The 288,358-nt window shown below is 43.6% G+C and overlaps 5 protein-coding genes and 1 long non-coding RNA gene across 13 annotated transcripts; 3 read left to right on the top strand and 3 right to left on the bottom strand.

Moving 5' to 3' along the window:
- The first annotated feature begins 48,121 nt into the window (after nucleotides 1-48,121).
- On the top strand, nucleotides 48,122-78,414 carry LOC133116371 (actin remodeling regulator NHS-like). Its single transcript, XM_061225840.1, has 9 exons — nucleotides 48,122-48,158; nucleotides 57,960-58,112; nucleotides 59,478-59,614; nucleotides 63,115-63,177; nucleotides 66,450-66,645; nucleotides 67,954-68,085; nucleotides 68,713-71,889; nucleotides 72,192-72,315; nucleotides 72,959-78,414. Exons 1-9 carry the CDS (start codon nucleotides 48,122-48,124, stop codon nucleotides 73,638-73,640), a joined length of 4,701 nt encoding a protein of 1,566 aa, XP_061081824.1. The 3' UTR covers nucleotides 73,641-78,414.
- Nucleotides 78,415-80,120: 1,706 nt separating this feature from the next.
- Nucleotides 80,121-92,517, top strand: zgc:113423 (uncharacterized protein LOC569178 homolog). Its single transcript, XM_061225898.1, has 12 exons — nucleotides 80,121-80,240; nucleotides 82,008-82,166; nucleotides 82,688-82,815; nucleotides 83,408-83,479; nucleotides 83,765-83,839; nucleotides 84,380-84,484; nucleotides 84,845-85,184; nucleotides 85,770-85,982; nucleotides 87,036-87,157; nucleotides 87,575-87,806; nucleotides 90,955-91,158; nucleotides 91,580-92,517. The coding sequence occupies exons 1-12, from the start codon at nucleotides 80,228-80,230 to the stop codon at nucleotides 91,720-91,722; spliced, it is 1,806 nt and encodes a 601-aa protein (XP_061081882.1). The 5' UTR covers nucleotides 80,121-80,227; the 3' UTR covers nucleotides 91,723-92,517.
- A 1,028-nt stretch (nucleotides 92,518-93,545) lies between these two features.
- Nucleotides 93,546-101,018, bottom strand: si:zfos-905g2.1 (uncharacterized). 2 transcript variants are annotated; one of them, XM_061225858.1, is made up of 10 exons: nucleotides 100,202-101,018; nucleotides 98,619-98,701; nucleotides 97,704-98,067; nucleotides 97,284-97,462; nucleotides 97,061-97,123; nucleotides 96,791-96,895; nucleotides 95,277-96,036; nucleotides 94,811-95,014; nucleotides 94,266-94,381; nucleotides 93,546-93,889 (listed from the first exon to the last, which is right to left on the bottom strand). In XM_061225858.1, the coding sequence occupies exons 1-10, from the start codon at nucleotides 100,560-100,562 to the stop codon at nucleotides 93,878-93,880; spliced, it is 2,247 nt and encodes a 748-aa protein (XP_061081842.1). In that variant the 5' UTR covers nucleotides 100,563-101,018; the 3' UTR covers nucleotides 93,546-93,877. The 2 variants fall into 2 exon arrangements, with proteins under 2 accessions (XP_061081842.1, XP_061081841.1); XM_061225857.1 differs by having other exon boundaries at nucleotides 93,547-93,892; nucleotides 100,202-101,017.
- A 14,021-nt stretch (nucleotides 101,019-115,039) lies between these two features.
- On the top strand, nucleotides 115,040-175,723 carry atp11a (ATPase phospholipid transporting 11A). 5 transcript variants are annotated; one of them, XM_061225846.1, is made up of 30 exons: nucleotides 115,040-115,451; nucleotides 141,344-141,466; nucleotides 142,953-143,042; nucleotides 143,136-143,216; nucleotides 144,281-144,388; nucleotides 146,580-146,708; nucleotides 147,928-148,031; nucleotides 148,649-148,699; nucleotides 149,736-149,800; nucleotides 150,050-150,131; nucleotides 150,558-150,708; nucleotides 150,795-150,992; nucleotides 151,351-151,524; nucleotides 152,145-152,311; nucleotides 152,561-152,632; nucleotides 154,310-154,383; nucleotides 154,481-154,584; nucleotides 155,926-156,107; nucleotides 156,535-156,786; nucleotides 157,863-158,037; nucleotides 158,568-158,670; nucleotides 158,870-159,015; nucleotides 159,224-159,283; nucleotides 159,431-159,558; nucleotides 160,730-160,865; nucleotides 164,016-164,081; nucleotides 164,197-164,300; nucleotides 164,598-164,763; nucleotides 170,480-170,586; nucleotides 171,252-175,723. In XM_061225846.1, the coding sequence occupies exons 1-30, from the start codon at nucleotides 115,413-115,415 to the stop codon at nucleotides 171,301-171,303; spliced, it is 3,489 nt and encodes a 1,162-aa protein (XP_061081830.1). In that variant the 5' UTR covers nucleotides 115,040-115,412; the 3' UTR covers nucleotides 171,304-175,723. The 5 variants fall into 5 exon arrangements, with proteins under 5 accessions (XP_061081830.1, XP_061081832.1, XP_061081831.1 ...); XM_061225848.1 differs by lacking the exon at nucleotides 171,252-175,723 and adding an exon at nucleotides 166,000-166,088 and having other exon boundaries at nucleotides 170,480-170,618; XM_061225847.1 differs by lacking the exon at nucleotides 171,252-175,723 and adding an exon at nucleotides 169,084-169,183 and having other exon boundaries at nucleotides 170,480-170,610.
- A 45,541-nt stretch (nucleotides 175,724-221,264) lies between these two features.
- Nucleotides 221,265-285,473, bottom strand: LOC133116408 (uncharacterized). Of its 3 annotated transcripts, none has more exons than XR_009705863.1 (4): nucleotides 285,301-285,473; nucleotides 282,985-283,069; nucleotides 266,869-267,022; nucleotides 221,265-221,696 (listed from the first exon to the last, which is right to left on the bottom strand). It is a non-coding gene; the product is annotated as an uncharacterized LOC133116408 (long non-coding RNA). The 3 variants fall into 3 exon arrangements; XR_009705864.1 differs by lacking the exon at nucleotides 221,265-221,696 and adding an exon at nucleotides 266,110-266,263; XR_009705862.1 differs by lacking the exons at nucleotides 266,869-267,022; nucleotides 282,985-283,069; nucleotides 285,301-285,473 and adding an exon at nucleotides 242,011-242,143.
- LOC133116398 (transcription factor Sox-1a) lies at nucleotides 232,159-235,296 on the bottom strand. Its single transcript, XM_061225889.1, has one exon. The coding sequence runs from the start codon at nucleotides 235,065-235,067 to the stop codon at nucleotides 234,060-234,062; it is 1,008 nt and encodes a 335-aa protein (XP_061081873.1). The 5' UTR covers nucleotides 235,068-235,296; the 3' UTR covers nucleotides 232,159-234,059.
- Nucleotides 285,474-288,358: the final 2,885 nt, after the last annotated feature.

Below are 288,358 nucleotides of genomic sequence, written 5' to 3'. Positions count from 1 at the left end.
TTATGTACTTTTTTTGAAGTGAGGTTTGCAATTAGGGAAGCAAATCCTGGCCTCATGTTTGATGTTATGGCCAGGAGCATAATCCAAGAATGTATGTTGTTGAAAGTCAAGACAGTTTTTTGGCAAAGTACATTTGTTCCCATGTACTGTATGTCTCTTTTTGAAAAATGTGTTTTATTTAAAGAATTCATTTTATTTAAAGGGTAATATACTAACAGGTAGTAACAGTTAGTGCAGTAGTTTTCACATTAAGTAGGGGCCCATCTTTATCATCTTACAAATACAATGTTTTAGGCTTTAGTGACAAAATTGATCATACGAGTCCTACTAGGATTGGGAACAGGTTACTAAAATTGGGGGATGACCAAAAAGGTTTTTTTTGTACTTCCTTCAAGAAAAGCACTGAATAAATAATGATTATTATTATTACTAAGTGCGAGCTAAAATGTTTTTCTTGGTAAGCTCCAGTAGGTCTGGAGCCAAACCATGGTCCTGAGGCACTATCGAGTCAGTTTATTTGGGCTATAGAACCCTCCTCAGCATGTATGCTGTTCCAAGAGGGGGAACTCATTGACTGTTGAATGTTGATTAAGCCAGGGATCTTTCCCGCGTACTTCCCAAGTCTGGTTTTGATAGCCCCGAGTGCTACGATAACTGGTACCATTTCCTTCTCCTCCTTCTCATCTGCTTTTTCTTCTCCTTCTTCTACTTCTCCTTTTTGTTACAAAACATGACATGAATGCGTGAATACATGTTGCGTTGGTTGTATCGTGATGGTTTGTTTCAGTCGTGGGGATGTCCACCACCTTGTTGCTCAATCTCGCCCCCTCTGGTCAGTCAGGATACTGCGATGTGCCTGTGCAGTCTGTACAGTCCTACAGCACAGTTAATGTAGCACGTTAACTTAGAACATGGATGATGAAGTACAGTAGGGTATGTCATTCCAGGAACCCCAAACTAGTGCCAGAGGGCCGTAGTGCCTGTTGGCTTTCAGTATGTTTCAGCACTGTGCCTTAGTTCTTCTCTGAAGTCATTGATTGGCTAGAGACCAAGGCCTAAATTAGCTGCTGATTGGACAGAAACCACAAAATCCTGCAGACACGGAATTCCCCCACCCCCAGACCAAAGGTTGAGATTCCTCCCCTATGCCACAACAGACCCTGGGCTAACGTTGCCTTAAATGTTGCTGCAATGCTTATGGGGCGGCTCTGATGAAGCCTCTGATGGCGCCTTTAACAGAAAGCGGTATGGGATTACCTCAGTGTCGGAGTGCCGTGAGATTCCCCCAAAGACCTGGAACGACTACGGCAGCCCACTCCCTCCGCTGCGATTTGTAGTGAGGTTTTCCCATCCAACACACGCCAGCCCTTGGAATAAGAAACAGTGAAATTACACACGACTGCGGGATGCCCACACTGTAAATGGTCCCATCTGTTGATTATGGCAGCCAGACGATACGTGCTGCTGAGGGGATTAAACACGGAGCGCCTCGGTGCCCAGGCTCGGGCTGCCTGGAAGCCTGCTTTCTTAAGAACGTCTTGAGTCCTGGGTCAGGGTCGGAGCTGCAGAGCCGGTCCACTTTGAGCCAGTCCAGGTTTTATGCGAAGTGGGCACCGAGTCTGGGTGATGAGGGTACTTATCACTAAGTCAAAACCAATTGTTGGAGGCGCGTGGTACAGTATGCTGGTCCAAGTAAGTCCTGGCATGGCTCAAACTGTTAAAACACTGGGAGTTCTTGTTTCCATCACAGATTGGAGATCATGTTTGCATTCTGTCAATATTAATAAATATTAATACACATTAGTTAATGTGTTATTATTAAAGAGGCCAGGGCGAGCAGTATGACGTCTGACAAGATTACACAATGTTCTGTTCAGATGGGAGCCTGCATATTGTTGTATATGTAAGATGGCGTATATTTCAGGTATGTATTGGGGTGTTGCTGGTACTTTATTAAGTGATGCCAAGAACAATTCTGCTCAGTCAGAAATGGTCACACCGGGATAGATACAGTAGATGCATGCAGATGGCATGAAAAGGTAAAGGCACCGTTGCACGTGCTACTCACTGGGTTCCGTGTGTAACCTGTCCGCCCTCATTAATCTGGTTTTATTATATACAGATGTGATCCGGCTGGACATAGCAGGTCAGGCTAGACTGACACAAATGCCAGAGAACCGTATCGAGAGGCATTAGAATTGATGTTAGTGAAATCCTGGCTATTGTCAAGGCTAGTCTCCCGTTCCAGTTTCCCTGTGACCACATCCACCCACCCTTAATCCCTCCAGATATGTGGAGGCATGGGGGAATCTGAAGGACTGGCTGGCTTTTCCAGAGGCTTCTGATATTTCGACTCTTTAATGCGGCTCTGCACATATTTGCTCTTGGAAGCTTGGGAGACTGTTCTGGGAAGCCTCGTTTTTCATTCATATTAAATCATTTACAGGAAAGCGGAGAGTCTGTGCCTGCTTGTTCATCACAGGGTGAGTTTCAGGTCACTGTCTCTCTCCATGTGCTGTCCCTAAAAAAGCCCAGCCCTTAGAACATTTTTTTACGGTCGGGATGACATGCGCTCGGGACGGTAATGTCAAGTACTGCTTCAGGGAGTATACCTGTAGATTGAGATGTTTCTGGAATGTTCCATTTCAGATCTGATAATGTAGACATGGAAATGTGAGCTTGGTGAGTAGTTTTTGAATAAGGGTGTTGGCTAAACAGGTTTCTTTCCTCCTTGGTGGAAAGTACAACAATGGGTAGGTAGCGACCAAGCCTGGCTTTCCTCCTTGCTGAGCTTCTCCTGGTCGACGCTCTGATCTGGGGGGCGTACTGCAATGCACTGTACTTATGCCGTACATCTCTATCATTTGAAATGGTTTTCATCTGTTCCCACCTCTCTTCGTGCTGTTAAACCACTGCCAGGCTAGGAAAGATTATTACAGATGTGCGCTTTCAGTGTTTGTACTGCGTGCGTATCTGTGTCTGTGTCTGTTTATGTTCTCACGAGTGGGTGAGTGTACTTGATTTTATGTATGTTTCTTTGTGTCTGTCTGTATGTCTGTATATTTGTGTACATGTGTATGTATGTCTCTGTCACTGACTGTGTGTGTGTTCGTGCATGTCTTTGTAGGTTTCATCATCATGGCTTGAAATGCTTTCTGTAATCTACACAGACACAAGCTCTGTTTGGTAACTTCCTCCCAGGGGTGGGGAAATAACAGCTCATCACGGTGTCTGCGATGGACAAACATCTGCCTGGCTGGAGGAGTTAATCCAGCTGTCTACTCCTTTACTTTCCTTTATGAGGAACTTTCATTTTCATCTTTAATCATAGACCAGTCAGATTTTATATGCAAACACATGCAGGCATACACACACACGGACCAAACACACACACACACACACACACACACACACACACACACACACACAACACCCTGCCCCAGACACACAACGCACACATACACACATGCCTCATCTCAGACACACACGCACACACACACACACACACAAAACATGCATATAGATATATATAGTATACAAATAAAAGGTATTGTGGAGAATATGTATGAAATGGTCTTGTGTGTAAGTTTCCAGATTATGTATCAAAGCCTTTTCTCAAAATTGTTCCGTCAGACGGTGTTTTTGAACTGTGCTTTCATGCAGAACGCTCGGTTCGCTTGGGTTCGTGAGACACGTGCTCCGTACTCTTTGTGTACAGAACGTACCGATGTCAGACAATGAGCAAAAATAGTGCTCCAGTGAAGGGCTGACTAATACCTTTCCTCCCTCTGAATACTGTTTCCAAATTTCAGCGTTTCTCAAAAAGAATCCCGCTTCTCTGGAACTGAGCTTCCTGCTGCGCGGAGGGGCTGGAAGCCGGCCAAGCAGCCGGCCCATCACGGGACCTTCCCCAGCTAACTCTGCTGGAGAGGAAAGATGTCTTTATTTGGACACAGAAATGTGATGTGCGTTCGCCTCCAAACGCCTGCGTGTCTGTGGCCGCTACCTCGTTTCCTTACTGCAATGTACAATGACACGCTTTTCTTTTTTAATTACATTTCACATTTTAAATGTGAAGACCTGAATAATTTCACAAAGTAATTACGATTTATTTATGATTAATTAGGATTTCTTTAAACATCAGCAACATATTTTTAAGCAACTGGAACACAGCTAATGACCACATACATTTCCTGCCAATTAAAAAAACGGAACTGTTAAAGAGCTAAATACATTGTATTTGTCGGGAGGAGCCCCATCTTTGCCGATTACACGGACGTTTGAGAGCCGTGACAGATCCCCCCCGCCTGGGTCTGGTCTTCAAACGGCACCTCGCACACAACCTGTCACTTTCACACTTTCATTAGCACTTCCCGGCGTTTGGGAAAGCCCCGTGTTGTCGGGAAAACAGACGGAGAGCTGTGTGTGTTTGGCGGCCGTGGCAGAGGAACTTGGCCACTGGAGAGGGGCGAGCGGATGGCGGTTACGCAAGTTTAATTGAGAGCAGCCTGGAATTATGTCAGCAAAAGTGGGCGGTAATTCCGATCACCGAGTCTCGTGCTCTCTCTTTCTGCGGGGGCGGAGGGCGGGGAGGGGGGCAGGGGGGTGGGGGTGTGGCAGTTTCCCACTAATATGAGCCGTTACCCTCCAGAGAAGAACACAACACCACTGCTTGATATCTGGGTGAAATTAAGTGCCTCTCTCTCCCTCTCTCTCTCCCCCCTCTCTCTCCTTCTCTCTCTCCTTCTCTCTCTCTCCTCTCTCTCTCCCTCTCCCTCTCTCTCGATGCCAGCATGCTTATGAAGTTAAGGTGCCTTCTGATGAATGGCCCTTGTTTTAAAAACCCATTTGTCTCTCATGACCTGGCGGGGCTGTGGTAGAAATATATCATTTTGTCGATAGGAAATTCCCTACCGTGTTTATGCTGCCCTGGTTGCCGTGGTGACACTAAGGGCATTTCTGAGAGAGGGTTTCACTCGAGTGATCCTGAGTGGTTTTTGGTCCCTTCCTGCCTGCCCCTTAGTTTAAACAATCAGAGTTAACACCGCAGATCTAGCTGACCTCCAACCTCCTGCTCAGTTATGCTTTTTTTGTGGTGGAGGAAGTTTAAATTAGTTTTGGGTGACTTACTTTTGTATATGTAAATATTATCCTGCATTGGGATAGTGTGAGGCCTGGAAAGATATCTTAACCGCGGTTAGAAAAGAAAACCGATTCTAATTTAAGATCCTGGCTGGAGCAGGTGCACGGGCTGTCTATGTTTTTCGTTTTTTGGATGTCTTGTGCTGACATTGTTGGGTTAGACAACTTATGATACATATTTATCTGTGTCTCCTTTGTATGCATTCTGCTGTGGATAAAAACTTCATAAAGGCATGGTTTTACAAATTACATAAACATTGAGTTGTAAAAAAACAAAAAAACAAACGAAAGAACAGGTAGGATACGGAATGAAATTGATTAAAAATAGTTTAAAAAATAATAATAATAATACATGGTTAGAACAACGTATAAAATCTATGTGCATAGATTTTCATCTAAGTGCATCTTGTGTAATATTGTCCATGAAACAGACCGTCTTTTGTGATAGTTGGCCCCATGTACATAACTTTGTGAAAGAAGAGTGAAGCATTCGCTGCTTGACTCCCATGATTTAATTTCAGAAAACAGTAATGTTGAGAGCGAGAGGTGGAAAGAGATTTCCTGAACTCGACACCTACGGTGAAACTTGGATCAGCCTCAGATGGCAAACGTGGAGAGTGTCTGCTTTTAATCAGACACGAAGAAGAGCATGCAATGTTTCATTTTTTGAGCTTGTTTTTTCTCCGTCTGTATCTCTCTCCCTCTGTCTCAAGAGATTAGCCTTTGGAAGTGAGCAGGTTTTGAAGTTGAAAAGCTTTTTATCACAAAATGTTTTGAAAGCATCCCGCTCTGTTTATTTTGAAAGGGAAACGCCAAAGGGGAAGATTAGGGGTACATTTAAAGGAGACACCATACCGCCTCGTGGATAGGGTGGAATAACAGAGCATAATCAATATCATCTGCAGCCAACGACAGACGGACCTTGTTCTCGGTGGCTCCACTTCCTGTGTAGGTGGGGCTTGGTAAAAACGAGTGGCACTCAGCGAGAAAGAGGGTCGCTCAAGCCACATTAAAGCAACCAATCATATTCGAGATTGCATTTGAGCGGCCAACAACACGCCGATTGGACAAAAAGACATTGGCCAATAGTCTGTGCATCTCAGAAATAAATCACAAAAATTATGTAAATCCATCCATCGAACTTGGCTAGCTTTTTTGGCATATCTGGTTGAGCTCGGGGGTGTTTTAGCTGGGCGGAGACCAAATGAGCTGGCTGGCTCTCTCTGTGGTTACGCTACGAAACTATACTATGTGAAAGATGTAAGATAGATTCTCAACGGAGAGAATACGGTAGCCGACAGTAATGCAAGCTTCTTGAACCATGCGCAGGATTTGAACATCTTGAATATAGATTTTTCATCCTGTGTTTCATTAGCGAGTCGCCAGGCCTGTGCAGAGTCTGGGGAGGATCTGCCCTGTGGATTCTCTGCTATGGCTAACTAGATTACCTCCAGTTAACCCTGTAAGTGAAACGGCACCTGAGCGGGCTAGCCCCAGGGACTCCCGATGCTCCGGCCATCTGTCCCTCCAGCAGCCTTCTTCAGGGCATGCTGTAAACGCGGTGTCCTCTTTCGGGTAGGCCTGTCTGAGTGTGTGGGCCTGGACACCCCGAGATCCAGGCCTTGGGAGTCGAGAGGAAGATGCTCCGTCACCGAATGATGATGTCACTGACCTGAGCCGGGATGAATTGTAGTTCAGCTCAATGATGGAACTATACTTACCCCCAGGGGTTTTCAGCCCACTTGTACCCTGGTTGTGATTTGCACTTCATTGTACGTCGCTCTGGATAACAGCGTCTGCTAAACGACTATAATGTAATGTAATTTAATAATGACAGGGACCTGGATTGTATCAACATTTGCCCTTAGCTTTAATTAATAAATAATTAAAAATGAACGTCTTTTCACCAACCATTTGGCTCATTTCTCGAAATGAACTTGTCAATCTGCTTGTGAAAGAAAAAAAGAGAAATTGCATTTATTTGTGAATTGAGGGCTAAAGACAAACACCGACTGAATCCATCCATGTCAGTGTATTTGCTATATTTTTTTAAATGCATTTACTTCCACTTCATGTGACTGGGATCATATTCAAGCATTAAAAAACGGCTTCGCGACTCGAGCTCACAGATATGAAGATTGCCTCCGGGACTGGCAGGAACATCGACTGGCAGGCAGACGCGGCGCTTTGATATGCATGACTAACGTCGTGTTTGGACACAACCTCCAGACTGAAAGTATAGCGTTGGGCTGTGCCGAGGTCCTGTAGTGCAAGACGTCTTTTGGGTAAATAATAATTATCATAAGTGAGTGGCTGAGGCGACACTGTGGGGTGCGGGGGAGACCGTTGAAAGGAGCAGACGCGGTTAAAGAAAAATAAAACGAGCAGAGCGTAAAACGTGCAAGCCCCACGTTTATTGCGCATATTTTATCTTCACAGATATTGCTTTCAGTACATAGTTCTGTATTGTGTTGTATGGAATTTTTAAATGGGCAGAATAAAAATGTATAGTATATCTTAAACGTACCTTTTATTCTACATTCATGAACATGTTATACATACAAGGTTTGTGTCATTATGTTGACATGGCACTAGCGCTTAGCCAAATACTTAGCTAGCTTGTTACTAAATCTGAGAAAGAGGGGTGTATGTGGTAGGGGAGATGGCCGGAACTGGGGAGGGTAGTCTGCAGAGACACAGTGGATGAATGCTAATGCTTAGGGGAACCCCCCCTGCAGACAGATTGTCTTAATAGGCACTTTACGGTGTCGGCAGAGGGAGTCCATAAACAAATTGTAATGCGAGCAGTCCTCTGAGGGGCTGGCCCAGTTATCAGGTGCTACTGGACTGGGCTTTGCACAGTCTGTGAACCACTCCATGTTAGCCAGTGATATCTCAGCAGAACACCTGCTTTTTGGGAGAAGAAGAACGCATAGTTTATCTAGGTACACTCACACCTACAGTACTACCCCTTTTCCAAAACATGCATCTTCCAAGGCATACATGTATGCATACGTAGGTGTTGAATTAATATTGTTTAATAACTAAAGCTGTACAGTCCCTAAAACATATTGTGAGTATGTCGGGGCGAAGGGTATATTCACCGTCATAGCACTGTCTGCGTGCTTGTTTATAGCATTGCTGTCAGCGTATGTGTTTATGTCGACTCCCTGTTTTGCACAAGAATACAAGTGTCCTAGACAACAGTGCATTGCATCATTTAAGCTATTACTGTATGTGGCAATGCTTTCTGTTTTTGTGCTGGTGCAGTGCGCTTGTAAAACCGTGGGTTTTATTGTGGGAGGGTAGAGCTTCCTAATAATTACATAGTCTGGCCTGCAGACACATGCTGATGATCTGTGTTGTGTGTAACCCCATTCACAGCCTTACTGAGTGGCATTGAGAAATACTGTGGTATAAGTGGTACAATACACTTTTCCCATGTACAAAAATGCTGAATTTCCCCATTTAGCTTGTAGGTTGCAAACCTTGGACGCGGCTGTTCCTGCTTAATTCTTATTCAGTGCAGTGAATACAGATTAGTGGTATGAAGCTTGGTATGAAGGAAAGAAATATGAACTTGGTGAAGGTGAGAGCTTAATATTGAGATAGACACTAAGAATTCCTGCTATAGAAACATTCAAGTATTAGCTGAGGTAAATTCTGGTTGATAAATATACTTGTTAGAGCAGGCATACAGTGTAAAATATTTTTATTTTATTTACTATTATAAAAAATTTTTTTTGCATTTTTTCAGCGCATTTATGAGACTTGCTACAAACTTGGTATCAAGTGTCCATTCTCTGAATTGATTTCTAAAATGTCGCATTTTTGTTGTGTATGATTACAGGAAAATTTTATCACACCCAAGCTGTTGAGTCAGTGACGCGTAGGTTAGAAATATGCCCCGAGAGAGCAGCTGCTGTCTGTTGGCCCAGGATGGACAGCGGTAAGAATTCAACTTCATCCAAAACATGCAGTTGGGGTTGAGGTATCCTGTTGGTTGGTGAATATTTGAGCTTAAGGCATATGTAATAAATTGGAGACCCATGGATTTCCCATTCAAATGTTTCCGGTTTTCTGAACACAGTAGGCTTTTTCACAACCAATTCACACTTAGTTTAAAGGAAGATAAAAGCTTCACTGTTAGGTAATTACAGCAACAATACTGCAATTAATTATATTGTAATTTCTGAGGGAGTTCAGTTAGTTAGATCTTAGGCTCAGTGGATTTAGGATTGTAGAACACGTCCCACAGGATGAGGTATAATTTACAATACCTCATCAGTGTGTGTCAATGCATCACACTCTTTGTTATTGCACAGTAACCAATAGACATAACCATAAACGCCCTAGGGTGTGTAGGGATCATAAATAACCTGCTAGTGAGTAATTTGACCTCAAACACATTCCTGCATTAAAAACGATAAATAAAACCGAAATTGTTCTGTTGCTTTTTTAAACTTTCCTTTATAAAGTGTCTTTACAGAGCACTTTACCTGTGGTTCGTTTTTCTGAGCTGGGCTGAGCGGAGGCGTAGGGCACAGTTCACATTCCAGAATGGTTACTGTAAGTAACTGTGATGATTACAGTAAACTGCTGATCATTTTTCACAGAAGTGCCTCAAATGGCAATTGCTGATGGGAAAAACTTAGGGCAGTGAAAGGAGTGAGGGGGATGGTGTGTGTGTGTGTGTGTGTGTGTGTGTGTGTGTGTGTGAGAAGGGGGGAGTGGGTGGTTTGTGTCTGTATGTGTCTGAGTGTGTGTGTGTGTGTGTGTGTGTGTGAGGGAAGGTGGGTGGTGTGTGTGAGGGGAAGGGTGGATGGGTGGTGTGTGTGTGTGTGTGTGTGTGAGGGGGTGGGTTGGTGGTGTGTGTGTGTGTGTGTGTGTGTGTGTGTGTGTGTGTGTGAAGGGGTGGGTTGGTGGTGTGTGTGTGTGTGTGTGTGTGTGAAGGGGTGGGTTGGTGGTGGGGTGTGTGTGTGTGTGTGTGTGTATGTGTGTGTACGTACGGTCCTGGTTTATGTCGTTCCCCTGCGGTCGTCCTTCCTCTGCGCTCGGTTAGTTCCCAGAGGGAGCAGCTGAAGAGGAAAACCACAGGGCCAGCTCTACGGAGCAGAAACCCGAGCTGGTACCACTGCAGAGGGGTGCTCTGACTCCCTGACCTCTCCGTAATGAGACGTGACCAGCGGCTGGAAGCTCCGCCGATGCAGGGCCGCACTTCCAGACGTGCGTTGTGTTGTTTTTGTCCTGCTGTAATTACTCTGTCATCAGTGCTCGCCATACGGCAGACGCACGTTAATGAGCGCGTGCCGCATGAACTAGCTTCTTACGTGTCCGTGTACTTCTGCCTTCTGGCTCTGAACGTACTCCATTTTTCTTCTGTTTTTCCTCCGTCATCCATGGAGTAGATATGATATGTGATACGTTCAGTACTGTACTGAGACGGAATGTTAAAAAGGTATTTATCACCATGAAGGCAAAATATAATAAAAATAATTTTCAATTTCAAGGGTACTTTGAGTGGCTTCTATCGGAAACTAAAACATGAAGAAAGTATCTGACCGTGTAGAAGATATTTTTTGGTGTGCGTGTTTTGTGTTTCTAGCTGTGCGCTTCTCCGAGTCCACAGTGGCTTTTTAAACTTCCTGACTGTGTGGAAGTGGCTTTTGAATTAATGCTGTCCTTAAAGAGCATTTGTGATGTGTTAGCCCTTTCTAAAAGGCTTTCAGTATGTCTCTATTGAATCTTTTATTCCTCCTATTCCTTTTTTTCCCCCTTTTACAGCAGGAATGTACAGAAACGCTTTTTAGCAAAGTATGCTGTCGACATGCGTGCCCCATTTGCAGTGTGGAGTTTTCCCAGAACCAAGTGACTCTTCAGAAGGTCTTTATGAAGCACTCACTGATGGCTCAAGTGCTTCTGCCAAATAAAAACTAGAGTATAACCTTGATGCTGAAGGCATTTCAGGAGTATAGACGCGTAAATCTTTTGTGCTGCGTATCTGCAGCCCTCAATAGCATGACGAGGAGAGCTGAATATGGTTGTGCTGGTGTGTTATTTTCTTATTTTATAATCACAAAACCGCAAAACCAGCTGGCACTGCCACTCTCAAGGACTGGAGATAGAGATTCCTGGTATACATCACTGAGGCACCTACATCGACTGACCAAAAGCCTTTTAAACTAATACAGCCCCTATCGTGGGCCTAAGCCGGTGGGTTTTTACGATGGCGACCACCGCCTAAAAAACTTTTTCTGACAGTCCGATGGTTGCTTATCGCCTGATCAAAGAGTGTTACAATCCGTAATCTTACATCAAGGCATTGTGTGACCAGTGCGTCACGGATTGGTTATCTCCAACTTGGATTTACGCTCATTGTCGTAATCCCACCCAGAACCTGTCCAGATTTATTCAGGCGTTTAAAGAGAATCGTTACTTGGCTAAGTGGGAGACGTTAATGGCTTTATGGCCGAATTTACTGCTCCTCTGCTTGTTTACTTAGTCTTTGGAGAAGGAAGATGGTGGACGTGGCTGATGGCAGGATCTCACATATTAAGAAACGTTTTTCTGCTGCAATAATTTCACTTCTACTCCTGTCGTCCTCTGCCTTACTGTGTGGTATTCCTGAAATGTGTTTTCATTTAAAACACTCAGTCTGGAGAGAAACTACCTTTGTTTGAACCACCACTTAATATTAAATGTTTTGACACTGACTGTTGCGAGGCTAACCTGCTTCATTGCTGGAGGTCATTTGGGAGTATACAGTCAAAGTTGCCAGAATTTGGGAGGTTTCCATTCATTTTACAGGATTTGGAAAAATTGAAAATCCTGCAAATCCGAACAAATGTGTTTAAGTCAATAGTAGACGGGGGACTAATAATGTTGGGCCGAAAATTTCTGGCAACCCTGCATACAGTCTGTCAGGTCGCGGAAGACTTTCACTTACAGTAAGAGACCGCATTGGCAACTGACCTATTTTTAGGACCGAGCAGCAGTCAGTCTTTACAGCTGTATGAATGTAATTGGCCTGTGCTTACACTGCGGTTGCTGATCCATCACTAAAAATGTACACATCGTGAAAACGCTAAGCGCTTCGCAAACCTTATTTGTGCTTAGGCAGTATTTGGGTGTCCTCGAATATTACCAACGCTGTTGTCCTCACATCCCCTCCATGCTAATCTGCCGGGTTCATAGGCAGGCCGCTCCGTGGTAGGAGATGTAGCAGGCAGCTGAACGGCTGAGAGCGGTTGTTTCCCTGGTTGGAGATCAAAGGCAGCCCACTGGCATGGGGATGAAAGCCTCGTAGAACGCAGCAGAAATGTGCCATCAGGTGCAGTGCCCAGATTGACAGCAGACTTTCCGTCTGCGGCTTCTGAAGGCACCGGATTGTTTTCGTAGCCAAGTCACCGTAGGGTCAGTCATCACCACTCAGCCAGCCTGGTGTTGACACGCCGGGGAAATCTCTCCAAACCACAGAAAGTGAGCCGAGATCAAGGGTTGAAGCAGCCCGGTAGACGTTACCTCTCGTGTGCCCGGCGCGCTTGGCCCCCGCACTGGCGGCAATAGGACAGAAATCCTGCTTGGCGTTCACGGCAGCGGTTTAACCGCGTCTATTGGCCGCTTGGCTCAGGAGTGCGTGAGGTTTGGTTTGTCCTTGGAATGTGCCGGCACGTTCTTCCCCGGCAGTCAGGTGACACGGTCTGCTCGCTCGTGTGAACCTTCATTTTATTTTTACGATCCCCCTCCAGCGCTGCATGACTGACGGCCGTTTTATGGTCGAGACCGTTGCCGCGAGGCTGGTTTCTTGGTGCTGTGGGGCGGTGCGTTTCGTGCGTGTCTCTGGGCGCGTAACTTTCGCTCTCAATCCTGAGAGATGGCTTCCGCTGGCCTGCGGTTTTGATCACCGGGGGAGTTTGCGAGTGTGGGGGGCGATTCAATTTGGCTGAGGAGGGGAGAGGGGATGAATGGGGGTGGGAATAGGGGGACAGGGCCCAGTCTTGAGGAAAGCCAGGCCCTCCTCCTGTCACCCCGACACAGAGACGCAAACATGGGCCCAAGGTTTCGGGTTTTCACTGGGGTCACTGCCGCAACAAGTGTGTCTGATTCATGCGCGGAGGTCAGTTAGACGCCTCGCTGCTGTTAAGCGTCATTCATGCAGGCCTGTTTTTCCTCTTCAAAGGCTCGGGGGCTAGATTACAACCCCCCTCCCCTCTCCCCCCTCCCCTTTCCCCTCCTCCCATTTATTTTCAAAAGTGCGCTATCAAAGCTCACATTCTTTAACTTTTACTTCCCAAGAAAAAAAACAGGCCCAGAAGGTAATGCTAAAATCCTGATTACTCACAACCACACGCAGTCAGGCGTGAGTACTACACACCGCAAAACAAAACATCAGGAGTCGCTCAATCACAGCCTTGTTTCCAGCCTGTCGGTGGCAAGCAAAACAGCGCACTTCATATCCGGCATAGCACTGCCCCAAGTGGGCTGGCTGGAGTGCGAGAACGCGGGGCCATCGGAGGCCAGACTAAACCTTACAGGTTTCATGTAACGTGTGAATCTAATTGCAGCTAGACATTTGTTTCTTTATTTTAAAAAAGAAGAGCTTTGCAGAAGTATGGGTGTGTTCATGTTGTCAGGTCAGCTCATGTTGGGGGGGAAACTCACCCAGAAAAACAATCGGGAAAATTGATAATAAAAAATCTTTCACTGGCATTTTTGACTTCATATGAAGACATTTTAGTGGAATTTGTAGAGTCAGATTTTATTCTTTATTCTTTATTTTACAAAAAACAACAATCTTCAGAAATTGCTGTGTATGAAGATAATGATTTGGCAAGGTTTGTTGGTCTCATGGGTCTCAAAAGATCCACTCTTTTTAGTCGGAAAGACGGCCCTCACACAGTTAAAAATAAAGTTTGTTATTGTTTGATAATATTCAACTGATGGCGTCACCTTTACTTTTGCTATTGCACATTCCATCCCTGTTTGACTCATTTAAACTGTTCATGAGTCTCGCGATGAGTCACGCAGAGTTTATTTAGCGCAGGGTGTCTTACAGGTCTGGAGACAGAAAGTAATAATGAATGTGGAAGTTAAATCCTCATGTGGCGCGATGCCAGTCTCAGCTCCCCGGTAATCTTCTGCGGGCTGCTGGGGTTTCACTGTGAGACGAAGACTGACTCTGAAGTCCTGACGCCCGACTGGATGAGCAGCGGCCCTGATCTCTGCTGGGGGAGACATTCCGTCCCCCCGGTCGCGTCTCCGATGGAAACTAATGGGCTTTGTCTCTCAGCGTGCGGCTCGGACCAGAGTCACCGCCCCACCCCCCCCCACGCGGGGTCTGCCCCCCGATAACCTGCCGCTCTTCCCTAATCTTTATGAGGAGACCTCTCTCCCTGTAAACTCTCTCTCCCTCTCCCTCTCTTTCTCTCTCTCTGTAAACTCTCTCTCTCTCCCCCTCTTTCTCTTTTTCTCTCACTCTCTGTCCCTGTAAACTCTCTTTCCATCTCTGTCCCTCTCTCTCTGTAAACTCTCTGTTTCTCTTTCTCCTTCTCCTTCTCCTTCTCTCTTTCTCTTTCTCTCTCTCTTTCTCCCGCTGCCTCTCCCTCTCTCTGTCCCTCTCTCTCTCTCTCTTTCTCCTTCTCCCTCTGCCTCTCCCTCTCTCTGTCCATTCGCCCCTGTCTTTATTGTTGTCCTCATGCAGAGCGGCTCCGCGTGAACAAAGCCGCTGCGTTCTTTGACGGAACTTTCCCGTCGCGCCCCCCCCCCCCCCCCCCGCCAAACACGCGCCTGCTGAGAGCCGTTCAGCTGCGCTGACCCCCGCGCGATGTCACGTACGCCCAATGTCCACAAATCACGTTATGTATTCATTAAAAACTATTTTATTGTGTATAAAACAGCGTGCTTGTTTGTTTGTCGCCGGAGCGAGGCGTACGCATCGGACCAAATCAGACAAGCTGGAAAAGCACGTTTGTGCAACCCGGTACACCGACCCTCCCATAATGTCAACAAACGTAGGAAAGGAAGGTTCACAGTCAAGTGCAGTTTGTCTTGCTCTTGTCCCTAACTATTAAGGGGAGACATTCAACAGGAACTTCCCCTGTGATTTTAATCTGTTTGTGTCGGACAAATTTCTCATATTTTTGACACTTCTGTCAATGGAATACCCAAATGTTTTTGAGTTAAAATAAAAAGATAAAAAAAATATGAAAATGTAGGAACTTCAAGGGGTAGTTCAATGAACAAATAAATTACTGGAAAGGTCTTTGGATGGACAAGACCATTGACTTTGTGTGTAAAGGCCACTGACTTTGTGTGTTCATTTGAACATTGAAAAGTGCTTGTTGAAAGAGTATTCTAAAACCCTTCTGGGTGAAATTTTTACTGGAATGTTCCATCTTTTTTCTGGCAACGAGAATCCCGTGTTTATTTTAAGACCTCAGGTAAGCTATAATTACAGCCGAACAGTCTTTTAGTCATACATTGTCTGTCCTGTTATTAGCTCTACGTGATAAAAAAGACAGAGTGGAGGGAAATAGGATTGTCAAAAACAAAGATTTTTAGACCTTTCTCACATTTAAAGCAGATATAAACACAACTACATTAGTCTACTGCTTTCCTGTGAATAAATAATTGAAATTTGTATGCATTTTAAGCTATTGTTCATAGCTCTAAATTACGTGCTTCAAGTCCACAGAACCGTAGGTCTCCGATTTAGGTCTTGTGCAACAGCACTGTTTTTTCCATTTCATGTTTGTGGTGGATGACAAATGAACCATTTAGTGTGATGTCACCAACTTCACCACAGAGCTGATGTGATCGCAAGAAAATCAGTCAGAGGGACAGGGATCAAACTGCCTGGATTTCTGCCTCTCCCTGTTTCTATCTAATCTATCAATTCATATCTCTCTGTCTTTGTGTGTTTGTATCTCGCTCTCTCCACCCCCTTTCTGCCCTTTCTCCCCTTCTTCTCTCTCTCTCTCTCTCTCTCTCTCTCTCTCTCTCTCTCTCAGCCTTTCATATCTTGTTTCATGCGTAGGCTAACCCGATCGTGATGTCATGCCCAGTGCAGTCAGGCTAGCCACAGTCCGATTCCAGCGGTCGTTCCCATGACGGCTCAGTCTCTCCCTTTTGCTTCTAGCCTGACGCTGAGAAAACAACAAAGCATTGCTCTGTATGCGGGGAAAAAAGTAACCAAATGAGGCAGAGATCTAAGGGCCCCGCCCGCGGTCTGGCGTTTTGGCGTGTCTCGCTGCGCGTTGCCTCCATCGCGTCTCGCTGCGCGTTGCCCCCGCCACGCTTGCGTGTTCCTCTCCTGGAGCGTGCCCTGGACAGGATGGAGCACGCTGCGCGAGGCGGTTCAGCTTTCGGTCTGGGGAGAGGGGGCAGATATTGAAGGCAGGTGCGTTCCGCTTGTTAGACGTTTGATGCCAGTAAAGCTGAAACTTGTGGTTCTGGTGGGCCTCAGACAGAGCAGGGAGTTTGTGCAGTGTAGCACTCATGGAGGTAACCCTCACCACTGAGTTTCTTCAGTAAAATATCCAACAGTATACCATCTTATAAGTTTTGCTGTGCCCCTGCTAAGCAAATAAATATTGGCGTGTAATCGCAGAGATCACTTCCCTGCCTGGAAATTGGGACTGCAAGTGCAACAAAGCTATTTTTATTGAACAGTAATTGTTTTACATGTTTTTCTGGCTGGAGCCTGAACTCGAAACTTAAGCAAATGTGGCAGAAAATGTAGTTTAGTGGGTGGCAGCAAGCATGCTGAAAAACCAAGGGAATGTTGACAGGTTCATAAAGGCTCGATACATCCATTCTAACTAACCTGTTTGCTTTTTTTTGTAGAACCTTCCAGATGCCTTGTAAACCCTGTACTGAAATGGCTGTCGGGTGCTGTTTTGTATTTTTTTTGTATTATATCCACCCGAGAGTACATCTTCATAATCATCAGCTCTGTCATCAAGCAGGCTGTACGTTTCTCAGTGACAGCTGTAATTCTGTGGATTTTGCTATAGTACATATGGAACATGTCTGTTGACTGAAAAACACACAGACACACACTCCTCCAGCTTTGACTGATCCTGTTTAAAACTGTGGTTGGAATATTCTTTACATTTACACCCAGGCCATAAGAAAAATTTCCATAAATGATAAAATATTAATAGCCCACTGCGAGTGATTTGAAGCATTCTGTATATAAATGGTGGTTATCGTCTAAGTAGGACAATTGCGGACAATTGCCTTTGAGAACACAGCGGGGCCCTAAAACCAAGCCCTGCATAGAGGCTATAGAGGAGCCATTTCAACTAAACCGCATGGTGAAATCCATCTGCTTTTGGCATTATGTCCCTTGCGGATGTGAGGCTAGGGTCCCTCCATGCAGTAGATCACTGTAATTTGGCTTCGTTTCTGATGGCAGGGACAAGAGAGGACTCAAAATGAGTCATATTGATAGGAAGTACCTCCTTCTTCATTGAATTTAGGCCTTGTGTTGCTATAACGCAGTATTACCACAGTGAGAACCACTGTACATCAGAAAAGTACTGCGCATTCAGCTATAAACCAGTTCGTCTGGAGCACTTGAGATGGCAAAGCAGTTAGCAATGAAGATATATTTACTGCTCTGGGAAGCAACACAGGTAGTACTACTAGATGTGAGAACACATGGCGTCACCTCAGGGCTTGTGGAATTAAAGATGGTGGCGGTGGTTGCGGGTAGGCTCTGAGTCCCTGGTATCCACGGTGATCCGCCATGTTGGCGTGTGCACAGTAGCAGCTACGTTTGAAACACGCATTCGGCCCCAGGTGCTGACACACAGAATATACTCCCCACTTCACCGGTTGCCAGAGCACAAAGACGCAGATCTTTGTTCCAGCGATAGTTTGCTTAGATAACTTGGCCCTGGCCCACGCAGGATCTCATCGATCTGCGCTGAATTAGGCCGGAGCCAGATCGGAGAGCTGAGCGGACGGGACATTAGCGCTGCTCGTCTGGTGATTGGGCTGTAATTGGCATTCGCAGCGTCCGTCAGACGAACGCGCGTGCAGAGCCGACGGAGCCAGCGCGTTCCCCGCTGTAGATGCTAATAATATGAATGCGGATCAATTGTCTTCTCTGAAGCGTGAAGCACGTTTCGTTTTTGGCTTGCTGGAAAGTGAAAATACGCTCTCACACACACACGCACACACACACACGCACACACGCGCACACACACAGAAAAATAAAACGTATTAAATCTCAGAGAGAAGCCAGGTTTTTGAAAATTAATCCCAAAAGTTGGTGTCAGTTTGTACTGTAATTGGCCGAGACAGATTTAATTAGGGCTGAATACTCACTTCATCCGTTAAGGGTAAGGACGTGTGTTATTATATTTGGGGGGGAGGGGGGGGGAGTGTGTGAGACTGAAAGAGGGGTTTTGAGCTGGGGAATAAGTACGAACCACAGCTGCCCTGTTAAAAACGGGCTCTTTCTAAATTAATTTCGGCGTAATTGCCCCCAGATCTCGTCTCTCCCCACTCTTCACAACCTGCTTCAGTTTAGCCCTCGCGGTTTCTCCCTCTCGGGCTGGAGGCAAACCGCGGGGCGGATGGCGCCTGCTTCCGGACCGGACTCCCGCTGCCGCGGCTTTAGCCCTGTTGCTGGGCAAAGCTGGGCCTCTGCTGCCGGTCCGTGTCTGGATGGCTCCGGAGTGCCCGTTAGCGGCAGCGCTAGGTGAAAACGCGCGGCATCTGCGAACGATAGAGCAAACGAAAACCGCTTGCGCCGAGACCGCACTCTTTCATTTGGGAGATGGAGCAGGGCTTTCAGAGGTCACGCTGCAGGCCCTGGGGAGCTGTGTGCTTTCTTTTAAAGGGGAGGCGGGGGGTTGTGATTGAGAGATGATGGTAACATTACTCCTGGCTGCCTGGACTGGAGTGAAGAGGCAGGAGGAGGATGGGGTTGGGTTGTTGGGTCAGTGGCAGGAGGAGGATGGGGTTGGGTTGTGGGGTCAGAGTTAGCGTAGTTCCACAGCTTTATTCGGATTCTGGTGGGAGGGACACAGGTTTGTTAATAAGTGTTTGTTTGGGGTTAAGTCTAATTTGGGCTTTTGAAGGTCTGAGTGCCCACCCACCCCCCGCACCCCCATGTGGCCATGAGAATAGATATGCGCACATGCGCGTTTGCATACCCCTCTGTCCTGCCTGAGTTGGGGGGTGGGGGGGGGGGGTGCAGCATACTTCTCTCGGGACAATGGAGCAACAGCTGTCCTGTGGGGGAGAGTGGGGTCCTGGGACAGGGAGGGGGACCCGGATACCCCAGGGACAGGGTGCCCGTGGGAATCTGCCCCGTCTGGGCAGGGCTGGGTACATCCACAGCCTGCTGCCTGCAGTCTGAATGCTCACACACTCACATGGACCAGTTTCTATGAGAACAATGAGAAACTTTGCATGATTTTTTCTGTGTCTGTCTGTGTGCGTGTACGTGTGTGTGTTGTATTGATTTGGTGTGATTTTATTGGCTGTGTGTGTATTGTTATTTAATTTGTGTCTGCCAGCCTGAGTGTGTGTGTGTGTGTGTGTGTGTGTGTGTGTGTGTCTGCCAGCCTGAGTGTGTGTTTGTGTGTGTGTGTATCGGTCGGTGCGTGCGCTGTCTCCCGACAGCCCTCTAGTAAGGGCGGAGAAGGCTCTGGTAACAATGAAAAAAAACTCCAAGGATGTTCAGAAACCTTTCCCGAAAGCAGAGCCCATGAGAACAGTGGTACCTCTGCGACTGAGCCCAGCCCTTTTCCACACTGCGCTGTGGAGAGCTCCACCAGCAAACATCAGGGGCATGTCTGGTACAGATCACATTTTACAGGCCGCCATTGGCTAATTGAACCGCGCTTTGTTGCGTATTGTGTTTTCACAGTGATGTTTTTCAGCTGGGCTGTTGCACGCTGAGCCTTGCGCATAGCAGTATCTGTGAAATGTTAGGCCCTACCGCTGTACACTAACTGACACAAACAAGGCTTTGTCCAAACACGCAGAGATGAACTGGCCCTTCCGTGTCCCATACTGCCCTGTGCTATTTATGTGGCGTCCGTAAACACTGCTGTTTGCGTGTCTTCCCATACACACGGGGACTTTGATGTTGATGCCGTTTCGGTGGCGCTGCTGTGCTTCGACTTTCAGCGGAGACAGGGAGTGGCCCTGAAAGAATATTCCGGAGTTACGGACAGCGAGGGGTCACTGGCCCGTCCAATCAGGTGTGAATACTATCCGTCACCCTGCCTGATTAAAGGGCGATGTGATTGTGGTCACTGTGGTGGGCCCCCGCGTTGGCAGTGATGTCACTGGTGTCAGGATTATTAACCCTCCCATTAGACGAGATGCAGCTGGGGTCAGTGTTGTTTCCCCGCCCGTTAGGCGTGATGTCACAGGGGTCAATCTTGCACAGCGCATGCATCCATCTGCGGCATTATAACTGATTGCTGCGAATTCTCTGCATTTGGAGGAAATCTGAGCCCTGTGAGGGAGGCCTGTTTCAGGAGAAACCGCGGAGAGCCTGGGCTAATTCCACTTATACTGCAGACAGAAATGAACTTGGCCTTCAAAGGTCAATAAGTTGTTTTTTTTCTTTCTCTTTTTCTGGCATTTTTCAGTTCATAAGTTTTATAGTAAATGTAATCGATGGTGCTTCGTCCAGCAAATCAATCCGAATTCAACCGTAAATTGGGACGTTATCCATGTGTGTAAGCCTGCAAATGTATATCCTGTTCTGGGCATTCCATCTGTCTAGTTTACTTAAGCACCCAGATCTTTAAGGATGGACTGTGGTGTGGTCACTGCAGATTGAACACTCCTGCAAACGTCTTTGTTGCCTTCGGAGAAGAGATGTCGTTTTTTTTCCCCGTTTTTACCCAATTACGGCCCCAGATTACGCAGCACATCAAAACCAGATGCGGAGCGTTCGACATTAAAGACCATGGCCTTATACCTCCAAAGCAGTGTCGGGTAGAATTTCAGAAGCACTTATTGTTATCGTTACTGTAATAACAGATAGATGCCATCAGATGCAGGGAATAGATGCAGTTTACTGTTGGGAAGTTGTTAGGACTTCCCCGGTAGGCCATAACAATGTTTGAACAAGGGAGGAATATTGGTTGGGAAGGTTGGGAAATATACTGGGTGCGGAGCTCTCTGATACCCATCTCACACGTGCAGGAAAGACTACCGACAGAGTGGCAGCAGAAGCACTGAATGAGCGACTGACAGCAGGATATAAACACATCATGGAGGCACAGACACTGTTCTCTGTCTCAGTCTGTATCTTCATCCTCCTCTCACATCTGCTTCAGCTCAGCTCAGCTCAACGCTCCCACTGCGTCTGGGAATGGGGGGGATACCGAACGTGGAAAGTCTGAGGTTGTGAGCACTTGGAGGCGCTTGATTGCAAGTCGGCTTGTGCATTTATGAAATCTTCCTTTTCCTGAGCTATATGCATTCCATGCAGCGAAGGTCTCTGCTGTTGTGATTTTTCAGCATCAGCGTTCAGGTTTCCAAACTGCGCAATTTCCCCCGATAATGTGTGTGGGATCGATTTTTTTCAATTAAAAAATGATATGCAGATAACACAGGTCGGACATAAGATCATTAATTTACAGATAAGGGATTTCAAGCCTCATTGAAGGATCTTGAAATTGTCTGTGAAAAATCCTTTAATTTTGCAGGAGAAAGAGTGCAGGAAGACTCAGCGGAGTGGAGGTCTTCTGTTTACCACAACAGTGTCTTTGAAACGCAGCAGTTCCGGGAACAAGGTGGAAACAAATAGTGCATTAGAGGGACAAGCTGGAATCTCTCTCTGGGAATTTCTGGGATGTTCTTCTCCCAGGGAGCTGCCCTCTCATTGGCTCTGCTGATGGGCTTTGTTGGTCAAATTGGGGCGGTATTCATCCCACAACACCCCCACCATCCCACCGTCCTTTATGCCTTTGAGTTCCTCTCGTGTCACTACACAGCAGCGACCACGGGGCGTAGTTTTAACCAGAGAGGGTGGGGAGAGGGGGCACAGGGCCTGGGCAAGCAGGGGGCTGGGGGTGGGACCGGGGGGGTGAGTTTAAATACGAAAAAGAGTTCTTCCAGCGGGTAGAGTAATTAGGGTGGAAGAGATGAGCGTAGCAGGCATGTAAGACCAAACGATTATAAACATGCAGCTTTGAGGCCGTCGTCTCAGAGAAGCGCCCCCTACCCACAACCCCCTGGGCCTGTTGTTACAAAATAAAATATGCAAAATACCTTGCAAATAAATTAATTGGTGAACCACAATCAAATTGTTGCATTGTTTTTATAGGTATAATAAACTACAAGTGAAGTTTGCTCCTTTGTGAAAGTTGGTGCACCATCCAAACCGTAAAAGGCAAGAAAATTGACAGCAAATCTGAAGTGAAGGCTTCATGGAGAATATAGTTCCTTTCATTAGAAGATTATGTTTCCTGTCTTTACACATTTGCGCTTTTGCAGGTAAGAAACTAAAAATATATATTTTTTGTTTAAAGCCTCTGCTCTGGATTAAAATAAATCTTGTGTTATAAATCAAAAACACAAATAGTTTTTTTGCAAACACACATACTGGTTATCCCTGAATGTGTAGATAGCGGTTCAGCTCCACATCTTGGGTGCCTTCTTTGGAAACCGGGGCTCAGTGCAGGTGGGCGCTGGTATCCCGAGGCAGACGTATCTGGCGAGTTTGGGGATGTTTCCTGGGGGCGTCCTGCAGTGAGGCGTGCCGACTCGGTCCAGACCACACGTGTGCTCAGACGCACATCAGCACGGAGAGCCGCAGTATTTATGGTAAAAACCACACGGACGGGGGAACGACCAGCGCATTACAAATCTCTCGGAAGGAGCCTTCAGCTACTGCAGACTAAATACATGACCAGGGGAGTGGACTGGAGCTGAGTCACTGGATTTATCCTTTACAAATGCCTCAGAGTGAAAAAATATGTTATATATTTACTCATTTGGCAGGAGGGAAGACGAGCAGCCGGTTTCAGACATCGGCTTGAACCAGCGAAATGAGAGAGAATGACTGAGAACATAAACAGCAGACGGAGGGACGGGGAGATGGAGGGACGGGGAGATGGGGGGGATCTCCTGTTCTCGTTCTCTGCACAGCTGGTTTATGTTGGGCCCCGGATGGAGGGGCCAGGAATGCCGTGGAGGGACCCGGTCCAAGTTTTGGCCGGACGGAGCGGCGGCATGGATCGGGCGGGAGAAGTTTACCTTTATAAGGGAAGATTCCAGAGGTGCAGGCGGCGGTCTGTGAGGAAGATGAATTGGGAGCGGAAAAGAGCCAGTGGCCTTCGCAAGAGTTCCGAGGCTGTGTGAACACTGCCTCCTGTCCCCCCCCCGCCCTCTCTCTCTCTCTTCTCTCTTTTACTGGTCCCCTTTTAGCCTTACCGTCCAATAAAATGCGGTGAAATGAGTCCTGCTCGGGAAAGAACAAAAGCTTCCTGGGTGATGTTGTTTCTGAGGCTGCAGAAAAGCGACCTCTGCACGGCTTCCCTCTTTCTTTCCAGCAGCTTCGCTGGGAGACAGGGCCGGGCGATTAACGACAGTTATTGAATATTTTTTTTACGGTAATATCATAGCTGTCATGTGGCATATCGTCTTTTTCCCCGTGGTTGTTTATAATCGTACTTTACACGGTAGTGATCCTCCAAAAGTCCGAGGCCCTGTGAAGTGAAATAAAGAAAAAAAAAGTTTGTACAGTGGCTATAGTGTTGATACAGCCAATCAAGGGTAAGGGCCCGCAGCTTCCGTGCTATCATAGGGTGTGTTTATGTTAGCAATCCCTCTGATTGGCTGCCATATAAACACCTCTTCCTTGATGAATATCAGGGTTTGTACTCCGTTGCACTGCACTTAGGAATGTCGGGAGAACTCGATACGGCCCTGCGAAAGCGCTCACCACCGCTATGAGCAGTGTAACAGGAGCGTCGTGCCTGCACTGAAACATCATCACTGTGAATAACTAACCCAGTTCAGTCCATGCGCCTGCACAATGTGCCACAATGCAGACGGTAACTGCACATGGCTTGGAGCAGTCCTCGACATTTTCATTTAGCTTCCTGGATTTTTAAAATTTGAGATCCTGAGTTTGAGATCTCTGGCTGTCACCGGGCCACTCCCTGTGCCGCAGATTGACAGCGTCAGAAAGTCCTCTCAGTTTAACGTTCGGCTGCAGCAGGCTCCTTCTTGGAGTGCGAATTTTTATAAATTCTCATGTAATGCTGTGAAATACAATACAGTGGTCGCATGTAGTTGAATGCGGTTTTGTGGTTGTTTTACAGTTTGTGGTTGAGGGGGGTCACCCAAGCCCTCTGTTGGTTTGGGGAATCTGCCTCTCCGTGGGTGGGGGGCTCTTTAAAGGCAAAGCCAGTGAAATAGAGGAACAGGTGCTCCCTTTTAACGGAGGAGAGGAGTGGTATGAGGGGGTCAGAGAGGAGATCCCCCCAAGCAGCACGTGTCATGCGAAAACACTTCGCATTTTTCCATCCACATGCATGCTTTGGCGATGAGCAGTTTATGTGTGTGCATGTGTGTGTGTCTGTGTCTTAGTATGTACGTGTGTGTTTACGTATGCATGCATGTGTGTGTGTCTGTGTCTTAGTATGTGTGTGTGTATGTGTATATGTGTGTATACGTCTGTGTGCATATATGTGTGTGTGTACACGTGTGTGTTTACGTGTATGTGTGTGTTTACGTGTGTGCTGGAATGCCACTAGCAGGAGGTCACAGTGTGGAATGCCTTAGGCCTGAGAACAGCGGCTGTCCTCTTAGGCATGCAGGAGCAGAGCTGTTTGTTCAGGTGTGGAAGGATCCTCTTCCCTGTGGCAGGCCGCTAGATAATGAGCGCTATTTGGGGGTTTTCTCTGGGGGAGGCAGGGTCCCTGGGCCTCCTAGACTGACCATGAACTTCTGAGTTTGGCCCCTGCAGGCCTGTGTGGAAGTTGGCTCCGTGCTCCTGGCGCACTGCCATCAGATATAGCGTTTTTAGTTGCTGTGCTCGTCCAGGTTTGCGCATATTCAGTGTCTCGCTCGGCTTTATTACCCTACTACAGGTCCCCCAGCTGTCCTGTGGCCATTTTGGGCCCAAGTTCGCCAAAAAATAATAATAATAATTTTTTACCCCAGGGTAACATCTGTGTGCGTTACAGGTCAAGAACCTTCGTAATCGGAGACAGGTGACTTATCGGGTCAGGAAATATTTCACAACCGTTAGTTCCCTAGTGCTCCCGTCTCTGGGGATGCCCTGTCTTGAAAATCACGCACAAATTAAGCGAGGAATAGTTATGCATATCTCCTTAGAGTTGTTTTAATGAGATTTCCGTTTGGAATTGAAATGAGAAACCAAAGCAGGAGAGAGGCAGAGAGCAGAGAGATTCACTTGTGCCATGCGGAATTTGGTTTACCTTTCAGATTAGGTTCTGCTTTCTTTTCAAAGGCCTGATTCCCATTGTTGCTGGCACTCAGGACAACAAAATCTCAGACAAACCTTGAATTTTTTGAATGGTTTGTTTGAAAAAGCAGTGATATATAAAAATAAGTGAAGTTTAAGGAAGGAATCTGTCAGCCATGTTGAGCTGGATTGTAGAACATTCCAGAAAACCGCAAACACAAAAGAGGAGCAGCACAGCCAGTGGAAACAACAGGTGTTCTGAGTGTCTTATAGTTTCGAGGCATTTACTGCATTTATCTCCACTCCAGAATCTCCCCAAAACTCCTGTTATCAGCGCCTCTGATCTGTCCTAAAGTTGTCAAAGTGTGAAGTTTGGGCCAAAGTGTACGCTTGAGTGATTTCAGCAGATGCAATGCTAGATTATGGAGATTGGGTCGGTGGGGTTTTTTTTTTTTAACAAGCATGGTCATGGCTAGATGGTTTTCTCCGTGCTTTCCCATCGACGGTGGGAGCTGTCCCTTTGGAATCAGGAAACATTAGGAAGTGTTGTTTTTGGAGGTGAGAGGTGTTTTTTTTCTGGAATCTTCTCATTCTTGGGGCCTGGTGCATAGTGGGTGGGCGGTTGCCGCTAGCCCTGCCGAATTATGTTGCAATTCCACAGATGAACGCTTCAAAAGCTCAGAACGAGCCGGGAGCGAGGGGGAATGTCAGAGGAGTGGATACCTCCTCCACATGGAAGAATGCCATGGTAACAACCCCCCACTGGGGGAGTCCCGGTCGGAGTCAAGTTATACGTCTCAAGTCACAGACGTGAAATGTTTTGCCATTTCTTCTGTCACGCTTGCCAAACCACACCCGCATTATCTGCATTTTTAATGCTGTTTGGCTCTGCACACTAGTCACAGTCCATGCTCTTAATACTAATATCAAAAAACATAAATTACTGTCCTACGATGTATATAATATAGCATAGCTGCATTTATTGTGGCATGGATCATTTGATGATTTTTCAACCATATATTTTCATATAAAATATTATGTTCTTGTGTTTCTTCATATATACATTACAAGAGAAGTACTACCATGTACGAAGGATATATTGCTGAAAATGCAAATTAATAGAAATTCCTATGATAGGTGGTCAGCCCTATGTACACGCAAATTCACTGTGTGTGTTAATGCAGTCTTTAGAACATAATTATCATTGCAGTAAATTGCTGTGCCCCTAATTGATTCTGAGTTAACAAATTAAATAAATACATTAATAAATAAATGTGATGCAGTAAATTCAGCCCAATTTTCCATCAATATCCCCCTCATCTTTTCAACCACCGGGAGATTTTTCTTTTTGCCCTCCCTGGTGTTATTTTCTCTGTTTCATTGAGAGAGCGGTGACCTACATTCTCTGGGGTTCTGTGAGTGAAGCAGCCCTGCGTCTCGCGCATCCTCGCGAGCGCGTCTGACGCCGGCCTGTGATTGGCTGCCACGCCGCGCAATTGGCTGCCACGGCGGATTCTCGGCCGTGCCGTAACAACAGGGTGCGTCATCGTGGAGACGCTGCCACTGTGGATTAGCCCATGCCGGGGAGAGAGAGATAGAGAGGGAGAGAGAGAGAGAGAGAGAGGGGGGAGGAGGAAAGAGAGAGAGAGAAAGAGAGGGAAAGAGAGGGAGAGAGAGGGAGAGGGAGAAAGTCGCTCTTTCTCTCCCACCCATTTTCTTGGGGGGTTTTTTTTAACAGTGGGGCCATCGTTGCTCAGGAACAGGGGCGGCAAGTACTAAAAGCAAAGCACACAAAACATTTTAAACACGAAAATACTGCGTAAATGAATGATAAACCCTTCGGTTTTGAATCTGTTTTCGTGGCGTGAATTACACAGCAGGGCAGAGTTTCTCCTGCCCCTGTCCCTCTCCACAAGTCCTCCTCACTGAGAGCCTTTGATGCCAGCACCTGTCAAAAGATAAAAGGACCTCTTATAGGGTCATGTTCTGGACAGAGCAAGGTGATCTTCTCATAATAGGCGCACGTCGTGTGTGACAGGAATGTACTTAAGCCTCTCCATAGAAGCGGAGCCCTGTCACCAATGTCTCATTTGATCTGTTTTCTCCAGTGCCTTTTGGTTCAGCAATGGAGGTATGGCTAGCTAAGAGCCTACAGTAAGCACTGTTCACCGTATATGCCCTTCACTGGGATAGTCTGAGGATATACCACTGTACGCATCTCTCCAATGGAATGCTTGCGGTTCTCATGATTGCTGGGCGTTCCCAAAATATGGAATTTTGAGGGTTTGTAGGGTTTTCTAAGCTGTGTTGGCTGTAAAGCTAAGGCTAAGCTGTGATTACACTTCCTGTGGAATGACCATCGGTTATGGTCAATGCTGGAGACCGTTTAGCGTGGAAACGGGAGAGCAAAGCTAAGTAAAGCCAAAGTTCAACCGCGAAGGCAGTTCATTGTTCGGGCGTCGTGTGAAAAGCTGCAATACCACGGAAAAAAGCCTTGGGTTCATGTTTCTATATTTTGCTGTGCATTGTGGGAATGAGGGAGAAGCCATTGAGGATACATTTTCGCTCCAAAGTCGCCCCCTGGCCTTGCGACAGACACTCAGTCTGATTGGCTGGGAGAGCTCTGCGTTTTCCATGGGGGATCCCTGAATACACATGCATCTATGTATCAGCAGAAGTGATACTTTGTGATAGTTTGAACAGTGTGGTACAGACCTTGTGTGCTTGAACTAATATATCATAATACATAGACGTGACTCTCAATGAGGTCAAGTTTTTTTTCTTCCTCCTCATTGGTGTTTTAAAATGTATTTATTTGATAAGGGAGCACAAACGGTCTTTATTCAGCCCACTGTATTCAGACGGGGGGGAGGCAGTAACCAAACCCGGCCCCCACTGTCCACTAGTTGAGTTGGCTGAGATGGTTTCCCTGGGGACAGGTGTTCGGTTAACTGATTCTGGGTTGACAATTGAAAGTGTCCTTCGTTTATTTTAATAAAATTACGTAAAACTATTACACTATATAACATAAGCAATGATAACAATGCCATCAGCCAATAAATGTGTCTTTTCTCTCTCTCCTCTTTCCCATGCTCCCGCTGGACCCCTCTGGTCACCACTCCTGTCCTGTAGGTAAGTACATGATGTTCTATTAGAAACACTGTCCACTCACTGCCTGAGAGCTCAGTTGTCTGTTATTCTCAGCCTTAATAGTGATAAGTAACTCGATGTTTTCGAGAATTTGCTTCTTGCCCTGTGTTTACTACTTCAGACACCTAACAGCCGTAGGTCTGGCGATTTTGTGAAGACGGTTCCCCATTGTTCAAGATGAATGTTTCTGGGGCATAGGTCTGTTTGTGTAAGAGAGCTTTCCTGTCACGGAGGGACGGTTGTGGACTAAGATGAGTAGTGTGGGAATCCTCCCCTGACTTCCTGTATTGAGGCTGTGTCTTTGAGGCCGCAGTTTGTGTGTTTGGAATCTGACATTAGAAAGTACGGCTGTTCACTGATCGCCGTGAGTTCACTGTGGCTGGGATCTTACTGCATGTAGCCTCCATCAAACCTTGACGCTATTAGATCTGTAATACACGGAGCTGAACGTTAGGTTATAGTCGTCTATGCTAGCACATTGATACCTGTAGGCTATGCTCCTTGTTATGTGTTTTTGAAGGGTAGGGCTTGAAACCACTGTTTGAAAATCTGTCCTTCGATCCTGAACGTTCCGTTTTCTGGTAGCTTCTATACCAGAAGCCCTCCTCCCTGTCCAATCAGTTGCCGCCCGAAATGCAGGAGAGCAGGTTCACATTGGTTTCGGTGCAGGAGCTGTGAGCCCTCCCCCCTCCCTCCCTGGATCATGGCTGTAGCCATGGCACACACTCGCTGGGGCACAGCTCTGAGCATGCAGCCCGGTTTCCATGGAGACACCGAGTTAAAAATAACACGGGCGACGGCTTTCCTGTGCCAATCTGACACGGCTGACGCAAAATGTCAGGATGCTCCGATATGACATCACACGCGCGCATCCACTGTCTGCGCAGACGTACGTGCACACTTCGCCCAATCAAAGCACCCTTCCCCCCCCAAACCCTCCTCCTCAACCCCCCTCCCCCCGAACAGCAGCGTAATGCTCGCTGACAACCCAGAACGTGCTCATCACACGAGAAGGAAAACACTGGGAGGGTTTCCCTCTCTCTCTCTCCTTCTCCTCCTCTCTCTTCCCTGCTATCGCTCTCTTCTTCTCCCCCTCTCCCCTGCTCTTTCTTTCTCTTTCTCCATCTCCTCTCTCCCCTGCTGTCTCTCCATCTCCTCTCTCTCTCCTCTCTCTCCCTTTCTGTCTCTCTCTCTTCTCTCCCGTCTCTCCCTCCTCTCTCTCGCTCTCTCTCCCCTGCTGTCTCCCTCTCCTTTGCTGTGTCTCCATCTCCTCTCTCCCTCTCCCCTGCTCTCTCTCTCTCTCTCTCTCTCTCTCTCTCTCTCTCTCTCTCTGCGCTGGGCCCTAGGGCCCTGGGGGCGCCGAGCGCGTGGGCACCCCCCTAACTCGGCCGCTCAGCCCTAATTCCGCCGCTCCGCTAAAAACCGCAGCGGCTAAGCTAATAAAACAGCGCTACGTTTGTGTCTGCCATCTGGCCCTGGTTGAGAGGATTCCAGCTGTGTAAAGATGTAGGGAAAACGTACTCCAACCCTGGGAAAGGGGGGAAGTATAGATTTATACCACAAAATTAGAGCCCCCTGGGTGTGTAATCCCACCTGGATTTTACCATACTAAGCATTCTTTCGCTCTTAACCGTGAAATCGCTATGAATTTGCTGGCTGGGGCTGCAGAAGGCAATGGTGCCTTTATCCACATGATTGTGTGCGTGTGTGCTTTACGACATTTGCGGGTTTAAGTTTGATACATCAGACGGTCACTCTCTGGATGTCTGAAATACGTGCTGCGAGACCGGCTGGCCGGCCGTACACTGGGGGGTGTCCTTTTAGCGGGAGACTTCCTGCGTGAAACCAGCTGAGCAGGGCCTCTGTTATGAGAGTGGGTTTGGCAGCATTTTTGTATTTTCTTCCTTTCATTTTTTCCCAGATCTGTGGAAACTGGTTTGGGATCTTTTTTAGGGAGTGCGGGGGTTAGCCAGAGAGCACTTCACGCTCTATGCATTTCATTCATTGGGATGATTGTCAAAATTGATGGTTTATTTAGGTTAGTTTTACCATGGTTTCGGTACCTGAACGGAGCAGACGTGTTTGCTGAAGGACATAGCTCCGGTGATGTTTCGGGTCCTGCTCTCCACGGCACGTTTGATATGCCGCCGCTCAGGGTGCTGAGCCTGGAGCGTGTGCCTTTCCTCCCTGTGCGATCCCTCGCCCTCGTGCTGATGGACGTTCCCCGGCCCTGTCCCTCTGATCTGGAGCGGGAGTCGGTGAATAACGCACGCTGGCACTTCCACGCCAATGCCTTCTCTCCAGACGACGCGCGCACCCTGCCTCTGTGTCCAGTGGGGCTCCTCTGTGTCAACGAGCTCCACCCTGCCCTTCTGGATAGATTTCAGAGAAGAAGTCAGGTCTAGTCTGCCAATGAAAGCGCCCATTCCCTCAAGGTGAACTCAATTTGGTTCATCGTCCCCGAAAAAGGAGTAGCCAACAATGGCCGACCAGGGGTGGAGAAAAAGATGACGGCCCAAGTTCCCGCAGGTGTGAACGATTTTTGCTAGATTATTTTTCTGATAAACTGCTGGTTCCTTTCTGGAGAGGGGTTCACGTTCAAGTTGCTTGGGTTTCAGATTTTGGTCTTTCCCGAAGAACCCAAAAAATAAAATGATCCGATATCCCCTTGTGAAAAACGGGATGTGGACTCGAGTGATCCGGACGCAGAAGAGAGTGGCGGAAGTGAAGATTACATCAGGCCTAATTTGTAGGCATCAAAAGGACAGGAAGGGGCAGGGAACAAAGTGCCACGCACGCATGTTATGAGCGTGTTTGCCTGTTTATAGCGCTGTACGCAGTGCTCTCCAGTATCCCCACGCCTGTACTGATGTATGCTGTATATCAATCATCCTAGTCCCGTTCCAGTACCATATCTGAGGGTCTGAGGCATTCAGTACAAAACATGAAAGTAGGAGTTTTCTGTGTCTGAACATTATGTATAAAGTATGTAATATTTACAGCTTCTCAACCAACCATTTGTTCAATATTGCAGTAACATTGCATGCAACTGTAGTGCAGCAAATTACTGTATTCAGTAACCCTTCAAAGGGAGAGCTGCGCTTATCAAAATATTGTAGTTTAATTGAAAAGAAAAATAATAATTGCGTCAAGTAGAGGATTCTCATCTCTCACTGATCAGTGATGTGATTTTGAGTATGGGATGTGTATGGATATCGACCAATGGGAAGGTAAATAAATATAGCTTGACGTCAGCTCTTCCTGTCCTGGAATACCCCAGTGGGGACATGCTGGCCCCCAGCAGCTGTTTCCTGCTTCCTGTCCCTCTGTTTGGGCCCTGCCCTGTGCAGACGTCCCCTATGGACCCGGCAAGGAAGACCAGCGTCCATCAAACCCAAATCATTCACATCCTCACCCAGCCTTGAGATTGGCTGACCTCAGCATGTGATCGTACGTACACTGCGAATTTCCGCTATCCAGTACACCATAGAACAATTATCAGGGAACTGAGATTGTAGTCATGTGCTATATACATTAAATGTATGTTAAAATGTAAGCTGTGTCAGGAGCCTTTGCTAAATACTTAAGTGTAAACACTCTGTAAGTGTAAGCTGGACTTCAACCTCTACTGAAATGAACATAGACAGCGTTCGCTGCTCACTGACCACATCATTCTCTGTAGAATTTAGCATTAGCATTTAAGCATCGAGCAGGTGTCGCAACCCAGGGAAACTTTGGCTTTTCTTTGCGATCCCTAAACACAGTCTGTGTACACGGCGCGGTGTTTACAAGCCTGTCGTGGGAATTGAACACAGAAGCGCAGAGCCGTAACCGCTTTGCCACACCGCCGCCCACCCTGGCCGGGCCCTTTGTGTGAGCGCCGGCCCCAGAAGGGGGCCCCAGGAGGGCCAGATGTGCGCTGAGCCCTGCGCCGGGGCCGACGGCGGCCGGGCGAGCTGGATGCCCCGCGGTGGCCCATCTGTGACTGATCCCCCCATTGTGTGCGCTGAATGAGCGCTGGCCAGCCTTCCTGACTCCCCTTCCTGCCTGCAGCCCGTTTGTGTCGAGCCAGCTGGATGCCAGATAGGGCCCCATTGTGGGCCCATACATTTAGCATTGCATCACAGCCCTTGCGTCAGCTCTCCCCACCCTTTCCCAGAGCCCCCCGATCCCTCACCCGGCACCCCCTACCCCCCCACCACACACAAACCCCCCCTCCGCGCTCAGGGGTCAGATGGCCAAGCGACAGAGTGGCTATCTCGCCCTAATTACCCAGACTGGGTTTGCAGTAGATTCTGAGTCTTTGTGTGCCCCTTTATTTCCAGGCTGAAATTGGCATGAAATTGTGATGTCACCAAAGCTGCCGCCCTCCATTTTTCAGAAATGTGAGGAGTGTTATTGGAGTACGGCTCTGGCAGACGGAGACGTGTCGGCTTCCTGGTGCCACGCTGGAAGTGCCGTGCGCTCCCCAAGTAAATGAATGGAACGCCTTTGTTTAAGTTTGGCACCAAAGCACAGATAAATCACAGTCTCTCTTAACCCTGTTTCGTTATCTCCGAAATATTTCACACTGGACTTTGTTAAAGCGCAGAAACGCTGTAATCTCTGATGTGGTGATTTGCAGATAAAAGGAGCAGGATCTCCAGAGGAATAGCAGGATTTCCTTTTCACCGCGCTCCTCTGAAGATAAATCTTGTTGTTCCCCCCACATTTAGCCGTCCCCAAATTTAGATTACGTTTGCCGCACGTGAACCACAGAAAACAGGAATGAGAGCCGGAGGGGAGCTTGGATGTGACATCAAAAAGAAAACAGAAAAAGAACCGGAAGCTTCTGTCACATAAGTCAAGAGACGACTCGCCCTGGCTGGTCTCCCGATTTTCTCATTTAATAACGCCCCCCCCATCAGTTAGTCCCCAGGACACTGTGTGTGCGTGGTGACAGCAGTCAGAAGCCAGGGCCCAGTGAGTCAGACACATTCCCATATCTGCAGGCTGCACTGGAAACTGGGTAAGAAGCGGAAAACCCCAAAGCCTGCTAAGACTGTTACATAACAGTCAGATGCGTATTAATTGGCTGCAGTTTAACACACAGGGATAGTGCAGTTTTCTGAGGCCCGGGTTAGGGAGACGGTGTGTTATCTGATGGGGGCTCTGTGGTCTTTTAATTTCAGCTCTTTTTCCGTCTCTCCTGTTGTCTGGTTTGTTAAAGAACGGCCCCTGTTCAGCTGCCTTTCGGGGCGTCACCCTGGCGACCGACTGAGGTGGTCAAATCGCTTTGTTTCCACAATTCGCACAAAATCCACATTGTAGGAAAAAAAGAAGAGGCCTGGGACTCGCAGCTCAGTGTGAATTTGGTTTGGAAGGCCTCTTTAAAATCCTGCTCTGGGATTCTCCTTCAGAGACAGCGCTGGGAAGGGGGGAATGACACGCATGGTCGGGACTTAATTGCAGGTTTTCTAATATTTCCGCTTGCACATCGTGTTTTCGGACGACAGGAACGGAATACGATACCGGCACGTCGGCGCACTAATTATATACCTCAGTGTGTGTGCGGCCATTGATTTCAAAATCAGAAGGAGATGACGGACTAACCGTCAGTGTTACATAAGGGGGTGATCGTAACGTGGCAGGAAAAGATTATTTTATTATTATTATTATATTAGCTTTATTGATAGTATTTTGTTCAATCAAAAGAACATCTTGGTTTGAACTTCTGAGATTATATGAAATGCCGTCTTGGCATTCTTAAAAGGACCAAGCTGGCTGATCTTTATTCTTCCTAAACTGAGACTGTGTGAAGTTATAAAGGGAGGGGGGGGGGCGGTATCTGAGGACAGCCTTATGTGATAGTGACAGCTGTGGAGGTTGGGGCAGTCAGAGCGGGGGGGCAGGGGGCGGTTGGGGGAGGTGAGAGGGTTTTGATGTTGGGGTTCAGTCAGTTTGAAAAATAGATCGAAACTTACCAATGAGCAATGGTTAAAGGTCCATACTCCAAATTGAACAGGATACAACTTCATCTGCTGGGCATATCAGGTTTGTTTTGATTTAAATGCATAAATTATAGCCACTTACAAATATAAATAAATGTATGAGTCTGCATTGCAGAATTTATGATGGTTATATTCATCAGACTGTAAAATATGTTCCACACTGCAAATGTGTTCCACAGCACAGACACAAGATTGCATAAACGTAACTCAAAACTAGCACATTTTATAGTCTGCACATGACATATTGTAGCCTACTTGACCATCCTTTTTTCGGTGCTGTGTTTTGTGCCGCGTTGTATATTTACGTCAGATGTACTTTTGTAAACGCGCCATCCACTGTTGCTGTCTGCTGATGCTGGAAATAGCCCAGACAGACGCTTTTGCATTTTTTAGCTGCCTGGGCAGAGGAGCCGGCAGGAAGTGCTCTGCTCAGCCACACATCCACACGAGCCGTAGGCCCGCGGTTTATACCGCACCTAGAGCCAGAAACTGTTTCTGAATTGAAGTATTGAGCACTTTGATTACAGTTTTCAGATTGTATCAGACACCACACGAACGTTGACACTGGGAATTTTTTTAAGCAAACATTTTTCCATCTTTATGAGTACATTTTGTTCCTGGTGAATTCTGAATATACTGCTGGCCATCTTGGAGCATAAATCTTTCTGAGAATAGCCAGTTACCTTTCAGACCATCTTTCATATTTCTGCTTCTTAGTTCCTGGTTTATGGTGTGTGGGTTTAGTACCTTTATCTCCAGTTTCATTGTTGAAAAAGCCCTAAATCTGTGACCCCAATCTAAGTCCCGTTGGGCCCTTGAGCTTGGCCCTTAGCCCTGCATTGCTCCAGGGGAGGATTGTCTGCATCACGTGCAGCGATGCACTTTCCCCGCTGCAGATGACGGTCTTGTGTGGTCCAGAAGGACACAGTGTGTGATGGGCGGGAAATGCGCTGTGTGTTTCTGAGCCTCAGCCAGGCCCGTACTATAAATGGACCGGACAGGTTTTGTCTGAAATCTGGATCGTAATTGTTTTAATAGCAGGGAGTGCCTTTCAAGTGTGGCGTTTCAGCCTTCAGGTTCTATGAGAGAGACAGTGTCTCTTTACGGAAGAAGGGGAAAATATTCCGCCTCAGAAAAATAGGCCTGGCTGTCTCGTCTTTGCACAGAAGACCTCCAGGACCTCCTCCTCCTCCTCCTCCTCCCTGTGCTTTTTGTATTGGCAGAATGAACCCATTGACATGTCCCCTCATTTCCCTTAATTCTGTTCAGCCTGGGAAAGCTTGAGTCTGTGTGGGGTTGAATTGACAGGAAGTACTTGAAAAAAAAAAAAAAACGAAGATGTTTTCGAACACTTGGGACGGATTGTCAGTTGGAGGCTTTGTCACTGCCAGCAAGACTTTAAAAATAATCTTTTCCTCCTAAGCTAGTTTAGTTAGTGTGTATGTTACTGCATTCCATTCTACCCTTTCCCTCTGTATGTGCAAACCAGGACAACCTTACTCTTGTTTACAAAGGTTCAGTATATAGACAAAATTCACAGACACAAACCAGCTCCACCTTTATAGCCTGCCAGAGGGTGTACGTCACACAATTTAGTTATTTTTGCATCCGTAGAGGCAGAGGTCCAGTAGGGATGCAGTGCTTTCCTCTTATTGGTGCAGATACCCCGTGTGATTTGCCCAGGCAAATCTTATGTACTGCTATGGTGTCCGCTCCATGAGCACTGTGTGATGCACAGAAACAGGTTTTGTGGGGACAGAGTGGCTGGGCAAGGTAGCACGGTTGCTGTTCTAAGGTTCATGATGTTTTTTTGGAAGTTCATTTGCTAAAATTAACAGCTTATTTGCAAAGAGAATCTAACCTAAAACCTAATGATGTTTATATGTGTGTTTTTTCATGGACACTCTGTAGCTATTCCTGACGGATTCCGATTTGTGTGTGCGTGTGTGCACGTGTGTGTGTGCGTGTGTGTGTGTGTGTTGGGGGGGGAAGGGTAACGCATGTTTTCTGCGTTATTTAAACACGGCCCATTAGTCAGGCTTTGCTCTCATATTTCTAACTGTCAGCCCGGGGGGCTTACCTTATAGGAGCAGAGGTGACGGGGGAACAAAGGCGGAAGGTCAGAGGTCACGGGGTCTCCATCAGGAGATGGATAACCCAGGTGCGCCCGAGAGCCGTAAACGCGTACGCAGCCCGCCCTCTTCCTGCCCCCCCTCCCCAAATACACGTCGACCTGACGAAACCCAACAAAACCTTGACTGGTGATCCGGCCAGCGTTAGCGCAGACTCCATTAACCCCACACTGGGACTGGGGAAGACGAGGCTGCAGTCCCCCAGTGGGGCGTCTGTGAGGTGTCCTGGGTCCCGTTCCGTCATCTGATCCGTGCTGTCATTTAAGCGGCGTGGGAACCCCGTGATCCCAGAATGCACTGAGCTCTTCTTCTTCTTTGTTGTTGTGCTTCTCATGCTCAGCCCGTCACGTCACGCATTCTCCGCATCGCTCCTCCGATACGCTCCCCAGCGGTGACACGGGGCCGTGATTGATGAGGTGGAAGGGCACGCTGTGGATGCTACCGTCACCTCAAGTTTTTTTTTCTTTTTTTTTGGTGTAATTTTATCTATTGTAGGTTTCCCCTCTTCTTCCCTACAGCTCGTGGTCGCTTGGCAACAGGCCAGACACGCCGCACAGGAAGTCCGGCACTTTAAGGGCGAGTGAGCTTGTCAGGGATTGGGTCTTTGCTTCCTGTGAGATCCGTGTCTTTAATTACGGCGCGGTCCCAGCGGAAGTGTCAGGTCCTGTAATCTGTTGGGAACGGGGCGGGACCAGCGCGGAACTTTCTATGGGCAGGCAACCTTCCGTGCTCATGTGCTGAGCTCAGTTTGTATCATGAATGTACTGTGTGTATTTCAGAAGTAATACTTTTTTTTCTACATTTTATACCTCTGGAAATTCTGCAAAGCAATGCACACCTCTGCTATTTTCATTGTATTTTGTAAATGCATTCATTTTGGAGGTATGTTATCATAACAATATTGGACTGTCGTTTTTTTATTTCAGATACATTGAACACACTTTGTGCAAAGACCACAATCCTCTCGTAAAGAACTTATTTCCTGCTCTGGATTTACAGGAGAAGCGTATTAGCTTGTGAACAGGTGAATAGTAAAATAAATGCGTGGATGCTTTCATGACAACCTTACTGAACTCCTTGGGGTCATTGCCCTGCAGCAGTTAAGGATAGTGTTTCTGGGATGACATCATTGGAACGTTTTCCGCAGAAAGATTTCATTGAATGAGTTAATAAGAAGGCTTAGGCGTGCTTTATTCTGCAGGCTTGTTGTCGATACCCTCGATTGTTGTCAGAACCTGGCACAGAACGCAGCGGTGAAAGATCAGGAACCAAAATAATGCCCTTGATCTGGCAGACTGAGAAACGTCTGGCAGGCAGCCCATGCTGGAAACGGTTTTAATCTCACATTTCATCGGATGATAATGTTACGACTTAAGACCAAACAATGAGGGCTTTCCTGGGAGCTGTACAAAGGGAAGCCTCCTCCTTCCCTGAGGGCCGGTGGCAGGGAAGAGCGCAATAACCGGCCACACACCAGCAGGACCGCGCTGAGCTCTGTCTGCTGCTGGAGTGTGTGTGTGGGTGTGTCTGTGTGTGTGTGTGGGTGTGTCTGTGTGTGTGTGTGTGGGTGTGTCTGTGTGTGTGTGTGTGTGTGTGTGTGTGTGTGTCTGTGTGTGTGTCTGTGTGTGTGTCTGTGTGTGTGTGTGTGTGTGTGTGTCTGTGTCTGTGTCTGTGTCTGTGTCTGTGTCTGTGTCTGTGTGTCTGTGTGTGTGTGTGTGTGTGTGGGTGTGCCTGTGTCTGTGTGTGTGTGTGTGTGTGGGTGTGGGTGTGTCTGTCTGTGTGTGTGTGGGTGTGTCTGTCTGTGTGTGTGTGAGTGTGTGTGGGTGGGTGTGTGTGGGTGTGTCTGTGTGGGGTTGTCTGTGTCGTGTGTGTGTGGGTGTGTGTGTGTGTGTGTGTGTGTGTGTGTGTGGGTGTGTCTGTGTCTGTGTCTGTGTCTGTGTCTGTGTCTGTGTCTGTGTCTGTGTCTGTGTCCGTGTGTGTGTGTGTGTGTGCGCGCTTGTGTGTGTGGGTGTGTCTGTGTGTGTGTGTGCGCTTGTGTGTGTGGGTGTGTCTGTGTGTGTGTGCGCTTGTGTGTGTGTGGGTGTGTGTGTGTGTATTTGTGTATGTACTAGCGTGCGCGTGTTTGTGCTCGTGTTTGTGCATGGGCGCCTCAGTAAGTGTGTACTAGCGTGTGTCTCTGTGTTTTTGTCTGCTAGCATGGTGTTTGTGCGTGCATGGGAGTGTCTGTGTGTGTGTGTCTGTGTGTGTGTGTGGGAGTGGCAGCGTGTGTGTTCTAACGTGTGTGTTCGTGCTTGCGTAGGTGTGCACGTGTGTGCCTGTGTCTGTGTATATGTGTGTGCATGCTTGCGCGTGTGTGCCTGTCTGCGCTCGAGTGTGTGTCCTCTCCTGTTGTGTAATTGCTCCTTTCTGCTCACTCCCAGACTGGCTCTGATCCCACAGAGACACAGACGTCTCCCCCACGTCTCCCCCTGCGCTCCAGCGTCTCCCACTCAGCGCCGTTAGCCCGCCGCGTAGCCGCAGCTGCCAGCAGCAGGGAGACTGTTGTGACTGCCGTCTGAAGCCGGTCCCTGTTATCACCGCGGCCCACCTGCCCGTCGCCGTTCCGCCCCGATATTACCGCGCCTGTGTTTACCACGCGTCGCCTTCCCGCCTAGTCATTATGTCAGCAGCAGGGGGATTAAACGCGGAGAACCGTCTTTGTCTCTTACAGGAAAGGGGCCGTATTATTGTTAATGGGCAAACGATATATACACTTGCAGGTGAAACCTATGCATTTGAAATTGGACCATGTATTTTAAAATGGTAATATAAGAAATGCGTACGTGATCACGGAATAGTCATTTGTTTTATTTATATGATGCCTTTCTCAATCTTAAGGACACTATAGGGTACACAAGCAAGAAATAATAATGGGTACAGAGGGAAACGGATACTGAAGCAGTCATTGTGACCAGCCTGTATTTTCACAGAAGTATGCACAAGCAGAGCTGGCCTGAAACATCCCACTTATTAAAACTATCCACCACCAGGGGGCAGCGTTTCTAAGATTTCTGGGCAACGGGCCGTCTGCAGGCTCTGAAAAGGGGACAGGTGTTCTCCGCTCTTTCACTCGAAAGGAAAGTTTACTTATTCACGCGTTTCTGACTGCACTCCTCTGGTTTGGGAAGGTCGTACTGCTAGACCACAGATATGCCGGCGGTCTGCTCACTACTTCATCGTCGTGCTGATTATTATTTGTGTCAGCCCAGGAATCCCGTACCTGTCTCTCACACTCAAATCTGGTGGAAGGGGAAAATATTTTCGCCGTTCACCGCCGGGCCAGCCGCGGGGGTTTGTACGCCAGGGAGTTTGATTCAGCTGAGAAAACAAGCCTCTCTGAGCCGTGGAAAGTTCAGCCCCACCCTTCAGCGCAGCGTTTGGACCTACAGCAGGCCAGCGCTGTGGCCCGACATCCGCACCCGCGAGAAGCGGAAGGCCGCTCCGCTGTTTTCCGTAGCGCGTCGCCTGTTAAGAGCTGCAGGTTTCCGGGTGGTTCTCCGTAGCGCGCCTTGCGTTGCAGTCCCTGCCGGTGGTGGCGACAGCAGTTACTGCAGTGAAGCACTGGCAGAGCCGCCTTCCATGGCTGGGCGGGCAATTCATTCATTTTTAATTCACCATAACATTACATCTTTTAGCCGGGATCAGGGGGTGGGAAAGGGGCTTCCCAAACTAGAAAGTGTTTGGGTTTTTTGTTTTGGAGGGGGCGGGGTGTACTAGTTTTTTGGGGAAATGTATGAATTCATACATTTCATTTTGGGTTTGGTTTTTCTTATGTGTAGTGCTGACACTGTCATCACCTCTCACTCCAGTACTCCCCCCCCCCCCCCCATACCTTTAAAAAAACGCTAATGTGTTCCGTCTGTTTCCACACGCAGATCGCCAGTTTGCCGGCCACACTCCAGGTTATGACGGAGGGCAATGAACGTGTCGCTGAGCGATAATTACACTTCCTAACACAAATAAGCAGTTTGGCGGGCGGGCTGTGTGTCTGGCCTGATCTGTCAGGGGGACGGAACGAGGGCGGGGGGTACCTGGGGGGCCGGGGTGGGGCTGGGCGGGGTGTCTGGGAGCTGCGGGGGGCGGGGGGGCGCCCCCGCATGTGTGAGGTACGGGCCGGATGCCGGTAACTGGCTCCTTCACTGCCTGTTTTAAGCTCACCAGACCAGTGTGGCTAAATACACGCCTTGCCACACTAGCAACCACTACAGTATACGCTCTGCAGAGACACCAAGAGCTCATAAACAGGCTTAAAACCTTTTAGCCATTCTCTGGGCTGGTACCAATGTGTGATGTCTGTCTGTCGGCCAAATATTTACTTACTATGATACGGTTAAACTGTCCATTCGCTGATCATATTCCTGGCACTTGTGTTCTACCCTCAAAATCTGTAGTGTGCACTTTGTTTTTAAGAATTTGTCAAGAATGGTTTCAGCAAAATTACTGTATATTAGCCACAATGATATGATTCACATTTCTTATAACACGTGTAACATCTTGAATGTGTTTATGAATATGTGTTTATAGCGCTTGTGAAGGAGCTTGCACATGTTTAAAGGACGGACTGCAAAAAAAAGGATTCTACCTCCAAACACGTTGTGAAACATGGCTTTTGTGACCCTGGCTATGGAGTGCATGAGTCACTGAAGCCCTCAGTGTGTAAAACTGCCTCTGGCTCTTACACTGCCATGTAAATACAGCGTGAGGATGAATGCAAAACGGACATGCGAGATAGACCTGCTGGGCTCCAAATGCCCTTCATTAAATTCACCTCTTAAATGTCATCCGTAAAGATGTCAGAGGACGTGGAGACGGTTTTAGAAAGCAGCACAGAGAAGCCTTCACTGTAGAACGGTGAGGTTTATTGTTTTGGATTTGGTGACATATGCGGTTTTTTTGCAGTGGAAAAAGCTGGGTGACACTTTGGAGTGGATAAATGTCACTGTCTTTTGCCCTTGGAATGTCACAATCAGCATTCTCACTGACGGATGGGTTGTAGTATGCTGTTTCCATTGTTTGGGCACATAGGCTTGGTCACCAGTGAAATTTAAGAAGGGAAGGTGCTCCAAATCTCAGATGGCTGATCTATTTTACATTTCTTTCTGAATGTTCTTCTCAGGGCTTGCCTTGGAGTGTAATGGTTGTTCACTGTTCTTTCTCGCTCTGAAGAAACTCAAAGCTGGCAGTCTGACCATAGTCAATCTAAAATTGTGCTTAATAAAAAAATGCATGGTCTGTACGCTCATGTCTGGCTTTTATCAGCTAAGCCACTCGTCAGTCCCAGATTTCATGTTGTTCTGTGTTTGGTTTGGACACGCTGTGAGAAAATGCTTTTGAGCACATGCACCTGTAGGGTTTTTAAACTGCGATGGGCAGTTTGAGTTTTTGTATTTTACTGTCCAAATTGAAGAGTGATATACAGAGCCAGGAATTTTAATTTGTTCATAGGTTCTTTTATGATCTCTTGGCGTTCTGTGCCAGTTGGCTAGAGGCATGATTAAAGACATTCGCCGAGAACAGACGAGTACTGTAAGTTTCCTTCGTCATCTTTCTGCATGTATTTCAGGGTACAATTTGGAGTTACTGCAAGTTTTGGACATACAATTAGCTACAGTACCTTCCCAGGGTTCATGTAACTGCATGAGAAGAAACTCTAGGAAGCATTTAGTTCTCAAGCGAGAACAAGATTTGTTTATATATAGTCTACTTGGCACAACAAAATGCTTTTCTTGGGTTTATTTGCTCTCAGCTGAGTAAATACTTGGTGCAGCTGTATTCGTTCTGCAATTCCCCCATAGGCATAGTCACAGTTACGAAGACAGGAAACATCTATTACCACAAACCTGTGTATCATTTAGCAGTATACACAGATTAGCAGGACTATGCTGGACCACGTCACACACGCTAATACACACACACACACACACACACACACACACACACCTATGAGGCAGCTCCTGCAGTCAGAACACCGGGCTGTCATGAATACAAAATGGCGGGTGATGAAGTGCAGGGCAGGAAGCTCTCCTGCCCGTAAACCGGCCCTTTTATTTGGGGTACCTGGAGGGTACGGAGAGAGAGAGCGGCGGGTGGGAACAATGGGCCATTCACAGGTAGACACCCAACCCCCCCCACACCCGCTAGCACATTCCACACAGGTCAGGAGGTCCGGCCCGCCCCCCGTGTGGAGATGAAAGGGCCCTGCCGGGGCGATGTTTTTTTTCGGGGGCCCTGGTGGGGCTCTGAGAGACGGGGGAAGTGGTACCAGGTGAGGGGAGAGCGAGCATGATTGGGGCGGAGGAGGAGGAGGAGGAACAGGTGTGCCAGGGAGGAGGGGCCCTTGCATTTCTTTTTCTTCTTCTTTCCTTTCAGTTTTGACTCGTCTTCAGGGTGCCTGTGGGGGGAGGGGGCTACTGAGGGGGTGATATTCTGCTATAGGCTGTGGAATTTTGAAAACTACCAATAAGATTGTGTTTCTCTGACTATCTCTCTCTCTCTTTCACTCACTCAATCTTACACACAAACACATGCACACACACACTTGTGCACCCAATGCATTCGTGTGAACACACACACACACACACACACACACATGCACCCTTCAGGTGGCTGATAGAAGCTGCTTTTCGCCCCTCTGGCTGTTACGGTACATAGCCGAACTGTAAAACGAAGGCGGTCTGGAGACACATAATTTACGAGGGAAGAGGCAGGCTGCGGTTATTTTTGGAAACTCCACCTCTGTTTTTCAAAGAGATTTTTCCTCCCTCTGGGCAGGAACCAGGTGCGTCTTCACACAGCGGAAACGGCGGAGCTCGTAAAGTGCTGACTGCATCTGTATCCTCTCTCTGTCACCGGCGGGAGTTTGGGTCCGCGCTCGTCTGTGGGCTCATAGCCGCTCTTTCAGGCCTCGCACGTGAACCCTGTCCACAACATGACCGGGGTCTGATGGCTGGCGACAGCGTCGGACCTGACCTGTGACCCTCTCTTTGGTTCGGGTCATTCATTAGTCATTGTGCACAGATTCATTGGAGGCCCATGTCTGAGAAGAGCAGGAGGACATTCAGGGCTGTGTTCAGGAATGCGCAACCCAGAGCAGGGGTGGCCAGTCATGCCATGGACGGCCAGATGTGTATGCAGGTTTTTATTCTAGCCTGTCACTGCACCTGCTGATTTCGCTAATTAACACACCGTCAACCAAAGAAGAGGGAACTAATTGGTGGAATCAGCTGGTGTGCCGATTGGTTGGAATGAAAACCTGCATGCTCTCGGCCGTCCGTGGCACATGATTGAACAGCCCTGACCTTCAGCCTTCAGGGCGCAGGACTGTCGGTGAGACTGCTCCCATGGTTATGTTCAGGAGTCGCGTTCAGGTCGAACTACAATAGGCAGGCCACAAGACAGGGTCCTGACACTTTTCAAGTACTTTTATTACCTTAGTCATTCCTGACAAACTGAACAGAAACTAAACGGCAAGCGGTTCGTCCTGTTATCCTGCAGTTCAGGAAGGTGCCACAAGAGGGTGCAGTAGGACACGGTCAGCACGTCATGTCTCCCTGGCTGGCCACATCTCCTCGTCTGCCAGAGATGCAGAACACGTCAATAACATGCACGTGAAATATGTATTTGCACATGTACGTGTTTTTTGTATAATACATGCTGCTCTCCTCTGCAATGTATGCATCTGCATCTTCAGTCAGACTCTACCTCCACCGTTTTGAGTATAGTGTGTAGATGTTTATTTTGGAAATATTGTGTATGTTGTAATGTTTTAGTGTGTTTTTGCCTGTGCCCGGGGCTGCACCTGTGATAAAGGCCTTTAACAGTGAATCATTTAATGCGTGGCTCTGCTGTTCAGAGATGTCATTACCCACAGTGCTCTTTCTGAAAAATAAGGTTGCAGGTTATTTGTGTGGAGCGTGTCGGCTCATCTCTGACCAGCTCTGTACTGCGGTCTGTCTTATTCAAAAAACCACTTCTGGACCCGAGAGGGGTTGCCAACCTTTCCCAGAATGCTCCCAGTTACCCGGTGACAGGTATCAGGTGACAGGACGTGCATCCTCACCGGACAGGAAGGAAGTGAAAGGAAGGTAGGGAGATCCTCCTTCATGTCTGCCTCATTCGGGGCACTGAATGGTTCTTCTTCAGGGCTTTGGAGGAGCAGGAGTGTGTTAGTCTGAGAGAGGCGTTTATGGAGGTAGGGTCAGGGCACTTCTCGCGGAGGTCTGCTGAGTGTGACAGAAAGCAGGCAGGATGTATGGTCGTCTTATCTGTAATGTTTATGTAACGACAAGCAATGCTGTCTGCGAAGCCCTCCATGCGGGAGTTTGAACTGTGATGAACACTTCCGTAGGGCACGGGTGGTCAGCCTTCACTTTCAGTACACACTGAATGAGATATGCACACGCACTGAATGAGACGTGCACACGCATTACACGTTTAGAGTAGGATTTTCAGAGAGCAGGATGTCCACTGTTACAATGTAAAACTATACAGAATAATCCTGATTGGCCTGTACTGGAACTCACTCAGAGAATTCACAATTCACATTCACATTCACATTCACAAGCCATTCACACGGGTACACACACTCATACACATCCAGTCACACACACACGCACACACCCCGACACACATTCACATGCACACAGACATTCACATACACACACACATTCACAAGCTAACAATTCACTTGTGTATGCACACACTCATACACATCCAGTCACACACACACACACACACCCGACACACATTCACATGCACTCACACATTCACATACACACACACATTCACAAGCTAACAATTCACTTGTGTATGCACACACTCATACACATCCAATCATACACATCCCCTGCAGCCTGATCATACACACACATTCAGAAGCAAAACATCCACACGCTTGCACACATCCAATCACTTATGCACCATCAAATGTAGCTGGGTGTTCAGAAATGTTTACTGGGGTGTTTTGCTCGAAACAGAAGCCAGATTTATGAAAGGATAGTAGCTATGGTGGATTTACTTAATGCTCGCATAGGGTTAAAACTGCTATTACGATGTAATCTGCAGAGTTGCATCACTCTCTCTCCTTTTGCGACGTAGTTAAACCTGTTCAAGCATATGCATCCTTAGCGTGAACACGCTAAAACATGGTGGCAGTTTTGTAAATAAGGTTAATGAAGTATTCAGTCTAATTTACTAAAGCATGCCTCAATTGCAACGCTCCTTTTTCACGTGCTTGTTAAGAAGTGAAAGCAAGCAGTGCTGATGTAGCTTTGGCTGTATGAAAGGTGTGTGAATAAGGGGTTCTCTCTCCCTAACATGACAGTAGTCATCAGAGGATGAGCATAATAAATCAGGATCTAACTGAACATCAGATCAGCGACTCACAGCCACTCAATAACCGCACTACTGGTGGATGTAAAAGTGGACCCAACTATTAAACGATTTGCCTGCTGTGGTGAACTTACTCTCAACTTTACATTTCCATGTGTCTGGATCTTTTCAAAGTAGCCTACATTTGCAAGAATTTCACTATTTTGTGTTTTGTTTGATGCGTTTTGTAGGCTCGAGGTGCAGACGCTTCGTATTTTTCTTGTCTATGATATACAGTATATCTTGTCATATTTGCTGGTTCGCCAGACTGCAGTTCCTTTCCACGATTGAGTCCTGTTTCCAATCCTGTTTTCTGTTCTCTCACCTGTCATCACATGACCCTGATCAGAGAACTGTCAGTCACATGACCCTGATCAGAGAACTGTCAGTCACATAACCCTGATCTGAAAACTGTCAGTCACATAACCCTGATCAGAGAACTGTCAGTCACATAACCCTGATCTGAAAACTGTCAGTCACATAACCCTGATCAGAGAACTGTCAGTCACATGACCCTGATCTGAGAACTGTCAGTCACATGACCCTGATCAGAGCACTGTCAGTCACATGACCCTGATCAGAGAACCCTGAAGGGCAAAACACATTCTGTTTTTACTGAAGGACACTGGCCAGGTCTTATCAGCAACGTACATGCCTTTTTTAAACGGAGGGCAGAATTATTTACAACCACATATTTAGTGAAATGTCTTTTTTTAGGTATGACTTAACTCCTGACACCTTTGATTGAAATCCGTAAGCCGAATCAAAACAATACTCACCACGCTGAACATGTATCCCATTGTAAAATACGTATCATTATGTAATCCTCTTGAGAGCACTTCCAACATTCCTGTGATCTTAGTACCATGTGACATTTACACCTTCCGCAGAAACTCACACCCTGACCCCAGTGTTCTCGGGTTTTGTAAGTCAGTGTTGTTAATTAACCACATGAGATGACAGACATTAGCAAGGGGCCGTCATCACTAATCTAATTTTAATTTTGACTGCTTTGGAAGTGCTGCAGACAGGATCTTAGTGATGCAGCAGACAGCACTCTGCGTGAGTATCTAATAGAAGAATGTGAATTGAAGTTTCATCGGTGCAGATTGATGTGTATCTCCCATGTTAATGGATGTTTCACTGGTGCAGATTGGTCTCTTGGTAGCCTGTTGTGCAGGTCTATGCTTGAACAGGACTATTTAAATACTATGTGGACTAAATAGCTGTCATGGATGTCATTGCATCATCCTTTGGTAATGGACTGTGTGGTGCTGCATATTTTACAGTGTGCACTGGGTAATGTCAGTGTGAACTGTACTTTACACACACAAAAACACACATATACACACACACAGTCTTTCTCTCACACACACAAGGCACAAAATGTCTCTCACATACACACACCCACACGCAGACACACATGCAAGCTCATGTAGATATATAAAAACACTCACAGTCTCTTTCTCTTGTGCACACAGACACACACACAGACACACACAGACACACACAATCAATGCAGATTTAAGCTTTCAGTGGCTTCAGCTGCAGCGTGGATTAACACCGATTCTGTGGGCTCCTCAGCTGGACCATAATAAAATGATAGAAATCCGGGGGGCAGCCTGAGGGCTAAACCATCCGCCGCCCCCGGAGGGGGGGAGGCCGACAGCCTGACAGGCTGTTGGGATGAGCAGGGGGTGGGGCAGCAGACCTGCAGATGTTCCAGGGGTGTAATTTGGCCAGTCGGGCTGCGGTGCAGAGGAGAAGTGGAGGAGAGGTCTGTGTGAGCGTGTCAGAGCCCCAGGCCTGGACTCCCGTGGTCCGGAGCGAGGAACCGGCCATCCCCCCAGGCGAACAGGACTCTGTTCCCCACGTTCCCCATGGCGCTGGGCTGCTGTGTCCCCTGGAGAGCTCACGGTACAGTTCCCCTCTCACCTGTCCGGGACTTGAGCGGCAGCCATAACACATGGTTCTGTCGGCCATTTTGTTTGGTCCAAACTTTGCACAAAGCTGTAATTTGCTGTGGTCGAATCATTGTTTGCACTTGTCAGTGTGTGCTAATGCATTTCTTCCACGCAGGTCTTTGCGGTTGGTTTATGTTACATGGGTGTAAAACAGAGAGTCAATCTTGAGTGATTATTTGTGAAGTAGGATTGAAATTGAGCTCAGAAATATGATGCAAATCAAATACATAAAATGGCTTTTGTATGTGTTCATTTCAGCATTGTTTTGTATCTAGCAGGCAGGTTGGTTGGTGTGAAAATTGGATTGTTGTTTTACAGTGGTATTCTTCCTGGTTATTAACCATAAATGGTTGTCGACCAGACAACAGGTTTGCTTAATACCTGCTTAACCCGGTTTCTAACGGATTGTTTCTTCTGACCCTCTGTAAATGGATTAGTATGTGTTAAAAGGGTTATGGTTAGTGCTGAAAATGTTGTGTACCAGGCGGTAGGTTTTCTGTGCTGCAACGCTGATTCGACCCTCACACTCTGGCTAAGTGCACATTGGTTCAGTTTGCTCATCTAACACACATCTGGTGTTTGAGAATAACAGTGCACAGGTCTGGATGTCAGACCCCTGTGCTGTGACACAGAGAAAATGGCTGCTTTCTGTTTCTGAAAACAGGCCAGGACACTGGATGCCCATTGAGACTGAACGGAATTGCGACAAACAACTTTAAATGCCTGCGTCCCCCCCCTTGTTTTTGAAGAATGGTGGATGAGAAGGGGCGGGAGAAAGCCTTTGTTTCACTGCGAACAGCAGGAGGGGAGGCTCTGACGTTGTGTTCCGTTGTTTGTAATTACGACTTATTTACACATTGTCTGAAATACCAGGTGAATGACTGTGGTTAAGCTGAGCCTCTGTCTGGACAGGGCAGGAGTAATTACAAGGAAACAGACCATAGTACTCCTGACCCCCCCACCACCACCACCGCCACCACCACCCTGGACTCGGGCCTCATTGGTTGAATTTCCAGAAATATTAGCCGTTGCTATTTTTGGGCAGTTTGTGCGGAGCTGCAGAATAGTCTTCCTCCGGCCCCAACATGCTGAGGAGGCGACGACAGGGCAGCACTTCCAAGCCCCCTTTCCCATTCCCACCCCTCCCTTTCCTCTGACTTTCCCACCAGAATCGCCTGTGAAATTATTTGGACATTTTGGAATTTTGCTGGTGCTATTTAAATGGTTGTATTTACTTTTTTTTAGAAAGTGGGTGGGGGGAGGGGTCTGAGTCTCACTCACAGCCGTCCTTGATGACTGTTTATGTTTGCTGAGGGGGGTGGAACCCCCGCTGAGCCTCCGTTGTTTTAGTGGGATCTTAATCTCACGCGGGACAGCAGTCTCTACATCGCTGACGTTGAGGCGTGCCAATTGAGGGGCAGCAGAATCCCGGCTGGTTTTGGGCCCTGTGCCTCACGTACAGCCGGGGTAGGCGAGGAGCTGAACCTGTCCACAAAGGACCATGAGGGGGTCTGAACGTGTGAACCGGGCAGGTGCTCTGTGGCACTGTGGCACTGCGGCTGAGTTAAGCTGTGTTAAATAACAGAGGCAGTGAGAGGAGGAAGGCAATGAAGTAAGGGGGGCGGAGATCCTCGTTCTTTTTTTACTCTGAAAAACAGTCACTTACATTTGGCAGGATGTTTAAATTGCTTTTTTAAATAGAAGGCTGTGGAACGAGGGAGCCACCTAAAATGTTGCGGGTTCCCCTGAGTTGCGAAACACACAGTCCTAGAGACGCTCTGTAGCAGGCTGGCGGATGGAGGTCCATGGTACTACAACTGCAAGCCAGTGAAAAAAAAAAAACTTCTGAAAGTCACGGAGCACCTATTCTGTTTCTTAAACTGATGAAATCAGAGGGTAAGCTGAGAGTTTGCCAGCTCAGAATGAGACTAATGCCATCATGCTGGCGTGCCACTTGAATAGGTCTCTGGCCTGAGCTCGCGTCCCCCCATTAGCCAGGCTGAAAGGTGAAGGCCAGGTTAAGTGGTGTGCAGATGTAATCCTGGTGGCTGCTTTCCAGAACTTTCCGGTGGCAGATGTGGCAGGCCAAAGGCTTTCACCATTCAGATGGGGAACCACGCTGTAATTTAATATAATGCTAATATCACTGCAGCTAACACAGATTTTTCTGTGGCTGGTACAACTAAGACTGCAGCTGTGGCTGCTACTACTACTGCTACTGTTACTTCAATCGCTATTCTTATTATTAAGACTTCTGCTTCAGTATTAATACTGTGGCCACTACTTGTAACACTGACACTACGACTGTTACTACTGCAGCTGCTGTTTTATGCACTACAGCTACGACATGCTGTGCGCATATGAGGCGATGCGAGAAAAGCCACGCTGCCCGTCTGTGCGTCTGTGTACTTTCAGAGGATTTGGGTTGTAATTACAGTGTGCCAGCTGTGAGCGGAAACCGCTCCTCACCGTCCTCTATCAGCCTCCGCACGGCGGATGAATGAGTCTGAAAATCCAGGATTTCCAGCTCTAGCGTGGATGTCTGGCAGCCTCGGAGAGGAGGATGAGTCATCCAGTTAACGCTAACCCCCCCCCCCCTTTTGATCGCATTCGTCCCCAATGTACTGAGACAGCCGGAGAGGACCGCGAAAGCCGCAGCAAGGCTACAGCCCGGTATGCGATGCACTTTTTTTTGCAGAATTGGCATTTCCTCTCATTTCTTGAAGGAATGCAGTGAGTAATCTGCCCGGTGATGCGTCTTATGTTATCTGTTATCTGAGGTTTGGATTATATTTTCCATTGTGTCCATTATTAGCCACTTCAGTCAAATCTCAGAGTAAACATGAGCTGCACTGGCTTTACTGAGCTGCAGTACAGCCAAAATAGAGAAAGTAGATTAAACAATGCAGGATGTTTAACCAGGAGCTGTCAGGAAGAAATGGGTTTTTTTTTACTTTGGAAAAAGAGGCGTAAACTTGTATTGCATCTCCATAAAAAGGCAAAAAGATTTGAAAATCGGGCACGGGGCATCAATGTTGGGTGACTGGAAGCCCAGGGGAAATTCTTCTGCTAGCGTTGTAGCACAGATGGAATTGGAATAGAGTTGAGACATACATACATACATACATACATACATACATACATACATACATACATACATACATACATACATACTTACGGGGGCGACATGGCTCAGGCAGTAAGAACAGTCGTCTGGCAGTCGGAGGGTTGCCGGTTCGATCCCCCGCCCGGGCTGTGTCGAAGTGTCCCTGAGCAAGACACCTAACCCCCAAATGCTCCTGACGAGTTTGTCGGCGCCTTGCATGGCAGCCAATCGCCGTTGGTGTGTGTGTGAGTGTGTGTATGAATGGATGGATGAATGAGAAGCATCAATTTTACAGCGCTTTTGATAAAGGCGCTATATAAAATGCCAACCATTTACATTAGGTGGGCCTGTATTCACTAAACAGAGACAAACAGGAACTACAGTAACTCTGTCTACATAACTGAATCAGTTCTAGTTTGGTTCCAATCAATGGGGCTATACCACAGTGCCTCATTACCCTGTCTAGAATGAGGAAGCGGGGAGGCCGGATTTGGAAGCTGGCAGTCTGGTTTGTGTGTAGAACATCTGTGGTCGCAGGGAACAGGAGAGAAGAGCAGTTCCCTGACGGTGCCCGTTTCCGTGCCTGTTTTCTCCCATTCGGGTGTGGAGACAGCCACAGTCCGGTGATAAACAGAGCTGTTACCTGTTGGATCTTCCCTTTGATCCCCCAGCGCTGCTGAACACCTGTATTTACAGCTGGTTTGTGTGTTCTCTGGGGCGGATTCCTCACAGTGGGGAAGAGCGTGTCTTGCCTTGCGGCAAACCCACTGTGGTGACAGCTCCTGTCCAGTCTGTGTGTTGTCTGTACATGCAGATATATGCGTGTGTCTGTCCAGGTGTGCATAGGTCACAGACACGCACAAACACACACACACACACACGCACACAGCAAGATGAGCACAGGCATCACTAGGCGAATACCAATTGAAGTTAGAAAGATATTTGTGCTATTTCTGACTGACTCCTGCCTTCCACTCTCCAGAACACACGCCATACTGAAGCTGTTTACATCACCCCTTCAGTGTTAGATCCCTGATATTTATCATTTATGCCCCTCAAGTTCTTTAAGTAAGAGCAGATTGGGCCTTTTGGCTGCATCCATGTTAACGGATACATTTCCAGGCAGAACCCTAAGGGGTTAATAAAGACTCCAGCCCATGCGTGCAGTGACAGGCAGAACCCGTGTGTCTAAATAGATGTGTAATTGCCCACCTTCTGACTTAAGACCGCCAAAGGGAACAAAGACAGCCGAACACGGAGGATGAGCAGTCGTTCCATCTGTCGGGGCCCGTCACAAAAGCCCAGGAACCTGCTTTGTGTTCCGGGTGCGGGCAGAGGCGAGGGCCCCCAAACTCACTCAGGCGAAAACGGCCAAGGCTAATTAGGGGACTGTGACAAAGCCGAAAGAGCTTGCGTTGGGGGGGCCGGGGGGTGGGGGTCATCCAGGTCTCTATCTGTGGGAGGGAGTCTGTCCTGACCCCCCAGTGAGGTGGGGAACCTTACACTGTGATTACCGCTAACAGGGCTAAGAAGTGATTCTGATGCCTGGTGGTTGTATCCATTTTGTGCATACTGTCACTCTCGATAGTCGCGTCTGATAAACGGCTGAATTGTAAATTGTCAATCAGGTCTAGCCCTCTCCTCTCTGGCCGTGGGCGAGATCGCTCCCTGCTCTGCCTGCTCTTTGTTTTTGGTGTGGGTAAGCAGTAGTTCTTTCTCGTTGGGAGGGGGGTTGTGCTGGCACAGGATGATGCTGCCTCAGATGTGCTGACTCTGCACCTAGCAGGAGGGATGGGGGGGGGGGGGGGGGGGTTGGTGGACTAGCCCAGACGCAGAGCGCTACTCTGCTCCACTGCAGCCGGGTCGCATGCGGGCACCAGTGCAGCTCTGTCCGGGCCAGGGATAGATGGGGAACGCGCAGCCCAAACTGCCCTCCTGGAGGAAGAGGAGGAGAGGAGGGAGGGGAGATGAGGAAGGTACGGCTGCTTCGGGAGGGTCTGGGGCTTTCGCAGATGCTGCTGCGGGGTTGCGCTCGAACCCTGGACGATCGGGACGTCCTCAGAGCGCCTGCAGGTTGTGGCTGAGGTTGTAGAAGGAGAATGCTGTGGCTTTGACGGGGTTGAAGGCTTTCACTCTGAGCTGCATACCATAGAGAGCTGTAACTGATTTTAGAGGCTAGAGTGTTCATATGTCCTGTTCCATACCATAGAGAGCTGTAACTGATTTTAGAGGGTAGAGTGTTCCTGTGTCAAAGTCAGTGTGGTGGGTCAGATAAGTTCAGTGCTGCATGATACATGCTAATGAGCAGTTTCATTGCTTTGCCCACAGATCACAATATATCCTGATATTGCCTGCTTATGTTATTAGCATGGGTATCTTCAGAAAGAAATGTACATGTTTTTTATTGTGGAGAAAGAAGGCTAATATCGTATCCTCAAGAGAGGGATGAAACACCCAGTAGAATTAAAAAAATATTAATTTCCTGACGATGCAAAGCATGAATTATGTACAGAAAAAATGCTGCATGCCTATTTCTTTTATGTCTTTACAGCTCTTTCAGATCCTGGGCCCTCAGTACTGCATGTTTCAGATCTATGTGTTCATATTTAAGTATTTACAGTGATGTGTGACTCAGGTACCAGCTTTACAGTGATGTGTGGCACAGATACCAGCTTTACAGCTATATGTGACTCAGGTACCAGCTTTACAGTGATGTGTGACACAGGTACCAGCTTTACAGCTATGTGTGACACAGATACCAGCTTTACAGCTATATGTGACTCAGGTACCAGCTTTACAGTGATGTGTGACTCAGGTACCAGCTTAACAGTGATGTGTGACTCAGATACCAGCTTTACAGTGATGTGTGACACAGGTACAAAGCTTTACAGTGATGTGTGACACAGGTACCAGGTTTATAGCTATGTGTGACACAGATACCAGCTTTACAGCTATATGTGACTCAGGTACCAGCTTTACAGTGATGTGTGACTCAGGTACCAGCTTAACAGTGATGTGTGACTCAGATACCAGCTTTACAGTTATGTGTGGCACAGATACCAGTTTACAGCTATGTGTGACACAGATACCAGCTTTATAGCTATGTGTGACACAGATACCAGCTTTACAGTGATGTGTGACACAGGTACAAAGCTTTACAGTGATGTGTGACACAGGTACAAAGCTTTACAGTGATGTTTGACACAGGTACCAGCTTTACAGTGATGTGTGACACAGGTACAAAGCTTTACAGTGATGTGTGACACAGGTACAAAGCTTTACAGTGATGTGTGACACAGGTACCAGCTTTACAGTGATGTGTGACACAGGTACCAGCTTTACAGTGATGTGTGACACAGGTACAAAGCTTTTACAGTGATGTTTGGCACGGGTACAAACTTTACAGTGATGTTTGACACAGATACCAGCTTTATGGCAATGTGTGACACAGGTACACACAGGTCTTGTGCTGTTTCGATGGCAGTTGTTCAGTTTACCGTAGCCATGATTTTTGAATTGCGTAGTGGAGCTATGGGAGGCCTCACAAGACTCTTCAGTGAACTCAAGTATGCATAATTGCTGACCTTTGATGGAACAACAGCAATCTGATAATAACCGTTATCTTTCAGTGATTCCCTGTAAGCTACAGCATCCATCTCAGAATCATGCAAGTGCAAAACTCTGCATGGTTCGAGGTTTCTGTGTCAGAATTGTAGAGCTCACCGAACCGTGTGACAGAAACCGATAAAGCCTTGCAACTTACACTGAGACAACAAACCCATGACTCCAGAACACTTGCACACAAATGCCTGTTTGACTGTGTACGTCTTGTTTTTACACTCAGTGCCGTGGGTCCAGTCTACATTACTTTTCACCTCGGAGAGAACTCTCTTGTTTTTGTCTTCATTCAGTATTCTCATGAGAGGACAATAATCAGAAAAAAAGCATCTTCCGTGTCAGGCTGGTAATAACAGTTTGACAAAGATCTGGCTGTTAATGTAAATTAAGCTTCTGGGGTTGTGGGATTACGGGTGACTTTGGGGGTTTCAGAGGAAGTGGGAATGTTGAATGCTGACGGGGTTTGGCGCAGAATAAACTTTTATCTTGACTTTTGTCTTAATCCTGTCCTATGGTCAGCACTGGCCTCATTGCCTTGGCCTTGTCTCTGTCGTTACCAAACCTGTTCTGCACTGGCTACCAGCCTTCAGCATGCATGTGAGTGAGGTTCGAACAGCATTGGTTGTGGGAGGGGGGGCAGGGGGGCCAGGGGGAGGGGCATCAGGTCGGACGTTGTTGATGACCTGTCCACTACAGGAACACCCCGCAATGCGTTTTGGCGAAAGCAGCTGTCATTGATGACTTAAACCCTAGATTACATCGGTTCTACTTTTTAGACCCTTTGATGCAATTTCAGAGCATTTGGTTTTGTGATATTGATTTTTATCTTTTGTGGTAATGTCCTGAAATGTTGCTTTTGGTCTGTTTCATGATTTACACTGCTAATTTGTTTGTCATATTCCGGATTTTTGTGGTTTGTGATTAGACTGTTCTTGTCAATTTGTAACTGAAATTCAAATCAGTCTTTACATGAGTGAATTTCTTAGCCACATAATGTATTTGTATTATGCAGCATATTTTAGTTATATTTATTTGGCATCGTTTATTGCTTAAGTGCATTAGTGCATATTTTGTATTCTGTGTGCAGTTACAGACGGTGACTGACATGATGAAGACGCTCTTGTGTGCTGACTAACATGGCTGAGACAGCTGGGCTCGTGGCCATTGTTTCAGTGTTTCTTTGAAGCAGCCGTCTGCGCTGCTCTCGTTATGGACTGCAGCCTGCTGGCGCCACGTGTCATCTCTCCAGGCTCCTCTGCCCATGTCCCCCATCCAGGAAAGGCCCAAAAGCTGAGCCTGTGGCTGTATAAATGCCATACTGCACTTCAATTATACAGGGCTTTTATCCAAAGCGCTTTACAGTTAATGCCTCTCATTCACACGCACACTCACACGCCAACGGTGAAAAGGCCGCCATTCAAGGTACCAATCAGCTTTTTGGGAGCAATTGGGGGTTAGGCGTCTTGCTCAGGGACACTTCGACACACCCAGAGCGGGGGATCCAACCGGAAACCCTCCGACTGCCAGACAACTTACCCGAGATAATGTTGCCGTGATGCTTCTGTTCGTGACCAAGCCTCACCTTGGCTGTATTGTGCAGACCGTGTGAAACCACGCTGTAGATTAAGCTGTCGATGCATGGGACAGCTTGCCAAGTCAAGTAACTGTAGAGGAAGCCATTACTAGGGTGTTCAAGTCCAGGCCTGATGCTGTGCTGGATACGCTATGTTTATTGGCATGTTTATGGGCTCAACAGCCTCCTCCCTGCATTATGTGTTATTATATTCTTATGAGGACTTTGTTATATACAGTTCATCCATGTGGCTGAGTTGGAGGTGTCTTGCCCTGGTACGACTATCAGCCTGTGTCCTCTGAGACTGCTCTCTAACACCACACTGTCCATAACCATTAACCTTCTGCCCCTCTAGACCAAACTGTCTGTCTCTTCTGTAGTGCTTCTCTTCTCTTCTGTAGCTTAAACCATCACACAACCAGTTGCTTGCTTGCCTGACACAGTGAGTGTTGTAGACTCATTGTTTCCATAGACAAGGCCTGTAGGTTTATCTCTGCCGGCAACACCTTTGTTAGACCAATATGTACAGGCTACAACTTCCCATGAACCCTAGGCTTGTTTGTTTTGTGCCTTTTGAGGGCAGTAGGCTCGTTGCCTCTGTGGACTTCTCCTTCACAGAGCTGTCTGTCTGTCTGTCTGGGTTAGCAGACAGTCAACACTAGAGAAGCTTTGCTTCTTTACTATCTGCTGACCTCGCACAACAAACAGCACAATGGCTCCGAGCAGCTTGGCTCTCCGTATCAGGTCATGTATGATTAATAAGCCTTTTACTTATGTGATTGACAGCCAGTACAAACGGTGTCCTGACAGGACCTTCTGAGCCCCCCTATCCATCCGTAGTCATAACAACCTCTAATGGGGAGGACTGGGGGTTCTGGTCACTAGAGTTCAGAATCCGACGAGCATGTAGGTTTGCCTAGGAAGAGAAATACATTATGTGCAACTGCACTGCACCTGTGCTGTTAGTCATTTCCATGGCAACAGGCCACTTAATTGCGGATCCAGGGAGGCGGTTGGCCCTGCCGCTGGCTCTTAATATAAAACAAAATGCTGAATTCTGATTGGGCGGGGCTGATCATCTTAACTTGGTTAGGTGTTGTCAGAGGTCAGGTCTCAAAGGCAGTGTCTTGCTTGCTGTCATCTCTATTAATGTGAATATTTTTTCCAGGGCACTTGTGATAAAGGCTGAGAATGATGAATATTGTACATTTGCTTTTTTATGGTTAATATTTTATTTGCTTTTTCAAGAAAGTATAATTCATATTTACATTACTGGGCACTGGGCCCTGGGGTGGAAATCCTGAGATATAGTGTGGGGAATTGTGCAAAGAAATAAAAGTGTAAAAAAGCGTCGTAAATCTGCTACAATACTGGAAGCCGGAGGGGGCGGACAGGTACCAGGCTCACTTCCTGCTCACATCGTGACTGACGTGCGCCCCTGCCCTCTGTCCCCACAGCCGTGTCCAACCTGGATGTGGAGAGCAAGCTGACGGCTCACTTCCAGGCACCATGGCATCAGCAGCGCAACGTGTTCCACCCCTCCACCCGCCCCGCCTGTGTGGAGGAGCTCCACCAGCAGGCCAAGCTCCACCTCCGCGCGCTCAACCCAGGTGAGACCACGCCGCCAAAACCCGCCATCTTTTCTGAAGCTCATTTCCTGGTCGTACTCAGAGACGGCGCTGACTAGCACCACTGTGGTTGGCTCCAGTATAGGTCATTCAGATCCCATGTAAAATCAATTTTTTGTAAAATCAATGGTACAATTGCAGTCAAAATATGAAGTGAATATGTTTTTCCCACAAGAAAATGTATTCACAATGTTTTGTGTTATTAGGACAATGCAGTAATAGTTTGTGGATGAATTAGGCACAGATTATGTCACTGTGCCTTGTCGCATCAATAGCATCAGCTTTACTACCGCGTAATCTCTGGCTCCAAATTGTACGACAAGGCGTACGTAAACTTGACTTCCCGGGCTTCACACTTTTTCTACAGTCACTGGGTGAGACCCCATCCCGCCGCCAGTTTATCAAGCTTATTGATTTATTTTACAAATCAATTGACCCTTGCCACTGTGACCCCTGACAACTCTTTTCACCATGTTAATGTGTGTTAAACTACAGAAATGAACCATTCCACACTCATATCAGTGTTACCACAAATTCTTTTCTTTTTTTTCAGTTAATTGGTGTATTTGTTGTGTGTATCTGTGCATCTCATAACGATTGTTAAATTATTTTAGTTAACTAAAAGCCATAACAATTATTTGTAAATAATGCACACAGCATGGCGTCTTAATGCCTGTATATAAATGCCAGGAGTCCCACTCATAAGGTTGCTAATTAATAACCAATACACAGCACCAATATATCTTGTATGACTAATACGCTGAATCACACAATGCATAAATAAATAAATACATTTAAAAAAGTGAGTTTCAGTCACAACAGTATATGTGCCCTTGTGTGCGATGTCTGCTCAAATTATGGGGACACTGCCCCCTAGTGTATATAAAATGAGAACGCAAGTCTCTCAACTTGGAGTTTTTCTTGGGATGTGATAAAACGTAGGTCAGTTATCTGAATGCATGGCATGTGTGTGACAGTAGATCAGTTATCTGAATGCATGGCATGTGTGTGACAGTAGATCAGTTATCTGAATGCATGGCATGTGTGTGACAGTAGATCAGTTATCTGAATGCATGGCATGTGTGTGACAGTAGATCAGTTATCTGAATGCATGGCATGTGTGTGACAGTAGATCAGTTATCTGAATGCATGGCATATGTGTGACAGTAGGTCAGTTATCTGAATGCATGGCATGTGTGTGACAGTAGGTCAGTTATCTGAATGCATGGCATGTGTGTGACAGTAGGTCAGTTATCTGAATGCATGGCATGTGTGTGACAGTAGGTCAGTTATCTGATTCCGATTCAGAAATGCTCAGCTGTGACCTTTGACCTCTGGTCACATCAGATCAACAACAGCGTCAGCGAGCCAGCAGCCGGGAGCGGCGGGTGACCGTCTCCATCACAGTGGCGCCCCCTATGCCCAGCTACCCTTCACCACGCACCCTCAGACGTCACGAGCAGAGGAGCAGACACCTCCGCACGGTAACGTCAATTACTTTCTCTCTATTTCTGTCCCGCCATCTCCTGTGAGTGTAACATTGTTCTACATTATGTATGCTAAAAGTTATTAACTAAATGTTCATGGGAAAGATTTAAAGAGATTAGATTAGTCAACTCTATTGCTACTGCGTATGTTTGATTACCATGTCTGCATATTAATTCTATGTCTTTTTCTAAATTTGCGGTCTGTTTTTGGGTGATGTCTATATTTGTCAAAAGCAGCAGGAGAAACCGGGGAGAGATGTAGAGTATCAGCATGTGTCGAGAAAGGTAATTCGTTGTACGAGTTCTGCTTATTAATGTACGCGTCTGATTTTCTGTTCTATTTACGTTGTTGTTCTTACCCCCCCCCCCCCACCATTATGTCAGCAACATTGTACAGTGAAAGATGTGTGCGCCGCAACTAAAGTGCTGAACGTAACGGTCCGTGTTCAGACTCCCGCTTTTCACATGGGCTAGTTCTGTAGTCCTGGACTATACAACGCGGTCCATTGCGCAAAAAGTTCAAAGTAAAAGAACAATAATGCACGGCTCAGACATTTGCTTCCCGATCACTTTTTAACTGGAAAAGATCAAGAGCCAGTTTCCGGAATCTTCTTTCCCCTCTTCACGCATGGCGTCTCCGCAGAAAACGTTGTCCGGGGTTACGGTCAATAGACAAGCGGATTGGTGCGTGGTGGAGGGAGGCAGGAAGCCTGTGATCTCTGGGCTCTAGGGAGTAATCGCATCCTTTCGAGCGGTAATGCGACAAGCGCCTCTGATGTCAGACAGAGCTCAAGTCTGAAGCCTGGGTTCAATCAACATTTGTGCTCAGATTTGATTTGCTTATGAATGGAATGCAGTTTGGCCAAGAAAATAACGGAAACTGACTTAATTTTTTGTTGTTGTTTTTTAAAAAACGGATTGAAGCCAGGCCAGATGCCTGCCTGCACTGCCCTCCGGCCTCAGTTCCAGGCCTCCTACAGCAACGCCTGTCCTCCGCGTGCGGCTGTGGTCAGCCGTGATTCTGAGAAATAGCTGGAAAACTTGCAGCCACTTTGTGCCGATTTCCATGATGAGAAGCAACACATATAGCTGAGCATTCTGTTAGCTAATCTGTATTTCAGAGCGGGAACAAAGCTACAGTGGAGGTTAGATTTTTAGATTTGGCTTGGGTTTTTCTTTTGAGATGAGCATCAGATCATGAGTGCATTCGTGCAGGTCAGTAGGCTGGGGAATGAGTTGCTTTGTGCAAACGGAAGCATAAATAGACAATGTTTTCGTTCACACAGACTTGCATTGATTGTTGTTGCTTACTTGGCTTGTGGTGAGCATTCTGTTCCTAATAAGTGTTTGGGTCAAACAAGGTTTGTGAACTTTTGTTGACCACGTGTTTATTTCTCCACGTCCCACACCCTCTCGCTGGAATCGTCCCTCAAAGGAAAGACCAATGAAAGAGTCAGAAACCCAGCCAGTGCAGAGGAAGGTAATGGGATATCTCAGGCTATGTGTACAAGTTTGTATTGCATCATCATTACCTCATCAGTTCAGTGACGCCATCAAGCCATGATGGAGGACATGATGACATTCAGGGTCTTCCTTGCTATGGTGGTGATAGTTACAGAGGAGACATCTCATGTGCAGACTATTGAATAATGTTTTTTTCTGAAAATGTCAGACACACGTTTGTTAGTGGGTCAGCCCTGAACAATACTTACGTAATGTTTCATACTTTGGCTTTAGGCTTTGCTCTGAATTCAGTGTAATGGAACTAATATTAGCATTTTAGCTAGTCATTTTAAATAGCTTCCACTGCGTCTTCCATTTGTAAGCTATTCATATATTTTTGAATTTTCATAGAAATAGTTAAGACTTTGAGATTGTGGGAAGGTGGGCCATTGTTGAATTTTAGTTAGTGAGGAGACTTCCCTGCACATGCTGAATAAGCTGTTGCCATGGGATTAAAGTTGCACTATGTGAGATTTCCTCATTGTCTGTTCAACATGCAGGTAGACTTGCACACCACACCCTGATACATACACTACAGCAAAAGTATTTGTTTTATGAACTGATTGACGGAAACTGGCAGATTTGTGATCCATCAGACACAATAGGAAGGGAAAGTCCTGATGGTCGATGAAGAAAATTACAGATATTTCTACACATCTGCATGAAACATACATTTATTCATTTACCTCACCTATTGACTTTTGATCAGTTTTCCATGTCACTTTCAACATTACTTTCTTCAGCTGGCTGCCAATAATTGAAACGCTTTATGAATAGATCATCTTTTGACAGAACATGATCTTTTAAATAGACAAAGCTGTTGCATCTGTCAAATATTTTTAATCTGATCTTTTTTTTCGAAACGAGACAAAAAAAATGAATTCAACGTAGACGCCTGATTGAGACAAAGCCATGTTAGCTATCAGAAAACGACTCAATCCAGCTCATTTCACCACAATCGCATGAATCCTCGCCTCAATCCGTGGCCTTGTCCGAAACCGCTTACTTGCCTACAATGTGGAGTATAAAAGCTGCATACAAGATTTATACAACTTGATAGTAGGCACGTAATAGTCAATAATAAGCATGTGAGCAGTTTCAGACACAGCCCATGAACGTTATCATATTCGGCGAATGCTGATTTCATTTAAACTTTTGCGTGAGAGATTTGACTGCTGATTGGAAGTTGATTGCGTTGGGCTCTCCAGTATGCTCACACTCATCCTGACCGCCTCTGTTTCTCTTCCTCCTGTGCTGCAGGAGAGAGCTGTAAGAGAGGTAGAGTTTCGGCAAGTGCAGAGAAAGGTAAACGGCCACTGGCACAGTGTTTAAACACCCAACGCTGTTTACCGTGCTGCCATCTCATTGGTTGGAGTCATTCGGAAATCATCTTTGCTGACCCAGGATTGGTGTTGCCTTTTTAGCTGATGGATACGGTTAGCAAACAGACAGGGGGAAGCTGCTCCTCAAACTTTTTATTTTATTTTTAAATGCTCACAAGTGGACGTGGTTTACAACCATATGTGAAGCTCTGACATTTTCTAAGAGGATTTGTCATCAATCTTTCATTTGAACTATGCCTCTAACCTCCATGTTTACCTCAATCTTCCAGCTCAGCATCCTGGCGAGACCAGCATCCTTATCTACATATCACACCAGTCTATAGCGCATTAACTGCCATTGTCCTTTTTCCAGGATGAATGGAACTTTCCAGTGTTATTGCAGGGTGTGTAATGTTACAGCTTCTGTTTTTCCAGGTTGGACACCATCACCATTTTCAATTTCCCGAAGAGCACAAAGCTTTACCAGTTTTTATGTTGTTGTCATTTTTATCCACCCTCCTTAAGCTGTGGTGACTCTTACCTGATATTATTTTAGTCATGGATCCATCGTTGTTATTGTTTGTACATCGTTTTATTGCCTTTTTTGTTGCCATTGCTTTATTTTGTCGTCTTGTTCCTTTTGTCCGTCTGTTCTCATTTGTGTGTTTGTAGTCCGAGAGAACCCGCTCCGCCTCCCCCACTGAATGTTGCCACTTTGGTCCCTGGAGCAGAAAGGTACTTGCCCCCCACCCCCCCAAACATCCTCCTGCCCCACTGGTATGCCCCTCTGCTGAGAAGGACTGACTCCTGACCTGCGGTGGTTTCCTGGCGTTCAGTGCAAACCTTTGCTTTCTCCTCTGCTGTGTTACTAACCACTCTTAACTGTATCTGTCAGCACCATGGACCTCAGAATTTCGTGCCTGTTACGTCGCCCACTGTCTATCCTTAGGCTTGTGAAAAGCGCTTTTGCGGAAGTCAAGTTTACGGGTGCCGCCATGTTGTATAATTTGGACCCAGATCAAGCAGTTGGTTTAACAGAGGGATGTTGCTATGGTGTGATGAATTTCCAGTCAAAAAGCTTAAAAGGCGACATTGATATTACCATATATGCACATCACATGTATGTGGCTGTGTGTCTGTTTGAATCAGACCTTGGTCAATTACATAATTGTTTTGGATTAAAATGCTTTACTGTGCTCCATTGATTTTGCCTGGTGCAGTTGAGCCAACCGAGGACCGGAAGGTGGGGTTTTCACTTTTTGAAAGTATTGCATAGGTCCCAATACACCAGACAAGTAAAGTGTAGAAAAATATTTTAATCCAAAACAATGATCTATCTCAAAGGAAAATAGATTTTTCTGTGCTGACTGTACATCACCCAGTTGTTTCTGCCTTTCGCTGTCCTTAAGTTCTCCCTCGTATATAACTGTTACTACACTTCCTCTAGACTCTCTCTCTCTCTAAGCATTCAGTTGTATAAACAGACAATGAAAACAACTTTGGTCTGTGATGACAGATTTCTTACAAAGCAGAAATTTAGATCTGAGTAACAGAGTAAAAACAAAGCGCTGTAGTTAATTTTGAGGTACATAAATAATGTCAGCCAAAAATTTAATATCCTGAAACCATAGCAACCATGTGTAACAGTACAGAAACTCCATTTGTGAATGTAAAATGTCTCACTTCATTTGGTATGAGCCCTGGTGCTGCCTTATTCTGTGAAATCTGAATGCCTCCACCCCCACACACATATTTTTCCAAGTACTTATTACTTATCAAGAGAAGATCCATATGTGTTCTCGTGTAGCTGTACACGCTGTGTCAAATAACATTCCTTGCCTGTGATAGTTGCCCTTTATCTTATCAGAAATATCCCTTGGCTGGGAACCGATGACAGAATCCAACATTCCTGCTTCTTTCCCTTTTTCTTTTTGTCTTTGTCTTTGTCTTTTTTTTCTATTTCTCTTTTGTTTAATTAATTTTCTTTAAGTGCCTTGCTCTATGTATATATATATATATATATATATATATATATATATATATACACACACATGTGTGACTGTGTGTGTGGATAATATACAGATGTATCTATACATGAATATCACTCTTACTCTCACACTCCCCCACTTTTCTCTGCTCCTCCGTCTCCGTCTCTCCCTCCAGCTCCTTTCTACCTCCCTTAAACCCGTGTGCCGTTATTATTCTGAAGATGAGTCAGGCGACTGCCCTCTCTCATTTTTCTGTTTTCCTTAAAAAAAGAGAAAGTGCTGGGAAAGTCTCCTAGGAAACAGAGCCCTTTTGTGGCCAGTGTTTTGTCAGGGGCTTCTCAGGTCTGCTGGGAAACCCAAGACAAAAGGGCTGTGGGGGCCAGCTCTAAATCAGAGCGCACTTTAGCCATGGGGGAGCTGGGCACATAAGTCCCGCTCGCGACACAGACCTAGGTTTTACGCATTTCTCTGTAGCCATGAAAAGGTAAGGGTGCTTTTTTAAAACTCTGAAATGAAATGGATTAGCATGGGACCAGGATGGGAGATGGAAGCAGTTGTTTGCCCTGCGTAGGAGCAGAGACTCGTATGGGAGAGTTAGCCTGCGCTTTGGGACGCACTGGTGAATTTCTGGGACGGGAGGTCAATGAAAAATGTTGTTCAGCAGAATAGCTGCCCTTTACTTCTGTGGGTTTTTTTCCATTATGAAATGTAATGGAACGTTTGTGTTTTGTTGTTCTGGATTGAAAAACGGTTGTGCAGTGTAGCCTTGTAACTTTGACTATTTTGACCTTACTGCCTGCATGCAGACCTTGTTTTCTTTTGAAATAGATAGCTTATTTATTTTTGCCTGAGTGTGCTTTTCAAATGTATGCTTGGAATAATTTGGTGTATAGCAACGTATATGAACTCTAAAGCACAACGAGAGGTGGGGAGATCTGTAGTAGATTATCTGTAGCTTAGTGTAAAAGCAGCTCGCACACACGACAGGTACAATATTTCCTTTCCTTTTCACAGAATTCCTATTTCTTTAAGATGGTGCTTGAGTTATGTTTACCCATTTTAGCATTTTCTGGTGTTTTTTGCAGAAAAATCCATGGCGGAACCATGGATAAGATTCAACTGAACAGCACAGTCAGATACCGTTACCATAGATGTTGTGTAAACTGAAACTGAATGTGATCTCACATTTCTGAGATATGTATGATTCAAATTACGCCGTAAGAGGTTTTGGTGGTTGTCAACCAGACATGAAGGTCTCCGTGTGACTGTTGAAAATATGGGCAGTGAGACGTACCTGTTTATTGCTTCGTGTGTTTTTATAAATAAACACAGCGTGCTGTAAGAGGAAACTGTGCTCTAATCAAACGCAGATGATGTGCTCCTCCAGCTCTCGGATGCTTCATTCTCTCTTTTTGTGTACTTGCTTACTCAACTGCCTACTTGACCTTCTATGCTCTTTAACCTCCTTATTTCCTTTCTCACAAATGTGATTGGCTGCACAAGAATGACACAGCCTCCAATGGGAATGCTTCACTCATTTCTGAAGTCCTGTTTTGTCTGGTTCGGCCCTACTGTGTGCCTGGGGAAGGGCTTCTCTCTGTCCTCTTTTGTGGCCTGTTTGAGTACTATTAGTAAAAAAAAGTGCATGTTTATACTTACTTTTTCAACTGTTTGACTAACTACTTCATTAACTTCATGAAGATGTGATTACAACACTGCACACAGCAAAGTCTTTGGCCTGAAATGAACAAACCAAAGTAATTTAAATGCTAAACAGTGTAAATAGACATACGGCATGCTTTGTCAGAGCCAGTTTAACTGTGAAAACTTTGCTGTGTTTGCTCTCCATCTTGTTGTATTAAATAATTGATTAGACATGTAGAATTTGTCATTTTTATAGATCAGTTGCCATTCAATGCCGTGTCATCTTAGTGTTGTGTCGCCAAGATGCTCCATCATAGCTGATAACGCACCGCTAGCGCATGAAAGTAACAACATTAACATTCCCATCTGTTCCAGGCCCCCGCACCCACAGAGCCCGACACGGAGGTGGTGACGCTGGGCCAGAGGCCCAAATGCCCGGTCCGTAACGTCCCCACCACCCTGGACAAGCAGACTAACTGGTCCAAAGCCCTCCCACTCCCCACTCCGGAGCAGAGGCTGAGAAATGAGTCCCAAGTCATCTCCTCCTGCATAATCCCCATTAACGTCACCGGTAAAATGTCCGCTTCTCCATCCTCTACTCACTCTGACCAATTGCCCATGCTTCTGCTTGGTTTCATCTCGCTATTGTAAATAGTTGAAGTGTTTACTCATACGGTGTGAACTCATGCTATTTGTCGTGTTTGAATGATACATTTTGATTGGTGTTTCATTTTAAATAATAAAACAAGCATTCCCTTTATGTGTGCTGTACTTGCCAGGAATTCTGTGACGGTAGACTTCAGCAGCCCACAGGAGCTTGGTTCTATGTGCCCATGCCCAATACCTGTGTCTGGCAGGGGGCCCTGCTTAATATAATACAATGCAATAGGCAGTTAGTTTGTGGCCCAGTCAGTACTAGCATGGTCCGGATTCGATCTGAGGTTGGAGGCTCATACATGCACCGCAGTGAACCGTATGAGTCACCCAGTAGCTTGAATGTTTTGGTTTAGGACAGAGATGTTGTGGGTTCCCATATTCACTTAATTCACTTAGAGCAACTGTGGTCTACTGTGTCTATTATAAGTATGTTATGACTGACTCACTAAACTCACTAAGCATAGTCCAGAGTCAAACACAGTGCTTTTCCTGTTTATCTGCGGTACATTTATATGATCATAAGACTCCAGTGAAAAAGTGCAAGTCATAGGTTTTGAACCTGCTGCAACCTGCACTATCTCAGGTTTGAGCCACAGCTGCCCTGGCATGGAAGGCATCCACCCTGTGAATACCAATCAGCCTCATTACAATGACAAAACAGACAGCACTTAGTTAGTTGGAGTCAAGAGAAGCTTGCTTTAGCTGTGTCTATGAATTCTGAATTCGAGATGGTTTTCTAATCTATATTTACCAATATTGAGTACATGTATAATTGTACCTTTTAGATAGTAACTGCTAAAACATTTTTTAAATTCTCAATTATATGCGCCATTTAAAAATAAAAATTAAACATTTAAAAAAATGTAATAAACATTTGATGTGTATTTTGTTGTTGTATAACATTTTATTTTCTTCCCTGACTCATAATAATTATCCTTGAATTTTTGAAATCCATTATACAAATATGTTGTAATTATAAGATAATTATTACAATTTATACATAGTTGCACAAGACTTGTAGTAGTAGTAGTAGTAGTAGCAGTAGTAGTAGTAGTAGTAGTAGTAGCAGTAGTAGTAGTTATTTTTACAGCCGAACGTATAGCGTAGAGGGTTACCGCTTGAAGGAATTAGAATGACATGCAGAGGCGGAGGAAGTGAGAGAGGCTGCGGAAGAGGCAGACAGTGGCCCAGCGTTTCTCTCACACCACCTGTCTCTTCACAGGGGTGGGCTTCGACAGAGAGGCCAGTGTCCGCTGCTCCCTCGTTCATTCACAGTCGGTGCTTCAGCGGCGACGAAAGCTGAGAAGACGGAAAACCATCTCCGGCATTCCCAGACGCGTGCAGCAGGACCTAGGTACCCCTTCCCAAAGTTTCAGCATTTGTCCTTAACATTGACTGATAATGAAATGGCGGCGTTAGGTTTTCTTCATTAACACAGGTTTGGGTCATTCGGCAATCACTAAAGCGTGCATTGTGTTTCCTTGCAAATCAGTTAAGGAACAGTATTGATTGAATGCAGGCCTGTGTGTGTCTGAAGCTGAAATGATTGGGGCTGTGGGTTATACAAACCAGCCAGGCATGCCCTTCATGTTTCAGCAACAAGACAGCATTGACCTGCTTTTTTGGCTCAATACTTGCATTGTATTTTTGGGGAGAAATAGATGTTAAAATTAATTTTAGTTGTTCATTTTTAAGTATTGCTTGATTGTTCTGATGTTCCCAGCTCAAATCTATTTTCACAGTGAAATCATGAATCTGTTTAAGTTTGATATTTCATTCAGTTTATTGTAGCACTGTTTAAATCATTCATTGAATGTGAGCTCAACTATGTCTATTAATCCCACTTTGATTCCAATTTACTTTAATAACACTTTTATGGAATGTCTTTCTATGTCTTATGTAAAGCGCTTTGAGTTGCCTTGTGTATGAAAATAAATAAACTTGACTTGACTTGACTTGCTTTTGATCTGTCCTCCCACAGACTCTGATGAATCACCAGTGGCGAGAGAGCGGACTGTAATCGTGCACACCAACCCCGATTTCTCCTTGAGCCGCGACGATCTCTCTCTCAGTGGCCGCCTGGGGAACACCAAGGATTCGGGCTGCCAGACGGAAGACTTCCCGATCGCCGCGCCCTCCCGGCGCCGTATCCGAGCCCAGAGGGGACAGGGCATCCCCGCCTCCCTGTCCCACTCCACCGGCAACATCACCTCCCTGCCCGACAGCTCCGACGCCATGTTCGCGGCGGCCGTGGGCGGGCGCCTGCGCTCCCGAAGCCTGCCCCGCGAGGGCGGCCGGCTGCTGGACCAGGACCACGACGACAGCGACGACGATGACGACGAAGACGAAGACGACGGGGAGCTGTCCCCCTACGAGGCGGAAGAGTTCCTCCAGGGCCCCGTGGAGCGGGTTCTGAAGGACGAGGAGGAGAGCACGGACGACCAGGCCGCGCCCGAGCGGCAGGGCAAGCAGCGGGGCGGGGGCGGCGCCAGCCCCGACCACGGCTGGATCGAGAGGGGGAGGTCCCGGCTCCCGCGCAAGGCCGACATGGGGAGCTGCGAGATCTCCTCCAGCTCAGACACCTTCAGCAGCCCCATCCACTCCGTGTCGGCCGCAGGGGTACTGGGCACCCAGATGGACCACAAAGACGACCACCAGTCCTCCAGCGGCAACTGGAGTGGCAGCAGCTCCACCTGCCCCTCCCAGACGTCGGAGACCATCCCCCCGGCTGCCTCCCCTCCGCTGACCGGATCCTCGCATTGTGACTCTGAGCTGTCACTCAACACTGCTGCGAACGCCAGCGAGGACCCCGTCGGTTTCACCAACGACCCTTACCCGTCGGAGGCTGACCGGCCGCAGGTCCAGGCGCGTGGGGCCGGTTCCTTCGACTCTGCTGCCGCCGACCTGCTGAGCGACACAAGCGTCGGGGCTGGTGAAGCCGCAGGTGTGGGCGAGTGGAACTACCTACACCATCAGCACAGCAAGTCCTGCTGCCAGGACTTCAGTCCACCGCGACCCAGGAACAGCGAAGATACCGGCCTGGGCTGCCCCAGTTTTGCGAGCATGGCCACGTACGAGAGCCTCCCTGACAAGCCACCGTCAGAAAAGGCAGACTCCAGCTCGCACTTCTCCGTAGACACGGAGGGCTACTACACCTCCATGCACTTTGACTGCGGCCTCAAAGAGAGCAGTAGCTACCTTTATAACTATGCAGCCACGGGCAGCACCGATGGCCACAGCCAGTGCAGCACAGTAAGTGCTGCGGCCAGCATGAGCAGATACCGTCAGCCAGATCACAGCAGCGACCACCACAGGGCACTGGGAAGGCACTGCCTTTCCTTGAAAAAACCAAAGGTGAAGCCAGCCCCACCAAAACGCAGTTCGTCGTTGAGGAAATTGAGCAGTTGCGCAAGCGTTCCCGACAAGAACGAACCAAAGATGAATAGCGGGCAGCACCTGCCATTGTCTTCCAGGGAGATGAAGCTACAGCTAGACCTGGCCGGACCCCCGGGTCAGAGTCAGTCGGAGAATCCGAGTTCAGTTGAGGAGCCGGTGCAGGCCTGGGGTGCGGAGGCTGCAGACAACATCACCGACCCGACCCTATTCAGTTCCACAGATACGCATTCCTTTAAGGATGAGGGCGCTGTACAGTCTGACTATGCAGATCTCTGGCTCCTCAATGACTTGAAATCAACCAACGATCCCTACCGGTCATTGTCCAACTCCAGCACTGCTACGGGCACAACAGTCATCGAATGTATGAAGTCGCAGGAGAGCTCAGAATCGCAGAACTCCCAGTCTGGCTCCAGACCCACCACACCTTCCCTTCCCTCTGTGGAGAGTGAGTTCCAGCTGGCCTCTCCGGAGAAGCTAGCAGGCTTGGCGTCGCCCTCCAGTGGCTACTCCAGCCAGTCAGAGACGCCAACCTCTTCCTTCCCCTCAGCCTTCTTCCCTGGGCCTTGGTCCCCGACCAGTGGCAAGCGGAAGCCTAAAGTCCCAGAGAGAAAGTCCTCTCTCTCATCCCTACAGCAGCAGCAGTTCTCCTCCAGGGACGGAGGCACCTCATCCAAGAGAGACCTTGAGCTACCCATTATACCTCCGACCCATCTCGACCTAAGTGCTCTTCACGTCCTCAACAAGCCTTTGGCCCACAGAAGCCAGATGCACGTCCTTCACCAGAATAAGCAGAAAACGGCGGCAGTAGCTGCAGCAGCAGGGGCCCGTATGGCAGCTGCTTCTGCCAAAACGGAAGCAGCTGCAGGAGCAGGGGCCCGTATGGCAGCTGCTTCTGCCAAAACGGAAGCTTCCGGCCCGTTTCCCGTGGCCATCACGCCCACTGTACTTCGCTCGGTCCAGCTGCGGTCTGTCGGCAGGCCTGGTGAAGCGGGCCAGAACCAGCCCGGTGCCACCGATCCCGCCACCAGGCCCAAGTGTCCACCTGTGGCCGTCATCACCGGCACCCCAGCGAGAGGAAACAGGTCACCAGAGTCCAAGAAACCTGTGGTCCACCAGTCCCAGGATCCTACGAATCAGGAGCACTGTGAAACACTATTCACCCAAAGTGATGGACCAACCACCAAGGATGTTTCATATCGAGAGAGTGCACGGCAGAGGCTGGACCGACATGGCCCTGCTCCATTTTGGGCCATGACAGCATTCCGTATCCCCTCAAATGCAACAAGTATGGAGGAAGACCTCGTGCCAAGACCGCCTCCCTACCCAGAGGGCCAAGCCCCTGGGAAGGACCCCCAGGCAAGCCAGGACTGTGGGGCTTTGTCCGAAAGTGCAGCATGTCCCAGAGTGGAGGAGGACCAGAGACCAAGCACTTTCAGGGCCCTGTTTTCATGCAACAGCCTGGAGGAGGAGCCAGATCAACTGCCTGACCCAGAGGTTGATGCCTCCGCATTGTGTCTGGCGAAAATACATTCCCCCCCTGCTCAGAGCGATGACACAAAGAAATCTGACTTTGGACCGAGCGACAGTCCTGACGAAGTGCCTGTAATAACCTGTCAGTCAGAAGCATCGCAAGCTTACACAATCAGCGATGCGGGTGGCAGAGTGGAGGAATATGACACATCAGGTGTTCCTACCAGAAGTGCCTCACAGGACAACGTGGATGACGGATCGACACCAGACACCGAGGACTACTTCAGCAAAGGTGAGGGGCATTTCAGTGTTCATCAACCTGGATTCGCTAACGCTAACTCTCCAGTGTCAAAGTTTAAAACTGCTGACAAAATTTATTGTAAATCACACAAAAATAGGAATAAATTCTTGCTAGCTGGTAGTAATGGTTAGCTAGCCAGCTATTTGTCGTGCTATCAAGTGGTATCAAATGTTTTAACAAATATCTAACTTAATAAATAGATGAAGAATACAATGATTGCTTTGGGAATTAACAGCTCTAAATGAATATATTAAGGGAATATAATGGACCATTAGCTTCTCTTTGTTTTCCAGAGTCGACACCCAGTGACAGCGTAATCTCTCCTTTGACTGATGAGACGAGACCTGAGGACGATAGCGTTTTTCTGTCACCTACTAAACTGCGCACAACCGAGGACCTGTTTGCCATGATTCACAGGTGATTTTCTTCTTCTACTGTGCCTTTATTGGGGAAAATAACAAGGAAACATGAATAGTACTTGGGACACAGAAACACATTGCAATTTACAGTTTCAATGGCATGACAGTAAATAACTTGAGAGCTATGAAAAGACTGGTCTTCTGATTGGGGTATGACACTGGTTGCAAGTCATGTATTTTAGATACTAAAACCAGGAAGAGAATGCTGATGAGTGTGGGGATTTAATCATTTAAAAATGTCAGTTCAATGATAATGCCTTCAATGATAAAGGTGCTGAAAAGATCAAAATGAGACAATGGGGCATGTCTTAGCACTATTGCTCGACTATTGCGGCAGCATAAAGGATGAGAATGATATATAAAGTCATATAAAGGATGAGAATGATAAGAGGCCACAGATAGTGATTAACTGAAAAGGAGATGTATTATTCAGGAGCAGAAAAAACTGAATCAAATGTTCAAATTAGACCCTGTTTACTGCTGGTCTGATAACTGGTGATTTAAATAAGGGTCCTGTAATGTAAGTACACTATTTGCTAGGGTTCTTTTAGATACCTTCCCAATGTGTTCCAATCTTTGAGATTGCACTTAAGCAGCACAAGTATGTTTGCTAAAACAAGTGTGCTCATTATTTGCTATAGATCCAAAAGGAAAGTCCTGGGAAGAAAGGACTCGGGGGATGTAAACGCCAAGAACCGTCCGAGTGCCGCTTCAGCCAGTGCCACCGCTCCAATCACCACAGCGACCTCGCCAAATGCCCCCTCGACCCCAAGCACCCCAAGCACCCCAAGCACCCCGAGCACCCCGAGCACCCCGAGCACCCCGAGCACCCCGACGACCGGCTCCCAGAGAACGCCGGGCCCCATCTACAGGAGCGCCAAGAAGTCCAGCACCTCCAACGAGGAGTTCAAGCTGCTGCTGCTGAAGAAGGGCAGCCGCACCGATTCCAGCTACCGCATGTCGGCCACGGAGATCCTGAAGAGCCCCGTCACGCCCAAGCACCCGGGCGACCTGGCCGTGGGCGACAGCCCCCGGGAGCCCGAGGAGCTGCCCTTCCCACTGCAGCAGTCCCCTTCGGGCGCCGAGCACTCCCCCGGCCCCTTCCCCCGGGCCAACGTCGAGGGCTTCTCCCCGAAGCTGTACCAGGCGTCCGCCGCCTCCAGGCAGGGCCGTTCGCGCGTCCCGCCGGCGGCTAGCAGCAGCCGCTACAGCGCCCGCAGCCGGCTCTACACCGCGCCCATGCAGGCCATCTCCGAGGGCGAGACGGAGAACTCCGACGGCAGCCCGCACGACGACCGGTCCTCGCAGGGCTCCGCCTCCTAGACGGACACCCGGCCAGGGTCATCTTCAGCTTTCCTACTTCTCCTGGAGAAAAGAAAAAAACAAATATTTTTTCAACTAAAAAAAACGAACAAAAAAACGCAAAATAGAAAAACCCTATGGGTCAGATGGATATGGTCAATGGACCTATTTTTTGAATATGCGTTTGACCAGACCTGGGAAAGAAGAAGAAGAAGAAGAAGAAGAAGAAGAAAAAAAAAGAATAAAGAAGCAAAGAAGCACATCTTATGATGAATTTGTAAACTTTTTCTGTAACTTTAATTGATAGGCGGACACACTGAATGGAGAGGGGAGGTGGGCGAGAGAGAGTATGTCTCGCTGTATTAGTCATTGGAACCACCATTTCCCATTTACCATTCATCACTGTCTTCTTTACAACGTCCTGTTAGGGAAACGTTACATCGCTGTCTTATGTCTTCATCACGAAAAGAGCCAGTTTAAAACACTTGTAGTCATACGATGCGGGGAGTCATATCTAGATCAAATGTTTGCAATATGTAAATTCAGTTGTTTAAGCTACATAATTTAGATTGTTACTGCGATCATCACAGGGGTCCACATTGTATCAAGGAAACCTTGATATGTAGCCTAGATATACGCATTTAAATTGTGCATTGTTTATATGTACATATATATTAGGGATGGGCATTTCTAGTTGTGGTTGAGCACTTAAAAAAAGTGTATCCATCTATAATAATAATAATAATAATATACTATTATTATTTCCTGGTGTCAGCTTTGCATTGTACATAATGCACGCAACTTCCATTCCTGCTGATTCCCAAATATTTCCATACTTTATTTAACATTTCCATTGATGCAAGGGAGACCATATAAGGGCAGTTCAGTGGACTGCTGTTTTCTATGGTTTGACACCTAAAATTGTAATTGGTTTATTTTAAATGGATACATCAACCACAATTTAATGGCCATATTTCAAGCAATCACATTTATTCACACTTTTGCTTCTTAGTGTTCAACTTTGTGCCCATCCCTAATGTATATTTTACATAATGTATAACATTTACTGCACTGTAGTAGTGTAAATGCTACTGTAAAACTGCAGGGGTTTAGGGAGTGACACAAGAAGGGAAACATATTTGTGGAATCTTAAACACTAACCTGTCTAGCAGGCACACAACGGACAATCTTTAACAGTGGCCTTTCCATCAAAGAGGTCTTAGCGTACAGGGGATTTGATATTCTATACAGGTACTTTTTGAATATCATCACTAATGACTAATAACTGATGTTCCTCCATTACAAGGGGCCTTTACCACATTAACTGGCTAGATGTTTTAAATGGTGTTTTCTGTTTTGAAACATATAGATCCTTTGCACTTGATCTTAATTGTTCAAGAGTATCCCTTGATGAAATCTTGATATGATAAATGCCATTAACTGTGTATACATATAATGAATATAACACTATAAAGTCATTTATGACAGGATCTATCACACATTAATAATGACACACAAGCTTTCTAGGTAGTCAAACTAGATACATTTGCCTAAGACAAGCGAAGATGAAGCCTGGTATTTACTGTTTACAGGCTGCAACTTTTATGTTCGTAGCATTTAAAACACAAACTTGCAAGCCATGCTACCTTTAGGCTATAGAGAAAACAAACCGTCAAAAGCAAAAAAAAGAAATACATTTTTTTTTAAAGGTTCAGTTTTGCTCCATGTTAGCATGACTGAAATGAGAGCCAGCAGCCTATGCTTAGGGGAGCCTATACTATTTTCATAAGAACTACATTAGAATTGGCTGAAGCCAACACTGCTGATTAATGTTACTTGACTAAATGTAACATCAGTTCTTGGGGGCTGGTTGTAGAACAATTAAAAATGATCAGATGTATTCTGTGAATACCTGCAATCACGTATTGCTGTTGGTTAACTAGTGGTCTCACACTTTCAGGTTAATCCAATCCTGAACACAGATGAACGAAAAATAGTAAAAACTCAGAGAACTGTCACTGTGCAAGCTATGTGGGGGCAAAATGCTGTGAACCACTAGATTTTATATTCGTCGTCGTACACGTAGCTGAACAAAAATCTGCATTCAGTAGAGATGAAGCGTCTCCATTTTCCATTTTATGTTTACAAGACTTTTCAATTGAAAGCATGCAATAAAAAAACTATGGAATACTGAAAAGAAAACGCAGATGTTAAGAGATACTATAAGAAAGGATATCACGTTTCACTTGAATCTGTATTATTGGTATGTTCACTAGCTGAAAAAAAATAATAATAATAATAATAATATAGAGTGGGGATTATCCATTTAGTGAAATAAAGTGACAATCTTTTGTGGGATAATTTTTCTTTTTGGAATGTGAGGGAAGTGGACTGTGGCTAGTCCTACAGAATGGATGGAGAGAGGTTTGAGCGATGGCGACAGTGAAGTCAGTGGTGGTCGTGGTGGTTTCATAGAGGGATAGGCTAGAAGAGGGGGAGAGAAGAGAGAGACGTAAAGATGATATTTTGTAGTTAGTGTTGACTTTGGTGTGAAATAAGAAATGTGCAGAGTGGGAAAGTGGAAAGTGCAACAGAGGAAATTAAGATACGTATTTGGAGAGGCACTGAACTCCTTGCCCTTTCCTGAGACCCGCCAGCAGTGGCTGTTTGAAGTACTGTTATTCCCATGTAGAATCTTCTAGATGAGTCAATCGACAGTATTTCATTGTGACTTCTTATTGGGACAAGTGGTGTGGTGTTCTGCGGGAATGGGACTTAGGGCTGATTGTTCGAGTTGCCGTGTTCGTCTTGGCTGTAGTTTGTCATTTCTTTTTCTATGTAGTATAGCTGTCATTTTAGAGTCTAATCACAGTAAAGTAGAGTTAGATAGAGATTTTAGAGAGGGCGAGGTCAGGGACAAAATATATATTTTTGTGATGTCTTCTGCTGTTTATCACAGCATCTGCATTTCCCCCATTTAATTTGTTTACGTTTTTTTTCAATTTGACCCATAATGTTATGACTGGTTTCTCTTCATCAATTTAGTTTTAATTTAGCAGAGCATACATTTTATTTAAATACTGTTGAAGACATAACCAGGAGTTCAACATTTTGAGTATTTATGTAGTCTCCTACTAGTATTTGGCTAAAACCTATAGGTCTAGTGAATCTATTAAAAATCTTTATATGGCATATTACAATTTAATGAAAATAATAATAATTGAAGATATTTTAATGACAAAATATTTTATCCAGAGACTTATTTTCTTTATGAAGATTATCTAGAAAGAAAGACATTAAAGCTTTATTTAAATAGACACTGGTTGAGCAGACTACATATCAAAGAGCATATAAACCTAATGGATGAAATCAGTTGACTGATATGAACTGCTCGGTGATGACGTGAACTTACTGTCTTGATATCCCAGCTACAGTACATGAAATACAGCTTTATTCCCCATAGAAGTACTCTGAAACGTTGATATCTGTAGCTACATTTCACATTAGTAATTCCCCACTCATATCAGATTTGTTGTCTCTTCAATTCAGAGCACAGCTAGTGTTCTCGAATAAATATCACACGCGGAGGTGCTTTACAGAAACTCACTTTGCTCACTAGTGACATGAAATCACAGTATCAATGTAGCCATATTTCTTCCACGGATGTTATATAAAATAACTGAAAAGTAGTATGCTAACTGACTATGTTCAGGCCTTACATGAATTATCAACACTAAGACAAGGGACATGACCGCTTCCCTTTTGCTAGTACACATTTTAGGGGGCATGTCAGTCCTCCTTTACAGTTTGATGTTAACTTTGAATAATAGATTTTAAGCATGCATAACAGTTCTCATCACTTAACGTTTTCATTTCAGTGACCACCAAGCCAAAACATTGTGTGAGGATCCTAAATTATTCATATTAAACCATGAACTGCACTGAGGCTAGGCCAGCCCTGAGCTTAGTTTATTATCGTAACACCGCTTTGTAATCTAAAGATCTACTTGTCTGGGGTTAGCATCAAGAATGCAAGATTTTCATTTTATGACTGTTTCAACTGCCACCTTTTAACAGGGTACACAATGGGAGATGATTCTGTGAACTATCACTACAATGTTTTAAATATATAATACACATTTGCACTGATATAGTGAAGTTTGTGAGATTTCTGCATTTTTTTTTTCTTTTTCTTGCTGTACCTGTTATTTATATTATGTGGGATTATTTTTAAGACTGTTTGAGTTTCCATTTAAGAAGTCAACGTGGTTCTTAAATAAAGCGGGTTTAAGCCGGAGGGTAGGAGAGGACACAAATTTGCCAAAAAATGTCAGATATGTAACTTATAGGTGTAAGCAGCATTAAAAGGTTTTCGTTACATGTGAAAGAAAAACAATAACAAACATATAAATAAACACACAAACAAAAAAGAAGGTTACAGTGTAACTGTTTCGGTACAAGATGCATTCATTCAGGCTGAAAGCTACAAGTAAATGGACTTGCATTGGTTTTGTATTTTTGTACAAATTTGTAAATAGGTTCTTTTTAAATTGTTGCAAAGATGTTTCTTTTGTAAAAAAAAAAAAAAAAAAAAAAAAAAAATGTTTTCAAAGTTTACATTAATTCCTAGCCTTTGTATATTTTTGAGCTGTGCAACACTTTGTCTTGTATTTATTTTTTAGTAAACATTGTGAAAATTCCATGGTAAATTTTCTTGGAACCATCTGCCAGCACATCTGGCTGCTTAGTACTTGTGCATAGAAAAGGCCAATAAACGTGACTGCATTGAAAAACATAGATGCCTCTCTGTGTGATCCTGTCGTAAAACAGTTTTGATGATGGCACATATAGTTTCCTTAAAATGTCTTCTTAAATGCAAGTGTAAGAAAGCAGTAAGCAAAGATTGTGGCCTGAAACAAATGTCTTTTTTTAATCCATTTTTACATTTATTTCAACATTTAGGTTTGTAGTGATTACTTGGGGGATAAAAGTGGATAGGGGATGCACGTGATTGTGTAGCCAATGGCATACAAGGGGTGAGTTTGTGGGCAGATGTTCATAGCCAGTGATGTGGGAATTTAACCAGATCACTGGGGTTAACACCATGACTGGGATCTGCAGTGGTTCGTCTAAAAACAACACCTTTCACAGCACAATGGGCCTCATGCAAAAACCACTCGTGTGAACAAATTTGTTCTTAAATCACTTGTACAAGTTGCTTGTATCAACTCTGAGTTGAGTTGTTCCAGGAAAATGTCAATTGTTTTAGGAATTTTTAGGAAATTTTGGGAACCTGTTAACAATATTTTACATGAATTGTTTGTATGTCTTGGGTTTTTTATGTATTGGACCAATTTGAACATCAGATTCAATTCAACCGTATTGGTGTCATACAAGGACTTCCTACAATTCCAGGAAAATTGCTGAAAATTTCAGTTTCCTGGAAAATTCCCTCCCTTTGTAACTCTACGTAGGATCAATATTTACGAGTGGTTCCCACCTGTCGTAAGAATCTTGTAAACCACACATTCAATTAATTTCGTATGGAGAGCCTTGTAGTGCTTGTCAACTCCCCTGACACACAGAACTCAGATCAAACTTTCAAACTAGGCGTTGCAGATCAAATATGAATAATTTCTCGCCTTAAATGTTTTCAGAAATATTTCACTGTTGTTTTGAAGAAATAAGAAAAAGGTTTATCAACAGGTTGCTAATATTATTATGTTTTGCCAAAAACCAATGAACCGCAGCCTACCTAATCAGGTACCGGCTACCTGGTTAGATGTCCTTTCTTCTGGTTCATCCCATTGGCCACCGATCTGACGGAACCAACCTACAGTACTGTATATACTGTATTATAATGGACATCTTCATTTTGAACAGCTGTCTGCGTTTGTTGAATCAGACATGACACTCTCATATGAGCCCTTCATACAAAACAAGATAAATTTATGATAACAATACGAAAATGTTGTGCAGGACGCCCAATATACTTCAGCATATTACTGTGCTTGGGAGCTGAATTTCTATTTGGTCCGGAGGGAAGGCTGCCCCCTGCTGGTCCAACCTTACCACTTCCAACTGTAAATTCGATTCAAGATTAAATTCACACTGAATCACTGTCTTAAACCACAGTCCAGCTGATTTTCACAATTGACCCAATTGTGCTTGGCTGGATAAAGAAATTTAAAAAAAACATGGATTACAAAAAAAAAACATGGATAAACATTTCAAAAAGTTCTAATCATATAATATGTTCTCATCTCAAAACGTTAATAATGGTGTCTATAATTATGTAACCACAATGCAGAAGACGTTTTCAGACGTTCAGAAATGTTAGATGCATTTGACACCAGGCGTTTAATCGGCGTTGATGGTTAAAATGAATGACTGAACCGAAAGAAACGCATTGCAATGAGAAACGCTCAGAGAACGACGGCTGCCCTGCAAAATCCAGCAAACCCAGAACGCCTTTGCGGATGGTCTTCCTGCGCAGATGCAGAACGTACGTGCAGAACGGGAGGGGCCTGTCACGAGGTCACTCTGATAGAAATACGGGCTTGATTTTGAAAGCCGGGAAATAACAAAGAACAGTCGGAACACCAGACATGTCAAGAAACGGTACGAACGCATATACGCGTTTTTATTTTTACACGTTTTAATTTTTCACATGATTGGTGTAAATCTGTGCTTTGGGTTACCCGTGCGCTTGGTCGCTAGTAGCCTACGTCTGTTATTGTATTGGGGGAAGGAAGCGTTTTTTGACTTCCTTTTACCAATTCAGATGTGTTACAGCGTTCCAGGCACATAAGCTAGAGTTTTGTCAACCTTAGCTAGGCAGTTTACAGGGTTACAATATTATTTTGGTGAACTTGCTCACTGTTCCCGTTCTTAAATTGGTGTAAATCGTAATAGAACGCACGCGACATTAAAGTTTATTTTTTGGTACACTCCGTTGCACCACACGGAATTCACCTTTTCTGTGCGCAGGTGACCTCGTTTAATGTGAAAACTAACATTAAGTGCTGTGTGCATGCATTCTGCCATGCAACCATCTGCCGCCAAGTTATCCATAGCACTAACGTATGCTCACCCGTTCCGGTGTTCTGACAAGATATCATTCGCAACACACCGCCTACTGAGCGTTCCACCATGATCAAATCGGGTATTAACGTAACGCAACGTTGCTCGCTTTTTGCATTATCTTCTGCTAACATGGCACTAACTAACATGTTCCCTCGTGTGATTTTCAAATTCAGTATGTATTATATTGCAGACGGAAGATGAGTCGACCCTCCCGTTTCCAACAGTTCTCAGTCTTTCCCCAATATCATGAATGCGAGCGTTTTTGGGCGGTCCTTTGTTCATCCGAATGCCGTTGAGCGTTGTTTTTTGTATTGGATTTTTTATTACCAAATCCAATTCGCCCTCTTACGTTAGTAGTCTATTTTCACCCGACCACGGTAAAACTCGTAATTCCAATATAGCGATTCATGCAATTATGTTCTCAGTACAATACATTGACCATTACGTAAACAAATGTTTGCTTGGTCTTGCCCGCCTGTTGAGCTCTGTATACGTATCCAATGGGTGAACTACCTGAATCTAGACGATTCATATAGCCAATACAAATTGGGACTTGTACTGCTGATGATATAGCCTAGGCGTATACGATTTAGTTATCGTTAAAGCAGCATCAACCTGAACTGGGCATACCTTTTAGGCAATAACCTGATGCAATTGGTTTCTTACTGTAATACTGTTCATGTCTGTTATCATGCAGAATAAACCAATGAACAAGCATCTCATTCCGGAATTATACAGTGTATATATATATTTTTTTTTTATTTAATTTTATTTTTTTTATTTATTATTATTATTATTTTAATTTTTTTATTGCTTCAAGCAGTCTTGGGAGAGGAATTGAAGCTCTGCCAATTCCTTTGAATGGGTTTTTCACTTCAATGCAAAAGTGAAAGGAAGCTTGATGGAAAATGATATCTAGCTACCAAGTAATACTGATATACATCTACACACATTCCCAATGGGTTATTTCACAGAGTCTGTGGAAAAACAACACATTTAAAACTCAAGACACAGAAAGATGGCTCTTACATATACTGCAATGTAATATGCATTATATTTCTAAAACAATTGTCTGCAGTCTCCCAAAAAGTGGATGTCCATCCCCAGGGTGTGCACTAGCAGCCCTGCTGCTAACCCTAACTATTGTGTGCTGAATTTCAGGCATCGGTCTCCAGTGGCCAAAACTGGACTTTGTTTTTGACACAACGCGTCAAGCCTCTTAAGTGGATGGGCTACAGCAGCAGAAGACCAATAAGTCTAATAAAAACATAATAAAGTGCTCACTGATATGTGCCGTTTCAGACCAGATTCCTGTGAAGATCAAAGTTGAGGAGGACTATGACCAGGTTCTAGTGGAAGAGCCACCCAGCTGCCTTGCCTCTGGAGACGCATGTGATGTCACCAGCGGCCTGGACCAGCCCCGCTTCACTGACTGCCCCAAGCCCCTCGGCACGCACTATGGTAGGCTGCTTTCCCTATCAGATCTCACCAGATGTGTGAACCGCCTTCACCCTCCAGTGGCTGTAGGTACAGTCTTCTCACTTCCAGTACAGCAGATGCTGGATGCACTGAACAATATCGGCGTTCAACCCACAATGGCTTCTACAACAGTACTATTATCTTGCCCGCTAATGTTCTTGTGTTGTGTTGTGTTGTAGATTTGAGCTTGAGCCAAATCTGTTGGAAATTCATTGTTTTTGGGTGATGTTAGTGGTGATCAGTCTAGTGTTTAAAGAGAACATATTTATACAAACCATTGGTATATTAGAAATTAGTACACAATATCAGCAAATGTGACCAGGCCCATCCTCAAGGATGTAAAATTGTACATTTCAAAATGAGACACTTTGAAACATATCATTTGGTGTGGATATTTGAGTTACCTGTAAAGCGGGATAGATTTTTGTCCTCTGACAGTTCAGAGTTGAATCCTTGGAAGCAGAAAGGGTGTTTCTGATTACACTGGTGTGTCTGCTTGACAGAACACAGTCTGTGTGACCCTATGGAGCCATCATCCATCCCAGAAGCCCAACACAGTGAGCCTGAGATGGAGGAGAGAGGCTACAGTCCCCAGAGGTGGAGAGGCTCCGGGTCACTAACAGGCAGTGTGGTAGGTTTAGTTAGACAAGTTCTTACTGTGCTTTTGGAACAAGTTCATGGGATTCTTGATAGATTTAAAAAGGCAAAAGATTTGGCCAAAATGTTCCTGAGAATTTATCTTCATAGCATAGTGCATAGAATAATTGTAGTTCAAACTGCTTTGCATATGTGAGGTAAAATAATGATTATGAGAAATAAATTAAGTCAAAACAACTCAGTAAGAAATAAAGAGCAGTTAGCACACATAACCGTGACACCTAATCAATCAAAAGCTTCATTAATGGCAGGCAGAAGAAACCCTACTGACTTAAACCTACTGACTTAAACATTATAGCTAACAGCCAGCGCTGATACAGACCAGTGCTCTTGGTAATTTGTTTGTGTAAATAAATGATTTACTTGCTTAAATGGTCCTATCACAGGTAGCACTCCTCATAATTTTAGTCTCTGAACTAAGAAAGCCTTCTCTAGGTTCCATTGTGTTAAAATGGTGGAGCGCTGACTCAGCATGTTTCTGGGTCAGTTTGTTGTGGTGGCCATGACGCGTTGCAAGCAGAGAAGCGGCTGTTCTTGCCTCACGCCTGTCTGTGCTGTCTCTCCAGTGCTCAGACGTGGAGGACGAGGCTCTGGTGGAGGGCGCTGAGATGGACTACGAGTGCCAGCCGCAGCAGGAGGTGAGTGACGACCTCCGTCTGCAGCCACTCCAATGTGGTGGAGTCATTCTACAGGAAATGACATCACAAGGAAAATGCCAGGACAACTGTAATGGTCCCCTCCTATGTCAGTCAGAACAGAAACGATCCGTACTGAAACAAGAGACCGGACTTTATTCTGTGTAGACCTGACACCAATGTGATTCATGTGTTTAATGAGGCTAAAAGTTTAGTGTAATTCTAACAGCTGTAGGGGTGGAATTAGAGGACAGTCGCCTCAAGGTGAACCATTCTTTCATGTTGCAGTCGAGTGCAGTCTCTGAAGATTTATTCAGCATTGATCACCAAAGGACATTGGGGGAGATACTCACCTACTGCCAGGTAAGCCTGCCCCTGGTATTATCAGTAATGTTTGCACAGGCGTGTGTGGCTATGTTTACTGAATGAAAAATGAGTTGACCACTAGGGTGTATCCAGTTTCTTTCAGCAGTGATAAACTACTCTTTGTAATTCTGACCGTGCCAGTGCCAACTGGAATCAGGGGATGTCCACTGTGGTGTGCAGGGAAAGGCACAATAGTGTTGTTCGAGATATTCCCTGCCTTATCGTGAAATAGTGACCCCTCTGGTCAAATGAGTGATTGTGATTTGAATGTTGGCCAGTGCTCCTCTAGTCCTGTACTTCAGATTGGCATGAATGGTAGCGGTGACTGACTGCGTGCTTTCCAAAGATCTTGGCTGTTGGAGAAAGATAGATGTGGCCTAAAAGTACAACTGAAATGAGTGAAAAAACAACTGAATAAAGGTTTTTTTTAATGAGTCAACAACAGAAACTCAACTTCTTCAGGTTGTGTTCTTGCTGTTGTTCAGCTCTCCAGTATTTAAGGGCATTGCTGATTTCACAACCACTGCTGTTCTTCAGGTCATGTACGAAGCCATTCGGAAACTCGATCAGAAGTTTGATATTCTGCAAGCCAAGGTGACCAGTGTGCAGGCTGTCCACCTGAGCCCTGCACTTTTCCAACAGGTGAGGGTGAAACACTTATTTTAGCCACCTGTCTCTGTGCTGGGTTAACACTCAGATGTGTGCTGCATTGCTCATAATGACTAGACTAGTAGAGAAGATTCAAAAATGTCCCATAACCAATTGAAACAAAACATGCTACAAACATATCACATTTAAGTGGCACAGTGAACGGGAAATTGTATTTATAATGAAATCACCAAGAAGTGCATATCAACGTCATTCAAACATACAGTGCATGTTGGATGAGCTGCAATCCGCAAAGAAACCATTGTACAGCCAATTAACAGTGTGATGTTAAGAATGGCTGTCCGTGTTTGTTTTCCCCCAAACACGTACGTGTCTGTGTTCCTGGTGTTCTAGAAAGTTCCGGCAACGGGTGGCAGCGGAGTGCAGAACGCGGCGGACTCCGGGCTGCTCATGCCCCAGCTGGTCCGCGTGTGCTCCCCGCCCGCCCCCCCTCTCCAGGGGGATGGGAAGAAGCCGCCCCCCCTCTCTCCCGCCCCGGGCGTTCCCAGCCCCCCCGGGCAGCCTGCCCAGTGTCAGGCACAGCCCAGCCATCTGGCCCAGACCATCGTCAGAGCCCACCTGACCGTTCAGCCCCTCCCCCCGGGCATGGCCGCCACCCCGCCCGCGGCGATCACCCCGCCCAAAACGCCCCGCAAGAGCCCCGCCTCTGCCGAACCGAGCACCCTCAACACAGGTACCCACCGCAGAAGTGCCGTGCTAATGCTGGGTCTGGAGAGTGGCTGGTTCTGATAAGACCTTGAATTTCACTGTGGCCTTGGAGTCTGGATCCAGAACACTGACCCCCTGACCAGTAGCCCCACAGGGGAAAGACGTAATTGGCCGGAGTGACGCCCTGGGAGGGATGGTTCGCTCAGCAGGATTGACCCTGTCTTGGATATGATTGGGCATTTCTAAAAGGATTAGTTCCTGTGTATCAGGTCAATTCAATTTACAATGAAATGACATAATATTGACAAATGCCTATCATTTGGAAATTTATATGGATAAATTCTGGAATTGAATTTCAGTTAATTCCTGAATTGAACAGGAACACCAAGCATGATATCTAGACATGTGTGTGAGAGAGGGAGAGAGAGGGAGGGAATGACAGACCGTGAGAGTGAAAGCAGCTATAGTTTTCCTCAACGGTCCATTTTTGACAGCACCTCCACGACAGGGGCGGCTGACATAAGCGGGGGATTTTACAGGGGGCTCAGTAGCAGGGACAGCACAGGAAAGGTGGGGTGTAACGGAAAGCCCTGTGGCCCCTATCCCACAGTGCCCTGGGAGTGGCTGGGGGACCCCAAGCGGAAGGTGCAGATCCCCAGCAGCGCCCTGCAGAAGGCCCGAGCACTGGCCAACCCCCGGAGCGCCGTGCGCTCCCTGCTGCGCAGCGTCTTCCCCCTGGAGACCATCACCTCCTCCAACATCACCGGCAACTCCGCCCGCGGCCTCAAGAAGCTGGACCCCAACAAGATCGCCGCCATGAGAGGTACCGGGGCGTCACGGCATCGCAATACAGGCGTTTAAGATCCGCACAGCCGTTGGGCCCTTGAGCAAGGCCCTTAACCCTGCATTGCTCCAGGGGAGCATTGTCTCCTGCTTAGTCTAATCAACTGTACGTCGCTCTGGATAAGAGCGTCTGCCAAATGCCAATAATGTAATGTAATGTAATGTTTAGCGGACGCTCCTGTCCAGAGCCACGTACAACGAAGTGCGGATCGAAACACAGTGCGATGAGGACCCTAGAGGACAGTACGGTTACGAGTCCTAGCGTGACAGCAACGACAACACTGCGTGCAGATACCGTGAAACTTCTGTCAGCAGACCAGTTTACTGCTTAACACACAAGCACTCCCCGCAGAATCAATAGAGTTTCTCACTTCCGTGGGCAGCCTACACCTCCTAAGTGTAAGCTTCTTATATTGAAACTGCCAATATGTAGGTTTTCAGCTGCATTTTAAACTCGATGATTAATCTGACTAGGAGCTGAAAATGTATTTATTAAAGTGTGTAATTTAGCTAGCTAAGTGACAATTAAGTGCACGGCCCTGGGAAATTGACAAAGCACATTCCTTATTTTAGTTTTTATATTAGTATTCCCAGCTTTTAATAGTGGCAGAATCATGTTAGATTAGCATCTAATGGAAATTTTATAGTATCTATTTCCCACAATTCAGCAAGAGAGCATCTGCAAAGACATCTATGGTATTATTGGCAGGAACAGAAAAACCAAGTACTTCTTCAGAGATGTGATGTTATCTTCCTGATTTAATCAGGAAATGCGCGCTTTTGATCTGAACCTACTTTTCTTGTGCTATAATCTGTGCAAAAGTATGAAAAGGCATTTTATGTCTCCTCTGGATCTGAATATCTGTATCCTGATATGTCTGAAAAAACACATTGATGTTAACTTTTTAATCTAACAGGATAATATCAACTATTGTTAAAGGAAGTGTGTTAAATGCTTAACCCCCTCCCCCATCATATTATTGTAAAACTGGCATCAGTGTTTAATTAGATTGAACTGTGGTGCATTTTCCAGAGTGGGTTGCCAAAAAGTTTCCCAGCTTTGACCTGAAAGAAAGTGGCAAGGACTGGAAACGATGTGTATCCATCATGAATTCCACGGCTAGGTATCTGCGCTTTGAAGCCAAAAAACACAAGGTAAGGGCAGGATAGCAGAGATCTCACTCGTCTGAAATATCACTCAGATACCGGATGAATACCATCTGAAGTGTGCTGTTGGTTACTAAAGAATCTTTTATTGAGCTACGCACCACCATGTTTAACAAGCAGCCGCCTGTCACAGCACCTGGAGAACTTGCGCATAGACCTGAAGGGCTCTAGTCCCAGAAACTGGTGTACAGATATCCGCTTCTTATCTTCCAAGTCTAATATCATAACATTGTTCTATATTAGTTAGTAGGAAACACTCGAACAGAACTGGTAACACGTTGAAAAAAAAGTTCAGCTTGTTTCTATCTTCAAGTTCAATCTAATGCAAAAAGGACAGGCTAATAATACATTTTTGCGCTGTGAAACATTTTATTTAGTTGTAAATCTTGCTTTGTCTTGTTAAAGCATAAAGGACGGAGCACGAGCAGCCGTGAGCCGGCGCCTGACGAAGAGAGCGACCCCGACCCCCCGCTGACGACGGGCACGGCCGAGATCGACGTGGAGCTGTCAGACAGCGAGGGCGACGGCCCCTCCACCTCCCGCAAGTCTCCGGCCTCCGCCAGCCAGCAGAAGGCGCCAGAGAGCAGCTCCGACTCGGGCACAGGGAGTGAGGACAACAGCAAAGAAGATGTATATGGTTTGTGTTTTACCTTAAAAAGCAGATACAAAAATCTCACGTGAGACTAAACTTAATAGTGCTGAAGGTACATTATCAGGGCTTGACTACTGGTCTGTCCCACCTGAGGAGTTGCTCCTTATGTTACGTTACAGGAATTTATCCAGAGAGATTTATACCACTTTTAAAATTTTACATAGTATCTATGTATACAGCTGGAAACATAATTCAGGTTAAGTACTGCACTCACCCTACCAGGGGCCGTATGTATCAAGCCACGCAAAGTAAACAATTGTAACTTAAAGTGCAAAAATTGATGACTTTTGCTCATACACTCACATTTAAGAATAAAGGTGATTTATCACATTTCCCTTGACTTAAAAATACTCTTAACCTGACAGGTATTTAAGCGAGCTCCAGAGGTATCCTAACCTTCGTAGGAGTAGACCTAGGAGCTCAAGGCTTGCTGTTGCCAGATGGGCCTGGAAGCAGTGATGTTGGGAGTTCCTCTACAGGTACAGTGGGCTCCAGAATTATTGGCACCCTTGATAAATATGCACAGAAAAATACTGTAAACTAAAAAAGAATACAAACATTGACTAGCTTTATTTCCCAACAATTGTAAAGTAGTGTGCTTTATTAATGATTCAATGGAATCATTTGTAGGCTGCATTATTAATGATTCAATGGAATCATTTGTAGTCTGCTTTATTAATGAATATCAATGGAATCAACCAACGTCTCACATTTTACTCAAATAAACTATTTATTTCCCCCCAAAAAACAGGTTTCACAATTATTGTCTGGGTTAATACCTTGTACAAACACCCATGGCAAATATGCAGCCATGAGTCTTTTCTTATAATTTGTGATAAGGTTAAAGAACATTTGAGAACATTTGGAGGGATTTCTGACCACTCATCCATGCAGAACTTTTCTGAATCATTGATATCCCTGGGTTTGCACTCATGGACCCCCTCTTCAGTTCAGACCACAGGTTTTTGATGGGATTTATGTCTGGAGACTGAGATGGCCATTACAGAACATGGATGTTGTTTTCACTGAACAATTTCTGTGTGGACTTTGATGTATCCTTGGAGTCATCGTCCTGCTGGACAATCTACCTACGACCAAGTCTCAGCTTCCTAGCAGACAACCAGATTTTCTACAAAAAATGTCCTGGTACTTTGTTGAATTCATTTTGCCATTGATCTTAAATAGTGCCCCTGGACCACTGGCAACAAAACATCTCCAAAACAGGGTGAGATGCTTCTCCTTTTATGCATTCCCATTTTGCTGCCAAACATGTCGCTGGTGTATATGCCAAAAACATTCAACTTTGGTCTCATCTGACCATAGCACTCTCTTCCAGTCATAATTCCAATGAGGTTAGGCAAACGCCAGATGCTTGGTTTTGTTTATTGTGCTCAGTAAGGGCTGTCTTCATGCCATGATTCCAAAATAGTTTGTTGGTATGGAGGTGCCAATTTATGGTTCTTTTTGAGACTTTGTGACCTCAAGATGCAACCAATTTCTGTAATTCTTAAACTGTAATAAAGACCATTGAAACGTCAGTAAATGTATTGAAATATAGTCTTCCCATAACATAGAGATTATTATCTGTGTGTATTATATGCAGCCTTTTCTCAACTTTTATTTATATTAATATTGTTTTATTAAGGGTGCCAATAATTCTGGAGCCCACTATAGCTCGACATGAAGGGACTAAATGGTGCTGTTGTCTGCATTACTGGAAAATATTACATTTAATTTAAGTTTGTTTTTCTTGTGATTATGCAGAAATAAAATAATTTTGAGTATTGAGTAAATGCTCGACAATTTTGAGTGGTTATTTGGAGTAATTACTTTATAATTGAATACGATGTGCAGTCTGAGAAATCCAGCATCCTGACAGTCACTGGTTGAGGCATTGTTTTCTCCCTGGATGCAGAGCACTACCTCTGCCACTGCACTTCCAGGTTTAGAGGCAGGATCTCCACATGAATATAAAGTATAACTACATTAACCAGTGTTTATCAGCGATATTTCAGTATGAAAAAAATGCGTCTTTTAAATAAATAATGTAGTGGAATAACCAGTGCCAGAAGTTGCTTTCTTGAAAGCAGAGATTTCCCGATGGGATACAACATGATACAATTTATATTTGCATTCATCTGAATTGGATGGTATTATCTTGATTCCCAACACTGGGCCAAATTTTTCTTTAATGATTTTTTCTTTTCTTGTTTTAACCTCTTCCACCAACATCATTGTGTCCTCCACAGTCCAATTTGGTTTCTTTTTGTATCTATTTTGCTTAGCAGAACATTTGCCAACAATGTTTTTATATTTTTCTTCCTCTTTGTGATTTTGATGATTGATGACATCATCATAATCACAAAAACATTTCCAGACTTATTTCAGAGAATGTGAGCTGCTTGATAAAGGTGTTTTACCAACGACTTTAAGGAAGCCCTTAAGTGGCTTATTAAGTGTAATTATTAAGATGTTACATTACATTACATTACATTACATTATTGGCATTTGGCAGACGCTCTTATCCAGAGCGACGTACAACAAAGTGCATACCCATAACCAGGGATAAGTTCGCTGAAAGATGTTTGATACATACGGCCCCTGCATCATTTAGGATACCAGCCCTGTCCCCTAAACATTCATAAACTCTAATGTTAAGCTTGCCTCACTTAAAGGTACAATAGGTAAGATTTTTGTGGTAAAACATTGTTGCAAGACCATTGTAAATCCCTTCCTATCATTGAAAAAGGCTCACTGACATGTGGACTCACCCTCTACCTGTATTTATAGTAAATTCCAGTTTCAAAATATGCATTTGACGGCCCGACACTCCATACCAAAACATTGTACAACTGTACAATAATTGTTTATAAAGTATATAAAATTATTGTATGTACAATAAAGTGTTTGTTGCTGCTATTCCTCTCTTGACCGTTAGAAGTCTGAAATTACCTATTGTACCTTTAACTATCTGTATAAACGAAGTGCAAAGAAAGCAGAAGTAATGCCTAGTTCTTTTTGATAGCTGTGTGGGTTAAATGGCATAAAGAGAGAAACTTTGGCCTATGGAAGTGTATGAAAGCAGCGAATACGGGCTGTTGCACAGTCACGTGACCCGGCTCGTTGGCCGCAGAGTACCTGGGCCCGCCCAGCAGGCAGGTGAAGGTGCCGCGGTTCGCCATGTTCACAGCCCGCCTGCGCGCCCGCCCCGAACTCGTCGCCCGCTTCCTCATCAAGTACCTCTTCCCCGATCACGTGCTGGTCAAGAGCAACGTCTACGGCAACCGAGAGCACGGCATCCAGGCCCTGGACGAGAACAAGATCAACGCCCTGCGAGGTACATTCACCTCCATGAAACGGAAAATGGAGCCAGCAGCACCATTAACCTATTGTCACTTGTTTTTCACCCGCCTATATTTACCCCTATATCCCTTGTATTTTTTTTGGCGTTAACGGCCGACAACTTTTGAATTTGTATTTCTCAGAACTTCTACAGTATTTCTCAAATTGTAGTTTTCTTGGTATGGTAGCTACAGACTTGGCCTATCTATCGTGTGTACTAGACATTATAAGAATTAAACCGGTCGTTTGTTGTATAACCTTGATATGCACGGTTTTGTGTCACTTTGGATGAAAGCGTTTGCTAAATGAAATAATGTGGTGTAATTAATACCTTTAATTGGCTCACAGGTTGGCAGCGTATTCTCCGGATATTGCATTGACGTGTGTGTAAAATGCCCCCCCCCCCCCCGCTGCAGAGCACCTGAAGGAGCGCTTTCCCTGGCTCTTGCTGGAGGAGAGCGGGCAGGACTGGAAGGCCTGTGTGGGAGCCATCAACAGCACCATACGCAAGTTCAGACACGAGCTGAAGAAGGGCAAGAGCGGCAAGAAACGCCGCTGAGAGAAACCATGGCGACGGGACGCGTGTGTGAGTGTGAGTGCGAGTACGCACAACTGCCCGGCCTGGGCCAAATACCTCATTTTAAACACTTTGATCCTTCAGACACAAGTAACAGTCCTGCAAGATCATTGACCGTTTGAAAAGAACCAATGTCATCTATTGACACCAATATGTATAGGTTTTTATATTGTACAATTACATAAAATGCTAATTTGTATATATATAATGTAGTAAAGAATATTCCTTAATATGATTGTATGTTTACTTGCTAACATTAAATGCAGAATTCACATTTTGCTGGCACATGAAGGGTAAAAGTATTTAAAATGAACATCTGACCCAGGTCCGGTGCACGCGTCTCCACGTTCACGCGTGTGTACTTGCAGAGAATCGACGTGGTCGATGTCCACGTGAGCACTGTGAAACGGGCAGGCCCAGTTCAGGATTGTCTACTCGACCGAACCCCCAGGATACTGTAGCTTATGTCTTCACAACAGAGTCTGTGTAAGAGCAGCTACAGAACCTTGAAAGCACTTCCCAGCAGAAGAACCTTTAAAACGGTCCTCAAACTCCAGTCCTACCAGGCCACCATGTCTACTGGCTTCTGCGCTTCTGTTTTAATAAACAGATGGTATAGACCCGTTCCTCAAATCATGGTCCTCAGGTGTGTCGACAGTCTGGCCAATCAGGTGCACTAATTGATAAGTTCATTATTTTGGAGGAAAGAAAACCAGGATTTGGATTCAAGGGCCAGATTTGAGGATTTGGAAATTGACTTGGAAAATGGAAAATGAATTAAGCCAGAGGTCGGCAACCCTGGTCCTGGAGAGCCGCAGGGTGTGCTGGCTTTCGTCTCCACCTTAAAATAAGCAACCGATTCAGACCCAAGAAACCAGGTGAGGTGAGTTAACTGTGCAATCCACGGCTTTCATTGATCAATTAATGCCAAGTAACAACGAAAGCCAGCACACCCTGCGGCTCTCCAGGACCAGGGTTGCCGACCCCTGAATTAAGCGCAGTTGGGATGCACAATTCTGGTCTGGACCGCTAATCCACATGCTGGCTTTGGTTCCAGCTCTATAAACCAGAGATGCATTGTTCTACTTGAGCACAGGAAAACTTTGAACACTTGGCCTACAGCTGTAACTGGTGCATATAGAAATGTCAGATCAGATATAACAAAGCCAATTAAACTGAGAATGGAAGTTGGTGCAAAAACCTGCAGACACTGGCCCTCCAGGATCTTTGTTTGGGGCTATGCATGTTGAAATGAGATGGACTCCTTAATCAGTCAGTTACTTAAATTCTGCATTTAAGTATTAACAGTGAAAAAGACTTTGACCCTCCAAGAATCTAGTTTTGGGCTTTCTACATTAGCATTTTCTTTCTTACTTCCTTTGGCCCATCCTCCTTGTTTAACAAAGTGAGTTAACATGATTTTCTCTGGATGTTGCTTGAAGAACTTGTGTGGGAAATGTAAGCATTCTATTGAAGCATTTCTGATGGTAAGGGCTATTGTTCAGTAACTCCAGAACCTCTCCAATGGTCTTCACAGAGTGCAAATCAGTACTGTACAGCACTTCATCTAAAATTTAATCTAAAGTTACCTTTAAGCTTTGAAATATTTATTTGCCTGGATTCAGAGTATTAATATATTTTGAGTTTATATTTCTGTTAATTTCTGAGAAAAATAACTTAAGATATTTATGTAAGGGTTCAAATGAAAAAGAAAGACACTGTGTTAAAGATACTGAACAATTTAATGTAAACATTTTTCATGAAGGAACCAGAAAAATCATACATGTAAAATACCTTACATAAAAATAAAAATATTTGGCTCAGACTATACTGTGTAGTGTGTCCAACCAAAACTGTCCCTTAAAATAACAGAATAACCAGTAGTAATCTCAGTGTAACCACTTGTACTCTGCCGAAACAGAGAAAAGAACGCTATTCACGAACATCATCATTTTTCTCCATTGCACGCAGCTTGTTAGTGTCTAATCTAATTAGTAGCAGTGAGACAATAACCCTAGTGGATACTTTAAAATGCATGCACATTTCCTGTCTTTGAACACCAAGTGGAATCAGCCATCGATGCCCACAAGTTGCGGTTGTCCTGGCTGTCTTGCCAAGACGTTGCCCTGCAACTACTTCAGGCCACTGCCTGCTTAACAGTGGGGGAAACAAAATTACATTTAATTACATTATAAATTATCTATGATTTAATTTATTTCCTTGATGAGGCTAAACGTCTCAGCACATTGCCTTCAACATTATTTAGCACAGGCTTGTAATATATACACAGCGTGTAATATATACAGTTGTATATGTAGTAATATGCGACAGTTGTCAAATTGGCAATTTTTTCTCTTTTTTCTCTTGTTCCAATGTATTTGAAATCAATGAGGCAAAATTCTAAATGTCTGCATTTATTTCATGTTTTTTTTTTCATGATATTTGAATAGACATTGAACTATATTACCAAAACGGCATCCAACAAGTCAACCCCCCCTTCCCCCACTTCGTGTTTTGATTCTTACCTGTTCCATCCTGGTGCGAAGCATTTTCGTCACACTGCTGATGACCCCCAGACAGGTGGCCCAGTCCACCCCCCTCACATCCAGGTCATGCTTGGGAAACATTTCTGCCAGCCATTCTGAAATGGAGAGAGAAAGGCACATGAGCACCGACCAGTGACGCTAATGCCTGCACTCTGGGACAATGTCCATAACTGATATATACTGGGCCACGTTGGCCGATGTGAACAATGCAGACAAGTTTCCACATTCAAGTAAACGGTATCTTTTGCTAGTATAATAAGGCACATGATGAGGCTATTTTATGAGCATGATGTTTTACACCATTTACTTCAGAAATATGGATAAAGTACATAATACTGGCCATAATATTAGTATCAGGCCAATACCCATATGATTCATTTCAGCCATTTTCAACTGATACAGATTACTGCATCCATCCGTCTGAAGCCCCACTGTGGTCAGTCAGACTAAATTGAAAGGCTCCCATTTTAAACTCACATAGGACCCATTGTGGGACAGAGCCACAATGAGCCCTGAAGCCTCACCTCTTATGGCCTCTATCTTGTTGGGGTCCAGCTGCATTATCCCTCCAGATCGGTTCCACGTGACCCAGCTGTGGGCCAGCACCATGTCGGTGAACACGGCCCTCAGCATCACAGCCATCGCGCCTTGCGGGTCCGACTCTTTGAAGGCCTTCAGGTACTCCGAGGTGGAGATGCGCACCTTCCGTGAGGAGCTGCCAATCAGCACTGCCGCGGAGAGCGCAGAACGGCACAGGTCAACTCCCGGGTCGACATCGCAAGTCAAATGAATGCAGTTCATTCAGTACGTACAAGAAAGGGTGAAGGGTGAAGAAATCACCCTCAGCTTAAGACCCTATCGGACGTATTGGGAGGTTTGCACCATTTTCCGGTTATTATTAATTAACTTTTACCCTGAAAGTGTAACAAGTCAGGGTACACATGCACCCTGATCTGGCAAATTCCCCTCAAGCTAGGTCATGGTACTTACCTAGCTGCTCATCCTTGACGTTGCCTGTGCTACTGGGTCCCATCAACGGCACGTTTACTGGCAGGACATCCACAACGGCGATCCCTGAAGGCGGGGCTGCAAACACCTGATTTGTTATTGGGGGTTGGTCTGCCCTGCCTCGGGTTTGGCTCCCAATTGGGGATTGGTCTGCTGTGCTATGGGTTTGGCTCCCAATTGGGGATTGGTCTGCTGTGCTTCGGGTTTGGCTCCCCATTGGGGGTTGGTCTGCTGTGCTTCGGGTCTGGCTCCCCATTGGGGGTTGGTCTGCTGTGCTTCGGGTTTGGCTCACCATTGGGGATTGGTCTGCTGTGCTTTGGGTCTGGCTCCCCATAGGGGGTTGGTCTGCTGTGCTTTGGGTCTGGCTCCCCGTTGTGGGTTGGTCTGCTGTGCTTTGGGTCTGGCTCCCCGTTGTGGGTTGGTCTGCCCTGCCTCCGGCCTGGCTCACCCTGCCCCTGGCTCGACCCCTGGGCTTCCTCCCCCCTTGTTTTGTCCTGCCGGACGTGAGGCGGTCGAGCTGGGGGGCAGCGGGATGGGCGGGCTGTCTCGTAACGTTGCTCTGAGGGAAGCGTGGCCTGCCGCGGCGGGCTGGAGGGGTGTGGAAGGGGGGCGGTTTGTCGTCTGGCGGGGGCACGTGGGAAGGACTGGACAGCACATTCAGGCGGCTCAGTCCAAACCTGGAGCCGCGGGAGGGTGGGGGCTTCGCCCACGCCGAACTGTGCGCCATTCTGTGCCATGACACCTGCAGAAACACAAAACCATAACTGGGCTGTCCCCTCCCACTGCTCTCATAGGCTACTGGGAACAATACCACTGGGAAAAGAGCATACACTTCCAAATTATGACAACATGGCTGCAAATCCAGAAAATAAATGTACACATCAATGTAGAAGCTAGATAGATGCGCAGAAGTGGCCAGTGGCTTTTGTGTTAGGGTTTGAAATATAGCCACCAATATAAACTACCGAGTCCCTTTCATGGTCAATTGGTCCTTCATACAAATGATGGCTGCAAATATTAGCTGAATTTTCTTTGAGGCAAAAGTAGCCTTGGCCTATCTTTTTCCCCCATGTTACCAGGGTGATGCATTTTATTGTAGACTGGTAATCGCATACATAATGCAACTCATCCGTTAGGCCAATTCTATAACAACAACCGGCAGCTTTTATTAGAGTGGAATGGAGCTGTCAGCCATTTTGTGATTCTTAGGGCTGACTCCGTGGTGACCAAAGGCTGTGTTCGATACCACATACTACTCCTACTTAATTGCAGGCTTATTTTCATTGTAATGTTGTACGAGTAGTATGCTTAGTATGTGGTAATCAAACACAGCCGAAGTGTCATACAAGACACTAGAATGCATCCCCCCTCTCTCTTATTGGACTGAAGCTCCACCCTCAAATAACTAGAATCACTTTCTTGGGGATGCCAGAATCCAGAGGCACTTATTTTTCACCACATTCTAAAACAACAAATAACAAAAATATCATAGCCACCTCTTCAGGAATCGGAAAGTTCAGATGAGACTCCTGCATGTAGGAAGAGTTTGGTTGAAGGCTGTCAATCTTCTCCTCCAATCTCTGGATGGCTGTACACATGAACTGGCAAAATAAGAAGGAAAATTGACCAGGTTAATGCCACTACATCCGTGCCAAGATCTGAGCGAAGAGACTCGAGTTGGAAGTCATTATTGACTTGCTCACTTACTCGGATGAGTACATTTAACTATGCAAGCTACTCAGACATCAGTGGACACCAAATCTTACCTGGCAAAGGTTCAGGACCTCAAACAGTGTGCCTTCCAGCTTCTCACAGCACTGTGGCTTCGCCTGGAAATGTGTAATTGCACTTTAATATAGGACATAGTCCAGTATGATGGCTCCATTTATAATCCAATTCTGTTTTTGAAAAGAAATGCAGAACACTTTGGGGCGTTTGCGGGCGTTTAGACGTTCCACACTGGCTGGTGAATGGAGAATGCACACTCACATCGTACTCCGTGTAGGGGAAGGGAGGTGGCTCCATGGCCTGCTGTGGGCTGATGCATGCAGGCCTGAATCTGGAGTACGGGGCCCAGGCACCAGAAGCTGACGATCCCACCGGTTGTGTCCCATACCCCTGACCCCTAGCAGCGGGGTGGTGGTGGTGGATATTGATCGGGAAAAGCCCTGGTAAGAAAGATCAGAAAAAAAAACAAAGTTTTGTTGGATTTGAGATGAAAAGGGTTTTGCTTTGGTCACCATCAATCATTTTGACATTGTATAACAATATTTGAGGTACGTTTGCCCACTGATTATCAAAATTGATTGACTGTCAGCCACCCAGCAGCCCTAGCGACGTCACAGCTGTGCAAATCTATTTTAAAAGAGCTGGAGTACTTTGACGGGAGGAGCAGAAGTGGAGACTTACGTTTATGAGTGGAAGTGCTGCCCCAGGCCAGCTCCTCTGCATCCAGAGGGCTCACCGTTTCTTTTCTAGAGCACATCCGGCTTGACGTGCGTTTCTTGTGTTCCCTTGTCGGGCGGACGCCTGCCTTCTTGTACACAACCGCCAACTTCTTCACTGCTGTCAGGGTCTTCTGCCCATTGACTGACACTTCAGTGTTGATTTGAGAAATCAGGTCTTTCCAAAGGGACTGGCGTTCATCAACCCGTTTCTTGTTTGGTCCAAACAGCTCTTTGCCGTGAGACTCCATGAAAGTCTGTATGGAAGCCTCCTGACTTTTGGAGAACCGGCTCACGCTCGTTGTTTTTGTACTCACGGACTGCTTGTTCTGCAACGTAAGCATTGAGTGAGGCACGATCAAGAGGAAATGATAAGGATGAATGACTGCTCAACATGCTGCACTGGACTCACCCCTGGATATTGCTCAGAAATAAGCAAATCCACAAATGCCTCGGGATACTAGTCACTATCTTCATCCATCTTATAAAGTACATCCGTGACTTTCATTGGGGCCCTAGCTGGTTGGTGGCCATCTTAATTCAGTTAAAAGGGACCACACTTAACTGGTAATTAATTTAATTTGTGTTCTAGTATTATATAGCATACGATTGCTTTGATACCATTTTGCATCATCAATTATTCAATACACTGCATTGTCGGATGTATAAATGTCCCGTTACTATAAAGAAAGGGATCTAAACGGCAGTTAAATTTGTTGTTATCCCATTTTAAATACAAGTAATTTCAGTTATTACTATTCAATTACGAAAAGCAATGCCTGTAGGAAGGAAGCGTCAGAATGTAGACAGTCTTAACTGTTCATCAGCTCTGTATATTCTGATAGTCACATTTATGCTTTCGGGAATATGATAGACCTACCCTTCGTTTTATACTGGTCCAGGCACTGCCTCTTCTCTTTCTCTTGGAAGCTCTATTCTTAGGTGCTCCAGCATTCTCAAAATCTGCCATACAATAATGTTACAAGTAACAGGGCAAGATTAAGTAAAATGTGTTACAAGTAATATTTCAAAAGTTTTTTTTTTTTTTTGTATTGCACCATTTGACGCACCATATACATTTTTCTACACCAAAACGGGTTCAGAAACGGGTTAAATAAGTGTGTTCTTAAGGAATGATGTCCATTGGCTGGGTGAGTAAAGTCTTCCATCACATAACATACATCCAAAGAACATATATATAATATTGTAATATTGTAAAGGCTCAATTGCGCAGAGGGACAATCTGCACAATATTAACCGACATGGCTCAGGCAGTAAGAGCAGTCTTTTGGCAGTCGGCGGGTTGCCGGTTCGATCCCCCGCCCGGGCTGTGTCGAAGTGTCCCTGTGCAAGACACCTAACCCCTAAATGCTCCTGACGAGCTGGTCGGTACCTTGCATGGCAGCCAATCGCCGTCGGTGTGTGAGTGTGTGTATGAATGGGTGAATGAGAAGCATCAATTGTACAGCGCTTTGGATAAAGGTGCTATATAAATGCCAACCATTTACCATTTAACCAAAAAGCACTGAAAAGCAACTTTGTGTGCAAATTAATTACTGGTGGCCTAAAAGCTATTTGGTAGATGGCAGTCAATTTTAGGATGCAGTAAAAAATAAAAAATAAATTATAAAAACAAATGTAATGCAGAAAGTTTGTGGATAGTATACATTACATTACATTAATGGCATTTAGCAGATGCTCTTATCCAGTGCGATGTAGAGTTGATTAGACTAAGCAGGAGACAATCCCCCCTGGAGCAGTGCAGGGTTAAGGGCCTAGGGCGTCCCAAGATAATATTGTTGAAAATAATTAACCCAAAAACTGGCTGGCAGAAGCATGATGCACTCCAGCTGACTGCGCATCTATCTAACCAAACCCAATGGCGGTAATTTGCTAGGTAATCTGCAAACTGGGAAACTTTTAGTTCTGCTACCATTACTAGCTCTTTATGGCACTGTTTTTGCAGTAACTATTGTGGGGCCACAGTATGGGGGAGGGAGGGTTCTAGTCGCCAGGATTTCCCCTGCAGTCATGCACACTTCAGTGGTCAACTTCGTTCATGCTGCTGACGACCCCTCCCTCTCTCAAGATGGACTATGGTGGCTAACATCAACCAGTAGTAGTAACAATGTTAGTGGCCTAGAATGCAAATACTTTAACTAATCTATTTCAACCCATTGTTGGAGCATTTTGTCTTCCGTCGTTGCTAGGGTAAACGCAAGCTAGTAAGGTACGAGCCTCAAAAACCACACAATAAGACAGCGAGACAGTGTGTGCAACTCTTCTCGACTGTTTTGTCGAACCATGTAAGTTACACATTAGTGTCATTACCTAATTGTAGGCATGCTGTAATGTTGTAGCTGTTCAAACCATAGCTTCCAAACTCGTGTCGCGTAAAAAACAGCATACACAGGGGCCCCAGGACCGATTTTGGGAAACGCATCTGGGAAAGCCATAGCTTACCTGGCGATAAGCAAGCCTTGCCACCAACATTTTGTTTCCCCCTTTCTCCCGAGTACTCGTGTTTTGGTAACGCGTCGTTCGAGTGTTTTTCAGTAGGAAATGGTGATACTTCGGTCTCCGAGGTCGGGTCTTGACCAGCGTTCTCGTCATATTCAGGAGATTCCACAGGTCGCATCCATTCCGCGTCTACCAACGATTCTGCGTCCGAAGAATCGTGTTCGTCTTCAAGTTTTACAACGATAAAAGGCACATCCATGTCGTCTGCGTGTACGGCGTGCTCGGGTGAAACCGACTCCACTGCGCTATGCACCCCAGTTTCGTGGAGGGAATTACCTTTCCCTGGACTAAACTCTTGTTTCATAATGATTTCGTTTCCAAACTAACCAATTTTAATGCGCCGAACTGTGTGATGCATCAAACTTGTTTTGCGTTTAATGTTAAAACATGGTTGTGACCGACCCTTCAAAGTAAGCAAAATGTTAGAACCACCACCAAAAATGGCTCGTTAGTTGTTAATGTACAGTGAAGAAATTCCTGCGTTCAGAGGCAACTTGTAGCCAATGGCTTCCAGTCCGTAGCCACCATTCGTCCTAAGTTGCAGTAAGTAGCCTATCTGAAGTGGATCATGAGCGTCGACTCAAGCATCAACCCGGACGGCCCAGACTCGCCAAACCAAGAAAACAAATTCATTTCAAACAGCTGAAAACCGGTTATTATTAATATTTCTGGAGTGCCTTTTATTTGCCGACTGAACGATGCCTGTTTCTCTACGGGATTAGACTGAAGTGGACTGCCTACATGCAGGACAGGAAAGCACGCCCCCAGCCTGCTAAGCACCCGGAAGTTGGGTGACCGAGGTATCCCGCCAGAGACCCTCCCCCCAATATGTCCCGCTGGACAGCATTTTGACCCTTTGTCCCGCGTCCCACATATTGAGACGATGTCCCGCACTTTAAAGCACCATCGATTTGTATCATTATGTAACGATAATCTCTACCAGTATCTGCTGTTTAGACGTATCGGTTCTCTTCATAGAGCGTCTATAGCAACTGGAGAGAGTGGGCGGGTCCAGGCAGTGAAGCACCCGGAAGTATGTCTGCTGAGTGCAAAGTGGATTTTTTGCCATTGACTTCAATGTGAAAACCAACCGAGGCAGTCTTCTGTTGTGGAATAATCCAATCCCGGTGTAGCCACTATAAGATCTGCACACCCGTTGCTGCATTGCTCCAGGGGAGGATTGTCTCCTGCTCAGTTTAGTCAACTGTACGTCGCTCTGGATAAGAGCGTCTACCAAATGGCAATAATGTAATGTAATGTAGTGATTCGTAATTTTGTGTCAGATCACCCATCAATTTCTTCAATTGAGCTAATTTGGCAATAAGCGGAATAATTCACTCTGAGGTGGAGGAATAATGACCTTCGCAGAGGCAACCCCCCCTCAACTTTTCTTCCCAGTGATGTTCCAAACTTTTTCTTTTTATTCAAAGACTATGTATATAAAATGGATGTACTTCCTTCACTGATTAGCTGATATTGTAAATATCCTCAAATTAATGGTGACAGTCTGCACTTTATCCTGATTATTCATTGTTTCCAATACAAACTGCAGGAGTAGGCTTACAGAGCCAAAACAACAAGTAGCTATTGTGCCCAAATGCTAACGGACCACACTGTAGTCAAACAATATTTTCTCTTAAGTTGTACTTGAGTACAACTTTCTTTTTCTTACTAATGATGAACTAACTATTGGCCTGATGTTTAAAATTCTGAATCATTGACACAGTTGTTCCAATTTAATTGTATACACATGTTCTGTTATGTGTTTGGGGCCAAGATGTTAATGTAAGACTGCAAACACCTTTTTCACATTTCCTGTCACAACAGAACTAAATAAAAGCAAATAAGACAAAATAAGCTTCTAGCCTCTGGCCCAGGGTGATCTGTGTAGTTTTTCAAAAGAGCACAATTCTCCTGCCACACCTAGCCTCTGTGAGTCTTTCCAAAATGAATTGCTTCTTTTTATGGTGAAATAACCTATATCCTCTCCCCATAGAATAATCCATGACTGGACAATCCATGACTTGGGAACCCAATGTAATCGCAATAATCAAATCTAAACTATTGCAGCACATTAATAGGCCTACATACGCGTAATTCTGCATATTTTAAACATTCAGAATGACAAACTACCATTAGGCTACCATTTCGTTTTCAACATCCTCCCCCATTCATAATAATGGCGCGTTCATGTGCTTTAAACGTGCAATTGCAAGCGGCCGTGGCCCTGCCCAGAAGAATGGAACGCCCGACTATGCAGGTAGCTTTCGCTCCAACACTATATTACGTTTTAAATTCGCTACTAAACAGCGCAAACAAACAATTGCAGTAACATTACTGCGCGTTGAACTGTGTGGAACTGCCGTTTTAAGTTTCAATAAACGCTGGCAATGCTGATAGATGGCTACCATCTGTTCCGTATTTGACAAAACTCAAAACCAAAACAAACAAACAACGACAACTACCAAATATGAAGTGTTTTTTACTTTCATTTACTTAAATACTCTCTGTTCCAATACTTTTTCTCACCTAAAAATTGGGTGGTCTGATGCCGAAGATGCTATGTTCTAAGTAGTTTTAACACATCAAGGCGTAAATGCCAGGAAATAAAAGCTGAAATTCTGAACTCTTGTCCCGTGTTCATATTTTTTTATCTTAATCCCAGAAAGTATTCAGTGTATAGCAAAAACAAAGGAATTGGCCTTGCTGTTCCAATACTTATGGCAGGCGTTGTATATAGTAAATGACCCTGGCCACCAGCTGAATAGCCTGCGTGCAAGTGAAAAAAAATGTTTTACTCTCTATGACCAGACGGTGGCAGTATTTGCAAAGAATGGTTGTGTTTTGCTTCTATCCACTGTTAAACTGAAGTCAAAAAGGTTTTTCTTATTCATAGGAAATCACTTTGATGAATTCCATAAATGGCATTAATGTTATTCAGTGTTCAATTAAGCATCAGTGAAATGCATTTTTCTCATTATTGTCAGGGCTCATTGAGGGGGGAAGACAAATTAAGTTCTGGGAACAGTTGGTAATGAACACATGTAACAAGTCCACTGTCTCAACAGTGTATTGGGGAGGTATATAATACAGTGTTGAGTGTGTAGCTTTAGAGTATTTGTTTGGGCTTCGTCAGAACTTGGAATGTCACTTAAGTCACTTTGCAGTTCCCATCTCCGTACATGCTACACAGACCAGTTCAGAGGTAATGTTCCCATTTCCTGTTGGGCTAGAACTTGTTCAAACATTCATTCAGACTGCTCATTGTGTGTATTTATCATAGTATTGTGTTTGGTGGGGTGTGGATAAAATGACAAGAAAAAAAAGAGTAAAATATCAAGACCAAACTATCTACAATATCGAGATTGTTACTCTGCACAGTATGAATATGGTCCATGGTGAAGTGAAAATCATTTGTCCGGCTATTCAAAGAGGCATAATTGCAGCAACATTTGCAGTCTTGCTGTTGTCAATTAGATAGTTCCAAAAAATCCAGACTACTCAATATCCCCAACACGTCACCTGTTGGCAGAATCAGTAATGAGCCCAGGGCACCTGCATTTTAAGACTACATTCAATTCAGTAATTTAATGTAGTGAGCAAATACTTACCACTCAAACAGCTCTTTCGCTTAGGCACTTTACTTATGCTATGTGCTATTCATTAGCCTAACTCATATAACATATCATACCTATCCTGAAAGCCTTTTACAGCAGAATTATGTCCGTTCTTTACAGGCCTTTATTAGAAAGCTTGGCAAGGGCTGCGGACGCGTTTGTTATGTTACACTTTAGCTTGTAGCAGAGAATGGTAAAATCAATGGCCGCAGAGACAACAGTGCTGTGCTACTCAAAACATACGGCCCGTTGGCAGTCCTCCAGGCGAGGTAACAACGGAGAGGAGGGAAAACGCACCTGTCCCGGGAACGTGGAGCTGCGGCGTCCCATGATGCCGTTCCCCTTCCAGGTCCCATCGAGAGGTGGAGAAGCGAGATTTAGAAAATAGAAATGCTCCCCAGTGTTTCATTCCCATCACCTGGATTTAGGTAATTAGCACAATTTCTTCAGCCAGGAGGTGAAACTAATTTGTGAAATTGGCTGACTTAATTCATGGCTGGAAGCAAACCGTGGCAGGCCTTTTACTTTCTGACCCCTGGACATCACACCTCTGCTCCCAATAACACAGCGGGTGTCTGGATTAGTCCGTGAGGCAGGAGGACTGGATTGAGTCATCTGGGGCTTGAAGGTCCAGTGGGTTCAGTCAACCTAAGTGTAGTGCCATTACAGAACGACGCATGAGTTTTGACGGAAAAGGAAGAGCCATGTGCCGATTTCAAAGACTTAAAAATAGTATGAAAGATATTCCATGACTACACTTTTGAAGGGCACATTTAAGACTAACTTTAAACCAATGAAGATGGCTGAACAATGAGGTTAGTTTTCAGCACTCCAGAAATAGCTGCATCATTCACGTACAACACTCATAGCCTTAGTCAACCAGGTCATAAGCTACATCTAATGGGACAGAAAACAAAATCAATCTGAGAGGGTCACAGCAGTTGTTCACTCTTGTTCAAAGGTATTGAAGTTTTACCTTGTGGACCTTGTGGAGTAGAAAAAGTATTTTAAAAGGCAGTAACAGCTGCATGCATCCTGATGGATCAGGGATGGATATGAACTATCGAGCATGAAACGTATTTCAAGTAGGCCACCGTTCATGGAGTCTCCCCTCCCTGCTGCGAGGCCTGTGTGTGTAAGCAGTGGGCCAGTCATTCCACTCAGCCCCTCACGGTTTTTACTTGTGCCGGCCTTCCCGCAGAACGCACCCACAAATAACCCGACACACACTCTGAGGGGAGGGGCCGGGAGAGGCTAAAAGCGGGGGAGCGATGCTGGGCCGCTCGGCTCTCAGGAAGGACGACACCGGCGGACGGTAAAAGCTCTTCTCCCGCGCACCGCATCGATCAGCGGCAAGGGAACGGTAAATGCAGGGCCCTGTCGATACACTGACGCCATCGGGCCTAATGGGGAAAAAAAAAAAAGACCCTTCTTTCCCTGGCTAAACGGATCAATTAAGCCCTTCCAGCACTGCTGCTGCTTCTGCACCATTTTTATACAATTTACATCACATTAGACAACAAAAAAATCATGTTTATGCTGACAAACAAAGACATTTTTGGTCCTACTGTTGTGCGAAACCAAGATCCAAGTTTCCAGATATAAAGGGGGGAAATTGCAAGCTAATGGAAATGATGAATGTCGCATTTAAATTTGCCTTCATGTTTATTATTAACTAGTCAGAAAGTTTGAACTTCTTACTTTTAGTAGTGGTAGTAAATTGAAAACGATGAAGGGGACACAGTCAATGTTACCGCGCAAGCAGAAAGAGCTTGCATCAAATGGAAATCTAAATATAGAAACAAAAGGAACTGCTATAATTGTACTAGCCCCAGATTGTGACCTCCATTTGTTCTCATGACCATTATTATACGCTGCTGTGTCCTGTGACCCAGGAGTGATATGATTTATAGTTTATGATCAGATACAATTGCGTGAGGCACAGGAACTTCATTCGCTCTATGTGAGCAGACCCTGTGTAGGGCGGTCAATGAGCAGTGAAATCCAGGCGGTCACAAAGCCATGCTCGTATGACTTGTCCAGCTATCCTATTTGTGGAAGATTACACTGTAGAAACGGCAATTCATTCATTTGGTAGTCCCTCTGTAAGTGAAATATTACACCCATTAGAAAGTCTTATCTGATTTGTCCTCTCTAAGCACCTTATAGATCATCTATGAGGTTTTCTTCTTCCTGTCCTCAAGTTGGAAGAAAATGTCACTTATGAGCATAATTCATTCAATCTTCAACAATCCTTTTTATTAGAAAATGTAGTTTGGGTGCAGTGGCTGTCCTTGACCTGAGAAGGTCAGGGTGGAAAGTTGAGCACATGTCTTGAAGGTGAAGTTGAGCCTAATATTAAGTGACCGTGAGATCTCCTTTTCATACAGCTTTAAAAACAGTGCACCTTATGCATTTTCGTGTTATTATACATTTCTGATACTTTTTTCATGTTTGATCCGAGATTCTGCACAGCAAGCCTCTCCATAAGAAATGACGGGACTGCGTTGCTTGCAGTACATGATTGGTACGACAGTTCGGAACCACTGGTAAATGTTATTTCTACATAAGAAAAAATCTAAATCCGAGAAATTTGTTCTCGTAAATCACTTGTGTGAATGAACAAATGCGTTCGTTTCAGTGGTTCTTGCTTGAGACCCAATGTCTTTTTTAAGTAAATCAAGGTAGAAGAGAAATTGCAAACCAGGTAGGAAAGTAGCGAATTCGAACAGGGAGGTCGTTGACTATTATTGACGCATTGTGTTCCTGTTCAATTGACACCCCCATAGGGGGGATGTTGCCCTAGGCAACTGCTCGTTTTCTTTGCCTTGAACCGACTCCATCTTTAGATCATGCTAATCTTGTAAGAACTGCATCTCTGTAAATGCAATTTGTTTGTTTGAATTCCTTGTTGGGAACATGGTGAGTGTTGCGGAGACTGTTGGAGGGATTTGATAGTTTATATCTTATTTTTAATTTCATTACTTACACTCAACAACATGGAGGCCGATTTACACAATAAAAAATGGCAAAGCTCTCAGAAAATCTAGCCAATATATGAGATAGATTGCACATGCAGTTGCATTTGGTATACCTGCTTGCTATATGCTGTATAGAAATATCCATTAGAAATGAATGTGTCCAAAAAGCAGGAATTCATGATAAAGCAAGAAGCACCACATCCCTGTAATCCCTTTATTATACATCCCATTTGCACCTGTGACACTGTCAGTCAGGTGAAAAGGCAGGGATTGTTATTTTTCTCCCATACGAGTGCTCTTCTGCAATTACTGCAAGGATAAAAAAAATCACATTACAGGACCTCTCCGGGTAAAACATTTACCAAATAGAGCTTTAACCTTCTATAATTATTGATGATATTTTTCAGATGCTAATAATGTTTCAATGTAGAAACTGTACAATTACTCAGACATTCACACTTCTTCCCAGAGCCACTCAGAAGCTCCACTGTACCACTGACCTGAATGACCCTCCCATGCCCCCTCTGAGGGGGACCTGTGTACCGTGATCCAAAAGAAGGCACCAGGCCTGTATCTCAAAGCAGGATTACAGAGTAAAACTCAGAGCCCATACAAATCTGGAACATGGACTGAAGTAAAATGTGCTCTTCCGGTTTGAGTCAGTGCAGTTATCCAACACTGTAATCCTGCTTCATGATGGAAGCCTCTGGTGGATAAACCTTTATTGGGGATACGGGTTATTTTGGCAATTACTGCCTCATTAGTTTGAAAATAAGCTACAATTGGCAGACAAGTAAAGCAAGAACAACTTCCCAAGTAATTATGTGGCCAAACAAGATCACAGAGTTGATCAATCAAGTGCACAGTGATTTGAACATGCAGTTCTCAGCTGCATTTTCCCGCCCTGTTGGATTTGATTGCACTTGGGCAGTCTCACAGCTCATGCTGCAATTTTTAAGAATATATTGAATAATAAAAATGGAAAAATCTATCATGATATTTTTTTGTGAAATGCATTTAAGGGCAAATGCTCAATTGAGTCTAGGCAGATTACTTTTTTCATTTGTGTGCACAGCAGACGAATCAATGGGCGGGGGGAATTACATTTCTATATTCATCAATAGTAACTGAGTTGCATAAGAACATCATTAGCAGACACGAAGGAAGGGATTGTCACAACAGGCTCTTAAATATGGGCCACAACCTGAAGTGTCTGGCCCCTAGCACAGTCTGTCCCAGCATTTCGGCAAGATGCAAGCATACACCCTGGACAGTCCATGGCAGGACACATACAGCTGGGATTCAAATCTTGGTATATATACGTACATATACTTATATACATATACTCAAAATTAGATGCATATAACCATGATTATAACACATGACAGACAAAAGAAAACAATCGTTAAAAGCTATGAAAGGTATGAATATATAGATATCATATGAAAATATACTTTAATTGCATTAATTGCAATTGTGTACCCTGTGTAATCCCTCTTGAAACTGTACATTAAATATGATAAAATGTAAAATATACTTCCAAAATACTGAACTACACTTGCAATTAATTGAATTAAGGTATACTTTTTATAACTATAATTTTATATGATTGAGTATACTTACTTTAAGTACACTGATGAGCAGCTTAATGACATATATATATATACATATATATTTGGAAGTACACTTGAAACATTTATGTAAACGTAAATTATATTCTTAAGAATGCACCTCTTTCACTTGGGTGTACATAAGATTATGGCCCTCTTCAAAGGTTTACTAGACAAAATATGAAGCGATTTGGGAGCACAGGCCCCATCCTGACCCTTGTTGTGCGATGAGGGAAACAGCTGTGAGCTGGGGGTAGTTGAAGCCAGCTAAGTTGCCTATTGATTTGTATTTATTGCTTTTTAGGACTGTCATCAACTTTGAAATAGCTGAAGAAGCAAAACCTGGAAAAAAAATAAAACTGGTGACCAAACAATCTCAACGTCATTAAAATACTGCATACAAGCCGAATTCACATGAACAAGACCGAAAAGGCATTCATAAAAACTCTTTTTTTTAGGTTCAGGTGACCTGTGCATCACTTTAGATCAGATCAGTTTAGAAAAAGGATTGGAAATGTTATCATTCTGATTGTCAGGTCTTCTGTGTTCTGTTTCAGTGTGAAATGTCAAGAGAAAAGGTTGCTTGAATAGGATGTCCGGTAGATTATACCGTTGCTATAGATTAGCTTACCTTGCAGAATTGCGCTAATGCATCTGAATCAATAATGTTTGATAGATCTATATTTATCCTCCTTCCGACCTTTAGCTGTCTTTACATGGGAATATGGATTCATAACTTACCGTCATATTGGTTTGTTCATGCAATTATTGTGAGCTGATAATAGCATTTACAGCAAAGCAATGTCACTGCTGCTGTAAAAAGTTATTTTCAAAAGTTGTATCATTTTTCTAATGGGATAATAAAGTGAGAGCCAGCAGATATTCAGAACCAAGCTGTTTTACTGCATTGCGTTTAATGTCATTCTCCTCATTGCAGAATGTAAGAAAAATAACGAAATACAGTACACCAAGCGCCACAGTGCGGTATAAGAACAGCTATAAACAAGTGAAAACAGGAACAAATACAGGAATTAAAATTATAAAAAAGAAAAATTACAATTTTAAGTGTACTACCAGTTCAGTTCAGTTCAGTTCCGTTCAGTTCCGTTCAGTTCAGTTCAGTTCAGTTCAGTTCAGTTCAGTTCAATTCAATTCAATTAAATTCAATTCAATTCAATTCAGTTAAGTTAAGTTAAGTTAAGTTAAGTTAAGTTAAGTTAAATTCAATTCAATTCAATTCAATTCAATTCAATTCAATTCAATTCAATTCAATTCAATTCAATTCAATTCAATTCAATTCAATTCAATGTGCACTTTTTACAGCACAAATGGTCACAAAGCACCTTTACAAAGAACCCAGGCCCTCTCAGAGCAAGCCTAACTAACGGAGTACATCACACCAGAGGGATAGGCAGCAGCAGTTGGGAATACCTCATTTGGGTAATGGTACGAGAATCTGTAATGGACCCTGGTCTGAATGCAGCCCCCTGGGACGTCCAGCATTAGGCGAGATGAGATGGTGGCGTACACCATGACCATCCCTCTGTGCTGGTCTAAACGTGGTCTTCTGATGCGGAGACATGGGCCTTACAGCGCACACCGTCTGTTCTATTATTAGCTGTGGATGTTCTTCCATGTGTAATTCTATAAAAAAACCAGCTGAGGTCAGGAAAATAACACTTGAAGTAAAAAAACTGAAAAAATAGGCTGCTCACCATTTGCATCTTCCAGCCAGGGTAGATAAACTAATCTCTTGACCGGAAATATATTGTGTGGTAATGTCAGTACAAATAAAATAAATTAAGAAATGTGCGGGGGGGTGGGGGACAGTCATTCACAATACAATTATGACAATCTTTTAAGGCTGGCTTATAAGACATTATAAAATACCACCACACTGATAAACGTGGTACAAGAAATAAAATCAACTGGTAACAATTTGATTCTAATTCTAATAGTGCAGTCAATCCTAATGAGTGTGAACATTTGCAAATGTAAAATACAGTGACACTGTAGTTTAAATCGTTTTTTTCATGTATTATTCCATTTTATTTCAATCTGCCTGTGTGTTTTGTGTGTTTATGAGTCATGATTAAATTAAGCTGATTGATTTCAGAGTGATAGGCACCAGTGTAACTGGGGGACTGGTGTGACTGCAGAGTGCAGCAGTGTAACTGGGGAACTGGTGTGACTGCAGATTGCAGCTGTGTAACTGGGGAGCTGGTGTGACTGCAGATTGCAGCTGTGTAACTGGGGAGCTGGTGTGACTGCAGATTGCAGCTGTGTAACTGGGGAACTGGTGTGACTGCAGATTGCAGCTTCAGATCCCAAGTGGAGCATTGACATGGCCTTGAGTAAAATGGCTAACCTGACTTACTTCATTGTAGGAATGGATTGCATGTGAAAGCTGTGTGAGTGACCGTGGATGAAGCAAAATGTAAATATTATTAAAAACGAGATTTACACAAAGACTCTACAATATGGAGACCACATTGCTTAAGTAATTGACCACAATCCTGTAAAATGTATTCATAGCTAATCTGTGGCAGTGAAATCTTTCAGCATATGCTAAAGTAAAAAAATAACGCCAATCAAAAGCCACTCTCCGTTTTCCCCTGGGCACACTTTAATGACCACTTTATTGACCGGGCACGCAGCAAACATGCCAGTCAATTCCCTCACAAGCATCGAGCCTGAATTAAAATGATTAAAGGAAAGCTTTATGGATGGCGGTACAGCCTTCGGTAATTGGTGTGAGCGCCAACATTAATTATCGCGGGAAGACGCGGGGATCCATCTCGAAGGCGCGGTGATGCTTTGGCTCACAACGGGCGACGCTTAACGATCCCGCGCTATTTTGACCGCCGGAGTCAGGTGCAGACAACAACGCAAACACCGCCTAAGAGCTTGCAAGTGATGGAAGGCCATGCATTATTAATCATCACTGTCGATGCCTAAAGATACCACAAACAACAGGGTCCTGACTGCTCAAGCGCTTCGCTGAGCCAAAAAGCTTTAATGGACGCCAGGCCCGTTTAACTGTCCTTGTAGGTCTGAGTTCAGGGATGCCTCCAGTCCTGTTCCGGAGGTCCAGTGTGTACAGGGTGGGTTTTTGTGCTCCAACATTTTTGACAACATATTCTAAAACGTTGTATACCCCATTGCTTTTTCACTCATATCAAGGTCAGATACAGATACTATTCATTAAAATTATTGTAAAATATTTATTTTGTGTATTTTAGTTACTTTTTAATAAACACAAACAATTGTAAATAATCAGCAAATAGAACAAATACTTTTGTTTGAAATAATTCAAATGATCGATTCAAAATTCTATTTTAAAGAAATTAATAAAAAAACTAAATATCAATTTGTTCTGTATAATTACTTCCAAGTATAGTAGAAACAGTAATTTAACAAAATTTTAAATCTTTAATGAAATGAGAGTACATTACAAATAAGTGGACAATCAATACAGTCTCAAGGATTTGCAACTTTGTAGTCTCCGCCCTCTGTCAGTTTGATAATTGAGCACACCTGAAATGAATCAGGCAATTAGTGGAGCCACACAAAGAGCTTGTTTGAGTGCACCAGAGCAGAGTGCTGCTATTGGAGAGCTGATTGTGTGAAGTTTATGTGCCTGCCTTCATTTTGCGTGGCACAAAACGTACAACAATTAGATACTGAAAGCCTGAAGAGCATGGTGACCCTGTGGATATACAATGGCCCTGTGGATATACCTAAGCTGGTAAACATTTATAAAAGTGCATAACATGAGTATTATTGTCACCAGTAGACCAGAAAATGCAACGGCTCAAGTTAACCCCCGCCATAGAATAACCAGGGCTGGCGAATCTTGCATGTTTTCTTGACACGATAATCAGCATTCCTTACAGACAAGCCTGGACACACCAAACAATGGTCTGGAATTTGGTTTGGACTTGCATAGAGAAAATGCAATTAACACTCTGGAATGTGCCAGAAGTGCACAGCAAATAAAATGCATTTATGTCAATCTCATATTTCAGATTTTCTGCAAGCTCTTGCAGCAATATACGATGTTAAACATTTCCCCCTTTAGTCTCCCAGATTTGAAATTGTTCACTCTCAATCTGGAGTATCACTGTGCCATCCATACCTGTACATCACAATGCAACTGAAGCCCATTCACTCTTTGAATACAGTCCTGTGAGTCTGTGATTATCACCACAGTAGAGGCCATGCAGCACCACATCAGAACAAGCTTTGATTGAGACACACATCACTTATTGATGACTGTTGAGTACTAATACTGTAGTTTTCTCACCAGAAATGTACTTGTAACAAGCATGTGGTCTACCCGTGGAGCCCAATGGAATCAATATAGGATGACTTGTGTTTGTGATGGCCAAGATGAAACTGATCAGCTTTTGTCTTGAGTTGCCATGTTAATCCAATATTGTTTGTGCAGACAGATCTTTATTTATTTATCTAATATAATGGCACACTATTGATTGAGCTGAAGTTAGAAGCACAATAGTGGATTGTTCAAACGAGAAGGAAGATGTAGTGACCATGGTCATATAAGAGCCATGGGTGTAGTATTTTCTGCATTAATCACAGGTTATATTGAACTCTGTCGATCCTATATATATATATATATATATATATATATATATATATATATATATATATATATATATATATATATATATATATATATATATTTTTTTTTTTAGCCTTGAGAAAATATACTCCATCAGTCAAAACAGTCAAAGTTTGCTGATATGCAGTGCAGCCAATAAATATTTGAACAGTGACGCCATTTTTGTTGTCTTGACTCCATTCACAAGGACGTCGGATTTGAAATGAAATTATGAAGTTAATATGGGGGTAAATGCAGATTGTCAGCTTTCATCTCAGAGCATTTACATCCACATTTGGAGAACCATGTAAGAATTACAGCCCTTCTTAAACATAGTCCCCCCATTTCAGGGAATCATAATATTTGGGATCAATGACATGTATTTCTGATTTGTCAGGTGAGTTAAATTGCTTCCTTTGTGCAGGTATAAGAGAGTCTTTTCAGTATCTAGTCTTCTTTCTAGGCTTTTGATAGCCTTTGAAGTCTGTTATTCTGCTTGTCAACATGAGGACCAGAGCTCTCATACCTGCACTAAGGAACAGAGGAATTGTACAGGGTAATCTAAAACAAAGAGATTATTTTGCATACTTTTGGCTTTCACTTTTACATCAAGTAATAGCTTGTAATACCTTCTCTGTACTGGCTCTTCCCGTTTCCACTGGCAACATCATTACTTTAAAATCAATTAATTTAAAGCGTAAAATTTGGGTTATAAACATTTTTGTTTGCCTAGGTGAGTTGTAGCTATAGTTACTGCATGGCAGCCATTTTGTGGCAGAATTAAGTCAATTTTACTGGGGGGGACATTGGGGAATCGTTGGACGTTGCCCAATCGATTACTGTGAGAGGTCATCAAGAAATTGGAAGTTGCAAATACATAGGTCCTAGGTCTTGAATTATTTTATATGTAAAATAAAACACTTTAAATTCATGGCCGAATTAATCGGGGACGCAAAGCAATTACCCAATGACATGTCTGTATGTGTAAACACTCTAGCTGCTACATTCTGTAGGTAATGATTGGAGCCGCTTGGCCAGCTTCTCTGTATTACACGTATCCATATGCTTTTTAGCATCTAACTATTCATCTGAAGTGGCAGTACAGTGGGCAGTAGTTAGACAAGTGGTTTACTGGTCCCTGAAGCAGGCAACTCATGCTGTCCAAACAAAAGTTTGCTACGTGATACTATTGTTAGCTCTGTGTCACTTTATTTAACGCAGAATTATTAAGATAAATATTTCATAAGTTCATATGAAAAAGTTGAGAACGGAACTTGTAACATCTTGCAGACATCACAAATACTTTCCTTAGAGCATGACTGCATGAAAAAGCCTTGTGGGATAAAACGGCGGTGATTTAATTTATTCACCGTGAAATATTTTAAACCCCAGTCAATGACTGTCCGTTGAATACATGGGTAGACTATATGTTGTCTACATTTAATTTGAGTCTCACAAGCATAAGGCTTGCTAGTCTAGAAATTCATTCATATGAAAATATTATGGGTGACATATATCATAACCTACGCGTATGCGTTTGCTTAAATAACTTTTCATGTTTAGCTACTTTTCATCACCTCGACAGTGGACAGCTCCCGCTATGTGACCACGAGAAAAGAACGCAAATCGCAGACAATCACAGAACGGTAGGCTACATCTAGACTGCTATAATTTCTTGGCAATATATTGCCCTAATATTTCCCACAAAACCTAGCTTCCACCGTGAAGATGAACTGTTTTGCATTCTTCGGTAAATGTTTTCCGCGTCAAAACTTAATCTGAAGCGACTTGTTTGAACATGCGATCACCAGCGCTGCTGCACTGCAATATTCAGTGGGTGTGACACTGGAATGCGCAAGCGCTGAAAAGCCCCGTGACATGTGATAAGAAAAGCTGCCACTTGTCTACGCCTGGGTTTCAAGAGGGCTATACGCTCGACGAAGGTGAACGATAAGGGAGGACATAGGGAAAGGAAGAGGAAAAGGAGGACTCTACCAGAAATAACAGCAGTGCTTCGGAAACAAACAACAACAAAAACAACCCATGCGACTTGCTTGAAAAAATAAGAATGTATTATTGCCTTTATAAGTAAACAAAATTATGATTCCATTGGTGCACTGTGCTTGTAGCCTACTATTCTAAATTCGTAGGTGACAATTAGCCTAGATAAAAACCGGCTTGGACTGCTACTTCTCGTTTACAAAGAGAGAATGTCCGACAAGTATGGATATTAGAACAGAAATAAAACCAGCTAGCGTTATAAACGACCAAAGGAGATCCAAGGGTGCAAAATAAGAAGATCGACTAGAAGCTGTCGAAAGCATGGATTTTAGCGGGCTTCGGAATCTCATCACTAGATTCGTAAGTAGCCTAAACCTGCAATGATGCCGCTTTCACTGAATGCATGTTTTCTCCTACTTGTTGGTTGAAACCGTCGCTTCGAAGTGCTTGCACTGTTGGAATGTTAATTTTACAATGTACTATGGGGGCTGTTGTTGTTTGTGTGCTTTAAATCTTACTGTATGTTATTACAGTAGCCTATACTAGCATATGTCGGGCAACAGATTGCCTCGTTTGCGATGGGGCTTTTGCGACTTTGTTTCCAAATGAATACGGAAAACGCGAGTCAAGGCAGGGACGTTTAAACAGGAGGCTAACCTACTGTCATGGGTGGGTGTGTGAGAGTGGGACCATTTCGACCGGAACTGCCTTCAATTTATAGTAGCATAGGCTATAATCCTATATTTTTCCTTGGATGACAAAAATAGAATGTGTTGAATCTAAGTTCAAATAAATAACTGGGAACAGGTTCTAAGTAAACTATGTTGCTTGATTGTCTGTTATTGCTTATATAGTTGTTTGTTTGCTTGTTTGTTTATTGTACAGCAGCTCCTAGACTTGTACAGCAAGCTGTCTGATTAGGCTAGTCTGCTTGCGTATCAGTGTTCGTTTTCTGAAAACAGTGTCTAGCCTAATTTCGCGAACTTGGCTGATTTAAACTTAAACACATTGTAATATGTATGAAATCTACTGACTAAACATGGAAATTGAGAGTTTGACTCGTTTCAGGAGACAAATCAAGAAATACAAACTGAAAAAGTTCCCCTTTAAAATAGTGTGTAGGCCTACGCTTGTCACCTTCCACTGTTACCTTATTTACATGTACATTAGGCGTCAGAGCGTGATTAGTGCAATTTTGTGAATAGGCTTACGGGAACAACTTAAATATACCGGAGATGAATGTCAACCGTCAAGTGCGGAAATAATTGGGGTTGGAGGGCTTAAACATTCAGATCTTAAGATCTTTGTATCCGGATCTGTAGCCCACAATCTGGTTTGGGCAGGTAAGACCTGCAGCCGCCCGTGTGGATGAAAGCGGGACACTTCATACAGATTGTTTTGCATTCCAGTATTAGGTTCAAGTGAAGGCTCGTATTTTATTTGAAGTTTTATATATAAGCAAAACATCTGCTTGTCTTATAGAGATTTGTGCTGATAATCCCCACCAGGGGCATGAAAAAAAACCCCAAAAAACATTTGAACGTGAATGCACTCGCAGCAAATCTGCGAAGTCTGTGGTCTAGGAGACCCCACTGGGTCCTCTGCACTGACCGATTGTGTTACCCCATCCTTGAATTAATGCTAAACCCTCAATATCTGCACACATTTGACGTGTTGCACATTTATATTTGGGACATCTTGGCAAATGGAAATGTTTGGAGTGTGTATTGTATTACATAATCCTATCATTTTATATACGCCAAGCATAATCGATACGGTGCTGTAATGTACCATTTCGCCGGCCGTCAGTCAGTACACCTCCCAGCCCACGCTTTTAAGCCATTTAAGTCCAGGAACACTGAGGCTGTGGGAAAGGGCTCTAAGTACACCATTAAATCAGACCATGATTGGATCAGAGCTGTGACAATTTTGCCTTTCCCCACTACTGTGCATTTGTCAAAAGCTTCTGTGCCAAAAGGGTACAAATGTAGTGATCGTTATTATGATAAAAAACTAAAGACTATTGTTTTGTTACGATTGTGCATTTCTCCCCAATAGTACGTCAACTACTCAACCTTATACGCCCTTCAAGCTACAGATGACTGTTGTTACTTTTCCATCCATCCATCCATCCATCCATCCATCCATCCATCCATCCATCTTAACCCGCTTATCCTGAACAGGGTCGCAGGGGGGCTGGAGCCTATCCCAGCCTACATTGGGTGAAAGGCAGGAATACACCCTGGACAGGTGGCCAGTCCATCGCAGGGCACACACACCATTCACTCACACACACACTCACACCTATGGGCGATTTAGACTCTCCAATCAGCCTAACCTGCATGTCTTTGGACTGTGGGAGGAAACCGGAGTACCCGGAGGAAACCCACGCAGACACGGGGAGAACATGCAAACTCCGCACAGAGAGGCCCCGGCCGACGGGGATTTTAACCCAGGACCTCCTTGCTGTGAGGCGGCAGTGCTACCCACTGCACCATCCGTGCTGCCTGTTGTTACTTTTACCTTCTCATATTACACATACACATATGCACACACACAGACACACACATATGTAAGAGGGGTGATTACCTCAGTGAAAAGGGATGGGTAGAAAGGGGTTGATATCTGTATTTTCCGTCAAACAGACACGTCAGTCATTGTGCAGGGCTGCTGCTTTTGGCAGACAGCCCTGGCAGAAGCTGTTGAGGAGATAAGGGTGACAAAGGCTGTATGTCAGTGATGCTGAACACCAGCGTGATCCATTCTCTGGGTCAAAAATACAGCGCTGAAGTCATTCTTCTGAAACCTCAGGCCATTGAACCATTGTTGCCATGGCCCGAGTTGCCCCGAGTTACGCCGCTTCAGTAAACCACCGAAGGAGCCGCGTATGAGAGCGGACCTGGTACATGGTGTCTGAAGCTCATACAACACAATGAGTCGGCACTGAACAGCAACAGGACCTGGAGGGTCTCTAATGTGGAAGTGAGTCTTGTTATTCTACCATCTTGTAACTATATTCAATATAGTTCTGTTGATTATGTTATTTATCTACATAGTCAACTGAACCTGTAAACTTCTATTCGGCTGTCACATTAGTGAAGTGTATCTATTAATGCCGCATTTGCTCTTGTGCCCTGCATGTCTCCTGGTGGATATATGGTGTTTTTCAAAGCAGTGTGGTTAAGACAGGGTGTGTGTAGTTATGGCACACCGAAGAAGGCTTGAGATGGCACGGCGTCATGTGACCATGTAATGTGCTCATTCATTTCCCAGACTCCTTTGTAGCTAAGTGTTCCTGCATCCAGTGTCTGCATTTCATCTTTGTTTTATTGACAAAAAAGATGAAAGTCCCTCTGATAAAGCCACACAAAATGGTCTACTTCATCTACTGTAAGATCCTCGGCTGCGTCGTTGTAATCTGCCTCACAAATTGAGAGCTGTCTCTTCTTCCTCCGGACAGGAGAGCACGGAAAGTGTGTCCCATGGAAAGTGTGTCCCATGGAAAGTGTGTCCCCATTGTCTTGATGAGCCGGGCTGGGTGCGGGCAGCACACCGCTGCTGGCCGCTGAATGAAAACCTCTGCCATCGGCAGGATCAGGGGCCGTGCTGAGTCTGTGAGGTCAGAAGTGCCTCGTCCAGCAAATGCCCATGACACGGCCCATCGATTTGTGGTTCATTGGCCGTAAACGAGGGATATTTCCGTTGCTAGGTATCTTCATGTAGCCCCCACTGTTTGGGGTGATGTGGTAGTGTTAATGTGTGCCGTGCTTCTCCCAGAACGCCCTATTCTGGATAAACTGTCAGGGCAAATCGGTGTCAGACGCTGTGTGGCAGAGCATGGGGGGTGGGGGGGAGGGTGTTTCTGCGTGATTTGTCACTTTAGAGTTGCCGTGGCAACAGTCATAGAAATATCTGCATTTATTTGTGGAAATGTCTTTCCCCCCCCCCCCCACCACAGATCAGAGGTGGGGGTGGAGTTGGGGGGTAATAATTTGTGCTAGCTGACTGCGGAGGCAGGGGAGTGGTTTTCCTTGTAACTGCGAGGTGGCGGTTTAGAGGTGGCCCTCCATTTCACCCGTACCTGTATAATATGGTGTTTACACCGTTCGAAACGCGACGCGTGCTCTGAATTATGAAATGTAATTACGGTGTGACGGCTTAAGCGACATGTCTTTGAGTGCTCTGAGATGGCGGAAACGCTGGTGTAATTGCCCTGTTATAGCGCGGTGGTGTCATTTTCACAGTAGGGGTCCGGTAATGGAAGCTGTCGTGTTTGCGGTCGCTGGCCACCACTTTTACCCTATGCTTTTTAAACACTGCCGTGTGTCTGGGCTATATAAGGCCCTGGTCTCGTTTATGGAGCTGGGTTAAACCCTCTTCACACTGACTGACATCAGTCTAGATTTCAGTGACTGTGTTTAGATGGTGACAGGGGCGGTATTGCATAAGCTTGCCTGTTTTGAACATAGAAAATAGTATCCTGCAAATTAAATGTACAAGCTATTAGCTATACTGTATATTCTTACAGTATATAGCTACCCGTCCTAATATACTTATAGAATAAGAAGTCTTGCCTTAGTGGTGCTACTGTGTAGCTGTAACGCTAATGATGTAGTGCTGTGAAAAAGTATTTTCCCCTTTCCTGATTTCCTCTATTATTGCATACTTGTCACAGTAAATGATTTCAGATCTGTAGAGAAAATGTAATATTCAAAAAAGGGCTCCTGAGTAAATCCAAAATACATTTTTCATTATTTTATACATTATTTAATGAAGAAAAGTTACCCAACACCCATATGACCCCAGTGAACAAAGTAATTGTCCCCTGAAACCTAATAACTGGTTGCACCACCTTTCAGTAGCAGTAACTGCAATCATCTTGCAGCCGTCTTTCACATCGCTGTGGTGCAGTTTTAGCCCACTCTTCTTTGCAGAATTGATTTAAGTCAGATATATTGGTAGGTTCGTATATGCAGTGATGGAGGAAATCAGGAAGGGGGTAAATACTTTGTCACTGCACTACTGTCGTTGTCCTCTTAATTCCTTCCAGGAAGATTGAACCAAGTTGCAGGGATGTTTACATAAGGGAATTTTATGTAAACACTCCCAGCCTGGACTCTGTAATGAGCAGACCCGATACCAAAATCACGCCCAGCCCAGCTAAATGTGGGCCACATGTTGTGCTTCACCTCATTTTTATATGTAGGCATGAGTCAGGACACACCGGGCCATTTTCATAGACACCGATTAAGCCTAGTCGGACGGAGACAAAATTAAATTTGGAACGGAGATGCTCCATACAAAACTCAATTTAGTCCAGGACTAGGCTTAATCGGTGTCTGTGAAACCGGCCCCTACTCTCCACTCATTACTCTTGAATTCAGTATCGCAGTGAAACTCATCGGCTGAAGGCGAACACGAGCTGTGCTTACTGTGTACTTGCCGCAGTACTGCTTAATCTTCAGGTCTGGACAGGAAGTGCCTTTACAGCTCATTTCCTGTCAGCTCAGAGCTTTAAGCGGTTTAGCCTCTTGGTCCACATTGACCGGAGAGAGCAAACTGGCCTCAATGGCTTATGTAGACAGTAAAGCAGACATTCTTTGTAAACACCCTCATTTTGCAAACCTGGGGTGTTCTCACAATTACTGGGGCTGCATCTTGCAGCCACATCTATTTTGTAAAGGCAAACAGTCTCACTTCAGCCCCAGTATACCACCTACCCATAGCTAAACGGCCATCCTTTACATTTCTGAGTACCTTCTCTTTGCCACCCAATAGCTAGTCTTGCCTTGCCCTTCAGAAAACCCACCACAGTTCCATGCCCCCTCACCGTAGCTTCTTGCGCAGTACCTGGTTTGAATTCTGTCAGTGAAGATGGGGGCAGGAGGCTTCTAAAAGGGAGAGGTGGTTTTGGGATTAGACTGCAAGCAGAGCTAAAAAGATTACAGCGCGTCTCCCACAGGTGCTGTCAGGCTTATCTCCCCTTCATGCGCTGCTGTACAGGGAGAGGGAGAGAGAGAGAAAGAGAGGGAGGGAGAGAGAGAGAGAGAGTGCTGGTGGAGGCAGGGCTCTGTTTTCTGAGAATAAACTGAATGCCTTTTCAGAGGGCGGCTTGGCTCTTAGCAACGACCTGAATTCTAAAGATGTAGAAAGGTATGCTGTCTCTGTCTGCTTTTGAAGTCCACCTCTCAGTTGTATTTTATTCAAATGGTTTTCCCATTTGCTGATGTTGGCTGTAATACTGCCCAATACTGCATATTTAAAGAGTAAAGTCCTGGTTTTCATTTAATCAGGCTGTTTACTCTCTCGTATCAGTAGGTATGAACTTTTGGTGAAGTAACAAAGTTAAGGCTAATTACACTGTGAGCGCTCCACTCATTTCTGATAATTGCTTTTCAGCTGTGAAACCGAGGGCCTTGGCGAGTCTTAAAGCAGAATAAATTGTGCCACCGTGCCTCGGTGAAGGTGCATATTTAAGCAAAATCAGATTGATAATGTGCACTCACAGTGCATTCAACTTTAATACAGTCCACTCCACCCACTTCCACTACTCCCAACAAACGCCTACAGTATAGTTATTTTATGTTACTAAGAAGTAAATTCTCTTGCAGTGATGACCTGGGGGCATCGGTGTGGGTGTAGCAAAAGCAGGGCCAATCAGGATTAAGCAATGATTTTGTGCTGTTTGTAGGCTGCCAGTTCTGGTGTGAATGTGTCCGTGATACTAGGATTGACATCGCTACTGCTACGAAAATGTTTTGAGTTAATGAGTCAGGACCTCAATTTAATATTTCACCTAAAGAATGGTATGTGCCCCCTAATGGCTTACCAGTGCCTCTTGCAGCAGTAGTTTTCTGACAAGGTGAACCTAAGTTTAAACTAAGCCCATAACTGCTGAGCAGTTGACCGTGGGAAGGCGAACCATGGGAAGGCGACAGGGCGGTATGGCTGTTCAGCTGGTTTGCTACCTTTCGCTCTGTGATGTGGCAGTTTTAGGGTCACTCCCTGCGAGAGCACTGCAGTGAACGCTTGAATAACACAGATGTATGCTGAATGCATCGCGGAAAAGCTTGTGCAGTATATTCATTTAGGTGCTTCCAAGTTTTACACATGTAACTTCTAGCGTCAAACATACCAATCAGCTCCAGCTACCGTTACGTCATAAGTGAACACCTAATAAAATTGGTTCACAAATAAGAACCTCAAGCGAATAAACCATAATCCTGTTATTTGCTGCAAAAAAATAAACGAAAGGCTGCATGCTGACCCAGATCTTATTGGTTTCAGTCTGCTAACCCCCACCCTCCACACACACACACACCCAGTAGAACAATCATCCCAACTCCACTGTGGTCAAATCTCGCTCATTGTCTCCTTGGAAAGTTGGCTACCCTGAAGAAACAAGATAAGATAAGCCACGGCATGCATTCGAGTCAGAGGAACCACAGACGGTGCAGTCTAGGAAACTACGGTTGAGGATTCCTGCCAATTTCAGAAGTGTTGCGTTTAAAATAGATTTAATAGGCATTGCAGAGATGTGGTTTGTGGCACAGTACCAGCCTAACCGCACTGAAAGCCGTAAGAACCCACAAGGCCCGTGTGCAGGGCTGGTAGCTGTGGCTCTGTAGCAGGTTAGTGCTCTTTGAGCCGTGCTATTACCGTGCTGATGCACAAAAGTGCTACCTTTCCATGGCAGAGTTTGATCGCTTTTGCGTTAAACGTGATGTTGATGTGAATGATGTCATCAATGTGATTTGAGGACCATAATGGATGAGCATTTAGCATTTGGATTAGCATTTTAATGCCCATGTATCAAGTAACCGCTAATAAAATTATGCCGCCAGTACAGAAATTCAGAGTTCGAACAATCAATCACGGTATACGCACTGAACAACCCCAAATACTTCTTCTCTTAAGCACATATATGCGCTCTGAGTGTTCACTGCTGGTCTGTCTGGAAACAAAGGGAAGGCTTTAATTATTAATCCAGGCTGGAATCTTCTCCCCATTGTTCTGGCAGCGGTGTCCATGGTCACCGTGCTGTCACACAGCCCTTGCAGAGAGTTTCTCTCTGGGTCGTGTTGTGCGAGAGCGTTGTGACTCATCGAGCTGCTTTAATGAACGTAGGCGCAGAAGCAGGAGAGTGCAGCATTACACCTCGTCCGTTATGCCATCCCTGATGGCAGGGATTAGGCTGAGGTGGACGGCAGGGTTGAAAAGGATCACCGAAAACGATGCGTTACTCTACTGTCCTGTGCCTGAGGCTCATGTATGTTCAGCTTTACCGGAATGGTTCCGCCCGGAGATTCCCTATTCATACCTATTGTGTTGAGGTATGAGTCAGCGGTCGCTTTTGTGGGAAGTTGACGGGACAGGGTTAGGACCTCTACTCTGGAGTCAGGACTTTGGTTGTAATGTCATAGCTTATGAATGGTCTTGCAACCATCCCTGCCCACTCTCAGAGATATTTTTTCCGGTGACACATCCTTGTAGCTCCACTACTGCTTTTCCCAATATACCCTTTCCTCTCTCTTTCAGGTGATTTCTGGGACATCAGTCTCCCAGTGGACCATGTGAATGCTCTCACCGTGGGTCCATTTTGATCCATAGTTCCTCACTCACAGTCCTTCACAGGAACAACTTTGCGAGTGTAGTGTTGCCTGTGACTAAATCGAAGGACTTGGCTCAATGCTTTGTCTCACCTGTTTGAGGTAAACCCTTTAGGGCGAAAAACAAATGCAGTGAAATGACTTCTTGCGAAGTTCAAGTTCACGAAATGTAGTTGAATTTGATATTCCTTTTGGATGTCCAACATGAGTTCCTTTTTAGCAGTGTTTTTAGCCTGAAGTGAGGCTTGAATAGATTCCAGCCTCTTGTGGTTAGTGTTTAAACAGGAAGGTGGCTCTTTCCGTTCTCCATTCTCTTCCAGTAATCAAGCTTGTAAGTGTGTTCCTGGAAGGACCCCTTCCTGTCCTCGGCAGAAGGGAAGGATGGGTGTCCTCTGATATTCTCTGAAATAATATTGCTTACCCAACAGGTACATCTGGTAATAACCAGGTATGGAATAACGGAAAATCTCACTATTTTATTTTTCTCTTTCAATTTAAGGTAGACATGGGTCAAATACATTTAAAATTTTAAACACTCCTGCCGATAACTGAGAATTCAAGTTAAATTCTCAATTTGAATTCATATTCACAAGCACAATTGAATAAAATAATTTTTCAGAATATTAGTGAAGCTATGTTGCTTTCAAATTTGTGTGCAAGACCTGAAATTACTGTATGTTTAATACTAATCGGAGGTGTGAAACCAGAAGGTAATTTGAGGGTCCACACTGAGGCAAGAAGACCAAGCAGAACGTTGACTTTTTTGAGTGTATCTGTGAATGGGAAGAAGATATGGCTCATGAACATGGCCCTCTGACTTACACTATTGAATAGGTGCACCTGCCAGGTGTTTGGCAAGTATAAAGCCTATTGTGCACCATTCACTCGTCTGAGGCCCGGTGGGTACGGTGATGGGTGGGTGCCCATATAATACAAGGACATGAAGTGAAAAGTGCTTGACCTCTGTAGAGATGGGATTGAATGGGGCCTGAGGAATAGTCCTTGGTTCTTCTGGGAAATGAAAGCACAGCTTTTATATATCCCTACTTTGTTTGGGGGATGTTGGGGAATATAAACTGGGGAAAATATCTGGATAATATGAAAATAGAAAGTGTATTCAAATTAAGATGTCCTTGGAGCGGTGTCGCAGAAAAAAGGCATGTTAGAATGGGATGAGATTTTTAGCAAAAAGAATTAGCTGTTGGATCCAATTGTGAGCGACTTTGACAGAGCTATGGTTTTGAGTTAACTATATCTGAATCCTAGCTATGAAAGATAAGGCTGGAGGCAACAGAATTTAGATTCAACTTTGCCTGAGTGGGAGCCTTTTTTATCAAGTTATGCCAGAAATCAGAGCCTTATTTAGGAAAAGGCTGTAATTAGAGAATTTTACAGGCTCCTCAAAAAGACTTCAATAATAACTCTCTGCTATTAAGTCCATTTTTGTCTCGTGTGTTGCATTCAGAGTGCCAAGAATTGCCTGGATGGTACTGCAATTTATTTGGAGTTATTTAAGGAAAGTGGGGTGTTGCTGAGTCAGGCAGCCTGCGTATTATCCCCATGGTGATTTTATGCAGCATGGCTATAACGTGACAAAAGCACTATGGCAGCGATGCATACCCATATCAGTCTCTCCCTCTTCATGGGGGCTCTTATACCAGTGCTTCCAAGTGTGAACTAAGATAGACATTTTGAGTTTGTAGGAATGCCCTTTGGCCTCATTGTCGCTCCCTCTCTTCCCTCACTCTACACATTGTTTAAACCTCAGAGCTTCTTTTGACCTTGTTCAAGAGGTGAAATGGAAAATTGGAACGTTTTCTTGAAAACTGGAAGATCAGAATCAGAGGAAATCTGAATGTGGTCCATCTTCCTGTTCCTTATCCTGGTCCCCTTCTCATGCTACTGAATTGGCATTACATTGCTGTGAATTGCTATTTGGCATTACATTGCTGTGCCCTGGTTCTGCCATCCTTCACATTTACTGCCTTGGATCTCTGCCTGCAGTGGGTGCTGGGTATTGCCCAAGTGAGAGACTAAGAAAACAATTCCAGCCACACTTGGTGTTAAAAAGGGGGACATATAGGTTTTTATTGCCCTAGAAAACCAAGGAAAACCATTACACCTTCATCGGGATATAGCCAAAACATGTTGGTTTTTATGTCCAATAAAACCCATATTGTAAGTGTCTTGCATAAACTGTGGGGAGTTTTACATTGGTATGGTAGTATAGGAAAGTAGCGCACAAACACCTAAACGCCCCAGGGAGCACGGTTTGCCGACCCAACAACACAGAGCTTCATTATTCTTGTTGACATTCTGCCCTCTTGCCATTAAGAGATTCAGGTCACATGCAATCCCAGTGGCTGCTGGGTCTTGTGACTGCCGTTCTTTCCCCTCTCCCACCACGAGATCCCTTTAGAGGGAGGCATCTGAATGCAGTCCCTGGAGGACTGCAGTTTCTGTTGTCGATTTGTTGCATTGCTGCATTTTAAGCATGCATTTTAGGTCAGTGACTCTTTGAAGAGCCCACCTCCCCACTTCAGATAACTAATCTGAGGGGTTAAAAATAGAGCTGTCCAGATGTGATGACAAAGACCCAAGTCAGTTCAGCAACCAAACTTGAGTTTGCCCTGTCCTGGCGGAATCTGGATGATCCAGCAACCGAAAGACAGCAGAGCCCAGCGTTGATGGAGATTAGATAGCAGTTTCCTGTTAATTGGCTCTCTGCGTGAGTGTGGACCACGGCAGCCTCCAGCCCCTGCTGCTGTTCCCTGGCCCGGTCTGTCCCGGTGAAGGGGGGAGGTGCGGGGAGATGGAGCGGCCTGCCTTCATCTCCTCATTATCCCCCTTGTCTCTGCTGCCAGCATAGATCCTGGTGTCCCAGAGAGCTAACATGATGGGACACCTCTCTCCACTGTTCACAGTCATGGCACTCCTGTGTGGGTTGTACATCTGTGGGATGGGATATTAGTTATTACTACTACTACTACTGAATTGTGTATGCCATATAGTAGTACGTACCTGTAACACACTCGCCTTATGTCTTAAGGTTTAGAAATGTGCCATGGGATTCAGCTGCACCCAGGGAATGATGAGGCTCTTGATTCGAGCTGCTGCAAGCTTGTGTGTTTCCTTCCCCCTGTGTTCTGGGCCAGACTGCCTCCCTCCCAGTCTGGGACCTGGGTAGGCTGCGTCATTGTTGCAAACAATGTTGGGCTTGTTACAGGAAGTCATGAAGGGAGCATGTGATGGAGGCTGCCCTTTGGTTCCCGGGCAGACCAGCTCGAGTGGGCTGGCCCACTGCTTATCCCCCCCCCAAAAAAAATCCCCCACTCGTGACTGCAATGCTTTACATTTCTGAAACTTGCTGGTTTCACAAGGGTTCAGAACTTGGTTGGTGGGTTGGTGTCACTTGGAGTGTATTTTTCCTGTTGTCCACAGAGTCTGTTGTTTTTTCCCTGAATGCATTAAGGACCTTTATAGTCTGGATGTGTTATGCCACTGCCTGCATCACTGCTGCCTGCTGCTCAGGTGTAGGCCCATCTCCCTAGCGGGAATACTTTTCCACCTACGACTCGCAGCAAAACTCGCATGCACTTTATTTTTGAACTATTTTTTTGTCAAGTTGGCAATTGTTACGTAGAGACTGCAGCTGCATCGCTCCTCAGCTGTGCTAGCTGACTATTGTCTGTTGGCCTCCATGGTTCCTGATGGTGTAGGTGGGACTGCTTGGAAGCCTGGGATAGCATGGGGGTGGGGGGCGGGGGGACGGGGGGCGGGGGTGGCGGTTGGTATTGGTGGTTGGCTCTGTTCCTGGTCCCAGGAAGTTACATTGCATTACATTCGTTTAATGGACGCTTTTATCCAGAGCGCTTAACATAAAAGCGCTCAAGGTCACTGAGAGCAGCAGCAGCAGCACTGCAGCAAAGGATGAGTACCAGGCTTAAGAGTCGGCTGCGCTCTAGCAGGAAGAGTCTGTTATGCTCCAGCAGGAACTGTTTTTCTCAACTCTGCTCTTATCAGTGAAGTGAAGGACGGAGTCTGTACCCCAGACAGTCCTTGCAAGGCATAGTTACATAGTTGTTCATCGTGTAAGCCCATCGTGTTCAGGTGCAAGTTAGTCATCTGCACTCCACTGGTGGTATCTTATGCTCAGATCTTCAGGTTTTGGGGGTTTAAGCCAGATGAGCGGAAAGGGGAAAATTCTTCCTTTCTGTCAACCAAGATCTTTTTTTCTCTCTCTTGTACTCTCCATTTTTCTTTGGCTTTCCATTTCCCCTAATCCCCCTCCCTCTCTTACTCTCTCTTCCTGCTCCTGCTTCTTTATCTTCTCTCTTCTCCATCAAATTTCTCTCTCTCCCTCTCTCCCTCTCACTCTCTCACTCTCTCACTCTGTCCTTACAGTACCTGCATGTTTAACCTGTTACTGCGCTAGAAACTCCTCTCTAGTCTCTCACACATCCTCTCCTCAGGATGAACTTGTTTTGTCCCGACGTGTCACACTTGGCTTGTTAATACTGGCCTGTTGCCAGAGCGGGGACTGAAATTCACTGCAGTGCGGGGTGAGAATCTGGGTGCGATGTGCAGTCGGCCTGAAAATCCCAGCAGGCATTGCCGCTGGTGGAACCATAAACAGGTGCAAAACCTGAGCACTTTGCAATAAAACACAGCTGCAGTTTTAATTTGTCAAAATGTTTTTTGTTTTTTTTAAACACTCGTGCCAGGAGCCGGAGGTCAGACCATGCTGTAGATCTGGAGTCACCAGCTCTGCTGCTGGAGGGCTACTGTACAACTGGCTTTCATCGATATTGGCCACTTAATTGGTAAAGGAGATGATTACAGAGGTTATTCGGCTTGCCTGCTTTCTTTGACAAAAACAGTTTGCTCTCCAGGGCCAGGGTTGGCCACTACTGATCGAGCTCTAACCGTTGAATAACCGGGGCTGACGCTACGCAGGTGCTGTTTATGAGCTGGGTCAGATGCTGTCGTCAGTTGTGTTAGAACATGAAAAAAGAGGCGGAATGCAAGTCACGGAAAAGGAGAAAAGAGAGCTGCTTGTTGACCCTGAGGGGCAAACTAAAATGTTCTCCTGGATAAAGAAGACAACAAATAGGACGACAGACAAAAAAAAACACAAGGCTAGGGATGGGATGTGACTGCTGGTTTCACTATATATCTCATAAAAAACACCTTGAGAAAAAATCCAAATAAAAATCCTCAATGAGTGAGAGTTGGCCTGCAGGCATCTTCTTGTCTTCATTAGTGGTTTTATTTTTCATAGCCGTAGGGGAGGGTAAATCTCATATATACTTTGTGTATTTACCCACTCCGTGGAAGATGTGTGTCTTAAAGGAGGTATTCATCTCTGCTAAAAAGACTGATGCAATGCTCAAGGGTTTCGGCACTCCCTTTAATAGAAGCCTCAGCAAAACATGTGTGCAGGGGTGCGTGCTGGTGTGTCTCCATGTTCAAAATGATTAATTAATCTATATATTATGTTGTGCAATCAGACTTATTTCCCTTGTGTGGGCTTCGTGTTGACCTACTCATGGCTTCATGTTTATTCATGAGTGCTACGAATTTGACAGGTCAAGCAGGGTTATGAATCCCAAGAGTTAAGTGAAGCATGGGGTTAGCCTACCCAGCATGCCCCAGTTACAAGGAACCAGGCTAATTAACGTCTTCCCACATCCGTCTACCAGGTGCGTATGTGGGTCCCGCGGCCATTGCGTTTCCGCCCCGCCGCGCTCCAGTGCCTCTGCCGTTTTTCGGCTGCGAGCGGCCCCTCTCCCGGCCTCTCTCCCGGCGACCCCGTGACCTCTGTCTCCACCCTCATGGGCGGGACCCGTCTGATTGGCTGAGACGGGCGGCCGACCGGAAACCCGCGCAGTGACCGGAGGAGGGGATGATCATAACGACGAGCGTTTGAGGATGTGAAAAATAATTATATTAATGGAATTGCGTTGCTGGGAATCCGGAGTGCTGACGGCAACAGAGATGCGGTTGATGGCTTGTGTGTGCAGATTGGCTCTTTCGCCTGTGAGCTCGTTGAGCCACGACTGGGCGGTTCAGGAGCAGGTTCCCTCAAGTATTGGGATCAGAGTGATCACTGTTCGGTGACGGTGTTTGCAGCACAACTCGCCATTTGTGCCCTTGTCAGTAGGCTTCTAGTATTGCTTCTCATCTGTATTGTCGGAGCAAATAATTTACAATGACTTTCCAATTTTATCTACAAAATATTCTTTAAGCTTCAAAAGGTTGAGTTACTTGTGCAACTACAAGCATATTTAGCTACTGAAAAGACCTTTTTGTTTGACTGATACTTAACAGACAGATTAAGACAGGATTTGAGTCAGGATTTTCCCATCTATAGTAGATTGGATGTGCGATTGAGGGGCGGGGGGGTTATGCACGTGGATTGTGTTGTGTTTATTTGTGTTTGACACAGAGCTGATGTTGTGAGGAGGGGGGGGATGGGGAGGATCAAAGTGCCACAGCTGCATTAGTCGTTGCGTAATGTCACAATCTCATTAGGGAAAAGCTGTCCGTCAATGGGAAAGCTGCCCCCTCGGGCTAGCAGAACCTCATTAAACCCGATTTATACTGCTAGACTTTCTGTGGGGGTGGTGAGTCGATGGGTGTTGATGTGGGTTGTTGGACAGAATAGTGGCATGCTACAGGACAGTATGTATGGGCATAGGGCTTATTAATATGGTGTCAACGTTCAGTGAGGGAGCTTGTGTTAGTGTGTCTTGGGCATGTATGGCTATAACTGGAACTGGCTTTCTGGTCTTCATTACTGCTGTGTGACTGCTGATGGCATGAATTGTGAAGTGTACAGAAACCTCTCTTCTGCTCAAGTTCATGCCAATGCCTACAAACTCATTGGATGGTGCTTCATACTATGAAAACAATTACCCCAAAAATACTAGTAAAGCTGGGTTTTTCAAAGACAATAAAGTCAGAATCTCAATCCAATTGAACATGTATTTGACTTGTTGTAGACGAGACTGACAGTGAAAAGCCCTTGAAACAAGCAGGAACAGAAGATGCCTGGCAGATCATCGTCAGGGAAGATGCCTGGTCATGTCTATGGGTTACACAGTTATCAAACGTTGAATGCAAAGGATTTGCATCCAAGTACTAAATATGAGCAGGGATTGAAGTGAGTACAGAATATTTAGATTATGTTAATTTGCCCAATGATGGTGCCCTAAAAAAAAGAAAGAATATATATGTAGAAATCCTATGAAAAAAGTCTGTATGAAAACGGGTACATGCAGATACACATTCTAGAGGAATGTAGATTGCCCAGATGATGCTGCTGGTGATGGCGCCAGCATTGGCTTTAGGTTTTGTGAGCAGCTCTAGGCATGGCGGGCCCATGTACCTCCATCCGAGCGCAGTGCTTCTCGGGATTAGCACTGGCACCAGCGAAAATGACATCATCGTTACTGGCGAGACTGCTTGGAGAGACTCATTAACGGCAATAAAATGGCCGCCAGGGAACCGTTCTGCTAGAGCACAGGCTTGGCTAACTGCTCTCCTATCCCAGGCCTCCGAGTCAAAACATTCATTGCCTAGAAAATCTATCTTCAGAAGACGACTCTAAAAATGGTGTTCACGATAGGAATTGTGATGAGACCATATATTCTTGAAGAGGCAAATCTGAAGCTCGACTAGAAACTTAATTCACTCAACATTAAAACATTAATTATTTAATCATTTTCCCAGGGATTAGGTGGTTAAGTAGAACAGATGCTTGTGTGTCTGCAGTCAAATGGGGCCTGACACACTAATGCATGTGCCACAGTTTCAACCACCGTTTTTATATATGCCGCTTACCATGTTGACAAATGGGGGATCTGAAATGGAGTTCTCATTAAGGACTGAAGGCCAGGAAGGCGAGGCCACCTTTGAAGCTGGCAGATCAAAGCAGGCCAGTGTTCACAGACTGAGGAGAGTGGGTCAATGTATGTGCACAGCCCATAGGTGCAGGTACATTCTTGCCTTTCAAGGATCAAATTTCTCAACTCTACCCTGAAGGTACAGTAATGTTCTCTTTTGGTACAAATGTTTTACAAGAAAAAAAGGCGCAAGTTAATTGTATATTGCTGACTGGTTACAGTTTCATATACCTATAGGGTATCACCCCAGCGACAAGCATTTGTACATGGGCGGCCTGTTGCGTAGTGGTTAAGGTACATGACTGGGACCCGCAAGATCGGTGGTTTGGTCCCCGGTGTAGCCACAATAAGATCCGCACGGCCTTAACCCTGCATTTGTCCCGGGGAGGATTGTCTCCTGCTTAACTGTACGTCGCTCTGGATAAGAGCGTCTGCCAAATGCCATTAATGTAATGTAATACACCTTTATTTTTGAAAGTACACAGTAGGAACCAACAGATCTGCTTGAACGGTGGGCCCCATTTTTGGAGCTTGTTGGTTTTGGCCTGTGCAGGACAGTGTTTTGGTGGTGGTGCTCACAGGGGGGACTGTCCGCCCCACGCCGCCTGTCTGTGGTCACAGTTCCAGGATGTGAGCGCCAGGGCCCAGTCCGGAGCTCTGTGCCGGGGTCAGGGCTCCCGTGTCTGCCCAGATTGAGTTCATGGGCCGCGCTCCGGCTTTTAAAAGATTAGCGTGTCATCCGCATCTCTGCGTTCCCATTCGCCCGTTCGCCACGGCTCCTGTTGTGCCCCTGTGTGCACCCAGCCCCATTCTCCACACGAGTCACTGGGGTGTAACAGTATAACCTTAATGCATTTTGAATTAATTTACTTATTAATTTGTAAAGTACCTCTCAAAACCATCTATAATTTACAACTGAAATGGCGCAGAGGTATAAGCTATACAGAAATGACATTAAAACTGCGCACACTTCAATATTCGTTTATTTATCATATAGTCATAGCAATATTCAACAACGTCGTCACATATCGCATATATTCTTCCTATCGTGCAGCACTAATTAATGACGGCAGTTACGTTGGGTGTGAGGGTGTGGAGTTAGATGTTTAGAGCTATGGCATTCCTGCTTGCATCTGCAGGAAAGATCTAACTGCCATCTTGCAGACACACACTCACACGCAACATGGCCGAGTGTGTCCTGGATCAGCTTGTGTAAAGCGATCCCGTCCCCATCGGCCCATGTCTGCCGGAATGTGGTATTAAACTTTAATACCCCCCCTGTATCCCCACACTGGGCTCAGCAAGACTGAGGAGCAGGGGCCAGCAGGTCAGAGACAGGAGTCCGGACCCTTCCTTAACCCCGGTCTAGCGCGGCCATCTTAACCTTCCTCACACACTGTGTCTAACTGAAGAAATGACTCCCACCGTGTAGCTCCTCTCGGTAGAACACAAGGTCTTATGAAACGTGCCAATCGCTTGTAAGCAAACCGTTTAAATTTAGAAACGGTGATGTCAGAGATGGCAGTGAGAGCCACGGGAGTTTGGGGAACAGGGCTTTGTGCTAAACACGGCACTCGCGCGCAAGGGAGAGCAATGTGGAGACGGCAGGTGAAGGCTGGCCAAAGGGCACCCTCATCCCTCACCTCCCTGCCTGTAGGGGGCAGCACTCAGTGTATCTGCTGTAATGAGAGAGCGCACGTTTCTATAAATGACCATAGCAGTGAAAACGGTGGCTTTGCCCAAATACAAAGGCCGGTGTTCGTTTACACCCCGGCACAATAGCGCCGGGATGACACGGCAGCTGGGGAATGGCAGATACGGTTTCCCCTAAGCCGCCTGCGCTTTTATTTGACGGGCCTTACTTTTATTTGATTAAATGTAGACGATCCGCGAGCGGAGCAGCCAAAAGCTAAAAGCTAATCGATAAAAGGAAACCCGGCTGAGCTGCCTCTTGGATCAAGAGAATCCTTTTAAGTGTGCGCCTGGTAAACAAAAAGGGTGTTAAACCTCTCACATCTGCTCCGCTTCACACCTGCGTCGGGCTGTTTGTCTGTCTGTCTGTCTGTCACGCTGTCTGTCTGTCGGGCTGTGTCTGTCTGCCGCGCTGTCTGCCGCGCTGTCTGCCGCGCTGTCTGCCGCGCTGTCTGCCGCGCTGTCTGTTGCGCTGTCTGTCAGGCTGTCTGTCTGTCACGCTGTCTGTCTGTCTGTCTGTCGGGCTGTCTGTCTGTCACGCTGTCTGTCTGTCACGCTGTCTGTCTGTCTGTCGGGCTGTCTGTCTGTCACGCTGTCTGTCTGCCGCACTGTCTGTCATGCTGTTGGTCTGTCTGTCTGTCTGTCTGTTGGTCTGTCGCGCTGTCTGTCATGCTGTCTGTCTGTCTGTCATGCTGTCTGTCATGCTGTCTGTCTGTCTGTCTGTCTGTCATGCTGTCTGTCTGTCTGTCTGTCTGTCTGTCATGCTGTCTGTCTGTCTGTCTGTCTGTCTGTCATGCTGTCTGTCTGTCTGTCATGCTGTCTGTCTGTCTGTCATGCTGTCTGTCATGCTGTCTGTCATGCTGTCTGTCTGTCTGTCTGTCTGTTGGGCTGTCTGTCGGGCTGTCTGTCACACTCACATTAAGGCTACAGTGGTGGGTCCAGGTTTTCACTGTAGGCAAAGTGTCAACCTTCCTTGGCTGGGAGGGGAAAAGGACACTTAACCGCTCGACTGTTTGAAACCCACACTGTACTCTGCCGCCCCACACACTATGCCCATCTGCCCCACACCGTACTCAACTGCCCCACGTACCATGCCCTTCTGCCCCACACTGTTCCGTTCTGCCCCATTCTACTGCCCATATTCATATTCTACTGCCCCCTGCACTGTACTCTGCTGCCCCACACGTGCTAAGCCTGCTGTTGGATGGGTGGAAGTGTTAATGGACGCCTCAGTGGAATCAACAGGGTTAGATTTACATACAGTCGCACACGTAACTCTTCTTGTCATCAGGGCTATAACTGTGACTGGGGGCGGGGGGAGGCTCCAGTCCCTTATGGGGGCCTGTGGGACTTCCATACGCATGCAAACGCACACCCACGTTTCAGTGCTCCGCTCAATGTCAGTGCGCGTAGCGTCTGTTCTTCAGGAAACACTACCCTATCGCCTCCGAGCTCCTGGCTCGTGCAGACGCTGGTGTCCTGCAACCCAACACGGGGGGCAGGGTGGGTTACAGCTTCAGGTGACTGTGTGGAATGCTCCTCCGACAACTTCGCTTTCTGACCAGAAAGCTGCACTGCTGAGAGAGCGTGTACTCAACCTCAACCCATTCAGCTGTGAAGTGTAGTTCACCCCTTTATAAGGTCATATGCTTGGCAAGAAATCATAATGTACTGCAATATTCGAAGAAATACCACACTCGTAATACATAAAGTATGCTCGGTGAGACCATGTAGTGAGTGACATTTTCAGGGATAGTTTAACATGGCTGGCAAAACACTGTAAAATGTTCTGTGTTACACGTTTTATAGACGGTTGCTAGCTGTGGATTTGAGCCACTTGTGTACCCTGTGGCCTGCTGTACCCTGCACGTGCCCGGTGCATCGTGGAGGGTCTGAAATAGCGCTGTTTGCAGCAGTGCTCTGATCCGGTTCCAGTGCAAAGGGCACATGCAGTTATGAGCTCCGAGCTCCCCTACACGGTTTTGACTGGACGGGTGCCACCGCATTTGAATGCTTTCAGGAGACTCCACTTTAATTGCTGTGGCTTAATAACACTTTGTTTGTTCTGTTCTGTTTCTCCAGCAAAATTTGCTAAGGCTTTTCAAAAGGCCACAGCTCTGTATTAATCCTAGAAAATTAGAGCAGGAGAAAATGTCTGTGAAGTGTGTGTATGTATTTGTTTGTTTGTTTTTGTGCGGTGTTTTTGCAGTGTTACACAACAGCCTGTTAACCTGCTAGGATTGCAAACTGCACGCTGTCGGGTAATGCTAGACATGCAAATGCAAACCTAGCCATAAATGCTTGACTTATGACCCTGGCGTACGTGGTGTTTGGTTTCGGCTTATTTCGGTCCTTGTGTTGCCCTTCCATGGCTGACCTATAGGATTTCTCGGATGAATAGATCCGCCTGGAACTTCTGTTGCATGTGATTTCAGATCTTAATTTATTGCAGTTTACTTTCTCCTCCACACACATAGCAGTCTGAGTTTATCTAAAGCAACAAGATGCATGAATTATATTAATAGTATGATTTTTTTTTTTTTTATCTGGAAGAACAGATTTGGAAAAGTTGTTTAGCTTAGACATATGAGTACAGGTAAGAAATGAAGCTTTGAAATGGATATGGATGATTAGTGTACCCAGCCAACCTTTCCAAAATGGCTGACCAGCCATGTGCTGTCGTTTGCTGTCGATTTTATTCACACTGAATTATTTTAACATTACACACCAAGTCGGCACAAGTCTGCATGGCCCAAACCTTTGAGGATTTATTTCTTTGAAAAACATAAGCCTTCCAAGGCTTTTCTCTTGTAAGTTCCATTGGAAATGGGCGTTATCTTCTAAAAGAGAACAGGAGACACCCAGGCTATACACTTCCCGGGAAAGCAGTTTTGCAATTAATGACGGGGGAACAGGGTGTGATGCGTGGTCACAGTTCTGGCTCAGTTAGGCGTCGGTGTCTCTGTTGTCAGGGAGACTATCGGTGTCCTCAGATCAGGTGGTCAGTTCGTCTGGTTTTCTACTGTGCCGCGTCCCTCTCAGCTGACCCGTCGCATTGGAAGATCCTGATTGGCTTAGCTGGTCTCTTACTTTATTGGCTTTAGAGATTAGTTCAGACCACTGCCCCCTCTACTCTCCAAGAGATCCTCTTGTCTTTCTGGGGTGTCAGGACCGTTGCTGAGGGAGACCGGGAATTTTTGGGAGAGGGAGGGCGAGGGGTGGGAGGGAGATAGACGGCCCTCAGCTTCCAAGTGTTTCATGTTCAGCCACCATAGCGGAGATGCAATCCTTCTGGTTCTGGAACATTACTCATTGCATTCCATTATGGTGCAGTGTCCATGGTGGTGTGCACCATCTACACCGTTCCCATGAGAGTTATAGACCGCCATGCATGGTCTGGCACCATTTCTGCCCTGTTGCTTAAAATTTCTTAACTGTTTTCCCAACTCGCGGCCCTGCCTCTGGTCCTCACACAGCCCCATCGCTGGCCTGGACGTTCAGCTTGATCGTCACGCAGTCTTGTGGGGTCACCGATCTTAGAGACACCATAAAAAAATGAGCCTATAAGCGCACTAATTACACAGGGGGGAAAAAAAGACTACGGAGCAAATGTCACCCAGCTAATACTTGCTCAGCAGTTTTTCTATATTTATATGTTATAACCTGTGCATGTATTAATGTGTGTTAATATAAATGCTTGAATTCAAGCGCAGGCGTTGCAAGTGTTGATATACTGTGTCCCCTTTTACAAGTGATGACGCAGTGCTTATAAACTAGAGAAATGTGCATAATTTAATCGTTTTTTTCTGAATGTAATCGCATTTTTGTATATTGGACATTGTGCCACATTGGAATATTAGGCTAGGTAAGGTACTGCAGTTTCTTCCTGCTGCGTAAAGCACTTAAGGGGCCAAGTGGCTGAACTTTATAGCATCACATTACAGCGCAGCATTACACTGCTGATGTTTTCAAGTGAATCTTTTAAGGATCTGCCTGGGCTTGAAGCTTTAGGGGGAATAAAGGAGTTTAAAAAAAAGCCTCTCCCAGAATGTGTGGGCGGGTACCCGCCCTGGCACCTGCCACACCTGTGAATCAGGCAAACTGAGCCTTGGAATGAGACCTTTAGGCCTGTCCGTGAAACGTGATTGTGCCGGAAGGCTCGTTTTATACACGGTTCCTACACCTGTGTAAAATTATTTTTACCTTTATTGTCTCTATCTAGTCAGTTTGTGTGAAAAAATAAGTATGAAAGCATGCTCTGTGTCCAGTGTTTGGGCTGGGCTCATTCTGTGCCTGTCTGTAAGAAGGGCAGTGGTGTTGTGGGTCCTGGCAGACGGTGAGTGCCTGAAACAATGGGACATTCATGGGGATAATCCTGCTACTGGAGAGTGCTCTGCCACTGTGAACAGATAGTGTGACAGGAGGTGTGTGTGTGCGACTGTGTGCGCGTCTGTGTGTCTGTCTGCGTGCGTGTCTGCCTGCGTGTCTGTCTGCGTGTCTGTCTGCATGCGTGTCTGCATGCGTGTCTGCATGCCTGTCTGCGTGCGTGTCTGCGTGCGTGTCTGCGTGCATGTCTGCGTGCATGTCTGCGTGCATGTCTGCGTGTCTGTCTGCGTGTCTGTCTGCATGCGTGTCTGCGTGTCTGTCTGCATGCGTGTCTGTCTGTGTGTGTGTCAGTGTGTCTGTCTGCATGCGTGTCTGCGTGTCTGTCTGCATGCGTGTCTGTCTGTGTGTGTGTCTGCGTGCGTGTGTGTGCCTGCACATGTGTGTCCGTGGTCTGTGTGTGCACGTGTCACTGCACTCCACTGAAGATGCTAACTTTGGACAACTCTTTGTTCCTCATACGCAACATTGATCAGGGTTGCCATGATACATGACTAAATTTAATAGTACATGAATGTATTTGTTCATAGTTACTATATATTACTATATTATATTATTATGTCATTTATATTATTTATATATTATTATATTCCAGAGTAGGTTGTCCTTGGTGTCAACTGACAGCAGGTTGTAGCCGTTGTTTTGCGGTCTCCATCTCCTAAGTCGTTCCAACTGTACTTCTCTTTAATTAAAGCTCCCTTCCACCTCCCTCTTACCCAGAAATGCCAATTAAGCAATAAATTAATTAAAGTCAGCAAGAGGGGGTGCAGTCTGCAGCTGAGATCTCTGGTCTCCCAGCAGGCCCCCTCCCTCAGGTGGTCGAGTCGACCGTGCGGTTTAATGACCTCATCCCCACAAATGCCACAAGTTAACCCGAAGCCCTGTGTAGGAAACTGGGCCAGCGAGCTTCCCGAAAAACACAATCCCATTCACCCCCTGCGGATTACTGTCAGCCCTGATTACCGTGGAGGGGAGGAGGGGACTCCACTCAGCGATCTCACGGTAACGCCGCACTGGGGCGCGAGGGCTGGAGTCTGCCCCAAGCTGGACTGGTGCGACACCGGTGCCCCTCCTCGGTCCTCTTAGAGCCGGGGTTCACAGCAAGGGCCGATCCACTTCAGGATTTTGTGCCAACTCATTTATTTAATTTGCTAAATAATGTCTTGATCAGACGTTTGCGTGTGCACCAGCTACAGCCGGAGACTGCTAGTGTATCCTAAAGATTTCACTGTGCTCAACTACAGGGGTGAACCGACATAATTTATAGAGCTGTCAGAAAAATAAATGAAAGTAATTGGTTGGAACAAAAACCAGCTCACGGACCGGCCCTCCAGGACCGGAGTTGTGCACCCCTGTCTTAGAGGAACAAAGGGGTTGGGTGAGGAGGGGGGGAGACGAGGAGCCAGGCAGGCTGGGGAGCCTCTCTGCTTCTCTCACCGGGCGTCCCAGCAGAGAGGATTAGGATTGCGAGGCTCAGAGGAGAGCAGGGCTTCACCGACCAGCTGCTGCTCCCACTGGTCCTTAAGCCTCCCTGCTAGGGCTGTGATTACACATTCCTCCATAAGTCACTGGGGTCTGGTCTCACCAAAGCCATGGTGTTTATGTGGGATGTTGCTATAGATAAGTCTGATGCACATTTCTATTTTATTGTGTCCTGCATTACTCGCATTATTTTAAGGCTTGTGGCTAAACCCAAAAAACAGAAGGGGTTGCCTACAGTGCAGTTCGTAAGCATTTAGGTGTTTAGAGAGAGCGAGAGAGAGTGAGAGACAGCCCGTTTGCTTCCTTTAATCCTCCGCAGTTTTAATAATCTCAAATGTATATCAATAATTCAAGGTATATAGAAAGCATAAGCCCCTTCTGGACATCTTCCTGGAAATGCCTTTTATGGCACTCATGATCCTCGGTTGATTTCAGACCCAATTTATTATGTAACTGGGTGATGGAGATATAGTATGTCTGATAGCATTTTTCCACCAGCATACTTTACTGTAGTGCAGGTCCCAGGCTCTGTTGGTCAACCATGGTGGGAACACATCCTTGTGACTCAGTGACAAATGTCTCCCTGCCCTGAACAAAGACAGGGACTACATTTGGCTCATGGCTCCCAGAACTAAGTACGGTGCAGTTCTGTTGGTCAACAGAACCATTCCTTGCCTAGTTCTGGGTGCTAAATGTAATCCCTGCTTCTGGCTCAGTAACGAGCAAACCATGAAACATAACTGGTTGGTGGAGCTGTGGGCATTGATAGGTCAAACATAGTTGTCATTTTCTGGAAAATCAGTTGTTTCCTGAAAGGCTGAAGTGCTACAGCGTGGGCCGTCCTGTAAGAGGCTGTTGCTGGGAACCAGTGCTCTGCTGTGTTGTGTATCAGCTCTGTCTGCTCTTTGTTCAGGCCTGGGAGACACATTCTTGTCTGAGTCACACTTGGGTGTGTTCTCACCATGGCGAGTAACCTTTTGTTGACGCAGGATGTTACTCCAGATAAGTCTGCAGCACGTTTCTATTTGTCATTGTGCCCTAGCATTATTTTAAGGCCTGTGGGTAAAGCCAAAAACAGAAGGGCTTGCTATATGTGGGTTTGGGCCCATGACGTCCGAGCGACGAGTCATTTCCAGTTCAACTGTCGTTTATTCAGTGACTACAGTCTGAGACTAGGTGTACTTACTAACTTTTTATTTCACTCTGCTATTGGATCTTTGCGTTCCTGAAAACTTAGAAAGAAGGGAGAGTTGAGGAGAAGATGCGGCATGTCTTTTCAGAGTTGTGGTTCACTGCTCTCAGTGAGGTTTATATTTCTGAAAAGATCCTAACTGAGCAAAGGCAAATGTGGATGCCTCACCCCCAAGGGAAAAAATGGGTCAATACGAGAACAAATCTTTTGGGTCAAAGCATACTCTTGACTAAATTAATTTCCATGGGGACTTGCATGTCATCAGATAATTTGTTTCCCAAATAAGTTAAATAAATCAACGGAGGACATGAAAACGGACATAAATAATGTCAGAGGCATCATTGTTCTTGGACGGTTGTCTTTTGTAGTCGTAGTATTTTATTTAATGAACGGTAATGAACCGAATCTGCTCTGCTCGTGACGAGCGTGTGCGTGTGCCTCTCGGGAACGCTCTGACTGCAGGGGAGCGGAGCGGACATCGGGGTCGGATCGAGCCCCTCGTTTGGCGCGTGGGGTCCGTGCTCCTGGCGCCCTGCATCGCTGCTCCCCACCCCCACCCCCCTCCCTGGCACCGGGTCGCACTCCCTGAACTTCAGCTCTGATTGCCTCGGCGCCCCGCCATGGCTCTTACTCACTTTGGGTTTTATTTTTAAACGCGTCCCCTTCGCCGGCTCCCGCGTGTGACGGGGCGGTTAGTGCAGAATCATTACGCACCGCCATGCACTGCCCTCTTTTTATGGGTGTGGAGAAAGTCATTACGGGAAGTGCGGGTGCGGATGATCAAAGGGCCTGTTCTAATCCCTTCCCCTGATTTAAAGGCCCAGGCACCAGGACGCCGGGTGTACCCTTGGAATGAGTGGCCAAGCAGTCTCTGTCTAAGCCAACTGGGGAGCTTTTCATGCGTCCCTTGTAAAAAAAAATTGATGAAGGGCGTACTCTCTGCCATGTCCACTGTGACCCTTGACCTCTGCCCTTTCTTCGTGACAGTGTGCGGGAGAGGAGAACTGGGTGGACAGTCGGACGGTGTACATCGGTCATCGGCAGCCCCCTCCGGGAACAGAGGCCTACATCCCTCAGCGTTACCCCGACAACCGCATAGTCTCCTCCAAGGTAAGAGTTCGGCAAAATCTCAGCAGCATGCTTACTAATGTACATACGCTCAGTGGGCACTTTATTCGCTGTTTATTATAATAATTATTTATTTATTATAGTAATTATTTTTTACACTTAAGTCTTCTGCTGCTGTAGCCTATCCACTTAGAGGTTTTGATACGCTGTGTGTTCAGAGATGCTCTTCTGCATACCACTGTTGTAATGTGTGGTTATTTGCGTTACTATCACCTTCCTGTCAGCTTTGACCAGTCTGGCCCTTCTCTTCTGACCTCTCTCATTAACCACACATTTCTGCCCGCTCACTGGATGTTTTGTTTTCTGTGCCATTCTCTGCTGTGCATAAAATGAGCAGTTACAGAAGTACTCAAACTAGCCCGTCTGGCTCCAACAATCATGCCACTGTCAAAATCACTGATCAACCATCAAAACGGGGAAAAAATTTGATGTGAACATATCTCAAGCTCCTTATCGGCATGATTTTATGCATTACACTGCTGCCACATGATTGGCTGATTAGATAATCGCATGAATAAGTAGGTGTCCTAATAAAGTGCTCAGTGGGTGTCTATGGACGGTACCTCACTGAATGTACATATTAAAGGTATCCTGTGGAGATGCACACCAGTGGCTCAGTCAAACACTACAGATCTATACATTTCTGCCTCACTGTATATTTAAAAAAAAAAAACACATCCCAAAAAGTATAGCCCTCAGTAGTGTATACTGATTAGTATGTAGTGTAGATTGTGTAATGTATTTGGTAGTGTATACATTTTAAAGTGCATTCCTCAGTCTCTGCGTAGTCTTATAAAATACAGTCCTCAGTAGTGCAGACTGCAATGCACTGAGCCGTGTCTTTAGGCCTGCTCTCCAGTGTTATTTCAGGTGGGCACTAGGTCTGCGTTGTTTCCGCTGCAGACATGGTTTAATGAAGTTCTGTCTTTCCCGACAGTGACCGTAAGCTGATACCTTAAAAATGCCATTATTGATTATGAAAAGGTTATGTGCAATTTAAAAAACATTTCTGCCAGTTTTGATGGATGAATAATGACCATAGATGAGTTAATGGATTTTTCCGTACTCCTTGATCCTTTTAGTCGCAATTCATTTATATTTAGCTATGATGTCTCCTTATATAGCAATAAAAAAATGTGTGAAATATACATTATGATAAGTGCATCTTGTGCTTTATACATTTTCCTCCATGGTTGTGTAAAATTAACTGCAGGTGCTGACATTGCAGCTTGGTTGTTATACAGTGGACTCTGATAAGCATAGGTACTGCAGGCAGCACGACCACAGGGAATATTTATCTTGCTGTTTAACGCGTCAAAGCCAGTAGACCCACAAGTACCAGTGTGAACTCAACTCCCACATACTGCTTAGAAACATGCTATTTTCATATGCGTGTCTGTGTGCGTGTGTTTGTGTTCGGACCAGGATAACCCCTCAGGCTAACCAATAGTTTCTATTTTTCTCTCAGTATACCTTCTGGAATTTTGTTCCGAAGAACCTCTTCGAACAGTTCAGAAGAATTGCTAACTTCTACTTCCTCATCATATTTTTGGTTCAGGTGAGTGAGGTGTGAGTGAGTGTTTTTGCTCCACTGCGTCAGTGTAGACCTGTGTGTGTTCAGAGGCGGTGACGCGGTTTTTCTCGTCTCCAGCTGATCATCGACACCCCTACCAGCCCCATCACCAGCGGTCTGCCCCTGTTCTTCGTCATCACCGTCACTGCCATCAAACAGGTGCGCACTTCACACAACACACACCGATGCTCCGCATGCAAGCGCGCAAGCACACTGCGTCCACGCACATACTCAATTTAAATGATCTAAAGCCTTTAGTGCCTTTTTTTAGACTCTAAATCAGATTATGGATTTAAAAGTATATCATGTTATGGCTAGAAGTAAAATAATCTGCCTGGCCAGACACTCCCAGTACTGCTAAAATGCATCTCCACTCCACCTGATCAAAAGCCTTTTTGGCATTTGGAGAAAGAACTGCTTCTTTTGAATCTCTGTCATAGTTAACATATCATACAATAAGCAATCTCCTGACATTCAAAAATTAAAGTCTATTGGGAATAAGTCTAATTTGATCTGGGAAGTTGACAGTATGTCCATTTTGTATATTTGCAGGGATATAAATTAATATTAGCATCTCTGTCTTAGAGAAGTCTGATATTTTTTTGCTCTTCCTTGCACTGTTTAATTTGGGCATCGTTGGGCAACTTCCACGTGTGATTAAAAAGATAATTTTACTCGGCCTTTCGCCTAGAATAGGCTGTAACTCCATGGAATTATTATTTTTAATTTAGTGCCAGGAGAGCCTCAGACAATTCACTGCTCACCTGTTCCCACAAAAACTGAAGATCAGAAGGAATGATTTACATTTTAATATTTCACATAGGCTGTTATACGGTAGGAATAATAACCTACCCAGAGAGTAATGATCTGTCAGTTTTGTCAGCAGTAATAATATCAGCAGAGGACAAGCACCATGGGTAAGCAGACCAAGGCTCCTTTCACTCATTAATCATAGTCAGAAATAAATGGGTCACTATGTTGCAGTTGAAAATGAAGAATGACACAATACCTTCAGAAATATAAATCAGCAGTTTTCTGCAAAGGTTGGTGAACTCCTACATGGCACCATCGCAGAGATGACCGTGGCTAACCCTTGTCCCCATTGCCTCCCACCCCGTTTCTGCTTCCTGTCCTTCTATACATTCCCTCTTCTCGCTTGCTTCTTCCTCTCCTCTCTGTTGTGGCCCTGCATCCCTCTCTCTCCTCTCCCCCTCTGTCTTCAGGGCTATGAGGACTGGCTCAGGCACAAGGCAGACAACTCCATCAACCGCTGTCCTGTCCACATCATCCAGCATGGCAAGGTGGTGATGAAGCAGAGCCGCAAACTCAGGGTAAGGCTGAAACAGAGCCGCTAACTCTGGCTACGACTGAAACAGAGCCGCTAACTCTGGCTACGACTGAAACAGAGCCGCTAACTCCGGCTAATTCTGAAACCAAACCACTAACTCAGAGCCGCTAACTCAGGCTACGACTGAAACAGAGCCGCTAACTCCGGCTACGACTGAAACAGAGCCGCTAACTCAGGCTAAGACTGAAACAGAGCCGCTAACTCAGGCTACGACTGAACAGAGCCGCTAATTCAGGCTACGACTGAAACAGAGCCGCTAACTCAGGCTAAGACTGGAACAGAGCCGCTAACTCAGGCTAAGACTGGAACAGAGCCGCTAACTCAGGCTAAGACTGGAACAGAGCCGCTAACTCAGGCTAAGACTGGAACAGAGCCGCTAACTCAGGCTAAGACTGGAACAGAGCCGCTAACTCAGGCTAAGACTGGAACAGAGCCACTAACTCAGGCTAAGACTGGAACAGAGCCACTAACTCCGGTTGAGAGTGAGAGAGGCTTGGTTTCTCATCCGAGCGGCTATGTCTCCTAGAGAACACTAACTCCATTACTGCACTGGAAAATTACGATGTGAAATGGATGAACCCAGCATCACTTTATGTGTCTCAAGGTGCTGTGAAGTTAATTATTAACATTAATCAATTTACGGCCAGTTTTATGACATAATATTTTGAATGTGATTTTCAATGTCAATTTGCCCTTGAGCAGAAACTACTCTGCTGTAAAGCCGATAGGTCAGGAATGGATTTACGCTGTGGCCCCAGTGTCATACGACTCTGTCCTGCTTTACCGGCCAGACATGTTTGTATCCTCTGTTGCCCTGGAAACATTTCCAGTTGTATATCTGAAATCCTGTGACCTCAGTCATACTACTGTCCCTCTCATGCAGAAGAGCATTCCCCAACAATGCATCGCAAACTCTTTATGCTCATAAAAAAAATAGTTTCTTCTCGTCGATCACTGAAATAGACTCACATTGCCCTGATAGAGGCTTACTTTGGATAAACATACTATACGATGCATACTGTACAGTGCACTTTGTTTCTGATAAACGTTGTTGAGTCTGTTCCTGAGTTTGATTTCAAGTTCAAGTGTACATCCCATTACCGTAGCTCAAAGCCCTAATATATGTGAAGTGGAATGGATTGCATCAAGGATAATTGGCCAGCATTTCAATTGAAATACCTAAGCTATTACGAATAACATGGAGAGCTAATGTTCTCGCTTCATATTTGGATCAGTCATTTTGTTAGTAAATAAATGTATTTATGGCCTTGTACATATCATATATACATGTGCGCTTCTATATTGCCATGTCTGCAGTAATGCCCTGTGTTATTTCAGTGCTTTCTGCTGAAAACTCTTCCTAATCTGTAATTCCACTGATCGTTCCAAGGGATCAGATTGAAGATGCTCTAAATGCAAACTCATTTTAGTGAAGTGCAGTGTTGAGTGTGCGCCGGAAACAGGCTGAATAGTCTATAGTGTGTGTGAGCCATATGACCGGGCACTACAGGTTAATGATTTGGTTTCTGTTAAGCCACTGGGTTTGCATAATCCCTTATGCAACACATGATCCCCTGGACATGCAGTATCAGAGTATGGGGTAAATGGGAGTAAATCGGATAGATTCCTGCTTTATTTGTTAATGTGGAGAATAGTGCAAGTAATAATGTAAGGTATTTTTCAGCTTTTTTTGAAATGGAAAAATGATTTAAATCTGCTGATGGTTTTATGTTAAAATCCCTGTAACAAAACACTACAATCTTTCATTGACAGTCAACTGTTATCTAATATAATGTAATGTAGTGCAAGAGAATGTATGGAAGAAACATTAGTGCTGTCTCAGTGAATAATGTAAGGGACTGAGATCAGTAAATCAGTGCAGTCACAGTGAGTGATGTGAGAGACTGAGATCAGTAAATCAGTGCAGTCAGTGAGTGATGTGAGACTGAGATCAGTAAATCAGTGCAATCAGTGAGTGATGTGAGAGTGAGATCAGTAAATCAGTGCAGTCAGTGAGTGATGTGAGACTGAGATCAGTAAATCAGTGCAGTCAGTGAGTTATGTGAGAGTGAGATCAGTAAATCAGTGCAGTCAGTGAGTGATGTGAGACTGAGATCAGTAAATCAGTGCAGTCAGTGAGTGATATGTGACCCTTGCTCTATTTGTTCCCTCAGGTTGGCGACATCGTCCGAGTGAAGGAAGATGAGACTTTCCCCTGTGACCTCATCCTCCTGTCCACCAGCCGAGAGGACGGGACGTGCTTCGTCACGACGGCCAGTTTGGACGGGGAGTCCAGTCACAAAGTACGAGAACATCGCAACGTCTCCTGCTGCTTCCATAGGCTCTCGTGTAGAGGACACTTCCCTCATAGACGGATGCTCTATTTGCTCTTGATGGTGACAGTTTATTTGAAGCCATTGCGCTCTGGTCTTCCATCTTTAGAGGTTTCGCATCGCTGTGATGTGACTTTTTTCAAATTGATGTTGTGGTTATCAAAGAGAAAGGAAACACCACCTTTTGGATTTGCTCTGAGACGGATAAATGATCTGTGAATTATTCATTTCCTGTAGCGGGGCAATTTTCTTCCCCTCAGAGGGATACGGTAGCTAATGGAACAGCCGTGAGTTTTGAGTGCGTCACCGTGAGTCACCCTGGTCCTGTGTTGCGAAGAAAGGATGGGTGTGAAAGCGTGCAGGTTGTGTTCTAGCAAGTTGTCCCTGTTCTGACTGAGCAGTGACATGCCAGATCTCCAGTGAGGGAGGCAGTGTGTGTCGCCCCACCCCATGTTAGAATGCAGCAGGCCTTCTGCTCCCAGGGTAGACACAGCTCCAGTGCCGATATGTCACTGAAACATTGTGTCATTGTGTCAACACTCGCTGAGAGAGACAGGTACACAGAGAAACTGAGGCGAGCGGGGGTAGTGATAGGGGAGAGAGAGATGGGTTAGGGACAGGGAGTGCAAATATTTGTATTTGTTAATATGTTTTGACAATACTACACTGTCAAATCCTGACAGAAAAGCCTGATTTCAATTTGAGAGAGATGGACGGATGGAGAGATGGAGAGAAGGAGATACAGCTGGGAGAAGTGAAGGAAAGGAAAGGAGAGAGACCGTTTTTTTTTTTCTCAGATTGAAATAAATTATTTCCCGACATGCATATATATTGAATGTTGGCCATATGCACACATTTGAGACAACATTCTTGGCACATAAAATATGAATGTCTCTCTCGCTCTCTCTCTCTCTCTTTCTCTCTCCCTCTCACTCTCCCTTGCTCTCGCTCTCTCTCTCCCTCTCTCTCTCGCTCCTGCTCTCTTTATCTTGTTCTCTCTCACTCTCGCTCTTTCTCTCACTCTCTCTCGCTCTCTCTTTCTTTCTCTCTCTCTTTCTCTCTCGCTCTCTCTCTCGCTCTTTCTCTCTCTCTCTCTCTCACTCACTCACTCACTCACTCACTCACTCACTCACTCACTCACTCACTCACTCTCTCACTCTCTCACTCTCTCTCTCACACACATGCACAGACGTACTACGCAGTGCAGGACACTCAGGCCTTTCAAACAGAGGAGGACCTGGACAGCCTACAGGCCACCATTGAGTGCGAGCAGCCGCAGCCTGACCTCTACAAGTGAGTGAGCAAGAGTGTCTGTGTGTCTGTCTGTGTCTGTGTGTGTCTGTCTGTGTCTGTCTGTGTCTGTGTGTGTGTGAGCAGCCACTGCCTGACCTCTACAAGTGAGTGAGCAAGAGTGTCTGTGTGTCTGTGTGTCTGTGTGTGTCTGTGTGTGTCTGTGTGTGTCTGTCTGTGTCTGTCTGTGTCTGTCTGTGTCTGTGTGTGTGAGCAGCCGCAGCCTGACCTCTACAGGTGAGTGAGCAAGAGTGTCTGTGTGTCTGTCTGTGTCTGTTTGTGTCTGTGTGTGTCTGTGTGTGTCTGTGTGTGTCTGTCTGTGTCTGTGTGTGTGAGCAGCCGCAGCCTGACCTCTACAGGTGAGTGAGCAAGAGTGTCTGTGTGTCTGTCTGTGTCTGTGTGTCTGTCTGTGTCTGTGTGTGTGAGCAGCCGCTGCCTGACCTCTACAAGTGAGTGACCTCTGCGCGCGTGTGTGTGCATTTGTGCGCTTTGTCCTACTGTATGCATTTGGCACACAGTGCGAGTGTTTCTTTTTGCGACTGTTGAATAAATGATGTTGTTTGTTTTTGGTATGGATCTGTGGGTGTACAGCTGAAGGCTCTCTTCCGATCTGATTTCAGGTTTGTGGGGCGCATCAATATTTATCAAGACCGAAACGAACCTTCTGCAAGGTAAAAGCCGCTCAGATTCGGCCTTTTGGCCCGGCCAGGATTTACTTTGATTTGGCATTCAGTCTCCCGTTTGTTTGTTTGTGTGTCTAACCCTTGTGTTCTGTTCATTAATTAGCACCTGTGCATCTGTTAACCGGGGTGAAATATACCCATGGATTTTAAAGCAATGCAGTTTGGAAATTGTGTTTCCAAAAATACTCTTTATTATCTTGATCTCGATTCTAAACAGTATGAACGTTTTACGATATGGTCATATACCCCTGCTACTGTAGATCACATTTAATGATGAAAGTGTCATTCATTTTTTGTTGTAAAAATGAATTGTATAAATCCATTATAGTGATGGCTCCGGGGCTATAAATCATATTTATGTGTGGAAAATGTAAATGAAAGAGCAGTAGATAGTATTTATTGTTTTGATTTGACATTCTCAAGTACATTTTAGCTTTTTCTTATTACAGTTTTATCGTATACAGTATTACAGTATCAAATAAACCTTTTTGACAAAAAGACGTAAAGCTAATGCAGATGATGAACAACAAATGGAAATGCCAAACAAGCACAGGGGTTAATGTTTTTTTTAAATATATATGGATGAATGTTTGTATATTTATCTGACTGAATGGAGTTCTGGTTTGTGAAATAAACAAGCATTGCTGTGTTAATGATGTATAATACATACACATTGCATTTAGAGTAGGATACGCTCATCCCTGATTGAGATTGCTGAAGCTCCGCTAGGCCAGAGTGTGTAGGAAGCAGCCAAATCCATGCCACAGGGTGAGCCCAGGAAGTGCTAATCAGTGCTAATGAATCTTAGCTCTCCGGTGTGCCATGTGGGTACAGCATGTTGACACAGACGCTTTTTGGTTTTTTAAATTAACCTATTGCACAAAGGCCAAGTGGAAGCTAATCAAAAAGCTGCCATTCAGAACTTCCCCCACAGTGCTGCTCTCGTTATATCGCACAATTACGGCTCTGAATGTCATGGACGTCTCGAGTTTCAGTGGAAATAATCCCCTCCTTTTTATTTTAGGCCTTTAGGATCCGAGAACCTGCTACTCAGAGGAGCCACGCTGAAAAACACTGATTGTATTTATGGTAAATGTCTTCATTATTCATTTCCGTGAACACAAAGCTCAAGGGCAGAAACTGAGCATTCTTATTCTCGGACCGATCATACGTCAAATGAGATATTTACATTGTGCTTATCGGACTGCAGGTTTTGTCTCTGCCGGCTTTTAGTTTGATCGGAGTCGCTCAGTAGATTTGTCCTTTGGTTGAACTTAAGCTGAAGAAACCACCCTGCGGTTTGGTGCGAGTGTGTAATTCCTGCCTGTTCCGTCGTAGCTGTCGCCATCTACACGGGCATGGAGACCAAGATGGCCCTGAACTACCAGTCCAAAACGCAGAAGCGCTCGGCTGTGGAGAAGTAAGACTGCCTGTCTCGCTCGCTTTGTCAGCACATTCTTCTTGCTGTGCTGTGCAGACCCACACTTGAACTTTTGCATAACTCCTCTGCCGTGTAGCTATTCAGAGTGCGAGCCGGGGACTCGCAGGCCTGTTTCGCATGCCTTCCTACCTTTCGGGAGGCGTAGGCGTCTCCGTCTGTTTGTCATCAGCTGAATGTCGCTTCCTCCTTTAGCCTGCCCCGGTCCATTGGCTTTTTGAAGCAGGTGCTGTATAATTGATGTGCATAAGCACGCGTGCAGTGGTTTCCTGGTAACTCTTCCTGTCTCCGCTCAGCTAGAAAACAGAGGCGTGAATCGGAGGAAGGTCTCCGTTTCCGGACCGACCGCTGATTCTTTGACCCTGCAGTTCGGTCCCTGCTCAGACCGCTCTCTGCTGCCCCCCGCAGGTCAATGAATGCCTACCTGATAGTGTACCTGTGCATCCTGATCAGCAAGGCTCTGATCAACACCGTGCTGAAGTACGTGTGGCAGGCCGACCCCGACCGGGACGAGCCCTGGTACAACCGGAGGACCGAGACGGAGAGGCAGCGGCACGTGGTGAGCGCCGCCTACATTTCCCATGATCCCCGGCGGCTGCGGTTCCAGTCCCTCCCGCCTCTCTGACCTCGGCCCCTTCCTTCCAGCTGATCAGGGCTTTCACGGACTTCCTGGCCTTCATGGTGCTCTTCAACTACATCATCCCCGTGTCCATGTACGTCACCGTGGAGATGCAGAAGTTCCTGGGCTCCTACTTCATCACCTGGGACGAGGAGATGTTTGACGAGGAGCTGGGGGAGGGGGCGCTAGTGAACACGTCTGACCTCAATGAGGAACTGGGACAGGTGAGTGAACATCAGCAGTAGTGTAACGGAACTGTAGTGAATTGTGAGAACCGGAACTGTGTCGATTCAGATTTGAGAAGAAGCGTCTTCAGTCCCTTTGGGATTGCTGCTCAGATAAAATAAAACGTTGTTTCATGTTTTATCATCTGCTCTGAGCCCATAATTGCTTAAACGGATAAGGCCTAAGCTATGCTTAGTCTGAACAGCCATGTTATCAATGTCAGTAACTTATTAAAAGGGTTTTACCATCCATTTGCAATCTGCTGCAATGGGCAGCAGTTGGATTGCTGTCGGGTACGTGAAAGAGCTCCAAGCCAGCGGCTTGCTTTCGCTTCCCATAATTCCCTCCCCCCCTCAGGTGGAGTATGTGTTCACGGACAAGACGGGGACGTTGACGGAGAACAACATGGAGTTCATCGAGTGCTGCGTAGACGGGCACATCTATGTCCCCCACGCCATCTGCAACGGGCAGATCCTAGCTGACTCCTGCGACATCGACATGATCGACTCCTCGCCCGGAGCAGGAGGGAGGGTAAGTGACAGCGCCACACCATGGACTGGAGGTCTCCTGCATGCAGTGACGCACGGGATGGGGTTGTGAAACGCAATCTTGACGACCGAGACTGCTGCGGTCTGTCTTATTAACCTGCCGTTTTCTATTCAGGTCCATTGTTAGGTTTTTAGTGAAGTTACACTGCGGTTTAGAAGTCTTAATCCTCTGACTGCTATGTGTTCTCGTGACCCTCTGGGAGAGGTTTAATCCAGCTGTGGCGGGCTAATTGAATCTGCCTGGGTGGATGACAAATTAGTGCAGAGAATGGAAACTGACTTTCCAGGACCCTGCCAATTACAAATCCACATTTTACCAGCGTCTCTCACTGATGGGTGTAATATATATTCTCCCAGTGTAATGACTTCTCGCTGCGTGTCAGTTGGCATTGTTTTAATTTTGTGTGTGTGCGTATTCATGTGCGTGTGTGTGTGTGTGTGTGTGTGTGTGTGTGTGTGTACATGTGTTTGTGTGTGTGTATGTGTGCCTGCCTGTGTGTGTACATGTGTACATGTGGACTTGTGGACATGTGTACGTATGTGTGTGTGTGTGTGTGTGCTGTTTAGCGGCCTGCGTCACCTCCTCTCTGTTCCTCCCTGCAGGAGCGAGAGGAGCTGTTCTTCCGCGCACTCTGCCTCTGCCACACCGTGCAGGTGAAGGAGGAGGAGACGGTCGACGGCATCAAGAGGGGCATCCACCAGGGCAAGGCCACCTCCTTCTACATCTCCTCCTCCCCCGACGAGGTGGCGCTGGTGGAGGGCATGAAGAGGTAAGCTACCTCCTCCTCTGCTCTGCTCGTGTCACACTTCTCCAATGTTAAGTACGCAACCGTACTTTCCTCTAGGGTCCTCATCGCACTTGTCCCTGTGTTCGATTTGCACTTCGTTGTACATGGCTCTGGATAAGAGTGTCTGCTAAATGCCTGTAATGTAGTGTAGTGTAATGCAGTGTAGTGTAATGTAATATCATGTAATATCATGTAATGTAAAACGCTGCACTTGCGTTTGATTCTCTCCAGGCTTGGCTTCACCTACCTGCGTCTGAAGGAGAGTCACATGGAGATCCTGAACCGGGACGATGAGGTGGAGAGGTGAGTCCTCCCCGCCCCGGTCTCCAAGGCTAGGGGCAGCCGGCTGGTCAGAAACACGTGCAGAATGAATCCTCAACAGGCGGGCCTCTTGGAGAGGCCATATTGGCGCCCTGCTGATGCATGACTGCGCCTCAGGGTCTAAAACCCTGGACTGGACTGGAATGGAATGCAGTGGCACCCCGACACCAGCTGCAGATAGAGGGCAGCGCTGAGTCATGTGCTAAACTCGTGACATAGAGGCTTAGCTTGTTTTAGTGTTCAGGCGTCAAGGCTTAACCTTCTGAATGAGATCTCGGTCAGGTGCGAGGTCTGGGGATTGTCATGGTGGACGTAGCTGTGTGGACCATGTGAGTTGACGAAGCTTAAAATCAGACAAGGTTCTTAAAATAGTTTGATTGCTGCATGCCTTAGTTCAGTGTGCGGTGTTCTGAAATAAAATTCCCAAAAATTTAAATTGGATGTCATCTGGAAATTGTTTCGTAATTCATTCTGAAAGTAGAAATCTGACCAGTACGTGTCATATTATCATTTATTTGGGAGCAGGAATTCCAGTGGTCAGTACAGGGGCTTGTCAACAGAGTGATAATGACTCTCTGTTCTGGAAAGCACTTAGGCAGTTTGAGAGAGGGAGAGAGAGAGAGAGGGAGAGAGGGAACTAAAGAGCGAACTAAAGAGCGAGAGAATGAGAGAGTAGAAGTTTGGAAATCCGTCCAATGGAAGAAATGACAATGGGCAATAATTTGGCAGATGGTGCATTCATATGAACATACGTGCACATTAAGATGCATACTCATGTGCACACTCACACAAACGTACATGAACACACACAATCAACTTGGACCAAGATGGGTCCCTCTGCTGTGTGAAATCATAACTACCATGATTATAAATGATTAATATTATAATCATCATTATTACCTTCATACAGTGCATCTCCCCAGCTGTCTCTCTTAACTTAATTGTATTATATTATATTGCTATACATATTATTTCTACAGCACTTCTCATAGAGGTGTTGAAATTACTGTTCAGATAATAGAAAATAAAATGTGACATCTATAAACTGAACACAGTACATAAAAACATAAGCAAGTAAGCAATTGGAATTACACAAGCAAAACCATTTACAGAATAAACATATTTTACTATACAAAGGCTAGAGGCTTTTTTTTTTTTTTTTTTTTTTTTTTTTTACTTGAAACCTGTTTCCCTGGCAACAGCACACCGGTATTTCCACCCCACGCCCTGCCCTGTGCACCCTTTCCTAAATGAACTCAGGCTGTCTTAGCTGTGCCTGGAGGGCGGGGATTGTGGGAGCTGAGAGCAGCTGTGCGGCAGGGTCTGGAATGTCAATGGAATGGAATGTCTATGGTACCCGGCTGTATTATGGATATCATAGACTAAATGTCTATGGTACATGGCTGTATGATGGATATCATAGACTAAATGTCTATGGTACATGGCTGTATGATGGATATCATAGACTAAATGTCTATAGTACCCGGCTGTATGATAGTAATAGACTAAATGTCTATGGTACATGGCTGTACAACATATTTGTGTGTGTGTGTACACTATGTCATGCATAAATAATGAAAAGGAAAGCTATGTTTCATGTTGTGGTTGGGGCTATTTTTGACCCAGGTTTGTCACCCTGGTTTCGATTTCTCTTCCCAGGTTTGAGCTGCTGGAGGTGCTGAACTTCGACTCGGTCCGGAGAAGAATGAGCGTCATCGTGCGATCCACCACAGGTAATTCACCCTGAATCTGTTTCTGCAGAAATGACTTTGGCACGACGGCTAGGATTGGAAAGCTAACGCGCGTGCGTGACCCCATTTCTCGCTGCAGGCGAGTACTACCTGTTCTGCAAAGGCGCCGACTCCGCCATCTTCCCCCGGGTGATTTCCGGAAAGGTGGAGCAGGTGCGATCCCGGGTGGAGCACAACGCAGTGGTGAGTGGAGGCTCTGCCTTTCGTGCGTTACGCTGTTGTGCAGGGTGGCACAACAGCGTAGAATTATCTATGTAGCCCAGTCCTTTACATTATCTCACATCCTCCACATTTATGGACAAACGCAGATTGTTCTTGTGTCCTTGTATAAAATCTTTTACTGTGTAATCAATGGGTGAATAGGCAGTGGCATATGCAACACATTGGCTAATTGAGCGAGGGTAATTGGTGCAAAAAGCTTAAGCCAGGAATGTATAAAGGCCTGTAGCTCCATAGTTTCCCACCCCCGTAATAGTCTGCTGTAGGCATTTGATATGCTACTCTGTATATAGGATCTGACAGTGTTTTCATAGCAACAATGTACATATGGTGAAAAATACAGACACTGTCCAGTTAGGTGTTGAGTGTTGCACTGCCAGTGGGCGAATTTCACTGTGGAGACAATGCAGTTCTGTTCTTTCCCTTCTTTTCTATCTGTTCTCTTCTCTTACTCTCCGTTCGTTTATACTGCCATAGTTTTGGTAAAGACTGGTGGTCGTCGAGCAGATTGGCCCATTAGTACTGTATAAAAGCGGCTGCATCTTATGTCACGTTGCTATATGCCCAAACAGGCTCCTGCAAAAATAGATAAATAATCATGTGCAGCATACAGTCAGTCACTGAAATGTGGTTTTGCTTAAGCGGTTTGCCTTGAGGGCAATAAAGCAGTGCCATATTCAGTGATGAAGTCTGTAGGCTTGCGGTCCCGGGTGTTTGTGGTGGCTGTGTGGAGTCTGCCCGGCAGCCTGGCTCGGGAGCAGTGTGGGAACTGTGGGTAGGGGTTTGGCAGAAAGCAAGCTGCCAGGTGACATCATTTTGGGTGCTCTCCGGTTGCCATTGGCAGTAGGTCTGTCCCAGTTTTATCTCTGACACAGAAAGCTAATTGCTGCCCAACAACAGAGTGGAATGTATTGTCTACTGACCCCCCACCCTTTTAGCCTCCTGATGGAGGAGGCGGTGTGAGAGGGCTCGTCTGGAGAGAAGACTGTAAAGCCTGTATAATTCTTCAGGAATGATACCTTGGTTATGTAACTTTTGTATTAGACTTTTACATCTATGAAGTGCTTTTCAGACATGCATTTCAGTCTGGAACAGGGTTTCTCACAGTGGCCACAGGGCCTGCTGGTTTTTCTGTTCCTCAGTACTTAATTGATTATTACAGTCTACTCACGTCACCTGGTTTCGAGGGTGAAGATTGGTTGTTGATTTTTTTGAAGGTGAAAGCAAAAGCAAGCGTACAGGGTATAGCCCACCAGTGTTGAGAATCACAGGTCTAAGTGCTGATTTGTGACTCCTGATGGACAGGAGGGCTTGCGGACGCTGTGCGTGGCCTATAAGACCCTGACCCAGGCGGAGTATGAAGACGTGTGCCAGCAGCTCAACAGCGCCAAGCTGGCCCTGCACGACCGCGACCGCAGGCTGGCCGAGGCCTACGACATCATCGAGAAGGACTTCATCCTGCTGGGGGCCACCGCCGTGGAGGACAGGTAGGCCCCGGGCCGGGCGTCGCCCGAGATTGATTCGCTCCTAGGTCGGCGGTGGCCAGTCATGTGCCATGGAGGGCCGAGAGTATGTTTGTGTTCATTCCAGTCGACCACTACACTTGCTGATTTCAGAAATGACACAAATAATTAGCAGGTGTAGCGATTGGTTGAATGAAAACATGCGCACCGTGACCAGGCACTGCTGAACTAGGTGTGAATCTTTTAGAGCCATCTGAATGTGTGGATTTGTGTGTCTATACATTTACTCCAAAGTGGGGGGGGGGGGGGTTAATTATTGATTGGTGAGTTGTAGATTTGATTGGTTAATTGAGGCGTTGTTGCTTAGTAGTTTGATTTGATTGGTTAATTGATGGATGTGATTGCTTAATTTATGGATTTGATTGGTTAATCGGTTCGCTGACCTCGCTAGGCTCCAGGAGAAGGCGGCGGACACCATCGAGTCGCTGCACAAGGCGGGGATGAAGGTGTGGGTCCTCACGGGGGACAAGATGGAGACGGCGGCGGCCACCTGCTACGCCAGCAAGCTGTTCCGCCGCAGCACGCAGATCCTGGAGCTGACCACCAAGCACACGGACCAGCAGAGCCTCCACGAGGTCCTGTTCGGCCTGAGCCGCACCGTGCTCCGGCAACAAGGCACCATGAGCCGCGACACCTTCTCAGGGTCTGAACGTCCTCTTAATGTCCTCTTAATGTACCCTTAACATACCCCTAATGTACCCTCAGCATCCCCTTAGCATACCCCTAATGTACCACTAACGTCCTCTTAACTCCTCTTAATGTCCTCTTAATGTACCCTTAACGTTCTCCTAATGTACCCTTAGCATCCCCTTAGCATACCCCTAATGTACCACTAACATCCTCTTAACTCCTCTTAATGTCCTCTTAACATACCCCTAATGTACCCTTAGCATCCCCTTAACATACCCCTAATGTACCATTAACGTCCTCTTAACTCCTCTTAATGTACCCTTAACGTACCCCTAATGTACCCTTAGCATCCCCTTAACATACCCCTAATGTACCACTAACGTCCTCTTAACTCCTCTTAACATACCCCTAATGTACCCCTATCATACCCGTAACGTACCCGTAACGTACCCCTCTTAACATCCTCGTTAACGCTTCCAGCCCGCCCCATGTTCTTATGGCATAGCTATAGTTTTAACTTAATATCTAAATTAATATCTTTTAACTTACACACAGCATTCTCATAACAGAGCTGTAATGTTTACCTGGCATCTTGCAACCCACACACAACATTCTCTCGACACCATTGTAATGTTTACTTGTAAAAGATCTTGCAGCCCACTCATAATGTTCTCATAACACCAGTGTGACGTTTACTTAAACGTCTCGCAACCCACACACAATGTTCTCATAACACAGCTGTAATATTGACTTAACATCTTGCAAAACACATTCCTGTAACGCCGTTGTAATTTATACTGAACACGTTTAAATATGAAGATCATTTTGTGCTGGTCTGGACAGTCAGTGCACTAAAATGAATCTAAAAATAGAATTTATTATTTTTTTATTTTTTTAATAGGTATTTTGTATCTTTTAAACTGCAGTTAAAATGGTGCAGGTACAGGCTTATCTGAAGGTCACACAGACCTATAAACCATACAAGTAGAGGCAGGCACCCCATATTTAATGTGAAGAAATGCGTGCAAATACATATTTCAAATGCATATCGCTCATTTCTCCCCCGCCCCCCACCTGTGTGTGATCCAGCCTCTCCAACAACTTCCACGACTACGGCCTGATCATCGACGGAGCCACGCTGTCGGCCGTGCTCAAGCCCGCCCAGGACGACAGCTCGGGGAACTACAAGGAGATCTTCCTGGAGATCTGTCGCAACTGCAGCGCCGTGCTCTGCTGCCGCATGGCGCCCCTGCAGAAGGCGCAGGTGTGACCTCACTTCCTGTCGCGCGGCCCGCTCCTCCAGACGGCGGCGTTGTCTGTCAGCTGTTTATTTTTTAATAGAGTTGTATTTGGGAGGTGGCCGATAGCTTAGTTGCTTGACTTGGACACAGAAGGATGGTGGTTCAAACCCCAGTGGTTATAATATATGCATATGCTCATTCACATGGATGACCTCTTCTCTTTCTAACCAACAAAACTGACTGAGCCGCGTGATTACACATGACCAGATCAGGAGGAGCTGTCTGGTTATTATTTAAGCATCCTATCTTACTCAGGGGCATGCATATCATGTCCTGGATCTGTAGTCACAAGCCCCAGAGAAGGGGCATTCCAAATGTTACTGCCAGCACTACAAGAATGCATTTTACATACACACATTTTGCCACTGTTCATAATATGTGTTGGTACAGGGTGTTCCAAACGACGTGTCCAGAAGCCCCAGGGAAAACACTAGCATTTAAGGAGGAATGTTGATGTGACTTGAGGCTTGAGGCAAAGAAATGTCTCTTTCAGATCGTGAAATTGATCAAGATGTCGAAGGAGCACCCTATCACCCTCGCTATAGGGGATGGAGCCAATGATGTCAGTATGATCCTGGAGGCTCATGTGGGCATAGGTGAGCTGAGCTTCACCTGAAGGCTCACTTCCTCTTCCTGTTGCCTCACTTTCTCTTCTTGTTTTGCTTTGCTTATTTCTCATGATTTTCCTATTTGACAGTTCTTAATCTAACTTTAAACATTGGCAGTTTTACTTGGCCTTTCATTAAAGAATAACAGTAACTGCGACCTTATTAATGTCTGTTTTGCTGTCCCTAGGCATTATGGGTAAAGAGGGTCGACAGGCTGCACGGAATAGTGACTATGCAATCCCAAAGTTCAAACACTTGAAGAAGATGCTGCTTGTCCACGGTCACTACTACTACATTCGGATTTCTGAGCTGGTACAGTACTTCTTCTACAAGGTGAGTGCGCTTCTGTCAAAAAGACTGCACTGCATTCCGGGTAAAACCAAAACATTACAGTGTGATGACATGCTGCATACCAGAGGTATGAATAGGCACTGCGAAGATCTGATAATCCCCAGTGTGGGGGTGGTCATATTGGCACAAACGAGAGACAAAGACGGATTGTCTTTGGTGAAAAGTTGACCCTTGTTTTCCTGTCTTCCAGAATGTCTGCTTCATCTTCCCTCAATTCCTGTACCAGTTTTTCTGCGGGTTCTCCCAGCAGGTACGAGACGTCTCCCCTGCAGTTTGACAGTAACGGAAATCGCGCTCTCACGTTGCTGGCTGTATGCAGTGCTACATCGTGCGCTATTGATCTAGAATGCTTTTCAGTGCTAACTGTGCTCCTGTCCTGTGCTCATCTTCTCTCCAGCCTCTGTACGACACAGCCTATCTGACCCTGTACAACATAAGCTTCACCTCCCTGCCCATCCTGCTGTACAGCCTCATAGAGCAGCACATCAGCACGGACATCCTGAAGAGGGATCCCACTCTGTACAGGTGAGGCTCTGGGAGTGTGTCCTTGTCTTTCCCTGCATGTTACACTGGGTTTGTACTTCATTTCCCAGCATTCATCACTGCATGTACAGTATCCAATGTCCCAGCATAAATCACTGTGTGAACAGTATCCCATGTACCCACATGTTTCCAATGTCCCAGTATGCACCACTGTGTGTACATTATTCCAATGTCCCAACATGCACCACTGTGCGTACATTATTCCAATTCCCAGCATGCACCACTGTGTGTACAGTTGACATATTTCATAATTCATACCTGCATATTTAACATTCCCGGTTTCCCTGAATCCCTGTGCATGTGCACAGTACTACAGCACCAGAGCTTTGAGCAATCCTGCTTCCTCTGTGGAGAAAAGGGGTCCGATAGATTCTGCCCCACATAATCATTTTCAAGGTGGAAAACTGTTTGGCCGTGCCCCTGCCCTCTTCCCCCCCAGGATAGATTCAAATCCCTGCCCGACTGCGGCCTATTTTTACCCGGCTGAGAGGGTGAGGAGCAGCAGGGCCCGAGGGCACCGCGCTGTCCTTCACCGCTCTCAGCTCTGCAGCTGAACGCGGGGCCGGGGAGATGGACGAGGCCGCGGTCCGAGCGGCTCTGACCACTGCCCGTCAAGCCTCAGCGAGGCGTCGCCATGCCTGAAATCACTGCTCCCAACCTTCAGCTTCTCTGCTGCTCCTCTCCTCAGGTTCTCTACTCTGTGTCCTCCAAAATATGAGCATTATTTAGGATAAAATAAGGAGAGTACTGGCCATCTTTTTGGCTGAAAAGACACGCTAGAGACATGAAGGGAAAAGGGAAGCTGGCAGAAGGGGGCTTAGGAGAGATGGATCACAGCTGGGCCTGGAAAAAAGAAGAAGGCTGAAATATGGAGTATAAATACTAACAAAATAAGAGAATGCTGGAAGCAAAACCAAAGACCGCTTCAAGAAAGAGGAATGAAGGAATGAGTGGTTGATAAGCTGGCTTCTTGTAGCTGGGTATCCCCCTCTTGTATGTTTTGTCCGAACATGTCTTTATGATGATTTTTGATAACGCTGATAACGTTGGTGTTGTAGACATGCAAGACGGTGGGGTGGGGAGCGCAGTAAGCAGGGCGTGTCCTTGCCGATTAGCAGGTTAGCTGTAAAGTTTTCCCTCTCGTCTCCCACAGGGACATCGCCAAAAACTCCCTACTGCGGTGGCGGATTTTCATCTACTGGACGTTCCTGGGAGTCTTCGACGCAATGGTGTTCTTCTTCGGTGCTTACTTCCTGTTCGACAACACCACCTTCACCAGCAATGGTCAGGTGAGGCTTTACCACCATGGAAGGCAGCAGTCCCCCCCGATCGCCATGGATACACTTTCCTTAGAGAGGTCTTTAGTGTTTTAATGATACTTTCCGGAAGTATGATCCATATTAAGCAAACCTTGTTGTGGTTGTAGAGAAGGAGCTGGAATTGTGTTTTTTGGAAAGTTTTGGAATATCTTGGAAATTGACATCTTCCATTTGGTCACTGTACAGTGAACTCGAGACCTACAGTAAAATCTGGAGACTCGCTTTGGGTGTACCAGTGCTCAACCATTGCAGAGGCTTTCCATTCATACAGTATTTACTACACGGTAGCATGTTGAGCTACAGACATCTTTTGTTGTACTGTTTATTTCCTTTTTTTATCATATTAACCTTTTTGATTGCTTTTTTTTGTCTGTTTTTTCAGTTTAACATCCTAATTTTCTTTACTTTTTTGTCCCAATTTTTCTTCCTCTTCTCCCTCTCTTCTTCCTTCCTCTCCTCCTCTTTTTTTATTTTGCTTTTTTCTGCTTCTGTTCCTTTCCTCAGCTAATGACTACAAACACACAGATGGTAAGCCTGTCTGTCCCTCTCTGTCTGTCACTCTGGTTTTGTTTTCCGTTTCACCGTTTCCCCCCTCACGCCCCCCTCAGCCCCCCCGCACCCCCCTGCAGTTCATAACCACTTGATCACTCATAGGCCTTCTCACTCTCTCCACCTGCCCACTACGCCCCCCTCTCCATCCCTCCCTCAGGTCTACATGAGTAACCTCCCCTCTCCATACCGTGCTCCATCGTGTTAGCATACTTAACCCTAGCGCTACATGTTTGTCCCTGTGTTTCTGAACGCCGCGGCTGTGGCCATGCATTCCGTCAGCAATGGTGGTCGATCACGTAGAGCTCGGACCATCCTCATTTCCCGCAGCACTCAAGGGCAAATGACAATTCCAGGCAGGAATGTGACCCTTTGCCCTGTCGGATGGACATTTCGCTGAATAGTTCCACTTGGTTCGTCTTTAAAAACCGCCTCACTTTCCAACATTTCAGTGACTTTGGTACAACAATATATCTTTTTTTTTAGCTTGCAGTAAATCCTCAAGTCTTTTCCCATTAAACTGCACTGGCGTACTGGCTGTAAACAGAAAGCCTGTGCGAAGCAGATCTTTACAGAGGATAATTAGACATTGTAAAATGTGTTTAGCTGGGATTTTTTTTTGTAAAATGGCTCTGAATATCAACATGTACAGCTGAAGCATGATTTAAATAATGGAATCCAATCGCAAGGGTAATGTTCTGAATTGGCATGCAAATGAGACAAGACAGATGCTAGATAAACACAAAAAAGCTTGCCTTAAAGGTAAAGGATATCTTAACTACTGCAGTTTTTAAAATTGACTCCTGCCTTCTACATTTTACCATGTTTTTTATTCCGTCAGATGAATTTCATTTGCCCTTGAACTTATGTTGAAATAGAAACCATTTTTTTTGTATTAAACAAAACAAACTCTGAAATCTGGAATCTCTCAGAAATCTCAAAAAGGTGGGTCATTCTTGTTTTTTATTCACAGTGCAGTTTCCTAAAATAGAAGCTAGCTTGTTTCCCTATCTGAAAACCTGGCTGCAGTGCTACTGACTTGCTTTGGCAGCAAATCTGCACATTCAGGACAGATTCTCACACTTTTTTCCTTCTGCCAAGCAGTATATTTAACTCCAGGACTGGAAGTGTTATTTGGTGTCAGAGAAGGTAGATTACATGGAGGCAGATTGCTGATTTTATAGCGTAGTGAATAACCTATGAATCGACAGTATGTGAAAACTCTTGCTATTTATAAACAAGGTTCATTCCGACAACAGGAATGTGCTGACCATTCTGGTTCGTGTGAGTTATGAGAATTTAGCTGTTATATACAGTCTAAGTTTGAGTATTGCATGTAGGATGACCATGAATTGCACACGATTCATGCCATTAGCGTTTGGATATTTAGGAGCTGATGGTGAGGAAGATGGCCAGCCCTTCCTTTTACTCAGGCTCTGGTGTAGAATTCAGAAAGGTGGAGGACAAAGAAAACTGCTGAATTAACTCAGGAATGTTGACAATTTTAAAAACAAAATTCCGGGATTAGCCAGCTTGCTGTGAAAGAGGAGCTTGGAAGTGTGAGTGACCCAATTGATGGAAGTACTGATGCCGCCCCCTGGAGCATGGGTGACTAACTCAGACATACGGTCTGATTTTAGTTTCCACCTTTAAAGCAGCAGTCATTTAGACCCAAGGATCAAGGTGATGTGAGTTAGCGAATTGAGTAAAACAACTGATTACACAGCAGTGAAGCCTTCCATGTGCTGTAGAGCAGTGGACCCACTCCTCAGAGGATTTGTGTTGTAACCAGGAACTCACACACCTGATTTAATAACCGGGCCAATCACACCACCAAAAATGGTGTGATTCAGGTCTCCCCAGTTGTCTGTTGGATTGGAAAGGCCCACATTTCTGCTAGGACCTCAAGAGGCATTGATGAATGATGTGAGACAAGTTATGCTAGTCAGTCAGAATTTTCTTTGACATATGTACAGTAATTTGGTGTAAACGGCTCGCTCTTTCCAATAATACTGGGTGTGCAGGGGGCACCCTCTCCTCTCGGTGTCTGCATTTGAAAAGGTTACGTACAGCTGACCTTCTCTTCATCGCTATTGTCCGAAATACAGCACAGCAGTTATCAGCTGCAAGGGAATGGCAGAAACTGCGGGTGAAATTCCACCATCTCTCCTCGAGAGGCTACCTGCGGCCGCGTTGACCAGCTTACCGAGGGAATTCATCAAACTTCAGTCCAAGGCTTACGAATCCTGCATACCATACATTTATATTCAAAGCACTGCGGTAGAGTGACCTGCGGGAGTGGGGTTGAGTACGGCCCACGGCAGAAGAAATGTAAAAAGCGGCTTCATGCAGGTGTTCACCAGATTTTGAGTTGTGCCCCCGCTGGGCAGTAAGAGATAAAACTGAATGTCAAAGCAGTCGTTCCTCAGCATTGGGTTTGGAGGTCTTCTGTGTTTTACTAGCTGTCTTATGTCTAAAATGTCCAAAAATATCCATGTCCAACGACCTGTTCAGTGTTGCAGTCTGGTGGCAACAGTATACTTGTAACTCATAATGTCTCAATTCTTGCAGATGTTTGGGAATTGGACCTTTGGCACGCTTGTCTTCACTGTGCTGGTATTTACAGTCACACTTAAGGTAAATGTGAAAAAAAGACAAAGCTGATCGGATCAAGAAACAGGACTCAACATTTTGCACCCACACTGTCTGTTGAGGTTGACCTTTGACCTAACGCTTGGTTTGTCCATTTCAGCTGGCCCTGGACACGCACTACTGGACGTGGATCAACCACTTTGTCATCTGGGGCTCCTTGCTTTTCTATGTGATTTTCTCTCTCCTGTGGGGAGGAATCATTTGGTATATCTCATCATATCTTTTTTTTTCCTTATGTGCGCAGTCAAGTTATTAGCCTGTTAAGCAGTGCATACCATTGCAAATCGGGCGACTATCCATTAATTGACAATATTTGTTTTCTTAATGGCTTAATTATCTAATTTTGCAGTAATTACAGCTTCCCGAGCTGTAGCAGATGTTATTCAGTAAACCAAATAAAGTAGCACGCTAGTGCTTTAGCCCACTGCTCTGGTGAAGGGTGGAGAACGCAGTGCGTCAGCGCCCGGCGTCTCACCGCCGTCCTGGCTGCCTCTCCCGCAGGCCGTTCCTGAACTACCAGAGGATGTACTACGTGTTCATGCAGATGCTGTCGAGCGGCCCGGCCTGGCTCAGCATCATCCTGCTCATCACCGTCTGCCTGCTGCCCGACGTGCTGAAGAAGGTGCTGTGGCGCGCCCTGTGGCCCACCACCACCGAGTGCATCCAGGTACCCGCCGCCCGCCCCCCGCCCCCCGCCCCGGCTCCGCTCCGCTGCGAGCCTCACGTCCGTAACCTGGCCTCCGTACACGGGAGCGAACGTTCGCTTCATTTTTAGTCTTTTTCTGGAATGACTGCGAGTGACGTTAATTTGTTCTATCGTTTGTGAGGCCGATGTAGAGACAGAATGTTTCGACAATTTTTGCTGATATTTGTGTAGATGCTGTTAGGGTCAGGGTCTCCTGCAGGTCTGTGACTTCTGATAGTTTGATTCTGCCTGATGTGTGATATTTCTGTGATTTTTTAGCATTTATTTTTTTGTGTTGTGTTATGGATTTTTTATTTGTTTCATATTACAAAGTATTTCTAGTAATACTGCTCTAGCCAAATGTAAACATTATATGTTCAGATAAAACCAGGTTAAGGATAGACTCAGGACCTGTGTTTTACATTCTTGTCATATTCCTGATTTTGATATCTTGCATCACTATCTGACTGCTGTACTTCGTTGTCCACTTTTATTTATTTTTGTTGTATACTTTTATTATTTAATTTACTTTCTATTTTCCCCTGGTTTGAGGATAAGTTCTGAAGTATGTATAGGATATTCTGTTCTCATTTTTATTATCCAACCCCACGGGAGGAAATTGCCCTTGAAAGATCTCTGTGGAACACTGCGCAGCACAAGCGAACAGTGATATATCGGATGTGTCGGCGTAAAGATAAAAGCTCTATGAAGTAGATTAATCTACATCATTTAGCTGCAGCTGGTACTGCGGCTGCCAATGACACCGGACAGTCAATGACACCTAACAACATGTCTATCGTTAAGGATAGAAAATGAATCTAATAAACATTAGCCTAACAAAGCCATATAAGATATGGCTGTTTGAGTGCAGATGATAATCGAGTGCTAATTATCAAACAACATTTACCTTTCAGGTGCCCTTCTTTGATTCCCCTGTGTTTGCACCGTAGATGGCGCATGCTAGTATGTATGTGACCTATTGCAGTATCTGAGAACGGCAGATTTCACCAGTTTTTCTGACCGCCTGTTTCTCTCCTCTCTCCTTCCCTCCCTCCCTCTCTCCCTTCCTCTCTCCTTCCCTCCCTCCCTCCCTCTCTCCCTTCTCCTGCGCTCCTTCGGCTGACCCGCGATTACGCTCCCGCTCCTCTTCCCTCTGCGTCCGTTAACCTCTGACCTCTCCTTGCGCTGGCTGTGCCTCCGTCTCCGGGGAAACGGCAGACAAAGCGCCGGTGCCTCACCACCGAGCAGTCCACCATTTTCATGCTCTCCCAGACCTCCAGCAGTTTAAGTTTCTAGCGGGACCGGAGGTGACTGTCCGCCCGTCTCTGCATGCTGGAATGCCTGTGATTACCGGTCACCATGGGACACTGCACCAGCAGCCCGATCATTAGATTTCCATCTCTCCCAGACAACACGCAGTTCTGTCACTGTCCGCTCCTGAATACCTGTACTCCAGAGAACCTCCTTAGTGTTGGGAAAGAATCTTCTCTTTTCAGCGGGGCCTGGAGTTCTTCCCATTGTAACCATGAGGAGGAATATGTGGCATTAATGCATTGCTGCAGTTAGAGGTTAGGAAGCGCTGAATGCCTTTATCTCTGCACTGATGCATTCATCACCGCATTGATTGGGTGGAACTGAGGGATGTCTCTTGCACATTTCCCTCCAGCTGATTGTATTATCTCCAGAAACACATACATTGGAGACAATTACTTTGTCCCAGCTATATCGAGCCACGTTATTGATTATTCAAACTTACATTTTTAGTTTTCTTCAGTAAGATATATGAAAACTTGTAAATGAAAGATTAATGGGAGAACTTTCATGAATTTGAAAACTTTTGAATGCACTTTAAATCTGATTGGACAGTTTTATCTGTCTGTTGAACTTAAATTGCCCCACATAGGACTTTAATGTTACTGCATAAATTCATGAATTACTGAAAAATTATAGTAAACACAACAACAAACTTCATCAAAGCATTTTAAGACACTATACCGTTTAACATCACTGTCATACAATGCAGCAAAAATGATGTACACAATGAGGACTCTGGTGTTGCTACTGATGATGAGTATAAGATCATTTGGCTTTGGATTGGTAAACTGGCTGTAGTTATGCCAGTGATCTCTAGTGGCCCTGTTTGTGCCAGTGCCCCATGCTGTCCTTCATCGTCAATCTGGTCGTGTCCAGTGAAGTTGTGCTGCATGCTGGAAAGTTTTGGGTACAGTGTGTGTATGTGTGTATGTGCATGTATATTGCCTGTATATTGCGCAAGGGGCGTTTCTTTAATTGGATGCCTCTCGAACCGTCTCTCTGTCTGTCTCCCTCTCTCTTTATATCTTTCTCTCTCCCTCTCTACCTCTCTGTTTATCTCCCTCTCCCTCTCTCTCTTGTATTGTCCTTTCTTTTATTTTAACTTTAAATGTATTATTTTACCTCTTTGTGTATCTCTTTCTTCTTCTATCTTTCTCCCTCTCCCTCTCCCTCCTCTCTTCTCTGGTCGCCTCTCAAGGTCTCCGCAGGACGTTTAGTGCCGAGAAGCAATTATTAGGTAAATGAGATCGGTGGCAGCCAGGTGGCGGAGAGCCAGTGCGCTCCTGTGCACTCTGAACAAAGGGGCAGAGTGTCCTGGGAGAGAGAGCGCGATTCATCATACGAGCGAGCGGCCATGTCCCATTACGGGAGGCTGCGGAGAAACAGATAAAACTAAGGGCAGCTCCACCACATCCGCGACAACGGCCAATGGAGCAATACAGAGGCCTTCAGCTGCTTCTGCCATTACTCATGTCTGCCAATAGAAGCCCCCCCCCCCCCCCCCACCTCCCACCTCCCACCCTGCACCACAGGAACTGCAAGGGAGAGAGGCAGCAACAGTTTTTCCCTTTTCATTTGTCAGATATTATTGTTCACAAAACACACATCATGTGCCATTTCTGTGTTGATTAGGCCCAATATGAGATTTCCTTGATGTGTTTTTATCCAATCTGGCCATTAACAGGTTGTTGTTTAGCATAACTGTTTAGCATTTTTCCAGGTACGTTATGGCACCACAGCATTTGCTGTCATTGGTTTTTGTTTATAATATTGTCCCAAGGCTAGCCTGTCTACCCGCCCTGTCATTTTGAGGAAGGGGATAGTACTCTCTGTGCATGTGCACTGCATCCTGTGCTGGTGCTCGCTGCACATTAGCATTAGCATCTGTCCGTCGGAACAGCTCTTCCTCCCAGGAATGAGTCAGTCAGTCAGTGTGGAGCCGTGGGGCCTGTGTTTGAGGAGGGCGGAGAAAGCGATTGGCTGGAACAGCTTTGCGGTGTCAGATCCTTTGTGAAATGGGGACCTGGGAACCCGTGTAAACAAGCAGCCTTGGCTGCGGTATGTGCCAACGGGCCGGGCTGTTCTGCCAGTCTGGGGCCGTTTGATCTCTCAGACCCGTACGTGTCACCCAGCAGGTGTTCTCTGGGAAGTGTGGTCCGCATGCTCGTTTGAAGCTTGGGAGGTTGAGAGGTCACCTGCCGGCTGTATGATACCAGCAGGTAACACAGAGGTTATGGGACCATAGGACCTTTCTATATTACTATTGTTATCTGCTTTGTCTTTGTTTTCACAGCTGACAATGTTTTTTTCGGCTAAGATTTTGCACTTTTAATACGTCTCAGTATCAGTGCTGGGGATGAAAGCATGTTACAGAGGCCAAACTTCAGTAACTAAATAAAGAAAAGCCTTATCCTTGAATGCTGTAATATGACCAAATAATCTAAAAATGTGCTAATTGGTGTTGTAAAGGGCCCGTTTTCCTGGTTTTCAAGCAAACTGTCTGATTCAAGCCTTTCCTGGTGCATTCATTTGCACAGACACTTGCTGAGTGACTTTTTCTCTGCAGTTGAACTCTTTTCATCCTAGCTACACGCTAAAGGATAATTTAGTTATTTTAGGCAACAGCCACATGCACTATCTAGAGTTAGCTGAGGAAAAAGTTCACTCACTGACTGTCAAGCTGCCACCTGAACCAGGTGAACCATCTGACCATGGTGTTGGTCTTCAGGCCTATTGCTGCCTGGAATGGTAAAGTCAAAAGTAAAAGTGAAAGCAAAAACCAAGAGACCCTGTGGTACTCCGAGACCAGCATTGGGGACCTCATGTCGGTGCTAGTAAGCCTCTTAGCTTATGGTTGTTCTCATGGTTCTTGTTCCTGGAGCTTTAATGAAGCAGTGTGTGCACTGACGGCACTGAGACACACGGCACTACCCGGGCTGGGGGCGATGGTGACTCTGGTCTGAGTGTGTGTACCCTTGCCGTTTACAGAGGACCGGGGCAGGTAGGGCCATGGAGATGGTCCTGATTTACAGCCAGGAGTCTCTCCTGGATGGAGCTCTGTCCGGCACAGACGCCTAGCTGTGCCATGGTAAATGTTACGTTGGAGTCTGTTCCCACGTGGTGCTGGTTTTGCTGTGCTCTTGAAACTTGGGGTGACAAGCAACTGGACTTGTTCAGTTGGTTTCTGGTTTGTCTTGTTTTCTGTTACAGTGTTGAAGAGTAAAGGTGTGGATACAAATGCCCACATGCACACACAAACCCACACACGCAAACCCACACACAAACCCACACAGAAATGCTTATTTTCTCATATACACAGATATTACACACTTTTCTCAGGACTAACTGTGAGCTCCTTGTTCCTGTTGTTCTCTGCAATGCGGGTTTGACCGGGTCTGTGGCTTGGGGACCGTATTCTGTCGGGGGAAAGACGCACTGGAGGGGAGGGGTGTGCATGTGAAACCGCACAACTCAAAGGCTGTTCATTCTCAGAGGAACTTCTAGTCAATGCTGTCGGTCTCCGTGAAAGAATAAGTGATTTAAAAGATTAATATTTTTTACACAGTGAAGCAGATAAGTTATATTGGAAAAAGGGAAGATTAAAAAACAAAATTTATGGGGGGCTTTTTTTGGCACAGAAAGAAGGTCTCATCAAATCTGTGAGCACAAGCGTGTCCATGGATGAGACTTGACAAACTGTATCAAGAACAGATACTGCCCTCTAGTGGTTGTGGCGGAACTGCAGGGTGATGTTAAATAGCTGGTATGGAGTATTAATGAGGAAAGTCTGAATATTGTATGATACAAAGGCCAAGATCATGAAGCTCTGGGAATGAACGGCTCACATTCTGCATGTTGTCGTGAGGTGCATGTGGATCTGGTCATGTGTTCCACTCTCTTACCTGAGGCTTCTCTCTTGAGTTTTGTATTCTGTGTGCTCTATTATATTCTGTGAGTGCATGTGCATGTATATCTGTGTGTGTGTCTGTGTCTGTGTGTGTATGTTTATATATATATGTGTGTGTGTGTGTGTGTGTATATCTGTGTGTGTGTGTGTGTGTGTGTGTGTGTGTGTGAGCGTATATCTGTGTGTGTGTGTGTGAGTGTATATCTGTGTGTGTGTGTGTGAGCGTATAGCTGTGTGTGTGTGTGTGTGTGTGTGTGTGTGTGAGCGTATATCTGTGTGTGTGTGTATATCTGTGTGTGTGTGTGTGTGTGTGTGTGTGTGTGTGAGTGTATGTCTGTATGTCTGTGTGTCTGTGTATATCTGTGTGTGTGTGAGTGTATATCTGTGTGTGTGTGTGTGTGTGTGTGTGTGTGAGTGTATATCTGTGTGTGCCTGTGTCTAGCCTGCCCAGTAACCCAGAGTACCCTCTCCCTGCAGAACGCTGACCGGCTGTACCAGGGCCACCTGTCTGAGTTCACCCCACTGGCCTCGCTCCACGCCCCCGACCGCAAGAAAGGCCCGGCCCCGGGCAACCGCCACAGAAGGTCTGAGCGCCTTTCCAAAAAGCTGATGTACACCCACTGGGGGGGCCGTCCGGAATACTACTGCACTTTCGGCTCCTTCCTCGGATTCGGGGCGAACGGCCGGCACTCCGCCGCAGGCCCCGAGACCGCGGTGTAACCCCCAGACCCTTGGCTTCAGTCCTACCAATGCCTTTAATAACCAGATAAACGAATGCACTCACAGATTCAACACGCCCCGGTCACGTTGCGCGTCACACTGCTCTCGGAGGGGGGGTGTGAAAGTATTCCAGTAGATGGTCTGGGCAGCCGACGCGTGGGGCTGCATCAGTCTGGAACTGTGTGACCTCCGACCCCACCCATCTGCTCCATGTGCGACCCCTGACCCCCCCCCACCACCCTCCAGCCCAGACCCTGTTGCTCCACCCTTTTCTCTCTCTGGATGATATTACTTGAAACTAGCTTTGGGGGAGACGGGAGTTTTTTCGCTCGACCGTCTACTTTGAAGGACAAAAACGGAAAGTGCCGACAATGTGTGTGAAGAGTGTGAGAGCGGTTGTGAGAGCCGTCCGTGAGATTGTGCCTCCATTTTTCACTGACTGGCCTTTTCTCTTTCTCTTTGTTTTTTTCTCCTTTTTTTCCCCCCCCACCCCACTCCTTCTCCTTTCCACCTATCTTGCTTTCTGTAGAACAAACTGGTGTTGTCTCTGTGCGAATCTGTGCTGGAGAAACACACCGTGAGATGCTTTGTGTACTACTCTCGTTGTAAGTGGCCAGGTCTAGCCAGCGGAACCCTTGTGCTGGACTGCTTTAATAGATGCCACGTAGCCGTGTAGTTGGAGTAGGGACCAGTGCTGTAACTGGATGCCAGGTGGAGAATGCCATTATTGTCACTGTGCTCACTGTACATTATAGCTGCAATTTAGGTGACTATTGACAAATGAGACGCATTTCCTGTGTTTATCCATAAATGCTTATTTATTTACATAAACGGATTAATCTGGGTCATATTTTGTTCAGTGAACAAATCCTACCCCCCATTTTTCATGACTGTTTATCCCATGCACGCTCTAATCAACTAAACAACCTTACACTACTATGATGGCACTCAGCGGTGTACCCTGGTCTACATGCAGACGTGTGGACTCTGCTGTTAAACTCTTCTTCTTGTACCGTGAAAAGAAACCGGTACCTCATTTTGGATTTTTGGCCCCAGAGCTGCATGTGGTCATGGCAACCAGTTTACGCAGTGGTGCGATGTGTTACAGCACTGTATTTGTGTGTACTGGGAACCTTGTGTGCAACTTACTCCCTACGCTGTAGCCAATCAGACATTTTTTCTTTTGGGTTTTTATTTAATTTTATTTCTTTACACCAGTGCTCATGAAAGCCTGTGGTGTGGTGGAAAACTGAGATGTGTCTGAAGAAGTCTGCCTTAATACAACAGCAATTCTGTATTAGCCAGTATTCTCTAAGCCAAAGGAGAAAAGCGAGGAGTCATGCTTTGTGTTTTTTTTGCCTTACGCTGCGGGTGGTAGAGATACGAGCATACCCTACTAGGCCCAGCCATCATGCCTTAAATACATCACGGCTCCACCATCCAACACGCGTGTGGTGAGCGGTATAGGCTGGGGTGTAGCAGTAGAGCTGAGGATCGTCACGAACAGAGTCTACTGAGACGGGAAAGGGGGTCACTTAACTCTCCGTTACCTCGCTCTGTGGAGTTCTGAGCCTGTCGCCGTTACTTCTCCAGATCGCCTGGAGCGAAGCACTTTGTCCATAACTTTGAGGTATTGATTTACTCAAAAGTTACATTTTATTTGCGGGGGGAAAAAACAAAAAAACAAATAGCGGGTAAGAATAAAATTGACTTTTGACTGACTGGTATTTCTGGTAGTTAGTGTGCATTGTGGTTCCTTTGTGGTTCCTCCCTCCTCATTCCCCTCTGTGCTCATGTCTGAAGGGATCATTTTTATTACATTAGACATCCTCTTCAGGGGTGCTACAGCGTGCTCAAGTACCCCATTACTCTAGAGTTTTCGAGCTCTGTTTTTACTTTTAAGAGTGACTTGCATGAGCAGCTTAGAAGTTCACATCCTATCTGAGTGAGCCAAGGGAGCAATGGAAGTGCCCTCAGAATGTAACCGGTAGCCCTTACCCGTGCCTGTTTAATACATGTACTTGGACCAAGGTGCACAGAGAAATAGTTATGGCACTAATATCAGTAGCTTTTAAGGAGCTTTTACTTCTAAAAACAAGCTCACTTTTTTCTGCAAAAGTGGTGATTTGAGCAACCTGTATGTTCTGTTAGTGAAGACTAAACTTGCTCAAGAGAATGTTTATTTTTATTTTTTATGAACAAAGCCAAGGTAAGTTTTTCTTGCAAGTTCTAACTGCTTCCATTAGCCTTAATATGCATTGAGGCCCTTTTATCTTTTATAAGTATAAGGTCTGGCATCATCCATCTACGGTAATGGTAAGGTCTACCTTTAGTGCTTGTATTCGCATTTTTCCATTTTGGAAAGTTCAGCCATTATTTTGGGCCATTAATCATTTGCAGAAAAATTGATGCTAATGGAAACCTGGCTAGTTTCCTTACCCTGAGCACCCTCTACAGGAGCAGTCTCCTACTTTCAACTCCTATAGCAACTTCTAGTGGAGTCTGTCTGTTAGTCTCAGTTAGTCTGTGTTCATCACACTTTTACCTCAATTTTACCTCCATTCTTTCTTTCATTTCTCTCAAGCCCCCCTCCATCTGCTCATCTCATAAGCTGATGCTTGTGAGGGTCACTGCATGGATGTTCAGTCCGCATGTCCTTCCTCTGCCCATCTGCTCACATGCTCCCTCTAGTGGCGTGGAGTGCCACTGCAGCACATTGGAATGGGATTTAGAGCAGGATTATAAAATGATGGTGACCACATCAGAATGTCTTTTGTTTTTAGATGCCCTTAGTGGACGATGGGTAGGTGCCTTCTGGCATGGTTTGTATTGTGTGCAAACGACTTGTATGTTACTGAGATGTCCTGTTTCTTTATTCTGTCAAAAAATATTTATATATTTAAATTTTTGGAGAGGATCCTTGTAAATAATAATGTGATACATGAACCCTATTGCTCACTGTGGCCCTCTATGAGATGGGTTCTAGGTTGACTTTCAAAAGATGTCATGGATACTGACAAATGTAGAAAACAAAACCAAAAGAAACAGTAATTCAGTAATCGGTCAGTCTTATTCATTTCAGGTGCTTGATAGCGGAGGTACAGTTTCATATTTAATATGACTGGATGTATGTATTTTCTATGGGCTTTCTTTGGGGTGGGGGGCAGCACATGGACTCTTTTAAATCATGAATGAGCAGACCTAATCATATGGCAATGCCACAATCAGCAAAACACGATTGTTTTTCATATACTGTAAATTGTTATTTCTGTTAAGCGCTCTAACTGTCATTGCAAAAGGATACACCGTAGTATGTTCTATAACCTGTTGCCTTGGTCCAAAGCAGTTGTACTATTCCAGTTGAATGTGATGGTGTGGGAGAGGTTATGAATGCATATGATATGTTCTCCTGTATTCCTCTCACTGTACATCTGTTTGGCTTTCGTCACACGACCCGTTGTGGTCAGGCTGTCCTGCGCGCCGTACACAATTAACGCAAGACACAAAGCAAAAAGAAAAAGGTTTGACACTCGCCTTCAGATTGTCACACCCGATAGGCAGTGCTTTCCTGCCGTTGTTCAAAGTTCAGCATTCCATGTTCCCTCTCTTCTGTCAGAGGAAGTTAACCATACTGCACAGAGCTCAGCCAATCAGAGGGTGTGTTTTCATAGTGTCTGTCGCCTGTCACTGTTTTGAAAAAAAAAAGGTTCAGGGCAGTCTGTTACCAAGAAAAATAAAATGGTGGTTGGAAACAAAAAAAACAGACAAATGAATTTAAAAAAATAGAAGTAAAATTCATTCCGATTTTTTTAAATGAATTTGTACACTCTTCAATATGCTCTTGTGAAAAATCTCTCTGTAGCTGAACTTGGTCTTAGAAGTATTTGAGCCTGAAAACCAGTTCATCACATCAGTACGTTTACATTTGTCTTTAACAGAACGACCACACACATACGATCACCAAATACTGGCTTCCTGTATGAACCTTTTTTTAGTTGTTGACTTTTGTTTGTTTGTTTTTTTGTTTCAAGAATGCTGTATTTTTGAGTATAATGTATAGTATTAATATAATAAGTCTTTTGTAAAATCTTAAGAGGACTTTGTTTTCTATTTTTGTATCCAGGGGAGGAGCTATATTCGTGGCTATATTTATTTAGAATATCTCTGTTTCCGTTTCATAACAACCAAATGTACCGGTTGAGGGAAGGGGGTAAGTGGTAAGAACAGGAAGAGAGCACAGAAATGAAATAGCTTTAAAATGCTACTTTCTGTTTGACTTTGTTTTTTTCGAAGCTAGACCTTTGACATGCACTGTTTTTGCAGGATATGTAGACATATCCCTTTAACGCTGGGATTGAGATTCTTACACTGACTCTTTGTAAAGACACTCGCTGTATGTGAGAATGTTGGCAGGTTGTTTCTCATGTATGTTGGCTTGTATATCTAACTACTGGCTTCTTGATGCACTGACTTGTGGTGGTGGGATCCAGACACTTGGAACATGTATTGCTTATGTAATGCAGTGGCCCAGAGTGGTACAGTACCATTATTGCTTTACTCGAAATCAGGGATCATCAACTCTGGCCCTCGAACCCAAATCCAGCCCTCGTTTTCTTTTTATTCTGGGTAATTAGTGCTACTGATTGGCCCAGAAGTCTGTTTTCCCACCTGACTCCCAGGTAAAGGGAAGGTTGGAAAACCAGCAGTTCTCGGCCCTCGAAGACCACGAGTTGCTGATCCCTGCTCCAAATAGTTTCAAATGTATACCAATGTACACTTTAGCAGATGTATACGTACACACTTATGTGTGTATATGTATGTGTATAAGTATGTATATACTTAGTTATGTTCATGTTGTACAGTTTTTTTTGTTCTATTTTTTTTTTTAATGCAGTTTTTAACAGACTGATATCTGTAGATATCTGGCATTTTTTCAGCTTTTCAGTAGTAATGTTGAGGCAAAGAATTGTACATTTGCTTTTAATAAAGAAAACAAAAGTGCATTGGTGAGTTATTTATTTTAAATGTGTGAACGACATGAAGTCATTAATTATAGGCTGAAGAATCTGCAGCTTGTTTCCAATGCCTTAATTGGCTGATGATTGTAAAAGAACCACAAAGACCAGTCAGCACTACAACCCTTCAGGGCCAAACCTGGGTCAAATGCATAATTGTTTTGGATTCATTACTTTTCGGCACTCAATTGATCTTGCCTTGGTGGAACTGAGTGAACAGATCAGAAGAGCATCAGAAGGTGGGGTTCGCAATTTTTGAGAGTATTTCATTAGTTTCCAATACACAAGCTCAGTAAAGCCTAGGAATGACGGTGCGAATGGGGGCTTTATGTCAAAGTCACTGCAACGGAAGATCTGTGAATGGGTTCGGACTATATTTTATGCCATGTATTGAGCTTCAGCAAATCAAATGCATTACTATGTTGACATATCGGTCTCAGCATTTCCATCTATTCCTATGTGGGGATTCAATGGGTGGAGTTCAATTCATTACCAGACTCTGAGCTATTGGGTAATGGTCGTTCATGACATAAAGACTTCCCTGACTTAGTGGCCAATAAATGTTTTGGTCTCATTGCATACTGTGCAGTTTATGTATTTGGACAATTTCTGTTCTTTTGGTTCTGTAGTCCGGCACATTGGATTTGAAATTAAATTGAATGTGAGGTTAAAGTGCAGACTGCCACCTTTAATTTACAGAGCGTATCTACATCCATGTTGGGTGACATGTAGGAAGCGCATCTCTTTTCATACATCCCCCGTTTTAGGGGACCAATAGTAATGGGACAGTTGGCTTCTGGCCTAATTGTAAATAGGCAGGTGCATTAAATCGCTTCCATACTGCAGGTATAAGAAAGCTTTCAGTATCTAGTCTTGATTGTAGATCTCCTTCTCCCTCCTTCTCCCTCCTACTCTCTCTCCTTCTCCCTCTCCTACTCTCCCTCCTTCTCCCTCTCCTACTCTCCCTCCTTCTCCCTCTCCTACTCTCCCTCCTTCTCCCTCTCCTACTCCCCCTCCTTCTCCCTCTCCTACCCTCCCTCCTTCTCCCTCTCCTACTCTCCCTCCTTCTCCCTCTCCTACTCCCCCTCCTTCTCCCTCTCCTACTCTCCCTCCTTCTCCCTCTCCTACTCCCCCTCCTTCTCCCTCTCCTACTCTCCCTCCTTCTCCCTCTCCTACTCCCCCTCCTTCTCCCTCTCCTACTCCCCCTCCTTCTCCCTCTCCTACTCTCCCTCCTTCTCCCTCTCCTACTCCCCCTCCTTCTCCTTCTCCTACTCTCCCTCCTTCTCCCTCTCCTACTCTCCCTCCTCCCTCTCCTTCTCCCCCTCCTTCTCCCTCTCCTACTCCCCCTCCTTCTTCCTCTCCCAATCTCCTTCCTCCAGGCTATGTCCATACAATCCTAACTTGAAATGTGTGTTATTATAGTTATTTATTGTACTTTCAATAGATATTTGATCCCCCCCCCTTTCCGATATCCCTTGTCTAACCCCCCCCCCCCCCCCCCCAAAAAAAATAAAATAAATAAATATATATATATATAAACTGCACTTACGATGACTGTATTTTTGTTTAGAGCAGCACTTCATGTGTATTTTAATAGTTATGGATGTGATGCTTTAACTTGAAGAAGAACCTATGCACTTGTAAATGGATTTGGATTAAAAGCGTCTGCCAAACAACTAAAATGTAAAATGCAAATATTTGGTGAATGTGTGGTGAATACATCCCTCTGCGATAATTTATCGTTATTTAAACACTTTTATTGCATTGCTTTGGTTTTCGGGAATTCTTTTACGTAAGAAATTTGTATGGCATTAAAACTCTTTATACGCGAATATGCTCCTGCTAACCATTGCAGGGTTCAGAGAAAATGCAGTTGCGTGTTAAGATGGACAAACGCAGGGCCTCGCCTGCATTTTCAAAATATGGACACTAGAGGTCAGCAAACTCCTACCTGTACTCCTGCAAACTCAATCTTCTTTCACATGAGAATTCTTGCATGATAGGCCTTGCTCTTCATAAATCAATCAGCCGTTGTTTTTAAATTTTTACGGCCTGGTTACTTCAGAAGGGTTCAAGAACAACATGTCTCGAGTAAGGTATGTGTTTCAATTTACAAAGAATGGATTTTGAAGAAGAGCCCAAAAATTTAACTTTGAAGTCGATTTAAAGATGAAACTCATTTCTGCTTCCAGAATCATTTTAGGATGGTCATTCCAAAGTTGTTTCTCGGGAATGGTGAAATATTGTTGACTTGATTTATTATTTTTATTTTTTTCCAGTGCAATTGCGTTTGATACATACAATACAGGCGATGTGCTATGAGACTGACATAATCTATGAGTTTGTACTTGCAGCAGTCGCAGAAGTACGTCGATTTTTGCAATGTGAATTCTTAAGTAGCTGCAGTCAAAGCCATGCTATCAATATAATAGGTTATGAGTATCATGGCGACATGGAACCACATTCACATGGATCAAAGTGTCCAGAGGTTACAAGAAATTACGCAGTGATAACCAGCTTATCAATAAGGACACAAAATGGGCATTACCCACAAGCCACCACTCATTGGTGACCATGAGGCAGGAAGTAGCATACTGGATTTGAAAAATCAGCTAATTTTATCTGGGTGGACATTGGCCACACGGCCAGCGTGCCGATGGCAAACCTCGGTGATTTCAATCAGAGATCGGTTTAATTCCGACTGAGGGCGGCGTGGCGGCCGTCTGCGGCGAAATGTGTTTATCAAACTGGGTTGAATGCTGAGAGATAACCTTGGGAAGCGAGGAGTAGGCTTTAATTTGGCCACAGAAGACGCGTGGCAGCGAGGTTCTGAGGAATGCCTGCCCCGCACCATGTAATAGGATTTTGGGCGAGCCAAGAGCTCAGGGAGGCTCGGCTGCCAAGTCCCGCTTTTTCCTCTCTCCTTCTGCAGTGGCAGCAACAACACAATTCCTCCCCCGAAGAGGGAGTGGGGCGCATCCAAAGCAGAGGAACTGTGACCTGAGCGTGTTCGTCTCGCAAAATTCAGGTTGATGAGTGACGCTAATCTTTGCATTTCACTGCCAGTGTCTTGCATCTCTGGATCTGCTTTTAATGCGTTATTTAAAATACGTTTGACAACAATGACATCCTTTCCTATTGCAATTCCCATTGTCAACAATATTCAAAGACAGAAATTACTCCAACAGGAGGTTTTCAAAGGTTATCATCTGAAGAGTTTCAAATGCCAATTTGACCCATGTCTGGATTTACACTTGTAGGATTTAAACTTGGATAATTAAATGTTGGTAGGAGGTGTTTACGTATTTGTCTGCCTGTATCCCTACTGAAAAAAACAGCTCAAGCCAGGTTTTAAAAGAGCCGGTAGCTGGTAGACCAGTTAGGCCAGCTCCATACTCAACATGGTCTGACCTAGCTAGTACATGTTTTGAAACTGCTCGTAGCTGGTCTTTCAAGTTGAATTTTACACCAGGGATGTATACTTTTGCAAGCACACTGTCTGAAGTTGAGTCCCCTGTGCAGTGACTGAACTGAGTAATGTTGAGACAGACTGGTGGAGAACTCCCATCCAGACTATGGCATACCACAGAACCAAACATTTGAATTGAACAATGCAGTGATTAGCCCCGCAAGAAACCCATTTTCAACAATGAGGTTTAAAAATAAAAGAAGTAATCACTACGTTAGCACCAGCTCATGCAAAGACATAAATATATAAAAAGCGCCCATTAATTTATTGCATTCATAAGCTCAACTGCAATCTAAATGCAATACCCTTTCTCTTAAACTATTAGTAACTGGATAAGAAATGTGATTTCTTTCAGAAAGGCTGATGTGATGACATTGTAAATACAAAAATTAAAAAATAAAATTAAACCCCAGTTCTCCCTATAATTAGGGCTTTTGTTTAAAAGTGAAAGGTGTTGTACTTTCTTTAACTCCATTTTAAATTCTGCATTAGTGGACATTGGCCACTTTATTGTTTTGCTCATTTTACTACTTTTTCTGCACAGAACACGGATCGCTGCACCTGACGTCCTTGCACTGGCACAGGGCATACACTGCTACACTGGTGCAAGCTCAGATCTGAGTTAAGTATCCGGTTAGCATATTTCTCACAGATTTATGGATAAAAGGCTAAGTCTTTGGAGAGGCATTTGAGAAGCCGACACACAAAATGTCAACATTTTTTTATTACATTTTCTATTCCCATCATGTGTTACATCATCAGTGAAGATTAGTGAGCCCACTCCAGAAGCAGCCATGCAAGCTCAAGCCATGACACTTCCTCCACTGTGCTTCACAGATGAGCTTGTATGTTTTGGATCATGAGCAGATCCCTCCTTTCTTCACACTTTGGCCTTTCCATCACTTTGGTAAAGCTTAATCTTGGTCTCATCAGTCCAAAAAACTTTGTTCTAGAACTTCTTTGGCTCAGCTTTGAAAATTCCAATTCCAATCTCTCCTTCCAATTCTTACTACTGATGAGTGGTTTGCATCTTGTGGTATAGCCTCTATATTGCTTCTCTCTAATTCTTCTTTGAATGGTTGATTGAGATACCTTCACCCCTGCCATATGGAGATTGTTTGTGATGTCATTGTTGACTGATGTTTTGAGGTTTTTCTTCACAGCGCTCACAATGTTTCTGCCATCAGCTGCTGTTGTTTTCTTTGGTCGAACTGTTTGATGTCTGTTGCTCAGCAAATTAAAAGCTCAAAGACAGCTTTCTCGACTTCATTTTGGTTTATCTTTTCTAACACTAAATGCAGTTTTCACAGGCAAAACCCAGGCCTAAAACCAAGAGTAAACATTCAGAACTATTTATTGTTTAACCAATAAATCTACCAGGACACATCTCGGCAACAAGAAACACATGTGAGTCACATGTTCCAATACTTTTGGGTGGTTTGATACAAAAGGTAATATGTTCTAAGTTGTTTATAATAATTTGGTTATATTTATAATTATTTAATTTTATAATAATAATAATAATAATAATAATAATAATAATAATAATGTGCATCTCAATGTGCAACAATAAAAGCACATACTTATTTTTTTGGATATATATATGTATAGTCTTATGTATTTTTTTGCTCACAAATGTCTTATACATTGAATGCAGCAGATTTTATTTCAGATTTATAATGTGCAAATCATGCGCTATCAATTTCAACAATAAAAACACATACTCAATTTTTTTCACTTTTTGGACAATAGACTATAATCTTATGTATGTTTTTGATAGTCTGCAAAAAAAGTTTTTCCCTCTTAAAACACTTACTTACTATAGACTTATTTATTTTTGTTTTACAGTAAATCCTCAAATTGTGTTCTATTTGAAGCCGGGCCTCGGATAATAGCCGGGGGCGTGGCCGATTCGGACAAATAAAGGCCGGCCCCCAAATACAAGCCGGGGTAATATTGCCTACCAGTAGGGCTATCAGTCCATGAGCACTAGAAGACATTGTTTCGATTTAACTCAATGAAATAAAAGAGCTCTTCTTAATATTTTATATTGTTGGTTGGTTTAATACTGTTGCCAATGAAAAGTCGTTGTCCTACACCATGGGTCTCCAACACGTTGCTCTCAAGCTACCAGTCGCTTGCCGCCCCCTTCTAAGTAGCTTGCCAAAGGCGGAAGCGGTATACATTTAGACGCAATTCCAGCCTACGAATTTAATAAAAAGTAAATCAGGCAAAATTAAAAATGAACTCAATTTAGGCTACTTGGCTACGCAATAAGGTGTCCATGTATTTACAGCACAGCGCACGTTCAACGAATGAATGAAAGCGGCTGCCTTGGCTCGCAATAAACAGACGGGTGGAAATCCCGACACTCTTTCAACTACATAAAACTTAACAGTGAACCATCAAATACCCCCCAATTTTCAGTGCCCATCAGTCCCAACATTTAGCAATAGAATCAAACATTCCAAAAGTAAATTAAATCCCAAACCAAAGCGAAAATCTTTTGATAGCCTACCGGTATGCTGCTCCAAACGAAATGCATGTCTCACAATAAAACGCACTTTAGGAAAAAAAGATCCTTAACTTGCTGTTATCTACGCTAATTTGTTATTGTTCACGAAGGCGTGTCTGGCAAGTTGTTATTTTATGGATTCTGGACTTGCATGTGATTTATTGTGTTTGAGAATATTTGCAATAAACTAAGTCTTTTAAACTGACACTATGACTTACCAAACGGTGTTTCCTGATTAGCCTACACTAATTGATTTTTGAACGGTTACAGGAAGTGTTGAACAGTGTTGGCCCACTTGAAGTGTAGCCTTTTACTTTATTTCTAAGAATAAAAATCTACAACAGAAGCATAATAAGAAATAAAGGCCTGGCTCGAATACAAGCCTGCCCCAAGTAAAGGCCTGTGCTTTGTGCAGCCTAAGTAAATAAAAGACCCCGGACACAATTTGAGGATTTACGGTATGCGCATAAAGGTCTGAGTGAGTGTTATTGTTGAAATGCATGAGGATTTAGATGCATATGATGTATTTGAAGAAATAAATGGAATACAACACATTTTTAAACATTTATACGCAAAAAAACTTTTTTTGCAGAAAATATGAAATAAATAAATAAATAAATAAATAAGAAAAAAATAGGAAATAATAAGACAAAATATGTCTTTTGTTCATGTTTCAACATATTTATATAAAAAAAGATATATAAGACTAGAATGCAATGGCAATCCCTTCTATTATTTAAGGATGACCATTCAACCATTTCTGTACACTAACACTAAAATCTGTTTGAAAAACCATTTCAGCACCTTAAAACCATGAAATCCTTTCACCGGTTTTGACAATGTTTTATTAAAAAATCCTGTGGAGGTTAACAACCTTAACAGGTTTCCCCCTGAGTTCCAAGGGAATTGCAAATATTTTATTTACTTGAATATAATAATCATATTTCATGGCTGCCGATCGCAGTTCAGCTTGGATGGAGGAGGCATGCAGCAAAAACTTTGAAAGCAAGAAATCGATTCATGGTTATGTTTCATGATCAAAGAACAATTGTCTACCCAAATTTCTAAATATTTATAAGACTTACCCATTTCTATTTGGGTCTGGGAAACACTGATGAATACCAACATTAGGCATGGTACTCTTAAAAGAACTTGAGAATAACATACAGGGCATTGTAATACAAGCTTGTGATTAATAAAAGATCTCTGAAAGGTATCAAAAGAAGATTGTCAATTAGCAGTGGTGAGATTAAGTGTGGAGCTGGTGGCATAAAGGATTGCAGAATCAGCATAAAATTTATATTACAATGCACTGTGGAAGATATAATGTACATAGATACAGTATAATGAAAATAGAATTGGACCCAGGATAGACCCTTGTGGAACACCTTTGCTAATTGCATGACAGCTTGATCACATTGGTAACAATCATTTGAGTTCTGAGACATATGTATCAAACCAATGAATGGAAAAGTCATATAGATGGTAACTTGTTCAAAAAAATATTATGGTCAAAAGTATCAAATGTCTTTGATAGGTCAATAAAAAGTGCAGCATAGTGATGACTGTTATCTAGAACATGTACAATAATATCACAACTGTTGTAGCTGTTAATGTATCTAAACCCTGACTTCTGTGGTTGAAATATGTTATATGTCTCCAGGAAGGCCCTAAACTGAGAATAAACTCAGGATTCTAAAATTTGGAAAGGCAGGACAATTTTGAAAGTGGATGATAATTATTGAAATCACCAGGATCACCTGCTTTCTGCCAAAAGACAACTTGAGCAGCCTTTCACAAATTTTACCAGCGATGAGTGAGAGGGTGATCATAATCTACCAGCATAACTGACACATTACCAGCTTGACTAAACTGATTAACCAGCACAGCTGTTTTCCTTATCAGTGTGGATCAGGAATAGACCAACATCAACATTGGTATATTTTTCCCCCCAGTAAGGAAGAATGCAAAAATTGCTGGCGATCTATGTGATTCCTACATGTGATAATTTAGTATAGCAAAAATGTATATCAAAATGATAATACATATTACATATGATTATATCCTATGTGTCTAATATGTGTATGTCTTTTAAATTGTATCCAATTCTGCTGTTATTTTGACAATGCATTCTGACAGTGTGTATTAGGCCTACTGTTTCACAACAATAAAACCATGATCATAAGTGTTATGGTGTACTGATCTGATTAGGAAAATACAAATAGGCCATATTAAGGACATGTCAAAGTAGAGGAGTCAAATAAATGGTTTTGATGCTAATTATGATGTAGTAGGCTATTGACAGTGCGCCCCTTGTATAAATTTCTGGCATGCGGGGCCTGTCGTCAAACATGATCTTTGAAGCACACGCAGCTGTAGGCATTATTATTTACTATTACAATGAATTAAAGCAATTAATCGCAATAAGCGCAGGAGTTGTATCCACGAGAATGTCTCCAACAAATTTTCAAAGTTGTAATCTTCAAGCGGTACCGGCATTGAATATGTTTAATGGAGTGAGTGGAATTATTCAGGTGTGAAACATTTCCATTAGCGGTGAAATTGCTCTGTTATTTGCCAAGATTGTTTTTGCGTCATTACACATGACTTTTTTTTTTCTCTCTCTCTCCCCGTCTGCTGCATTGCCCGCTTATTATTGACTTACGGTGAGTCTTGAAAGCTCAGTAAACATTGTGAGACAATGGGTGGGTTTACAGGTATGCTCTCACAGCAGATATCAGCTGAAGCTCAGCCTTTACAGTGTGCTGAAATGCTTCAGTGTTGTTCTTGTTAATCGGGCGTGTGAGTGCTACAGTGTAGTACAGCACTATAGTTTGTAGCCGTTCTGCCCTTCATCGCACACTTGCATAACTATTAAAGATGATAGATAAATACACTTTATTGAGCCCCGTGGGTTCTGCATGCGACACTTCCTAGTGACTTGGGAGCAGCAGCCAGTCACAGTACAGTGCCTTGGGACCAACTCCAGTTCTGAGGCCAGTGTGGGAAGAAAAAACCAGAGGACTTGGAGTAAACCCTCACGAACACGGGAACAAAAACAAACAAACTCCACGCAGCAAGGCCCGAGCCTGCCGGGATTTGAACCCAGAACCTCCTCCTTGCAAGGCACTAGTGCTAATCACTACCACTACACCACACCACCATTGCACCATGATGTAATCTGCTGCATATAGGGACTTACTGTATTCCTATTTTTCAACCTGCATTGTGGCTACTGAGCTATATGGTCTGGAATTCAATCACTGAGAAGCAAGGTGCTTGCAGTGGAAAACCTCCCCATTGTCACCTGTAGGCCTACATTGAACAATAATTACCCATCATGATGGCATTGCCACACTGATTACTAATTTACTCACGTCATTGAGTAATTAAATTATGATTGGTTGGGCGACACCATTTTAAGAGCAATAGAGCATTTCTGCTTCACGCAGTAATAATTATAGTACTGTGTCAGTAGTAGGCTACATTATGTTCACCTGTAACAATATGGTTGGTTAGCTGTGGACGAAGTGCCTCATAGTGAACACAGTCATTTAGTTTAGATTTAGTTTCCTGTCATGCATTCAATGTGTGTTGTGAAAACTTGCAGTTTGTACAAAATAACATGTCTATCTCTGAGAAGTGCACCAGTTGTGTATGAACAAATTAACATGTTTGTTAAAGGCCAGTGGTTGTTCCTTCTGTTTCCTGGTGCTTTAAGGCTAATCCATTCAATTAATGCCGTAAACTGTGGTGAGTTGTCCGGCCAGTCTCACCAAGCCGCTGCTTCTGCGTCTGAACCGCAGGTCTGCATGAACGAAGGGGGGCCAGCAGTGGTGGGAGCAGGGCACGCTCTTGCGAGGACATCTGCGAGTCCAAGATCCTTCAGTCACCAATCAAGTTGGCAAAAGAGAAATGGGACACCCTTAACCTCGATCTGAATAGAGTAAATTGGGCAGAAATTCCATTACGCGAACCTTACGTGCTCTTGCAATACTCCGTTCATGCCTTTGCCTTTTCATATCCCTAATCCTAAAATGTGCATGACTGCGACCTGACAATTTCAGCCTGCAAATGGGTTCTATTGTCAGTGGATCACGGGGACTAACAGTACATCACACGCAAGGCCAAAATAGTGCTAAATATGAGGAAATCAGAGCTCTCTGAACCATTAACATAAGGTGCTATTGGATCAAAGACTTTATGGAAAAGCCAATCAAATATAACTTGGTTCAAAAGATGCCATTTAAAAAAATTGGAGCTTGAACATTGCCCATCTCAAAATCATTCTAGTTTGATTCCATGAAAAAATACTCTATTACGCCTGCAAATCATGTACAGAAGGTAGTTGGAAAAAAATGACAAAGAACATATGGTCCCATGCGTTGTTGTGGCGACAGGACCAAAATGTCCCAAATCCTTCCCTCACAAAGTAAATGTGGGCCCCACATATACTTACACCTGAATTACAGCAGATGCACTACATATACACAGTGGAAGCTTAACGACAAGTTGCAGGCATTTTGTTACACCAGAAGTGTTATTCTATGCATGGTCCAACAGTGTATTCTCCAGGACAGCTCCAAAACTGTCTTTTAGCAATCCCTTGTACATAAAATAAACTTGAATACTACTTTATTATTATTAGAATTATAATAATAATAATTATTATTAGTAGTAGTATTAATTAGTATTACTTTAATACTTTTAAATTCAGGACTTATTTGACTAAAACCACTTAACCTGACATTTGAAGTGCTCAACAATAACATGGCAATAGTACATTTAAAGAGTTCCAATGCAACAATATACATGGGATTGAACTATTTACTTTCTTTGAAGCAGATTCCATAATTTCTCCAAATTCCACCATTTCTATATTATTTTATACACTTTGTGCATCAGCAACTACAGTCATTAAAGGTTACTTACCCATAAGAACTTAAGTTCTATTTGACTTCTCGTATAGGACTTGTTGTAGTGCACCTAGTGTCTTTCACTCTTTTACAGTCCTCGCAGTTTTGATCCTGAGACTAACCTCCACCCATCCCAGGAAAGGAATATTTGTGCCACTGTCAGCTCTCAGTCAACTGCTGTTTATCATCTTGCATAATATCACTGATATACCAGTTAAATGCTTAAAGTGGAATGGGGAAGATACTTTGACTTCCATTCCTCAATCATAACGGATATCTCTGCTCCCACACTACTTGAGTTTACACTTTGTTCAGTGAACACCATACAAGACACTTTTTACGTATGAGCTGTGTGTTAGAATGACTCATACTAGGTGCTAACCTGCTGTTTGTTTGCTCACCTGGTGATGACACAACGTTACAGTCATACAGTCAATGGCAGGGTTTTTTTCCATGCTTACCTCTTCCGTGGCTCTGTGCTGTGGGAATGGGACTGTTGCTTTGTGTCCTTATCCAAAGTGCTTGTAAGACTTTGGCGAGGAGCTACTTAAGAGGTCAAGGCCTGTCCCAGCGTTAGGACCGACGCCCGTTTCCCGAAGGTCTCCCTGCATTTTCCACTCTGCATGCCTTAGCCCAGAGAGCACCACTGCCACACTTAAACAATACTTACCATTTTGCACATTATCCTATTGACATCCTACAGTGCGTTTTCACCCTCCTCAGGTCAGCAGCTTGAACTAACAATCCCATGTGGCTTGTCAGCTCTCTTATTGCAGCATTATTCTCTTCCATTTTCTTTGGTTTGTTTCATGATCTTGCCTGCAACTGAATCAGCATAAGCACTACAGTCATTTTCAGTCCCTACTAAGCCCAGGTTAACTCCGCGCAATGCTCTTGGTGTGGACCTTGGTTTCTGAGCACTTCTGAGTAATCTCACTTTCATTCTGCTGTGCCATTTGCATTTTCTCTAGCAAGAGTTCATCAGTACTGCTCACATTTATATAAGTACATTTTAATTTCAGCTGTTATGAGTATATCGTTTGACAAACGGTAATAAGTCACTGAAAACACTGGCTTTGTACAAACTAAAGTATTTTATCTCAGTCTGTGCAAATTCAGGCTCACAGTACTTTCTAATGCAGGTCCATCACAAAAATTGTGGACTCAAGTGGTGTTCAACTCGGACCCGGCAGGGCCTTGGTCAATAAGTCAGTTGCATCTTTTCTTGCAAAGTGGGCAAGATCGGTCTGAGGGTATGCAATGTAAGATCAGTTTCAAAAATCAAATCAATTTCTTCAATTTCTTAAAATATTTTTTTGTGGTTTATATTTAAATGGAAAACAAGTAAACTGCCAAAGAATTTATTATTTGACATCTTGGGAATACTTATTGCATATAATTCAAAGCAGGTGTCAAAAACATTTTGAAGATATTGGGCCTTTAAAGTGATATTGTTTTCACAAGAAACTAGGCATCATCTCAAAAAGTAAACTCATTTTCTTTGGTCTGTGGAAGTCTTATATTTCTCCTATAAAGAATTCAAATACATCAGGTGATTAACAACAATGATATAGCTCATGAAAAATGCAAGTAAATGTATTAATTGTTCCAATTTGTTCAGTAGTTAATCTCCTTGCTTGAACATTTTGCCTTACTTTCACAAATTAACACTTATAAAAACAATAAAATGGCATCTCGGGATTTGGCCAGATGATAGCTTAGCCAGACTTGGCCAACTATCTAAATGCTCTTCCACTTTTCCCTCACCAAAAGTATGTTCTTATGTCCTTTCTAAAGTGCCTTTTACAGTAAAAATACCTTTTACATCCTTTTACAACCTGTTTACATATGTAACGATTTTTTAAATATGGAATGGTTGAAAACTTGCAAGGAAGAGGGTGCAAGTGCACAATAAACAAAACCGAGCATCTGTAGGAAATGTGTTTCCCCAATGTATTTCCTGGCTGTGTATTTCCAATTTTCAACTGTCCAGATTTGGTGAGCCTGTGCCCATTGCAGCCTCAGCTTTCTATTCTTCGATGACCAAAGTACAACCCGACGTGGTCTTCTGCTGTTCCATCCACCTCAAGGTTCGACATGTTGTGCACTCTGAGATGCTTTTCTACAACCTGTCTCTGAATTTCCAGTTCTTGTGACATTTAATTATTAATAATTCCCATTTTGCCTTACTTTCACAAATTAACACTTATAAAAACAATAAAATGGCATCTCGGGATTTGGCCAGATGATAGCTTAGCCAGACTTGGCCAACTATCTAAATGCTCTTCCACTTTTCCCTCACCAAAAGTATGTTCTTATGTCCTTTCTAAAGTGCCTTTTACAGTAAAAATACCTTTTACATCCTTTTACAACCTGTTTACATATGTAACGATTTTTTAAATATGGAATGGTTGAAAACTTGCAAGGAAGAGGGTGCAAGTGCACAATAAACAAAACCGAGCATCTGTAGGAAATGTGTTTCCCCAATGTATTTCCTGGCTGTGTATTTCCAATTTTCAACTGTCCAGATTTGGTGAGCCTGTGCCCATTGCAGCCTCAGCTTTCTATTCTTCGATGACCAAAGTACAACCCGACGTGGTCTTCTGCTGTTCCATCCACCTCAAGGTTCGACATGTTGTGCACTCTGAGATGCTTTTCTACAACCTGTCTCTGAATTTCCAGTTCTTGTGACATTTAATTATTAATAATTCCCATTTAATGTCCATTTCTAATCCCATTTAATGTCAATTTGTTTCATTTTATTTACAATAATTGTTCGGGGTACCAATCATTTTTATATCTTTGGATCTCAGGAAAAATCACGTAACATAACATAACATAACATAACATAACATAACATAACATAACATAACATAACATAACATAACATAACATAACATAACATAACATAACATAACATAACATAACATCACATAACATAACGGCAAAAACAGGCCATTCAGCCCAGGAATGCTCGCTTTTTCCTACCACTTCCTACCACTCTACTGCTTAGTTTGCCTAAAAGCTAAATAGTAACTAGCACCGGTGTGTACTTAATAAAAAACATTGAAACATGACAGTAAATTATTTGAAATAGAAAAGTATATAGTTTACCCGTATGTTTTAACATATAGATTGTTATCTGTGTATCTTTTTTCTTCATTTTCATTAAGGGATCCAGAATGATTGGCAGTCTTGATAAAAATGAAGAAAAAAGGCTGTATTTAGTAAACAACACAGACAGGACATATCGTTGGCAGAAAGAGCTGTTTATCAATGGAAGCGATTTCTAATCAAGGTGATTGACTTTATGCCCACTCTTGTTAGGGGTAGCAGCTGCCATTGCTGTTCTCAATGACATTGAGAGGGAGAGAATACACCACGACTCAAGCTTTCACAGAGCAAAGATAAGTCTGACAGAAAACGACAGATAAAAGAGGATAGTAAATTATAAAAGAGGATATATTATTATTATTATTATTATTATTATTATTATTATTATTATTATTATGTTTAGCGATGTTAAGCTAAATATAGTCAGATGTATAGCTTTACTAATGTAGCACAGCAGTAGTCCTCTGTGGCAGAAGACCGAACCCAAGACACAACGTGTAAGCATGTGAGGTATTTATTAAAGGATAGAGGCCTTTCACGGATAGGCACACTGAGGCTGGAGCAACTGTACCCCCTCTCCCCTGCACACGACGCTGCAGCACCGGTCTCTGTGCCGAGGGGCTCACTCTAATTCAATACCCCGACTTGACAGCTTTTCTTTTTTCAATTTCCAGCACAGCGGTTTGGTCATTTCATATCGTCCCCTTCATAACTGAAAGATTTGGGCGACGTGCACAATGACTCTTTAGTAATTGGAAACTACAAGTGCTGGGGAGGAAAATTTGCATATACAGCACTTGCATATCCAGATTTCTTTTTTTAATGGCAGTCATTTTGTCTCGACTAAAAGCATAGGGAAATTGAAAAGATGGGAGATGCAGCAGATATTTGTGCAAAGGACATTAAAAAAAAGAAGAAAAAAAAAGATTCAGTTTTCCAACTTTGAATTTCTGACAGATAACAGCAGAATGTTGTTCACCAAGGCATTGTGGGGCATTATTTCCAGGTGGTCATTGTTGATCATTCTGCAACATGATTTCCCTGGCTGAAATGAATTTGTATCTGTCATATACATAATACATTCACACCATCTGTGCAGATAATTATAGCGCTGCAGTGTCACAGTTGTTAAACATTTTGGGGTGATCATATACTTAATGATGGGAGTTACATCATTATTCTTCCCCTCAAGTGAAAGTGTTCAAATTTTTAAAAATATATTTTATCTCCCAGATTAGTTTCTCAGGTAATTTTCTAGACTTTTCTGCTTTACTGTGTAATGTAGGCATGTCAATCAAAAAGGGCCAGTGTGGGTGTAAGCTTTTGTTTTTAAGATGCCTGGTTTTACTTATCAAGGTCTTGATTGAAGAAGATGATCAATTTATTAGACGAATCATGTGTCCTAGTTCTGGACTAAAACAGAAACCTCCATCCACATCGGGCCTGGCGCTTTCTGGATAGGAACGGACAGGCCAGGTTTAAATCCATCTCCACTCAACAGTTGTTTTTCCCTCACACTGCCAGATGAGGGCACTGTTCTGCCGCATAGCCCTTAACTTGGGCCGCATCCAAGGGAAGAATAACATTGCGAGCTGTTTTATTTAATGAAACGGTATGGCGCTGAATCCTCCAGTTGCAAAGTGCCATTACTAAGGCCGCTGAAAAGGAGCATCCGTTTTCAAAAATATGCTTAACAAAATTTCCCCTTTCATGCAATTGTATGTTTTGCTTGGTTTCAGTCTCATTGAGGATTATCAGACATCTAGTTTGGAGCTTTCACGTTTTATTGGAATCTGCCGGATTAAGAGCTAACGCATTACAGGTATGAGTTTGTGATAAGCCACAATTATCAGCATGGAACCACTGTCATTATAGCCTGTTGAAGTGACTGAACCCCCCCCCCCCCAGGTTCAGTGAATATCTGGAAGGGAACGGGCAGAAACACCTGTTAGAATGGCACAGCACAGGCATTTCTCTTCCTCTTTGGTTTCGGGTCAGCTCTTTTACATCCACATAGAGTAAACACCTCACACAGCAGAGTCCTCCTGGACAAGTTCTCACCTTTCAATTACGTGCTCATTCGCAATATCCCTTCCCCGACTCCTCTGTCCAGCTCTTACCGTCCCCGCCTGCACGGTCATCATCATACGGTGAAGACGTACTATGACTATGACACATCCAAGCACAGGACTGAACCAGAAATGCTACATTTATTTACATTACTTCTTAGCATCCGGTTTAGCACCAGCAAGTGTATCGCAGGTCTAGCCTTCATAAAAGAACAAACACAGTTTTGCGATTAATTTCTGAGTGTGGATTGAGGTGTGCCACTGCTTGATAGTGCAGGGGTATTAAAGAGAATATTTCTATATAGTCAGGCCCTCTCCATGAATAGTGAGACATTTGACTCAGTATCTTATAACTGTCCCCACTCCCTGATGATTTATAATTAAATCCAGCAATGGACATGCACATTGACACACAGAAACGTATTTCTCTTTCCTTCTATTGCTGATAAAGTAGTGTGATTATGAAAACAATGAAGAGTAAAGCTTTATGAATGCTGCAATTATGTTGTTGTTTATTGTGCTAATTTGTTGACTGATAAATTGAGGAGAAAAAACTGACCTGTGAAATTTGGAATTCAATCTCTGTAATCAGTAGGCTAATCCCAGTCTTTACCGTTGACATGGAGACCCAGGGCCACTGCTTCAGGAAGATAAACTCAACACCAGGACATCACCACACTGCAGAGGAAACCGATTTTAAATAATTACATTCAAAAAATGTTATTGTATTATGGCTTAATAAATAACATTGAAACATGACAACATAAGAGCACAGAATAAGGAGAAAAGACTATTCAGTCAATCTACAGTATGCTCACCATTTACTTACAAATGCTGTGCATTTCATATACACTAAGATATGAATACATGCATTTTTCCTCTGAATTTAATATTTTAATGTTAAATTCAAAAGAACAATGGCATTAAAGAGATTTTACATGGTTAGGATTTATTCTTCGTTTTCCATTTCTAAAGGCATGCTAAATTTATTAGAGGGAATATTCAGAAGCAGTAGCAATGCCCTTCAAAGGGTTTGGTGGGGGGAAGTATCTCCAGTAGCCAAGCTGATAGAACAGATCAGACAATCTTGCCAGGCATATACTAATTATTTAAAGAGTGCCATATCATTTTTTGATGCAGTTTTATGTGGATAATAATAACTAATGGGTCAAATGGGTCATTCGCAGTGATTGCAATAATTTATCACGGGAAGAATAACAATTAACAAGATTTCGACTACCGCGGTCTCCCCCCCCCCCCCCACCACCCTCCTCAACTCTGTCGCAGCGCGTCTGCCCTGTGATGGGTGTCTATGGAAACGGGGAGCGCCTAATTAGCCCGTGAAATACGTTACCGAGCCGAGGGCCTATTGTGCGAAGTCACTTCTCTTCCAGTCCGCGTCTTTCAGCGGTAGGCTAGAGTGCCGCGGCCGTCCGGTCTGTGGGAAATGCGGAAAGCTCTCACGCGGGCCTCCCAGCTCCTGCTCATTACGCGACTAATTGAGCCAGGTCATCCGGCTCGAGTTCCAGCAAAACAGCAGGAGCAACTGTCACCAGCTCCTCAAGCCTGCCTGTCAAATTACCCTCAACGCTACACATCGGTCAATCAATCAATCAAATTTAATTTGCCGTAGCGAATACTGTATTCACCAAAATGAAACTGTCAGAAACCACTGAACCACAGAGTGTTTTCCACAGGGAACCAGGGGATTAAAAAAACGAGGATGCTAGTATGGCGAAAAGGATTAAAAACTTTAACTTCATTTTCATTTAAAAATATTTCTAAGAAAAGGTTGTGATTCATGATTAAAGGGACAGTTCACTTTCTGGGGCTTTATATTTCAGTTTTAATGTTGGCCTCTGGGTCTGATGAGCTGTCAGCTTTACAATGGCCCAAGGTGCAGGCAACCCCAGGCCACTTCACTCAAGGAAAAAGCCACAGGCATAATATTAAAAACAGATATGTATGATCTGAATCTGTGCTATATTATGTTTGTAAAATGTACAGCCTCTGGAAATATGTCACTGCACAAGCTGCAGTTCAGGGGCATTCAGGAGTTTCTGGCTCAAGCAGTAAAAAAATAATTATTCAAACCAAATAAAGACACTTCAAGTACTGTAATACTTCAAGTAAGTAAAAGTTTTCAGTTGAAAACCCTAACCCTAACTCAGTGAGCACTTTATTAGGTATTTATTAGACTTATTTTTTTCGACTTATTTGTCTTCTGCTGCTGTAGCCTATCCACTTAGAGGTTTTGACACATTGTGTGATGCTCGTCTGCATACTGTATTGTGTGGTTATTTGTGTTACTGTCACCTTCCTGTCAGCTTTGACCAGGCTGGCCCTTCTCCTCTGACCTCTCTCGTTAACAAGAGAGGTTGTTTTTTTGCACCATTCTCTGCAAACTCTAGACACTATTGTGAAAATCCTAGGAGATCAGCAGTTACAGAAATACTCAAACCAGCCCATCTGGCACCAACAATCATGCCACGGTCAAAATTACCGAGCTCACATTTTTTCCCCATTCTGATGGTTGAAGCTGAAGCTCCTATCCCATATCAGCATGATTTTATGCACTGCACTGCTGTCACAAAATCGTCCGATTAGACAATCGCATGAATAAGTAGGTGTATAGGTGTTCCTAATAAAGTGCTTGGCGAGTGTGTTAAAACTGAAAAAACACCAGAAAGTGAACTATCCATTTAACGGAAGGCTAAGAGCCAACGCTACTGAAGCAGTTTTGTTATATTTAGTATTGAATGACAGTAAAATAATATAATTGAGGCTGCTGTCCAGCTGAGCCTGTTTATTTTGGCATCGCTGCGGCAGCTGCCATTTATTTTTCTCTAGAATAGCAGGTACAGGAACCGCAAATGGTTTAAATGCATGTGGTCAATCTACCCAGCATTCACAGCTGCCCTGGTATAAATGGCAGCAGCATAGAAACAAATCCATACTGCAGTAAAGCGTGTGTCTGAGGAAATATTTTAATAATTCATAATAATAATTACCCCCCCACCCCCAACCCAAGAAAGTAATTTAAGATAACAATTCAATTGTTTTGAATGATGTGTTTGAATTGAAATAACTGTTGACACACACAAAAAAAATACAACAACCTAAAGGAAAGTATTAATGTTTTATGGAGGAAGAAAGTTTACAAATGGCAAAAAGAAAAAAGAATCATTGAATGCATATGTACAAAATGAGCTTTTTCCCCACTTGGAAGTTTTGCTGGTATTAAGGTGAGCCCTCTGGAGGGCTGCAGGCTGGCACAGAGAGGAGCCAGCTGTGTCTCCTGACACCAGGATGAGGGTATAGACGGGGCGCACAAAGCCACAGCTGATGTAGGGGGGGGGCATATTTACTCCAACCAGAAGGAGTACCTTGCTGTGCGGGCCTTTCTCCGCGACCTGCACCTGGCCTCGGTGGTCTTGGCACGCTCCGGCTTCCCTCCAGCAGATGTTCGGCTCCTTTGTGGCCCCACTTTCGGTGCCCCTCTTCAGGGCGGAATGCAGAGGGGAGCTCTCGGAGAGACGGCAGACATCCCCTCCTTTTCTTCTGGCCCGGCGCGGAGACGGGGTCGCGCGGCACGGCCGAGGCGCGGGGGGAAAGCCGGCTGGGGTAATTGCCTTTGATTAGCGATTTTAATGACCAGGTGTTCGGAGGGTCACGGGTAACTCCAGCGTTAAAGGATCGTTTCATTGTGCCCCTCGCGCACTCCCCCCTCCGGGGCCCTGCCCCTCACCTGATGCTGCTCGTCTGTACATGCTATCTGCGAGAGGCCATTTTACTGATAGCATGTCGCTTTCTTTCAGTTTAAGAGTTTTTCCTCCCTTCACGGATTGACTACAGTAAGCAATACAAGGACAACCTTTTCTTTGCCGAGAGCCCAGTCACCACCAGAGCAGGGACATTAGTTATGGAGTGTGGGACATCACGACTGCTTTCTCTCAAGGCATAGTCCCCAATTTGTTTTGTTTGGAGAAAGAAGCAGAGGTGTTTTTTTTTTTTTTTTTTTTTCACAATACTATTTCTCCTTGTCTAGGTGAATCTTTTTTTCTTTTTTTTTAATAACAGCCAAGATGGTCCTCCAGGCTAATTCAAAGTCTGCGTGCCTCTCAGGTTAAATGAAGACTTCCAAGGAAAGCGAGCACAAAGGCTCGGTTGCACGGAGAGTTTTCTCCGCCTCACCGCTGAATGGCGAGCGGCCTTGAGGAGCGAGCTGAGCCACAGGGCCTGATCCACGCTGTAGTGCTTTTGTATGATAGGATTGAACAAGCACGCAATAAGAAACAGCAGACTGCCCCCTCCCTGAGGGCAGGGATCTCAAACTCTGCTGTGCGCCAGCGCTTACATGCTTAAATTAAGTCATTGATTGGTTAGAGTCAACAAACCTTGTTTTCCGAGGCTAAAATTCGCTACGGGCTGAAAGGAAAGGAGAGAACCTGCAGAACACCGTGCCCCTCCTGGACCTGGGTCTGAGAGCCCTGCTGGAGGGGAAACCACAGTCACAGCTCAAATCCCGTGAGACCTAACCACTCTGTCATTTACTTTAGCTCATGTTCCAGATTACTCTTATTTCTGTATAATAAGTTAAAGGAGAGGGAAACAAGTACATACTGTAGGTTGTGTGTTACAACTACACAAAACCACAAACATTTTTCTAGCTAGAATACCACACCAAATTAACAATGGGATAATCTGAATTGTTTATATGTAACCAACATTTGTAGTATTTTCTGGCTTGCGTTCACTGGCTGTGTACATATGAGGTGGGGGTAATTTGGCCAGGGTTGCAGATGGGGAACCACCCTTGCCTTAAGTGTAATTGTGTAGGTGTTTTAAAAAATAATGGTGCTAATAATACAAAGAAGAATTTGCCATCTGAACTGCATGAAGAAACCTGCCTTTTCTGTTTAGGTACACGCAGGAAATAACAAAGGATCAGTATGTATGAGTGGCGCAAGTCTGTTCCTTCAGCTGCGGCGGCCTTGGAGCCTTCCTCCATAGACACGGTACTGGGCAACCGAGGTCCTGGAGGGGGACTCATTAGCCTTCATGGTGACATGTATTTGGCACAAAGGGAGCATTTATGTGTCTCCTTGTGGTCTGTGTCCTTTGTGCCCCGAGGAAGCCGTTTGCAGTGCGCGGAGTCTGTTAATGAGAACGGCCCCCTGCCGAGTGCATTTTTTATAGGGCTTAGCGGAACTTAGCACTCGGCCTCCTGCAAGAGACACTGAGGCTGAATAAGAAATGGCTGAGTACTCCCGATCTGTCCAAGTTGGGAATGACAGTCAACCCTGAACGCGAGAGGTTTTGAAAGGCTGGTTAATTCACCTCCGAGCTCTTCAGAGGAAATGTGAACACTGCGGTACAAAAATTCTGCCCATATTGGATATCACTGCGTAACACACAGTCATTTTAAGAGAGCTGCAACAGATACTGAGCAGCCGAAAGAGCTTAATTGAATGACTATGTGTATGTATGCATTAAAGGTTAGGTTATAGGTTCCCTCTTTATCAGAAAAAAGATAAACTGACAAAATGTTTAAATGGCAGAAGTCTTAAAAACTAAATTACAGATCTTGAGGTTGTTAGGTGAAATTACAGTTAGGAAACAGGAGGACTCACTGACACATAGCTCAGTGTGGGAGATGGAGACGATTACGACATAGCAGGCCACAGGTCGGTTTGAAGAGATAGACAAAATAAAAAGTTGGAGACGTAGCCCTCGATGTCAAAGGCAAACTGAATGTTAAGGACATTTTGGAAATTTAGCCTCTCATCACAAGAGAAGATATTTTGATTAAACTTCTGGGGGAAATTTTAAAAGGCTTGGAGTAAATGTTGGAGTATGCCACCAGCTTCAGATATAAATATAAATACTATGAGTTCTAACAATGAGGGAGAAACAATTATAATTGGAGATTCTAATTATCCATACATTAATTGGGAAGTGGTATCAGGGCCGGGAAAATTCAAGGAGGTGTTTTTAGTAGTTGTAGATGACTATTTTTTGGCCAAGCCAACGAGAAGGAAAGCAATGCTTGACATGATTTTATGTAATAGTCCAGACAGAATTTGTTGGAACAATTGACCACCACAATGCATTTACAGTTGAGGTATGTTGGAAAGTTAAACCCACCTACTCTGACTAAAGTTTTCAAACTTCAGACATGCCAACTTTGGTAAGATGCTTGATTATATAGGTTACATAAACTGGCTACAGATGTTTAATTGTGAAGGAAATGTGGAATTTATTCTAAAATTATTATTTAAAAAATATTATTATTGAAGCAGAGTTCAAATCCATTGAAAAAAAACAGGCTAATAAGACAATCTCCATTGTGGATGACTAAGTCTACATGTGAAAGCTTAAAACTTAAAAAGAAACTATTGAAAAAACATAAGCTGGACAGTTCAGAAGATTGGATTGGATGTGTAATTATGTGCACCAAAAAAAGAGATAAGGGTAGCTAAATGGTGTTTTAAAAAACAAATTGCCCTAGAGAAAGAGATATCCTAAAAGGTTTTTTTTCACTTGTGCTTTACTGTAGTAAAAAACAGAAAGTTGAGGAAGAAGAAAGGTATTAAAAAATAAGGTGTTATGCTGGATGATAAAAAAAGGTATTTCTGATACCTATTACAGTTTCTTTACAGAGTGTTTCACTAGTGAGGAAACAACAGATATGCAGATAGGTGGTAAACACAGAATGCCATAGATAAATTGATATAAAAATACTACACTAAATAAAACTTCAAAAACAGAAGAATTAAGGGAGCAGGCCCTGATGGGATATACCCAAGAGTACCTAAGGATCTAGCAGAAATTATTTACAGACCTCTGACAACTATCAGCATCTTACTTGTGAAATACCAGACCTTCGGAAACACAGCAGTGTAATACGGATATGAAAGAGAGATGACCACACTGACCCTGGAAATGACTGGCCTGTCTGTTTATCTCATTAATGTCCTGAGTGGAAGTTTTCAAATTCCTTTGGCAGACTTGTCAAGTTAGTTGACCTTAACACAAATCTGTTGAAATTTTTCAAAATCGACCAATATATGAGGCGGCAGTGTGGGCTTTTATTAACATACTAGTTTTCATGGTCATTAGTCGAAGGGCTTCTTTCTACACCAAACAAGAAAACGACCGCAACATACAAACATACTTACATTAACAAACTATTTTTAGTTTTTAGTCAAATCTGGGTTTTAAATGGCATTACATGTAAAATACTTTAATCTATTTTCAGAGACAAAATCATATTATTCCTTGAAAACAAGATGTCTTCAGTGATATTCAGCACGCGTTTTGCAAGGGGAGGTCATATCTCACAAACCTTTGACTATTTTGAGGAAGATACACTGTTCTAAGATAACAAATGATAAAGTGACACACGAGAGGCTTATAATACATAGCAGAGTGGGTTAGTAATTGGTTGCTCACCCAATAATTAACACAACGGTTGAACACGAAGACTCATGGTAGGGGGAATAGAATGTGAGCATGGTTAAGTACAAAGTGGAGTCCCACATGGATCGGTACTGGGGCCTTACCTCTTTCTCCTTTAATCTCACTATGTATATCAGAAGGCAAATAATTTCATTTGCAAATGATACAAAAATGGGAAGTCTGGCAAATACTCTGGAATCTACTTGGTTAATCCAAAAAGATCTGAACAGAATCTAGAAGTGGGCTGAAACGAATATTGAATGGGAGGTGTGAAAATATAGGCCAACATGATTTTAAGCTGTATTGCAATAAATATATATTATGAATCCAAGGAAGTAGTTTTAACACTATGTGCTGCTATGGTCTGGTCAAACCTGCGCAGTTTTGGCCCCCACATTATAATAATGATATAGAGAAAGGAGAAAGTACAAAGAAGGTAAACTAAACTGGAAACTGGCATGAAATTCAAGAGTTGCAATATGAGGATATAATTAAGGAATTAATTAGGTAGACCTGTACACCAGCTTGTTAATGCAAATATTTAATCAGCCAATCATGTGGCAGCAAGTAAATGTATTAAAGCATGCCAACGTAGTCAAGAGGTTCAGCTGTTGTTCAGACCAAATGTCAGAATGGGGAAGAAAAGTGATTTGACCGTGGAATGATTGTTGGTGCCAGACAGGATGGTTTGAGTATCTCAGAACCTGCTGATCTCCTGTTATTTTCACACACAACAATCTCTAGAGTTTGCAGAGAATGGTGCGAATAACAAAAAACACCAGTGAGCAGCAGTTCTGCAGGCTAAAATGCGTTAATGAGAGAGGTCAGAGGAAATCGGCCAGACTGGTCGAAGCTGACAGGAAGGTGACACTAACGCAAATAACCAGCCATTGCAACAGTGGTATGCAGAAGAGCATCTCTGAACATATCAAACCTCTAAGTGGATAGGCTACAGCAGCAGAAGACCAATACGTCAAAAAAATAAGTCTAATAAATACCTAATAAAGTGCTCACTGAGTGTATACTGTCCATTTCTCCTAATGTGTCCATACATCCATTTTAAAAAGTGGCACATTCCTCCAGGCACAGTGAGAGATACAGACAGAAACTACTCCATGAACTGTGGCCTACCTGACATCAGGACACCTGTCGCAAGCTTCAAAGCTATTTCAGGCACTCTCTCACTGGCCAAAAAACGAAAAAGAAATCAGATTCAGGCATAATACACCAGCCACCAGAGTGGTGTTTTGCGTTGATGCAACTGCTTAGCTTATTTTAGCTTTTTTTAACCTATACAGTATTATCTCTGTCAGCTCACTGACCCTCCTCAGATGGGGCAGATGAAAGAGGTATTAATCTGCAGGTTGAGTGCTCCACTGACATCCCTTCTTCCGATAAGTGTATTTGTTGTCGGTGGTGGAATAGGCATCCCAGACTGGTAAAGCTGGTGAGGTAGGAGGGGGGTAGGTGGTGGAAAGGAGATTGGGTCTGTCTGTCTGAGGATCACCCTTGCCCTGGTAACGTACCTGATGAAGTGAGCGCTCCGTCCGTGTCACCTGATCTGAGATGAAAGTTCTCTCTTCCTCCCTACTGATGCTAAGAACAGAAACATGTACTAAGCTGTAATGGACAGGGAGGATTATGTGAACAATAGAGCTGAATTAAAGGTCTTTAAATGGGTCGCACGCAGTAATTTCATTCCCATTCCCACCCTCTACACACACACACACACACACACGCACACACACTTAACTCCATTAGGCAGTGAGCCTCACAACAGGTAAGTGACACGTGGATATCAGGAATGCAGTTTTGTGTGTTCGTGTTTCTCTGTCGTAGGCCCCCTCCACCTCACGTGGTAAAGTTCCTAGCGGATCGCGTTTCCCGCTGAGGGACTCACTGGTGTCCCACCTCAGGCTTATTACAGGATTAGTGGTATCTTTTCATCTGTGCGCGCTGATAATCACAGTCCCCCCATGTCACTGATGAGGGGTGAGTATCAGTCGTCACGTTTCGCTGCAAAAAGAAAATGGCTTCTCAGGGGAGCACTGCAGCACAAACTCTTATCAGACAACCATAATAATAGTCTTATTAATTCATACTTTATATTGCAGGCAAATGAAACATGTCTGAAACAAATATCTGTATGTCATTGAGATGTTGACAACATTATGATATTACTCTGGATAATTCACATGCTCCAAAGCACGGGATTGTGTATGTGTTGTGTGTCTGTGTTTGTGTTTACATGTGTATGCTTGAGTTGTATCTCCATGTGTTCTTATTGCATGTTAGAGCTTGTGTGATTGTGATTGCCTGTGTGCTCATGTATGTGTGTTTTTGTGTGTGTGTGTGTGTGTGTGTGTTTGTGTGTGTTGTGAGCGCTCATTCTGTGAGCAGTGTGTGTATATGCGTCTGCATACCTGTTTGTTTGTGTTGTGTATTTTTCCTGTATACAGTATGTGTGTGTATATCAGTTGGGGCTGGTGAGTTGGAAAAGTGAGGAGGCAGGGTGAGGGCGTTTCCCCCAGAAATTTCACTGTAAAATAACTCATTTTGGTGGATTTTGGGGGCTGTTGCAACTTCATTCTACTATTGGGCATTATAATGGATTATAATACAAGCCAAATCCTTAAAAGTCCAATAAAATGCAATTAATGGGAAAGGACACACAATAATGTTACATTGGTACTACAAAAATATTTATTTTAACACAGTTTAATGTGACCAGTGACACAATTGTCGCAGTTTTGCCTCTGCACTGTTGCTCATTGGATTTGAAAGGAAATAATGAATATGAGGTTTTAGTGCAGACTGTCAGGGTATTTACATCCACATTGAGTGAACCATGTAGCTTTGCTCTTATTTTCATTTCTGTTTGCTGATGACTGAATTTATGTATTTTTAATATTTCTTTGTCACTATCCTGTTTTATTTTCCAAATTTTTACGAATGTAGGCTATTTATTGCGCCATCTTAAATCTCCCAATTTGTTTTCTTATTTTGCTAGTTCTTATTCTTCTCAAATGTACTTTATGTTAGAGGTGTTCTTCAAATAAAGTATGTGATGAAGTCGAGAGGGCCCTCCTTCATCACAGACTTCATCAGTTTTTGTGTCGGCATCTGTTTTTACCATACAGTGAAATGTTTAAATATATAACATCCCGTTCATTGAATTAATTGCAATAATCTCATGTGGATTTGTGTACAAGTTCAACTAATGCTTTGCTTTTGCTAAAGATTTTCCTTTGTTTTGGTGTGAAATAAAATTCGGAACAGATGTTGTCTGTCGGCATTTCCGGTATTTATTCAAACGTAAACGGCTGTTCCACAACAACGTGAAATAATAATACCACAATTGGTTTGTGTACGCTGGGAAGTGGCAAGTTTAACAAGGCAATATAGTTTTGGAGGGAAAACCAACTACATAGTCAGGGGGTTTCATTGTTCTGGGGGCGCTCTGTTCCCTTGCAAGAGCATGTTTAAAGTGCACAAATGCGCCATTATTTTAAATAGTGGGGGTGGGGGGATATGGAAAAGGTGTACTGATCACCTAGCAGTGCCAGCAGCAGGGCTTGTAGGGCCAAGGGCTAGTATTTTGACATATATTTATTTATTTCTTTTAAGTTTTGTTACGACAGTGTTTTTTGTGTGCTTTCACTTGTGTTAGAATACATTTTCACATCCTTTTTAAAACCAATTTTGTGGATTGGCACATGTCTCCTTTAGCTGCAACACCACATTTTGCCCTTTTCACAAATTATGGACAAAACCTAGGCCTACTTGAGTACAAGTACCTTAAGTGTTAAATAGGCAGTTTTCTTTGGAAGCAGTGAAATGTGTGGCATACATGTTTCATACATATTTCAATATTTTCAATGCTCTTTAGACAAAGCTGCATAAACTGCTTAACCATGCATTTCTCCCCAACAAATTAGCATATGCTGATTACATCTCAGCAGCATATTATCAATAGATAGCTTGGCGTAATACTATAGCATGTGTAAAACTGATTATTGATATTAGAGATAAATTAACATTCAATTTTGGTATCAGCTGACCACATCACCTTTGTTCAATCATACTTGAAATGACCAAATGAGACCAACGTTGAAAATTTTGGTCAGATATAGCATCGGCATGTTTGGCATTGGTGGACTTTACAGCAAGACAATGACCAAAAGTACACCTCACAATCCATAGAGAAATGGTTCAGTGACAACAAAATTAATGTTCTGCAATGGACATCTCAGGCACAGAAGAAGAACCTCGACCCAATCGAAAAACCTGCTGGCTAAACTGAAGAGGGCAGTTGATAAGCAGAAAACCCAACAATGCAAAGGATCTTGAAATGATCTGTATTACAAGAATGGCCTCCTTCCAAATGTGTTCCTTAACCATGTCAAGCATTACAGGGAAAGACTGTGCTGTTATCCTCACCAGAGGTGGATGCACCAATTACTAAACCAGGGGTGCCAATAATTATGAAACATGTAATTATATGACCCACCCCCATAAAATATATATAATTTATGGTAAATGGTTGGCATTTATATAGCGCCTTTATCCAAAACGCTGTACAATTGATGCTTTTCATTCACCCATTCATACACACACTCACACACCGACGGCGATTGGCTGCCATGCAAGGCGCTGACCAGCTCATCAGGAGCATTCAGGGGTTAGGTGTCTTGCTCAGGGACACTTCGACACAGCCCGGGTGGGGGATCGAACCGGCAACCCTCCGACTGCCAGACGACTGCTCTTACTGCCTGAGCAGTAATGTCGCCCCTATTTATCTATTTTGGGGGTGGGCCATCCAGGATATAATTATATAATTCCTGTTGAATGAAAGCTCAAGTGTAACTCTGAAAAAAAAAAATAATAATAATAATAATATATATATATTACTGCGATCAGGCAAATTGAAAGTTGATTAGCTGAAAAGTTACAACATTTGTCATGCCCAAAATTCAGAAGGAAACAAATCAATGACATTTCCTCTGATGCTTTACCCTAGACAATCTGCATAGTGATGTTAAATGATTAGAAATGTTCACTTGAAAAACAATTCTGTCAAAATAAATGCAATGTTGCATATTAATATATCCAGATAGACTTATTGCATAGTTTTTCACTCAACATGTTCTACTGCCAACAGCACCCCTTTTGAAATGGCAATGTCACATCTCAAGGCATTTTTGAGAATAATTACATTTCCAAATAAAAATAAATAAACCAAATAATGGAATTCGCAGGACATTCACTGGACACAATTTGGCTATCATTTTTTTGTGCACACAATAATGCATAAAATAACTTTCCCCATAGAATTACTGTAAATGGAGTGTATCAAATTGAAGGTTAAAGGGGTATATGCCTTGAATAGGTTATTCAATCATTCAGGTTCCATCTCCTTGCTGTGGAATTGAAGGTTCTGAGTGACTATGATCCTACATAAAATAACAGCAGAGATACAGAATAATCTTTAACACCTCAAGGTCAGTCACATTCAGGATGAACCTTTCAAACTTAGAGGAAAAAAAGCCACTGGTTGAAAGACTAGAGTATGCATGAATATTCATGTATAGTCAGTCGTAGAGTCGTAGCCCTGTAAAACAACTTTAAAAAGAACACAACGAAAATGTGATCCATAAGAACAGCAAATTCACCAACAAGCCATTACTCTTTGTTTACTGAGCTTTAAACAAACCCTGAGACATTCACAGGTCTCTTTAATGCTAAGTTTGTTTCTGTAACTTTAAATTTGGTTAAGAAGAAACAAAGTCAGGCTTTAATTTGCATTCATTAAGTGTTGCCAAAACAATGTGTAATTCTGTGATACATTATGCAGGTTGGCAGTACATATTTAAGCGCCCAGGTATAGCATTTACTTGTAATCCTAGGTATCACCCTAGATACCTTTTGTCACCTTTTGGTGTGGAAGTACATGTTGGCCACTGATCCAAGAGTAACTTTTCACAAGTGTTCTTCTCTTTGATGATGCGAGTGTTAATTTCTAATTTCATTTAAAAATATTCAGACATATTTATGGGGTAACATTGTTATCTAAAGTTACTTAAAAGGCCATAAGTGAAACCTAAAATTAAACATAGTGAGGTAACAGAGGCTTCAAGTCCAGAAACGCTCAAGCTGCTAATGCAGTCATACCACAGCGGCCACCACAAAGATGGGCACCATATCCCTGCCAAAGTAAATCCAGAGACGATGAATGCAAAAGAGCAATGAGCTTTTCTTTGACACAGACAAATATATAGTACAATGCTATGAAATTAGTTAAAGTCTAACACAGTCTGTCACATGTAAACAAAAGGGTACCAAATTTAAATGATATCTGAATTTGCTGCTGGAATTGTATAATTGTATTCATAGTTGAAATATTTGTAGAGCAATAAAGAGTATGGCAGGAAAACTATTTTACAGTGAAGTGCTATATAATCTATTTTGAAAAATGAAGAAATGTGTGAGTGGCAAAAATACTACACCCCAGCTTCTCCCTTGAGGAGACTGCTAACTGCTAGAGATCCCATGAGAGACATAGAACAGCATTTTGGTTAAAGATGTGTGTACATTAGTGTGTGTGTGTGTGTGTGTGTGTGTGTGTGTGTGCATTTTAACACTGAAGTGAGAGGTAGAGAAAGCTTCATTTTACCACTTACCCATACTCTCCACCTACAACACTCCACTCGACAACTGGACAAAATAAATCATAACTGGTTCAAAACAGAGAGCAGGGTGAAGAAAAAAATTGACAAGACCCTGTATGGCTAGCCACAGCCATTGAAGGTTTGCAGTCATTCATCATAATTGTACATTGTAAATAGTATCCACAGTTTTTACATTTGACATTCCTTTTTTACTCTCAGCCTTCAATGTTGGCTATGGACTATGGAGCCATTTTTGTTGAAACAAGAGTTTTCTGTTAGCACCCACTCCCACTGTTGCTGGAGCACCACTAATCCTCACCGTTTGTATGTCTCTCAGTTATGAGATACTAAGAAAATGGCCAAAATGTCTCCTGGGGCCAATAATAACTGAACCAGTTATGAAATTAAAGGATTAGATGGAACAAAAATAAAACAGGAACTAGAAGCGCATTTACAGCGAATTTAGTTATTTTCAACTTTCGTATTGATACACATAATTCTCTCTATTTCTATAGACCTATTCTCTTTAATACCCTCTTCTGAGAGACACTATTTACTGGCGCACTATTGTGATTCTCCAAAGCAACCCCAAAGACAAACTGCAAGAGGCCCCTAAAAGGGGTGAAATATGTGTCACTGTTGGACCCATTAAAACATCATAGAACAAGTTTTTCATACGTGTCTCAACTTTCACCACGTGTGGCACAGATTGTCTATGTACAATCCGCTAATTTCATATTCCATCTGTGCCATTGTTCAAACACGGACATAGTTATCATATCAGCATCACGACAACTGGACCTGCTGCTACTGGAACAGTTTAAAACAAAGATGCAGAGAGGAAGGAAGCAAATGGCCAACTGGTTCATAAAAAATAACCCGGGCCATATCGTTCCGGGTCAGAAGCGCAGAACACACCTGTAATTTGATAGTCCACCTGGTATGGACAGGGGAGAAGTTCAGAGAGGGTTCCTCAGGACCAATCAATCAAAAAGCTTGCAACTGTATCCAAATCCTTGTGAATGCAAGGACATGGAAAGACAAGGGAAGAAGGAGTGGAGGGAGAGAAAAAAAAAAAACAGTTTTTTGGCAGATTGCCCAGGTTTAAAGGAGTGATGTCATGCCATTAGCCTGGGTCTGACCCAGATAACAGGACGGTGCTGGGGCCTGTGATTTTCTCTACATATTCGTGTGCAGATGACAGTACCTGGGCGCATCGTGCCGGGCCCACTGCACCCTGCTGGGAGCCACTATTACTGCCCCCCTCCAGGCTCTCACCACCTGTCACACTAAAAGCCAGGCCTGGAGAAAGGCACAAGAACGAGCCTAACTAATGGGCATCTAAAGGTTTCAGGCTGATTGCTATCTATCAAATGAAGAAAAAAAATAGGGCTGTCCTAATGATCCTTCTTTCTTGAGGGAAAATCTGAAATCTACATTACCCTTGTTCCTCTGCCAGCTCTGTCCAATTTCTCAGTCAAAAAAATCCACCATGTTTGCATCTTGGAGCTTTTTGTTTGTCATCCTGAGTGCTTGATATGCTAAGTAAAGGTCATGAAAAGGCCACGTAATGCATCATAATGCAAAGGCAGCACACATTAAATTGTCCAATGTCCAACAGAGACCAGATGTATTCTGTAAGGGTCGATTTAGCACTGTGCATTGTGCATTAACCTTTTACTGGCACACCAAGGTGAAACCCAACAGACGAATTATTTATTCTCTTCGTTATATTGCCTGCTTCAATAACATCACATTATGTTTTGTTTTGTTTTGACTGACTACACAGTCTTTGAGCTACGATGACCCACAAGCAAACAACTGAATGGTCAGTTAATGGTGAAAGCAGGTGGTTTGCGCACTCTGCGTGTACGTTGATGCTGTAAATGTCTGCCACTTTGCTGAGCATATTGAAAGGATATGTACATGAATGACCGTGGGAGCCATTAAAGGGCACTCGTCACATTCCTGATAGACCGTGTCAATTCAGAAATGAAGTGTCTCTACGGGTGTCTTATCAGAGGCACGAACCCCTTTCCTCCACACAGAAACACACCAGGAGTTCAACGGAAGGAATCTCCTCTTACCCAGGCCTGCGCCACTCATACTGGAACACGAAACAGAGCTTTGACTAAACGAACAACAGGAACTACGCATGATTTATTTTTATTTTTTTATGGTGACTCTGTAATATCTGCCTACAGATAAAAAGAAAGGCTTTTGGCTAACTGTGGCACATTTACAGTATGTTTATTAATGTGCACTGTCCCTGTCAAATAAACCAACAAACAAATGAAATAAATGTTACATAGAGAATGGGCTCAGTCTGACAGTGTGCTGTTGTAAGCACTGATTTAGCTGTGGTCTTCCATGGGGAGGGACACGCTTTGCTGCTGGAATGGGATCAGAAATTCCTGCAAATTCCCACAGATCTTTCAACATCCCGACCTCTCTGGGATGCCGCTCTTCCTCAAACGGGACAGGGGACTCCAGGCAGGCATCTATGAGTGGGAGAGAGGGAGAATAAACGGGAGAGAGATTCCTCTCATTTGTTTGTAGAGTGATGGAATGCAAAGCGCTCCCCCCCTCTCTCTCTCTTTCTCTCCGCTCCACAGTCAGATGAATAGATGACTGACATGGGCTGGCAGAGCGGAGTTTTCCCCTCTTGTGTCAGACTGGGCCCAGCTGCACCATTATGCAAGATTTCTCTTCTTTGGTCACTGCCCCTTACACCTCCCACGTGGAGCCCCCAAACTGCCCCTCACACCTCCCAAATGGGGATCCCACAGTCCCTCTTGTATTGCACAGCTAGGGGGTCGGGGTAGGAGGAGAAGGGTTGGGAGGTGGGTGACCCCCTCTGGGTCTACCAGTGTGCTGAAATGCATAGGCATGCTTAATTAATTGGAAATGAGGGTTGGGGGGGTGAGGGAGGCATGCCTTTTGAGGAAGCACAACACTACCCAAATGACCAGATTCCCCCCCTGCCCCCCAGACTTCTCAGATTGGACCCGTGACACTGCCAAAATGTCACCGTAACCGTTTGAACGAAGAAGAGACAGGAAAGTGCGTGGTAGAAAAGTAGAGGAAAAGAGGAAAGAGTTTATGTAGTCACATTATCACATATCAGATTTTGTGTTTGTGAGTGATATATGAAGGAGAAGCAGTGTTGAGGTCATGAAGTATTGCAGTGTGTTTCAGAATTAATTCAGCCATGTAGGCTCATTATGCTACAATAGATTATGGTTGCGGTCCCCGATGAGGTAAAAGACTTTAAATATACTTTAATATTACTTCAATAAACTTCAAACTTTACATGAAATCACTCTTGAGAAAAAATAAATAAATAAACATCAAACAAAAACAACAACCATTATTATTCATGTATTTATTGTACTAGTATGCATAAATGACAAATTATGTTTGACATTTTGATATTTTCTGGTTTCCATTTATTCTGCTTGATAAATTCATTAGGAATGCACTTGATTCATTTGACAAATTGAAGTTCACAAATCAATTCACAAAAGTCCTAAAAGCTTAAACAAGCAACAACAGCTTTTTCCTCATAGGCATTATATTCAGGAAAAATAAAACTTGATTTGGCAACACAGTCACATATAGGCACAATGAGAATATGCCCAGAGCCATGTGTGGCACACAAACAAAGGAAGCAGGTACGTCACGGCACAACTGCCTCGGGCGTGAGGGCACTGGAAGCCAGTGACAGGCAGCTCATTTCTAGAACATTCCGGACAAGTCAGGAGGCCTAAATCAGGCTGTACCACTGAGCCACAGGACACTGTGAGAGTGTATCACGCAGCAAACCACTCAGTTTTTTTTTGTTTTTTTCAGGAACATTCTGAATTTCTCCTCCCGGTTCCCCTGATCATGCGGCGAGAGGCTTGCGGTACGCAGTAGTTCTGTGGAACAAAAAAAAACAACACGCAATCGCAGCCAGGGGGCAAACATGGACAGCAGTGTTGTTTTTGCCACTGTGTGATCAATGGAATTATAAGAATTTGTCTGTGCATATATTTAGATGGATTCATTTTGACAGTTGCTTTTTTTTGGAGGTCGTTAAGCATCATAACAGAATTTAATAAAGTACTAAGACAGCACTTAGCCACGACTTAATGTACGGAATAAAATATTACCTGTGGGAACATCAGAATATTACAAATATGGTTTCATGTTACATTTAAACGGGGGCTTAAATGAAATAGATACTGTATATAAACCGCTATTATTCTTATTGTCACTAAGGCTGTTAAGTAACACTTAATTTAAAATGTCAAAAAACACCTAGCTTAGGCTGTACATGAAAAATGAAATGCAGCCTAATTATCTACAGCAACACATGTAATTTTTCTGTCCCTTAGAATCAATCCAGAGGTATGAAACATACGTCAAATGCGTTAATCTCCTCATTCACATTGGATGTCATACATGCATTCATCTTGCAAGGAGATTTTTTTTCATGGGCCATCACAAAGGAATGCATCTCGTTTACTGTTGATGGGAACATGCAGTGACAAACAATCAGACCTTCAAAATCTGATCCTTGCTTTATGCATACATTACAAAATTTGCCAAGAGCTGCAAAATGGCATCCAGAAGTATTGCAGGCTGTTTTGTCAATAAGCAAGAGACCAGGAGAACTTGGTTAGTTAATCATTTGAGTTATTCAAAAACACAGTTCTGGCATGCTCCATGTTGTACACTTGTATTTGTGTCTTTAGTGAAAATGCTGGTCCCTGTGCTGATTAAAAGGCCAGTGGTGTCCCCATGAACACAGATTCTGCACAGTGAAAGAGGGACCAACTGTTCATTGGCCATTATTAATTGATAATTGTCTGTAAATGTATTAATCATAATACACTAAACTGAATGGTAAGCACTTGACAGCCTTATATACAGCCTAATATCTTCAGATATTATTAACAACATATAACTGTCCAAGTCAACCATGAACTAAAATATAATTATTCATTAAATCAAATTAATTAACAGCTCAACTTAACAAACAAACAAACAAACAACAACACCAATGACAAAATAAGACCATACATGATGTACCACAGGCTCCAGGACTGAGTTATTTTACATTTAAAATGACTGACAGAAATAAGTGAATGTAAACAGTGAAATCTGTCGAAAGACAGCCACCCACAGAATTAAACATGCTGTAAGAAGATAAACAAATAAGGAAATTTCACAGCACAACCCTTACTTAGTGCCCGTCATACTGTATGCATCAATAAAGCTCCTGTTGGAGAGAAACACAGGAGACCATGATGCCAAGGCCATACAGTATCAAACACTCATTCGTAACATTTCACCAGAAATATTGCTCTACATCCACTATATCAACCTCTACATGAGATCTGGGCATTAAAACATGTTCAGAAAAATTTGATATACAGTATATTTGGGGTAGTATACTGTATATCCCCTTTGAAACAAGGGAGGGTCAATACTTTTGTAATTCACATTTTATGGTTACATATGAAATTAATTATGAAATTGTATAAATTTGTAGAACTTTTATTCTGTGGAGCTGGAACTGAGGACCTTGAATACATATTAAATAGAAACAAATCCCAAAGAAATGCATTTAGAAATCTTTTTATGGCATATTAAAAAATAAAAATGTTTATATTTACAATATTTTTGCAATCCACTAGAGAAAAGTGAAAGGGAGTACCCAAAAGTATCATGGACAGGTGACTACCATACTAAGGTGACCACCAAGGTAAATTTCACTGTATATACAAAACATCGGCATCTTAAAGGCATCATACCTTCTCTGTGGATTTAAACTGCACTATTTCTATTTAGCAACACAACCCAGGGATTTTACTTTCATTCTCACAGAGCCTGAGATGGGACCTCTTTTACTATCAGCTTTCGTCAGAGCTGAGAGGAGAGACTGCTCCTTTGAAAAGGAGAATATTTTCCACACAACTGAGGGTAAAAGTCCCCATAAAACAAACACAGCAAGATTACATTCCCTGGAAGCGGTGTAAATAAAGCGTGAAGCTGGAGCCTCCACTGCACAAACGTTGAGGGGACCTGAGAGTATCTCCGCCGCGATTCCTCCCGCATCCCGGGGGAAGACTTTTAAAGAGTGCAGCTCCAGTGATTTAATATTTTCAACAGCAACAGAGTGTTTTTTTTTTTTTCCCTTCTTCCCCCTCCGCCCCGTCCACCAATAAATGTTTGCCTCAGTCGATGTAAAAACAAAAGGTCACAACTTGGGGAAATGTCACTTATTTCCCTGGCTCTTACAGCACTTACGGACCTGCGAGAGGGCCGGGCGGGGGGAGGGGGGGCGGCCCCCGGGCCTGGCCGCGAGACGCAGGGGTGCGGGAGAATAATGCAGCCCCGCTGCTCCCGCTTCCACTTGCCGGCAGCGGAGGAGAACTGGGCTGAGCCGCTCCGTGGGAGCCCATTGTTACCCAGCCCATGTGATCACTTTCTCATTTTTCCCTCCGTATCTAAGAGGGTGGGGTGCACGACTAAGTCCTCGCGGCAAAATGGGGCTGCACTTATTGACTAGTACTTTCTCCCAGGAGGCCAAATCTATATAGGTATAGATTAGCCCCACATACAGTACACTGACATGGAAGGACTGTATTTTATTTTACTCCTTTGATTAAAAATGTGGACTTTGATGGCTAAGATCAAGTGATGCAAGACCATGGCACAACAATTTTTCGGCCCCTTTTTTTTTTTTTTGCAATGTGACTCATGGTACAATCAAAATGCATTAATCCGTTGTGACTGTGTTACCAAGTGATATAGTACAAAGATGGCATTTTGTGATGCATATATCCTCTGTATCAAATGTTCTGGGAAAGAAAATCAAATGTTTATCTTGAAAAAAGCTGTCCAGTCTCCCCATATGAATCAGGTCTCCTGAGGAACCTTAGCTGCCAAAACCAGAAAAATATCATGGAAAGAAACACAAGGGACAGTGCATTTGAAGTTGAACAGGTGACAGCTAAATGACAGACACCAGACAATGCTGAAGGCTTTCTTATTCAGATCCCAAACCTTTATTAAGTTCTTTCAGCTGCATGGGCCAATAAGAAGAAGAACAAGAATCACAACAACAACAACAACAACAACAACAAGAAAATAAACGGCAATAGGCACTGTATTACCACCAAGAGCACTAGACTTCTCCCACTTCAACAACCAACTTTAATTTTAATATTATTAAAAATAAATGAAGCTTTTTAAGACAGGATGTGGTTGGTCAGAGATGGTGTAACAGTACAGAATTTGCTCATTCATACAGACCCTTATGTTATTAAAAATGAATAATTTTACATTATCATTAGTCACTCATGTATAATTGCTTTTATAATTGATTTGCTGAAATGTGACATTCAGTTGACACAGTGAAATGTGCAGACAACTTGCGAGGCCCCTCTTCTTATTGGCATCATAATTAGAAATGTATCTGACACAAAGGACAAGGACGCGGCAGGAAATGAAACAGGTTCATTGTGTGGGTCTGAAGGGCCAATGCGCCATTGTTTTCAGTCGTGACACTGGAAGATGATATCCTCTCAAGCATCAGCGCTATGCTTGCACCCACACCTCCTCATTGATTACTGTTATTTGGATGGACTGATTGCATGTTCTTACCTGGGAACAAGGACTGCGTTCTGCCCCTCCTCTTCTAGGATTGTAACACGGAGGACATTCAATTGTGGTATTCAATGTTTTCAATTAACCTTTATGTACAGTATATGAACATTCGGTCCCCAGCAGTATAGGAGAAAGTGCATTTTACACGTACACTGGAAGAGTGTCGTTCCCCTTGCTTTGCCACTGCTTGACAACCACACTCGGCAGGTCAAAGGTCAGAGCAATATGAATTCTGTCACTTCACATTTCTCACTTTGGACAAGGTCTCTGGATAAGAGCATCTGGGATTTCCTAAGACTGCAATGAAATGTAGTCATGTCTCAGCCAAAATATGGTGCATAAATTTTCCATATGACTAATACGTGTTCCTGTTATGAGTCTATAATTCCATATAGAGCCATCAGGAATGCTGTATCTTTTAATCCCAGACAATTCTCAAACTCATCAATCGTCTTCCATAGCAATTGATGCAATCCTAATCTCAACACATTGCTATTGGCACAAGACTAGGCAAGCCTCAAAATAAAATGCAATAAATAATATCTATTGCTGCAACAACAGTATTTTTTTTTTTGGATGAGCAGGACCGTAAACGACAGTAGGTTGTATTGTAGACTACCTGCAAGTGATTTCGCAATTGTGTTGGTGTCTGTGTTTTATTGTATAGGACCTAAATATATATTGGACCTACATTTTACCCATCAGTCTCTTGTCGTCTTTTGACTGCACAACCAGGTGGTCTAGAACCTGCAGTCATACCCGTTTCAGGAGCAGTTTGAGCTAGGCATTTAGCCTACTGTGATAGCTTGCTGTGCTACCCCATTTAACTGAAAAAGCTATACCTAGGTAACAAACTTGCAAAATACAGAAGATAACAATTAGCTAAAGATATATGCAATGATTTTGCCCATAAGCAAGCTAGCTAGCGAAGGTTAGCAACAATAAACTCAAATAATAGCTTGCAAATATTTCTATCTGTTAACTCTTCTAGTACTTTCCTCTCATTAAGAAACTATTGGGATTTAAATATGTTCTACTTATAGCAGGATAGCATGACAGTGAGAGAGATGACGATAAAATGAATGGAAGAGAAAAAGTGAGTAATGGGGAAAGAAATAGCAAGATTGAGAGTGAAAAAGAGTACTGCTGAGGGCCCAGAAATAGAGCAAAAAAGTTACACTTTCTCCCTCAGGGATTAATAATTGTTTACAGGTACCTACTGTGGCTTTCTGGGATCATGTTTGTACAACATGCTATTGCTATTTTCCCTCTCTTATCTTTTTTCTTGTTTCCTTCCCTCCTTTGTCTCTTTCTTGCCAGTAGGAAATCGGTGAGCATTATTCATCCCTGCCTGTAATGGCTAATCCCCTCCCAAAGCACCTTAGCAACGCCGGGAATTGGAGAAGCAAAAAAAAAAAAAAAATAAATAAAACCTGTACTTTACTTTGGCTCATAACAGCAAGAGAGAAAAGCACACTAATACATTGTTAGATGTTCAGGTTTTTTTTTTTCCTTTTTCTTTTTTCTTTTAGAGCATTACAAGACACTCTGCCATTGTGCAATACCTCTGGGTGACACTGCAGTAAATGGGGAGGTATACTGCCGGCATTTAATGCCAACATCTCTGTAATAAATTCAGGCAGTAACCTGTTCAGCTCATTATCCTCCATTAAATGGAGGACGTTCTTGATCTTCTGATCCTGCCTTCCTGTGTCTGTCTCCTTTGGAGTTGGGGTAGAGTGTGTCTGTGTGTGTGTGTGTGTGTGTGTGTGTGTGTGTGTGTGTGCGCGTGTATTGGGGCGAGGGGGGCTTCTGTGTTTGAGATGTGCATGTACAGTGGGGTGCAAAAATTTGGGCACCCCTGGTTTAAATGTCTGTTACAATTAATCTTTATGTGATTGAAAGCAAACTTGAATTTCTAACTGGTACAGACTTAAACGTGATACCTTTCTGCAAATTTTAAAGCAAGATTGCTTTTTATTTTTTATAATTATATATACATTTTAAATACATGCATCACTGCAAAAGAGCTAACACAGGTAGCAAACACAGGTATTGCGGTTCACAGGACAATACAATGTACTTTAAACAACAAGAGTTGCCAGAAAGAACAAAAAATTTAATTAAGCATCTGAAGTAAGTAAAAACATTGAGAAGCCTGAAGCCTTTTGGAACAATGTGTTTGGACTGACAAAACTTAAATGTAACTTTGGAAGAAGGTATGTTTGGAGAAAACAGGGTGAAGTTTTTGTAGAGAAGAACACCTTCCCATGTCCACCGCCAAAGAAGGTATGTTTGGAGAAAAAGAAAATCTTGCTTTATAATTTGAAGAAATGCGTTTACCATTGTACCATTTAGAGGTCATGTTCGCTTCCTTTCATGTAGATATTAACTTTAAAAGGCTTTTTGAATGTTTGCACACTACGTGTACGAGGGTATTTGTGAGTGTGTGCTTGAGGCGTGGGTAGAGCACGTCCCTGTGGGGGTGTCTGTGTGTGTGTGTGTGTGTGTGTGTGTGTGTGTGAGGTTGCATAAATGTGTATTTGAGGCACAGAAGTAGAGTAAAAGACCAGACTTGACTGAATCATATTCAGCTTGTCAATTGTGAACAGTACAACTTGTGTACCTGGGCATTTGTATCTGTAATGGTGAGATCCCCTCGATCTGAGATGACTGAAGCTGATCCGTACTGAAGGGTTGTGTGTTGCAGTCAGTAATCTTTTTTTGACATTCATGGCAAGGCCACGTGTTTTATAGATCCAGACAATCAATTCCCGCATTTCTTGTCTTTGTGCCAGATTCTTAAAGCAGAATGTTCACTGCCGTGGTGTTTCATGTGGTCTCGCAACCACCCCACCTCCCACACATATTCATAAAACACACAAAAAACATGGAATGCATGTTTTTGAAATTCAGAGCTGAGTATCTGCTAGGTGTAGAATACAGTATCTATGAAAAGACCTCCATTCTGATCCGTGGTATGCAGCCTCACAGACTTTTCAACTACGCAGATATTAGCAGGCCACAGTTAGTTCATCAAAAAGAACGCTCTTCAATGAGAAACATCAATAAGCTATGAACCGCCACTCATCAAACTTCTATGACAGTAGTCCAGGGGAAATATAGCCATATGTAGGTTGGTCTGCATTTCCATACCTTCCAGAACAACCCAAAAATATGGAAAGCTGTTTGTTCCATGCGTGTTGAGCGTATACAGGGTCAAGGCAGACAAGGCCCAGCTCAGAATTGTTTCTGGGGTTCACTGCGCACTTTATATTTGTTAGCCAAAAGAGACAAAGAATACCACCGGCTCCCTGTGCTACAGCTCTGAAAAGAAATACCAGGCTCAGATGCCGGGACGGATGGAGCCATTTTGAAGCCCTTTCAAAAATCGCACTTTGGGGTCTACCACCAAAGCTCAACTTGCTCACATTCCCAGGCACTACTCACAAATACAAAAAATATTCATAAAAAGCACCTGGCAGAATAGGGACTTCCTCAGTTTAATACAGCAATGACACACAGACATACTTGCTGCCTGACAGTGGGCGAGATAACAGAAAGGGGGAAAACATTACGTGATGCACCTCTGCTCAGATATCATATATTCTTTTCATTTACCCACGTGTTTATTCAACAGACACTTTTTAATCATTTCAATTTCATTCTTTTACTGTCAAGTACTGTCAACTGCTGCTCCCTAACCACCCGATTTCGTATTTCAAGACTAACAATGAAATACTTCTGTATGTGTTTACAAAAGACATAGGCCACCTCTCTTGAAATAATTCATATCTGCCCTGGTTGTAGCATTATCGATTATCTGGACGTTTTACCTGAATTATGTGAAATTTTAAGAAGACCTTTTATCTTAATTATTTTCACCTTTGTTAATGCCACACTAACGCACATCATTGCAGGGGCATATTTTTTTCCAGTTTGAAAATGAAAAGTTTGAAGATTTCTAACTTTTATTTCTCCTAGAAATGTCAACAGGAATAAAAGGAATATAGATCTGCTTTAGAGAATTGGGCTGAGGTAATGCTAAACAACAAGCGCAAAAATAAGAAAATCAATTTAATTCACCATCTAGATATCTGCTTCAATTTAAGTGCACCCCATCAATTCAAAGTTAATGCGTTTCTTCATTGGAGTAGAAATATATTTATTTTAAAAGCAAAAAGTTTGTTGTTCACTTCACTCAGAAATGTTTTTCCCCCACAGTAAGGTGGGCAGGTTGTTCACATAGGTTTGGAGACTTCCATCCATCCATCCATTATCTGAACCCGCTTATCCTGATCAGGGTCGCAGGGGGGCTGGAGCCTATCCCAGCATACATTGGGCGAAAGGCAGGAATACACCCTGGACAGGTCGCCAGTCTATTGCAGGGCACACACACCATTCACTCACACACTCATACCTACGGGCAATTTTACACTCTCCAATCAGCCTAACGTGCATGTCTTTGGACTGTGGGAGGAAACCGGAGTACCCAGAGGAAACCCATGCAGACACGGGGAGAACATGCAAACTCCAGACAGAGAGGCCCCGGCCGACAGGGATTCGAACCCAGGACCTCCTTGCTGTGAGGCGGCAGTGCTACCCACTGCACCATCCGTGCCGCCGGTTTGGAGACTTGTCTTACCCAATTATCTATGGAGGAAAAAAGGCTACAGGATGTGAAGCATGTTGCGCTTTGATGTCATTCATTTCATGAATACAACAGTGTTTCAGCATGTTCAAGCTCTTCTGTCATACTTGTGACCTTCCACTATGATAACTATTATTAACTGTCTATGGTCCATGGACTTCAATGGCATTGCTTTGCCCGTCTCTGCTAGCAAGAACTAATACCATAGAAGTTCATGCATTGTAGAAAGTGAGTATTAGCTAGCATAGTGGAAGGACACAAGTTAAGTGTATCATAGAAAGTGAGTATTAGTTAGCATAGTTAAAGGCCATGAGTTTAAGTCCAGGTATCACAGAAACCAAGCTAAAACTAGCACAGTTAACATCCAACAGGTTCCATCAGAGTTGAATGTGAACCCAAGAGGAGTAGATGCAATACAAACTCTTTCCACTTCCTCGGTTTCACTTCCACTTCCTGTCACAACATGGGAGCAGGATGGGTGATGTAGATCCTTTGATCAAACGTTATGTTACAGCTATTGTTGTTTTACAAGTGATAAAATCACATATAAAATCCATACGGCATAAAAGCATCTCTATTGGCTTGGGAGTATAATGGCATAATGTCCTCCTGTTCACTGAAGAAATGAAAGGGAAATAAAGTCATATTGTGGCACTCGTCCTTCAAAGGACATCCTCAGAGTAAACACCCAGAAGATATTCTCACTCCAATACACAGACATAGACCACACACAGACACATGAACATGCATGCAAAAACGCATACAGGTGCACAGACACACACACACACACACACACACACACATACACACGCACACTTAGAGACACATCATCAAATCTACAGTATCCTATTTCTGAGAGATTTACATTGATACGCCAACATGAAAAAGTCTCTTTGCAGTGAAGAAGTGAGCCTGTGGCCTTTCCTACCAAAATCCTAATTTATCACTGACATATATTTCAGCCTTTATGACCGGTACTCATTTCACTTTACAGTGTGATGTACTATATTTTGAATTCAGCCCCATTATAAATATGTTGATAAATGCAGGTTTGATAACACTAGAGCTAATCATTGAATTGCAGATGGAAGGTTTTGCCAGAACTGTGTCCAGTGTGAATATATTGAATTAGCAAAAACAGCTTAAACTACAATCCTTGCACTTGCAAACAGTATACCTCAACATTATACTCATATCAAATTTCTGCAGGGTGTTTTACAAATATCTGGTGAAAGTCATTGTTAATGAACGTTTTTTTTCCCCAACTGTTTATGCATAGGCGGTTGCTTTTCGAATGTGATTCTCCGGCTGCCCTTATCAGTTTGTTTTTCACTCTGACAGATAGTGTGCTATTTTTTGCAGGCCTAACACACGAATCTCTCCTGACAAGCAGCACAGTTGATCCTTCAAAACCACAAAACAATAAATAACCAACAAAGTGTGGGAGTGAAAAAAAAAAAAAAAAGAAGCATAAGCAGAGGACCTAGTGCTAAGCACTGAGCCTGATTAAGAGGCAATGCGAAAGTACACAAACAGGACACACACACACAAACACAAACACACACACACACACACACACACACACAGACAAACAACAAACGCACACACTTGCTGACTTTAATGTTCACCATGTCTTAATCCCAGATCCATAGCTCATTTGTCACGACAGAGATTTCCTTGCTGCGGCCAGTGTAATAATCACTATGAAAGTGGATCATGGCAGGCTGTGAGTGGAGGTGGGTGTCTGAGGAAATCTCCAGCTGGAGTATCGCTGACGAGCACGCCTCCCTACTTAAGTAAATCCTGCAGCTTCCCATTCACACACACACACACACACACACACAAATGCGCACACACACATACACACACACACATTCACACACACACACACACACACACACACACGCAGACACGCATACACACATATAGGCATACACACATATGCACACACACACACACACGCGCACACACACACGTGTACGCAGACACACATATGCAGACACACACATGCACACACACAAACACATACACACACACACACACATGCATACACACACATTCACACACACACACACACACACACACATGCGCACGCAGACACGCATATACACACGCGCACACACACATATGCACACACACATTCACACACACACACATACACACACACACACATGCACACACACACACACACACACATGCGCACGCAGACACACATACGCAGACACACACATGCACACACACACAGACACGCACATACAAATGCACGCATACACACAGAGACAAACCACACAAACACACACACTCACCAACATAAATGTACACTCACATCACAACTGGACGTGCGTCTGTGTGTGTGTGTGTGTGCTCACATATGTGTATACCTGCGTGTGTATGTTTGTGTGACTTTCAGGGCAAGAAGACTGAATTCTACATTTGCTTGACAACTGCTTCTACAGGCAATCTTTATTATGTATGGAGAAATGGGTCACTGCTCTTCTGGCACAATCAGGAGTCAGGCAGGTGACATGCACCATGACCAGTTACCTCCTTTCTGGATTGGTCCGTATCCATGGAGACCGATACCTCCATTTAATCTCACAGAAATGTTGCTTTCCTCTGATCCTTGATTTCTGAATTTACAAACTTATACAACATTGCTTCCTTTTCAGTGATTTCAATTATGAAAACGTTTCTATTTAAATGGGGGGAAAACAACTCATAAACTAATTGCTTCAAGATATTACTCTAACCTGATGGTTGTTGAGTACCATGAACCATATTAACCCCTTTCACATTGCTGGAGTGATTTGTGTTGAGAACACATTGAATGATCAGTAATGAGGGGCAGAGAACTTTCTCTGAGCACTGCACCATGCCCACTTCAACCCCCCGACCCCCGTAGAACCCCCGAGTGAGTAAAAATGTGTGAGGTCATTTTTCATTACTGGGGCACTGTGTATGCCCCCCAGGCACTCCACCCACCCCTACCCAGTGTGAGATGCATCTATGAAACAGTAAAAGTTTTATTTATATTACGCATCGCCCATGGGCGTCGACACCAGTCAAATTAAACACCGCTATAGTTATACACACATTACTACTCATGCATGCGCGGCTGTTTTGACATATGTTACACGCATTGTAATTCTGCATCGGAACACAGACGGCAACATTTTATAAAGGGGTGGCATCAGAGAACATGTACTTGCTAATAAACTGGGTCACGGGCTGGGAGAGTTGGCTCGGAGGCGCACTTCCGCGCGGGAGGCGCGGGGTCGTTCCGCAGCGGTGATCACCGGTGGTCCGAGTGCGTGGTCGTCCCAGGCGACGCATGGCACACAGGTGGCAGCTGGGACCGGCAGTTTTTCGCGGAGCTAATCAGCGCCACATGGGTATCAGCGGACAGCCTGGGCCCCGGGGGCGTGCTCCGCTTTAACCTGCGGGGGAGGGGATTATCACGTGTTAATCAGCCGTCCCCTGGGGTACCTGGCGCTCCGACTCCCGCACTCGTCCCGCTCCCTCGTGGAAAATAACACGCTGAATTACACAGCCGGGCGTCATAATTGACGTTAATTCGATGCCTTTATGTTGTCGTCAGCTCCCCTGAAAAGGCAGGCAAGGGATAAAAAGGGAGAAAAGGCAAATGGAAAGAGGACAAAAATGTATGGTTTGACCCACCTGCTAATAGCAGATTACAGGCAGCCCCGCCAAGGCATATCCCATAATTCTTGGACAAGTGAAATAAAAATAATATATACAGATACAGCCAATTTATACTGTTGTGTGTGTGCATATGTGTGTGTGTGTGTTTATGAGTGCGTGTGAAAGTGTGTGTGTTCACACATGGTTAGTGAGTGTTTCACGACCCCAGGAATATCGACAAGTGACATCAGTTTGGGGTGGTCTCCAGAGGTCCACTTCCATAGACATGCCCTGGAACGCACCATTGCCTTGTGAGTAAATGCGGTAAGGCTAGGGAAACGCAATGTCCTGGCAATGTCCTGGCATATTTCATGGTCCTCTGATAATCTGGAATCATGGCAGCCTCCTGTAGCTGTGATGAGGGACTGCCATCATGGACAATCCTGGAGCAATGCGGGGTTAAGGGCTTTGTTCAAGGGCCCAACAGCTGTGCGGGTGTTTTCGTGGCTACGCTGGGGCTTGAACCACCGACAGCCTGCCCCTGAGTGCCCCTGTATAGGTCTCCACTTCTGGCCGCGGTGTATCCATGACTGAAAGTCATCAGCATAAGGTCTCATGATGAACACACGTAACTGAAGATTTGAAGATTTTACCGAAAGTGAGTCACAGTTGATTCGACTAGGCAGGGACCAATCCCTCCTGGAGCAATGTGGGGTTAAGGGCCTTCCTAAAGGGCCCAACAGCTGCAGTCATCTTATTGTGGCTACACTGGGGTGTGAACCACCAACCTTCCAGATTCCAGTCAAGTACCTCAACCCCAACTTTCATCGCTCCATTGCAGAGAAGCTGCAGGACAGCGAACTCCTTCTGGACTCAGAGAGCTCTACTCAATCCAAATGAGCCTGTTTCAGCTCAACACTCTATGAGGCAGCATTTATGTTCCCAGGCTATAGTCACTAGCAGACAAAAAATAAATCAGACCATCTCCAGTCTACTAGACACCATGCACAGAGCCCATCGTGCATCTCTGAAGCACCTTGCATTAATAATCAACAATCAACACACGAAAATGTCAAGAAAGGCTGCAGCAACTGCAGCAACAGCACAGTGATATCTCTCCTGTTGGTTCCTGAAAAAGCCTCAGCGACGGAGATGCTGCAAAGACAAATACAGAGCCTCAGTGAAAACCTGCTATCGGAATCACTTCAGGCAAGGCAGAAGCATCGTGGACATTGTAGTGAAGTCAAGAGAATGGCATTCATTGACCCAGTGCCGTTGACACAGTCAACAGAAAACTTCTCAGGGATGTCCTACTCAAGTTCGGCTGCCTGCAGAGGTTTGTCCACATTCTGCTACAGTTCCATGAACGCATGCCGGGACGTGTGACCACCACGGGTGACCAGCCTTTCGGACTAAACTGGTGTCAGGCAGGGATGTATGCTGTGCACCTGTTCTATTTGGAGTCATATGGAGTGGAAACATTTGTTTTCCAGCCGACTCCTGTGTAAACTGACGGGTCACCAAAGGGTCAGAGAACAGAAACCCATTTTATCTCCTCTGTTGTACGATAGCTGATCCCAGGAGAGACCATTTCAGATGAGCAAGGCCAGCCAATTTGCCACTTTGGGGACCAATCCATTAGCGATGGAATCAGTTTACATCGCCTGAACCAACGTGGAAAGTCCATTAAAAAGGTTACATCTTGGGAAAGTTGCGCATCTGTGCTTGATTTAAAGAATATCTATGCTGGCAGTGCCACGATCCGTGCTAATAGTTTTACAGCACTACCTCATTTGTGCCATTTGAAATGATATTCACGTTTCCTCAAACAATGCATTAATATGTGGGCGAAATGAATAGGCAACTAATTCATTAGCTGCTATCATTATCGAGTCGCTAATATTTCATTCACTGGAAAACGGCGGTTCAATTGGAAAAGAACCGTGATAAATCAATTAACAATAACGTCACCTCTAGTTGTTCTCCGATGAACACCGTTACTGGCTTTCGGGTTTTGTATAACTGAAATTCTGATGTTATAAACACGTTATCATTGCATTGTGCAGAGAAAAGAGGCCTTATATTCGCTGAGAAACGTTTTCAGTGGTGACATATTATTTCAGCATTGTTACAAATGAACTTTTCTGAACCGCAAATCTCTCCTTGATTAACATTTAATTACACAAGTAACAGGATTATACATATGAGACAACGCAGGTGGATTTTCTGTTAGTGAAAACAGAAGAGAACTAAAACAAAATGAAGCAAAGAAAAAACAAACAAACAAAAATGAGAGACAACATTTTCACCCTGAGTACGTATTTGGTGCACAGGAAGGATATTTATCTCAGTGGAGTGGTGATGCCTAGGAAGTGCCGAGAGTGAAAATATCACAGCACCCAATGCAAGGCAAGCAGGATATAGTGACATCTTTTCCTAATCACTTGTCAAGATCATATATACCTCATACAAACAAGAAAAATATGAAATCGGGATACTGAGTATGCTTAGGTAACATCGCCACGGATCCACGAATATCACCAAATACGGGAACAAGAAAAACACCACACAACATTCAACAGCAACTGTGTAATTATAGCCAATGATTTCGCGGGAGTAGCTACCACAGGATGATGAGGTAGCAAGATTTTTTAACAGTTTAAATATATTTAGTTGTGTCCACCTAAAATACGAATAACATTTATCAATATTTACGTATGCAATTTTGCAGTCACGCGTTGCCATTTGAACTCGTTTTCCAATAGCCCATTTTGCGCAACAGCATTTAATTATCTCAGGAAGTCAATGCAAGGTACGATTACCAACTAGAGACACGTCTTTATTACCATCTGAAAAAAGAGAAAAAGTTGGACTTTTACTTCAAAAAAATAGGCTAAGGCATTCAGCCAACGGCCAAATTTTCCATCACACCAACTGCGCGTGCATGCTGATGAACATACTTTCTGCATACGTCCAACGCTCAAACTTCTTTCTGAGAGTGGCCCAGCAAATGCATCAGAAAACATCTGTTGAAATACAGTCAGTAGCCGAGTATCAAAAGTAAAATGTTGTGCAATATAGTACAAAAATAGCCAATGACTCAATTCTTGATTACGAATAATTTGGATTTCCATTCCACTAATGGAACCGTAATGGATTGCCTCTCTATTCACAAGGACAGACTTGAAACTGATACACCCGAAATAGGCTATGTATCGAACTTGATTTTATGCCACATAAAGGTTACTGCGCGTTTCATACGTTCGGACAGGAAAGGAACTCAGACAAAAATGCATTTGGATGGGATTTTCTCATAATTATTGTGCCCAACTTCATACAATTATGCATAAGTAATATAGGCTTACTTGTCGTTTCCTTATTAACTAAAGAGGCCCCAGTCCCGGAATGGTGGTCCCCAGAAACAGCACACAGTCATAAGTGTTCATTTTGTCTACTGCAATAAGTGTATTTCCTTCATTTCAGCACTTGGACAGCTCCATGAAAACTGTTACATTATCACACATCATCACACAGGCACTCGCACGCAAGCACGCTCGCACGCACGCAGACACACGTACGCAAAGTAGATGTGTTGTATTGTTGGCAAACATAGATTAAAACCCTAAAAAGCATCTTATTGTCCTGACTATTTCAGAATGGTCCCCGCTAACAGTATCAGATGGGAGGATTAGTACAGTTCAAGTGGCGTGTAAGGAAAGAGTGTCACTAATAGGCTACTGAAAAGCATTCAACTAAGAAGGGAAGAGGAAGCGTCGAGCCAGTGTCAGTGTGTAGAGATTACATGTTGTGCATGAAAATTAGTATTGCGCTCAAACGAATACCTCTCATGGCCCCCAAACACCATTGGCTAAGAAACTGATAGCCTATAGATAAACCAAAGGGCTCCATTAAAGTCGACTTTGAAAGCGTTAATTATTTTATGACTTTACTAGTCCACCAGTCAGCCGTAGCCTAACGGGCCCACTTGTTTTATAACGTATTATGTCAAAAATAGTTGTTTTATCCGTTTTCCCTCCGTCAACTAGCAACTTCAAACCAGGACTGAAGAGTCTGTCCCGGACAACTTGGTGTGGCAGCTGCGTGGTGCTGTGAAATTTGCCAAACAATTGGGATCCCTGTTCGCAATCCACCCGCCTTTCTCTGCCATTTGCATAGGCTGTTCTGGTTGATTGACTACCGTGGCCGGTCCGTGGGACCGCCATTGTTCGCTTATCACCCGAACTGGAGGGTATGACAGGGCTCAGGTAGGGCGGGGAAAAGAAGAGACGGATTAGGCAAACTCCGGGACGTGCATGGGAACGTAAAAATAGGCCGCTTTGCTGCCACTCTTGCCCCTCACTCGATGGTAGTAGCCAGGACACTTGTGGGCAAATAAACGTGGCTTCTTAAGAACGTTAGGCCCTACATTCACCCAATTCTTGTGCACAACCTGCTAAAGTAATGACACAGACAGCAAGCGACTGCGGGCCGGACCTGCACCGATTCCGGGCAGAAGTCTTAACAGGGTTAAGTTCTAGTTCTTAAACCATTTAACACACATACATCCGCACGCACGCAAGCACGCGCGAGCGCCTGTATGTAGGTATGTATCTATGTATGTAGAGACATAATTATGCACACTCTCTGAAATAAAGCTACAGTGGGGGTACATTTTTTTGTATAAGGAAAACATTTCCGGAGTGTACTCTGAGACTACAACACTGTTCTATTTGGCCACTAAAAGCACCTTTTACAAGTGAAAATACAAATTAATCATGAATTGTCGTCTAGGGGTACAATTTTATGTTGGGTTTCTCCTCACTGACAAGCGTTTGCACCTTTTTCTGAGAGTATGTGTATGTATGTATGTATGTATGTATGTAGGCTATGTATAGCCAATTTTAGCTTATGCAAGATTAGTTTTCAGTCGCAGACGACACTTTCTGCTCATGTTTAACAAGGAGGAAATAACCCACATCGGTATAGGTTCTGATATAAATCTAACGTGATTGAAACCGATGGGAAGACAAAACCGCGAAAAGACCATGAATACACAGTCAGAAGTAAACGGGATCACTGGAAACGGTAGCATATTTGCCTAAATACAAGATCTTAAATTATCTCATCAAGTTTTGTATCGATAACGCTTATAGCATCGGTTAAAATAGCTCCTTTTAACAAAGTAGAAACGGATTCATAATAACAATTCGGCTGCAATAAGAGAAACAAAGAAGTGTAAATAGAAGTAGGCTAATTGTTTTAATATACAAAACTACAGAGAAAGTAAACGGAGAAGACACTTTTGGAGCAAGAAGTTGCCCTTCCCGGAGTTAACAAAAAGCAGTCTGTCTTCTGGTGGACAAGAACCAGGGAAATCCCAAGCGCAGTTAATTCTTTACGTATCTCTGCCCTCCTATTAATATTCACTGTTGCGGAAATGAGAAATTGGCGTACTGCTGGCAGTATGATTACTGCTCCTCTGGGATCTTCTGTTTGTCCTAAGTAATTGATAGTTAGAAACTGTTCCAATTAAATATGCGGTCCTGGTGAGAGAACCTTTGCTGGCCAAGATGCAGGCGTACATCGCTGATAGTGATTTGTAAGCAGTGCAATTACAGTTGAAATTAAACACTGTACCAGTATGTCAAATGCTAACAAGAAAATCCGTAATGAAGCCATTCTATTTCTTCTGCACGTTTTTACACTTCTTTGGTGTTTTCAAATGTTTCCCATCTCTAAAAAAGTATGAAATCATTAGGCGTCTATGTTTGCATATTTGCGTGCAGCAATCTGAAATTTTTAGTTTCCACTTATAATTGCGTTTCTTCTTTCCACTCTTTAATACATACACTTCTCTTTAAATTAAGCGTGTTAAAAGAGATCTACAAGGAAAATGTTCATCAATGCTGAGACATTTACGAAATGTAAAATCCTTACTGCAGAAGCATTACATTCTGAGACGAGCATGTTTTAGTAGTTGTTTCTATATTGAATTGCCAGGATTCTAACAAAAGTCGGAAGAGAAAACGGATCATACTGTAGCCTAGAAGACTGTATCATAAAAATTCGTAATTAGGAATGCTAAGGAAGATAAAATGCAAATAGTGGGTTATTGTTGAAATGGAGGTGATTCATTGGTTTCGGTAATGGCCCTTTTTAGTAATAATAATATGCTACTACGACTACTACTACTACAAATAATAATCATAATCTTATTTTCTTTGTATTACTAGTATTGGCAATAGAAGCTGCAGCGTCGGTGGTGACATTAATACTGTAGAATGTATAATAGCTTAAAGAAAAGCTTTTTTGTGGCAGAATGGAAGTTTTCTCTCTCTCTTTCTCTCTATCCCTCTCTCCCTCTCTCTCTCTCTCTCACTCTCTCTGCGCACCTGTGATGAACAAATGAACACGTTTTGACACAGACACTTTTCATAACACTATTGCGCATATACTCTGGTCATTGACTTGATTAGTCTTATAAAACCATTATTTTTCAGGCGCTGTGATTCACAAAAATGCACATGAACTTTACCGATTAAGGAGCCATTTGTTTTTAGTGCTATTTCGCTTCCCTTCCGTCCAATAATTCCCATGAGGTCGGTCATTTATAAATGTGCAAGCTATCTCTCTCGCTCTGTTTTGGTTTTTTTCCACCCCTTATCCCCAAAGCCCCTGTGATTCCCGGGGCGCGCAGGGTTTTGTGTGGTCCCTGCGTTGTACAGGCCTGTCCCACTTTGCCACTGTTCTGAAGGGTTCCTTCAGCTCCCTTGCACCTGCGTCGCTGCTCGGTCCCTTCAGGAATTCTCTGAGGCTTGTAATCGGCTTTGAGAAGCCATTGAGTGCGCAGCACACAGAAACTTCCCAACCTCACAGCGAGCTGGCCGTCTGAATGGGAGTCAGCGTGGGGCGGCTCTCCAAACCCCGGCCCTGCCAAATTCCAGCAGAGTCGCTCACAATCACTCCTACACAGGCCTCGCCACCGCGAACCCGCAGTAGAGGGAAGAGAAAAAAAGTTCAAGAACTCTTCTAACAAATGACCAAGGCAAGCATACAATTCCCTCATCACTCACGGCGCGGGCAGCCTGAAACGGGCTGCAATGTTGTGCACAATCAAGGTTGTCCACATTATTTTCTTGTCGCACCGGTGAATTATTTTTTGTCAAACATTTGATGTAGCATTATATGAGTAGTGGTATATGGGGTATTTGTTGTACCGTTCTGGTAGACATAAGATATTCTTAATTCTATCTTGTTGTGGTGGGTTCCTTCACCAAAACCGCTTAAAAGATGGGCATCTGTCCTAGAATGTGTGTAGCGCAAGTACATTACTGAATCCATGTTTTGTAACAATTTACGTAATTTTACAGCAAGGGACAGTTTCATATGCATGTGTGATTTGCTGTCCTTGAACATTTCCTTGTAATTTGTTTTCCCAGCAAAGGGCAGAAAGTTTCCTATAAAGTTGGCATTGCTGTCGGTCTCCTTTTACACGAACTGCGAATTTAAACCAACATCTTGGTGCTTAAACGACTGGAAGAATGCACAGCAGATAGAGCGGCACAGCATTTCAGCTCTTGGAAGAGCAGTGGATTAAGAGGCTGCAAGATTGTTAAACATGTCAACGTGTAATTGCACGATAAGGCCCTCGCGAGGAATTTATTGGCCCAGTTGTTATTTCTCTTCCTCTCTAATCTCGTTCAGCACATTCGTTCTGTGCAATCTGTCTCTGTAATCTTCTGTGACAGAATGGCAACCAATGGCAGAGAGCGCTTTTTTTGGTGGGAAGAGAAAATATGCAGAGGCGTGATAAACTGATGCTAATTATCCACATTTAGGACACCGAGTGCAAGAGATCGGGGTTTACAAATAGCAAATAGGAGCCAACGGTGATGGCTTCTTAGTACGGAATATATCGGCGCCTACAAGATAAGGGGAGCGTCCCATCCCTTTTCCCAATTTTATAACATGGTAAATTATTTTGGCGAAATTTACCAGAACATTTCTCTTTTATTTGGCAGAGTGCCATGACTTACTCCTCCTTTGTGTTTCCAATGCAAATCCGTGCAGCTTTATGTCTGCAGATTAGACGCAAATAGCAGTTGTACTGGGGCCCCTCTCCCATAGGTGTGTAGGTAGGCAACGCGGTGATATTCTCAAGTACAAAATATACTTTATTTTGCGCATACGACCATCAGCAGTTGTGGGCGCCAAATATTTTATTTTCGAAGGAATTGTCTTAAAGAAAAAGAAAAGAAAGCCGCGCAAATTACAATTATGTGCTATATGGAAATCGTTGGACAGGCGTTTTGAAAGGAGGAGATATCGGCATTTTAGCTCAGTGTATATCCTAATAATTTAGACTAATGATACGAACTGCAATTCTAGACATATGTCAGATTAGAGAAAATGATGCACGTCTCGTTCTACTGCAAAGGCCTACGTGTATAAGAACGAACAATAAACAGGAGAGCACTGGGTCGCATAATTTCGAATAAAATTGTTTGCGGAATACGTTCAAATAGGCTAGTTTCCTCGGAAACTGCGAACGTAAATAAAATAAAAAGTGATACATAATAAATACATTTATATTTTTATAAACTACATATCATTAGCCTACATGGGGTAAGGTGACTGAATCAGCAGAAACGGTCAGTCTGAATCCATAACGCTGTCAGATGTTTATTTGTTTCAGGATAAAAATTGGATGACTGGAGTACGAAACATAATGTGATTTTCTTTGTATTTGTAGGCCTATGTACCTACATCTGTTAGGCCCATTTCATGGTGGGAAGTCACATTGTTAAAACTGGTAGCTTAGTGAAAATGAAAATTGTGCTATTTTATTCCACTGTTCGTCAACCAATACATTAGCTCATATGCGAATTTCATAATATACTATATAGGTTCTTCGCATTATTACACACACACACACACAAACGCAACGAAAGGCCGTAACCCTGTGAATGAGTCCTAAATTACCTTTATTGCGCACATAGAGTACCCTACATAGGCTACGGATTAAAAGATTATATTGAATAATTCCGAATTGAACCCTTGTAGAAAGTTAGCAAATAGCCTCTAAAATTGATGCCCCGCACCTTGTGAATTACATTACTTTTAAATGACGCGTGCATAGAGTATTCCATATATCAGATTGTAAGATAACAGGCCGGACGGAATCCTTGCTGTGCCACTTGTTGCGATGGAACTCAGGGGATGACATCACTGTTCCGGTCGGTAATCGTGAAAGACTTTGACTTGCCGCTGACCCCGGGGTTAGTCCTCCTGCCTCCTAATCCTATTCTTTCTGACACAAAAACACTCTCCACTACGGGTCTCATTCATCTTAATCCCCGATGACAGTCAGCAGAGTACGAACAAAATTTTCTTGACGGCCACCTTATTCAAAGAATCCCAGACAGCTAGTTTGCCGAATGAAAAAAGGTCAAAGTTTTACATTAAAATATTGTATTAGTGTTTTAACTTCTGTTTCGGACATAAATGACAAAGGTCTCATTTAAAATAAGAAATGCTCGTGTACCACCTAGTTCAGTTTGTATCAATAGAGAGTCCATCCATCAGTGAATAATGTGATTTTCTTTGTATCTGCCGCACTCCTTATCCAATTGGAACTTCTTTGTGGAGTTAGAGATCAAGGCTGAGGCCTTAAACTCTGACCTCTGGTTCCCAAAACAAAGAGACAGGCGAGTCACAGTAAAAAAAAAAAAAAAAAGAATATATATATATATATATATATATATATATATATATATATATATATATATATATATGTTATTATCATTTATGATACCTTTACCACACATATATAAGGATTACATTTATCTATGTAAAAGGCTTGATCCTGTCCCAACGCCGAATAGATGCTCCGAGTTAATTAGCCGGGCATCAAATTGAGAAACCAACGTGTTCTTTCACTAAACACAGAATCTTCTTCAAACTTTATCATTCGTTTTTTTGGCGACAAATAAATTCTAGAAAAGCTGGTTATATAACTACAAGGTTGAATTTCATGTTTGAGTTGACATCAGCGCATTCACTCTCGTCTATTGTTACATGGTATTTTTGTGTTACGTTAATCAAATAGGCCAACGCTTGAATAGTAAGTCCGTGCGCGTGTTTAAACGCATTTTATTAAGACCTTTAAAGTGGAACAGTGCTGTAGCCTACGGATATGCCTATATTCTTCTAACGTTCATATCAGCTGGAAACGTAGAAAAATGTAAAACACAGAAATTGTATGTAATTAGTTTATTCTCTCTCGTTGTTCTGTCATGATGTGAAAAATGCGGTGGCACAATCCATTTAACATTTTAATTCATATATCAGCTGTACGCTGTTTGTTTCAATTATTTAAGTAAATGCAAAAGACGAAGATTCCTTTGTAAATCAACATGCTGATGTGTTGGAACCAATGTCAACAGAAAGGGAACCGTTTAAAAACTAGTTCGTACCTTCAAAGTGAGTAATTAAACACGTTGCCAATAACAGTTTCATTACAAAGACTTTGTCCACTTTACAAACAAATGTAACACTTCCAAGAGAATTATGATTAATCAGAAAAGAGCCTTTAGTTTGCATAACGATTGTATTACCCAGAAATAGGCTACTGTAATTCTCACAACTCTAAACAGAATGGCCTACTCGTAAAAATCGTATTGATACTAAACTGAAAAACAAAAATGTATTATAAAATAACATATTTACCCATCACAGTGTAACTGAATTGCTTAGCTTTAAAGACACTGTCTTAGGATTTGTGTGTGTAACAATGAGTACTTTAAAAAATCTGCTTACATTTATAGGCTATCATAAATTTGACACAAGCCAATAACAACAACAACAACAGCAACAACAACAACAACAACAGCAGCAATAATAATAATAATAATAATAATAATAATAATAATAATAATAATAATAATAACTCATACAAATCACACATATTTCTAAAATTCTGATCTGATACGTCAACCAGTTTGGCTACCATAATTTACAGGCTATCTGAAAATTAGCCATGAATTTTCATTTGAATAATAATTTGATTATTACAATTATATTAATTGGATTAAAATATTTTTTTCTGCGGCGATTTTTCATCGATGTTACCTTTGGCCCGCGGGGCCAATCTATTCATATTAAACAAAAGCTCAAAGCTGTCAAAGCTGTGTAATAATTAATTATGTCGATCATTACTGATTAATCAGTAACGACAATTACTTATTAATATGTAATTACATGCCATTGCCATTTGTTAGATTCTTCTTTTGGGTACTAGTAAGCTTGTGTTTTGTATATAAAGTTCCTCGCAATCACTTCTAGGAATCGGTCTGTTTTAAAATTTTAGATCAGAATATTGACACTATAGGCTACATTGCGCGTGTAGCGGGGGCATTCTGTCATTAGAGAGGGAACATAGCCTAATATTTTATTTAAAATGAACATGGACTTAAACTGAATTGCATTCGCATTCATAACACAAAATGAGACAAACAATGAAATATGTTACACTTTTTTCCAGAACCAGGGAAACATATATGCAAAATTTATTTAACTCATAATTCAGCGCAATATCATGATATCGTTCTTTTCTGGCAGAAATTCATTTAGTAAACTATTTACAGTTGCACTCTCTTGACAACTTCTAGGATATTACAAAACTTATATACAATTTCAAGAAATATTACAACAGAAAGAAAATCCAGATGCAGAATTTTACGTTTACAAACGCATGTGTAAAACGGAAAATAAAGAAATCTTTAACTGAAACATGTTTGATGTGTCTTCAAATACAGGGACCATATTCGGTTTCGTTAGTTCTGAAAACTCATGGGAATCTGCAAATAAAATCGAGGTAAATAGATACACTAAACTCACTGAAACAGCGCATTTGTTTCAAAACTTTGGATAGCCTTCAATTAAAGTAAACTTAAAATTAACAGAAATCCTAATATTTTTTTCTGCAATATCGTTTCTGTTTCAAAATGCAAACAAAATATTTTGTACCTTCAATTTACAAGAACACCAAAACATTCTGTACAAAAGGTAGGTAGGTGAAGACCTTTAAAAAGAGGTAAATATTTGGTTACGAGTTTTCTTACGCTCGCTGCAGGTTGAATTATCGTATTATTCTTTTTTTAAATATGTGTTAGTGGAACCGTTCCGTTTACCCCTGTTGTAGCGCTTTGATAGTGCTGTGGCAATGCATGAAGTCTGCTTTGAACAGACGGGTCACCAGGCTCCCCCGTGGGCAAATACATACTTATCATTTCCCGCAAGTCCCCCGGACAGGGAGCTCTAGAGTGAGCGGTAGCCGGAGGGCTTACACTTGGTTCCGATTTCACCAGAGACCCCAGTGCGCCGATAGAGCCCGAGGAGGTCGTGTTCTGGTGCTGTGTGTAAGATATCCCTCCGTATCCAGACGGAGAGGCGCTAATATAGGTCTGGGAGTTCGAGATGGGGCTGTACTGGAGGGCAGCCATGTCGTAGCGGTGCATGGGCTGGGGGTTGTGCGGGTGGTGCGCATGGTGATGGTGCGCTCCGCTGCCCGGGTGCTGGTTGTAAGCTATATGCGCTTCTTGCATCATCGCCGCTGCTGCTGCCACCTGGCCCGAATAGGCGCCGTTTGCCCAGCCGTTTAAGTGTGCATAGCCGGCACTAGCTGCGCCTCCGTGACTCCCGGGACTGTCTAACCTCTGTCCGACCCCAGCTAGACTCACCCCGACCCCAAGACCGACACCACCTCCGCCGCCACCCCCGGTAAGCAGACCGCCGGCTAAAGAGTATTTGTCTTTTTTGAGCAGTGTCTTGGTCTTTCTCCTGGGTCTGTACTTGTAATCCGGGTGCTCTTTCATATGCATGGCCCGTAACCGCTTTGCCTCGTCGATGAAGGGTCTCTTCTCCGCTTCCGACATAACTTTCCACTCGGCACCCAGCCTCTTGCTGATTTCAGAGTTGTGCATTTTGGGGTTCTCCTGTGCCATCTTCCTCCGCTGTCCCCGAGACCAAACCATAAAGGCATTCATAGGTCTTTTTACTCGGTCTTGGTTAGCTTTGCTCCCGTTGTTCGGCAAGGTTTGTCCCGAATTAGTATTGGTTTGGGGTCCTGGGGAGTGCAGGTCCGTTTCCATCATCATGCTATACATTCACCTGGCTTTAATGTTTCAACCAATACAGAGAAACATTCAGTTTCGACGCGTCCGGTTCAGTTGGCGCAACAGATCAAGCCTCCACAAAAATAGGACAAAAATAAAAAAGTCAAATAATCCAGTGCGATAATGATACTTCTTTGGACTGTTCTCTGTCTCTCCACTTCTTTTTCACATCCACTGTGATGAAAAGCGTCTTTGAGCTACTTTCTCTTACGGAGTAGAGAAGTTAATAGTGCGGCAGCCATGTGATGCGCTTTGACAGCCATTAAATGTGCTGGAGGCGACCAATGGCGTTTTAGAAATGATTTGATTTGCATGGCGTTGGTCAGGTGACATAGAGAGGTGAGAACTAACCAGTGGGAGGAGTGTGACGGGGGTCACTCTGGCCTTTCGCGCGGAAGGTAAATATTAATAAAGGAGTTAGAAACGTCTCTTCCAGGTAAAGTACCCTATGCATGATATATAGATTTTTCTGAAATATACAAACGAGATTGATGGCGCAGTTATTTCAACACTTTATTCACTCTAAAAATGATCAGTGTGAAGTGTTGTGCGACAACATGATTGTAAACGAGACTGTTTAAAATAAAGATTGCATGATAGGTTTGTATTCGTTTGCGTCCAGATTCGACCCTCACGATCTCCAGTTTTATAATAAACTACGTGAATCATATCAGCTTCCGGGGACACGGACAGAGCTTTGAGAGCAAACGGAGGAACAAATAACCCGTTTTTTAAATAAAAAAACAAGTATAACAATTGTTGAAAATAAAAATAAAAATCTGCAGTTTACTACAGGGAAATTGTGAACGGGAAAAGCAGTCACCGAGTGCCTGGAATGATTCCACCTGCTGCTTTGCGTGAAGATAATATCAACGTTACATATACGAACACATCATTTTATGATATGTAGGCTAGCTATATAAACACTCAGGTTAGTCTAAAGAGCTACCAGTACATATAGTTTATAGTGTATATTGTTTTTACACTATAAAGATTTCCAAAAATATGATTTCAACTGCACGTTACCTATATTTCTATACAGAACATGCATGCGTACAATAACAAGAAAAGGTGCACATTCAAAGCTGCCATTAGGTTGCGCAAAGGCGCCTGGGTGGAATACAAAATTCTGGATGTGAAGGGCAATTGTAACTATTTTAATGCTGTTTATATATAGGCTAGTTTGTAGTTCCATCAGTGGGAATTAGCGCTCATATTATTGCATTTATGCTTCGCGATGAAATAAAAACGCTGTGATATAGGCCTAGTATGTTTTTCCAGATGAAAGTCGCCTAATTGCCAGCCACCTTTGGATTCATTTATACTTACATGGGTTGTTGAAATTTTTATTATTCTGGAATCTTCCCTACGTTTAGATTTGCATTACATATGTATCATTATCTTTATTTCCCACGATTCGCAACCAATGAAAGGCTTTTTGCAGAGTAAATTTCAGCTACAAATGCTTTCTTGTTGTGACGGTTGCTATGAAACAGGTGACTGACGCCCACAACACGTGCCAGCCGAGCCCTCTTTGTTCTGTCCTACCACAGGCGAGCTCTGAATGGCACGCTGAAATTATCGCCGTCTTCGGTGCACATTATGTTTGCCAAATAGAGGGTGGCTTGTAGTGAGGATATATGAGGATAAACCGCAAGCACACATACTAGGCTAAATGACGCAACGCGAATACAAATTGCAACTGCCTGCTCAATATAATAGCGGCACAATTGTTTTGCTTTCTCACATTAATGGCATCATGAAGCTTATACTGGTAAAATATATTACAGGTTTAGAAATATTGAAGGGGTTGGCATACATTCCAGTTTTAATAGTCAAATAAATAAATTAATTACATACAGTCGTATTCGTTTTTTCTTTAATTTGTGGGTCAAACAAAGAAAATGAAAATATTTTCATTTTAAATAAAGAAATAATATTTAGTATGATTCGAATGAATAAGTCATTTTCTCCATAAACATAGGCTATAGATCACAACTAAGCAAACAAACACATAATGGGATAGGTATACTCTATAATTGTGGCTTAAATATGCGATCATTGTTACAGCAGGCTACCACTTAATGTAAAATTAATTTGGTTATTTTATCCTCGTGACGCTGGTCCTTCTAAATAGCTTGGCAAGCGCAGCAGCCACTCATATCAAATGTCACACCTTGGCAAACATTGGTTCAATTTCATACCGGCCGTGGAAAGAATTTCCACCGTGTGAGCGATTTGGTGTCGTCCGGGGACTGGATAATAAGCGGGTGAAAGCATCATTTGGCTGTGGAATATCAAAGAAATCATTTTTGCAGCTGCTGGAGCACGCGTCATCGCCGTCTGCTGGTGGCTAATAAAGCGGTGCTCGGGCATGCCTTGGTGCTGAAAGACAGCGCTCTACAACAACAAGTTTAGGGCAGTTTAAACGAGGCTCACGGTAAAGAACCCTAAGGGCAGAACTTGCATCGCGAAAATTAACGAGCGAACACAGGGACTCGTAAGGCTTGCGTAAAACAACTTAATTGTGCAAAATGCGGACGCAATTCGAAAAAAGTAATATAGTTAAATATAAACACGGTGAATACACCATATATTGAAGCTTTAGCCAATACAACTTGTTCAAGAACCCTATAAATAAATTATCGCTTTTAAAACACCCAGAAGGCTTTTTTATTTCATGTAGAACACCAATTAATTTAGTCTAGAAAACCCTGAGAGGGTTGAATCTGGAAATCGCAGTTCACACTGTGAGAAACGCTCACACGTATAATTCAAATTTCACAGCTGATCTGTTCTGAAAACCCCAATCAACTACTAATTGAAGGGAAAACAAAATATCCCTTCCCTACCGCACAGCTAACGATTTAATCATTATATCAGAGTTTATAGCTTTTAATTAGGCTAATGCTTATACTATATGGAATGAGATAATTCAATACAAGCCTCGTTGAATTGTGTAATTGGGTCAACATCCAGCGATCACACACTCGTCAATATTCAAGCAGCGTTTTCCGTGGCTTTCAGCTGGAAAAACTCAGGGTAAAAAGTAACTGAATCCAACAAGCGACAGACAGAAGCAACACGCCAGAATACTTTCGGTACAGTAAAAGATCACTATTATTGAAGCATCAATTGTGGACAATCACACAACATCGCTACACTGGGCTTATATACAGTGTAATAGGCCTATAAAAAACAAGAACATATGTTCAAAGGTAATTATTATTTCAGAGTACATACCTTATAATAATGGTAATGCTTAGGTAGAAACGATAATGTTACAAATCAAGACAGTGCTTCAATACTAAATATGCCGTTGTTACTCCTAGTCGCTCAGTTGTATGCAGTTTTAGACAAGCCCACATGTTGCAATACAATTTACCTTTTAAGATCTGCAATTGGATTTTCACCGCCGATAATACTTCCGGAGATATGTTTTTTTTTCTTCCCTTCTTCAATAAACACAGGGTCAGTGAAGCTGCAGCTGCGCTTAAATTCCATTGAACTGTCGAGACATTGGTCATTTTCTCCACGATGATCAGCTCGTGTTGCATAATAAAAAAATCCGTGTTTTATCATCTTAATGTGATTTTAGCTCTAAAAACCGGCGCTATCAGAAACTGTAATTAATAAGACCACGTCCCCCTCTGTCGAAAATGATTCATGATTTCCAAAGCTCCGACACTAACATATATTACTATAGCCTACTGTAAATAAAAAATAACAGATTTGGGGCATACATAGGCCTATTGTAAAATCAGGACATTCATTAATTACCTATATTTTACAACATTCCAGTTTTGTTTAGCAACCGCCTACATATTGAAACCACGTTTCAGGTCATATTGCAAGATTGCCAGCCTTATCTAATCTCACATTGCTATAACGTGATTGAAACGTTCGTCCAAGTTTTGTTCAACAAGTATTATACATTTTCAGCCAGTTCATTTATTTTCAAGATTTCTACACCAATATGTTTTTACATTTCACGTTAACCGGTTTAATAAATTATTTATTTGCATACGATTTCAATTCAGCAAATTAAGTTATGGCAATTATATGAACAACGCAATTCTTTATTTAATGCACATTTCCACAATGCTTTTCATATTTTGCCGTTAACGTGTTGATGGAAAAGTTTTTTATTTTTTTTATTTATGAATGTTTTATCCGAATCCCTGCATCCGTCACTAAGACGCTAACGACGACGATTACAACAATACGAGTCATATTTACTGATATTTTTTTAATTTGTATCAACTCACAAAGAAAAAGAGGAAATGGTAAACTCGTAACGAGATTTAAATATAGTATGTTAAACTTTACATATCCACTTAATTTCAAGGACATAGAGTTTACGCGGCTCATTCCATTGCTTTTTACGCGCTCTTGGTACATTTACTATTGTGTTCATTATCGCTTAGTTCGAAATTGTATCGGTTCTTTGTGTCCGGCTTGCTAAATAATATGCACTTTCTGTTGGCGCACGCGATGGGTGCAAGGGTCGTTACCGTTATCCCCTCCCCCTTTGATTGGGAGCAACAGCTTGGATCATTTAAACCTGATTAAGAAGGCCGAATTTTATACCCCCGCGTCCTTACTGGTTTTCAAATATCACTAAAACCATTTAGCACATCGAACAAGGTCTACAAATATAATGCACCTATGGTTAAATAATAGCCTACATAATCCAACCATTTTTTTACCTTGAGAGCCAATATTCTTCTAGGTTTCCGGTGCAAACACACTAATTTCTAATTATACACTGCGGTTCTATTGAATTATAACTCGTTTCATTTATTTGTTCGTACAATTTCACTTAAAATGACTAATAGTTTAAAGATTATATAATAGATTAAAATGTGTATATCTGTAAATAACTAAATTTACAGTGTTCCCCCCCCCAAAAAAAAGTAAAATGAATGACTGATTGAGGGCTAACACGCTCAGATGGAGTTTCTCAACCTCTCAATCCCCTATGGCAAAGGCATAGTCTCTTGAACTTTTCAGAAGGCCACCATCTGTCAAGCACCGGTGGATGCCTCGCAGAGCAAGTTATTAAGGTACTGTTTTTGTATGTGTTGTTGTTGGTGGTGTTGTTGTTGGTTGTTGTTGTCAAGGGGGTTTGCAATGATTAAATTCATATTTTACTCGGAGAACACAAGTGTTACTCAGAAATATTCTGAAGCCAGCAGGCAGTGTCTAGTAGTGAAGTGGGTCGCCAGTGGAATATCGCAACATCACAATCGGAGGAAACCCTCCAAAAATGAAGAGGTATTCTCCGGTTTGATGTGAACAAATTTCCGCTATTGTGACCCCAGGCCCGAGGTTTGGAAAAGAAACAAGGCATAACGTGCCATTTTTAACACACCTCCATGTCTAGTTAAAGGCAACAAATGTTCTGTTATTTCTTAACACAATCTGTGTTAAAACATCTCCCTTTGTAACATGTCAATAGTATATTTGTAACAAAAGAGTAGGCTTAGTAACTTTGAAACAACATGTGTTGACAGAAACACAAAATGAGTAACACAAAAAGTGTCAATTTGAGAGTGTACTTGAAGTTTATCAAGCGCTGTTTTGAAGGCCCTAAAAACCAACTGTATTTCGGAAACTTGCTCGCTCACTACATCTGCTGTTTTAATCTGCATGGAGCATCCCGCACTTAAAGTTTCTCTGTTCACTGTCTATACAAACCGGAACCTCAAACGAGACAAGCATAAACTCATGTTGAATAGGTTCATTGACTGGTGCAGCTGCCCTGTTTCTACGGTAGAAATCTTTTGGGCTATATCTTGATCAATTTTCCGACATTTTCACAACCAGCCGCTCGCAAATTCAATGGCCCGCACTATAGCACCTCAGCACACCATTAACCATTTTAAACGATCCGTACAAAAAAGAAAGAAAAAGAAAACAGACAGCGGAGACAAACCGAGATTTTGCAAGTATGATAGTAAGCTACAGTCTTTGGCTAATTTTAGAAGCAAAGAAACTGTAACACAGAGCCGAAGAACTCTTCATCTTTCACCCTCCGAAAGTAAAATGGTTTCATCAGGCCGTCCTCACTCAAGCAAACATGTACAAAGGGTTATGCGGCAGGTGATGCTTCCTAAAATGGGGTTTCTTGTCGCGGAAAAGCCGGAAAGGCAATACTTAATTACGTTTAAAGCACAAGAAGTTGGAGGAAATCTTGTTTTACGACAAAACAAGCGTGCTTCACATGGTTACCTCACACGGGCGCTTGCGGCACCACTTGTCAAATTGACTGAGTGACACGCAATTTAAAGAGGACCATAATCTTAATTAAGGGCATTAAAGGGATAATCATTAATTTGTTTGTTCAAAAATAACTACATCATTACTCTGAAGTCAAAATGCACGATAGCGTTTTTTTGGTAAAGTCTACCTTTTGTAAAAATAAAAAGTCAACGTTTGAACTTATACGCATAAAAACGAGCGCAATGACAGAACAATGTCATAGGTTTAATTCATTGTGGGATGTGCTTCACAAATTCCAATGACGATTAGCCCTACCGCAAAAAAGAAAAAAACGAACGAATATAGGCTACTTTCGACTCACTTCTCGAAACACAGGTTGCCGTCACAAGCCCACGCATATAACCGAAACGCCTGCTTTTCGGTCCAGAAAAAGAGCCAATACGAGCACTATCCGTTTGCTTTGGTTGATCTATTCCTAGGTTGTTATTTAGCTCTATAACGCATCACACACACACACACACACACACACACACACACACACACACACACACAGACACACACACATACACACACACACGGACACACACAAGTCGGAAGAAAAATTCTGGTGGTAAGAAAGATAGGCTACTTCTCACTGATCCCAATACAGAGTAATAGTAGGCTACACCCGTAAAGGCTAACATTTCTAATTCATGTAATGCAGACTTACGCGAGTTCCATTGTCCTTCAATCGCAGACAGTGGCGTAGGAACAGTAAAACCCCAATTCTATTGTCATGTCTTTTCCTAAGCAAACATGTGCCAGAACGGTTCTCGTAAACCCACCATCCCCACCAACCTCTCCCGGCTAAGTGTGCCTAGGTCGGTAGTGCCCAGCTCCCGATCCCACTACTTACTCAATACACACTGAAAGGGAGAGAAAGGAAAATGAAATTTATTATTGATAGACTTTTAAGACAATTTCAAGTTATTGTTTCTCTCCGCAAAAGGCCCCCTTCTTACACAACGAAGCGCCTTTTGTGTGGCTTCGAACAATACAAAACCAATATTCTAATAAATAGCCACTTTTTTGTTCCCTCTCTCGACGATGAATAGGATTGAACAGTTGGCTTGAAAGCAGCTGCGACGCTTCCAGGAAGGGGGGTGGAGCCTGCCAGTAACGCGTTTCTGCATTCATACCCAACCTGCAGAGAAGTCCGTTTTTGCACACAGTGACTTTCACCGTCACCGCAACAGTCTTAAGTCTCCCCTTTTTGGTTTCCTTTTTTGACTGTTTTCAGCTTGCCGAACGCAACTTGGCTATTATTCGATTATGATTTTTATTTAATGCCTTAGTAAATATTTTACATACATATATTTACAAATATTTATAATATATGTTAAACGCTGGCATATATCTTTCCAACATGTAAACTGCCCCTTGTCACGTTCGTAATTGGTTTAGAATGATGCTTAAACATTTTCACAATTTTCACTGACAATAAACAATTTCCTGTATTTTACACAAGATGAGACAGAATATTCCTCACTGGTAGCATAGTGCATAACTGCTTGCTACTGTTTGAGGGACAGTGAATGGCAACAGTCAATAATAATGGCAATAATAATAATAACAATAATAAATAACAAAGGGCAATTATTATTATTACACTTAGAATGTATTGTTTATAATAATTATAATAATAATTATGATGATGCTGATGGTTCTCATTATTATTGTTACTAATAATAATAATAATAATAATAATAATAATAATAATAATACTATATTAGTATTATTATTAGTATGATTATTATTAGTATGATTATTATGAGTATTATTATAATTAGTAATAATAATAATAATAATAATAATAATAATAATAATAATAATAATAATAATAATAATAATAATAAGTTGGATCAAAGTATCAGTTCAAAGTTCTGTTGGATCAAAGTATCCAACAGAACCTACAAAGTAACTTGTACTTAAGCTGAATGTGCCATGGCACCGGTGCTGTGGTTGAGAGTTCAGAGAGCGAACAGCCGAAAGCTGCGCTCCATGTTCCCTCCCTGTCGCCGGCACAGCTGACAACCACATGGCTCTGACAGTCCACCTCGGTCTGGCCGCGTGCAGCTCAAGAGAGGCTGAGAGCGGATGACCTACGTCACGTTCACTGCGGGATTAACGTCTTTGTTTTAAAGGGCCTTTTAAACGATTCTTAAAGCAGAATTTAAGGTTGAACTGCGGCATATACATTGGACGGTCGAGTAAACAAGAACTAGCGTGGCATCTGACTCCATTTCCTACAATATTTACGGATGAAACTTTGGCATAAGAAGCGAGTAATGGTACAATGGTTCCTTTACAAGTGTGAAAAAGTGTTATACTACTTTTTGTATGAGTTCATTTTATGCAAGATAGCGTTGAATCACTTTAGAACTTTTGAGTCAAGTAGTTTATTATTGTTGTTGTTATTATTATGTATTTGTATTTCAGTTTTTAATATTATTATGTATTTGTCTTAAATTCTTTTGGATGTGCAGTGAACCGGTGTAGTGGCCTCTAGGGTTTTAAGGTGTCCTGTCTTTCCTGGTTAGTGATTTAACCTGCACTTTCCTGGTTTGTGTTTCATTTAACGCTCATACTCCATTTTTGGGCATCTATGTTCACCAATATTCTCAATTTGTGTGATTTCGGTATGTCTCTGCATATTGTCTGGGTTCATAGTGAGCCCAGGTCTGCTGTGGTGTGGTATAGGATCTGACGGGGCATGTGGAGACTGCAGTGGCCACACCAGCTGAGAGAAGACACTGAGGCCAGAGGTTGAATACATGCAGACTCCTATTATATAACAGCAGCTGACTGCCTAATGATTTTTGCTTGTTCTTAAAAAGAAACCAAGAAAAACAAACAGAAGACTGGTGCCTAAGTCCCTGGCAGGTCCAGCTGGAAAAACTGTGAAAAGGAAAGACCCAAGGCCTAATGCAGGCGAGTGCATTGCCCGTCATCATGGCCATGAACTGCTGGGCTACACGCGGCTCCTGTGTTGGACAAGCTTAAGCCCAAATGTTGGGTCCAGGGCAGTTTAAGGAAAACATCGCAAGATGGGCAAGCGCAAAGCCAAGAGATAGCATTCTGCCTGCAGCATCTGCAGAATTCTGTGGCAGCTAACCAATAAGGCCTGAGACCAGTTGCATGGAGTTTACAGCCAATCACTGGCTTGAATTCAGCAGTAGTGCTGAGAGACAGTGGAAAAGAGAGACATTTCAGTCCTCAAGGATTTGAGCTTGCAACCCCTGGCCTACGAGCAACACACAACTACAGCAAGCCTGCATGGAAACGCAGGGACTTGATTATACCCCTGAGGCAAGATGGCAACCAACAAACAACCATACCCCCCTTCCCCCTCCAGCTCTCTGAGCCATGCAAGGCATTAAGTGGAAAAACAATTGGTGCCTTTTAATCCTAATCAGCAGAAATTAGCAAATCCAACCTGTTTAATTCTTCCCGTGTTGCTTTCTATTTATTTTTTTTATGCTGCTGTACTCGGTAACGTCCTCACTAATTTCAGCTCTTCCTCACGCAGACCACTTTGTGTTGATTTTCTGTTTATTAATGTTGCACAACTAATCAAGCCCCCGTCTCGCTCCCAAACTGCTGAACCCCAGCAGGTGCTGATACGTGCTGTACTCAAAACAACAGCACAGGAGAGAGACGGTTTCACACACACATCTGCTTTCAGCGCACAGCGTCGAAATAACTACACCCAATAACCGTATCCCATTCTTCGTTTTTAAGCCATTTTCTTTTCTCTTTTTCCATTACAAGATGATCTTATCTGCTTCTTTTGGGATACTCCCAAGACTCCTATTTTAACAAAGACTGAAATCAGGTATTCATCTGTGCTATGCAGTCAGTGCTTTTCCTATCCCTGTCCATTTATAACAGAGTCATAGTATCACATTGTGAATTATACACAGTTTATTATAGATATGGACACAGTATTGTATTGCAAATTACATACAGAACGCAATGTACAGTGCTCAGAATTATTCAAATGCTTGATAAAGATGGGCAAAGAAGGCTATATAAAATAAACAATACAGGTACTAAGATATATTATATGCTCAAAATGGGGAAATGATACTATTTAATACAAATATAATTGCTCAAAGAAAAAGATTTAGTTCAACAAGAAATATATTTCCCCAAAAAACAGTAGTTGCCACAATTATTCATACCCCTGAGCTCCATCCCTTTGCAAAGATAACACAACAGAGTTTTTTCTTATAGTATTTATTTCTTATAATATCGGAGGGGTCTTTAACCATTCCTCCATACAGAATCCTTCGAGATCTGCTTGGAAAAATGCAGTAAAGACGTGTAGATGGAAGAATCTGAAAACATTGGGTAGTGTAGGGAGGAAGGGTCAAAATCACCCCCAACATATCTACCCCCAACACTCATCTCATAAATCCTTACACAAGGGGACTCCAAGGGAGGTGCAAAAAAATAATAATAATACTGAAAACAGGTGTTAATAATTGTGGCACCTATATTTTTGTGAAAAAAGGGCCATGTTAAAATATTTTTCTTTGGCTTTATCTACTTCTCAACACAACCTAATTTGCTCATCTTTATCAATAATTTTGGAGGGAACTGTACTGTATGTACACACAATGCAAGTCAGAGCCTTTCTTTAACACACACACACACACACACACAGGCACATGCAGTGCATGGTAGATATTTAACCGTAAGAATGAAAACACAAAACCGTTTGGTCTGATACTGAGATGAAATGCTTCTTTATTCTTGATGGTTCTTTGTTGGAACTGGACAGAAACCTTGACAAACTGGCCTGGACACGTCCTCTTGATAATGGCAGGCTGATAGGGACACAGCATCGTGAGAGCTCTTGTCTATACAGTTCAAGCCAAGGCCAATTTCCCCTCGCTAAACAGATGAGATTTTTTTCCATCTGCTCTGCCCTGTATAAAAACCCGCCTCGGTCGTTCTACACTGAGAACGGTTACACGCAGGTTTAAATCATGCCTTTTAGCTAGAGTTTCTATGGAAAAAGAAAAAACCACTATGATGAAATCAGTTCCATCAACACGTGCACTACTCTTTGTTTCAATGGGTGACCAGACCAGGGTGGAACCTGCTGGCCGTCCCTGACTGGAGTGTATACACCGAGCAGCGCAAAGCATGTCCCCCTGCCTTTGTTGCTTTGTAGTGGAGAGGGAGGAAATGCGATGTCAGGCCTAAAAGAAGGGAGACAAGGGGGTGCAAACACATAAAAGTGTGTGTGGGGTGGGGGGGGGGATGGAGAGAGAGGGGGTGTGTGTTGGTGGGGGGGGGGGGGGGCTCCGCTCCGTTTCATCTGGGCCCGAATTCAAACATGCACAGATCCTCTTCAGAGAGAGCCTCCTCTACAAGCCATTTAACAATCGCTTCAAGGGGGCCCTGAATCAAATGCACACACTGGCCAGCCCCATTTGAACGCAGGAGGACGAGGGCACGGCGGAGCTTTGATTTAACATTTACTTCACGACCGAGCCCTCTGGGGCCAGGAGTCATCGCGGGTTCGGGTTCGAGTTCGGGTTCGGCCCCTAATGGAGGGGTTCCCTGATTACATCACCTCAAGGCTTAATATTTTTTTTTATTTTCTTTTTTACATTGTATGGCTCTAAAACAACTACTGTGCTTTAGGGACAGAATGCCCATTGCCACCTTTATCCACTATTCAATACTGGCTGCAAGCTCAGACACTGTTTAACACAAGCTGGATGAGCATGATATACTGTATCGCCTAGATCACAAATGCAGTTACTACAATATAAACAGGCGAACACTTACAATTACTGTAATAGTAGCAGGGATGTGTATATCAGGCTCTCTTTGTGGATGTTCAAGGGTCTAAAATATTTGTATTTCTAGAAATTTGATACAGTCCACAGTCATTTGTCCTCATATTTATGCTGACTTGACTCACTGAATGCCATTGTGGCAATATAGTAATAAAACAAAACAAAAAACAAAAAAGTGAAATAAATGCAGACTTTATGAATTTAGCCGAATAGTCACTGTTTGATTTAGAATACAAATGTGATTAGTAAAGAAGAAAAGCAACCAATTAGACAATACTGTCCCAATACTTTTACATTTAATTGTATAAACAAAATGTCCTTAAAAAGGGAAAAACGCTTTCCTTTCATCTTCTCATGAATCCCCTTCCGCAGAGACCCTGGTTTCAGAATCAAAATGGCCACTCTCACATTTTGGGATCATTAGCTTAAACACAGTATTTTCCATTCATTGGTGGTGGTCTCCGAGCTCACAAACTGCATTTATTTAGAGACAAATTCTCCATTTCAAAGGCTCGTTCTGTCAGCTACAGGACTGACATGGCTGGCCAGGGCCCAAACACAGGAGGAATTACCACCTGCACTCATGACCGGATCAAAGCAACCACAGATAAACACACACGCTCAGAGCGAGAGAGACGGAGAGTGTGTGTGTGTGTGTGTGTATAGTGTATGTGAGTGAATAGAGAGAGAGAGAGAGAGAGAGAGAGAGGGGGAGAGAGGGAGAGAGATGGAGTGTGTGCGTGAATAGAGAGAGAGGGAGAGAGAGAGATGGCAATTGCCACATAAATCTAGCCTGTTTGTGCATATAATGTATGTGTGGTATGAAGAACGCTCAATGTACTCAGTAGTGATTGGATAACACCCACACTAGACAGGAAATATCCCGCTGGCCATTTAAAACGAACAACAAGCTATAAACAAATAAATAAATGAATAAGTCCAATTTAAGTAAGTCCCTTCTACAAGGCATACGAGAACAAGCTGCTAACCATTACTAAAATAGAGGGATTGCGGGGACAGTATACAGTATAAACGGCCTGATGATGACGAGGAGCATTAACCTCAACAATGTCTGACTGCTGGTGAGGCCAATGCTGTCCAGCATTCTGAAGGAAACTGCAGGTACCACTGATGACAAGCTGGCCTGGCCTCATCCCCGAACCCCCAAAAACTACAGGCACACATTTTATATGAAATACAACATTACTACATTACCCACACTTTATGCACTTTTAGCAACTACATCGTTTCTGAGTAATATATGATTATATTTCCATGTTAATCACCTATGGTACTTAGATTATTATGTATAATAAGTATAAAAAATAATTCCATATGAGTCACCTGGAAATTCCTTCTTGTTACTATATATATATAAAAACACACAACAGCCTATATTATTTTTAATAAATCATTTTAAGGTTATATTATATTTATTCTTTTAAAATGTAATAAAGAGGCCATTAAATCACTAAAGTGTTCAAGCCTTCCTTATTTGCTTCCTGACGGTTTGTTTTTGAGATTTTATGAACTGCAGAAGCCCCCCGTGACACAACAAAACACATTGAATAGTAGGAGGTCTAGATTTAGATGAAGTGACTTGATTCCTATTCCCTGTAATAAAATGATAATTGACACGATCATTTTTCAGTCCCTCACATTCAATCGAAAGGGGAACCATTATCTCATCTCACATAAAATTGACATAAGTGGCCTTTGGCTTTTTGAAGGCCTTTACAGCGTCATTGGCCAGTGACACGGAGAACCTCTCATATATAATAGAGGATAAAGAGCATTCAATCAAGTGTACTTTTCAGCCACCCCACCACAAACCAGCTGAGAGCCGGCTTCAGTCCTGTCGTTGGGGTTGCAATACTCCCCTTTCCTGCAAGGCTAAGGTCTGGAGGCTGAATGGAGAAGCATCGTTTAATTTTCCGCAATGCCGCAGAATAGAGCACATACAACATATACCTCACTAAAGAGCATGACTCCTCACGCAGACTAAATCACTTGCGGACACACAGAAACATGCACAGGCAGCTCCACGCAAGCACGCCCGTACGAGCGTACGAGCACAAGTACACGCGTGAACGAAAACGATAAACGCGGGCGGCCCGACACGCACGCACACGGCTTCACGCGCAGTCACAGACACGGTCTCCAGCGACTCAAAAGGACTAGAGCTGAGAGAGTTACAAGAGTCTAATAGTACCATTGACACTCTCTTTATTTTGTCATTTTCCCTGCCCTTATCCAGCGCTGTTGTGCGGCACTTCATCCGGCACGAACACCTACCCATCACCGGCATAGGATGTAGTGATGCGTCCCCGTCACCTTAAATAGAACATACATTTTACTCCCCCTCCGCCGCCCATTTTCTGTGTCCTCTTTAAACTGACAGATGCAATAGCGCACTCGACAGGCAACATAAATATTTATAAACACTTCACAGCTGCTGAGACCCAGGTCAGTGGAGGTATGTCATCTGGGGCTTTCGGGGTTTATTAACCTTAACATAAAAGTGATGGGAGTTTTTCTGCCTTTTCATTTCAGATTCGCCTTTCATGCTGCCATTTTGTTATTAGTCTCTGGATGTTGTGATTAGCGATATCACCGTAAGGATCAGGCCAGCGCAGGGGAGAGTTTCATTAGGTTTGTACTATTTGCATGTGTATTCCATGCAAAACCAGGCTTCCCCGCAGTGCCAATATTAATGATATAGCAAAGCTAAGTCATTTTAATATCGTTGCATACTGCCATAAACATCCTAGATATTGAGGCAAAGGAAACGCTCGGCTGTTGTAAAATTCAACATTATCATCTCATTATGCCTTTTTGGCTCAAAGTCCTGATCTTCACTGTCTGGGGTTTCAGTCATTGTGTGAAGAAAATAGCCCTTAGCATAAAAACAACAAAGGGCTAAATGAATACATTTCAATATGAATTCTTGTTCGAACTCTATTTGCTTTGATACCAACTTTTTGTTTTTGGAAAACAATACACTTAATATTATGTTATGTTTTTTTATTCAAAAGAGTCTTTTCTTGAGAGTATGGGGACAAGAAAATCTGTGGATAGATCCATTTTACATGAGCGATATCTGGCACAAGGTTGTTTAGACAACACCAGGCCAATGCTACTGTGATTCAAGAGGCAAAATACTGCAAATATTTATTGAATGGTCACCAGTGTGTGAGAAGGATAGCAGGCGGTTATACTGAATCATCGGGGAATTAAAAAACTTCATGAATATCAGCACAACTCTCCACACTCCACGTTCACAACACCCTCTTACCATGCCAACACTCAGGACACAACACGACCAGAGTTCCCATCCCATATGGTGTCAGTAATGCGTGCTAATTTTCCTGCACGAGGCAGTTATTTTGTCTTGAACAGGGTTGCAGTGCTCTGGGGTCCTGTGCATCATAATAACTGAGGCCTGGTGCTGTTGGCACCCCGTTCTGCCAGGTACATAACTACATCTGTCCCGACGGCACTGAAAATCGGGTAATAAGTCAAAATGGCAAACGTTGTTTTTGTTGAAACTGGCACGTCAGGTTTGACGATTCAGCACGACCTGGTCCGAAGGCTGGACGGGGCTGCAGGGGGATCAGGGATCAACCGGTGAATGCTACGTGACGCACAAGTGATGCTGGAAGCAGGCAAGGCTGACTGTCCACTCAGGCTGCTGTGAGATGTTCTGGTCACCACCCAAGTCCTGGCAGGCTTTCAGGACCAGGGACAGCAACGCACAGGCACAACTTAAAGACCTGCTGAGACGAAATGAGAGCAGCACTGACTTCCGCGACATGACTTCCAAATGTACAGCAAGGTCAATTCCTATGTTTTTTCTATGCACTGAAGACAATTGAGTTCGAGGTCAAAATATCTACATGAGACGACAGATCCGAATTTCAGCTTTTATTTATCGGTATTTTTATCTAGCTTAGTTGTTAAAGAACTTAGTAGATTTGTTAAACAACTTAGAACACATCACCTTTTTTAGGTGAGCAAAAGTGCTGACTGGCAGGCGTTTGTTGTTGCCCAACTGTGTCCTGTTAGATTGATTGGTTAAACAGTAAATAGCTCTGAATGTCTACTCTTGGTTTTCACCTTGGGTTTTGCCTGTGAAGACTGCATTTGTGTTAGAAAAGATGAACCAACATGAAGACCAGAGAGCTGCCTTTGGGAGAAAAGCTAGCCATTTTCATGCTTGGCAAATTTTTTAGAAAATTTCTACAAAAGCATTCTGCCATCTTACGGATAAATGTGTCCAAACTAATTTGGAGGAACTAATTTGCAAGAAAATGACCCAAAACACACTGGCAACGCAATGAAGAACTTCATTAGTGAGAAAAAGCAGAAGGTTTTAGAAAGGTCAAGTCAATCACCAAACTATAACCCAATTGAGCATGCATTTCACCTCCTGAAGAGGCGATTGAAGGGAACCCCCCCGCCCTAAACAAACAACAACTGAAAGAGGCTGCAGTAAAAGCCTGGAAAAACATCACAAAAGAAGAATGCAACAGTTTGTTGATGCCAATGGGTTGCAGGCTTGATGCAGTTATTGCAAGCAAGGGATATGCTACCATTTAAATATTAAGTGTTATTTACTTTCATTTACTTAAATACTCTCTGTTCCCATACTTTTGCTCATCTAAAGATTGTGTGGTCTGATGCCAAAGGTGCTAGTTTAACACATTTAGCTGTAAATAGCGGGAAATAATAGCTGAAATTCTGAACTCTTCTCCCATGTTCATCTTTTTTTTTCAATCCAAAATGTATCCAGTCTATTGCAAAAACAAAGGAATTGGCCTTGTCCCAATACTTTTGGAGGGGACTGTATATATGGGAGTGAAACCAATCTTTTGAGGGGAGTGACGTCAAATAAGAAGGGCGGGGCGGAAGAATGGACAATGCTGTGTGAAAGGATATTGATTGGAGGGGAACGGAACATTTGATCAACATTTCTGTTTCCCAGAAAGTGGATGGAAAAAAGCTTTGGTGTGAAAATACACAAGTAGTACAATTTTATACATTTTATGGACTATATACTTCAAGACGTGTTTGTATGGTTATGGAGAACTGACGAAATTGAGGAAAAAGTGAATTTTGATTCCAGCTTGTCTTTAAATTGACTGGCAATCAGCCTAGGTGTTGCCTTTTAAAGGGATATTTCAATGGGAACAGCTACTCTCCAAAAATAGCTCCTTTCAGCTATGAGGACAATTGTTTGTTATGCCTGTTTGGGATTGCTTTGTGCCTGGTTTGCCTTGGGTATTTTTTCCTGCCTGTATTATTTTGTCGAATTTTGTTTTGAGAATAAAATGACGACTGAAGAGGCCAAATCATCCCACTACAATACACAATAATACACTGTATGATATATTTGACATGAGGAAATACTCATATAATGTTGCAACTAAAAAATTAAAACCAAAGCAAAAAAAATCGAAAAATTGAAAAGTATTGCCCATCAGCTGAATGAAATAAAATATTCTTGTTAGAGATAATTCAATTTACAGCAAAAAGCACAGACAACATCCACATGTTAAAATTGGTTATGGCGCTCTACCTCATATGGTAAGGCATTAAACCATTCTGTATACCATCCCGTTTCACTAATGTATTGTATAAATATACTCATATTGGTACAAAATTCATTATTCTCCAGGAGCTCGGCAATTAACGATAGGATTTCATCATTGCTCCATTCACCAATTAATCGTAACACCTTTTCTTGATTGATATATAATGAAAGTAATGGTCTTAACGGCTCTCAGACAGATCACTTAGAGCAGCACTGTTAATGGCTCTGCCAGCTCTTTGTCTTTAATAACGTCAGCATTTCCAAGTACATTTATAATTAGGGGCCGTGTCATTCATTACCCAAGTAATAGTTCCTAACATTAATGGGTGCGACGGGAAGGGCTAATACAAGAGTGTGTTTTTAATGTAGCCGTCTTGTTGCCCAGGGTCAGAAGCTATGAAAGAGCCCTTTCACGCTCGGCGAGGCACAAAGGCTGCGGTGTGGCAGCTGCCGAAACGAAGCGCTCTCGTTAACCACTTTGCTGTTTAGGCTCCTTAGCGGATACACTTTTTGCCTTCTAATAGCTGCGCGGCCGTGCATTAGCGTAGCTCTTCGGCATAGCGCCGGCGGTAAAGTATGTTTGCCGGGGCTCTCGAGGAGGTCAGGGTTGAGCCGGCGTCGCCCGCATCAGCGCCGTCTCTCCTGCCCCCGTCCGTCTCAATTAGAGAAGGTAGCTGAGCACTAGAACTAACTTTAATGAGACTAATTTAAGACATGGGGGGAAAGCTACACTGGCTAATGTACCACATATGTATTATTATAAACATGCAGTTTGAAAGCATGGAGTGGAAATACACAGCCCTGGGTGAAATATACATTTGAAATACTTTTACTCCTTGGAAAAAAATGTCAGAATGCTTCTGCTGATGCCTGAGAATTTTCAATGATGCAAACAATAACACTGTACAAGAACTCATTACAGTACATTATCACAGAGACTCTATATTATTACTATCCCCACCACAACCAGCACAACTACAGCTGCTAATAACAATAATAATAATAATAATAGTCAATGAAAATCACACAGACAGACAGAGAGTGAGAGAGAAAATGCTATAACACATTGAATTAACACTCAGATGCATTACATTAAGGTGCATACAGATGACTGCTACCCCCTTCCTCCCTGCGAAGCTTCTGGCTGGAGTATCACCTATCACCTGTCTCTAATCCTCTCCACACCCCGCCAGTACTGCCGCCAGGGTCCCGCCCCCTCAGCCTAACAAGTGTAATCTCATTACGCCCCTCCCCCTGCCCTCCTTCACCCGCAGGTTTCAAATGAAACTAATAAGCTTATGATACCCCCCACCCAAAAAAAAAAAGTATAATCATATTTCTACTTATCTGAAAGGCAACTGGTAATTGTGTTCGCACCAGAATGCATGCCGACAATACCTACAACACAGGGAAGTGGAGAGCGCGGCTGGACTAATTAAATTAAATGCTAGGCCGACACTGGTGGGTAGGGGTGCAGAATTAATGAGCATTTCAGATCAGTGCCGAAGATGATATCATAGCGACTCTGGGTTTTAATAGGAAGAGTCTTATTAAGACTCAGTGTACCATAAAGAAGCAATATGACAGTCAGTCCCACAAATGGGTCTGATCTCAGACTAGGAGTTGCGAACCAACTTATTACTTTCCATTTCCCACATGTAGAGGTGCTGTATGGGGTACACTCGGTTGTCGGTGTGTGTGTGTGTGTGTGTGTGTGTGTGTGTGTGTGTGCTTGTGAGCGAGTGCGAGAGTGAGTGAGAGAGAGAAAGAGTGTGTATGTGTATGTGTATGTGTATGTGCATCGGCATCATAGGTCACAACATATGCATATGTGTGTGTGTGTGTGTGTGTGTGTGTGTGCGCGCATCGGCATCATAGGTCACAACATATGCATGTGTGTGTGTGTGTGTGTGTGTGTGTTTTCTTGTGGGTTGGAGGTTTGCTACTAGAAGTAATACCCGTGCATACATACCATGTTGGTATCCTTAGCTAGCTACTTCTATGGCTCTGAAACAAGACACTTATTTATGGCCCAAAATCAAGTGCAATTGCAAAACAGGCCATCACAGGAATGCATTCTCTATCAATCAGGGAGTGGGAAGGAGAGCACACAAAAAAAAAAAAACACTGATGTGGAATAAAAATGCTCTTCCATACTACAAAGATCTCATGCCGCCAGGAATCATGGTGGTTGTAGTTTTTCCTTGATGGTAAATGGCAGGCATTTATATAGCGCCTTTATCCAAAGCGCTGTACAATTGATGCTTCTCATTCACCCATTCATACACACACTCACACACCGACGGCGATTGGCTGCCGTGCAAGCCCCCGACCAGCTCGTCAGGAGCATTTAGGGGTTAGGTGTCTTACTCATGGACACTTCGACACAGCCCGGGCGCGGGATCGAACCGGCAACCCTCCGACTGCCAGACAACTGCTCTTACTGCCTGAGCCAGGACTACACTAACCACAACATATATGTGGCAGACTTGCCGAAAGGGGTTTGTGGTGCACCAGTCCCTGTGCTGTGTACACAGAAATTATCCACAAGGAAGAGCTGCCACATTTCCTGTGATCAATGACTGAAGAATGCAACAGAAGACTGACGTAGGTAAACCAGAGACATTTTGGAACAAAGTGAAATGGAGTGAATAAAAATGTAACTCTTTGGCCACAACCACCAAAGATGCATTTGGAAAGAAACAAGGGAAGCATTCAGAGATAAGAACACCTTGCCAACCAGTGAGCATGGGGGTGGATCTATTAATGCTTTGGGGTTGTGTGGCAGCCAGTGGCACAGGAAATATTGTGTGGGTGGAGTGAAGAATAGATTCGACTAAATATCATCAAATCCTAGAAGCTAATGTTCCAGAGTCAGTGACCATATTGAAGCTGAAGCCAGTGGGAATGCCATGAGACCTAAGATTATTTCTGAATCAGAACTAGAAGGAAAAAAACTATAACCCTTAAGCAAGAAAAGACTGTTAGCTGGCTAAAATAAATGTTTGGAAGCATGATTTCTCAGCAAGTATTGACAGATGGGCACATACCAAATGTACGTTTTACATAATTTTTAAATCTATTAAATTTGGCAAATAGAAAGTAACCGTGCATTCAAATTGTTCCAATTGCTCCCTGCAGAGGTTGTGTTAACTTTTCACTTAAAAAATTAACGGAACACGCAATTTGACTAACGGTGCCCAAACCTCTTTTAAATACGACTGTTGGTTTGTTTATACCCATCTACTCCTTCTCTGCCAAGCGAGAAGGCCTCTCATCCAGTCCAGTGTGACTCACAATCATGAACTGCCTACAGGCCACACACAGCTAGGCAGCACACACGAGAATGGCCACACATATACAATGCACTTGTCTAATGTACATAGCGTTCAGGGATGCACGCATTAAAAACCGATGCACTGAAATGCACTTTTTTTTCCTGAAAGCGGTTCTTTCTGGAAGGAGACGGCGTTGGTGCTCCCGCCGCGTTTATTTATGCAAGCGCTGCGTTTTCGCGGCCCCCGTTTGTGAATGGCCCCGTGATATCTCCACAGCGACAGCGTGCCTCCATCCGCACCTCCACAGCCAGACAGAGCAGCACAACACTGGATCATTATCCTGGCGCTTTCAGACAGGATATTATAATTCCCTAATCCAGAAACTCTCCTGACTGACTGACTGGCCCCTCATTCACACACTGATAAGACAGGATTCTCTCCGCTCCCCCCTCCTCCTGGGAGTGGGGGGGAGGGGGGGGCTTTGGGGGGGCGTGGAGGGACAACCATTTATTGCCCTTTTTCAGAAAGCGTGCCTTTCATTTGTGCGTGTTTTTGAAGCGAGCGACGTGTAGCCGTAACGCGCTCAGACAGTGGAAATCCTGGTGAAGCACTTTGCCTGACTGCACAAGAGCAGCACAGACTGATCCACCTGATCCACACAGCCAGCTCTGATCTGAGCCAGGCCGGGGATCCAGGCTGGGGCCCCTGGCTCAGTCTGCAGCCCCTGTGGGCACTCACAGGGCAGGACACGGAGGACACGGTGGGATGTGAAGGTCTCATACACAACTGCTGCTACGGTCAGGTGAACCACATCATTTTACATTCCGATTTCCATGACATCTAGCAAGACTATGGCAATATGTATAAACTGGACATATGTTTAGTTCAATCACTAAAGCATGGATTGTATATGCATTTTTAATCAGAATTTCACATAGGAAGCAATGTGAAATAATAGTCTATTATGCTTTTGCATAGACAGTGTAAAATACATAAACATATTGCATGTTATGGTTTAAGTGACGGGCAAAGTGGTTGTGGTCTATTAGCCTAATAAAATGGACAATGCCCTAAACTAACCATAATCACTCAAATGCCAGTAGGTGAAAGTCATTTACCTAATGTCATGTGAGGTTACTCCCACAGCAAGTTAGGGAAGGCTGACAAGCAAACAAGGTAAAATAAATATCATGTTTAATTCTGCGCTACGCCCTTACCCACAGAGTGGTGATTACAAACAAATGGGGAGAAACGACATTTTTCCCTTTCCTGTCCAAATGCTGCGTTGAGATAACTTTGTAGACCGAATGTAAGGTAAACAGCGCACGGCTACCGGGAAGAGCAAGGCTGCTTTTAGCGACTAAAGTCAGCTTAATTTAATAAACCTGCACAATTCTAAACTGTTGCTTACTAGTGCCCATATACCAGTTTAGCAGAAAAAAAGCTGACTAAATGTCATTCAGCACACCCCCCCTCCCTTCCCCAGCAGTGTCTGGTGATAATATTTAAAGCTTGTAATCTCATTTAACCCCCTCCTGACAGGGGGTGGCTAGCCCCCGTCAGCTCGACGCGCGGCAAATTGGATCTGACACGGCGGCGGCCGAGCCTACCCGCGCCGCGGCTGAAAAGTCAAACGGAGCCGCACCCCCCCTGACCCCGGGGGCCCTTCGCCTCTCCCCTCCCCGCTGGGGCCTTTCGGGGCCCCCCGTCCCCGGCCCCCGCCCGACCTCAAGGCTTCAGGATGTCCCCTGGGCCAGCCAAAGGGACGGGCCCCCCCCCCCCCTCCTCTTCTCTCCACACAATGGGGGCGAACGGTTTCCAGCGGGCGCGGCCAGGCCGGACGCTTTTCTTTTCGGGGATAAAGGCTGGAGTGGCCAGTCCTCGGGGCGCGGCTGGATGGAGCTCCTCGTGCCGGGCCGCCCCGGCTCCTCGCCTTCCCAATGAGGTCACCCGTTCAGGGAGGCCAGGGCGCTTCAAAGCCCCCCGCGGCTCACCTGCCCTTTACCTCTCTCTTACCCTCCTTTCCTCTCCCGCTCCTTTACTCTTTCATGAGTGACTGCTTGCTGCTTCCCAGACACCTTCAGAAGATACAAAGGAAGACGCCGACCTCTCCGGCTGCTCTTTTAACGCCAGGCCCTCGTTATCCTTTTGTAAAAAGAAGAGAACTTCCTGAGCAGAGGAGAGAGGACCACCCCCGTACCCCCACACACTCACCGATTTCCTATACCAATTTTTTTATTTTTACAAATAGGTCCCTTCCTTCAAAAAATGGCTTAAACATCGAAGGAAGAAGCTTGTGGAAGAAGGAAGTGTGAAAACTGTGAATCGTGGCAGATAAGGCGAGTAATTATCCTCCAAAAGTTTGCACTGCGTCTGAAACCACCAGGGATACTGACGCAGAAATGAATAACCAGCATCACCCAGGACTCCAGACAATAATATACTATTTTCATGCAAATCAAGGAAGCCATTAATGTTTAAATTTGGTTCACTATATTCCAAGGAAACACATTTATTGCTTATAAACCCAGATAATTAGTTTGCTCTTCAACGCAGATTCCATTAACGCAGGTAAATAGCCTATTTTTCAATCCTGTTTTATTTTCTTTATGTTAATGCAAGAAAAAAAAAAAAAAAAGAACTTTAACTATTAGATGATGACATTAAAATGAATTCTAAACAACTTTTCAAAAATAAGCAGTCATACCAAAAATAAACAGGCACGGTACTTATGTTTTTTTTTTGGAATATATTAGTCCACTATTCAAAACATCCCTTAAATGCGATAGATGTCTACACATAGACTCAAAGGAGAAACAGGTCCAGCTCATCCTACCTCCTCATTCCTATGCATTTATGGATTATTCATCTACATTAAAATGACAAGTTCAAAGATTGCCCTGATCTAAACAGCTAATACGATTAAGCATGATTAAATTGCACCCCCGTGCTCCTGCTCCATATGGTATATCCTTTCTGTGACATTTCCAGAACTTGCCAGCCTCCAGCGGATCGAAGTGAGCGCACAGACACAATCAATCAGCTCCCCATCGAGGGAGAACAACTTCACAAAAATGCGCACCCAGCTATCCTGAAAAAAAAAACACCACTTCTCACCAAAGCTGGAAAAAGGGTACCTGTTGAGTTTTTTTGGGGGGTGTGTGTGTGGGGGTGGGGGGGTGGGGGTGAGAGGCGGGGATGGGGAGAGTAGCCATCTGTGCTTCTCCTGCTGCAAGCAAGAAAACAAGCAACGCACCTCGGCCCTTCTCTCCCACCATCCACACTCCCCCCACTGCCCTACACACACACACACACACACACACACACATACACACACATAAACACACACACACACACATAAACACACACACACACACACATAAACACACACACACACACACATAAACACACACTCACTCTCCTGCTGCAAGCAAGAAAACAAGCAAAGCACCTTGGCCCTTCTCTCCCACCATCCACACCCCCCCCCCCCCCCCCCACCCCCACATCACACATAAGCCAAGCAAAACACCTTGGCCCTTCCGTCCCACCAAACACACACACTCACACACACAGACTCTCACATACACACACACACACACACACACTCACACAGAGACTCTCACACACACATACACTCACTCTCCTGCCTGCGGAGCGGGCCTGGGGTCTGGCGAACGCTGGGAGCGGTGCGCTGAGGAGGCTGGAGAGCGCTGGAGTCGGCAGCCTGCTCCGGGCTCCTTCCTCCGGCAGACTGGCCGGCCCCCCGGCCCCCCGGCCCACCCCAGCCCGCCCGCTTTATTTCATTCGCCAGTATAATGGAGGTGGATGAATGAGGTGGGGGAGAATGAGGGCCGGCGTGGAGGAAAAAAAACACTAAACAAAAGCTAAATGTACTATTTTGATTCCCCGTATTAAAATTACTCCCAAAGAGTGATATCTATTGTGGGGAACAATGCTGCACAAAGCAGAGAGTCTTGGCAATATTCACAGAGCTTATTCAACCCAGACAGCCCCGGCTGTACATTCACAACCAGGATGCTTTCCATAAAAGATGTAGTGGAAGGGACTACAGTTCCCATTGTGCTCCCAGAGTAAACAAAAAAGCCAGCGTGAACTAGATAGCATGTGGGAATAGAGGCAGGCTTTATTCGACAAATTTGCCACCATTATAGGGGCTCCGGGAGGTGTTGTTTTTGTCCCCCTGGGGCCTGGCGGAGAGAGCTGCCTACGGGGGCCACGGCCCTGGAAATATCTTTCCAAAAGTCCAGCAGACCGTGCAGCACAGATGCAGATTCAGACTGAGCGAGTGGGTGTAGGTGGAGGGGAAGGCAGAGAGACGGACCGCACGGCAACGACGGAACCAGAAACCCAGCCTACACACGGGGATCTGTCTGTTTGCGCTATCTCAGCGCAAAACCCCACAGGTGACAATTATTTGATGGCCTTGAGAGAGTTTCTGATGCGAACAACAATTACAAACAATGTGCTATAAGCAAGTAGATGCAGCCAATGTGTTTCTAATACATTTATTACCCTCGGTAAAAACAATTTGGCCAGTCACATCAACAGACTCAGATATATGTGCACCAGAATATCTAATACTTGCACACATTTATAATTCAAAAACAAAAAAAAGAGCATTCTTCAGAAGCCAGTGTATTTAAAGCTTGAACATATATTTTGAGTTCATAGAAACATTATTTTATAGTTTTTGATTCATATTTGAGGAATTTCCTCATTTTGAATGCAAACACACATATAAACGCACACAAAAACACACACCATGAGATCTGGAAAATATACTCATACAGAAATGCAGCTGTCCATCGACATTTATTTTTATTATCTTGCTTTATCATGATAAAAATTAATTGGAGGCCTCAGGCAGAAAGAACACTTCTGTTTGAATAGTGTTTTGAGTGTATAGATTTTAAATGACTTACTAAGCTGCATCACTCCATGCAATGGAACATCAGAATGCCCCACTTGATTTTGTTGAACAAAAATTATGAACAAGTAAAAAAAACTGCATGTTTGAGAAATTATTCAATAAACAATGAGCTCGGAATAATGGCAGCATGATCATTTGTACCTATAAAATATAGGACATAAATGGCTCTCCATTTAAGAGGTATTAATGTGTGAATGGGAATTCCACTAAAAAAAGCAAACAGAAGAGCAATTCAAACATGCAGCTCTGATTAGAAAGATTAGAGGTTTTACATTTCAGCACATTTCTTTGATCTGGAAACAGGGGTTTACACTATTGTGCCAGCCTTCCTGTAAGCCTACTGTACACAATACCATTAGCAGAAATGCCTTAAGTTATGAATATTATTTTTTTGCATGCACTCATTTTCTCAATAAATTAAAAATATTTCATTTAAGATTTCAATTAAAGCATTGGTACACTTTACACATAAGCTTCTAGCATATATACACCGTGGCAAAATACACGTCTGGCCAATAACATAGTTTGTAATTGTAATTCTAAACAGAAAATAGGGGGAAACCAAGGTCACGCCAGAATGTAACAGCCAGGACTATTTGTCTAGAACGGATTGGCAACGTCAGCAATTCTGTATTGGTTTCTATAAACGTCGCGTATTTTCCCCAAAGCCTGGAACACAATGAAGCACAGAGACCTGTAGGCTATCGCATATCGCGGACGTTTGCAGAGCAAACGATCAGCACAGAAACAAACAGAAGCTCGCGAGACAGCGGCTCTATACAAATACTAAACAGGATAAACTCCTACCAATCATCTTGCGGCAACTCGCATTCTCTCTCCCTCTCTCGGGAAATAAAATAAACACGCAAACAATATTAAGCCTACCTCATTACACAGTTCGCGTGGTTCGTTGCTCCAATTAATATACAGTTTGTCTGCTCTATAAACAAATGAGAAATTCCGAAAAACAGGACATATATAAAAACTGTTTTCTGAAATTAATCTCTGTAAATCAGTTCCCTTCACCATTTAAAGTAGTTAGAGTATGCACAGCATAATGATTAGTTTATGTCAGGTTGCAGGGTCAAATTTACAGTATGGGACTGGCAAGGGTTCCTTCTCAGCAGGAGTTTAAATAAAACATAAAACAATGGTTCAAGGTATCAAATGAGACCCAAACCACCATGCTGCTGCCAGATATGCAGTAGATAGTGGTTTCCTGAATATATATTTTTTCAAACAATAAACAATTATTTTCGTTTCTACTGCATATCTAGCAGTTTGAGGCTCATTTCATACCTCGGACCCTTGATGACTTAAAGCCACTTAGCCAACAAATGTGTTCCATGTTGTATCAGCATAATTTACAGCTGAATCCGCCTAAAAATACTAAACATGACTATTTAATTTACATAACATTGCTATGTCTCAAACATTATGGTGCCCTGAAATGTGGGACTATGTATAAACACTGCTGTAATTTCAACATGGGGAAACCAAAATGTTTAAAAATGCCCTTTAATCAGACAATGTGGACTTTAACCAAATGTCATTTTTTATTCTGAATCTCAAATTGTGGCAAATAAATAAATAAATACATTTTTGTCCCAAACATTATGGAGGGCACTGTATGTTCACCTGGAAGCAAACTGCTCTGATTACTAGCAACATCTTGTTTAAAAACAGGTTGTGTCATGAGCATGGATTATTGGTTATCCATCTACAAATTCCCTGTTATTTACAAATGCTCGGCTGAAAAAAAAGAAAAATCAAATGAATCCCAAGCCCCTAATAGGTGTACACTCTCAAGGCAAATTGTGAGGTACAATTAGGATCATTTTTCAGAGAACTAGCCTTTACAACCCAGCTGTGTAGCGATATCGCGTCAACTCCAAGGAACAACCTGGCTTCACACGACCGAAGGCCTCTGCTAACTGGAGCGGTCATAAAGGTAAGCTGTCGTAATGAAACGGTGCCGCGGCACACGACAGAGAATGGAGGGAAGGCCACGCCGTGAAAGACGCACATTACAGGTGCTGGTGTGGAGGGAGGGAGGGAGGAGAGGGGAGGAGAGGAGAGGGGGCCTCCAGGGGACATGTCCAAACACTGTGTCGGGGCCGGGGTCGTGTCAGCTCCCCCTCAGTGGATTGTCCTCGTCGGAGCGTATCATGTCAGAGGTGTTTTGTCAGCACTACCCGGCCGTGAAATGCCCTTCAGAATGTGCTGGGCTGTGCGCTGCCCCGCACAACATCCCGTGACAACTTTGGAAGCGTGGATAACCGAAATCCCCGCGGCTCCAGTGTCCCTGACGAGGACAGCAGCGCTTCGGAGGGATTAGAAACAATGTCAACTGGAATGCGCAAAAACTAGACGAGGAGTGGTTTTAAAAAAAGGCAATCGTTTTTCGTACTACCTATTAAAAAACTACCTTTTACTTTTCTCAATATGTAGTGTGTGAGTGAGCCTCTGAAAACAGGTGAATGGTGCCTCACCATATCTCAGCACCATTACCACACACTATAGTTTTATTTTAAAGGTCTACATTGTACAAAAAACATCTCCCAGTTCAATTAGAGTAGGGGTGAGTGGGACATATTCTCACATTTTCACTTTCGCTTGTATTGCACTCAAGAAATGTATCACAATGGAATAAATCTCATACCATATGAAGGAATGAAGTCTTCATTACATTGTCATATCGTATTATATACTGGGTTATAGACAGAGAAGTAGAGAAGATAAATGCAACAGTTGAAGTCAAGGCAAGGTCTGGAAGACCAAGAAAGATTACAGATGGCCTGAGACCAGGTGGGAAATATTCAGAGAAATCACACTTAACCATACATTACTGCAAAAGAGCTGCAAAAAAAGCAAACACAGGTCTAGCTGTTCACATGATAAGAATATAACATACTTTAAGCAACAAGAGTTGCCAGAAAAAACAACCTCAACACAAAATATTTGCATCTGAAGTATGCAAAAGAAAACATTGAGAAGCCTGAAGCCTTTGGTACAATGTGCTTTAGACTGAGGAAACCAAAATTTTGGACTTGAACTTTTTGGACATTGAAGTTGAAGAGAGGTTGGGTATTCCAGCAAGACAATGATCCAAAGCATACATCAAAATCAACCATGAAGTACCTCCAGGAAAGACAGATTTTGGAATGGCCACCACAGTCCCCAACTTGAATATTATTGAAAATCTGTGGAGAGATCTCAAACATGCCATGCATGTGTAGCATGGTTAGCTCAGCTCGTTCGCTAGTAAGCACGGATGGTGCAGTGAAAGCGAAGGCTGGTAGCAGGTTATCGCGACAACACTCCCCGATGACGTAACCCTCAAATTCAAAAGAACGTTGTTGCCCTTGGCTAGAGGCGAGTTCGTCGTTAGCTGACTGGTAACGCGTTCGTTCAACAAATAATTTGGACAAGCGAGAAGGCTGGGGTTCAAATCCCACCTCGGACTCAGGCAATTTCTCACCTGTTACGCATGCAAGGAGAACTAGCGGTGTTCTGCCAGGAAGAATGGGGAAAAATTCTAAAATCGAAAATTGAAATACTCTTAGATGGCTAAATTATGCACAACAGGACAAATCTGCATTCATTATCAGTGTGTATAAAAAAAAACATAGTGTTATTCGTTTTCCAATTTTCATTCTGAATAAAGACTGAATGAATAAAGACTTCCTTTACTGAATGAAGATGGAAAAAAAACCAAAAACTCTTAGACACGGAGTGTGTAGAAACAAAATTTGTTCGTCACCGTGGCAAATAGGTCTATTTGGATAATAGAAGATGGATTAATTGGCTTTAGCCTGCAGTACAGAATAATACACTTAACAACAAGACTAAAAAACAACAATTTGCTTATCGTTAGGCCTATTTAAATTCAACAAGTTTAGAAAACAGTCTTTATTAGAGGAAAAAAAAGAAAATTTGGTTAAGGATAGCTAATTTGACTATGTCTTTAGAATTGTAAGATCCATAATTTTTCATTTTTATACATAGTTTTTTATTAAATTATAGCCTATGGTATACAGCACAGCCATAATGCCACACAGGCCCCACAGGTTACCATGAGGATCAAACTGAACAGAGCCACAGCACTTTAACACAAGCATAACAGTATGTTTCCACAGAACGCACATTTTTGGTTGAACACCAATTGGTTTTTCCTCAAAACAGTACATTTGCTGTATTAACCATGTGTGATGATACAATTTTGGGTATTTCTCTGATGACACCATCACCGAAATGTAGTGTCCATCTTTGCTCATTTAGCAAACCTAAAAAGGGATGAGACTGAGCAGCTGTTATTAATGCATGCTAAAAATGTGTTTTCAACATTTCCAAATCTTTCTGCCTCGCAACACCTACTTACTGTGGAGGCATTTGGATTATCCTCAGATTGCAGAAGGTGTGTTTTATAAAGATCCTCTGTTGAAGCTACACCTAGGGTAAAAATATTATTCTCCACACTCCCACAGTAACTGATAGGAATTCTACACTCTCCACTGTAACAAAGGAATTCTACACCCCTACAGTAGTAGATAGGAATTCTACACTCCTACTGTAGTGGATAGGAATTCTACACTCCTACACTAGTGGAAAGGAATTCTACACTCCTACAGTAGTGGAAAGGAATTCTATACTCCTACAGTAGTGGATAGGAATTCTACACTCCTACAGTAGTGGAAAGGAATTCTACACTCCTACAGTAGTGGAAAGGAATTCTACACTCCTACAGTAGTGGAAAGGAATTCTACACTCCTATAGTAGTGGATAGGAATTCTACACTCTACAGTAGTGGATAGGAATTCTACACTCCTACAGTAGTGGATAGGAATTCTACACTCCTACAGTAGTGGATAGGAATTCTACCCTCCTACAGTAACAGATAGGACCTCTGCACTCTCCTGGCCTGTCACACCTGACTGGCCTAATCAGAGGAGGAGCAGGAGAAGAAGATAAAGAGCAATGTAATGACTGTCTGATCAGGCCTTTGAAAGAGCCACAAAAGGCCACGGGATCAGATAGGCAAACACAATGCAGGCAGGGAAGCAGGAGGGTGGGGGCCATCGTGCCGCAGAGCACTGACAGATAAGACAACCCAAGCCTGCCTGGGCCTCGCTGTCACAATCGGGCAGGTGGGGAGACCAGAGGGATGTTTCTCACCGTTCAGCCTGCTTTATTTTGTACAATCCCGACCACTCCAGCATCCTTTCTGCTGAGGGCTGCACTGTCTCTCCCTAAGTAGATCGTCTGTTTGATTGCAGTATTTTTTGCTGTGAAAGATCACTGGACTGTCATTTTGTTTTTGAATATCTTGCACACATAAAAGTGCAGGTATCAAGCAAAGTTTCAGCCCATTGGGACAATTTCTTCAACAACATCTAGTCCAGGACAACTGGGTATACCTAGCCAAATTGCGAATTCAGCATCCATTGATTGAGAAAATATTGGAACTTTTAAACTAAGTTTTTCCTTAACTCTCAGTAAGTCATGAAAAATTTACATTTTTAATTGCCAGACATTCATATCAAATTACTTAAAAGGTCCTCACCATGAAACAAATATGCTGCAGATGTCACTTGCTTAAACTACAGCCTGTCGCAAATTATCCAAGTCAATTATTTACAACCTGTACGTTCAGATAATCCCCTTCAGACATCAGTCAAGAGAAGTTAACTCTTGTTTCCCACCTGTTGTTTGCCGGGGGGCTAAATAATAAATGATGTTGTAGTCACCTATAGCCCACAGCTAATCGGGGCCAAGGATTTGTACGTCTGCTCTTATGATTAATTGATTTGTATAATCATGTGGTTATACAGTGTGGGGTGGGTTTCAGTGGGATGTGTGGCTATGCGATCCTGCTGGTGATTGTACTTACCCTAAGAGTGATGACTGGAGTTCATTACAGCCAGCTGATCTGTGGGCGACGCTTCATTAACCCCGCTGATTGTTTTAATTTGATAGCCCGGCCCGCGTGTGTCCCAGGGCGCACTTGTGTTTTTGTTTCCAAGTCCGAGGCGCAGCCACGTCACCTGACAGGGGAAATTGGTGTGACACTCACTCAAGCAACCCCCAGGCAAACAGGCAGGGTGATGGAGGGTCTCAGATTAATGACAAATACCCCCACCCCCTACAATTCATCAGAACTCTCAGACCAATTCAATGGGGATAAAATATGTTGATTGTCGGGGAATAAGAACAATCTGAGTTCTCACAGATGTCGCGCGTGGCAGCTGTGTGGTTCAGTGCTTAGGGAACTGGGATCGCAACAGAGGTGCAGGTTTGATTCCCTCCCTGACGGAGCGCTGCTGAGCCCCGAGAGCAAGGTACTTCAGCTGAATTGCTTTAGTAAACATGCAGGTGAATAAATGGATTGTAGGTTAAAAGGTAATCTGTGTAAATCACTCTGGGTAACAGTTTAAGCCACACGTTCCAATTGTAATGTGGCATGCCCGCAGGAGTCCAGAGCACTGAGGTTCAGCCCTTTACATACACACCTTATTTTAATATCACTTATTTATGTTTCACTTTAACTTATCTAACCATTCAAAAACCCAAGCAGAACAAACATTATGTACAATGTCGATTTCGTGGTAAAATTATGAACTGAGGAAAATGCTGACCGCAACCTGAAATTAATTTGTATTCATTTTTAACAGAATAAAATGGCCAGTTTTGTTTTGTGCCTTCATCAGAAGCATAGGGCATTGTCCTTCATTATAGAGGGAGGCACCCGAAAGATTAATCAATATTTTTATTTACAAATGTACAATTCAATCCTTCCCATTATATTCAACAGTGATACACATAATGAATTTGTAATCAACAACTAATTTGAAATAAAATACTTTTTGGCAGGAATATAAAACAAATTCAAAATAGCCTAAATGTTCTATTGGCTTTCTTTGAATGAAAAATGAGAGAATGTGTATAATGAGAATCCTATTTTGTTAGTCAACAGACAAGGGGAAGTTGAAAGTCCAATTCCGAAAAAGGGGCAAAGCATTGTGTTAATAAATCCAAAAGGACATAGAGGAAATTTCAAGTGCACTCTTTCGGCATTCTAGAACTCAAAAACTTTGATCTGAGAGTAGAAAGGGAATGTTTCTGTTCCAGAAAGTGTCCTCTAAGGGGAACTCGAGATATTGTATTCTAATGGTACTCTTGTGTTCTATTACTCATTTTTTGTCTTTCCTATTTAAACTAAGACATAAGGATACTTTAACATGTATATGACATAGCGCGGCTGGGGAAGAAAGGGTAAGAAGCAAGACATGAACACACAAGAACATGATTTGTCATCGGGATCCATTAATTATCCATCCTTACAGTATAAAGTGCCTTTTTATAAAGCATCATCAATGCACTTCCTTTGATACCCTCTTGTTTTGAAATTTTCATTCAACTCAACAGTAGATTAAAAATCATCCTCTGACAAGCATATTATTCATAGTCTTTAAAGACCTCGTAGACAACGTGACGACACGGTAGACTGGTAGACTGGTAGACCATGTGTAGACAGAAAAAACAGGTACTGATGGCTGCTGCTAGCTTTCAACAAGTGCTTACCTACACGGTATTATCTACAAATTACATGATTGTTGATAAAGTTATCTATCGATGAAATCATAATGTTTGTAAACAAAGGTCGCTCAGATACTTCCAGGCCATTCAGTCACGGAACAAAGTAATGTTACTTCAAAATCGACTGAACCACAGCTGTGTAGAAACAGTCAGCTAGATAACTATGCCGAAATCGTGTTGCGTTTTGGACTATAATGCCAAATCTGCAATCAGGCACACAGTAGAGTGGGCTTTTTCCGATTCTTAAAATGGAGGATAACCCCAGATCCAACAGTCCATTACAGGGTGGTCTCAGTTTTGACAGGTGCTTGGTACAGTCAATGACAGCTGACGCAGAGACGCCCAACATAAGACTCAGAAACATGGGGGGGAAAACAAAAAACAAAAACCAGAACTTCTGATTGTATTTCTCATGTCCTTCACAAATGTTGTTGGCAGCTAATGTTAGCAAATAAACACCAGATGATCATCAGCGACCGTATAGAGGAACACTGGGAAGATAACTTACAACCTTGCCTGTTGTAAAACTAGTTAGCTAGCTAATTTTGGTGGTAACGTTACAGTAATACAGTTTCCAATAATGCTAGCTAGCCAGTTTGCACTGGTTATTCCTGTTAATGTTGGCTAGCTACAACGTTGGGGGGTGCTGACAGCTAACGTTAGCTAGACCACATTGTATAAATCATATAAATAAAAAATAATCGTTCAGTTTTCAGAAATTATTTTTATATTCCAACATTAACTTGGTTAAATGGCTCCTATTCATATTCCTCAACGGCAGTAGGTAACAGAGCCAGAGCCGCTATCCACCCGGAAAAGTTATTTGCTGTTGTGATGGCACGCTGATTTCATCTATATGTATTTATGAGTTGTATTAGTCATTAGTGGGCATAGTTCACTTACATCTAGTGCTTTATTGATACGGTATATAAATATGCACTTGCTGAGCTAGGCCAGTTATTGGCCAGGCCAAACATCATTGCCCATATATCTAAATTGGGTGCGGTTATGTATATTCTCTTAAATTATTCTGAATAGGAGCTAAACAATTGGATTGCACTACAACATTTGCACTGAAGATACAATGAAAATGGCCAATCAAACAACAAATTTGTCTTATTAAATATATAAGTGCAGAAGTTAATCTGAAACCCTGCAAGAGAACTTTACTCCATAACCCAGGGTGTAGAGAAATGTATTCATGAAGTTGGTATGTTTTGTTGTCACCTGTTTTATTTTTCATTGAGTCAAAGTAATTGACTGACTAACTAAAGTAAAGTTATACATGATTATACAATACAGGCAGTCCTGGCTAATACAGCACTGTTGGTGATGCTATGTGTCATTCTCAATCCCAGGGTCAAACAGAGCCCTCTGACAGAATCCCCTGCACAGGAATGACAGCTTCTTTCAGCTCAAAGCCAGTGACCCCGGCATCCCCAACGTAGGTGGAGCCCCTGCTACCTTCTAGGCTGTTCCCCTGCAGGGTGCCGATTACAAAGCCACAGCCTTCGGAGTGGAACATCTTAAATTAAGCTCATTTGCGACATGGAGCGGCAGAAAAGAGAGAGCGAGCGAGAGAGAGAGAGAGAGAGAGCGAGAACCCGAAATGAGGCGTCGGGCAAAGCTGCAGAGATTAAAGTAGCGTCGCTTCTGGCACTGCTCCTCCTCGTAAGAAGAACGGAAGCAGGGTGCAGAGAACACCCCCCCACCAGCCCCAGCCCCCTCCCCCCATATCTCCACAGAAATGGTTCTGCCCTCCGTCGCCAGCGCTGAAGTGCACTTTATTTTTTTTCAGAAAACCTTGTTCCACTATTCCTGCAAGCCTTTGAACTGCTGCTTTTAAAGTGGGCTCGTTGAATTAATGAATAATTTGGCCAGGTGTTGGTGTGAGAGAGAAGAATACCAGGCTCCCCGCTCCCAGCCACCCCAGTCCTTGCCCGGAACATTACTCCGTGTTTATCAGTCGAAAGATAAAAGGTCTGGCTCATTCCCATACCTTTAATTTGGAGTTGAAAAGAAATGCAAAAATGCTGTAAAACAGATTTATAAATATGTAGGAAGTGGACTGAAAGTGATCTCTCCCACATGATAATGATTCCCTAAGATTCCTGTCAGCAGACAGATATTCTGAAAGCTTTTCTATTTTTTGCAGTCCTCCTGCACGAAATCACCTCCATGAGCTGAACTCAAGGCCGTCTTGCAGAGCCAGTAGAGATTATCTATCGTTTGGTTTCTTGCCCAAACGATGATGTCTAACACCTTGAATAAACACCTAAAATCCATGGGTTTATTCCAGTATGGATTCATATGCACCTGTTTCAATAAATGATAGCCATACAGCTAGTATGATTGTGTGGGGGAAAAAAAACAAAAAACTAAGCACTTCTGAAAGTGACAAGGCTGGAGAGCAACAAAACAAACAAAAGAAAGGAGAGAAAAGGAAAATATTGTGTCACAGAGGAGCATATCAGAGCCACAAGCTGACAGTGCTTAATTTCCAACATGACGTCTTTACTACTTAGCTTGTGTCCTCAAGATACTCATTATTTATGCATGCTACCATGTCTGATTATACGTGCTGCCGCAGAACCACGGGGCAAACGCTCTAAAAGGCTGTTAAACAAACGGGAAAGAAAGACAGAAAAATAGAAACCGAAGCCTTTGAGAAGAAGACAATGGCGAAATGAAAACTTCCGTTGTCGTCGGCGCTAAATCCTCCCCTCCATCCATTGCGCGGTTTGGCAGTGTGGAGAACGGATTCTCGGGTGCCTTCGCGGGGCCCCTGGTGCTGAAGGTGCCTCCCAGGGGCCCGGGCGGTAATTGAAAGCCCTGGCACTCGGGAGACGCGCGGAGTTAGGGGTGCGAATTGTGAACAGGCGTCTGAATGCCGCGTGTCCTTAGGGCGCGGAAAAGGCTGGAGAAGGGGGCCTGCTTTTGAGCTCTGACAGCTACTTAAGGGCTCGGAGAGGAGAGAGGGCTTCACCAGCCAGGGTGTGAAAACCTCTGTGACAACTGCCGCGGCTGCCAGCCGCCACCGATCCCCCGTGCGCAGAGTGGCAGGGGCACCGCGGCACGGCAAACACCCCGCATTACGGATTCAATTAGGCGGGCGCGACGGAGACATTTACGGTCATGCTTTTACGCACTATTAAGCCATTTACCATGGTAGTCTTTCTCTGGATAAAGTGTAACAACAAAAGTGCAACTGATTGTTGTGTACAGCATCAGCTAAGGGTTGCTTTTGGGCTAGGGTTTAGACACAGACAGGAATGTCAAATCCAATGAAAACTGAAAGAGCACTCACCACCAAGGGAAGGCCAACATCTGGCCTCAAAGGAAGGGTAATAACATCACCATGTATACCTGACCTCACAAAGGCCTGAGGGTAAAAATGGTGTGTGTACATAGTTCAATAAATGGGAGCATTGAATAGTATGCAGGGTTTTCCTTTGTATACATTTGAATGACTCTACAAACAGCCTGGGATGTGAGTATGTTTTGTCTACTTTGAAAAATATCATCAGAAGGAATGGTATCCCTGCTGTAAAAAAACAGCTATGCCAGCTTGACAAGCTAGAGAATTGAGCTGGTGAAGCTGGTCTAGATGGGTATGACTTGGTCAACCAGGATAGACAAGCTGGTCATAACACTGGTCTAGCTGTGTATGTACTTATCAACCAGCTACCAGCTGTTTCAAAATTCTGAACTGGTTAATCAGCTAAACCATGCCGAGCTGGGAGCTGGTCTGAACTAGTCAACCAGCTACCAGCTGTTTCAAACCTAGCTTGAGTTGTTTTTTAGCAGGGAAGTGAAGAAGTAAGGGCTGTGAAAGGAATTTTGCTCTCCCAGTTTACTGTTCTCCACCAGCAATGGCAGATGGACCCAGGCAGGCTACTGCGACCTCAACCATCCACCCAGGGCACAGTGAAAGTGGCTGTTTATTAGATATGTATCTCCAGCCCAGGAAGATGGCACAGGTTATTAGTAAAAGTTGTTGTTTTGCATTTAATATGTAGTTGTTCTGTTAGATGTTGTATTGAGCCTGCTACCGTACAGGTTGTGCTATGATGTGTGAGCCCCACTGTTTTTCTGAACTCTGCCAACCCAGCCAGTGACCTCTCTCCATGTTAAGGTACAGATCTTTATGGCAGAATAAAAAAATAAAAATACCATAGTATCCCTCTCTGTACAGTTCTCAATGGACTGTTGTTGATGAAACTGCCTGCTCGTGCCCTAGATTGACACTTGGAGTCTGCCGATTCAGACTTGAGAAATGATAAATGATTAACTGGGCCATGGAGTGGTCATGAACAACAGAAAAGTGATTTGTGCAGTAGATGGTGCTGGAATGGATAATGATGATGCTAGTGTGGTTTGGAATGCATTTGCCACCCCTGTTTGGTCAGCTATGATTTCTTTCTTTCTTTATTTTTTACAAATAAAAGATTAAGAATTTAGCCAATAAACTAAATCAAACCATTTCTGGCAGCCAACTTTCTTTCACAATAGTGTCTTTTCTGATGAGCAAAGATTTCTGGGATATTTGCCTGTGTTTGGCATTGTTCAATATCAGGTGTTTTAATGTGGTGATGTAAAGTTAGTATTGGGGCTGAAATTTGAACACCAGCTTGCTAGCCAGTGAGGAAGATGGCAAAGAGGAATACTCCTAGGTACAACAGCTAGTCAGAATGCCTTAAAAAAAAAAACATAAGTACCCAAGTAGCCAGAATTTAATGGCTTTTTGAAAAAACCCACGCCAATCCCATGATGGCAAAACGTCTGTCTGACCAGTACAGCAGGGATACATCAGTAACCATTCCTGCTCAATTGCATTCAAGTCATTCAAGGTGAGTCAAGATCAGTCAACGCACCTCTCACATCTTCAAAATGCTTATTGAGGAACCCCATTCGATAACTTCGGCCAGGCCGAAGAGTAACTTCCTGCGCCATTGTTGTACAGTGGAGCTCTCATTTTCTAAATTAAAATTAATCAAGAACTATGTGAGGCTTAATATGAGGTTATAGGGCAGTCGAGGCAGAATAGACAGGCTATAACTTTTAATCAAGAGCGTCAGAGACTGGGAGCTGAATTTGAAGGAGATTGTTGACAATTTTGCACAACACGAGGCTAATCGGATGCCCTTCAAATGAGTGAGTAGACAAAGCGCTTTTCAAAGGGATTGGGGTGGGATTTCTGATGGCCAGCCTGATTCACCACCATGTATCTCAGTAATTGTGTTTTCGATTTGTGTGAACAAAGCTTCCATGCTAAACAGTAACACCTTGGTCATGACATTTCAAATAAAGATGCCGCAAACTGCAACCAACATGCACGATTTCTATCAGTGAAAGCACGTATGACAGAGCTACAGTCAAGTGGTAGGCAGTAGTCTCCATAGACTTTTTGACCATGGCTGTTTGAGACTGACTACTGATAAATGGTAAATGGACTGCATTTATATAGTGCTTTTATCCAAAGCGCTTTACAATTGCTACTTCTCATTCACACACAGACACACAGACACAGACACAAACACACACACACACACACACACACCAGTGGTGATAGGCTGCCATGCAAGGTACCAAATAGCTCATTGGGAGCAATTGGGGGTTAGCTTTCTGGCTTTGGGACACTTAGTTACACACCCACAGGGCAGGGGATCAAACCGGCAACCAAAATGCTGCCAGACAACCGCTCTTACCTCCTGAGCTCCTGTCACCCCCCAATAAGTGCAGTAACGGTATTCAGAAAATGTAAATGGTAAATGGTTGGCATTTATATAGCGCCTTTATCCAAAGCGCTGTGCAATTTATGCTTCTCATTCACCCGTTCACTTGTGCGTTAGGTGTCTTGCTCAGGGACACTTCAACACACCCAAGCAACCCACTGACTGCCAGACGACTGCTCTTACCGCCTGAGCCAATGTTGCCCCTAAATTCTGACTATTCAGACTGGTGAAGGCATGTTAATGTGCTGATGTACCACAGATAATTTGTTGATGTACAGAATGAAACTGATATACTGGAGAGTTGCGGTTTGAGACATGAAAAGTCAATGCTATTTGTTAGCATTTTGGATGGACTGACTTGCAGAGAGAAGAGCAGAGGGACTCTTAAAACAGAGCTGGTGAACAACCTGTGAGCCAGCAGCCCAATCCATACAGCCTTTCTCCCATTTGAGTCAAGACCTGTAACTGACAGCATAAGCATTGCATCATCTCATTAGGCCTTGAGTTAATTACACTTCCACTTTAATTAGCCTGTAGCCCTGCGGGGAGGTTTTAGAGTAAGGGGGTATAAGGATTGTACAAATTTCATTATGTGCTCAAGTCAAAGAAATATATAATAAAAAACTGCACTCAGCCTTCTACATGCTGAGGGCTGAGTGCTGAAATGTGTCTGTGCATTAATTTAATACATTTCACTGAGAGCACTGTCCCTTTCTCGGCTATATAAGGTTACCATCAGAATATAACACCTTTTATAAAACACTGATGAAGGCATTGTGGCAAAATTTTTTAACTGGAGTCTCATCTGACATTTTAAAGTTAGCGTATTGAAGATTGCTCTCAGTGCATTATCACCTCCGTATTGAATAGCTGAATGTCAAAAGTTTAGAATTTTTTTATGTGTGAGACTCGTCCTTAATGAAAAAGTTGAAGGTGAATCTTTTATAAATTTGGAAAAATATGGTGTTACAGCTTCATAGATATGGAACAATACACTAAAATGCACAATATTCATTTTAATACTATGGTCAGAAGATTTCCATGTCACTGCAAAGCAATGTGTAATATTACTAGGTTTGTTTATTCATTTACACTGTACATGGACATGCTCTGTATGTGTTGCGCTGAAAAGCTCATAAAGTTTGATTTGCAGTTAGCTTCATGCAATCAGGCACTCACCCACCTTGTGATTGGTGATCTGGAGAATAAACGAAATCTGAACTTGTTATTATTATTATTATTTCTGTAGCAGAATGGGAATACATTTTTATAGCATGTGGTCTCTAACTTTGTAACTTTGTGTCTCTGTTACATTTAAACACTGCCTTAACTTCAATATACAAGTAAAAGCCAGTGTTCATGGGATATTTCAAACATAATTGGGAGACTTAGAGAAAGGAATAAAAAAATCAATACATTAAGATCAGGCTTCACCCCATTTTCTTTTCATTTTTAAAGTGGTCTAATTTGACCACCAAAGACTGATGTTTCTCCAGTGGCACTGCCCTTGTTCCCTGGGAATTTTCTCGAAACAACTTCTCTGTGTAAAAAAATTCCCAGAGAATGGATTGCTTGGCCCGCAGTATTCCCTTATGTAATATTCACTGTATTTATTTGCGTTTGATTTTAAAACCAAAATGTTAAAATGTATGTTTGTCTAATCCTGTGGCTGTACATGGTAGGTTGACTGCGGTACAATATTAAGTTGTACAGAAACCCCGCCACCCCCCAGCGCCCAAGACACCACCCTTACTGTCTTTGCTCCAAGTGCTTAATTCAGCTCAAAGACATTGACAGTAGTGACCAGTCAAAAAAACTAGCCCCCATCTTTGACTTCTTGGTATTATTTATGCACAGTCAACATATCAACATCATTAACATTCCTAATAAAGCTACAAGAGAAAAGCTAAGGTTCCATTTGAATTTTATTATAAAAGAAAAACTATTGACAGGAGGTTATCATTTATGTCAAGGTATTAAACACAACCCACACATTTATACTACATAGTATCCATTTAGGGCAAGTTCAATTCTCATAGCTTCAGAGTTTTTCTTGTGAGCACTGATGTATTTCATTTCAGCGATAAATGACGCCGGCAGCCTGCAGGCCCTGAGCAGCAAGCGTACAGACCTTGTCACATCTGTGGCCTCGCCTTTCACTGAAATGCTCCCAAATGCCTTAAAGTGTCTTTGACAAACCAATAAAATATGAACTGCTACATATAAAAAAAAAAGAGAAAAGAAGGATTGAGTTTTTTGTTTTTTTTTTTGCAATCCATGGCATTGAATGGAGGACCCAATTCTATTGTGTCAAATTCTGGAGAAAAAAAAAAAAAAAAAAAAAAACTTGTTGAAACCGCTCTAATCAAGGTGCCTGCCAGAGCAGGGCAGTTCATCTCACACAGAAAGCACCTCAAAAAAAAAAATATGTGAAAGGATATACAGACCCAGGCCTTTGAATGGAAAGTCTCAACGACATTGATTTGAACCGAGAAGCACAATGCCAGTTAAATTTGCATTGGAGAACTCTTTTCCAACCCCCGTCTCTCTCTCTCTCATTCTCACTCTCTCTCTCCCTACTCTCCTCTCTCCTCTTTTCCAAGGTCTAGGCACACAATGACAGACCGCGGATTTACATTTTTTTTCTCACCGGAGCCACAGCAGCTTTTTACCATTGTGGAAGCAAACAAAAAACCCCTGAAAGCCGCGCAGAAGCAGGCCTTTCACCTCACTCCACAAAGCTAATTAAGGTCAGACAATTACGGACGTGAAAACAATTACGCAGGGAGTCACAGCTGTTGTTCTCCGCGCCGCGGTGAAAAGGAGCCGTGCAGGGCTAGCTGAATGTGAGCAAACGCACACATTTTATCCCTCCACTCGCAGTCTTGTACCTTCTCAAAAGAAAGCGGGACACCGTTATGTTTCGTATCCGCTTTTTATCCCTCATATTTCTTTAATCGGGCCTTGCTAGCCTGTCCTGTTACTGGAACATCCTGTTACTTCGTGAGAAGCACGTGCGCCCTCCAAAAGTATGAGTGTCCACTGCGGCTTTTCAGCCTGAAGCCCACCGGCTAAGCCCAGTGGTTTCTGCAACAGGGGCATGCAAAACAGCCACAGGCAGGTTCAGATACAACAGACCAGACCAATCTGTATCGGTCAGGGAGTTTGGGGAACACCCTGCTGAGTAAGCAGCCCCCCCAGGCCACATTCGGCTCACAGCGGTCAGGATTAAATCCAGGTGAGAGTTAGCATCGCTGCTAGTGCCTCATCTGTAAACAAAACTGCCATTGTTTTGTGGTAACTGTATTTTCACATACACAGAGAATACGTTGCCAAAGTAGCATGCCTTGTATTTAAAATCCGTGAAGATACGAGTCCTCACTGCTCCCTTCCACTTTACTTTAACTGTTCTAAAAGTATAAAACTAACCAAGAAAGAAAAATAAATTAATGAACTCAAAATGCAATCCAAGTGCTAGTACATTCCCATTTATGGAAAAAATGGCACTCATTTCACTCATCAAAGCTCAGATCCAATGATGATTGAATTGAAGTTGAGTCATGAGTGTTAATGTTGAGCATCACTTTAAAACCATGACAATGTTCTGGATGTGCAGAACAATCATGACTCAAGGAGAAACAAGATACGGAGGATAAGTCTCGACTGGTGCATATCTGTGGGCCAAACACTCCTTACGCCAAGAACAGCACTGATCTGGATGACGTTTCCCTCTGGATTAAGAACCAAATGTAAGAGCAAATGTGGCATGAGATTAATGAAGTACAGTACCAAATTAATACAGCCCAATTTCACAATAAAGTGGGGCCTCAATCAACAATGCTGAACTATGTTTAAGGGAAAATAATTATATTACCTTAGGGGTACAATGGTGGTACAATTTATCTCTGAGGGCCTGATTATATTGATTCGATATCTCATTCCTGTAAGATAACTTGGTGGTTTGGACTGGATCCAAGAGGTTTATCTTTATCTTGGCACAGATCACTTCATAGTTAATCAGAAATCTTGCAGGTGATTATGTATTGGATATAATACAGTACCCTGCACAGATCTTCATGGCCAGTTAAGACTCTGGGAAAGGGCTGTGTGTTGAGAAGGCCCAGGCTTCTGGATCCTTCCCCAGCCCGCGCTGTCCTCTCTGCTTAGCAGAACGTGAGAAACGGCGTGGTCAGCCCAGAGCATTACCATAAAAACAGAGCCATCTTCCTCCAGACAGCCATCTTAAGGTATGTAAATAACATTGGACATGACACGAGTGGGACATACAATGCTTCCAGGTCAAAGGTCGTATCAAGGTTCCCTGGGTGGCAGAAATATATGCAAACTGAAAAACCATGAAGGATGACGATTTGATGAACTGTGGACGTGAGTCTTGCTGTATGGCAGCGGTCAGTTAGCGGGAAGTACTTCACATGTGCGTATAATTACACTATACACTATACACACTATAGTCACACTAGCACAGAGGAAAAATTTCCAATCAGAAGTAAAAGATATAAACAAAAATCATGTAAACCTAGCAGAGACCACACTGGAAACTGAAAAACCAAACCGATTTTAAACTGATGAACAGAATAATTTGCAGATTTTAAACTAATAGTAGGCTCTGTCCAGGCCCTACAGGTTTCATATTGTATGTAATGGCAGAGTATTATTCACATAAGTGCCCTGCTCTGAAAAATGCCAAATTTATCAACCTTTTGAAAGGGAGGATATGTTCATAAAACCTGAAACTGGACATCTATGCACCTACGGCAACAACAGTCTGCTCTCCATCTTGCGTATGCAAATAAAAATCACATAAAGCATGCAAACACAATGTTCCATCTGTGTACGCATGCTGTTCTTCTGATGAATTTAATAAATAAGCAGTAGAAAGTTCTTAGCTCAAGGACAAGGCCATTCGCTGTACGCCAACACTGCCTCCACATTCAGAGTCTCCACATTCAACTGCTGAAGTGCATGCGATGACAAAGGGAAGAAAAAAAAATCATGTAAAAAATGATTGCATGTTTATAAGGCACCCTGTTTTCGAACCATACAGCACTGCAGGAACGACTGGGGACACAGAACACAGAACGCTGTGAAGTCTTATTAATAACACCCTGGCTGGAATTCAATCAACCGTTCTGAACTTGGACAAACAATTAGAATCATTTCTTTCTTCCCCAGCAGATTGGCGAGCTTAGCAACGACTAAAACAAACTAGCAAACTTCTGCATGCTTGGCCTCAACAAAGTGAAGGTGTCACATGGAAAACTGTCAAACTGCAGGGACTTAAGAAGATCCATCTGGAATTGATCAAGCACGGCGTTCTCTTTGAGTTCCTTGGACCAACACGGCTCCTGATTGATCGTCCCCTCTCCTCTCCAGAGCTAATATACGCCGGGCATGTCCAATCAGCGCTGTTTAATTGATTGATGTGAGAATGATGAGGTTGGCCCTTCTCAGTATCATCTGCCAGATTAGTTGAACTGATATCCCATTGGATCAACATCAATCATTCTCGGTATTAGTTTAAGACACACGGAAACACAGGAAAGGCCCCGCCTGTCAAAATGTCAAGTACAAATGAAGATGGCTCTAAACATGTCTGATTGTCCACAGACAGGGCACTTACGTAATGACACTTCATGCACATGATGTTACAGCACAACTGTAACCATTTAATGTGGCCAATTATGGCCAATACGTAGATACATTTTAGGGAACCACATTCAAAGATGTTGCTTTTGTTGATGCAATTTTTTTGTAGTTAAATCCATGGATTGGTGCTTCTTTTGGAGTGGAAAATGACAAGACTCTTTTTGGAGTGGAAAATGACAAGAGGAGAAAGAACAAATAACTTTCTTGGCCCCATGGGAAAATATTTTTACATTTTTTACAAAAAGGCGCTAAGAGCACTTTACTGTACATTTGGCATTCACTGGCATGTGAAATGAAATGTGAAAGGTGTGAAATTAAGTGTGGGAAGACTGCTTTGTTTGACACTGGTTAAAATCTATACATTTACACCGCAGCAGATACAATGAGCCATGTACTCAGACACATGCCTAAGATGACAAGCCAAGGGAGAAACATTCACACATTCACAGAGAACCATGACAAGACAAGCTTCTCAATCCAAAGGCTAATCTCTGGAAGCCCTGTATATTTCAACATGAATTATTGCTGGGGCAAGAAGTTCTATGATAAAAAGCACTGGAACTGTACGTTTCCTTAATTAAGTCCTATTCTTTCTTTATAAGTGTGAATGTATACATACAAGAAAAATGCTGTTCATGCAAATTCATTATTTGGCTTGAAAAAACCATGTAATTCTCACAACCCCTCTGCCACCTGGTTAAGCGTGCAGAGTATCATCTGAAGCAGGGTTGGACTGTTCCTTTTCACTCAGGTTTTATTTCCCAGGAGCCTCCACTGCAGTGCATTGGGTTTCAAGGGAACATGAAGCAGTAATCACAGACTTAGCCAAACCTGGCTTTAACCCCAGTGCCCCATTTCAGGTCCTCTTCTGCTGTCAAATTAGTACTGTAGCATTCCTTAAGAAATTACATTGCTGGCTATATTTAATATACAGTAAGTTTTTCCACAACTGTTTTTGGATTTGGGTCGAAGTAATATACAGCTAGCCACATATTGTGACATTTGGACATTCTTACTGTGCTGTTTATACTGCAAATCCACACTTCCCTTCCAGAGCACGGAGCATCCCCATCATAGTTCATTATTCATGTGTATTACCACACTGCACTATTTTAAAAGGTTTCCAGTTTGGATTTAACTTGTGTTCCATTAAAGTAGGTGGAATGGCAGTTATGCCCATTTCTTATGGTATAAAGACTTCATACAAGAGACAGATCAGCACAGTGGGGCAGGGTTTTAGGGTTTATTTCCAACTCTGAAGGAGATATGGGAAAGTTAATAGTTTCCAAGTTACAAGCATGGTTTCATAAACAGTTGAAAGATAATATTTAGCTCTATTTTTTCCCCATGTTGGTGAATTGAATGAAGCCATTCCTGCATTGAATTCTTCTCTCAGTGAAGAGAGGCATCCAAGGCCACTCAGTCTTGCAGAATTGTCTGCCATTAAGGCTCTTTGAATGGCGAGCAGTTTAAAACTTTACAAGGTAACTGGAGTGTGCCAGGCAAGCGGAAGGTTTATTTTTACAATGGAGCAAGAGCAGCAAGTAGATTCCAGCGTCTGCCCAGTGTGACATTAAGTTCAAGAGAGCAAATAATGATTAACCATTTGAGGAGATGGCCGATCACTGAGTTTCTCACATTCTTAGTTTACTGAAGAGAAGAGTTACAGGAATACAGATGTCTTTGCAGGAACCAGTACAGCATTATCTAAATTAGATTTTTGTTTACTGTATATGTTATGATGTAAACATGAAAAACATACATGTTGTATTATATCACAACATAATTAATTGTCATCTGCAGATAGGCAAGGGTTCCAGCACCTTGTTGAATACATTTAGCCCTGGATCACACAATGGCACGGGTCTAAGAGTGCCACATTTACCCCTTCATTTGCTCATGAAACATTTATGTGATGGGCTATACAACAGATGTTTATGGCTCAAGTGAGACTTACACTGAGCTAAATTAAAAAGCAGAAAAAGACAATATACTGCTAGCAGCCTTTAGAAGAAAATCCTGTCACCTTTGGCCTCATGAGCTAAAACCTGAAAGGATTATGCAGAATGTTGAAGGCTAGTCTACATTTAAAGGTTTTTTATTTTAATTGAGCATGTCAAGGGATTAAGAACTACAAAATTCCCCTGCAGTGACAAAGTATGTTAATTAGTCCAATAATGAATTACATTGATTCTATTACACATAATGTCATTGATTTTGTTAAGGATGGCAGCTTTTTTTATAATTAGTAAATACTACACTAGTACTGCAGAGCCTAGATTCCTCACACTAGAATTTGATATTCAAGAAAAAGAGATGCAAGACTTGTATACTGTGCTATAACATTTCTTGAGTACAAAATAATAAAATCTAACTAATCACAATGTAAGCTATTATAATGCTTAATCCTCCAGTTTTTATGAAACTCAGTTCAGAGTGCAGAATGCTGAAGTGTCTAACAGTTTCTACTCGTACAGCAAAGATCACCAACGTGCACTTCCTTGCAAGGTGTTGCTTTGAGTTGGTTGCACACTAAAAGCCATATAATAAAGTATTCAGCGTGAAGAATAAAAGGTTAAAAAGTGAACCTTCTGCTATTATCCTATCATTTCCGAAATACCCGGGAAGAGAAATTATAGGAGAATTAGCAAAGCAATTAGCACATTTAATTGAGCTAATTCCTTTGGCCTTGTCACATCTGTACATATGTGTATATGTAAAAACAGTTTCAGAAATGGGCGTACTTTTTCACAACTCACATAGTTATTAATTTTCAGAACCTAAATCCTCCCGCTTTCACCTCACTGACATCTGAACCAGAGGAGAGAGCACTCCTGTCAGACCTTTACGCCATTATTATCCTCCTCTTCTATCCCCTGTTCCTCCTGTCATACGTTTGCCGTACAGGAGCATAATGTGTGACAAGACAATAATGGGAGAATAATTTGTACCTGGGTAGGGGTTCTGTAATCAACAACTGAACATCTGTGCTGTACATCTAAGCGTACCTGAGTTCATTCAGCGTCAGTTCACGATCTCCGTACGTGTGACAAATTGCCTTTGCGTCTGCTGCCAGTCTAGATGCAATGCCATCTATGCAAGATGAATAAAAAAAACATTTTCATCACTTGACTCTTTGGGGGAAAAAAAATATATACAGTGTATTAAATGTATTAACTATATATATATATATATATATATATATATATACATATATATATATATATATATATATAATATATACAAACACACTATAAAGTTCATACATTTCTATATGTACTAAGTTAACTTTAATAATGTATACGCTATACATTTTATTAAAAATGAAAATACAAATATATAATACGAATTATGTTCCCAAATTGGGAAATATGCAGTGCTGATAGTACTCAGCCAGTCCTCTCTTTTCCAAGAAGGTCTGTAAGGTGATAGTATTTTGACTCCAGTCTCAAAGCTCATTCCAGCTTGCCTGAAGGTGCTAGCACAGCAAGCCTGGGGGTAACCCCAGACAACATCAGAAGGATTTGACCATCCCACATCAATACTACACCCAACTCCTCACCCAGACCCTGCCAATCTCCCATCTAGATCACTATACTGTGCCATACAGCCACGACAAAGCATCCAGAACACCACTGCACAACTTCAATCTTCCAGTTCTTCAATCTTCAAGTTTGACTCCCCTACTGAGGTGACTTCAATGGCTGCCTTGATCTTCTAGCACTTTCTTGTTGCACTAGTATCTTCATCTTGATGTTTTTCATGGCTCGCTTCTTGTTTAGGACTGGCGATCACTTTACTGACTTAGCCTATGCTCATCTGTACAGCACATCCAACCTGTGTTCTCTACTGTACCTTGCGTTGGATAAAAGACCAACTCTTCTTCTCTTAAAATGTAGTGGCAGACAGTGAGCCGGACATGCAGATTTTCTTTCTGTGCAAAATTTGAAAACTCTGGGCTTTCCCCACGACTCTGCACAGTCCTTCCCTGACACTCTCATGCCAGGACTATTACAATTCCCTTCTCGCTGACCTCCACTCAATTCAGAGTACAGCTACACAACTTGAGTACAGCTTTCACGAGCATGCTGGAACAGCGACATCATGCCTACAATCTCCAAAATGTACACTCAGCCAAACCGCTTCCACAACCTTCAAACTGCAACAGTCTCTCCCCTTCCTGTGGTGACATCTCCCTGTTATCATGCTGGACTGTATTTGCCCCCTGAATTGCCCACAGTGGTCATGGCAGCAATATGACTGGCCATGCTTTAACAAACCTCACCTGTGTAATCTTCCATATCAATATCACAAAAACATTTTCTAATTTGTCTTACATACTGTAATATGCGTTCACTGGAAAATAAAATATAACGGCGTGTGTATAATGCTTTAAAACAAATGCAATATTCTTCCTTGCTTGCTTGCAGTCTTTTGTGCTGGGTAGGACACAGTTCACATTTAAGGCTGGTCAATGCACTTTTAAAATATATTGTTTTGAAACTTCAATAGCGGTAGTTAAGCTACCACTGGTTCAGGTTCATGAAACAGCAAAGCACCTGGTCAATTGACTGAATAGTTTTTTGTCAATTGCTTCATTGGACAAACTAAGTATTCAAAGTAAAAATTCAGGTCTTTCTGTTCTAGCCGTGTAATTGGATACATGTAGCATATTTTCACCATTTTGTTGAGACATGCCCATCCCACAGGTGGACCCCTGACAAGAACAGGGCTATAGAATACCTTCTAATACATTTAGAAATGAAGATTCATTTAATGATCATGTATAATAAACAGTGTAAGAGCTGAGCTTTGTGCATACAACTGGATGCAAATGATACAATATAATGACACCATATCATCGCTCACTCCCCAAGGCAGGGAATACTGGATAGTATATCAGAACAAAACAACATGGGATATTTATATTGAATTAATTTTACACCGGCTAACAGCATGAAGGTGACAAATTATAAAGAGTTTCTATTGCCAGATATAGCTTTGGCTACCATGCACCACAGTTTGGTTTCCTGTCAGCTATTGCTTTCTCCCAGGGTTGAAAAGCTCATAAGAGTGCATACGAACTTGAAAATGGGGTTTCAAAGCTAGCACCCTCTTTACAAAAAAAGATGGTGTAGTAAAACATCTTAATTGGCCAAAGTATAATGAAATTGGACTCAAGACAGGCCCAGCCAGCATAGCATTGAAGAAACATAAAGTCAATAAGACCAAAGCGCTAATTATTTTCCTGCATCAACCAACACCAATATTTTTAGATTTCATTTAGTTTAATTCATTGCTAGTCAATGCATCCATTACTGTACCTGACGGAAGCCTTCTGGTGTTGTGTAACTAAGCTGTCAGAACCAGTCAACAGGGTCAATAAAGATTTTTTTTTCTGTTAATTGGAAGGTGACAGCATCTGCTGCCACTTGTTCTATCTGGTCCTGAACAGCCAGGGGTATCTTCACACAGGACAGATGTCTCCAAGGCTCAATAATCTGATGTTTTCCCATTTAGACACAGAGGGTAGAAAGTCTCACGCTGATGTAGAATCAGATCATTAAGCAATAATGGACCCCTGCCTTCACCGCTGTGATCTAATTATCAATTGGGAGGGTTTAATCAAGCTACAGCATGTGGGCCACACTGGCCCAAGCTCCCCCTGTGCGGAATTAATCCTCACTCTTTTTGAGTGTTTACTGGGCTTCTTCTTGTGCAATAATTTAAGCAGCTGGCATCTAGTGAGCCACACCCGGTCTCCTCCACTGATTAGCATAATCACGGTGCATGGAAAAGGAGGACAACTTCTGAATGAACCGGGCTTCAAGTCTGAGAAAGTACTTTCTGCTACATTAGTTTTATATAATATTAAGCCATATTGTAATTTGTTGCGTGGTCACCAAACTGGGGACGACGTGTATGGATGCTGACCCAAAGGTTAATTGTGTTAATTAAAGTATAGAGGACTGTTAAGGAGACCATAGCGGGCAGAGTAGAAGTAGACTTTGCACAATTACCTGCCTGCATCTGCACAAAACAAATGCTATACTGATGGTAAAATTTAATATGAACAATTCACCATGAAGCCTACAAACTGCTATCATAAGCATGACATAACACCTGACATAACTAGTTGTGATATAGCAGCGTGTGCCTAGTTGTGTCTTGCAGTTTAGGAATAATAGCAACGAACTGTGCTCACAATGCTGAAAATGTCTAATGTCACCTGTCATGACAAAAATTTTATGACACATCACACTGTGTTTGAAATACAATAAATGCTACTTTACATGACAAGTGATATGACAGCAGTACATAAACCCAGAAAAGCACTGTGTCTCTGTGTGTGTGCATACAGTACGTACACAATAGGCCTGTCAGATTTGCATTCAAACTTATATTCCTCAAATAGGAAATAAAAATAAATGTTTGAATTTGTTAAAATTAATATATTTTTTATCACATGGATGCTTTAAAAACACAATGTGTTTAAAAATATGTACTTTGAAGGGCGATTATTTGTTTTTTAGGTGCATAGCCAATCAGGTAATGACAACTTATCTTTTAGACTGTGTTGTTGTAGCCTACCTACTTTGAGTTTTGATGCTTTGTGTGTTCAGAGATGCTCTTCTGCATACCTGTAATGCGTGGTTATTTGCATTACTGTCACCTTCGACCAGTCTGGCCCTTCTCCTCTGACGTCTCTCATTAACAAGGCGTTTCTGCCCGCAGAACTACTGCTCACTGGGTGTTTTCTTTTTTTTCGCACCATTCTCTGCAAACTCTAGAGACTGTTGTGCATGAAAATTCCAGGAGAGCAGCAGTTTCTGAGATATTCAAACCACCCTATCTGGCACCAACAACCATTCCATTGTCAAAGTCACTGCAGACAGAAACGTCTTGTTAATGAGAGACATCAGAGGAGAATGGCCAGACTGGTCAAAGCTGACAGTAACACAAATAACCACACATTACAACAGTGGTATGCTGAAGAGCATCTTTGAACACAGAACACATCATAACTCTAAGCGGATAGGCTACAGCCTATTAAGCCCTTTAAGTCAAAAAAATAATAATACAGTGTTCAGTGAGTGTATATTGCAGAACCCTGGTGTGGTGTAAAACCATTGTTTCACACACTCCAGGCCCTTCTGTTCCAGTGGAGCCCGTTTTCCCTCAGCAGGAGAACTGCAAATAAAACGCACTCACCTCTAATCAAGTGGATTGTCTTGTTTTTGGCACATTGTCTCTAAAACGTGCTCACAAACGCTGTCAAACTGAAACCGAGACTTTTTCCTTCACAAAATCCGCAGGTTGTTCTTACAGAATGGGAACATTGCGATCAATATACAATAAATGATTCATTTTTAGCTAAAAATACATAAATCTAGATTGTCCTATAGACTATCTATTGTTTTTATGCTATGATGTCAAGATTTTTTAGTTTACTTTAGAGTGGTGCTTAAAATAATAATTTTCGTCTATTTGGCAATAGCACAGGCGTTCACCAGACCTGCTTGTTATTTTATGGCACTATCCATCAACAGTTCACCTTCCTTTGTGCTTGTCCTTCCCCCATAACACCAAGCACATACTTTACATTACATGAATGGCATTCGGCAGACGCTCTTATCCAGAGCGACGTACAGTGGATTAGACTAAGCAGGAGACAATCTTCCAATGCAGTTTAACGGCCTTGCTCAAGGGCCCAACGGCTGTGTGGATCTTATTGTGGCTACACCGGGGATTGAACCACAGACTTTGTGGGTCTCAGTCATGTACTTTAACCACTACGCTACAGGCCACCCCACATACAAGTACATACCGTAAAATAACTGGTAAAAAATAGAAAATTATGCAACACAATGTAACTTAGCATAGTGATGAGATCAGTACATGTACAGGCAAGCCATACAATAAAATAAAAAAAATGTTGATATTTTTTTAAAGCAAACACAAGAATGGCAAGTAAATAAAAAATGTAAAACAAAAAAAACCCAATGAAATCCATTGGTATATCTACACTTTGTAAATGTTCCTGGTTCCCTTGGTTTCTTGGATACAATCAAGAATGCAATCTTCATAATAACATAGATTTATATAATTATGATTACTGTATGCAATCACCACAGCATGTTAACGGTATCCATGTAAATAGATAGGTAATAATAGGATAGTTTTTAAATGATTTTGCAGTGTAATATGGATTTTCATGTAGCCTCATTCCAGTCAATTCCAATTTCATGTTCCTTCATGGATTGATTCATGGACCACAGTTGGAGAAAACTTGGTTGAATCTTGCGGACACAACTTCTCCAATTTTTACGGTCAGGCCTCCACAACAATAGGCCTTTGGAACTTTTGCTCTGTTGAGGACAA

The sequence above is a fragment of the Conger conger genome, chromosome 17 (assembly GCF_963514075.1).
Source record: "Conger conger chromosome 17, fConCon1.1, whole genome shotgun sequence".
Lineage (NCBI taxonomy): Eukaryota > Metazoa > Chordata > Actinopteri > Anguilliformes > Congridae > Conger > Conger conger.
The sequence above is the reverse complement of the archived record's forward strand: the minus strand, read 5'-3'. Positions and strand labels throughout refer to the sequence as shown.

What these genes read in the sequence shown, in the direction of transcription:
- atp11a (XM_061225845.1), top strand. Translation starts at nt 115,413, where the DNA reads ATGGATTTTAGCGGGCTTCGGAATCTCATCACTAGATTC. An exon ending in GGAATCTCATCACTAGATTC is followed by an intron (nt 115,452 to 141,343) that starts GTAAGTAGCCTA and finishes TCTTCGTGACAG; the next exon opens with TGTGCGGGAGAGGAGAACTG. An exon ending in CCGTCACTGCCATCAAACAG is followed by an intron (nt 143,217 to 144,280) that starts GTGCGCACTTCA and finishes CTCTGTCTTCAG; the next exon opens with GGCTATGAGGACTGGCTCAG.
- LOC133116371 (XM_061225840.1), top strand. Translation starts at nt 48,122, where the DNA reads ATGGCGCTGGGCTGCTGTGTCCCCTGGAGAGCTCACG. An exon ending in TTGGTCCCTGGAGCAGAAAG is followed by an intron (nt 63,178 to 66,449) that starts GTACTTGCCCCC and finishes CATCTGTTCCAG; the next exon opens with GCCCCCGCACCCACAGAGCC. An exon ending in ACGCGTGCAGCAGGACCTAG is followed by an intron (nt 68,086 to 68,712) that starts GTACCCCTTCCC and finishes GTCCTCCCACAG; the next exon opens with ACTCTGATGAATCACCAGTG.
- LOC133116398 (XM_061225889.1), bottom strand. Translation starts at nt 235,067, where the DNA reads ATGTATAGCATGATGATGGAAACGGACCTGCACTCCCCAGGACCCCAA.
- si:zfos-905g2.1 (XM_061225857.1), bottom strand. Translation starts at nt 100,562, where the DNA reads ATGAAACAAGAGTTTAGTCCAGGGAAAGGTAATTCCCTCCACGAAACT. An exon ending in ACTTTCCGATTCCTGAAGAG is followed by an intron (nt 96,037 to 96,790) that starts GTGGCTATGATA and finishes GTGTTTCTGCAG; the next exon opens with GTGTCATGGCACAGAATGGC. An exon ending in CAAGATAGAGGCCATAAGAG is followed by an intron (nt 94,382 to 94,810) that starts GTGAGGCTTCAG and finishes TCTCCATTTCAG; the next exon opens with AATGGCTGGCAGAAATGTTT.
- zgc:113423 (XM_061225898.1), top strand. An exon ending in ACCGAGCACCCTCAACACAG is followed by an intron (nt 85,185 to 85,769) that starts GTACCCACCGCA and finishes CCTATCCCACAG; the next exon opens with TGCCCTGGGAGTGGCTGGGG. An exon ending in CAAGATCAACGCCCTGCGAG is followed by an intron (nt 91,159 to 91,579) that starts GTACATTCACCT and finishes CCCCCGCTGCAG; the next exon opens with AGCACCTGAAGGAGCGCTTT.